We start from the raw sequence: 288,358 nt of genomic DNA, 5'->3' as shown, positions 1-288,358 counted from the left end.
TGTTGGGTTTAACTGCGGCTCAGACAATGAGCGCATTGTTTTCGGTGATGGACTTTGTGTCAGTAATTTACACATCGTGCATGCGTGCATGCTCCCAGCCGCTACCGCGCATCAGATGAGTGTGTTGTCTGACCATCAGAGATCCACCAGTCAAGTTTAGACGTGCAGGTATGTGAGTGTAGAGGTGTACAGTGGAAAGCTTGGATTGATGGCGTGTGGGGATCCCTGCCTTCCCTGTATGGGGGAACGACTCATTAGATGATTTACATTTCTCTGCATTGTGCTTTTCCCATGTTTTTGGAGGCAGGGCGGCAGTAGGCGGTGGATGGAACTTGGACTGCATGCTTCTGAGTGTCATAACAATGTATCTGTTACAACAAGCAGCGATAAATCCCGGCTCCCTGACCCAGTCCGTCCAAGGCTGTCGCTTTCTCGTCTTTCTCCGTCTCTATCCCCCTCTTCTCCTGTCCTCGCGTCCTCTCTCCCCTTCTCACAGGCCCTTGATTGTTTGAAATAATTCATGAGGCCTATCAGGAATCTCGGCGAGTGGGAAGGTCATTTACAACTCAGCCCACGCTGTGCTGGCTGGATGTGACACGTCTCCGTGTTTACGTGTCCGGCTGTCAGTCAGGCCTGCCGTAATGGCTTCCTGCACGCCGAGGCATTTATCTAATGAGGGCTGACAGCAGGACGCTGGCTGAAACACGGGTGTGAAATTGAAATGTTTAATGATGAGGAAGGCCATTTTTGTTTCATGATATATTGATTTTATTTTTTTTTTTTTAATGGAGTCTAGTGCATCGTAATCCATGCAAGTCCAATTTGAACAATGGAGGCTTGTTGATGTGCCCAGGGGTCATGACCTTGCATAACGGCCATGATAAAAACAAGAAACACAGTGTTGGCATAATGATGAACTGCATTAAGTTACGACCAAACCAAATCATGCTTCTCGACCTCGTCCTCCAGGTTCGTCACGCGCTTCATCGAGCTGGACGGCCTCACCTGCCTCCTCAACTTCCTGCGCAGCATGGACTACGAGACGTCGGAGAGCCGCGTCCACACCTCCGTCATCGGCTGCATCAAGGCCCTGATGAACAACTCGCAGGGCCGGGCGCACGTCCTCGCCCACCCGCAGAGCATCAACACCATCTCGCAGAGCCTGCGGACGGAGAACATCAAGACCAAGGTGGCCGTGCTGGAGATCCTCGGCGCCGTGTGCCTGGTGCCCGACGGACACAAGAAGGTGCTGCAGGCCATGGCGCACTACCAGAAGTACGCCGCCGAGAGGACCCGCTTCCAGGTAGAGAGCGCATAAACAAAGCATGCACAGTGGAACATACAGGCACATATTGAAAGAGCTTTTTGCCCGAGACGAGGGGGGCAGACAGAGATTAGGGGACGGCGCAGACGTAATATTTCAGAGTAATACTTGGATAAATCAAGCTGTGGTCATTTTGATAAGTTGGAGACCCGCGCTGTGGGAGCTCAGACGGTTGGCCTCGGGTTAGGTCAACACGCCGATGGTATTAAAGGCAGGTGGGGACATGGAGAGTTATGGCGGTCACGCTATTTGTGGTGTTTTAGCGACTAGCAGGACTGAGTCAACGAGCCACAGCTCACACGTCCTCCTGGGGGTTTGTGGTAAATCACGCCGCCTCGGGCTCGGCTAACGCGGCAGGAGCTGAGTGATTCAGAACTTACAGGGCTTTTTAATGTTGCTTTGAGTTATGATTAAGTTGCTGGAGTGTGTCAGAGGTCAGTTTTGGAGGCGACGATGGGGGGGGGGGGCGGTGCGAGAAGTGAGAGCAACATTGTGTTAAAACAAACCCAGTGATGACAAATGATCTCCGCCTGATGAATGGAGCGCTGTGGTGTAGCCGAGGTCTGACCAGCCCTCTGGTTTGTCCCCACTCTCCAGACGCTGCTGAACGAGCTGGACAGGAGTACGGGCCGCTACAGAGATGAAGTCAACCTGAAGACCGCCATCATGTCTTTCATCAACGCCGTGCTCAACGCCGGAGCCGGAGAGGTTGGAACATCAGTCTTATACACTGTAAACAAAAACAAAGTTTCACTGCTGGAGTGATAACCCAGCATGCAACCACACAATTCTTCTTAAATGACTTCCAGTGGAGATGCTAAATCGAGGGTATCAAATACATTTCAATTTAGATGCCACATGCAGCACATTTTCATCTCAAAATAGTGCCATGAAAACCTTAAAGTTAAACTTGAGTTTTTCTGTTTTGTGGCACAACACAAAAGATTACAATAACTTCAACAAAATGCCACTTTAATGATCCTTTCTGGTAGAAAACACTGAAATGTCCAAAAAACATGCCATGTTTTTTGGACATTTCGCTGTTTTCTACTGCCTTATGCTTGTTGTTCAGGTTTTGTGATATCTTATCCCACACTGTTACAACCTCTTTTCATGTCTTCCAGGACAACTTGGAGTTTCGCCTCCACTTAAGGTACGAGTTCCTGATGCTGGGCATTCAGCCCGTCATCGACAAGCTCCGGGAACATGAAAACGCCACTCTGGACAGGTGAGAGATCAATACACTGCTGTGCAGACACTACATATCATATTATCATATCATACCACCTTTTGAGTCTGAGAACTGGGAATGATTCTGACTTGTAATCAGAGTTAAAAATAGTGAAATTTGAGCGTTATTTCTCTCTGTTCAGACATTTGGATTTCTTTGAAATGGTGCGGAATGAGGACGACTCTGAGCTGGCCAAGAGATTTGATCTGGTGAGTGCTTTACTACAAGCATTACTCTTAGATGACAGTGTTATTATGGTAATCTTTGGTGGTGATTTCCTGCTTTTATTTTTCCCCTCAAACAGGTCCATATAGACACAAAGAGCGCCGGTGCTATGTTCGAGCTTCTCAAGAAGAAACTGAGCCACACAGATTCTTACCCACACCTCATCTCCATCCTCCAACACTGCCTGCAAATGCCCTGTGAGCAAGCAAGACGACGCCACGTTACTGCTTGAAATGAGCACCAAGTGCATGTCAGTGGAGCTGGAGAGGATTGAATTCGTTAACTAACATCTGAACGTACCTGTGACCCTGTAACCAGATAAACGTGGAGGCGGCAGCCTGCAGCACTGGCAGCTCCTGGACAGGATCCTCCAGCAGATCGTCCTCCAGGACGACAAAGGCGAGGACCCCGACGTCGCCCCTCTGGACAACTTCAGCGTGAAGAACATCATCCGCATGTAAGTGGAGTCTCTGGGGCCCCTCGGCCGAAGCAAAGAGCGCGCGGGATCGGCTTCATGCGCACCGTTTACGGTTTACATTCAGAAGTGTTTACAGATGTGCCTCCGGATTTACAGATGTGCGTACACATTCACAGATGTGCGTACAGGGTTACACATGTATACACAGATTCACACATGAGTGCACAGATTTGCGGGTCTTTATACGCATTTGCAGATCTTCTTACACATTTTGTAAACCTTTACGTATCTATAGATATGTTCGGATTTTTTCTGATCATACACATAAACATTTGATGCCAGATCAGCACGTATTTATAAACCCCTGTGCCCATTCATTCAAACAATATGAAGAATACAGAAATGTTTTCATGCTTTTATGGATGCTGCACACAGATGTGTATATCTGTGGGGTTTTTTTTTGTACACTAGCTGATTTTTGTTCATATTTTGTATACAGGTCTGTGTACGTGTGTTTAGATCTATCCACATAAACAACTGTACATACAAATTTGAAAGCCTGTGTGCACATTCCTAGAAGTGTGAAGGCATTTTTATATCAGTTTCAACTTCTGCAAGTGTGCATGAAGCCCAAAATACACATAAACTTGTTTATACACTTATGCATGTGTCTTTACAATCAAGGTCTAATTTACTTACTTTGCACACACGCTGAGATTTGTGCATGCAGTTTATGACTTGTGAACACATTTCCCATTGGCGCACCTCAATCCACATTGGATTGCCTTTGTTTGACATGCTTGCAAGTATGATCATCTTATATATTGTGTGCACACGGATTTTACACCACGTTCACTGAGGCCTTTACAGATGTCGTTATTGCGACTTGAAAAGACAAATTTCCTCAAATATTACATATTTTAAAGTCCAGAAGCAAACCTTTATAACTTACCCAACTTGTCAGTTTATTTGAGAAGAATTTTGTTGTGAATGAATCCAATCAGCATGAATTCCAGCGGAGATCAAAGGCGGAATGAAATTCATGTGAATTAATGTTTTAATGACAGGAGCTTTGCTGGAAGATGAGAAAAGCACTAGAGTTTTATCAGGTGTTTGTTTCGATTCCTTTAATGGGGGAAAGAGATGGAACTGTTGTGCACAGGTGTGTCGAGTTCAGCTGCAGCCCTGGAGGAGCTGCCTTTGTTTTCCCTCCGGACCGGAGCGGGGGAATGCGATTGCACAGGAAGGCGAGGTGATGTGACGGTGGCGGCGGGGGGCCGCCGGCCCGCTCGGAGGAAGCCTCGCTGTGAGCGCCAGTCAGCGTGAAAGCGGAAGCCAGAGATCAAAAGGAAATTGCTCTAATCGCGTTAAGGGGGCCGGGCGGCCCAGTCAGCCATGTTTAGGTGCGGCGAAGCGGGCGCTCGGCTTGGCGGGGCAGACAGTGGGGAGAAGTAATCAGTTTCCGAGTGAAAACCGAGCACTGGGGCTCGGAGGAAGGGCTTCTTGTATATGTTGTCACGGCCGCAGTCTAAACCGTCACTCAGAGAGTCTCGTTTCTTAAGCGATCGCTGACATTTGCTGGTTTTCATGGTCGGGATTTTCAAACTAATCTGGGCTCGGAAGCCAAAGTCTGCAGACTGTGTTTGTGTGTTGGGAGTGTTAAAAGGTGCTTTTCAGGTTTTGTGTCTTTTAAATACATTCGGTTCCCGCTTCTTCCACCGTTTGACTTGAGGTTTTGTGTCTGACATGTCTTCTCCTCATCTTTCAAACAGAGCCAAGCATTGGTGATGAATGTGTTTAGCTGGAGAGATGAAAGCACCGTAAAGCACGTAGCGTGGTAAACCTTGGCCCGTGCTCACTCCCGCTTTGTTCCTTAATTTATCCGCCATTGTTTCTGCAATCAGCAGCGTGCCCTGGAATGTAATTCTTTCCATCACCGAACCCGAACGCCGCACATCTGAGCAGGGACGTTCATTACGATCTGTCGACGATCCATCACAGCCGTCAGAGCCACGCAGCTCCACCGGAGCCTCGTCGTGTTTCCATAAACTCTCTTTAAAGTAAATTACACCTGGAAAAAGAGTTGCAGAAACTGCGCTCGCCTCACCGTCTTGGCTGCGCGCCTGACGCCTAAAACAGCGAAAGCGCACGTCTCGGCCGGGCTGTGGTGGTAATAGGGGAAGGGCACGTTAAAACAACTGTTAAAACAACTGGCAGACAAAGTCGTTCATCATCCGCGGTCACCGTGACGGCGGCTCTGACTGCTCACACGTGTGCCGGGCCCCAAAATTAACACTTTCATGCAAATTACGTTTTTTCCGCAGCAAAAAACTCTTGATTGTCTGACAGTTGCTGCAGTTTTAGCGATCTGTGGCGCTGTAGTCAGTCAGTTCCTGATGAAACTCAATGGTTCTGTTCATAAAAAAGCAGATTACTACTTAAACACGGTTGTAATTTGATGTATTCCTGTATTTCCTGCAACACTGAATTTTCTCCTGTCCTCTCACCCCTAGTCAAAGCTACCACCGAAGCTCAAGGTTTCATTTTCAAAGATTTCTTCACCTCAATAATTATTAAGTAAAACAAATCCCAATATTAATAATTTTTGTGCCTTTTACTTATGTTTTTACTCAGGAACACTCACATCTCTCATTTTGTGGTGTAACAGATCACAAGCATCTTTCTTGGGCGATGTAATTTTCGACTTTACTGTGACGAGTCCTGGTTCGAATGCATCTCTGCGTTGACATTTAAGGAGATTTACCGCTAAGTGTTACCACAGATCACTTGAGATGTGTTACACCACCTTCCCCAAATACATGACAAACCTACTTATATTTGAACACCCTGAATAACCCCTAACACGGAACTGAATTCAGCTTGAAGCATTTATTATACTAATGTTGTACAATGACAGCTAAAAACCAGTGCAACAACCCAGTAATGCTGAGTCTGGAGAGTTTGATCAGACAGATCTCTGGGTTACATTGCATTTAACCCCCGCAGGCGATTCCCTTCCAGGCTTTGCTCGTTAATGTGTGGATTGCCCTTCACAGGTTGGTCAATGAAAACGAGGTGAAGCAGTGGCGCGAACAGGCCGAGAAGTTTAGAAAAGGTAAGGCTGGTTCAGCCTCGCATGAATGCGCCGACCAACTCTCTGTGGGACGGTGAACCGTTTCTACCTCTCGTCTGCACAAACGCTCAGATCACGGAGAGCTCCTCGCCAAGCTGGAGAGGAAAGAGCGGGAGTGTGACACCAAGACCCAGGAGAAGGAGGAGATGATGAAGACTCTGAACAAGATGAAGGACAAGCTGCAGCGCGAGGGCGTGGAGCTGCGCTCGGCCAGGGAGCAAGTGCTGGACCTGTCGACGCGCATCAACGACATCGCTGTGAGCTCAGCTGTTTTTTAAATATAATGTGCATTTTGATAAACAAAAAGAAGAAGAAGAAAGTTTTTTTCATTGAGAATGTAAACGTGCTGACCTTTGATCTCCTCGTCCTCCAGCAGGGTGGAACCGTGTCGTTCCCGCCTCCCCCTCCCCCGCCCGGCGGCCCAGCGGCTCCGCCTCCGCCGCCGATGACGGGCGGCTTCCCCCCGCCCCCGCCCCCTCTGCCTTTCAGCTGCCCGCCCCCTCCGCCGCCGCCTCCGCCGCCCGGGGCGCCGCCTCCTCCACCGGGAGCCCCTCCCATCTTCGGAGCCCCGCCCCCTCCCATCCCGTCCTCGTTCAACTCCATGGGCACCATGCGCTCCAAGTCCATCCCTCAGCCGTCTCACCCGCTGAAGTCCTTCAACTGGGCCAAACTGGGCGAGGTGAGTCGGTGTTTCAGTCAATCAAGAATATTCCAACCATTATCTGAAGCGACAATAGATTCATGAGTAGAATTGGGTTCTTCAGTGTGATGAAGTGATGCTTTTTGGCCTTTTTAGACTTTGCACTTTCAAACACCTCGCTCCAGATTCTGGAATCCTTTTGAAATTTTGTTAAAATTCTTTTTTTTTTTTCTTTTGGAGGATATTTTCCTATATTTTTGTCATTAAAATTGGATTTATTTTGAGATTAAGGTAATTTTTGGTTCTGATTGTTCACATTCTTAGATTTCTTAAAAATGTGTGCCACAGCAAAGAGAAACTTAAGATTTTATGTATGTAATGTTCTGTGTTCTCACCATGTCACCTTTTTCAGCCATTCGAATTTTTATCTGTTTTTTTTTTTCCCTTCTAACCTTTTTTCATCATTTTGAAGAATTTTGCTTCTTTTCATGTTTTTGTCTCTGTTCCACCCTTTAAAGCAGTGTTTTCTTTTTTTCCCATCTCTTGGGGTTTTATCAGTTTTTCCACAATCGTTTTTCCTTTTTCTTTTTGCAGCTTTTTTCCTTCCCGATATAAGAAGTGTGACTGGCGTGGAGCTTTTATGGTCAGCAAGACAATAACTGAACCCTTCAGTTTGGGCTACACTGTGTAGTTTAAGCACGAGCCCAGACTTTGGTTCAAAGAAAAATATGTGGCTTCACTTGAAAAACACTGCTCGAGCCCCTGATCAATCGACTCCTCTAGTAAAGAACCACCAGAAGCCAAACTGTCTCATTAATGATTTATAAGTGCAATAAAAGAGAAAAAAGATCCAAGGAGCTGAAGACTTTTTATAGTCGCTGTACATTCAGGTTCAGTGTGCTCTTGCACTTGCTGAACTCCCATGAACTGAAATAGCAAGTGCGCTCGAGGTCTTCCACACGGCGAGCGCATCCAAGACCCGCCGCTTGGGTGGTTAAAATAGACCCCGGGGGTCTTTTGGTTGAGCTTCATCGCAGGACAAACTCGAAACATCTGTTCCTGCCTGCTTCGAGTTTAAGTTTGGAAACGGGGGGGATCTCAGGAGGCCGGCACCTTCCACGATAATCAGTGTGTCGATGTTAATTCTTCACGTCCCTCTGCTCGCTTTCAGCACATGATCAATGGCACCATCTGGAACGAGATCGACGACCTGAGAGCCTTCAAGATCCTGGACCTCAAGGACATCGAGAAGATGTTCTCAGCCTACCAGAGACAGCAGGTTTGGATTTTTGTTACCGACTGGAAACACACTTCAGCGCCCACCACTGAGTGCACGAGTGTTTGTTTTGGCTTTTGCGTATCGGCGGACGCGTGTGTGTGACGTGGCCGAGGCTAACGAGAGCAGCGACTCGACGATCGCTAAAGATCTGGAGCAGCAACTCGATCTTATTAAAGTCACGATGCAGGATTTCACAGAAGCTAGCATTGAACCAAAGGACAAGCTTAATAGGATAATGGACGCTCGTGTGTGTTTGTGGTATTACCGTGCAGCACGTAGCAATTACTTCACTCTGTCCCACAAACTTCAGTTGTCATGGGATGAGATTAAATTCAATTCACAGTTTTTAATGGATTTAAGTGGAATGCCTTTATTAGTGTTCAGCCGGTCTCAACCGAAAAGCAATATATAATCCATTTTAATGCATTGCTCCTGTTGGGTTTCTTTATAATGTGTTTTACAGCCCCGTTTAAAAGCTTTCTGACGGCTTCGAGCTCGGCTTCTCCTCGCAAACTTTTATTAAAGAGCAATGGGTCACTTTAGGTTGTTGCTGACAGTGATCTACTGTGAGTGTTTATTTATACAGAGCAGGTTTTTATTGGCGCCGGGCAGCGGTCGAATGCAGATCTCTGCGGACACGGCCGCGCAAACGACGTGAGCCCGTCCCGGCCCTGACAGCCCCGTCTCATTTGGCAAGATTAAATTCAACCGGTCAACTCGGCAGTGTTTACACATGGCATAATTGCTTTTTTTTTTTTTTTTTTTTCTTTGTATAAGCCTGGTCTTTCTTTCAAAACGGCCTTTTTGCTTACATTCGCCCTCCGTAGGATTAGTTACCACAGTCATTTTTCATGGTTTTGTTTTTCCATGTCAAGACACATGTAGATGCAATCAAAAGAACACATTAGAGCAACTACAACCTTTCTGAAAGAAGCACAAAGCAAGACAGAAGAGATTTTAAATGCTTTTTTTTCCCCCCACCTTTTGTGTCGATTTCATGAGGCAGTTGATGATGGTTTTTCTCAGCTTCAGCTTGTAGTGCTCATGGTTGTAGTTCTTTGCTCTAGCCAGCACTTCTGCTTGAAATGCTAATCTTTGCATGTGTTTTCAATTTTTTTGGTGTCTCTCTGCACTCTCCGACTGCCTGCGCAGGACCTGCTCACTAACCAATCCTTCAAACAGGTGAGTTGAAGAAAGCTCTGTCGTCTCCTCCTCTGCACTGCAGCAGCCAGACGCCACTGTTCCGTGTACAAAACCGTAGATCAGGTTAGATCTGAAGTTTCCACCCAGTAACTAGGCCTAAACCGCTCAGGAGTAAATTGATCAAGATATCTTTACACCACATTGTTCTTCAACATCAAAGCCTTATTTTCCAGCATCAGTGATGGAGTTTACCATCAGATAGTAATCAGTCAGCCAGCAGCGTGTTGAATGGTTGTGACTTGATGGCTGTTGGAAGGGGTGAAGGGGCTTTTCCTGATTTTCCTGAACGTGCCCTCGCCGGCTGCGTCTGGCAGCTTCCCGCCAGTGGGAGTTGTCCCGTTAGACCCGCAATGGAAAAACGGCGCTTTCTTTACAAGCGGCCTCCTTTTCGCTCACGTCAGCCACAGAGGAAGCCGCCTCGCACCGTAAATAGAGCAGGTTTAACACGCGGCCTCGACCGCTTGTCTCAAACGTTTACTCTTTCCCCCTTGTGGATTTTAATACTACGGCGGGTGTGAGGCGTGGAAAAATATCAGACCGTCTTGAATGGAGTTCTTCAGCCGTGTTTCCTGTTCCTCGAGGTTTATGGTCTGTCTGCATTGTATTTGCAGCGGTGGCTCATAAAGAGAGAAACCCCTCTCCCGTCTCCCCCCGCGGCCTGCTGTGGATTAGCTCCTGTGACATTTTTTCCACAGCTTTCCTGTCATATGTTTTTACTCACGTTCTGACTGCGACTGCTACCAATCGATGCATTTCTCTCAATATTAGTGAGGAAGTTTGATCTGAGGACAGATTCTGTTTGGCTTAAGCAAAGACTTGTATTATTTAATTACCATATATGCTCAGAAAATCAGCAAATGTCTTACCCAGAATGCATTTGACTCTCCAGCCACTCAAGCTTTGGGGACAGTGTCCCACCCTAAACCCTCTCCTCTAAGCTCCGCCCCCTCCTAATCCTTTATTCCTCTGTGTGCAGAAAGAGACGGGCTCCATGGACGACATCTACGTCAGCACGCGGAAAGTCAAGGAGCTGTCGGTCATCGACGGCAGACGTGCTCAGAACTGCGTCATCCTGCTCTCCAAGTAAGACGTCCGTCCGAACGGAGCTGGCGCACAGCTCCATGGCGGCACGTTATTATCCTGCCGTGTGGCCAGGGGTCAGAGGTCAGAGCTTTTACTCAGGGCAGGCGAGCGCCTCCGACGTCTCACACACCGCAGATGACTTCTTAATGGACACACGGCGACATCTGCCAGTGTAAAGGCCATCTGTGTTTCCACTGCAGTGAGGGACACAACATGTGTTTCTGTCTGGCTGACAAGCTTCAGTCGGCTGCGTTATAGATAATATTGGCTTTAAAAATGGTAGAATCATAAATGCAATTATTTTATTAATTTCTGAAATCGGCAAGATGCTTAAAGTGTTCAGTTTGATTCAGTTTTCAAAGAAAGTACGTCAATGTGTGGAACGTGTTTTGTTAGTTTTTGTTCCACTTCAAGTTTGTCATGTTTCGTTTCACTTCAGTTCATCTCATTCTTTCTGTTTCTCTTCATTGTGTTTCGTTGCACATCACTGCGGTTTGCGTTTTCTTTCACTACGTGCTTTTTGTTTATATTTCTTATTTTCACTTATGTTTTCATACTTTTGCATTTTTTTTTTGTCTATGTAACTTTATGTACTCCTAAAATAACCACAGAAATGTCTGGACAAATAGAATTTTTGCCCTTTGCTTGATAGGTTGGGGGGCCAAGTTGGAGCCTCTTGCGGGCTGGTTTTGGCCCAAGGGCCTTATGTTTGACACCGCTGCTTTACAGCGTTACAAGGTGGCTGTCAGGTCACATTACAAGGCCTTAAGAGTGAATAGATGACACGATATTCAAGACCCCCTGAAAATGACCCCCTTTCAGGCTTCGACCCACCAGTTGAGAACCGCAGACAATACTGCTAATGCTGGAAAAGATGCCAGAGTTCATCAGGAATTGTTCCTCTGCCTCCACTCTCACTGCATCCCCACCATAATGCTTCAAAGTGCGCTCAACAATGCGGCTTCCACTGGTGTGTGTCATGACAGCGGGGGTCTCGATTATGAATCTGAGCTGAACCCCCCCCCCCCCCCGATCACATCAATACTCCAGCTTCCTGAGTTCTTTGTGTGCCTGACAGAACGGCGGCGCGAGCCCCGAACCCGCTCGCACGTCAATAGCAACTGAGCCCGAGGGAAGACGCGACCCAAACGGGGTCAGCGGCTCGTCAATGAAAGCTTTCAATCACAGACGAACATCGCGTTATTGATCTTAACCACGGAGCGCTGATGGGGCGCAAACAGATGGCGGCGCTCCCGGGCCGTCCTCTCTCCTCCGCGCTGATCGCAATCCCGCCGCTCTCTTCCGTTCACAGGTTGAAAATGAGCAATGAAGAAATCAAGAGAGCCATCCTGGAGATGGATGAGAGAGAGGAGCTCGCCAAAGACATGCTGGAGCAGGTACGAACCGAGTGACGAAGCTACAGCTCATTTATTGAGACTGGCTGGGACGCAACAAGATGTGTGTGTATGTGTGTGTGTGTGTGAGTGTGGAATTGATCGATGAGGAAGGAGAACGTTTGTGTTCTGTTGGTCAAGACAAGCTTCAAGGAGGTCACATGTGCTAATAACCATTTGGCCTGAATATATTTTCCTGACAGAAAAAAATAAAATAAAATCAATATCAGATTAGAGAATAATAATAATAATATCAAGCAACGGTGCTAAATTTTTACACTTTTATGGTGTTGTCTTTGCAGATTTGATGGTATAAGACACTAGTTTGAAGCCTTAAATATAATGAGCTGTGATGCTTGTAGTTTTCAGTGCAATAGTTTTCATCAACTCAGCACCAAGAAGAAAGATGATGCTGGTGTCAAATCTCAAATGCAAAGTTATTATAATCATTCAAGACTGTTGAAACTGTTTTTGAACACAGCTGAAGTGTTAGAGGTGTAGGAAATGTTTTAAAAAGTCTGAAAAACAAGAAATCTCTTCTCCATGATGTCTGTCATCCTTTCCTGTGAAGACTTTTCTGAGAAAAACTCAGAAGATTGTGCAGTAACCACAAAGCTACTGAATCTGTCTGTTTCCCCTTAGATAGAACAATACACTGAGTATGTCCATGTGGAATATCAGCTCTTCTTTCACCTGAAACCTTTTAAATCCGGGTTGTCGGTTTCGTTGCAGCTGCTTAAGTTTGTGCCAGAGAAAAGTGACATCGACCTGCTGGAGGAGCACAAACACGAGCTGGAGAGGATGGCCCGCGCCGACCGCTTCCTCTTCGAAATGAGCAGGTGATGAATCCAGCAGAAAATATCATTATTTCTGTATCACACAGCAGTAAACCTGTATGATACACAAATATATCCCATAAAAAGAGGTGGCAGTCAGATTTTTTTTCAGCTCTTCCAGAAAAAACAGACACGTTTTGTTTAGAATTGGATGATCAGCCAGTCGACCAAAATAGGATGAGATGAGGAGGAAGGAGCTTTTGAAGCAGCGTGGAGGAGCCCACATCAAGAACCAGCCTCGCGCTCCAGAGCCATCCGTCACTTTGGAGGAGGGAGAAGTGGAGATTGCTCTTTTAGGACTGCAATCACATCAGCCAGTGGAGACATTTTCAAATCAGTGCCTCATTTTTTATTTATTTTTTTTTCCATCCTTTCTCAAATGGTGCACTGTTTGTATAAGATAATTAAGCCTTTTCATTTCCTCGGGTGAAATATTAGCCTGTCTGCTTTCTTTCCTTTTCACTGCTTCTCCTTCAGGCCACAGGGATACATCTGGGATTTAGTTAGTTGCCTCACTTTGATGATTTAATATTCCTTCTCTGGGCTAAATTTAACAAACCCATCTGTCATCAGTCCAGGTTAAGGAGAGCTCATTGGAAGATATAAAAACAGATCGAACTCATCTTGTCCAGTTGAGTGACTTCCCCTCTCCTTCCGGTTCCTCCTCAGAATTGACCACTACCAGCAGAGGCTGCAGGCGCTGTTCTTCAAGAAGAAGTTTGCAGAGCGACTAGCTGAAACCAAGCCGAAAGTTGAAGGTAAGGACAAACATGTGGGGGAAGAAGACACATCTGTGCTCATTTACAGAAAGGTTTATAATCAGATTTCGATCTACATACATTGTTTTCTCAGAGTTGACTGAGATCGAAGTGTTGTGTTTTCTGTGAGCTGTCATTAATCCCTTTCTGGAGCAAGTTTCCATATACGGTCACTTCTTGTGTTTCCTTGTTTCTTTCAGACTAATCATTCTAACTTAAAGGACACATCATTTTTCTGATAAAAACACATTTTTTGCAGAGCATTCATGCCATGTGATCAGTATGAGGCAACAGGAATTTAAAATCTTTTTTGAAGGCTTTCTGTCAACCCCATGGTGACAACAGGATGAGGCTGATGCCAAATTACAAGTGCTGAGAAAAATAAACTAAAAACAAGAAATAGTTCTGTAGTGTAAATGACTACATGGATGCTGTCTCACAGGCTCAGAGGCTAATTTGTTACCACTGAATACTTAAAAAAAAAAAAACAGTAAGTTTCTCATATAAGCTGATGCTGAAGCTTTTATTCCACGAGCATTGCTCCACAGTCAAACAGTCCCAGTTCCAGTAACTTTATGAAACCACAAAGAACAAGGAAGATTTGCCCATAACTTCAAAATATTTAACTCTTAGAACTATTTCTAGTTCCCAAACACCTCCCATGCTGCTCGTCTGCTGTTTTTTCTTTGCGCTATGTTTAATTCAGCAAAGAGATTTAAATGATTGGCATATCTTTCCACGCTGTATTTAGATTTCAGACCACACTCCTGTTTTTTTCCAGAACATGTCTACACACACAAAAAAAGGAAAAAAAAAAAAAGCAGGTTTGGTGCTTTTTAGGGGAATAAATGTCTTGGGGCTGCAGGCAGGGTGGAGAAAAGGAGGACTGGTTTTTGGTTTTTCATGGAATTTGTTGACAATAATAACAATTGCGCAACGACAGCGGCTCCTCCTTGAAAGCCACACTTATGAGTAGATATTATCTGAGCTTATGTGATCCGGCCTGTCCTAAAGCGGCGCGCTTTGGACTTGTTTTCACACACAAATGGAGCGGAAGATTAAATTTGGCCGACCATGTTTTTAGGTCATAACCGCTTTCATATTGCAGTTTCGCTCGCCTAACGACAGAAAAACCCGGCCGTTTCACGCCACACCTTCAGAATGTCATCGGCTTAATCACTCCGGCCGGCCGCGTGTTCACAGACGCAGCTTTGTTTAGCGCGATCGGCTGCCCCGCGGCGGCTTCTCCAGCTACCAGGTTGCCAGGGAGGCTGTTTTGGAAATCTGGCGCGTGTTGAGAGGGCAGAGCGTCAGCCTCGCTTCAAACACTTCGTGGCTGGGTGTGTCGCAGCTGAGCTGTCACAGCATCTGTCTGAGCCAGAACTGACTGAAAGATGTTTCTCTCCTGGCGCTGGATGCTTCTCTACGCTCTGATGAGCACACTGCGGTCGTTTTGAGTCCAAAACCGTCCACGAGGGTGAAATAAATGCATCTCCTGATATGTGATGTCGACGCGTAATCCTCTGAACCTTCACAATCTCTCTTGTCATACATTCCCGAAACCGCACTGCTCATCCGTGCCCGTAATAAAGTTCTCATCCCCCTTTTATTATTCGTGTTCCTTCGTCATATCCTGGGGATGATACTGTATTTCCCCCGGACCACCCGGCGCGTTCAATAGCGGCGCTTCTCGGAGACGGAGTGCAGCGAGCAGCCAGGCCTTCGGCAGGAGCCAGAAAAACGGCTCCCATCCCTGCATCGCCGCAGAAAAGCACCGTAACAATAACACCGTGGATTCACTTAATGATTTTCACATTCGCACTGAGGTTTTCCTCGGCGGAGGAGAGGAACCACCTGCACGCTGCCAGACGGGGCTGTTCTCAGGAGGAAAAGAGAAACACAGCGGCGTTTGGAATCTCGCCGCCCTCCCCCTGCTGGGTTATGGATGGATGGAAACACTTGATGGCTTTCCTCAAATAGCTGCCCGGTTGTTGTGGGGGAATATTGATTGCTCATCGTGAAGGATGTGAAAAATCGAAGGAAAGGATGAGATGCCTTTGGACGGCTGAGGTTTCATTTTATGCGCATCTACCAGGGTCTGCGTTCGGAAACAGGATGGAAGAGGGTAGCGGAAGGCCAGATCGTTGCATAATCCGAGAGGTGGAAAGTGCATGCACTCACACATCAGTCACCCACGATATGATCTCTCCAGCTGCATCCTCTTCTCCGTTCTCCGCTTTCAGCCATTCTGAACGCGTCCAAGGAGGTGGTGCGGAGCAAGCGGCTGACTCAGGTCCTGGAGGTGGTGCTGGCCTTCGGAAACTTCATGAACAAAGGCCAGAGAGGAAACGCCTACGGATTCAAGGTGTCCAGCCTCAACAAGATCGCCGACACCAAGTCCAGCATAGACAGGTGGGCCGCCGCTGACATATCAGAATGATGTGTTCTTTGTGGTTTTCAAGTAATATTTCAGTACTTTTTAAGGCTGAAACAATTGCTTTTGAATAAAATGTGTTTTTGTAGAATTCTGCATGGAAATGGTAGCTGCTGAGTTAATCAAATAATCTCACACAGCATCTGTTGTGTTGATCGCGTTGTTGAACCGACAGGAACATCACCATGTTGCACTACTTGATCATGATCTTCGAGAAGAACTATCCCGACACGCTGCACATCCAGCAGGACCTCGGCAGCGTGCCAGAGGCGGCCAAAGTCAAGTGAGTGCACGGCGGTCCCCCCCGGAGAGACATTTGGAGGGACACAGGTTTCCAGATCAGGCCCTGCAGCTGCGATTGGGTCAAAAACACTCCGCCAGTTACATAACTCAGTGGAAGATATTGAATTTAAAGACTAATTGGAAGCACACTGCAGTCAATATTTATACATTATGTATCATTCACACAGGAAATGGTCTCATCTGTGCTTTACAGAGCACTGGGAATATTGTTCACACAGTTTTAGATCGCAATGTATGATCAAAAAACAAAGAACACAGGAAAAAAATAAAAGAGCTGTGTGTATATTAATAATAATGATAATAATATGGACACTCAGACATCCTAAAGTAAAACAGAAAAACACTAAACTTGCAAAATAGTATAAAATCTCATGGGAGTATAATAATGGTAACATTAAAATAGCATATTAAAAAGTAGAAATGAACTAAAACTCCTAAAAATCCTAAAACTTGCAGGAACGTCCATCCTCATAAAATCCCTTTATTTCTGTTTCTCTCTCTTCCCTCAGTTTGTCCGAGCTGGAAAAAGAAGTGCACAATATCAAGAGTGGCCTGAAGGCTCTGGAGGCGGTGAGTTGTCACGCGCTGGCGTCGGTTCTTCTCCCGTCTGTAATTAGGTTTCCGAGCAGTGGCGGGCACGGAGAGTGTTTAAACGCTGGTAATGCTCCACGCTCTGTGACATGGAGCGCCGCCCGGTCACGTTTTTGCCGCCGCGCTCCAGAACAAGTGCTTAAAGTTGCAAATCCAAGTGCGACACGCGCTGACCACGCTGTGTTTTCACCCCCCACCCCCCCCCCCCTTCCTCCTCCAGGAGCTGCACTACCAGCAGAGCAGGACGAGGGAGCGCGGCGATAAGTTCGTAGCCGTGATCGGAGACTTCATCACCGTGGCGGGCTTCAGTTTCTCTGAGCTGGAGGACCAGCTGAGTGAAGCCAAGGACAAGGTACCCGAGAAAGAAAAGCTCTTTAGCTCGTCAGGAACGTTTCTGACTGCTCGCTCGCCCGTCTGCGTGTGTGGCTTCAACCAGTTCTTGACAAATCGTCCACACTGACAGCGAGAAGGAGGAGAATTAGAGAATGCTAAAGAGAGAAACCATAAAACATTTTCGCATCCCTCTCGGTCCAGAAGTGGGATGAATGAGGCAGAGCAGGGGAAGCCCAGCGCTGAAAGATCATCCTGAAATCTCCCTACAGTCCTCTCTTTGTGTTTCATTTCAACTTTTACCACCATGCTTCTTTTTCTTTTTCCCCCCCGACCTCTTGACCTCTCTGGCTCGTCTTCTTGATGTATGGCCAGAAGCATGTAAGCTGAAGATGTCTGTGGGACTGTGGGAATCCTGTAGTGAGGCGGCGTGGAAAAGATTTATTGGAGCAGGTTATTTCATTTGCAGGGCTCCAGGGTTCTGTTGCACATTTAGCATCCTGTTGCTAACGCATAGGAAGCTTTAAAGTCCTACATGCTGTAGCATTACTGCACATATTTACTTTGGAACACTGTCCTTGTTACATGTTGACAACGGATTTTCTGTTGAGATAGACATGCAGTTTTGCATTTCTGATCTGCCATTGAGTCTGTCAGTGAGCTTTCTCCGTTGCCCTGAAGAATGAAGACGGGTGCCACCAGCTGCCCGTTTGATTTCATAGGTCAGCAGATTAAAAAATGGAGTCAAAGGAATCGGGCAGCTGAGCCTCCTCCAGTCTAATTATTTGTTTAAGGGGGAGTTAATTTAAAAAAAAGAAAAAAAGGAGGGAAAGTTGGGATGTTGAAGGAAGAGGATGGGAGGAACAGGGCAGCAGTTTCTCATGTAAAACAAAAGAACCTGTGTTCACTGGCCCAGACTCATTACACACACACACACACACACACACACACACACACACACACACACACACACACAGAGCTGAGTGTGTGTGGAGCTGTTAAGCGCAGCGTCTGACACACTGACTCACTGCCTGTCAAGGCTCTCTGACGCTCCGGCTGGTTTCCAGACAATCTCAAATATGGAAGTACACGTTTCGCCTCTCAGAAGGCAGAGGATGATTGAACAGAGCAGGCAGACTGCTGGGGCTTCTATACATCCGTGGCGACAATATGTGTGTGCACGTGCCTACACACACACACGCACACACACCCAGATTGACGAGACTCTACCACATACATTACAAAGGATTAGCGCTGTCCCAAGGTCAGCGGGGTTATTGGGACAGAGGTTTTTCAGAGGAGGGAAGGGATTTTTTCCTTGATCCAGGGAGATTGGATGGGTTTATATTTAACAGCACACACCCTCACACCGACACAAGATTTACTTTTATATGAAAGAATAAAGCAGCTGCTTTTCACACAGGAAAAAAGACCAAGTAAGCCAGCGAGGTAACAAAAGCAGCACTGACTGCGTACATGCAGAATCAGACCCTGAGGCGTTAAACTGCCACTGCCATGTTCTCAAAGAGTCAACATTGAAATAAGAAAAAAACAAAAAAAATCAATAACCATGTATGTAAAAAGTGGCCACAGTCAACCCAGAAGGTGACAGACAACTTGTGAACAAGAAACTGTCTCTTCTGGCAGACTTTTTATACAGAGAAAACTCCAAAAGCACCCAGAAGACTTTTCCAGAAGGCCGTTAGAAATTAAAAATGGTGAATTGTGATTGCTTAACTTTGTTGATGTGTTGGTTGTTGAGACGATTACCTGCTGGATTGGTTGGTCTGTGGTGGGTTGGGTAGTTTTGCATATGTGGTTACCTGGGTGGTTTCATGTTGGTTGGTTGGTTGATTCCATGCATGGTTAACTGGCTGATTGGGTCGTTGGTTGGTTGGTTGGTTGGTTGGTTGGTTGGTTGGTTGGTGCATAATGTAACCCTAAATGATATGCATTATCAAGGGTCAAGAAAACCCACTATTATTTGTCCTAAAGTCACCACATAACATCATAACAATAGCATTTGAATAATATATTTCCATTTATTTCCTGTTGCTTAGTTTAAAGGTGCATTAAGGAGTGTGCATGTTTTATGCGAAACAACGGCCCCTGCAGGCCTTGGGCGTAACTGCAGCTTAGTGAAACACACGTGTCTGTGGCTTGCGTCCATGTACGTGCATGGAAGAGGGGAACTCCTTCCTCGCTCTTTAAGTAGCGCTTGAGTAAAATTTAAGTTTCTTTTGCCTGGTGGAGTCTGTGCTGGAGCTGTGGCAGTGCTAGAAGCCGGTCTTTTCTTACTTTCTGGAAGATCCATCCTCAATACTGCTCAGTTGTTGCTGCTTAGCATCTGGCGGAGTAATGGCGGACAAAACGAAACCTAAGGAAATCAGGCCAGCGGGAGCGCGCATTACGTCACATCATCTCAAATTCTCCCCCAAAAAATGCTGGTGCCGGACCGGCACTGCAACTTTCAAGTGACAATTGAGCGCTGTTAGAGGTACTTGCAATGAATATGTCAGGGCACACTGTACACGTCATTGAATATTTGTAACATATTTATGGTGGAAAATAAGTATTTTTCAAGTAGAAAAACTCCTTAATGCAGCTTTGAGTTGAGCGACTCTTTCCTGGAGTGAATCACTTGTAGTGTTTAATCAGACGTTACCAGCTTTTCTATTTACACATTTTAACAGGAAACAAACCCACTCTGCCACCTTTCTGGTTGCAGACTGAGAAACAGCCTGTCCAGGTTGAGCATCTTCTGTCAGCCCATTAGAGACAACAAGACAAGGAAAAAGAACAAGTCAATCACGCGCATTTGAAGTAGACTGTCATATTTGTCTGAGCAGGTCAGTCGTCTTTTCACCACCAACATTCAAACCTCACAATCTCATTTAGTTGGAAGTCTGTCAGAAGAATTGACAGTACATTAAATATTCTGTGAGTCGCCCAGGGAGGTAATCAGAGGTAACCAGGCACTGACAGAAAATGTGTGTGTGTGTGTGTGTTTGTGAGAGTCAAACTCAGTCAGCCTGCCCCTCCTTTTCAGTGTGTGTACGTTTGCTTGTGCACTTGTGTGTGTGTGTGTGTGTGTGTGTGCCTGTGTTTACTCATTTAGCACAGACCGGAGGGGATGAGCGGAAACAGATTTGAGCAGACACATAATTACAGGAGGGAGAGAGAAAAGAGAGAGCGAGGGATGATGGTGACCACTGCCACAATGACAGGCTGGTTTGAAGTCCTTAGAAAATAGAAAAGCACTGATCCTTTTTTTTTTTTTTTTATTACCACGTGAAATATCGTAGTTTCAGTGAAAAGGTTTGTTGAGAGACGCAGAAACTAAAGTACACTCCAGGCACCCACCGAGTCTCAAGGCTATTTATATTATTGATTGATTTTTTTTTTTAAAGTGTGAGCTTTATTCATGCTATTTTTATCTATTCAGGCTACATTTCTGATTCTAAATCTGCATTGAACTCATTGTCAGCAGATGGCACACAGCGAGTCATTATGTTGAAGTGATTAACGTTCTCACGCAGTGGGAGGATTTCAGTTTCAACTTTTATGCTCCGCCTTTGTGTTTTATGTTCCTTATATTCCAAAAACATGCTTGTTAGATTAATCGTTGAAACAAAAAAGTTCGTATGCTGGACCTGCGATGGATTGTGCACCTTTCCAGAAAATCTAGTTTAGCCTCAAGTAACACTAATTTAGATGAATCTAGCATAGAAAATGGATACGTGTGTGTGTGTTTTTAATAGAATACTGTTGCTAAGAAGTGGTATGATTTACAATGCGGGTATCAGTGTGCTTTCCAATCACATTATAAGCCGGACAGTTTGTGCCCTCTTGGTTTGTACACAGTGGAGTTCTGTCATGTCGAATTATCTTCAGGATTGAAAGTTATGTCAGAGAAAGACTTAATCCGAACAGGCGCTGCCATTTTCGCCGTATTCATCTAAAACCCGAATCTGCTCTGAGCATCCAGCTGATGTGTTTTAGTAAAACCCCTCAGGTCCCTCGGGATAACCGGCCCTGAATAATCTCTGAAATATAACGTGTAATATCGGGTCTGAGGACGCTGGCAGGGCCGGTGTGTGTGCCGGCGCTCTGCTCCACACTGCAGCACGAAGCCGAGTGTGTAGGAATGTCAAGTGGGTTTGGCCGCAGGCACCGAGCTGGCACGGCGCTCTGAACAGCTTGAACAGAGCCGGGTGGACATACGGTGTCCAAGTCGTGCAGTCACTCTGCTACCTCGTTGGTGTGTGTGTGTGTGTGTGTGTGTGTGTGTGTGTGCGCGGGTGTGTTCTCCTGCAGTTCTCTTGAACATTAATCATGCATAGCGGTGGATGGATTTGAGAAAACATGCATATGCAGGCTCACGTGTTCCTCATCCTAGGTGAACGCACAACGAGAATTCCAGGCCAAAGAACACACCATCATAATAATAACACCACTGTATCATCACACGTGTACAGTCGGGATGAAACAGGCTCACACACAGTGTGCACATATACATAATAACACAAGAAATCCATAGTAAAGACTCAATTTATACAGTTTCCACAAAGTCTTGCTTCAGACGCTCCACAGATTTGACCCATTTAGCTCAGCTGCCAAAAATAACATTTTTCTTGAATATGAAGTTAGAAGGTGATTCTTTCCACATTGCAGACCTCATTTACTATATCCAATCTTCAGCTGCTTGAGGAACATGGCTGTTCATTTTCTATAAGCTGATGGAGCGAATGGAAGAGGTAAATTACTGTCATTTTTTAGTGTTTAATGAATCACTAAAGAAAGCAAAATATTACAGAGAAACCAGGGAAATGTGCTTGGTGTGGGCTTCCACACAAGCTCCAGCATTTAGTGTAACACGAGCCGTGGAGAATATTAGGGAGAGTTATGATTAACATTTGGTGACACGACTATCATAATAAATGTGTTTCGGTTCTCAGACATTGCTGTCGGTTTGACTTAGGACTCAAAACTTCTCAGGTTAAAGGTCAGATATGTATGATTTTTGCTGGAAGCATGAAAAAACATCAGTGTTGCCTAACATCTAATCTGTGAACCTGAACAGCAGCGTTCTGGATAAAATGTCTCATGTATGATCCATCCAGCTCGTCTTCCTCCACATATCCAACATACCACGTTACACCGCAGATTGTTTTTTTCCAAATATAATTATTACAGTCCCCAGGGGTCCGGATAAACATGGAGGGGTTGTGTAATCAATCTCTGTGGTTGTTTTTCCACATGAGGGGGTTGAGTTGTTTTTGTTTGTGCGATTGTCATGCAGCCAATAATGCGTCCATCAGTAAAGTGATACCACAAAGTGTTTATGCGTCCTTGAATTTGGAAGTTTTTCCTTTGCGCTGTGAAGGTGTCTGATGCAGGAATGCAGCTCGGTTCCTTTTCTTATACCTCGATTGTGTTTTGTTTTGTGCTTCACTGGCTTTTTAAACCTTATTTTCATTGGAGATCATGTAGTGATGAAACAAAGAACGGGCAGATTTAGCGATGTTAAACTTTTCTGTTTTTCTATTCACAGTTTACCAAATCTCTGAAGCACTTTGGGGAAGACGAAGGCAGGATGCAGCCCGATGAGTTCTTCGGGATCTTCGACACCTTCCTGCAGTCGTTCAGCGAGGCGCGGCAAGACCTGGAGAACATGCAGCGGCGCAAAGACGAGGAGGAGCGGCGGGCGCGGATGGAGGCGATGGTGAGGCGCGCAGTCGGGCAGCAACCGTGAGAACACGAGGAAGCGGTCCTCTCTCTGTGATAACCCGTTTCCTCTCCCCCTCCCCCTCCCCAGCTGAAGGAGCAGAGGGAGCGGGAACGGCGGGCCAAGAAGAGCGGCGCCTCGGACGAGGTCAGCGGGGAGTTCGACGACCTGGTCTCGGCGCTGCGCTCCGGGGAGGTCTTCGACAAGGACCTCAACAAGTTCAAGCGGGGCCGCAAGCGCTCCGTCAACCAGCTGGTGGAGGGCGGCGGGCGGGAACGGGCCGTCACCAAGGTCAATTACTAAGTCGGGGAGAGAACACAAGGAGGGAAAAAACAGGACGGCGTAAAAACAGACACACCTGAATTCCGCCGCGGCGCGGATCTCTCGGCTAACATCGGAAAGTATGTAAATAATGACTGGACTGGACTCGAAGTGTTGGAGGATGCAGCACTCTCCTCTGAATGGTCTCGTAAAGCTATTTCCAACTCGTTCATTCTGGACTTTGCACAAGGCGAAGGGTGGACGGACGGACGGACGGACCACTGTGACACATTATCCAACGTTAATCGACCACATCCTTCCCAACACTGTGCTCGAGGTTCTCACTGTCCATCACCCCACTGTTCTCCACTCGTGCTCTTTCTCGTTTTCCCCTCGGTGCTCCTCTGTCAGCCCCTCATCGCAGGGGAAAAAAACCCAGGTAATTTGCCATCTGGCTCTTAAATGCGAAGGACGTGGAGATTGCACGGTCACATTGTACATAGACATGAGGCCACGAGATCGGATTGGAGGGATCGTTTGTCAGACTTCAGCAAAAGAACCTCTCCGGTCCAAAAAAAGAAGAGGTTTCCCTGCCTCAGAATGGATGGATGTTGAAGAACTTCATTCACTGCCAAGTCAGTAAATACTAGAATGATTCGTAGCTTTTGAAAGAGCGAGGGTGGATTCACAGCGCGTGGTTTTAGCTTCAGAAGAGGACATTCATCCCGACGGCCTCCTGTTCCCGTCTCACAGCATTCCCGGGGGAAGTAGCACATCCCAACCTGCAGGAAATCACGACTCCTCAGCTTGATCCACCCCGACGATAAAGCGGTGACTGTGCCACATGGGTCGAGCCTCGCCTGCGCTCTGAAGTGGGTTTCAGCATCGTTCTGGCATCAACCAGTGCCAAAGCAAAGAGAAAACACATGTAAATGTATTAATACAAAAGAAAAAAAAACATACTGCAATTAGGCATTGATATATATTTATATTTAGATGCAGACAAGCTAATTGCAAAGATGTAGAGGTTTTTTTATGTTTTGGCATTTTGGGATTTTGTACACGCAATGCATCCTTTGTTGGTGTTGCAAGTTCACGTTGCTGTTGAAGTGAATTTCTATACATTTTGCGCTTTATGTAAAAAAAAAAACAACAAAAAAGATACTTGCTCGCCCTTTTCACACCTGTATGTCTCGTTTGCACTGTAGCTTTTCTAAAAAGAAGAAAAAACAAACACTTAAAAGTCAACAAGCCAACTCCAGAGTCCTCTCTGTTTTCAAAATGACCTTTTTTTAAATAATGAAGAGAAAAAAAGAGAAAACGCCATAAATAAAAGTGAAAGGCACAATCTGCGGTCAGTTTACAATGCCCTCCCTGCTCTCTGCCACTCTATAAGAGCCATATCTGACTCTATCAGCAGCAACTAGTCAGCCATATGATCTGCGAACCATTCCTCGATTACTAACTCGGATTCGGGCTCGTCATGTAGCATAGGTGATATATCACTTGGAAAGCATGGAAAAGGCTGCGATCAGGTTTTGATGGTTTTTTTTAAACGATGCTTAGGAACAAGACTCACTTCATTTTGCAGCTTTTGTCAGGAAACGCCAGAGGCTGTATATGAATGCAGACGACACATCTCTCTTTTCCAATGGAGGCTGCCACAACAACAGCATAATCAAAAGTTATCCCTAAAAGATCATCTTCGAAGACGTTTACATTTTCACATTATTAGGTATACTGACAAACATGGTGATTTTTTTAAATTATAGTGTGAGAAGTTTAACTGTAAAATCATGACATTAAGTTATGCTATATTGCTATATATAATGTAGTAATATTTTCATGTTAATTTGAGATTCCCGGTACAATGTTCAAGACACTGACTCCGATTCACTCTGTTTTAGATTTTGTGGCATCAACATACTTCAGTAACTCCACATTTCTGTATTCGAGTGGAGCTAGAAGACATTGAATCTGAAGTTATGGATTCCCTCTGGCTCACTCAAGTGTGCAGCTGATTGACTGGCCCTGCTTGGCTTTTACCTCAGTCTATCCATTACACACCAGACCTAAACTTCACTAGTGTAAGCGAGGAGTAAACCTGGCAGGTCAAGGCACTGCCGTAGTAGGATTCATAAATGACGCAACCAGGATCAGCACAGTGCCGACCGGTGTGAAGGTGTCACCCATACACTCACAGACTTCACTGGAATAACCATCCACTTCTCAGGAAGCTTGTGATTTATCACTAAACTGCAACCAGCCACCAGAGGGAGCTTCAGATATATTTTTAAATTCAGTCTACATTTCTGTACAGTCTCTGAGAAAAGCCTGTATTTCTCAAAATGTTTCTGAAATTTTCAATGTATTTACATAAGCTGAGTCATTGGCTGCATCATGAATTTGCCAGTACTGTTGTTAAGAGTGAATGTCATCGTTATTCACAACAATAAATGAGCCCACAGAGAATGATCTAATAATGAGAGGAAATCTTTCTAGTGTGGTCAGATCAAGTTGAAATAGAACGTAAACATAGAAATACTGTGGTAAATACTGTACTTCACTCATTTCAGTCATTCCATCCACGTATGTGGGTACTACAGCACAGTGCAGTGTGGGTGTGGTGTGGTGTGTGCAGGATCGTAGCAGGAGGATTGGTCGCTTTCGGGACCGTAATCTCTTGCGTAAGCCCATTCTTTGAGGGTCAAACAAGGGTTTGGTAACAAGATTTACTCAAAAAGCCATTGGTTCTCTCAAATGGAGCTTTTATTTTCCAAGTAATTCCACTCTCCATGGCTCAGTCATTGACTAGCATCAAGTTTCTACTGCAGTTCACCAACTGATGCCACTGTTTGAACTGATGTATAAGCAAGTTGAGTGTTTTTATGTGGAATTAAGACGTTACCAGGCCTCTCTCATGGTGATCGACCATGAGGGGATTCAAACATTATTTAAAAAAAAAAAAAAATCAATGCTGAAATTTCCAATTTTGGCCCTACAATACAAAGGCGATCCCAGTTTGTCCCTCGTTCTGCCAGTTTCTCAGTCCTTAAACATTTGCAAATGTTCACCTTTAAGTGCCTCAGATCCTGCTTCCACACGTGCACCATGCCTGCTGCTGTGCTGCAGTGCATGGAGCTTTCCAAAACCAGAAAAAGGTTCAGGGGTTGCTGTTGAAATGGGCAGTTTTCGTAGACTGATGGCGCCATCTTGTGGCTCCAGAGCGCGTACTGCACTTTGAATCCATTCTAACAACACAACCGGTTCCTCGCCAGGACTCCATCACAGAGATTTGTTCTCCTCTTTCCCCTGCAACTTGAATTTATGATGATGTTTTTACACCTGATGCTGAAAACACACCCTGAAGCAGTGCAGAGAGGATGTTCCCACACTTCATTTGTAAACACAGGAGACAAAATGACACCCGATTGCTTATTCTTAAACCAGCGTCTCATGTATATTCAAGCTACTCTTCTTTCTAACCTCTGCTCAGACTTGAGCAGATCCTTTGTATGGCACTTCTGCAGAGATTCCTAACTGTACGCCTGCATTGTAGTGCGGACGATTTACCGAGAGGGCGGGGAAGAAGCGTTGCGACATTGTCAGTATTAACATGTGTTTGTCTCGTTCCATGTTTGGTTGTGTTATTTTGGCCATTGACTGGCTAATTTTGGAGTGTAAAGGTGGAAATCAGAGGAAAAAAGGACATTAGTAGCTTGTTCAATGCACTTTTTTTTTTTATATATATACGATGGGACATTTCCATTTGCGGCGCCATTTTCGAGGGCTCGGGTCCCTCCAGCAATGACAGGGGTGCAACAAGAGTGTGGTGCTACAAAATATAAATATATAAATATACAGACACACATACACACACAAATATATATATATATATGAATAGATAAATAAAGTGAACATGGTTTGTAAAGAGAGTGGAGGGTAAGTGAGGTTTGGGACTCCGGCTGGGCCGCTGGAAACGCATTAACCGTCAGACTTTTTGAATGGCAGAAGTGGGAATTGAAGAGGTGACACTCCGAGCTGCGTTTAAATGAAAGAAAGGAAGAAAAAAAAAAATCTGGGTTCTTTTTTTTAATTTCATGTCACCACCATGTTTTTGTCGTTTCATGCACTTGGCGTCGACCTGCATGCCAGAACATGGGTGCACACAGTGTGACGTGGTTCTTTCTTTTTTTTTTTTCTTCAACCTCCTTTAACAGAAAATTGCTTGTGGAATGGAACACGTCTGTTGTGCCGCAAATCGTAGCGCCTGAGTAAAGTCGCATCAGAGGTTGTGTAATTGTAAGGACGTCAGTATTACTATGGTTGGAAAAAACAAAAAAAAAAGATAAATATCCTCCACCGAATGATGTACAGTTGAAAAAAAAAAAAAAGCATTTTGTACACCATTCTTGATGTTTGAGACAAAAAAAAGATGAAACCAGTGAGGAATGTTCCATTTTCCTGTAAATTGTACCTCTATTTATTTTGCCTTATTTAGTTTGCTATATTTTGTATGTACACACAGCATTATGACAAAATGTTATATTAAAAATATGAATAATTAAACTGTGGTCCGTGTATGATGGATAGTCCTGAGACTTGTACAAGAATGAGATTTTTTTTTCTTTTCATTTCTATAATTTTATTTTGTTTTGTATTTTTCTTTCTCACCCTGTGTCTTTTGTAGGGTTACAATAAACTTTTGTCCCTTACGGCTGGTTGCTCCCTCTTTTGTTCACTCTCATCAGTCATTCATTCATTCATCTTACTGGATCTGGTCCCAGCTGACGATGGGTGAAAGCCGGTTAGAAAAGATGGCCTCCTGTCAGGTCCAACAGCCAGACCTCCATTCTGTTGCTTCCATGCTGGACAGGTTATAAAAAAACAAAGAGAGAGAAGATAGAATCCATCACATGGTTGCACTGACAAGCAGTTTTTAAATAAGCTCAATGGCAAATTTTTGGACTTTGGGAGAAAATTTTAAAAACCTGAAGCAAACCCACACTTGCACTAGTTAGTAGAACATCGAAACTCCTCAAAAAAGAGACTCCCAAGTCTGGATTTGAGTGTGAGACATTTTCACAGTGGGGAAATGCCGCTAATCACACCAAAATAAAACATTTCTATGAATAGTTTCATTTTGCCCATATACAGACAATATTTATTATCAATAATGAATGAAAGCAGTAAAATTTACATTTCCATAAACTCATGAATACAACAGAGTCTATTCGACTGCTCCTGTCTTACATTAGTCCACAGAGAAAAGACTTGAATAGACTTAACACTATATGTCATTATGCCATATTCAAAGCTCTGACTTCATATTTGGCACATCCCCAGGTCGAAACAAAACAGGGATATCTTAAAACAATGTCTTTCTATGTCCAAGATGCCATTTTTAGAGCAAATACTAGAAGTTTTATTGCTTCTGCCAAGCACATGGTTATTTGACGATGTAGAGAAGCATCTCTACAATTTACATTTCAATTTTAAGAATGTTTTGAGGTCAATGACTTCCACAATAATGAACTAGTAACAACTGATATTATTTTAGTTAATTCCACAGGTCAACTTGTCAGTGATTCTTGCAATAAACGTCAATGCTTGAGCATCATGCCACTCAAAGCCAAATCTGCTCCAGAACTAATTCATGCGTCCACCAAATGAAATATCATGTGGCAGGAGTTCTCCAGAACTAAAACTTTACTTTCCTCCCTCAATGTGTGTGTTATGTTAAATGAGTGATTCAGAAACAAACAGACTGAACATGACAAAAATGTTCGACAAAATTAGATTTAGAATTCCACGATTTGGTATACTCTTTCAAAAAGTAGATGCAACACTCTGCTCACTGAAGTTACAAAGGGTATTTTGTTTTTCTGCTGCAGTCGCCAGTATTTTCACTGAAAACATGTTAAGGTATCTAACACACATCAACTCTGCCGTGCTTTGTCAAGGCAAGTTTGAAATTATTATTTTTCAGATGTTATTTTATTATAATTTCACTGAGCATTAAAGTCATTTAATTTAAAATCAGGACTTCATGTTGTTCCTGAACTGAAATGACCTTGAGACCTCTGATGTCGACTGTAACGTCTGCTTTTCTCACTTAAGCTCATTAGTTTATTTTTCAACACAAAACTATAAAATATCTAAGTCCCACACTGTAATTTCCCTGAGAAATAATTGTTTCTTTCGTGATAGTTTCACATCTTTTTCCTCTTCTTTTAAAACATGACGTGCTTTTGACGTAAAGCGCTGACGTTCGTGCCAAACGTCACAACCCCAACCCGGAAGTGTAGTTTGCATATACACTTTAACGGGTGATATTTTATTCATGGTCTGTGTTTCCTGACATATAACAAACAACACAAGATGCATTCGAGGAAAACTTATAAGCGGTATCTTTTGACGCGACGTTTTTATCTCTACATCATCGCCTCGCTTTCAGGCGCTTCCCGCAGAGAACTACAATACCCAGAATGCCTTGCTCGCACGGTGGGGCTTCTTGAAGAGGTCAAAACCAAAACACAACCGGTGAGTGGAAGACAAGACAGCTGAGGTGTGTGCGCCGGTGCAGAGCCTGGTAAGGATACCGGCGCTTTAAACTTCTCTTCTGAACTTTCTTGTTGTGTGTGTGAATTTCGACGCGTGTCTTCCTGTTAAAACACGCGGGTTACAAAAGGCTGCCGGCCATTGCGTAACACAGGTACATGTGGTGTTCAGGTCAGAGACGTCTCACATTCTAACTTAGTGTCCTCCTCTACAAATCAGATTTAATGTGAGACAGCCTGACCCCAAACGTGCTTCAAACACCGACCGCCGTTCCCCTTCCCCGCTCCTTGGTTATGAAAGCCTGTTTCTGGAGCCTTGTGAATCTGTTGCTCTCTGCAATGCAGTGCACTTATTGAAAGGAATCATCTTCTCAGCCAATCAGAACCAAGTATTTTAGCTCGTTCAAATAGTGCGGGTTTCAATCTCAGCATTAAAGTAAGGATGAGTCAAATACATTTTAAATGGAGGGTCATATTTGGACTGAGTGCTTCCTGACCTACACGTGTGTAGTGTTTATAATGACTGAATGGAGACAGAGAAAACGGCCAGTCATCAACAGATCATTGGATGAAGAAGCTTTGATGATGCCAGAAATGAAAACAGAGTAGCCTGACTTTTATACCTGAAGTTTATTTGAATAGTTCCTTGTTGCTTCTTCAAAACTAGAGCTTGAAACAAACGTCCAGGCTTGATCACCCAGTATCTGGCCAATTTGATGAGGGTGTCTAGTATTGAAAGGCTGAAAAACCCTGATTGAAAGGTAAACTACTGATGATGTGTCCCAGGATTTATATCCATAACTGAGACAAAGCTCCCATGCCACTCTCAATATCAAGGCAAACCTTGTGTGAATATACCATATGATATTTGTGAATATTGGCACAAAGAAGAGTTTTCCATCAACGTCCCATGTTTATTGATTCTTTGTTCTGACCAATTCATACAGTAGATCATCTGTAAATGTAGAACAAGGTGGACTAGATGGAAAACCTTGTGTTTCTCTCCTGAAAACAAGGAACAGTATGCTGAGGCTACAATTCACATGGACAACAGAAGGTTGGAAATAAAACATCACCCGAGTGAAATCTTGGGTTCTACAGCCACATTCAGATTGTCAGGTTTGAGTTATATTCAAAGAACATGATTACATGGATCCATACCTTCCTTGTGTTGATAGTGTTGCATAATTTATGGAGTGTGCGGGCGATCTTTATGGAATACTTTTTGCTCCTTAGTGCCAATTGTGTCTCCTATCTCTTTATGGATACAGTCTACCGTCCTCTGATGACTACTTCCAGTAGGATTAGCCAATATGAAACTGCCTTCTTCATCAAACCGGACTCAAAGTATAAGCACTTTGCGTTGCATCATGTGTGAATAGTGCAATAAACTGTACATTCATGTTCTGAATGTCGTCATATTTGGCGAGTGAGATCATGTTGGCAAAGGATGACGCTTGAACAGCTGCTCTGTTTCTGAATCGCAGATGTGCAGGTGATCCAAAAAATATAAGCAAATCCTGTTGTATGTTCAAGGAAAGAAACAACACTGCTCGAAAATACAAATCGCGCCACACTGAAACATCAACATCTTATTTTAAGTGTTCTTAAGTCATCCTGTGATCACAGTACTTGACAACATTACTGCATTATTACCTGAGGTCTGACCTAGTTTTGACAAATTGTAACTAATGTCCTACCTGCAGTGAGCATGTCATTTAACTACATTCAAGGAAAAGTCAAATTTACAAGTAACACTGAGGAGGTTAAGGTCATTCTAATGGCAGTTACTTGGATATCTGTGCTTGTACTTGTGATTTATTAAGTACACAATTTTTAAAGACTGGCATCTAACATAAGGTATTTGGAGGAGATAAGAGTCATCTGCAGGAAAAGAAGCTGCTAATTGTTTGAATGTGAATTCAGCATTTTTAAGGTCAGTGTCCTCCAGTCCACATCCAGGGCATACACTTGCCTTCATGTCTTCAAATGTCTCGTCTAATTCAAACGAATGAATTGTTTCTGCAGAGCTCGCGCTTTCCTCGGCTCTGATGTCTGCTTATCACAGTGCTATTCAGCAAGCAATGCCCTTTTGGAAACCTCGGGTCTGAAAGAGTGACGTGAGGTCGAGGAGTCTTCTGGGCTAACTTTTATCGAGTTTCAAAAAGTCTACTGAATCAAATTCTTTTAGTTTGATTAAAACATCATGACATGAGTGGAAAAAAAGCTGTGTCACTGTACAGGGGTAATGATGGGCAATTCTGATGTTTTCTCCAGCAATCTAAAGACATGCATGTTCGGTTTTTAGTGTGTCTCATTGATGGACTGGTGACCTGTGCTGGGTGTCACCTCCACCTTGTCTTCTTCCAGCAGTGCCCTCATGGCTGGTCGGCTCCTTAAAGTCTCCACGGTGGCCACAGCGGTGTTCGCCTCCTCTGGGTTCTACCTCCACAACCGACAGCTGGACATCAATGACCTGAGCGTCATTCGCTTCGGCCGAGCCGCCGCCACAGTGAGTTTAAACTTTTTCGATATTGAAGTGTGAGGTAACAGTTGTTTGAAACTATCTTGGATGACACAGTTCTGAAGGAATAAGAGGAAAACTGTGTCAAGTCATTACAATGTGCAACTAAAGACCATGAGACATTTTGAATCACGTTGAACGATGTAGAAAAGGAAAATTTAAAGAGCACCAAAGCACCTTCAGGCAGACTCATCAAGTCATTAGTGCCTCATTTTATTTACTCGACAGTGTTTTCAAGTGAAAACAGTAAACTTTGGTTGTATTTAGCTGCGTTAACTACCACATTGCATCCTGTCATCAGTGCATGTGGTTACATTCCTAAAATATAACACCAACTATTGGCTTGACAAGCTCACTAGTTATCAGTAGATCTCAAAATGCTGCCGTTTGCCTGTATTTCTGATCGGGTTTTCAACACGTCGTTTAACCAGGACCTGATTTGCTGAAACACATTTTAAGCTGTTCATTTTATATAGAAAAGAAATCTTTTTTTTTTTTATAAATATTAATGACTTCTCTTTTACCTGCATTATCTGCATTTCAGATAATTTTTCCTCTTGCACCATTCAAATAATTCCATTCTTAAACTGTACTGACTCAATTCCCATGTTTCGACATAAAAAACATGAGTTAAATGAAAGCGTTGAGGGAAAGCTCTGTCAGCAGATCAAATCATATATTGACGCCAAGCGTGTTGGAGTACTCAAAACAAAATTGTTTTTGCCCAAAGTGGCCAAAGTTTCCTTTTTGGTTCTGATGACTTGTCCCTGTTATTTTTCTGCAGACGGCGGTCATCAGCTACGACTACCTGACGGCTTTAAAAAACATGGAGTATGGCACCGAGGAGTACATGGCCACCAAATCCAAGGTAGATTACCACTGGGATTGCTATATCTGTACGGAGTGACATGAGGCTGGGTGAGTTAATGATGAGCTGGAGCTGCTCATAGGTCAGTTTAAGGTCAGTTTAAGATTCCCACAGTTGTAGTCAGTTGGATCACTGCAACTAAATTTTAATATTTGTCATAATGTGAAATCATGTTCGCAATTTAACCGAAATTGTGAATTTCATTTTTGTTTGTCAGAAGTTGGAATCGGGGAACACTAAAGCAAGACCGCTGTCTGAAAACATGGGATTAAACACAGAATTACTTTTCCGTCGGATTTATTATTGCTGCCACAGTGATAGGTTTTCTGGAAACAATTTACATTTAGACAAGACTAATTTGAGCTATCTTTTGTGCGTACACTCATTTTCCTGTTCGTGAATTTAGTCTTGTTTGTTTTTGGTGTGTTGTGGAGAAAAACTCTGCTGCTGGAGCAAACGTTTGTTTTTAATGAAAGCTTAGTTAGAGAGAGGTAGATTTCTTTAGGCTTGAGCATTATTGAACATTTTCATCTTTGAAGTCTTTAAGTGCCACATTGTTTGGAGGGAGGAACTAGAACTGTAAGTCAATTAAAATGTTTAATCACAATTATTAACGTGATTATCCATAGTTAACTTTGCAAATTGATCGCACACTTTTTTAATCTACTGTAAATATACATTAAAGGGAAAATATTCAAGTTCTTAATACTCTCATCAACACGGGAGTGGACAAATAGGCTTGCTTTATGTAAATGCATGTTTATTGTTGTTACCACAAACCAGAACAATATCAAATGCTGTCCAGAATAATCTCCACATAACCATAAAATATTCTGCAGGCTCAGAAAATAGACTGGAAGGGCATTTTGCCCTGAGTGGAGCATCGTTTATCAATAATCTGACCATGTCGTCCATCCAACTACATTTCCAGGTTTCCGAACATTTTTCAACACAAACTATGTGAACTCATGCATCACAATAACAGACTGCTGAACCACCAAGTCCTTTTGGTCAGTAATAGAAGAGAAATACCTGGAGCCTTCATAAAAGAAAAGAATGGCACAGCCTCCTCATCCAACTTGTGGTCACCACAGACATCAAACTGTATTCACGCTGCTGTGGATCAGAGCTGACGTAGCAATGCGGCGGCCATCTTGTGGAGGTCCCACTTGTGACCAGGCAGGACATATTTGGCCTGATTTCTCAAAACTGCTGCTTCTTCTTTGGTTTTGGCGGATCACAAACAGCTTTAAGGTGCATCCCGCCACCTACTGTACAAGAGTGTGTAGTATCACATCACATACCTCTGTTTCCCAAACTACGATGTGAGACGAGGGTCACAAAACGTGCATGAGTTAATCACGCATCAGATAAATGAGTGGCATCATTAGGAATTTGAATTAATTATTATTGTGATAATTTTGACAACCTGAGGCATAACATTTAATTACGGAATGAAAATTCCACAAAAATTTAACAAAATGTGTCGTCACAAAATTTGGGTCAGACCTCGTCAATACGGCCATCCCCTTGGCCTGACTGTGGGAGGCATTTTTAAGATAAACAAACAGGAAGGTCTATCTATAAACTGGCGAGTATATCTCTTGGTTTGATCTGTGTAAGGTCTCATAAATCATCATCCACAAAAAAAAAACAACAGGTGGAAAATCGCACTTTTTTGAGGTTTTTGAGGGTTTTTTTCTCTAGTATACTAAACATGCTCATCAAAGTGTCTGATCCACTAGTGGTGCACTTCCTCTGGCCACGCCGCAGCCTCTTGCTACTCTTTTCTTTCCTCTTTCTGAAGCTTTGAGATTATCGACGTGCGGCGTTATGTATACTTACACACAGATGCGCCGCCACTGTTTCACTCATCACCATTCAAAGGAAAATTATTCCCCCTCAAAGTCACAATTCCGAAGTACCTGACAAAGTACATCATTTTCTAAGTTGCTGTCTCTCTCCACTCTCGCTTGCCCTGCTCCAGCTAATTATACCATCACTCTGTCTGCTGATACACTCACACTGAAGGCAGTATTCAGTTTTTTTTTTCCTCCAAAAACTTGAGTCTAAGCACACTCTCAAATGGTTTTCTCTGTGCTTGTCTATGACTATCAAGTAGGAATAAGATTAGGCAATAAATTTGGATCTGTTGAGATGTTTTGGAGATCTGCTGCAGGTGTATTTATCAAAATCGACCTCTTTTTACGCTCGCAGTATAAGTTTACCCCACAAGATGGTGTAGGGTGTCACTCAAAGAAGCCACAGGAGGAACATTAAACAGTGATGGCTCGAAGACTCGAGCAGAGCTGCTCAACCCTGGTCCTAGCGGGCCGTACTCCTGCATGTTTTAGATCTCTCCCAGTTGCTGCACACCTGAATGCAACGAGAGCTCATGACTGGGCTTTTTCACAAGCATGATGAAGACATCAGTATCAGATTGAGGTGTGCTGAAGCAGGGAGAGACCTACAACATGCAGGACTGCAACCCACGAGGACCATCTGGTCTTGAGTAGCCCCGGTCTAGAGCGACACATTGGTGTAGTCTTCTTGATACACAGGTAACGGCCAACTTGCTGCTGCACCCAGTGTAGAACAGTGAAGCTACCGGCCAAGAAGAAGAGCAAAAACCATAAAGGCCAGGCCAAGGTTTGATTGAAGCAGCTCAACACTGCCATGACTCAAATTCTGTATGGTGCCACTTTAAATGTAGTTGAACGAAAACAAAGAAAAAAACAGTCATTAATAGATAAAAGAACTTTTCATATCAGTGAAAAGTCATGACGTAACGTGAAGGTTGTTAAACCTCGGAAAGACAGTACAGTGAAATTACAGTCCTTTAGGAAAGTTGCTTTGTTCTAAAACTGCACTGAAGAGCGGAAGAGAAATCGGTGATGTATCCATATTAGAACAGTCTACAGGAAATTGTGAAGGTTGAGTTAAAGCCAGTAATTTTTTGTTGTTGTTGAGGAAACTAGTTGTATTCCTAAATTGAGCATTTCCAAATACAAGAACCCTTTGAAAGATCGCACGTATCTCTCTCGGCTCTGCGATTCTTGGTGTATATACTGAGCTGTTGAGCCGTTTTTCAAACCAACTCTGAAAGTGTGTTGTTCATGTACCCAGAGAGAGAAAATGAAAATGATCTTGGGAACAGACTTGCTTTGATAAGATCGAGCCAGCCTGCATTGCCTGTCCAATAGAATTGAAATAGCGAGCACAGTGTTCACTTGTACAAAGTCTTCCACTTCCACTTGGTTATCAAGTGTGGCAATTAGATTTTTTTCTGTGCACGACCCTGAAAGACCCCTTGAGGGTTTTTTCCTGGATTTCCGTCATGTGTTTTGTAATGACTTAAAAGTAATACTCTTTGTACTTAATGGTTAGTTTTCATGTCATCAGATAAAGGCCTGTCATCCTCATTTGCTGGTTCCAAATTTGCGAAATGAGACCATGAGGCCTGTGTACAGCATTTTCCATCAGATTACATTTTCATTCATAGTCAAATCTACCTCACTGGATTGTATTTGTTGGGGAAATCCCGCCGTCGGGAGGCAAGAACAGTAAATGCCAGCTGATACGCACCGAGTGATTTGTGAAGGTGTGCGATAAAAGGCCACAGCTCAGTCAGGTTCACTCAGGAGGCTGCTGCAGGAAAGGTCAGAGACCACCTGCTCCAACAAAAAGTGCGCCGGGAGCCACGCCGCAGCTAGAGACCCGCAGTGAACCTTGAAGAGCATGGTTCAGCATGGCTGGACTTGCGTGTGCCCACCACGCACACGCACACACACCCCCACGTACACACACAGGCCCAGAGTTTGTACAGCCCCTCGGGCCCTCCTGGTCAAGCCTGGCTACACATGCTGATTAGAATTAATGCATGGTGCTGATTTAATACAGAGTGGAGGCTTGCCTCCTAATTATTATGAAGTCATAGAAGTGCAGCGACAGAACTGTGGCTTCACGCTGCTTTTAGTGTCTCCATGCCACCTAGTTTTTTTTTCCTGCATTTGTGTTTTTTCATCCACAGAAGAGGGAAGTTCATCAGTGTGAACCACGAAGCATCATAGCTTCAGAAAACATTCACACTCTGAACATAACTCTGCATAGATATATTCGTGTCATTTGCTTATTTGAGCTACTACTGACAGTTATATCCAAACATTGAGTACTCTATCGATTGTTTTCTTGAGTCGTTCTTTTTTTTTTAGTCTTTCAAATGTTGAAAGAAGGTGATTCATGTGTTTTTCTTAAGCTTCAGACACTTCACTCGCAAAAGAAACTTAGACATCAACATCATTGCTGACCTCAGAATTACTTTAAATGTCTTTGTTGCCTACAGATGATTCAGAACTCTGCTTTGTGATCAGTCATATTGGATGTTGTGTTCACTCCTTGTATCTTGAATTCAGCAATGATTTATTTCGAACTGCAGCCTCACTTTGCAAAGCAGCAGCATTATGGCACCTCTTTATCGGTCATTAATACAAAACATAAAAAATAACAGCAGTTTTTAATCCGTGTATCATTCGTTCAATTGATATTCAATTAAGAATCAAAAAACAAAATATTGAAAAATGAGTCGTTTTTCCTTTTTTCGTTTTTAAAATGAAAACAAATAAATGAAAATTGGTTTGTTTTTCAATATCCCGTTTGTTAAGACAGATCAAATAAAGGAAAGTTGAAATGCGGCCACAGAGCAGACTTTAATGTGATTTTTCAATTTCTTCGATCTCCGTGACCCGGAAGTTCTATCGTCTGTTTTGGTTTTTGTCGGCGGGAAGGTGGGCGGGTCACGGGACCCTGTGGGTCAGTTTAAGGCCAGCACACACTACTATACACTACTACAGAAGGATCAGGCCGAATTTTGCCCCGATCTTCTCCTCCCGACCGAAGCCGACAAGGTCCGACTGTCGGGAGTATGATAATGATCTCGGGTCTGATCTTCGTGTAGTGTTCCGGGGGTTCAGAGAGATGTTTTCCAGTCGGAGCCTCTCGGGAGGCGTCGGAAGGGGAGATCGTAAATAATGAACATGTTTAATATTTCTGATGCAAATCCTGTGGTGCGTGGAGCTCTGAGAGGCGCTGATCAGCTCCGAGTAGAGCTGTCCACTCCCTCGAAATAAAGCTTCCTGATTGGCTGGTGCTGCTGCTTAAAAAAAGTCCCCTCTCAGCTGTCAGAGATGGAGACATATGTGAAATATATTCACTATATGACAGTGAAAGAGAAAAGTCAGAACTCCTAAACTCAGCAGTGAAGAAAGTGATGGTTAATCCTCAATAACTGGATCGCTCCTGGATTAACTGGATTTCCTCCATTCAGACCCAAACTCTGATCTGCTCATTCATCTGCATCGCCAGTCCTGCAATAATCCCGATGTTTGAATTCATCTCCACTATTAACCATCATGGAAAAAAAAAAAAAAACAACAACTTTCCCTGCCTTCAGAGAGACGAGCGACGCATAATGAAATTTACCTAATCGCTTAAGAGCAGTAGCAGACTCTGACAAAGCTACTTTTTTAGATCACCAAATATCTTAAATCATTCTTTTTGTCCCCAGATTGGATAGTTTACACCAGAATAAAACCTCGTTGAGCTTTGATTAGGTAAATTTCATCATGCGTCGCTCTTCTCTCTGAAGGCACGGAGTCAGGATATTAAAGTTGTTTTTTTTTTTTTTTTTTCATTTATTTTTTTCCTCATTCTTCCGTGATGGTTAATGTAGGACTTGCGATGCAGATCAGAGTTTGGGTCTGAATGGAGGAAATCCAGTTTATCCTGGAGCGATCCAGTTATTGAGGATTAACCATCACTTTCTTCACTGCTGAGTTTAGGAGTTCTGACTTTTCTCTTTCACTGTCATATAGTGAATATATTTCACATATGTCTCCATCTCTGACAGCTGAGAGGGGATTTTTTTAAGCAGCAGCACCAGCCAATCAGGAAGCTTTATTTCGAGGGTGTGGACAGCTCTACTCGGAGCTGATCAGCGCCTCTCAGAGCTCCACGCACCACAGGATTTGCGATCAGAAATATTAAACATGTTCATTATCTACGATCTCCCCTTCCGACGCCTCCCGAGAGGCTCCGACTGGAAAACATCTCTCTGAACCCCCGGAACACTACACGAAGATCGGACCCGAACTCATTAGCATACTCCCGGATCTTGTCTTCGGTAGGGAGGAGAAAATCGGGGCAAAATTCGGCCTGATCCTTCTGTAGTGTGTGCTGGACTACAGGTTGACGTGACCCGCCCACGTTTCCCGCCGGCAAAAACCAAAACACAGACGATAGAACTTCCGGGTCACGGAGATCGAAGAAATTGAAAAATCACATTAAAGTCTGCTCTGTGGCCGCATTTCAACTTTCCTTTATTTGATCTGTCTTAACAAACGGGATATTGAAAAACAAACCAATTTTCATTTATTTGTTTTCATTTTAAAAACGAAAAAAGGAAAAACGACTCATTTTTCAATATTTTGTTTTTTGATTCTTAATTGAATATCAAATGAACGAATGATACACGGATTGTTTTTGTTCAAATAAAAGCAATGCATATTTTGAATATGAATGTCATGTTTTATATATTATTTTGTGTTTTGTACTTGCCAGTCTAAATGTTGTTGCAAATTATAGTTTGTATCATACAAGCATGCTGATTAAAGTACAAAAACACAACGTACAGCTACCCCAAACCGTGTTGTTTGTCGTCTGAAATATGTTTTTCACAAGACTATTTCATTACACCGGAGCTAAATCCATGGCTCAACTGACCGCGTCCTCAGCTAGACTCTATCCAGTCGCCTTTGGTGTTGCTACAGTCACATTTGACCCCTTTAAGTTGTCAACATAGGCAGTGTTGGGAGATTTATGTTAATTATTGGGCATTTTATTCCTGCAATCAGCCTGACGGACAGGTTTTATGTGAACCCTTAAGTTATCTGTTCCCATGTGGCATACTTCCAGCCGAATGTGGCCACATGATTGGCTGAATGGTTTGAAGCTTGTTTGGCCGGGATAGACGGGGGGGAATACTGGGCTACTGGGCATCCGCACCACGAATAGACAAAAGTTTCCGTCCAGTGTGACGTGACTTCCACTTCGTAGTCTCCTGGGACTTTGCAGTGTTGAGAATTTCAAGAAATTATGTCGTCAAGTCTTAGGCTGACAGTAATGAATGGTATTTCCTGAACTCACACCATTTTTACTTTTGGCATCGTGGGTCATCAGTGGCAGTGAGGCACCTTTCACAACCAGTTGCAATACTTTCAGTCGAACCCTTTTTGTCATTTCTCAACACCTTAGTTGTTGTCGTCATTGATCTCGTTCAACTCATCCTCATATTTTCCAGAATTCGCCCCAACACCTAATTCTGTGGCTTCCTTTTGGTTGGACCTGCCTTTCTGTACACAAAGTCAACTGTGAACAGCTTCTGCTGAAGAGTCTTTCTGAACTGTCAGACAGGCGTTTCGGGATTTTCTTCATTACAGTGAGAATTTTTCTGTCATCAGCAGTGAAGGACGTCCTTGGCGTAGCAGTCCCCTCAGCCCCTTCATGATTATGAAACTCATTAGTACTTTCCTTTTATGACATGGCCATCATCTCTTGTTTTATTCTTCTCGTCAGATTTGATTAAGTTCGGTTTAGTGTTTCTTCTGTTTGATTCACGTGGCATGTTAACCTTTAGACAAAAATATGCCTATTGTAACTGCAAGCAAATTACCAAGATAGCGTAGCCCATAACAAATTGACCTTGTATGTGTGTACAAAGCGTAAGCATCTTAACATACCTCTTTGATCTCACCAGTAATGCAGAGCACACAGGGAACACTAATTTTGATGGGACAAGAAAAGGTGATAAAGTTAACCGTTTCCGCTGTTCAGCCATCTATCTGGTTGGTTTGGTTTGGTTTGTTCAAACTAATGTTGTGGGAAGCTGGATGAAGACTTTTGTTTTTTTTCAGTAAAATATTTATATGCCAGCTGCTCTTATGTTGTTTTTAATTGCTATTAATAGGATTATAGGCATTCAGAGGGAATACAGAAAATCATTAGTTTCTCCTGAACATGAAGGAGGAAGATTTTATAGAATGCTTCAAATTCATTGTGTTGAATGAAATCATTATGACCTCCAACTCTGTGTTGGTTTCTTGTTATGAAGGACACGTTTGACTGCACAGTTAATGAGCCCTTGTTTCTGCATCTCGTCGTCCTCGTCCTCCTCCTCCTGTCAGCGCAACGCTCTGTGTTCAGCGCTCAGCAGAGCAACGGGAGCTGCTTTCAGCCCCCTCGTGAAGAGCTTCACTCAAAAGCCACTTAAGCAGCCAGTCTTCCAGGCTCATCAAAGGCTTCCCTGAGCGAACCGAGGGGCCATTCACAGCCAATTAGAGTGTATCACAGAACAAGCATGGGAGCACTCTCCAAGTCTGCCAAATGAGAGGTGGAACATGCGCTGCAGTGAGAGAGAGCAGATGGACTGCTTTTTGTACCCCGCAGTTGGTAGAGTTCCACTGTGAGTCCTCTCAAGCCGGGGAAACGGCTCCTCACCACGTCAAACATCAACACGAGAGCTCTGCTTGGCACAGTGAAGAGTTTTCATAGCGTGGAGGAGGATGAAGCCACCTTCACAGAGCTTCACTTCTTGTGTCGTGAATTCCAATGCTTTCCACTTTATCATATATGAATGTTAACAGCTGTTGGACTCCATTGGCAATAAAGCTCTACAGTAACTCTTCTGCTAGCGACATGCTTTTAAGTTTAAAAAATCTCATCGGCCTCTATATTCAGGATGCAACTGCTGTAGCTGTTGCAGTGTTGGTTTTACACTAAATTTTATCAAAGAGAAAAAAACTTGTATTTATATCAGCCCAGTTTCATCTTGAGTGGTCCGGCTTGGTAAAATATTGCCATAATACGGTAAGCTTTAAATATAAACTTTCACATTTTTATCTATTGTAATGAAGAGCATGCATGATGAAAATACCTATATTTTCATAAAACCTAAGAGTTCTACAATTCTACAATTCTACAATTTCACTTTTGTCCAAAGCGACGTACAACACAAGCAAGAATACAGACATAAGAAAGAAAGAAACCATTAGTAAATGCTTCAATTGCTTCAAGTGCAATTGGTCAAGGGAGTTGCCATCAAGTTGCAGAAGAGGCGCCACTACCCCCCCCCCCCTTTTTTTTTGTGTGTGTGTGTGTGTCAACTTAGTCAGTGGTACATAAGTGCTGGGTTTTAGAACACCTGACCTATTCTTTCCCAAAGATGGGGTTGGATTAAGTCCCTAGGTGTTCTCTGAACAATTGAGTCTTCAATTGTCTCTTGAAAGTAGAACGCGACTCGGCAGAACGCACAGAGTCAGGTAGTTCGTTCCACCATTTGTGAACAACAGAGGAGAAGAGTCTGGCAAGAGATTTAGAGCCGTGCTGGGCTGGAAGCACCAGACGTCTCTCACATGCAGAGCGAAGAGGGCGTGAAGGAGAGTAGACCTGGATCAGGGAATCCAGGTTGACCGGAGCCGTTCTTGTAAGCATTTTGTAAGCCAGGAGGAGAGTTTTGAATTTGATCCTGGCTGCAACTGGAAGCCAATGAAGGGAGATGACCAGGGGAGTGACGTGAGCTCTTTTGGGCTGGTTGAAGACCAGACGTGCTGCTGCATTCTGGATCATCTGTAGAGGTTTGACTGTACATGCAGGGAGACCCACCAGAAGAGAGTTGCAGTAGTCAATGCGTGATATCACGAGAGCCTGAACCAGAAGCTGTGTGGCCTGTTGGGTCAGGAAGGGTCTGATCTTCCTGATGTTGTAGAGGGTTGTAGAGGGCATAACGACAAGACCGAGAAACTGAGGACACATGAACCCAACTCTTGTTGGGAACAAGAGTTGTTCCCAACAATTACTACAATCTTAATATCAAGCCAGGTTTGATGACTCTCTCTGGTGTAAAATACAGAGAAATGTCCAAACATCTTCTCCTGTTGCTGTTGCTGTGTATTTTTGCAAATTCACCCCGACAGCATGGCTTTGAGGCTAGTTTGACAGCCTGGTTTCATGGCAGCATCACTCATATATCAGCTCATGTCTCTGTGTTGAGTTGTGTTGTGTTGGGCGACTCTTAAGAATTTCGTTGGGGGGGGAAAAAGTTAAAATTAGCTTGGTGGTGTGTGTGGCGGGCTAAATGGGAGCCTCTAGCAGGCCAGTTTTGGCCTGCAAGCCTGATGTTTGACACCCCTGGTCTTTATTATACTTACAAGGAATTCAGTTTAAAAAAATGTTTGCGTGAAACAATCCATTTACCCTCCACTTGCTTGTTTTCATCAAAGTTTAAAAGGAAAAGAAGTCATGGTGGTGAAAGGCATTCTCCTGATTCTTTTTTGGCTGATTCGTTTTCCCACCTTTTTATGAACACTACGATGGAATACAAGACATCAGTTGTTTCTTAACATTAAGTTTCAGAAAAAAACTGTTGTCTACACATGACAGAAATAAACGAGACTCCATCAGCAGTAGAAAGTTCTTTCTTTTTTATCTTGTCTGCCTGTAACGGTTCACTATAAACCATGCAGGTTCGGTGCCTTGGTGGGTGTTCAGCTGTGAAAAGTACACGGCTGCTTCAAACTCTAAACAGAGGTCAGCGTGCATTTTATTGATGTTTGCTCACCCCTGCAGTCATAATTGGGATGCACAGTGGCCCCGAAACATTTGGACGCTTGCAATTAAATGTGTAAATGGCAGTTATTGCATGACAAATTGTCACTCCAAATGGCATTCACTTTCACCTCCACAACGGTTTGTTTGCAATTGTCTTTCAGTAGCTTAATGCAGCATGAACTCGATAAACTAGGTGTATGTGCAGTACATGATCAGAGTTTAAAGTTGTAGCACATTCAGTGACAAAAGTGAAGATAAGGACAGCCAATACTTTCTTCTTTTATGCGGTTTTTCATGTGCTTCCAGAACTGCTCACTGTCAGTGTTTTATCATTGTGGTAAGAATTTCCTTCATGTTTCAGCCCTCAACCCTTTGGAAACTCTCTGGAGTATCGACGTGCTGACATTTCCTCCACCGTTGCATCACATGAGTTACGTTCTGGCTTTAGGTTAGGAAAAATAATTGTTTGAACAGTAGCTGAGCCTCAAACTCCAAGAGGAAGATCAGCAGTCCAACATATGCAGGCCAGTCGCGTCAAAATGTTTTTTTTTTCCTGATGAATTTGTCCAAATATACTTTCTTCCATCTGATCTGAAAATATCAAAAAGTTGAATTGTTTGCATGAGTGTTTTTTGCAAATTCATTCCCAGCTGCGTCATTATTTTAACCGATAAAAGTTTAAAGCCGTAGCTTGTTTGGCCTTTGACATCTTAATCAGCCTGTGTTTCTCCAAAATTTTGTTGCCTAATTTTGAAGAGTTTGCTGCTGTAGACTCTCATCTTGAAGGTTTGTTGTGCAGCCAGAGACGATCTTCTGAAGAGTGATTCTTTGAGTTACTGTTGCCTTTCTATCATCCTGAACCAGACTGCTCGTTCTCGTCTGACCTCTGGCATCAACAAGGCTTTTTTGCCCGAAGAACTGCTGCTCAGTGGACATTTTCCCTTTTTCGAATATTCTCTGTAAATCCTCAAGATGGCTGTGAACGTAAATCTCAGGATTACTCAGACCAGCACATCTGGCACCAAAAACTATGCTACATTCAAAACCACTAAAATTCCCTTTCTCCTCCATTTTCATGCTTGGTTTGAACTTCGGTTTTGAGCATGTCTACTTTATGTTGCTGCCACGTGATTGGCCAGCGTGTTGTTAAATAGGTGTACCTAATAAAGTATTTGGAGAGATTATATTACATGGCAACTGCAGAAACACAGAAAACAATGTAGTTAGTATGCCAGGCCATGAGTTGGCGCTGTTGATTGTTTTTGTAATTAAATCATACACACATGGTTCAGGAGAAGGATTTAATCCTCTAAATGAACCTGAAGAAATTCCACTTCCATTGTGGAGACTTCTTGACAGACTTAGTAGTCAGAACTTGCCGTCGGTAAGTCGACAAACAATTTCTCCCCGGTGCCATCCTGGATTCTCACTCCCACTGAGACGTTTGTATTTGTACTGTGGAGTCTGACTTTCCTATTGTAGCTTTTTCATTGTGGTTGCCTCTTTCAGCCAATGCAAAAAGGTCTTTAAATGTCACAGTATGAGTGGAATTCTTCGTGATTAGGATATTTTGACTGAGATGAGTGTTAATTTCTTGGTAACAGTTATCTGTTTTCGACAGTTAAGTTATATGATCGCCTTCAGACTATGAAGCTGTTTTTATATATATATATATATATATATATATATATATCTGTGGTCTTCATTTGTTAAACTAATGGAAAAATCTACATTTCAGGTCTTGTCTCGCAGTCAGGCTCCTCTACATTATTCTGAATTTTTTTTTTTCCCCCCAGTCTGGAGAATGATAAACGTCAGCCCAACTTCAGTATTGTGAGAAAAAGGCTTTGATGGCATACAAGGAGACAGAGAATTAGGTTGCGAGACAAAGTGGAAGCAGCATCATGGGGAGATGAGAGTGCACAACAAGAAACGGGGCTATTTTAGGGCAGAGAGTGAAAAGAGGAGGAGGCAGCGGCAGAGAAAGGGGGGGTGGTGATGAACCGGTGACAGCGAGGACAAACAGATACTGATGTCTAATGATCCCCTTGCTTCCTCAGCTGCATGAGAAAAAGGCGGGAGCTCGGCGCTGATTTGGGGAAGCAGCCATTTTGAAGGTGGCTTTTCACGGCCGAGATGAAAGGGAGAACAAAACGCTGATTCACTCGGCACATCTGCATAGTATCATGCAAATTCTCTTTCAACACCGCCCCAAGGTTAAAGATAAAGACTTGTCTTTTACCCCTTGTTACAGGGGATGCATCGGAGCTTGTATATGAATAATATGAAGCTACAGTGGGGAAGGGAATCAAAGGCTCTGCTGCTGGTGATTAGTGACTTCTCACCAGAGGAGGAAAAAAAAATTCCCGCTTATCAGCAACTGTGGCAATGAGGTCTTCTGTATTCCCATTTTGGACTGCCATCACTTAGCTGACGCTCTTACTGAGAGTGTACGAGCAGCAGTAGGGTTTGAGAGGTCACAGCTACACATGTTACAAGGTCTTAAAACTGTTGAAGTATGATTAATTTACAAGACCGCTTGGACCCAGCAGTTCCACTTTTTTTTTTTTTTGCTGTAAGTGATCTGTGTTTTAGGGCCGTGGTCTTCAATCTGGGCTCAAACAAAATCAGAAATAAGACACTTTATAGAACCTGGAACTGGAAACATTGCATTTATCCTCAATGTCCACAGATGGGATTGTAGAAGCATGTTGTAGAGTAGGTTTGTCCATCAATGTTTGGCCTTGCTGTCATGATTTCAAGGTTTGAAACCAAAGTTTTGGGGTTAAACGGTTAATAGTCCGGGGTGTTGTGGAGGAGAGGTGTGAACGGACCATGATGAAATATTGGTGAAACTAATGAGTTTTTGGACGATTAAAGCCGTTTTAGGAGCAGCTATACACATGGCCCGTCTGCTAACAGTATATGTGGCATGTGCACCCCTCGATTTGGGGTCTAAATTTCTCCCGAAGCACTGTTTGGATCAGAAAATAATGAATTTTATTTATCATGCACTTTACATTTGTAAAACAAATCTCAAAGTGCTAAAAGAAAAGCCTTCTAGGTGAGTATATTGTTGTACTTCATTCTATAAACAACGTGAAAACTGTTTAAACCGAACTCATCCTTTAAAGGAACTTTGCTGTATTATTTAAAGGTGCATTAAGGAGTTTTACAACCTTAAAAATACTTATTATCCACCTTAAATATGTTACACATTTTTAATGATGTGTGCAATGTGCCCTGACATACTCATTACAAGTACCTCTAACAGCGCTAAATTGTCACTTGAAAGTTGCAGTGCCGGTCCGGCACCAGCATTTTTTTGGGGAGAATTGGAAAGGAATGACGTAATGCGCGCTCCGGCTGGTTAGGTTTCATTTTGTCCGCCATTCCTCCGCCAGATGCTTAGTGAGCAACAACTGAGCAGGATCTTCCAGAAAGTAAGAAAAGACTGGCTTCTAGCACTGCCACAGCTCCAGCACAGACTCCACCAGGTAAAAGAAACTTAAATCTTACTTGAGCGCTACTAAACGAACGAGGAAGGAGTCCCCCTCTTCTGTGCACACGAGCCACAGGGACGAGTTTTTCACTAAGCTGCATTATGCCCAAGGCCTGCAGGGGGCGCTGTTTCGCATAAAACGTGCAAACTCCTTAATGCACCTTTAATGATAAGTTCCTTTTCTCTGGATAAAGCTCTTTGGTTTCACACCATCTCGAGGTGACTTAAGCTCGTCGTTTCAAACTTTCATTCCATCGTTTTTCACAGAAATAGATGAAATCAGCTCTAGTTTTATCCATTGTTTTAATGAAGCCCTATACTTTGGTTTTTTGATTCTGCTGGTGCTTTTTTGTTTTGACGGATTCATCTTTCTTCTTTAACCTGACGCTCTGCCTTTTGTTTCTCCCACTGTTGACTTTGCAAGCTTACCTTTGTGTATTTTGCAGACAGGGTGTTCATTGTTGACAATACTGTAACCAATATCTTCAAAATACTGTAAACTTTTATTATTATTGAGATATATATATATATATATATATATATATATATATATATATATATATATATATATATATATATATATATATATATATATATAAATTAATATTTTGGAATAAATGATATGCTTGACACTAATGCACAATTCATCGTAGTGGTCTTGTGACATGAATTCACCTATTTTTAAGACCAAAAAAAGTTGTACCTCCCTGGTTGGCAGTCACTGTTCTGAAAGTTGCAGAAAATGTCATTAATATTTGATGCTGGATGTATGCAGGAGTACAACATTTTTGTTGGATGAGTGAAGGGGCAGCTATTAAATTTCAATTTACCAAAGCTGTATATGAAAAATACATCAACTCTTTGCAAATGTGGCTCCTCTTAATCTGTACTAACATATAACTGGTTGTAATCTGTTCACTTTCTCCTGCAGCCAGCAGATGGCATCACAGACTGCATCCTTCAGAAGATCAGCCTTGCTCTTGTCTCACAGGGTAAAAGAGAGGGTGCTCAGCTTAGATAAGTGCCCACCGCCACTCCTCCAGCTCTGGCTCTGGTGAGGGACATGCTATGTAAATACCGGGGTGGGGCTAGATAACTGCTGACCTTGACGAGCTCATGGCAGCGGCTTATCGGCCAAACAAGTCTGAGGCGGGAAAATCCTTGAGGGATATGGAGAAGAGGGAGCGTTTAACATTTGCTTCCCAGCTGCCTGCTGTAGTTAGATCATCGCTGACAAGCTGATCTCCAGCAGCAGCAGCAGCGACATAAATACTCTATTTTACTGTCACTGCTGTTTGCGACGTGCCACCCAGGGCAAAGGAGTCAAAGCAGCAGCTGGCACGCAGCCTCCGAGCACAAGATTTTAGCATAGTATGTGTTTCAAGGAGTGGCCACTTTCAGTGTGATGTGCAGCAGAGGGCAGCTTTTATTCTCAGCCCACATGATTAGCATCCTTCAGGAGGATTTGCACAGCCTTCCAGGAAATGTAGAAAGATGGCAGTGGCATCTTTAAACAAACAAAAAGTGTTGAACAAACTGATAAAAGATGGGAAACAAGTGAAGAAGAGTCAGATCAAAATCAGTCTTATACTGATCTGACCTTTCTTTTTTTCCAAATTCTTGTCCAATTTTTAGCAAAGAGATGAAAAAAATAATAAAAACTTTTATAAAAACGTCCATAGGTGGTTAATTGCATTGGTGGTACGGTGCATTACAATGTTTGTGTTACTAACCAACTCAATTGGAACAACCAATAATGTCATAATCAGCCTTATAACCTGCCAGCGATATAATTTTGGTCTTTTTCAATGTAATGAAGTCCCTATTGTGTTGCATAAATCAGGTAACACGAAAAACTCCTCAAAAATCTTATAACTGCAGCTACTAATGTAATAATGCATAAATAGGACTGCCTTTCCAGAATATAAAATCTAGCATGTTATGTGCAGTTTGATAGTCACAAATAGCTATCTTGGATGTTTAGTTGACATATTTATTCATTAATGATAAATGGTTCGCAGTGCTCTCTCCCCCATTATGGTTAACTATTTTATTAGATTATTGAATTTGTTTTTTAGTCCGAATGTCCTGAACAAGTGTGTTATTGGCAGTTATTTCATTATTTATCATTATTGATGTTATTGGCTCACCGATTAAAGCTAATTTGACCGGAATTGGTGTTAATATTGATTTGATGCCTTCTTATTGAAATACCACTGCTTTTGGCGGTAACTGTGATGTAGTTACTGTGTAATCAGCTCTTTTCCCCCTTACTTTTTATTGTATGATTGAGAGCTGGAGGTTTGATAACCCATCTGTCCACATGTGGAAGTGTCCTCGAACAGCACGCTGAACCCCAAACTGCTCCCATCGATGGACTGAGTAGTCGCTAACATGGGTGAATGTCGCTAACGTAGCAAAGTCCTTTGGGACTTTTAAATCAGTGGAAAAGTGCGATATACGTTTCTGAGAACTTTAGGTGAATGTACTCACACTTACCGTTACGGTATCACCCAACAGATCGTCACGTTTAATGTTGTCTGCATAATGGTAGTTTATCTTGGCTTATTGGTTACATCCAGATCATAGAGTATCTTCCTTCACCCAATAATGTAACTGCAGCCGTGCTCAACAAGTGAATCCATAAAGTGACCCTCAATCAGTCCTTACTAAAATGTTTAGCATCCTGAAGACTGTAACTACTGACTAATACCCATTTTTTCGTCTACCAGCTCAAAAGAAATTATAATATCTGAAATTAGCAAATGAGCCTGGAAGATGACTTTAAATCATCATTACATTGAATGCACTTGTATGTGCGAATATCTCACAAAAGAAAAATGTTTTCAGGGGACCTTTAAAGGTAAAGGGACATACCTTACAGTTGCCATGACGACTCCTGAAGCCAATGAAACCCGCCGTCCGTCACATCGCATTTGGCTACGTCTATCTTTTTGTGGGAGGGTGGATCTGGTTGTGTTTTCTGTATTTGGAGTTCATTTCTCTCCCAGACGTTTTCTTTTTGAATCCATCACCCAGGTCCTGGAGGAGTAGCCCCTCTGCCCATCAGCTTTACCATTATAGAACAAAAAAAAAAACAAAAACAACAACAACTGATTGATGGAGTCCAGCGGTGCATTTTTCACAAACACACCCAAACAAATCATTCTGAAATGAATTTGTCATGGAGTCATCCGATCTCATCAACTGTGTCATCTTTGCAGCTGCGTCATCAACAAGTCATGTATGATCGGGATGTGGTCGGCATTGACACACACTGGCGTGCTCATTGGAGTCCTGACACCAGTATGCAGACTTTATCCTGCTCACAAACAACTAAATCCGATATAGAATTTGACACATAGCGTCTTGAACACCCCAGACTGGTGGCTCAGTCGTGACATTTCTGTTTTTACTCATGCGTTACTTCAGAAGTCGTCTGCTTTTCTGAAATGAAAAGTCCTCATAATAGTTTGCAGTTTTTTTTTTACAAAGACAACACAGCTAATCTTTGTGCAGAGAAAGTGTAGGTGGTGTAGGAGTGAAGTCAGAACCAGTTTGTATTTGGACAGAAAATAAGCTGGTGTAACGATAATTACTCTAATTTTGAGACAAAACAAGCCTCCGGGAAGCTTTTTCCAATTTGAAAGGTGAGCAGAATCAACATGTTCACATTGCCTGTGAGTTTTTTTTTTTTTTTTATGCAAATGAAAACTAGGCCAACTTATATTTTGTAGTAGCAGCAAATGAATAGCAATGGGATCCTGATAGTGTGTATTGATAATTTCAAGAAGCTGAGCTTCAACATCGCTGCACAAGTTTAACAGGACTAAACTACAGACTGTAAAAGGTGCTTTTTGTTGCTCCTGCATAAATTTCAAAAGATGGTAAAATGGGATGCATTTTCTCTGCTTTAATATGTCTTTCTTATTGTATTAATCTGCGTGCATTTGCAAAAAGTATTCCAAAAAAACACAAGTATTCCAAAAAACACACCACCAACTAGTGGTCAGGCCTATAAACAGCACTGTTTTCAGCAACTCTGATATTTCCATGCATCCAGAGATCACTGACTGCACCGCCACATGTCGTAAACAGGACCTGAGATATTATTTATCGCACTCTGGTGAATGTTTGTTTTCTGATTGGATGGTTGTATTGCTGAAGTGCTGAATCCCAATGCAGTGAGTAGTAACAGAGCACAAAGCTCGATTTGACTGCTGTGTGATCATTTTCAATTTTTGAGAATTCTGATTATGAAAAGTACACATGGGATCAGGATAGTGATGAAAGGGTTAAAACACTATCAAGCTGTTGTCCTTGAAAACACTTTTGACTAGTTCTCCTTTGGAAGGTTTGGCTTCTGGCCAAAACTCTGAAACTTCATAATCTCACCTACTAGTTTTCCCATAATTCCTCTATCATATTTTAGAGGCTTGCACAAAATATGCCAGTATTAAAATCACTGTTGCCTTCAGTTACCATTGTATTTGTCTTGTTCTTCTGTGCATGTCTGGATTTATTTTGGTTGTGAAAAATCAAACAGGATGTCCATGTAAAATTTCAAATACCAAAAGAAGATAAAAATATGCCAAGCCATACTACTGAGAAAAAAAATACTTTGTACAGATTTGAGATTCCTCTCATTGAGTGAAAAATGCAAATTCTGGGCATAACTATCAGCCAATGAGTCAAGAAAATTAAGCGGCGTGAGTTACTACCAGCCAGTGTTTTAAATGAGACCCCAAATCCAACAATTATTTCAAGAAATACACAAAGACTACCGCTTTAGTATCTATAAAATAGCCAACTGTGTCACAGAAGCTGATATTATTTGGCAAATGTAAAAGTTGTGAAGCTCTAAATCATCGTCATCTATGAATATAGTGAGCAGCTACTCTAGCCTTTCTGCCCTGTCTTATCCAAGTCAAACAGTAATATCTGAGTTGTGTGCTGTAACTATACTCGTTTTAAGTTTTTTTTCCTACAATGTCTGTGTACATCAAAGGAAGTCCTTGTTCTACATCAGTCAGCATTTATAAAACCAGACACAATTAAAAAAAGTCTATAAAACCACTCAAAAAGGAAAAAAATATAGTAAGCAATAAAAAGCACATCATAAAATAGCAGCACAGTCATCAGTCCCCGAAGAGAAGAAAAGTGGCAGGTGCAGCAGTTTCGCAGGATGACATTGCCTTGAAATAAAGTCTTTACAAACTGCTCGTGCTTTGTGTGCGCCGATTAGTTTGTTACCCTGTAGTAAGAGAGTAAGATCCCACAGGGAGTGTGGTATTGAAATTACACTGAATAGAACTCTATTTAGTTTGCAGCTAGTATTTTGAGACGCCTCGGAGATTTTAATCACGCATACGCATTTAAGAACAAGGACGAGACAGGACATGACTGAAAAGATTTGACGTAAATGTGGGGACCGCCACCAACAGAAAATGGTCCAACAAGGGAGCGGAGATGAACTGGTGGACAAGACGTGCACATCCCCGCTGAATCCCATCAGTTCCTGTTCGGTGTGTCAGTAGAAGCCAGGTGAAGCGTGTTAGCGAGCAGCCGCCACGTGTGTGTGTGGATAACGTAGTCAGGTGGTCCAATCCAGTCCAGCAACTGTATGCCAATGAAGAATAGAATTTCATATTCTCTTGACTCGTGCTGGCTAAATTAGGTACACAAACGTGCAGCGCAGCACATCGCTACAATATCTGGCAGCTGTAAACACAAAGATCCTCTTCTTGGTCTTGGGAAGAACTCGAACTGCTCAGTCTTTGGAAGACGGGTCCGGTGAAGGGATACGCAGGCTAAAGCTAATGAAATGTAACCGTCTGCTGGGCATTTCCGGTCTCACAGTTGGGTTGTGAAGTGGTACACCGGTCGCCTGGCAACCATTACCTTACTATTACCATCGTATTATGGTGAAGAACTGAGGCCTGCAGCCAGTAGAGGTTTCCTCTCTGGTGTAGCATGAGGAGCTCAAGAAACTGAGGTCCACTTGATATTTGAAATCTGAAGCCGCCATTTAAAAGTGTTATTTTCTCCACTGAATGGTGCTTATTCATGACTAAATGTTGGGTTGGGTTGAGGACAGAAGCCAGTTGCATTGGTCAGTCAGGTCTTTACTTGGAATCTTTACTTGGAATTTTGGGGTGTGTGAAGGTGCCGCTGTATATGCACATGTTGTATTTTCTATTGCTCAATAATTCAGTCATCTAGTTTCATCAGCTGTTTGATACAGTTTGAAAAGAATCTGTTTTTCCAGAAGCTGTGTAAGCACATGTTACGTCATTCCTTTTTATGTTTTGTGAATATGAACTTCAAGATGCACTACTATCTGAAGCCAGCAAAGACACTTAAACTTGGCGCCCTCTATGTTGAATGAAGCTTGAAATGTTACAAATCAAGAAAAATGTTGGGAATAATGTTTACCAGTTGGAAAGTGGCGATTTCACTGTGGTGTGAAGTGTGTGTGTGTGTATACCATGTACTTACAGAGAGCTCTGCCGATCCCTTCTGATGCCGAGCAGCCACTGGCTCGTGGCAGAGTCTTTTCGCCGTTCATGTGGCGCCGAGGTACAATTACTGAAGCATGACAATAAAATGCGGAGCATGAAATTAACTGTGGCTTCTACTGAAAAATCACCCCCTCTCACCGTCTCCCTTTCTTTTACCTCTTCTTTTTTCGACCCCCCTCCCTCTTCCGTTTGCCATGGAGCTCGTGGTTTTTGCTGCTCGTCTCATATCGGGAGTGAAAGCGGCCCCATCGCAGAGGCACAGCGAGGGTTTTGCGTCTACCCTTGTCTCTAAGAGATAACAAACGGTGCCTGTTTTTCCCCACCTCGTCGTACTGCTGTTGAGCTGTGGTAAAATAAATGACATTTTTAATACACGGAGCAGCAGAAGGACCCCCGAACCGAGCCTCGGTGTATTTAGATACCATACATTCTGGATCACTGTGCTAAGTACTGGGGGGATTTTGCGTGAAAGGCTTCGCTAACTCCTCAGGCTTTGCTCCCATAATACTTGTACACAAGGCCTATTGACTACACAGGCTTAAATGTAACCACAAACACACACATCCACGCACAGCCCCCCCCTTCTCCCCCCCCACTCCCTCCGTCCCTCCCCGGTGACAGGCAGCTTGATGAGCCTCAGTGAACTGAGTAACGAGCTAATCATGAGCATCCCAGTAATAAATAGGCCTTGTTCATAGTCCGCTAATCCCAGTCATTTAGCCCTGGTGTGGCAGCAGAAATCAATTACAGCAGCTGGGCTCCCAGTATAGGACGCAGCGCCGTGGCGTCCAGCTGCACGGCACAGCCACACCTTTGACTCTTGCCCCGCGATAATGCATCATTAATTGCATTCTCGGCAATCCGCACACAATTTCAATTATGTAAATTATTGTGCATAAATCATCTGTGACTTAAAATTTTTTATTTATTTATTGCAAATAATTTTCTGCCAGCCCAGTACTGCAGTGGGCAACTTGCTTGCCCTGCATATGGAGTGCTTAGTGTGCAGAAACGGTTGTGTAAAGTCTTGATGTCACCGTGTCGTCATGAGGCCTTTGAAATGCATTGAAGTCAAACCAGGAAGAGAGGGTGTAATTACACTCTAAAGCCATCACAGAGTCACTGCAATTATCTGTTTCCGACTTGTAAATAGTCTTCACATCCAACATCCAAGATGGAATTATGACTCAGAAATATGCGGGGGGCGTTTATTCCCCCCAAATCTTTTGCATTCCCAAAATACAGGGATTGTTGTGTGGAAAAGATGCATATTTATTTTTTAGACAGGTATATTCAGATAAATATCAGGTGTGTGTGTCAAATGTTTTGTGTTGCTAGTTCCACTTAAGCTACCGAGCTGCATTGATACTAAAGAAAAGTGCTTTTGCTGTCCTCGTATTAAAAAAAATCCGCTCAAGATGGAACGTGAGGAATTTTAAACAACATAATGTGAATTGATTATACATTTATTTTACAATTTAAAAGGTGAAATCCCAACACAAAAGAGAAACACATTCAAATGTATGTAAGAATATGGCGATTGGTGTTTTTTTTTTTTTTTTTTTTAGTTCCCTGGGACTACAGAAAAGCCGTGATCATCAGCTTGGTTGGGGTCAGTCGACAATGTGTGTCTTTGCAGAATCCATTTAACCATTGTGTGAAATCTTCCTGCTTCATCCTGCAACACTTGCACTCGACTACAGAACACAAAGGGAGGGGAGGAGTTATTCCTCGAAAACAATTTGCCATCTGTGGTTGCTGGCATCTAAAGGCTGTCCACCGACCTGCACGGCGGGGAGCTGGCCCCGGGGCCAGTGCTTTAATTACAAACATAAAGACAGTCGGAGCTGAAGAGAGAGGAAAATTTTAAGAGTGAGATTCTCTCCCGATGGAACCATTTTTTTTCCGACTGAAACACTGATACCATACCACATTGTAATATTTAGCCTGTCAAGGCTATAAAGAGTTCTACTAGATCCCTTACAACTGTGGTGTTCTGCTTGCTTTTGAAATAATGTGTTCATCCCTCGAATTTAAGCCGTTTCTACTGTAGAATAAAATTGCCAGCTTGAACTCTGCCATGTGTTCACTTATTCGTATTAAAGTATCTAATGAAGGCGCTGCAAGGCCACTACTTGATTAAATAAAGAAATGGTTCAAGATGACCTGAAGAGAACAGTTTCTACCGTGATCCCGAGGGATTCTCGACAAATAATATACTATAAAGACTGCCCCAACATGAACGGATGACGAGGTTGGACTGGGAGTCATGACACTGTGCAGGCCGCCATTGTTGTTACTGTTCATCCACTCGTACATGAGCAGAACTGTTTGCTAAAGTAGCAGTGTTTCAGAAAAGTTGCACACTCCCTTGTTTCTATGGAGACGGGAATTGTAGTGTTCAAACAGCTGTTTTTATTTACTCCGAGCACCATCGTCATGTAAATGGACACCCAAAGCACAATGGAAGATTGTCATTTTCACTTTTATCATTAATACCTCATGAGTCTCAACCAAGTTTTTTTTTTTTTTTTTTTTTTTTTGTTCTGGCCATCAGTTGTCTGTTTGCCCCCCCCCCCCCCCCCCCCCAAAAAAAAAAAAAAACAAACTTGCACACATTCCGACTCTGTCATGAATGTTGCTACAGTTATACTCAGCAAGGGATCGCTTAATGATCTTAATTGAGGTTGTTTCTAACTTTCATCTATAATCATTTATTTCATTATAGCACATCATGATTTAGTGATTATAGAATAATTTGATTACTGCGGTGGATGTTTAATGGGTTGACGCTCATTAAAGTTTAAAGTTACACCTTATCTTCTCCAGACTGTCTTGTGTCTCTCATCTCATTTCTTCACAGTGATCAGCCATAACATTATGACCACCTGCCCCATGTTTGAGTCTGGATGATCAGTTTTGACACATACGGGCCAGTGACAAAGAAAAGTTGGGAAAAATGTTTAGAAATCAACCCCGAGGTTTGTTCAGATCTCTGCGATCATGTTTGTTTCAGGTGAATTCGTTTATCCAATTTTATACAAGAGAAACATGATTCAAATTGAATCTGTTTATTCTGCATCAACAATCCAGTTCATTCATTTAAACTGCAGATGTAGTGACATTCTCAGATTTCCACATACTAACATCAGCTCAGTGCACCAATAATGACAAAAAATGAGCACTTTTCCAGTGTGCAGCAGTGTGAAGATACAGTGTTGATACTAGAGGTCAGTCAACAGTTTTCACACAGCTCCCTTCCTTCCAAAAACAACAGTTTTTTGAACTGTTGGGTCTATCTTTATTTGTAATTACAAAACCAATCATACACAGTTTTTACTTTCTGTTTTTAGCAAATCCCCTTATCAGCTTTCAGTGTTGATGGCTTCACACTTGTTGATTGGTAATCCATTCACAGTTGCCACAAATTTAGTTTTAAATTATCTGAGAAATGGGATAGTTTCTTCCTACAGATTGAATCAATGACACTGTTAACATTTGGAGTCTTCATTGGAGAAGCAAACTAGCACTGCACACACAACTAGTTTGGTCAGTGAAAACTCATGACTGTATCCCTCCACCATCAAGCTGACTTGACAACATTGTCTCTCCATATTCGTACCAGCTACAAGGTCACGAGGTGCTTGGAAGTTGCTGAACATCAAGACGACGATAAGAATGGGATGTTTCATATGTTATTGCATAGTGCATGACCACCTCACCCCTGAACAGGTTCCTGTTCAGTTGGCTCGTATGAGGGTGGGAAGGGGCACTGTGGTGACCCAAAGTGTTTTCATTTGCTTCCCAGTTTATCTCACCAAATAATGCATGACTTGACTGAGAGATGATGTGAGCCTGGTCTTCATCTCATGGCTGATCTGTATATATATGAAATTATCAGTGGAGAGAACTTCAAAAATGTTCCTCGAATAGTGTGCTGTATGATTCGCAAAATGCTTTTGACTTTTTTTTTTTTTTTTTTTTTGCACTGTGGGTTATATCCCGTTTTTTATTTTACTGTGGTCCTTCTAATCTCCGCTCCTTGTTTCATCCATCTGCCACCTGCCTCGCCTCGCCATTGTCTCACTTTTTCATCTGTTTCACACGAGCCTCTGAAGCAAACATGCGACACACAAACACACTCCTCCAGCCTTTTATTTCCCATCCCTACTGCCAACTGTGTGAAGAGGATGAGCGCAGCGGTACCCAGAGGCATTGTTGCGCCGAGCTCCCCGTGTCTCTCTGTTGTACCACAAATTAACCCATGTGTTTAATTTGCCCATGCTCCATCCCATTGGATTGCGCATGTGTGGTGATGGTGGGCGGTGGCGTGCGGCGTCCAATCCGAGAGAAGCCCGCTCCAGTCCGACCCACCATCGCCGCCGCCGCCGCTGCCTCCCGGGCTGTCGGCGAGCAGCCATCACCATGGTGATGTCACCGCCTCCATCCGACAAAGCATACTGATTACTGGAGGAGAGCAAGACGGAGAGGTGCGACGATCGATCTGGTGACGAGGCCACAAGCCATCAGCAGACTGATGGCAGGTTTTCACCACGATCACCTACAAAATCAGATTCTGATTATATTAATACCTTGTCTAGCTAAAGGTACAAATGATGATATGTACGCTGCTGAAAGCCACAACAAACCTCTATAATCAAAATAATGACGATAGTACTGATGGTGACGATGTTAATAATGGAAAAAAGTGAACAGGAGGCATGAATTATTCATTCACACAGGGACAGTGGTGATGATGGGTACCTGCTTGTAAATGACAACACATCCTAAATTTTGCACAGACTTGTTGAATATTTCCTGGAAAATTCAACTCCACAAAAATTGAAATGAATAGCTTCGTCTTTTTGGAGCAGACTTGTAATTTTTAACATTGTTGCTCAGTGAATGGTGAAGCATATGAATCATTCTTCTTGCTCTCACTAAACACAAACAATACACAAATGTCACATTATCTTTCAAGTTTCTCTGGCTGCGGAAAAGTCTGAATTGCCGCCTTAACCATCATCTTTTATCTTGACATTAAAAGATACTCGTGATCATCCAAGTGATCTGTTGATGAGCTGTTTGACTGACTAATCCTGCAAGCGGTGGTTTCAAGCTTGATGTCGATATTCAACTTTTAATATTTAATGTTTCAATAAATAAACAAAATTACACTGCAACTCTTTTTTTTCCCTCCTTTATTTATGAGGAGCTGAACTGATTTAAAGTTTTTTTTTTAGTTGACAATTGTGTAAAGCACGCAGCAACTTGTGAAAAGGAGGAAACACTTCTACTTAAAGTTTGCAAGATTTGTGCATCATATTCATTTGCTTAAGTCCTTTTTGAAAATGTTTTACCTTCTTTCATCACCCAGTCATTTCCTGGGTTGTGACCATGTACTTTCATTTTTATTGTGTACGTAAATTGCAGCATTGTTTCAGACATTGTTTGAAAAACATCTAAGTTGTGTAACGATAAATAAACATAGCGAATTAACGAAATGACGAATTAATAGCATGAGATGTAATTATTAAACAAAAAAAGCACGCTGAAATAAGCCAGCATGATGATTTCTTTTGTGACTTTTACAATCTTGTTTTTCGGTGTGTATATCCACACCTTTTGTTTAATTGCGTCATATTTTATAGCTACAGTATTGGTCACAGTTATTTTTATATTTTTTGATTTATTTTTCTCTCTAAAACTGATCACTTAGGGCAGGGATGTCAAAGATAAGGCCCTTGGGTCAAAACCAGGTTGCAAGAAGCTCCAACCCGGCCCAGGAAACAACAAAACAAATTGGAAAAAAAAAAAAGAATAAAGACTGCAAAGAAACATTTGACTTTTTTGTATAGTTAAAAGTCCGAGTGAGGTTGAATTTTGCACCTGAGAGTATCAGGTTGAAATTGTAGTAATTTTCAGTACTAAATGCAAAATAAATGCAAAATGCCTTGCAAAAACGTTTGACTTTTTCTTCATGTAGTCTCTGTGCCACAGACTCTAAAGTTTAAATTTAAGGGTTATCATGCCACGATTTTACTGATTCAACCCACTCAGGTTGATTGACACCTTTAACTTATGGGGTACAATTATGAAAAATTTAGAGCTCACTCAAAATTTAAGGTTTTGAATCTAGCATCAAGATCTTTTAAAATGATTCTTTAAATTCCTAGAATGCATTTTGAGTAGTTTCCCTGTATTTTACAAATTCTATCAGCCGTCATGTGAATGTAGTTCCTACTTTATATATAGTATATTGGAAACTATGATCTTAATCAAATACTAGTTTATTCACTCAGTTATTATATTTATTGGATAACCCTAGAAAACATTAATTGCATTTCTGTTTGGTGTCACCCATAAAAAAAAAAAAAAGTAGACAAATGCAGAAATTCAAGCATAGATAATTGTTTGTATGAAATGGAGATAAACCAAGTTAAACTTGGAACATTTCTCCATTTGTTGTGGCCAAACATGAGCGGCTCCCTCTAAAGAGGCTTCTTAAGCAGAGAGGCTCATCTGGTAATCTCTGGTGACTTGTTTCTGTCATTGCTTTGTCATCATCGCCCAGATGACACTCATGTCAAACGGTCCTGTGGGAGCACGCTGTGTGTGTGTGTGCGGTGTGTGTGGTGGGGGTGACGGAGGTTAAGGGGAGCTAATTTCACGCCTTTTTATTTGCACTGCTCTCGGGAGAGGAGCTCTCCGTAAGCATTATCACTTCCAGCTGGTTCGAATGGGACAGACGGGACACACACACACACACACACACACACACACACACACACACACACACACACACACACACACACACACACACACTTTATATTGGTATTTTCTCATTTTATCTGTTTTGTATCAATGAATAAATGGTGTTTTTTAAAACTATAAAAATGAATGTTCTTAACTTTTCCTTCACCATCGAGATTCTGAAGCCAGTGGGCACATTGTCACATAAATAATTGCTGGTAAACTTGATTTCAGTTGTTTCCAGTCACAGTGTGTCTTGATAAAAAGTATTGTTCATGTCAGTTAATATAACAGTAAAGCTGCAATTTCACCAACCCAGCAAGTTTGCGTCATTTTTCTCCTTCCTCATATTTTTTTCTCTTTTAAAGCCTTTTAAGAGCAAAAACATCAGAATCATACGTATGCATTTAAAGCTTTAGGAATCCACAAATCTCCAGAGTGAATGAAGTTGCCTCTATAGGACAAAAATACATTTACAAACATTAAGAAATAGGAGCAGCTATGGAGACTTCCTTTGTTTGTTTTTGAAATTTCAGAAAATAGACATATGTTCTCTTGTGTCATTTGTAAATTGTTTGCCTATAATGGACGGCAAAGAAAGCTTTGAATTTTAAAGCAAAAAAAACAAACAAACTCTTAGTTATAGAGTGAAAGTCCCAAATCTAATATAAGATTAATAACTAATAAAATGTGAATAGAAATAGTTTAATCTTACCTTAAACATGTAGTCTACATCTGTAGTTTGATCATATTATATTTATGTTGTTCATACATAAATATGCTTAATCTTCCATCCATCCATCTTCAACCGCTTATCTGGGGCCGGGTCGCGGGGGCAGCAGTCTCAGCAGAGATGCCCAGACTTCCCTGTCCCCAGACACTTCCTCCAGCTCTTCCGGGAGGATCCCAAGGCGTTCCCAGGCCAGCCGAGAGACATAGTCTCTCCAGCGTGTCCTGGGTCTTCCCCGGGGTCTCCTCCCGGTGGGACATGCCCGGAAAACCTCCCCAGGGGGGCGTCCAGGAGGCATCCTGAACAGATGCCCGAGCCACCTCAGCTGGCCCCTCTCGATGTGGAGGAGAAGCGGCTCTACTCCGAGCTCCTCCCTGGTGACTGAGCTCCTCACCCTATCTCTAAGGGAGCGCCCAGCCACCCTACGGAGGAAGCTCATTTCGGCCGCTTGTATCCGGGATCTTGTCCTTTCGGTCATGACCCAAAGCTCATGACCATAGGTGAGGGTGGGAACGTAGATTGACCGGTAAATCGAGAGCTTCGCCTTTCGGCTCAGCTCCCTCTTCACCACAACGGACCGATATAACGACCGCATCACTGCAGACGCTGCACCGATCCGCCTGTCAATCTCACGCTCCATCCGTCCCTCACTCGTGAACAAGACCCCAAGATACTTAAACTCCTCCACCTGGGCTAGAATCTCTCCACCTACCTGGAGAGGGCAAGCCACCTTGTTCCGGTTGAGGACCATGGCCTCGGATTTGGAGGTGCTGATCCTCATTCCTGTCGCTTCACACTCGGCTGCGAACCGCCCCAGTGCATGCTGTAGGTCCGGGTTCGATGAAGCCAACAGGACAACATCATCTGCAAAAAGCAGAGATGAAATCCTGTGGTTCCCGAACTGGACCCCCTCCAGCCCCTGGCTGCACCTAGAAATTCTGTCCATAAAAATGATGAACAGAACCGGTGACAAAGGGCAGCCCTGCCAGAGTCCAACATGCACCGGGAACAGGTCCGACTTACTGCCGGCAATGCGGACCACACTCCTGCTCCGGTCATACAGAGAACGGACGGCCCTTAACAAGGGGCCCCGGACTCCGTATTCCCGGAGCACCCCCCACAAGACACCACGAGGGACGCGGTCGAACGCCTTCTCCAAATCCACAAAACACATGTGGACTGGTTGGGCAAACTCCCACGACCCCTCGAGCACCCTATGGAGGGTGTAGAGCTGGTCCACTGTTCCACGACCAGGACGAAAACCGCATTGTTCCTCCTGAATCCGAGGTTCGACTATCGGTCGGATCCTCCTCTCCAGTACCCTGGAATAGACTTTCCCGGGGATGCTGAGGAGTGTGATCCCCCTATAGTTGGAGCACACCCTCCGGTCCCCCTTTTAAAACAGGGGGACCACCACCCCGGTCTGCCAGTCCAGAGGCACCGTCCCCGACTGCCACGCAATGTTGCAGAGACGTGTCAACCAAGACAGTCCCTGCACATCCAGAGACTTGAGGTACTCAGGGTGAATCTCGTCCACCCCCCGTGCCTTGCCACCGAGGAGCTTACCGACCACCTCGGTGACTTCGGCTTGGGTGATGGACGAGTCCACCTCTGAGACCTCAGCCTCTGCTTCCTCCACGGAAGACGTGGCGACGGGATTGAGGAGGTCCTCGAAGTATTCCTTTCACCGTCCTATGATATCCCCAGTTGAGGTCAGCAACTCCCCACCTCCACTATAAACGGTGTTGGCAGAGACCTGCTTTCCCCTCCTGAGGCGCCGGACAGTTTGCCAGAATTTCTTCGAGGCCGACCGATAGTCTTCCTCCATGGCCTCTCCGAACTCCTCCCAGATCCGAGTTTTTGCCTCCACAACCACTTGGGCTGCAGTTCGCTTGGCCTGCCGGTACCTGTCAGCTGCTTCTGGAGTCCCGTGAGCCAACATGGCTCGGTAGGACTCCTTCTTCAGCTGAAGCTGCTTAATCTTTAATTTCTATATTTCATAATTTTTAATACATGTTTTTTTTTTTTTTTTTTTTACTAAACTAGCCAGATTTCAATGACTAGGTATTGTCAAGTTAAAAAATGGTCTTCAGATCATGATGTACTCTTGTAGAGATGTGAGATGGTGAAAGACTATTGGAAGTTTGTCCTTTTTCCTACATTTGATACTGTGACTGTTTCTTCAACCTAATGGATCCGTTTCTATAGGTACACAGACGATCGGCCGAGCGGCTCCGAGACCTGTGCTGTGCCAACCGGGGCACCTTCATCAAGGTGGGCCAGCACCTGGGCGCCCTGGACTACCTGCTGCCCGAGGAGTACACCTCCACCCTGAAGGTGCTCCACAGCCGAGCTCCTCAGAGCAGCATGGAGGAGATCCAGCAGGTCATCAGAGAGGACCTCGGGAAGGAGGTGAGACTGAGGATGTGCTCATGCATTCTTGAACACTTCTTCTTCCAAATAGCAGTTTGTAAAGATTGCCATATTGCAATATCACTTCATTAAAGGGCAAGTACCAGTATGAGTTGCTAACCTTTAGCTACTTGTAATATTAAAGGGGCCCTACTATGAAAATGAACTTTTATGTGCTTTTAACAACTTCAGTTAAATGAATTTTCAATCCGAAAATCAGTCAGACTGATTGATCATCTGTCAGGCTTTGGCACCAATCATGAAGCACCTTGATGTGTAGTGTACTTAAGGAGAACCTCTTAATTCTATTGACTTTCATGAACTGCTGCTTCACCGACAACTTCCACAAGACCACTGCACGTTAGCACCATATCTGTATACAATATAGACTTGGTAGACACATTCATCCACCAGCATGGGGTCTATATTTCATATATCTATGTTCGTCATGACGTTGCTGTGATGCTGGTTCCAGGGTATCATAAAGTGGAGTTGTTTGTACTTCTGTGTTGAAAACAACACATATAGGATTACTGATATGTAATAATAAAACAGTATTTTGTAGTGCTAGGGGTGCTAAAATAGCTTATTATTGACTGTAGATTACTTTGGCAGGCTTGGAAAAGTAAAGATACAGCTCCTTTAAAGTGACTCCAAATGGTAAACGTCGCTCGTGCACTCTTGTGTGAGACATTGATGATGCATGACATCATGTAATACTCGCCGAGTTGTATCGGGATCTTGTGCGAGTATGAGAATTCCATGCAGTGTCAAACCCAATACCGTTTTTGGTGCATTATTAACATGAGGTTTATTACTATCCACTTCGGAATTTTAATGGCATCGGTTTCAATGTGCTCTTTCATCGATGTGGCATTTCCCTTCACCAAGCTTCAAAAAGCTTCCAGTGTTCTGCTTCGTAGACGACACAATTTACAACTGTATTTGCGGTCTGGGACTTTCCACTTGATAATAACATCTGAATGCTGATGAAAGAAACTTCTGTTTCCCCACAACTTCTCTCAGCACTGAACTGACTGGCTCTAAATTCTTACTTACTTCCAGTCAGTCATGTGCCTACAACACCTCTTACCGGACAGGTTTTATGTACAGTAGCTCCAATATTTATGGTAGGTGCAAATTTTAAATAATTTGCACAGCAAGAGGAAATAAAAAAAAAAATACAAAGCTGATTTGTGTGACCTCCTGAATCTATTTAACTGTAAAAGCCCATTAATTCCAGCCTTTCCTGTAAACATATCATCTGCAGCTCAAACTACTTTCAATGAAAATTAAGTCCCGGAAATTAGACGACATTTATGGAAATGTTATGGAAAAAAAAAATTAAAAAAGAGAGAATGCATTTCACAGGTTCTGTCTGAATTTAATCATTTTTATATTTCCTGTTAATTTGATGCACTTAACTTTGGGCTTCTTTGGGACTCGGGTTGTTTTTTCTGTCGAGATCTGAAGTCTGGTCACGCTCTGAAGCCGAGAGCCGGCGCTTGTCCCTGCATGTGCACTTTGTCAAAAGCAGGGACGTAAAGAGGGCAAATAAAGCTGAAGTGGATATGTCTGACATTCTGTTCTTATTTCATTTCATAACCAAGCCATGCTGCTGAAAAAGCTGTTAATGCTGCTGTTAGCACAGAGTGCAGCGTTTGCTTCCAAACTACTTGTTATGGCGGCCTTTTAGAGCCTGCAGGAGGCAAGGCAATTATTCTGTTATTCTCAGATACAGTACATTGGTTGTCTCCTTCCACTACACACCACACACATACACACACTGGCTCTCTATGTGCGTGTGTGTCAAATAAATGGCTTTCGGTGTACGTACATCAGAAAATGCTGTGAGGAGACTGTTCCTTCGGGGTTGCGCCGTTCCAAACAATCCGTAAATCTTAAGATTAGACAAAACATACATCAATTTGTGAAGCAGCGAAAGTTAGGCCTGGATGATCTTGTTACACATCGTCAGAAATATCACCACAGTTAAATAGATTTTATTGTACAGTCTTTGTTTAGTATTCTGGTGGAGGAGCCAATGTAGCTCCGACATGGAAGTATTCTCTGGCTTTGTTTAATTTTTGATGCATTTAAGAAAAAAAACAAGAAGTGACTAAAAGAAAATACAGGTTTTCTTTTTTTTCTTTTTTATGTTTATATAAATTGTTTCTTTTTTGTAGTTTATTGTAAACATATGCTATATTTTCTTAGTATTTTATGCTTTTTTTTTGCCAATAATATTTTGTAGTCAACGATCTTTTACATGGACTTTTTATTTCACTCCGTTTCATTGACAACACTTTGTAGCCCTTCAGACCTTTCATAGCACTTTTCTCTTTTTTATTGCGACTATTATAATGTCAGTCATCTGTGAAGAACTTTGAGTTGTCCTGAGCTGCAGGAATGATGTATAGCAATCAATAATGTAATCAGTATAAGTACCAGTAATGTCCTAATTTTGGCCATTCAGAACGTAGTAAAGCCAATAACTGAACGATAATGTAATTGCCAATAATGCCAACAAAGTAATATGATTCTAAAATACATAACTGAGAGAGAATGGACATTCAGTTAATGAATATGACTGTTATGGCATACAATGTTCTTATTTTTAATAAGAAAAAAAAATCCTAAAACTGCAAAATGAAAAGAAAAAAACTCTTATTTTCAAGAAATGCAATCCTGATTCTGTATATTTGCAATAGTGGCTGCACTGGCTGATTATTGGCAAAATGTTCTTATTGCAACAGATCAAATATCCTCTTGTGTTATTTTCTTTTATGTTTAATTTGACAAAAATGATAACATTTGTAGGTTTCTGGCCATAAATTCATTATTGGTTCTTAGAAGGTGGTATGCAAATGTTGACATAACATTTTCTTATGCCGCCTGTTTCACCCATGCAAAATCACACAAACATAACCATTGTAACAAAAATGTTTTAATTGGAAGCTTCAAGTTAACTTGCAGCCAGGATTCAAACTAGGTCAACCATCCTCAAAGTGAAGACTCCACCTGATGGCGAGCAGAAATGCTACAATTTGTAAAATAATGTTGGTGAGAACAGTGTGTGCTGTGGACGGCGGATCGGCTCTTAACAGCAGAGAGTTTGTGGCTTTGGCGGAGCATTCATTGTCATGAGGTATTGTGTTTTTTGGCCTTATCCTGGACTCTGTGGCAGTTTGGTCTCCCGAACCATCAGAACAGCAAGCACTCTCAACATGCTACCTTTTTTACCATGAAGCATTGCTTTGTAAAACAGGCATCAGTGGGCTCCACAGTCTTTTTATTTGTTCTATTAAGGTGTCTTCCAGAAGAAATCTCTGCTCAAGTTATGCCCCTGACGGTTTTTCCTGTATGATGTCAAACTCTAAGAACAACAGCTTACCGCTGGACACTGAGGCTCTGTTTACGCGACAAAGTTTTCAAGTGAAAATGGAAAACTCCTGTTGGGTTTTGAATGTCTGTCTTCGGGACAGTGGTGCTTGGAGTCACTGAAGCTACGTTTTCCCCTTCAACAGTCTAATAGTTATCAACTCATAATGATTGGCTTCAGATGGAGCTTTATAGCAGCTGTTCTAGTAGTCCATGTGTCCAGTGATAGCATTTCTAATAAGGGGTTAAGATCATTGTACTGCTTGTGAACTGTACAAGAGCTCCAAACTGAAGTTTAATCAGCCTCTAATTTGCCATTTATTGATGATGAGTGCCATACAGTGCTGCCTTTGTTGCTCCTCTGCCGTGTTTGACACTGTGAGCAAACAGCATGGAAAAAGACCTGCTGGATTAGTCATTGAACTAATTCCCAGGAGCTGTCTTTTTTTTTTTTCTCGCATCAAGCTCAATAACGTAGTGCAGTGTATCAAAGACCGATCAATAGGCTCTCACACTACATGGTTTCAGCCAACTTTAGCGAGCAAGTATTTGTTTTAGAATCAAAAAACTGTATGGATTTTTGTAGCCACATGACCTGATTTAGTGACAGCATTATTTACCAGAGTAGTTTTATTTTAATACAGTTTATCTGTTATAATTTCCATCCAAACAGCCAGACTTCTGATTATGCTTAAGCACATCTTGCATATCCTAAGGAAGGTTCCATACCACCCCTATCTCTACCCCCCACAGCCTGTACCCATTATTATCAATAATAGCGAACGACTGTACCCGTTGACACCAAGAAACTCCACCACATATCTCAAACCCAATCCCGAATCGAACACCAGTTACCGTCCAAACTTTCCAGACCCGACCCTATTGCCAACCCCAAACCTCTGCAATTTCCATGTAAACGGACATCATTTTCAAAATGTTGTCTCGTGAATGTCTTTTCCACTCAGATGATAAACTAATCTGTGTAAATGAAATTATCACATTTTCTCTATAGTCCATTTCAAAACACCATGGAGAACCCATTTGTCTGCATAATGAATTTCCACTGGAGCTGCAGCGTAGCTGTGGTGGAATGTAAATATGAAAGACTGCTGCATCACTTCTGCCTGTGTCACGTCAGTGTCATTTTAATTTTCTGATATGTCATTCACTGCCGTGTACACTATGAATGTGCAATCACAGCCTTTGAGGTCTGCTCGGTGAATACTCGACTGTTTGTTCTGTCTGCCAGCAGCAGCGTCTGCTCCTCAATCCCTATATCTGATGGGACACATTTTCCCGCTGAAGGGAAAAAAAAAAAAAGGAAGCTGCCCTCATTGAGTCAGAGGCGAGCAGGTGGTGTCATATTTATGTATGGAAGATTCACTTGCACTCATAATAGTAGGAATAGTACTAATGGGGAGTGTGTAATCAATGGTAACACTTGATTTTTATTTTTGTATTCATGCTTTATGCTGCACCGCCATCTGTACCTGCATAATGACAATACAAGTAATGTTTTGGATTAAACTGCACAGCTCTTCCTGTCAGTGAAAAGAATAAATTTATGAGCCTGCTGTTGTACGTCTCTATGTATTTTTACAAATTGCGCTCGCCTAATTCAAAGCCGCTATAGAATTTTCTCCTGTCTTTTTCATACATTTTTTTTTTTTTTTTTTTAATTAAGGTGCTCATTCAATTTGACTTCTTCCGGTATCTGCTTGGGGCGTCATTATCCCTGAAAAGACGGTAATATAACTCTCCCATCTACAAAGGGACCAGCCTGAATGAATGAGCCCTCCTCCCCTTTTTGGAGTGTCGGGAGAAGAAGTGACGCTGATGAGCAGTGCCAGGCGGCTCTGCAGTCGGGTGCGCAGCTTCAGCTTCATTTCCTTTTCACTACGCATGGATCTTTTCCCCCCGCTTTTCCCACGTCTGTTGGATGTTCTCATACACAAGCGGGGAGTAGTGTGCGGTGCCGCGCCGCCTTTTAAAGCGCCATTTGTGATAACATATGCATTCCCACTGCGCGTGGCGTTGGAGAGGGTTCGCTTTTAGCTCCGGCTGCCACTTCCCCCCTCTTCACAAAACTGCTGAAAGGCCAGCGCGCGCGCAATATGTTGTTTCACCAAACAGAACCCGTTTCCAGGTTGAGCGTTAGTCTGCTTCGAGATGTGGCGTAAAGAGAACATGAGGGCTTCATAGGGGTTTCAGGCAACGGGAGTGTCGGGACATCTGCGGTCACGGAGGTTCAGGAAGCAGCAGTAGGCTCTCGTAGCCAAACGGTAAAGCGTGACATGGCCACTGCCAGCCTGCTGCTCCGTCTTTTATGGTTACAGTGATCAGAAATTGCCACCTCAGCAAGATTACCTGAGGATATGTTTTAAAATGTTCATAAATTAATCAGTAGTGATTTGTATGACATGTACATTAACATTAAGAATGGCAAGTGCTCAGGCTTTTGTTTGGACAGACGATGAAATTGCATTGCTATGACAGGTGACTCTCAACTCTGAACCTATCAAGTCCCAGGAAAATATCAACAAAGCCATGACACACTGGAGGTAAACTTTGTTGTTAATGTTCATCTACGGTACTCCTGCATGTGTAATAATAATGCATTGGTTTTATATAGCGCTTTTCAGGACACTCAAAGATGCTTTACATTGCATTATTCATTCACACCATACTGGGTGGTGGTGAGCTACTACTGTAGCCACAGCTGCCCTGGGGCAGGCTGACGGAAGCGAGGCTGCCAATCTGCGCCATCGGCCCCTCCGACCACCACCAACCATTCACTCTCACAACTTTCATACTAGGCAAGGTGGGTGAAGTGTCTTGCCCAAGGACACAACGACAGATTTACGCCTGCGGGAGCAGGGATCGAACCGCCAACCTTCCGGTTATAAGACAACCTGCTCTACCAACTGAGCTACTGTCGCCCATGTGTAGAAGAACGTGTAGAAGAACTGTTTGTGACGGCCGTGGCGCACATTCACAGGATCGCTGTTTCAGGAATGCTGCATATTCCCTCGTTTCCACATAGACACAGCATTTTTGAAATTTTCCACTTTGGGCACCTTTTCAAAAAGTCGTTCACTGTTGTGTAAACGGGCACGGAACAAAAGTCTCCATTCTGAATTGAAAACGTTGTTTAAACGGGGCCTGAATGTAGGGGGCCTGTAGAAAATGGATGGCGAGATGAATTAAATACCTTTTGACTTTCTATTGGGCACTTCCTCAAGAAAAAAAGATTCCTACTAGAACAACACAACACAATTGATTTGATATCTGCACTGTGGTAAATATTTTGATTGTGGTCTGAAATAATCTATAATAGGTCACATTTATCAAAGTATTGACATTAAAGATAAGGCAATCTTCCTCCTTCATCCTCCACTTGTGTTGTTTGAGATCAGTTCATACACATTTTGCAGCAGTTGGATTTGTTAAGTTAAGAAGAAAAAAGCCGTATCAAAGGCAGCTATGAGGTGTGAACGGTTAGAAGGCTGACAAGAATGAGATCACTTGAACATTTGATGGAGTTTGGGTAATATGCTATCTTCCTGATGGGAACCAGATGAAAATGACTCACTGAGGTTATTGCTATAAAAATCGGCGACGCTCTGTACAGGAATTCTGTAGAAAATCTGGAGGCTAAAAGTGGGTCAGTAGATATTTGGATCACTGGAGGCTGAAGGATTTTCAGGAATGTGTAGTGAAAGAGGAAGGATGTGATGAAGCTGTAGAAAGACTCCATTAGGTGAAATGAGGCAGAATATCCATGTTTCTGGTGAAGTGCTTCAGCTTCTCTTCATTGCCTCCCCGTGTGTATTAACAACAGAAGACTTGATCACATTTGAGACTCAGCTTCTCAGATTGACCTTTAGTTGTTCAGAAGAGGGGGCTGAAAACTTAAAGTGGCCCATCATCCTCAGCACATAGAATCAGTAATTTCCTTTGTAATATCTTATCTGCTTCTGTTGAGATTTTATAGTTACTTCATTTTTTCAAATTACATTTTATGTTTATTTTTTTCCCCTCAAAATGTTTTGTCCCTTTTTATGAAACATTAGTTTGGTTTGTCATGGTCGGGCCTGTCTGATTGTTCTTGCTGTTTTTTGTCAAAACACTTTGTCATCTTTGTTTCTGAAGCAGTTGGACAAATAATGTTATCATTTTTATAAACATGCCTCCAGGAACTTATGAAGCGCTGCATGAAGTTCTGACTTTTTCTTGATGAGACAAACAGAAAGTGGATGTGTTCAGGAATAGTTAGTAGGTGACAGAAGTTTTCTTTTTTTTTTTTTTTTTTTTTTTCTCCAAGAGAGCGCTGAAGGGAGGAAGACTCTGAAGTGAACTATTATTCAAAAGAGAAACATGCTTCAAATTTACAATTTGCACCAAGCATGAAAGAGCCTGTTATCGTTCACCCTGTGTGAGCTTACAAGGCCTTGAGACCCATGTGAAGACCTTTGTACATGCATGTTGAGAGTTTAGAGTGGAGACTTTGATTTCCTCTCCTCAGTTGAGTCATCTCTTTTATTTCCTCTCCTCGGCGCAGCAGTGATTTATGTGTCTTCACCCAGCTGGGGCCGTGGCCGGCCGCCAGCAGCCAAAATGGCCACCTCGCCACGCTGACACAGACACCGATGTGTTGCCATCCAACCGTGAGGCCTCGGGGACCGTTTTATTTGTGCCATAACTCATTTCAGGGAACGTATGTCACTGCGGGGCTCTCCCAATGGGAGCAGGGCCCATGCGCATGCATTACCATGTTTATTAACTCCACAACACAGATTAACATAAGCTCTGACTGGGTGGTGCGAACCAGACACAACACATCAGCCACCGCTGCAAACATAATAAAGAGTACGTTTATTTATTTCTTTATTTTTTTTTTTTCAACGTGATGCAAAAATAATCTAAATTGTAAAATCTGCCTCAGTTTAAATTTCACTGGGATTTCTCAGCTTTGCCGCCGCTGCTCAAAGTGACAAGCTCATCGTAGAAATTACACGTTGCCTTAACCCATGAAAGCACTTCTCTGCATGTCAGATCCCATTGGATGCTCGGCGTCGGAGCGGGTAGTCGCTGGTGGGTGCAGACAATTTCATTCCATTTAGCATATTTGCATAATGAATAACTCAGCTGTTCCCACTCAGGACCTTGTGCTGCTTGTTTAATTCATCATCCAAAGGCATCTTCTGTGGGGGCTCGTGTTGGGCCCGTACCTGATGGGCCGACTACGTGTTCAAATTAGCCTCTTTTCCTGTTTCACAAGTCACAAACAGCAGGCAGATTCCTCCCCCATGGTACAGTTTGAGACATGAATATGAAGGAAGACGTCCAATCTAAGCCTGCTAAATGATTTCAGAGTGATTGAAGAACAGCTAACATAATGGATATGTGGTCATTCGCAGCATTAGCTTGAAATCAAGTATAACACTAGTTTTTTTAATTTTTGATTTGGAGTGCAGAAAATTGCTAAATTGTATGCGTCGTTCAATGTGATGAATATTCATCATTATAAATTTGTGTCGGCTATCAGTTTATAAATTCTATTCAATAAGTGCAGTTGCTTTTAAGCGTACATTATTGATGCAGTACATGAGTGTCGGCCGAAGCTTGTGCTCTCCGCGCCGCACGCCGCCTTTTTCCTTGGACACATTTGTATCCATGAGGCAGGGCGGCCTCGGGGCAGCATGGAGGTTCCAACGCATACAATAAGTCTGCTCTAATAACTCTGGGTCCCTTGGGAAGCCTCTTTAACCTTCAAGCCCACACACTAATTAATGCGTGTGTGCTCTGTGATTCCACGGAGATGAGTGGAAGCTAATGGGGGACTACCTCAGCTCAAAGGACACACTGGGTGCTAAATGCCCCGCAGTATGTTCGAGATACGTGGGCGGACAGAGTGCCGGGGAAAAATGAGGAGCTGGACCAACATCTTAACTGTCTCCACATGCTCTAGTTATAATAATATACTCACAACATGCACCCAATCAGAACTCTTAGCTTTTTATGCCCCTGCATCTTTGAGTGGCACCTACCGATCTGAAGTATGTTGTAATGTGTTTTAAACCAGAATCAAGATAAGGTGCTTTTGCCTGAATGTATTAGTCGTTAGCATGTGCATGTTGCTGCCTTTACAAAGCCAGTTTCAGCAAGTTGCTGGTAAAAGAATATATAAAAGTAACATAGGTTATAAAAGGAAAGCAAAAAAAAAAAAAAAAACAATAAAAGATTAGTGAAATCCCAGAAGACAACCCGACACACTGCAGACAGAACTTTAAAAAGTGCTGCACATTTTTCGCTGTGCACCAAGATGATTAGGTAGCATCCCAATGGAGTGCATGGACGAAGGAAGGAGCTGCTGCCAAGTCCTGCAGAAAGGAAACAGAAGTCCCAGAAGAAACAAAAAGCTTCTAAAGTCCTGGATAGTCCAGTTTTCTGCAGTTATAGTTTGGACAGGAAATGAGAGCCAGCTGAGTAGATAGAAGTAAGCTCTTAGATAGATTTTGGATATAAATTAACCATTTTAGATCTTTCACAGATCTTTTAATACAATACATTTGATTTTAAAACCATGTTTGTAGCATAAAAGGTTGTGTTGCTACTTGTTGGCCTCAAGGTTAATAGAAAACCTAAAACAGCAATGAAAAGAAAACACAAGAAGAAAAAAGATGCTGCTTGTAGAGGAGAAGAGATGTAAATAGAAGTAATACTGTGGATCTGTATTTTATCTAAGTTATATATTTCATAAAAATATTGCTTTTGCTAAAGATCCATTTTGGCCTGAAGTTGAACTGAAATTGTTTCAGAAACATTTCATGTTTACACTGTGTAACAGTTGATACTGTGTTGTCTTCCTGTTGAGACGTACCTTCCATAGTTGACTGAGGTTGGTGAGCTTTTTTTGTCCAGGCCGCTGGAGAATATCGACTGAGAGTGACGACACTCTCAAGGCTGAAATTGTTGTTTCTGCGCAGAAGAAATATTTTCTACAGTCACGATGCGCTTGTACAGTAGCAGTGCTTCAGAAAAGTTGCATTTTCTGCAATTTCCACAGAGATAGATGGAGCGTTTTCAAAAATTAGCATTTTCAGTGGCTCTGAGCACCGTTGTCCTCAAAGCATTCACTCAAAACACGACAAAAGTTTTCTATTTTCACGTGAAAACATTACTATGGAAACGGGCCTTTTTTTTTTTTTTTTTTGATTACTTTGTCAGGCTTGAAGACAAGTCATTGCAGCTATCTTCACTTCACATTTATCAGTCACTATTGTATCACACACACCGCTGTGTGCACATCTCTGTACTGTACAGTGTCTAAAAATAACTTGTAAATAAAGGCAACAAGATTGATGATGGCATTCTTCTCCCACTCCCGACTCCACACCTCTCTCCCTCCTGCCTTCTTTGTCATTCTCCATCCCTCATTTACCCTCTGCTCCCGCTCTCTCTGCCCGTCTCCATCTCTCTCCTGCAGTTGTCAGAATTATTTGTCTCCTTTGAGGAGAAGCCTCAGGGCGCAGCCTCCTTAGCTCAGGTCCACAAGGCAGTGCTGCGTGATGGGAGGACGGTAGCCGTCAAGGTCCAGCACCCCAAAGTCGAGAGACAAAGCTCCAAGGACATAGTGGTGATGGAGGTGAGTCTGCTCATTCAGCTAAGCAAAGAAAAGGCGGTTATTGAGCGTTTTTGTTTTTGTTTGTGTGAAAAACCAGTCCTAAGCTCTTCCTCCGTCGTCACGCCAGGAGTGTTAGATTATTGCGAACGCACACACTTGTCTGAATATGTTCAATGAGTACGACCTTGCAGGGATGGATTTACCTCTTGCTCTTTTATGATTTACTCTCCATTCCTACCCAAAGTGGTTTATGAGAAGGTACTTACCATGCCGTCCTACATACATCCACTTTTCCGTCCTCAAGTAGGACGGCGTGTACAGGCCCGTCCATCACAGGGCCGACCCAAACCGATGCAAACACACCTATATCATCAAAAGCCCAACACAAGAGTACGCTGAGAAAACCTGCAAGAAGGGAGAACATACAATCCCTACATGAAAACAACTGGTGCTTCTGTTTTTCACTAACCTGTATAAACAAACTGGTGTGAGAAACACTTCCTGCCGATCGTTCAATTCTTTGTGTCATTAGGATTTGAAAATAATGTAACTGAAGGTTTTCTAAGATACAGCAGATGGAGTTTGACGATATAACGAAACAGCACTGGATCATTTGTGGCATTTCCTCCACTTCATTTAGGAGCAGAATAAACAATTCATGATATTCTTGCTCTGTTTTGGCCAAATTAATCAGTAGCACCAAGACTAGTTGGGTTATCTGACAGCAGCTGGATCGTGGAGTTCATACCTCACTCTGTACAAGTACTCAAAGAAAAGATATCGCATAAATGATAGAATGCCAAATTGATTGTAGATTTGGTTAAATTGTATTGGTTAAATAACTTCTTTTTTGTTTTTTTTTTTTTAACTAAAACTGATTTGAAGGTATTGCTGAAGGCGGTCCACTGGCTGTTCCCAGACTTTGCCTTCATGTGGTTGGTGGAGGAGGCGAAGAAGAACATGCCTCTGGAGCTGGACTTCCTCAACGAAGGCCGCAATGCTGAGAAGGTGGCCAACATGCTGGCCCACTTTCCCTTCCTCAGGGTGCGTTTTACAGGGCTTCCTCTCTCTGCAGCATACCCGTGGAGGTCGCAGGATTTCTTTATTGACCCCCGCTGGTTCCGTACACACACATTTGCTTGTAAACAGCCGATTCCTATCTGACACAGCCTGTTTCAATTCACCGCCTGCGTATTTTAAACGTCCCTCAGTACAGTTAATAGAGGTCAGGCTCCTCCACTGTGCGCGAGAGCTCCCATTGTGCTGCCTGTCAGCTCCTCCCAAACAGAGCAGGGTCAGTCGAAACCTGGAAATCATATTTCCTTCACTCGACAGAACCGGACTTCACGTCTATTATCATTTAATTTCCTGGTGTCCTTTTTCTTAATGCGCCTGTTTGAGAATGTCTCTTATTAGCCTCAGTGAATGGAAATGAGACTTCTTTCTCCAGCCATCCTCCTTTTGTTCCATTTTTAATCCCAAAGAGAGACGCCATCTTTTGTTTTGTCTTCCTTTTCCAGCATTTCCTTTTTCTTATTCTGTGTGTATTAATTGTATAGGATGGCATCTGACAAAGACGTTAAACTCAGTCAAATAAAAGGTAATTTCGTGTAAAAGGGAATGAATACATTTGCTAAAACCTTGAGCTGGAATGTATGAATTATAGCAGGTAAAAGTTTTCCAACACTATATATTTGGTAGAAATAGTCATATTCTGTAACACTTTCTCAAGATTAAATTGACAACTTGTGGTGAAGTTGCTGTTTTTCATCAATTGGAAATACAGAAAATAAAAATAAATGATATTTTAGAGAATCATCATTATGGTAATGCTAAAACTAACAGATTATTATTTTTCATAATGCACAGATTTTTTTCTGTTATTTTATGATCTCATTGTCTAAACGCTTAAGCCGTAGCCTGAGAAATTTTAATTTGTGCCTGAACAATAGTCAGTAACCAAAACATAATTTACCCCGATAATAATATTCAATTTGGAAAACCAGAGAAAAACCTGAATCGAAGCTAATTTAAAAACCAGATTAAATAGCTGTCATTGCGCCCAATAAATAATGGCTGCAGATATACATTGGCGAAAAGAGTCCTTGGCAAAAAGAGACCTAATGTGCGGTCAGATATAACGTAACTCAGTCACTGTGTATTATAATGAAAAATGGACGAATCACAGTTCCTAAAACAAGTTTACACCTATTAAAAAAAAAAAAAGAGAGAGAGATAAATATGGGGAAGCCTTGGGTTTTATAGTGAGGGAGAATCTTGAAGGCGTGATAATCCTGAATGTAATCACGCGCACGCTCACACACACGTGAACACACGTAATCTCCAAGTTGTGGATAAAGGCTAATCAGCATCCCATAGAGAGGACTTTCTGAAACCCTCTTTAAAAGAGAGAAGATGAGGGGCAGGACTCAGGTTATCAGTCCGCCTCCTACAGAATCACTGATTCAAAGCACCTTCGCTGCATTTACCTTTTCCACATTATAAGTCATGCGAATCATCTGACTGGTCAGTAAGCTATCGTGTAAGTGTGTGTTTCTCATGTAAAAATAACCTTGAAGGACATTGAACATGAATGTCTTATGATGTTTTCATATCTGTGCTTATAAATTCTTATAAATCATGTTAAAAACTGCCTTCAAATCCAGCTCTAAGGCACACTTTGTAAAATATTAATAAAATTATGCTAATTTTCTGCAGCCCTTAAAAACAGCAGTTCTCCATATACATGGTATTTGTTGCCCTGAAGGAAACAACAATGTAACCGTGGCGAATAAGATTCTACCTGCAATTAACACAATACCTTTGGCCATTCTCATGATCATCACAGTCATTTATTAGTGATACAAACAATAATCCCTTCGTTTTTGATTGTGCTTTTTTTTAAACAGCCTTTTAACTATTGAAATGAGTACATTATTAGTTTTATTACATTAATAAAAGGCAAAAACTGACAGGAATTACATTATTGACATTGTTGTATTATAGATAATTGCAAGCTCTTGAAACATTACAAGCACTTGCCGTTTGAATCCCATTGGGTCACAGTTATGGGTCTCTGAGCAATGTCCTTGTGTCAGAAAGAGCGCCTGGTGTAAAACTTGTGCTGAACTAAACCTAAAAACTGCATGAACCTGTGTAATGACCCCAGGGGCAGCAGCTCAAACGTGCTTTCAAAGGGTCGGGGATTTCCAGAGGAAGGGGGCAGAGCGGCTGAGGGGCGGCGTGACGGGCTGAAGGGTCAGCGAGGTGAAAAGAGACGGATCTGAGGGAGCGGGAGGAGATTTGGAGGAGGTCAGATAGATATGGATGGCCTTGAAAGATATCTTGTTTATGTCAGAATACTCTCGGCAGACCACAAAACAACAACCGTCCGCGTAAAATGATTCTTCGGCTGAGCACTTTCCCCATGGTTAGGTTTTGTTTGCTTTGGAAAAATAGAATAACATGACTTGTTTCTCTCTTCTCTGTATTTACAGATTCCCATGATCCACTGGGATCTTTCCACCAAGAGGATCCTGACCATGGAGTTTGCAGAGGGGGGGCAGGTCAACGACAGGGACTACATGAAGAAACACGGCATCAATGTCAACGAGGTACCGCCCGCCGCTTGTTTGTCTTAATTGTTACCAGTTAATAGTTTATCGATTGATCCTGCCGGTCATGGCAGAGCTGCGGCTTCGCTCTCCTATCTGTCCACACACGATACCTTCAGGCAGTGTATTGAGCGCCGCTCACATATATTATGGCAGCAGTCGGAGCCGACAGGCAGGCACTGTACTCACATGAATTAAACAGAGGTCGGTGCGTGTAAAATGCTTTTAGATCAGGTTGCAACTTGACCTGTGTGCACAGCCGAAGTGATGAATAGAAGTGTTCATCAAACATGCATGAGACACAGCAGTGGCAGGGGAGAGGAAGTTTCATTAACGACCATGGTTGATCCAGGAATGAAAAGATGCATCGTCTTCATGTTTCCGTTTTTGAAAAGTTTACACAGCACTGATGAATGCTTATAGAGAAATGGCAAAAATGCTGAAAATTCTGTAATTTTCATATTGGGCCACTAGTGGGTGCTGTCGTTTGTTTTCTTACGTGGTGCACAGACATTGACGTGGACAGACTGCTCTCGAAAACTACTTTCTATATGTGTTGAAACAATAGAGGCTTTTTCTATCCATGCCTGTGATGGAGAGACGAGTCCAAATGGATACTTAATACGTTTATGGAAATAAAAGAGCTCAGTGCTCACAACTCTAAGGAGTGAAAACTGTCTGAAGCTGTGCAGCCACACCCCGTCCCATCATCCCTTGGTCATCTTCAACGAACACTGTGGAGTCATCCTTCTGAAGCTTCACCAAGAAGGCCCAAACAGACGCAGTATATCCCGGAGCGATTGAAGAAGTTCGACCTGCCGAAGTCGGCGTTGCTGCACTTCTCCGCTGCCATCATCGGGCCCATCTTCGCGGCCTCCATCACCATCTGGTACACTGCTGTCGCTGCCAGGGGCCGATGGCAGGCTGCAGCGAATCATCTGCTCTGCTGAGAGGGTGATTGGCTGCATCCTGCTGCCCCTCCAGGACCTGCCAGCCTCTAAGATTAAGGCTGACCTCTCCCGTCCCGGGCTCAATCTTTTTGAAACGCTCCCCTCCGGCTAGAAGCTTCCAGCATCAGAAGACTTTCTCTCTGAATGCTTCTGGACGTCATCAACAATCCCCAAAACCATCAGTGACCACGGCTCCATCCCACTTTTACTCAGTATGTACACACCACCAACTTCTGTTGTAAGAGTGAAACTTGTGTATTCTTTAATTTCTAAGGTTTTTTATAAGTATCCTTTTGAATCATTGTTCATTTTTATCTTTCATTTCTTGAACTTTAGTAACATTTGACCTGTTAAAAACTGAGGGAACAAATTTAAAGGCTCCCTATCCCAGCGGTGTATTCATGAATTATGGAATGATTGATCTATAATATTTGTATTATAAATAGTGTAGGACACAATATAAATAGTTGCAATAACATAAAAAAAAGCTAAAACCAGTTGAATCATCATAAAATCATCATAAAAATATAACTGTAAAATATGATTTAAATGAAAATCATTGTCTTTTTTTTTATTTTTTTAGTTCATAGGAAAACTTGTTTTGTCCATTTTCCTAGTTGTTGCATATGATCGGCAAACCTGCCCAGCAATAAACTCAGTTGTAATTAAAAGCCCAGCAAAACTCCTTTATTTTAACACGTACAAAAAAAACCCATGCCATTGGAAATGGTAAAAAACGAACCACAGTGATAGTTTTAAGTGACGCTAATAAAATAGCTGTAAGTGACCTCAAGGTTGCTGCTATGAATTCTAAACAATAAATCACAGCAGCTCAAATGAAATGTGTCTCAGGTTCGGAGGACAGAATGAATCAACTGGAAACTCACAGGAGTTCTACGTTGACATAATACAAATCAGGGCGGATGGCGTGGACAGAAATCAGAAATGACCCGGGATGTGTCGGCCCACCTGAAAAAGGAGAGAGAGAGAGCGGTGTGAGCTGGATGTTTAGAGTCATATCCATCATTATGCTGCACCATGAGGGAGGGAGGGGCCTGACTGGGCCCAGATATATTCTGCAGCACAGAGTGAAGTTTTTCACAAACCCAATCTGCTGAGCTCCTTTCCACTACGACTACAATATCTCCGAAACAATTCTGACCAAAACACTGAGTTCTTTGAAAACGTCACGAATGGAGCTGTCGACAAGGATCAAGTGATTCCAGCTTTCTACTTGGTTAATATGAAACTAAGACACAGTATGCCGAGCAGTCGTACAGTTCTTTGAAATTCTTTTTTATTTGAAAAGGCTCTTTTTTTTTTTTTCATATAAAATCAATCCAACCATTTTCAATGCAGAACATAAAGCATGGCTGTGAATGGACTACATTTGTAAAGCGCTTACTACACTGCTACCGCGGAGCCCAAAGTTCCAGCTGATTTTAGCCATTTTTGCAAATGAATTAAATAAAAAGAACAGAATAGAAGAGCACAACTCCTCGGATCCTCAAACCATGTCATAAACTATCATGACGTCTCATCTAATAGGTTTAATTAATCAATGCATTTGATCCAACTCTTGTCATAGTTTTATTTTTTCTGTCATTAGTGAAGTTTTTTTTTTGTTTGTTTTACCAATAACTTAAATCTCATACACAATATTAATCCAATAATTGTCAAAAATCTCTCTTTTTTATTAACTGAATTTGTAAAACAAGATTTATTGTATAATCATAAGAATCACAATTAAAACATCTGTTTCCTCCCTGGACTCCCTGAGAAAGGTTTTCTTTGCAATGTTACAGTTCTCCTATGAACACACTGTTGTTCTTTTTTTTTTTTTTTTTTTTGGTGTTTGTGTTATTATGTTGTTTCACTATTATCTCTCGTTATGATTACTCTGGCCACCATAACATACCTATGAAATGGCAGGGGGAAAAGAGCCTTATGGCTGGTGAAACCATATATGCCTCATATGAACAGCAAACACTGAAATTACTCCTGTTATGTTCTGTGGACGTCTGTGGAAACAAACTATTATTTTTTTGAAATATCTATAATTTGTCAGCCCTCATGTTCACACTTGGAATCCAACGCCTTCCTTCTTCCACACATCATTTGGTTGTTGTATCTAACACAGTAATCACAATTCCCAATTTCTATTTTAATTATTGCAAAAACCTTCTGTAACACTGTTTTCTGCACCACAGTGCCTAAACGTACTCTATAACTCAAATTATATGTGCTGCTTGTACAACCAACCATTATAATAGTCACTGCTAACGTGGAAGTAGCTTTAGTGCATAATGTCTCACTTCATTTTGTCCCTTGGTCTGTTTCCTCATGTGAACTTTACTTCAATATGTTAGCCCGGCCTGAAAAAGCTTCTGGGGCTTTTAGCGCCGCGATATCTTCCAATGTGCTGGAACAATTTTACTTGATTTGAACTTTGAAAAAAGAAAAAAAAAAAACATTATTATCGGCCAAATTGGATAATTATTAACAGTGCGTTTCATTTCTGTTCACAGTCCACTGATAAAATGAGGATTTTCTATATTTGTGTCTCACTTGTGTCTTTCTTTTCCAATGACATTCTAAGGAGCTCTAATTGATGGTCATTAGCGCCTGCCATTCCGCTCTGTGATAATTTCTTGGCTCTCTGGTCTTTTGCTCAATAAGTGAGCGTGTTTCTGTAACCAGGTTGGGTTGTCTTTGTGAGGACCACTTTAAATTCAAATTGAATTTATTTCTTAATTTCAGTCGACCCTTGTTCCACTAGCGAAAACCTTGTAGCATATTAGCTTCAGCACTGAAACATTTCACGACGCACACAGAGGTTGATTAAAATGAACTTTTACGTGCTCTTTTATTACTATTTTATTTATTAATGTTGTCATTCTCTGTGGATAGTAGAGAATGAATTTATTTTTGCAGGGAAACATGTTATTCGTGTACAAATGACAGAAAAATGGAAAGTTGATGAGAGGCTATTGGCTGGCTAAAAACAAATCACAACACCGATGCCTTGAAACATTTGACTTTAAAAGTGCAGCGACTGCTTTCAGTGCTGATTTTGTTCCTGTTGCAGATGAAAATGTTGAAGTAAGGTTCATTATGAGTAGTAAAAGGGAGACTGGCGATTAGCTCTGCTTAGTCCAAAGATCGATGGGCTCTCTGAACAAAACAGAGAAGCTCGTCTGGCAGTTTTGCTCATTTAATCTCATGTCAGACCACAGGGTTGGGATTAGTAACCCTTTAGTACAATGTGGTTGGGGCAACTGAAATCTGTTGGTATCGAGGTGCGTGTTTTTCCCAACCTTTCTTGTAATTCATGGATTCCCAACTTGAATCAGGCCAGCAAATGGTGAAATGGAATTTGGTCAAGTTTATCTTTAAAATTGATTTGGTTTAATTATTTGTTCCCATTGCGGGTTGGGATATTGATCTGGGAAGCCTTAATGTCTGCGAGTCCACATAAATATAGAAAGAAACGTGTGTGTGGATTTTCTGTGACATTTCCCCCTCTGGTGGCATCCACCAGCTCACGCTCTCTGACTAACCGTGAATCACCAGTGTGCCATTTAAATGCTCCAGCCGAATCCAGAAAATTAAATTAGCATGTCCACAAGAGGAAAATGGGAAGCTTAGCGCAAGTTTAATTAGGAGGGCCGCGTCCACGTCTCCCGTCGTCTTGCCTTCAGCCCTTCCTTCAGTCCGCGCTCGGGGCTCGGATTTTCCACATGCATGAAGACAGTGGGAGTGAACGGTGGGCTGCTTTACACAAACGCCACTGCAGTTTATTCACACAACACATTATAATGGATTTTTACAGATCTTCATTCAGTTATTTAAACCCAGTTTCATGGTGATGTTTTGTCAATGCCTATTTAATAATGAAGGTGATCATAACTCCGTGACGACTCGGCAGATCTGCCGTCCTTCCATTGACCGAGCCATCGAAACTACTTTTAACCTAACCTAACCAACCCCCTTTTCTGTTTTGTATTGCGGCACTCATCACTCTACTGAGAGTGCTGAGGGTAATATGTGGCATGACTAAGTGTGATTTGACCCATTCTGCCTCTTCAGTGTTAGGATGTGTGCAAGCGTTTAATTTAGATTGAATTATCCACATTTTCCAGCATGATGAGTAATAAAGCCAACGGCCAGTCGGCCTATTCAAAATGTGACCGCTGACTTTTTCCAGTCACAATTTCTGGACTGGGTGAAGTGAGGTTCATGTTGAACGCAGCCAATATAAATCACACAAATGACGTCTGTAGAGTTTCATGCGATTGGGAACCATCGAATTAATGATATTAGCAACATATGTGTAATATTGCTGCCATCAGTTCCAAATGGCTGGAAACAACTTCATCTCCTTCCATTATGCTTCCATTCGAAGTGGTGTTATGACCGACACTTACAGGACATCACACTAAAATGTTACATTGATACTGTGCAGTTGGATCATTTTTATTTTTTTTTTATAAGTTTTCAGCTGTATTCTCCATTTCTTCCCAACAGATCTCAGAGAATCTGGGTAAGATGTACAGCGAGATGATCTTCGTCCACGGCTTCGTCCACTGCGACCCACACCCAGGCAACGTGCTGGTCCACAAGTGTCCCCAGAGCAAGAAGACCGAGATCATTCTGCTGGATCACGGCCTGTATCAGGTGGGAAATCTCCCGGCTGCCTGGACATCAAGAAAACCACATTTGTTCTAATATTGTGGGCCATTTTTCATGCTGGCGGCTGAGGCCTTGAGTAAATAGGTAGAGCAGCAATCACACAAAGATGCACATAGAAGGAAAAAAACAAAACAAAAACGCACACACACAGGTGTTACACACTTTCACAAGGAGACACACACTTTTATTAGAGCTGCAGCAGGATAAAAGCTTTTTGATAAACAACTCATTTGATGTTGTTCTTAGTGGAGTGCAGCGTTCTGCGTTTGAATCCACTATAGCCTTAATCATGCGGGTTCTGCACACACACACGCACGCACACACGCACACAAGCCTTTTGATTGTTAACACACGCTTTTTTTCCCCCTCCAAACAGCCACTGGCTGATACAGACATCCAGAGGTCTTACATGAGTTTGTTTACTGCTTGTTCCTGCATTCATGACGAGATCCGAGTAATAAATATGCAACTCCATCATCTTTGACACACACACACACACACACACACACACACACACACACACACACACACACACACACACACACACACACACACACACACACACACAGACTTCCCTTGGACCATAATGGCACCAATTTATTCCTAATGACTTGTGATTTCAGCTGTCATTTTGCAGTAGAAAAAAAGAATGTGGACACACACACACACACACACACAAACACACACACACACACACACACACACACACACACACACACACACATCCATCCATTTTCAGGGTCATTATCAGTGGGCTACTACACATTGCATGTGTTTCAGTGGTGTGGATTGTAGCTGGATGGGATAAAAAAAAAAACATTTTAAGGAGAGCAGCAGGTTTGTTATTTGCTTATTGCCGAGTAAGATACAAACGCATACTTAGTATGTAAGTTGTGTACATTTGAGTCCTGCGTTTCCTCCTCCCTGTGTCTGAAGACCTACATCTGTATGTGATAAAAGGCAAATGGAAAGAAATGTCATATTTAAAATAGATATTTAAATGCATTTTTCTCATTTCCTCTAAGATAATTTAGCAATAAGCTTTCCAGTATTTTTTGGGTGAAGTTTACTGGTAGAAAGGACAGCGTATCCCCTCTTGAATGAGTTACTTTTACTGAAATTGGGGATAAACTTTATCCCCACAGACCATAAAAAAAATCATTCCAATAATTGTTTTATAAAATCTAAGTAAACCTGCGCTGCTAACTCTCAAGCAATGATGGCAAAACCGATGAACCCTAAACTCTCAGACGTCCTGATTGGGAATAATTTTTTATCTGAACTCTGGATGATCTGTATTGTCAGGATAAAAGACAATGTTAATGGCTGTTTAGATTCATATAAAAAAAAAGAAATATCGGAACCTTTTACAGAAAACTTTGCATCATTATATGAAGGTCATCAACTGTTTTATCTGTTATATTTCTTGATTGTAGTACTTTTTTTCATTTTTAAATCATTGTAGTTTCACTTTTACATCACTTTCTGTTCTAAAATGTATATTTTCTTTACACAAGTATCTGCTTTAAACTCCACTTTTTCCTATTTTCTTGCTTTAGTCAAAAATGTTGGAGCATAACTGAACATGAGGCATTTGCAAAGTTTTTGCTTGTAGCTAGTTTATTTTATTCTTAATAACAGCAATTTATCCTCTGATGCTCTGCAGTGTAAAGTTCAGACATGCAGAAAGCTGTGGCTGCTGCCAGTGTTTTTTCTTTGTGTGATCTTTCATGGACATATAAAGGTAATTCAGGTATTTCATAATGCAAATAGACTTTCCAAAAAGTTGCTACATCAGCGTGTCTCTGCCTCCAGGTGCTGCAGCCGGACTTCAGGCTGGACTACTGTCGGCTGTGGCAGGCGCTGATCAGAGGCGACATGCCCGGGGTGGAGCGCTACAGCCGCAGGCTGGGAGCCGGAGACCTCTACCCGCTGTTCGCCTGCGTGCTGACGGCGCGCTCCTGGAACGCCGTCAATGCTGGCATCAGCTCCGTACCTGTCACACACTCCGAGGTACGATCTGTCCCGCTCGCGTTTTCACCTCCGTCCGACGCACGGCGATGTGCGACGGGCTGCTTTTCTTTTCCTCGTCGTGGGGTACAGAAGTTCACGCGGTACATCAGACCTCAGTCAGGAGTTGGTACTGCGTGATCGGAGCTGCGCTTGTGTTTTACATGTCTGCAGTTTACGAAATTAATTTTCAGTTGAAAGGTGACAAACGAAAAACTGCTCATGAAATGCTTTCCTTTGTATTTCTGATAGACTTTGTCAGAAATTAAAATGGGAAAGTTTAGAAATTGATAATCGAGGCTATTTTTTTTGTGATTTCATAAATAATACTTTTGAATTTTCCTTCCCCTTGAAATCGAAAAAGAGATTTTGAAAGTCTACGAAATTAATTATTTTAGACAACAAAAAATTGTTCAAAATGAACAAAAAATAAATTGAATTGTTTTATATATATATACTATGGGAGCTTTTGATCAAGCTTGTGCTGAGATGCATGGTCTGTATGGAAATATATTTAAAAAATATAGCTACGGAAAACTTTCAGTGTCTAATTTCTTACATTTCACTCAGATCGTCAGAGTAGTTTGGTCTGATTTGAGAGCCACACTCAGTGTACTTTTATATACAGGCCAAAGAACTCGAGATGCAGCAACATGTAGCTCAACTTATTACCTTTTATGACAATTTTAACATTACTTTTTCCATGTAAATTCAAATTTTCACTTTTTTTCATGTTATATATCCTGGTTTAGTTGTGGGAAAAGAGGATATGGAAGGAAGGGGACTGCTGAAAGTGTGATCAAACGGATCACAGATGTTTCACATAAATGGTGCATATAGACCAGGAAAAATTCATATACTTGCTGAATGTCAGTTTAATGCTAGTAATTTGTTGTAGATTGATGTGGCTTTGCAACAACAGGGTGTGTCGCAGCTCGGATTCGAAACAGAGACATTATCGTTCCATCATCGATGAAGAGCCGTTGCTGTTCTGATACAGGGCTCCAGGTCTCTGGCAGAAAAATGACTGATGTTCTGTTATTTAGCCATCAACACATCAGTACATAAATCTTCATGCAAGTGACAGTTTCACTCTTTTGCACCAGAAGGTTTCATTAAAATTGGCTTCGTGTTGAGATTGTCGTCATTTTCGGTAATAATTGTTTGGTTTTGCGAAAAACGATCCAGTCAAAACCAAATAAAAGTTAATATACTACACACTACACATCCATCACAAGTATCCATCAAATATGAAGTCACCCAAGTTTTTAGCCCGACACTGAATGTCTCGCTCTTATTGGATTTGTTCTCATGTGAACCTGGAAGCTTTAAAATCTCTGCCTCATTTGTGTGTGTGTGTGTGTGTGTGTGTGTGAGCATGTTGCCAGCAGGACATCGGGGTTTGGCTGGAGGAAGTCTTGACTTGGCAGGAGGGGAGGGACTCCGGCGGGAAGCTTTATGAGCCTTTAAGCAGAGAAGCACGAGCAGCCCTGTCCGAGCGAGAGCGCCCTTAACGTGAATGAGTGAGATGTGATTTATTTTAGTGTTTCTTGCTCATTTGATGTGTAATTAATGTTCCAGTAAGTCGACGCTTTATGTTCTAAACTGTTTACATTAGATTTTATTTTCTTGAACCTATATTGAGCCAAAAAGATGCAGAGCTCGATTTTCAGTTTCACTACCGGGGGTCCAAAATGAACAACCCTGTAGGCTTTTCTTTAAGATTATTGTCCCTATCCACCAGCACCGAGTCTGGCCCGCACGCCCCTGTAGCCACAGGTGTTCTACGATACCATCTGCACTTGGGGGAGCGTTTATTTATACATCCCTTATGCAACATTTTGGAGGCTGGCAAAAGTTGGACCCGACAGTCTGCTACAGTGTGCCACCCCCTCACATGCAACGGCCAACAGCGCGCTGAATATGGCCGGGGCCGGAACAGAAGCCGCTCAAGGCGGCTTTTATTCGGGGAAATATTTCTGAAAATGTACCTTTGACTTTGTGGACAAAAGTACCACAAAGAAGTGACTGATAATATTCTGTGGCGGAGAGTGTCTGAGCGGACTATTACAGATCTCAAAGGTGACATTTGCTCTTTGTTTTCAGACCGAATACGTGACGCTGCCTGGATAGGTGGGCAGGAACAGGGTCTGTTCTTAAAGTCAGAGGTCTGGATTTTTGAGACGCGCTGAATGATCGTCATGAAATTTAATTCTGTGGAACTTTCTTTGTGACAGCGTCTCATTGAAGGTACTTTTTTCTTTTCATCTGTCAAACGTTATAATAAAGCTGAAACACTGAAGAAGAAGAAAAAAATCACCTCAGTTATCTGACTCTGAAGCCTCATATTGGTATTTTGGTGTATGGATTTGTCAAGGCTTCCACCGCAACTTTAAATAATCCTTCTGTTTAAACAATGTTTTCAAGTGAGAACAGAAAACCCTTTTTTTGCATTTTGACGGCTCTTCAGGTGGAACTTTTTGAAAACGCTCTGACTCAGATTCTGTGGAAACGGGAAAACACAACGTTTTGAAAACACGATGCAGCCCTAACTCTGTGTAAACAATGGAAAACGTGAGGAGCTCTATGTGAGAAGGTGCCTCCAAAGTGTCCTGATTCTCAGTCCATATTCTCCTGGGTGTTTGTATTTTTACAGTCGAGGGTTATGCGTGTTAACAATCCAACTCATAGAAAACTAGAAAAATGAGGGCGGCACGGTGGAGTAGTGGTCAGCACTCTTCCAAGCTTGAGGTTTTCCCGTACGGAGTTCAAATGCACCTCCTCTCATGCTCCCAAAACACGTTTATTAGGTGAATTAGTTGTTATACAGTATGAACATGTCTGTCTGAGTCAATAATTACTCACATTATCCAGAAATAATTTGCGTATTATTTATATTTCTGTTGCTTTTTGATGAAAAACCGGGTCTGACTCTCCTCACCTCGCCTTTCTCCCACTGAGGTGGGTCCATTAGCCGGACGCCGCTCCACACACTGCCTTCTACTTGAGCACACTTGTTGATTGTGCAACATTTAATCGCTGAAGACATTTCTGCGGCCACCGCCACTCGTGTGCTCCGCCGTTCTTTGTTCGTACTCTTGACATCTCTCCTCTCCTCTGTCTTTTTGTTGCTGCCACTCCACTCCCCCACCATCGCCGCCGCCGCCACCACCACCACTCTCTTATGCATGGAGCCTTTTTAAGTCCGGCTTCTAACAAATGATGATGCATTCCATTAGTGTTAATGCAATCAGACGCACGCAGTAACTGTTGAGTGCTTTTAAAGCTTGGCCTTTTTTGTTTTTTTTGTTTTTTTTTTTTTTTTGTTCTACATTTCTTTGCCATGCAGGAATATTTTATCTTTTTTAATGACTGTTTCTCTCCCTAACATTGAAAACAGAGTCATTATTCATAAAAAAAACCAGGTGCCGCTAATACAAGTCGACTGTATTGCGTCACGCGGTCTCAGATGTGTTTTTGTCTTCATTGCTGCTCATTTCTTTGTCACCGCCTTTTTTTTTTTTTATTGTGGTCTTTGTTGGAAAGGAAGCACCGTTGTCGTTTACGTGTTGCTTGCAGTGAAAAAAACGCATCGTTTTTGCATTTTTTATTGATGAAAGAATTCACTTTTACATTTTATATCCTATAATGTAACGTTTTGTCAAAATGAAGGAGAAATTATAATCAGTCTTCATTTTTGAATGACATTTTCATCCAGCCATTTTTTTTTAGTTTGCGAACTGTGAAACAGATTTTGAATGTGTTAGTGTTTCGTCCCGTGTCGTCACTGTTTCAGAACCAAATGGAAAACTTATTTTGTCTGTTTTACGTTAACGAAATGAACCAAAAGCCCTTGTGATCTTCTCACCTCCCAAAACATGAACCAGCCCGAACTCCCAGCAGCCAATTCCCATCGCAGCATTTCTCGGCAGATTAACACTACTTTAGGACTAATATTCACAGCAAACATTTGCATTCTATCTTTGTGCTTTGTTAAAAAAAAAAAAAAAAAAAAGGCCCTGGTTCTGGTCTTTTTCCGTCCCCCCGACTCGTCCTCTGCCCTCTGCTTCCCACCGTCTGCATGAAATCAGCTGGCCGATTCTCGAATACACTGAGGAACAAGGAACATCACCAGATTCCACTTCCTCCCCCCCCTCCTCAAATGAATTCCCTTTGCCTTTTGCGCGGCCTATTATCGCACCGCTCGCAATACAATATGTTCTTATTGAAGCTTTCAGATGCAAATGAGAGCACTGTCACCTCCTCTGTGTCCTGCTGACAGCTGGAAGGCCCGCTACCCAACCTCCTATAATTACTACTAATTGTTATTCCCCAAGCAGGACTCGGCAGAGTCCTCTGGAAGCACCAGCACCCCGTTATTTGGACTTGGAGGGGGAAGTATTGTGTTGGGAGTTTATGCCTTTAGCCTGATAACTCTTGATTTTTTTTTCCTTGAGTAAATAAAGAAAAAGGAAGGTGGGAAGTAAGTGAATAGGACCAAGGAATGGTCTGCAATTATCCAAACAAGATGAGTCGAGGCGGATTTACGCGACAGCACAATTTCCTACGAATGCTGCTGCTCTGTACCAGCTAATTATTTTTTAAAGGCAATTCACTTTCCAGAGAGGGTAGCAGTGTCACATTTCTATCGAACGGTCACATAGCTCCAGGTTTAAGCCAATACAGTGTACCATATGAAGCAATACTGCTGATGGCTGCTCTTATCGACTCCCATTTGAGAGACGCCAACTCCTCTCCCAGAATGCTAAGTCACTGTCACGTGGAACAGTCACTGGTGCTGATATAATGAGTTATTATATGAGAAATTACAGATCCCACCTATAGAATAGGCCTTCAACCTCCCCTGTTAGTGATCCTGATTGTGTAGCTCTAAAGACTATGGCATTATTTTTTCCTGAGAGCGTCTGCCCTCCACGTTTTGAGTATCTTAATGCAGAAGAATCATTAGCCGTTCTTTAGCATTATCTCAAACAGAGATTAAAAAGAAGGAATTGGTTAATCCAGCCCGTTTGTGGAGGCTACCATCTCTGAACGAGTTCCCATATTAAGTCTGTAACAGCAAGTCTGCTTGTGGTGCGAGCGATCTCCTCAGTCTGTTTGTCATCGCAGCGCCAATGGGACCTGGGCGAGTAGGTGTGGGTTAATGCAGTTAAAACGTTTGTTTGCAGCATCCGTGTTGTTTGTTGGCGTCTCGCACTGCGGGCGTCCCGCAGACGGAGAGCAGAGGCAGACTCTATCTGTGTCAGAATGCTGTCGAGCCGCGTGTCCCTCTGCGTGCTCGTCACGTCTCGCTTGATCTGGACTGACAGTTCTGACAATGCTGCCGTCTTTCTCCGTCTCTGACATGTACACACACACACACACACACACACACACACACACACACTCGCCTCCAGACATAAAGGGCTGTGAAAAGACTGGCCCTTTGTCGTTTGCTTAAACATTACAGCAATATCCTTCATCAGTGATCAGCAGGAGCTTATATTTTGACTTCTCTGTAAGAATTACGTACGTGAGTTTTAAAATCATTGTAAACCTCCAGTTGTCACCCAATTAATCTAGAAAGAAACTAAATCGTTTCTAAGACTAAGAAAACTTAACTAATCATTCTTTCCTGTTTTCTCCCATTTCCCATGTTAAATAATGTAATGTGTAAGTCTGCAGGAAGATCAGAAATTCAGTCTGTTGTACAAAGATTCTTTCTCTTCAGGCTGATGTTAAAAAAAAAAAAAGAAATGCTGCTTTTCAGTGTTTTAACACAAATTCACCCTCAAACCACGGCTTCGTTTCTGGTGCTACTTCCAGGCAGTGAGCTCTAATTTTATCTTATATATTGGAAATGGATAAATGCATGTGTTTTGAACATGTCTCAACAGTAAACAATGCTCGTGTCCTCAGCTGCAAACATATTTTAAGTCATTATTAAGATGGTATTTATATATTTTTTCTCTCTCTGCTAAGCTCTCCTGATGTTGTGTGTCTCCAGGCTTAATCAAATGAATATTCTGTAATTGATTCGCTATTGAAATGCTTGGTAATGTTTAATAAAGTGATATTCTTATTGATTTTTCTTGCAGGGAAGAGCCTAAAGGCTTCTCTCCTTTAAGTTCTGTGCTATTGTTTGTGATCGTACAATGAATAATAAAAAAAATTAACCGTTGACTGCAGATCATAATGAAACCTCACATAATGTATGAATTAGAAGGCAAAGGAAAAGTCCTTAAGAAAAGTCCGAAGGATGCAGATTATATTGCACATTTGTTTAACTTTCCAAATCCGTCCTTTCCTTTCTCTCCGTCCCATGCAGTCTTTACTGCGCTGGTAACCTTCACAGCAAGTTTTTCTTTCCTTGAAAAAGATGTTTTTAAGTTCCAGCGCTAACTGAAGTGCCTCTTATCTTTTAGTACCGCCATAAATCAATTCCAGCTCTGTGAAATTTATGCACACGTCAAGATTTGTAGTATGAATGCAACGAGTACCTTTAAATCTCGCACTTTGTAATTGTATACACTCCATCACCGCGTGCCAAATGTTTTCCTTGAGTCATTGTGGTTTAACTTTCCTCAAACATCTGCCTCTGACTTCTTGTACAATAGGTGTAATTCCAAGTTTTGTAAATTTTAATGCAATTTTAATGAGTGTTTTTAATAGTTTTGGGAGGGGAAAAAAAAAAAACGGATCAAACAGCCGCCAGCTTTATTAGCAGCATATTGTTTGTGCTGCTATTTAAGGGATTTGAGATGATGTGACAAGGTATTTCTCCATTATGTTTCCAATTAGCTCCTAATTTCACAGTTGTTCCGTTCAGTCCTGTAATGTCCCGTGCTCGTGCAGATTGTGAACCCCCCCCCCCCCCCCCCCCCCCCCCCGCCCCGATTTCACTTTCTGTCGAAAGATTGCTAAATGGCCACGGGTGCGTAAGCTTGCCGTCCACTTTGTTCCATGACTAATAGTGTAATTTAGGCCTGTTGATGTGCAGCAGCCAGCGAGAGGCTTTTGATGTGTGGAAGAGGAAGACAGTGGCACTCACATGACGGCACGAGCGGCCGTGTTCAACATCAAAGGGAACAAGTAGCCGCCGCGGAGGTGAACGTCATTCCTCTCTCTCTCTCTTTATAACCTCATTTCTTTTTGCTGTGCTCTGCAGTTCAGTTTGTTTTCCTCTTGTATGTACAAGATGTTTTCCTCAATATCATCAGTCTTCTCCTTGTGGTAGTTTACCGGAAAGTCTCACGTTCTGATTCCTCACATCTGTGTCCAGACTTGTTTTCTATTAATGGCTGTTAATTTAGTTTCTCGGTGAAAAACTGCACCTTCCTCTTCATGGTCGTGGTCGCCGTTTCTTTGCTGTAGTAGCGAATGGTGGAGTCGGTGATCTTCTAATGTCAGTGTTAGTGGTTGGATCCTCGTCTCCTCACCCTGTGTCCACGTGTAAAAATGTCCTGGACAGCTGAGAAAGTTGTCTTTTAAGACTTTGAGTTACCTCAGTGGAATTCCAAACCAGCTGAATTGTTTCATTGAGACCGACTTCGAACTGCAAGTTTTCAAGCGGTGGAGGACCTCGCTTCCAGACAGCCAGTGATCACACTCTCAATCTAAGGTACACAGTGTGCTTTCCAGCTTCAGACACTCGCTGGTGTTGGCGTGCGTCCGTCCGCCCTGAAGTCACAGATTCACTCCATGAATGGTCAGACGTTTCCGCTTTTACTCATATCTTTCCTGCTGTCTCTCCGCTGCTGGTAGGACGTTGAGATCCGGACCAACGCGCCTCTGTACCTGCCTCAGATCAGCGACCTGTTGAACAGAGTGCCACGGCAGATGCTGCTGCTGCTGAAGACCAACGATCTATTGAGGGGCATCGAGACCACGCTGGAAACCAGGGCTGCGTCGTCGTCTTTCATCAACATGTCCCGCTGCTGCATAAGGGCGGTGGCCAGGTGAGGTCCAAGAGACTTTGACTCTGTGTGTGAAATCTACGACACTGTGTTTTGTCTTTTTGTGTAATATGGTCCAATAAGGTCAGGTTTCTTTAGATCTGTGTCATCAGCTTTTTAATTTTTATCGCAAGCTCTAAAGGTACAATATGGAAAATTTGCATAATGCTGTTTTACTGTACCATCCAGTTTTAAACTGATCACAACACCACCTTGTGGTACAAGATGGGATTACATTTGTGGAACTACGAAGTTGTGTAATATAGAAATTTTAAATACTGCGCCTGTAAGTCTTCTGATATGAGTCGCACCTATCAGACAATTGAGACGAAGAAAAGGTTTTTCTCTTTTTGTTGTGAGACGGCCTTTACCTCGCCAGGTGGAGCAATGCTGACGGTTTTAAAGCTCACATGAACGAGCACATCTCCTGAAGTATTTTAACCGGCCATAGTCCCATCAGTATCATGTAGTCTTAGATGCAGGAGGGGATCTCGCTGTGCCGCCTCATTCCAAAACCCCTGCTCAGGCTTTCACGGCTGACTCCGTTCTGTATTTCCAGGAAGGTCTCGCACTGCATTAATGTTTCACGAGTCGCCAGTCGTCGCCGCTTTCAGGCGTGTGGCACCTTTCTTTGATGAAGACAGATTATTTTTGTCATACATTCTGCTCTCAGACGTCAAGTGTGAAATTCTGTGCTTCAGTCATAAACTTTACCCAAAGACATCCTCATCTTTTTTTTTACTTTTTGCACAGCCACATGGAATATCAGTCCTGTTTTCATCTGTTTGTAAATCTTTTCTTTCATGTACAGGCACAAGAGAAGCAAGGCGAAGTCCAGGAGGAGGCATCTGCAAATCACGCTGGCGGAGTCCATCAGCCTGTGGAAACTGTCGGTGTACGAGCTGCTGCTATGGCTAAAAGGCTCTGTGATGGTAAACTGGCTCACTGCCCTGCTGGCATTTCTGCACTGAGACACATCTGGACCTCACACTGGAACATTAGCAACAGGCTCGACCTGCAAACGCTCAAGGGTTTTTCTTTTTTTTTTTTCCCCCCCTCTCTCTCTCTGTCATTTTATGCGCCCGTTAAAATTTTTAACACGTGCCCGAACTGCCCCCCCCCCCCACCACAACCACATGCACCCACACAGGACTCAGTTCCACTTGTGGTAATGATAGTTTGTTTCTCTGTGGAAGAAACAAGTCTTTGAACATCACTGTAGCCTGACGATATCCGGAGATTCACAACTGTTCCAACTTCAGCACTTTTGTACAGTAACGTCATAAAGGTACAATACGTGTTTTCTCTCTGTTGGGAAGTTGAAATATTCAATTTAATAAGGTTTGCACAATTCAAGGAAACAGCAGCCATTCGATCATCTTACTCGTTCATCAATAAGCTGAATAGATATTAATTAACCTCTTAACACGCTGTTCTGTAATTCGATTCTGAACCAATAGATGGTGTCCTGAGTCTGTTGTTGTTTCAACAGGAGAATTAAGCAGCAGTTCCAGGTGCCTCGCTGCTATTGATGGTCCTGCGAAACACTAAGACTCAATTCAAGCCACAAATATCACCAACCATAGTATGTCATCCAGTTGTAGCATCAAATGATGTAATACCCGCCGATAATGTAATATTGATGGACATTTTAGATGTAATTCAGCCAAAAAGGAAATGGTATAGTGACAAAGTAAAAACACACAGCCTTAATTGAGAGAGAGAAAGTAGTTCATTGTCTGTTATACTTTCTTGACACCAAACCATGGCTCTTGATTATCAGCTATAATTAAAAAAATAAATAAATAATTGTGACATTACGGGCAAAATATTTTTTTCACATCATCAACAAGTTACTCTATATTTGGCTTTATTTCATTTAAATAACCAAGCAGATATTACTTTTTTGGCTGTTATTACATTATTGTTTGCTACAAGAGTTAGTCTGGATTCATTCATGATTCATGAAAAAGTTTAAAAATTCAAGATCAACTTAACTTTTTTGTACTGTACTGTTACGTCAATGAAACAGAGAATAAATATGGTGAACTGTGTAGCGAAGCAGCTGGGTCCTTCACCTTTACACTCATGTGAAGAGTAATTGTGACAGATGGTTGGTTGTAGTGAGTTAAACTCTCATCGGAGGTGATCTGTAGTTCCTGTCTGCCTGTGTGATGCTGGACTACTGATTCATTCCTGTTCGTCTTCAACATACCTCAGAATGACGTTTGCGCCTCATTTTGGATTTTCTGGTCAAGCCGAATGGAAGAAAGACTGAAGGAAGTTTTTTTTTTTTTTAATGTTTATTTTTCAGTGTTGGTTCTTAGTCTTATTTTCAGGCTGAAGACTGTACACTCATTCCTCAAACTCAACCGTTTGTATTACGTTTTACTTCTATTGTTACTCTACTTATCTAAGTATTGTCATCACCTTGAGACGAGTTGTGTGGAAGCTGTGCGGCTCTTCATGCGGCTGCTCGTTGCCTTATTTCAGACCGTTTTTTTTTCTTCATGTTTTCCAAAAGTGGCTTATAGTCCTGATCTCCCTCCTTCCCTTTGTTTCCTCTGTCAACATTAAAAACATTCATCCAGCGATACCTAATAGTTACTTTACAAGGAATTCTCTTTCTGCACGGACACTTGGCGAGCAGCTGAACGCACATCAACAAGGTCACCGTTCAGCATGGTGTCGGACTGATGCTGGAGTACAATGGGAGGAACCCAAAAGGCAAAGGGGCATCATGCAAACTCAGCATGGAAAGGTCCTGTCAGCTGGTTGAAACAAAGAAATCACCTCAATGTCTTTCTCCTCATTTTTAACACTGGGGCAGCTGTTTCTTAACTATGTTTGATTTCTCTGCAACAACTTTTTGTTTGTATATATATGTCAGTCATCGAAATATCGTTTTGCATTGGACTGAGAACGTTTGGTCACAGGAAGTCACTGTAAACTTTATGTGAATTATTTCATATGAATATGGAGAACCATGCAGAAAAAACAAGTGTACAATCATCCAAACCTCAGACAGATGGAGCATTTAAAAGGTCATAACGCATTACGGACATTTTTTTTTTCTTTAAAGAAATGCCAGTTTGCATTTACTTCTTACCGGCGAAGTTGTACTTGGTTTGGATCCTTTAGGTCGATATCGAGGGAAAAGTCAGTGCAGCTTCAAGGACCTCAAGTTCAGATTTCATCAGTGTTTCAGTGTTGTTTACACAGCACGTTGTCATTGTTCTACTATTTCAGTGACCTAAACGTACGTCTCTGCCATGTTGCTGGTTGGGCTTTTGAGGTTATGGAGTTTTTGTGAATATAATATCATCTGATTTCACTGGAAGGTTTTATGAACCTGTCCATACTGCTTGGAGCTAACAGCTGCAATCAACACTACAATTGTTTTGTTTGTTTGTTTTTTTATTCAAGGAACTAATTTTAGAAATTCAAAACTCGGAGGCTACTGGTAATGATCGTAATCATGATAAACAGCTGAACTGTCTGTACATTATTAGACCTCCAAATTCTACAGCAGCCAGAGATCACATAACAAAACAACTTTATCTCAACACCTGCAGTCTGTGAATTCAAGCATTTGCAGACTATCTTTTCAGCACATTTGTATAATTTGTGGAAGACATAAACTAAATCCAACAAGTAAAAAAATAATCAAACTTCTGACATTTGCATGAGTTTTTTGCATCCCCATGTTATATTCTTTAAGCTGAACTCGTATTTATATGAAGCTTTGCTACTTGACAGATAAGCCAAAGTTCCTTATTTAGTCCTCTCTATTTGTCCTTTAATTTATTATGTGCATTGCAGTAGTTTCACGGTGTTACACGCGTTACCTTCGAGATGTGTGTAATTTCCAGTCATGTGATGCTACACCTGTCAGCCATGATGCAAGACGAGTAATCCCCTATATAATTAGCTTCTGGTAATTACAGAGGAGATCCACAATGAGCCATTTCACACACAACACCAGTGTCTGATTTAGCCAAACCCACAGGATGTAACGCATAACGAGCCTACCTGCCCTTTTCCTCTGTTTTCCACAGTTCTGTGTCAGACTAGACCGTCTGCGCTTGAACTCCTCTGGTCACGGTTCATGCATTTGATGCAGTACAACTATGAAACGCACACTTCTGAATGCCACTCCCACCACTCTCCCAACTTGCCTTTATTTTGTTTTCATATGAAAGGTCCATTGTTTTTGAGTTCACATCTAAATATTGGATAGTGAATTTATTTCCCTCACTGTTAGGTTTTTGTTGTGCCGATTGTCTTTTGTTTTTGTTTTCTTCTGTAGTCGATGGAATGTTACAAACTGTTTGCCAAACCGGAACTTGGATATTTCATCTTCTGATAATAAAACTATTCAAAGGGAGCAAAAGAATTTGAGTGCATGTTGCTTTTTATTGCTTTGCTGTGATGCTATTGTATATCTATACATATATCTATATCTCTATCTATATGGTTTCATTACAAAAGTTTCCGTGTACAGAATCAGCAGAGTGTGCACATTTAATCAAACACTCTGTTCCGTACTGTGTCTGTTTTGCAAATTTATATCACATTTGCTAAGTTGCTCAGAAAGTTCTTGATTGGTGAGGCTTGGTCAGTGTTAAAAAAAAAAAAAAAAAGTCCCAGAAATATATTTTCTCTCATGGTTTATACCTCCATGCCTTAATTAAAACCTGTCTGTGTGATTGATCCGTCCACCTCCTCCTCCTCCACAACAAGCCAACATTCTTGCTCTTTTTAGCACCACATCTGTACACGTGAGCAGTTTTTGGAACTTGCTCAAATTAGTAAATTTGCATATAATGGCTTAAAAAAGAAATGGCTCAATTGCACCAATCGGAGTTTTCATGTGGTGTTGTTTCATCGCTGCTGTAGCCCAGATGTGTAGACAGTTTTGTTTGTGTGTGTGTTCAGAGGTAACTGCTATTGTTAACACAGATAGTCGTAGCTGATGGCTGAACGGATTGTCATGGAGCGCTCTCCCTCTCAGTGATCACAAAACACTCTGCCGGTTCCTTTCCGTTTTTTAATCAGCATACTTCTCTAGAATTGCCCAATTCAAATCCCCAAATTTCTTCTTGTAATAAATGCCTCCCAGACACCATGTCTGACTGGGATTGTTGGTTTGGATAAAGCTGTTTAGAAAATGGATAGCTGGTTCCGTCACAGGCTGAGTTTAGCTTCTCAAATAGTAACGATGAGCAGTCGAGTCTCATCATGATGTGTCTTTGTTGCCTTGACATTTCAGGTGCTTTAATCAAAATCAAAATCAAGATTCCCCTTCTCTTCAAATGCACACCTCGTGACAGTGATGCACCGGAAGTCGCCCATTACATTCCCAAATGTAACTAAACTGTTGTTTCTTTGAGCTGAGATTTCCAAACCGCTGCATTTCGCCTGGAGTGTCCCTGGAGTTTGATTTCTACAGGACTACCGGCTGTTTTATCCCACTGCTCAAAAGTTTGGTTGTGCCTCAAGGAGGAACACCCCTCACTTTCAATACCACTGGGTTAGACGTGTGAAAGAAATTAAAGTTTTGAACTGATGATGGGGTTTTTTTTTTGGATGGGGGTCTCACAGCTCCAGCTCCTGGGCAGGAAAGATTTGAGTTTTTCACGCCCATTTCAAAATGCTCGGAGGCAGCCTTGTTGAGATTTTTCAGCCCTGAACCCAAACGGCAGCACTTAAACAGCCCTGCCCTCCTAACATCGTCTGATTAAGGACATGCCAACAGTGGGTGAGTCGAAACACAGACGGGATGGAATAAATGGCTTTTAACTTGTTTTCTTTCATCCCCCCCCCCACCCTTTTCCGAAACTCAGCCCTGGCTCTCTGAATATCAGCCTCTCATTCCCAGCCCTGCGCGCCATAATCCCTGCAGCAGCCAATCTCCGAGACACACTCACGAGTCAGTCTGCTGATAATTTGCCTCTCAGTGCAGTTCATCCCGCCAAAGTGCATAATTGCAAAAATGTCCAAAAGGAGGAGTGTATTTCTTGCGCGCTTGTTGGACATCCAAGCAGGTGTAATAGGTATTTTAACAGGATAGAGGCTGCGCTTATTTGCAATGCCCCGTCAGGTGAAATGAAATTTGTCGCAGCTTTTGTTGGCATATCCTCTACATGCCGGGAACACATTCCCTCCAAGCTGTGCTGGGAATTTGCAGCAGCCAGAAGAAACTGCAGCTAATTTCTGCCACCTGTTTCCTGATAAAATACACATTTACACCGTCGACCGCCGCCACTGTTCACCGGGGAAGTGCTTTTGCATCGCGGCGCGTTGTGCACGTGATAAAGAAAAGAGCGGCATGGCTGCGGTCGACGTATTATGTGTGTTGGCGTGTGACTGTGTGTGCACGTGTGTGCTTGCCACAGGAGGACCATCCATCTCTATAACACGGACCCACCCAGGCCTGCCACGGCTAATAAGAGCACCTCTCTCTTTTCTCCCTTTCTCCTTCTCAGAATGAAGGAAAAACACAGACGGGCCCTCCCTCTGTGAAAACGGTCTGGAGGTGTTTGAAAGGTCGTAGCTTTCACAGTGAAGTCGCGCCGTCTTGGAAGTTGCAATTAGACAAACCTTTATGGTATGGATGCACCGACACTTGTAATCCTGATTGGATCCCACGGTTGGCGTTGTGTGGCGTGTCGATGCAGAGGCCATATCGTTCGCCGAAATTAGCCTTCATGGTATTTAATAAATAGTTGAATCGGTGCGTAGCTAAAAGGTTGGTACTCATTTCGGTGCACACATGGCGCTCCAGGTTGTCTTACATACATTTCATAAATGCAGCTGTTATCCTGAAGGTAATTTTTAGTGAGCACAAGACGTAAGAAAAGGTCTTTATAATACAAGTGATGGCTTTTCAAGTGTTTTCCCAGCATCCTTAACCCTTGTCATCCCATCAACGGATTATGGAGCAACCGCTGTTAAAGCTGGCTGTAAAGCTCCAAGCTAAGAAGCTTTAATCATTTATTACCTGCAGGTGATAATGATCAACACCAAATAACTGGATAACTCAATTTCCTCTAGCTTGTTAAATGATAAGCATAGTGTTAGAGTTTGCTCACTCTGCAGGAACAAATGGTGATTAAATGAAGAAAATGAAGATCGCTGATCTCATGTTGGGTTTTTTGCCACTTGTGTGCCCATTGGCGGAAAGGTCGCTTGGTTTCTGGAGATCATGACCCGCAGAGTTAAAGGTTGTGTTGCAGAGTTCTTCCATTAACACCTGGAAACATCTGGATGTTATGGAAGTGGAGCTCTGTCAAAGCAAGGAAAGTGTGTTCTTTATGTGCATAATTTGATCAGTTTACAGGGAGCTTGTGTCGCAAAGTGATACCACTGGTGACCTGTGGGAGGCAGTGTTGTGTAGTACAGCTCGCTGGACAGCAGGACAAAGAACCTTCAAATGACTTGAGCGAATAGTTCGTAAATGTGTGACAACACTAGGAAGTCAATTATTTTGAATAATACTTCTTTTAGCAGTTTTGAACGTGTTTCGTTGGCGTGTGGATCAGAAACATTGTCCCACAAAAAACCAACAGCGTGCATTATCTGGATCTATTGGTTAGCAACAGTGTCAGCATATGGAATGTGCTGGAATCATTGATACATGACAATATTCACAATATTTGGATTGGTAAAATAAGTTGACATGCAGAGTGTGGAAGCTTATTACACTTACTGCACTTCAGATAGTCTTGTGCAATTGGCATATTGCATTTATTTATTTGGCGATAGCGATAGAGTTGAAATATATTTTTCAGCCCTGTTTACAGGTGAATGATGAGGGTGTGCATGCAGTGTGAACACTGACGATGTATTTAGCGTGCTGGGTGAAGCTGAAGATTTTTCCACAGTTGAGCATTAAAGGCCAAAAAAAAAAAAAAAAAAGATTTCTTTAAAGCGGCGTGAGGCGGTGATCTGGTACCGTTGGTAAATCTGGACGTGCCATGCGCTCGGCGAGACCCGCCACCGGCCTGTGCTGCAGCGTGGGCGGCAGCGGTGTCATTGTACCTCTGTTCCAGTGTGTTCAGGGTAACAAATGAGGTGTCACAGTCGATTGGCCCACGCTGTTCACAACGGCGCGCAGACCACACTCAGCCTCACCAGCCGCAGAGGTAAGTACAGGGTAAGTGTTTCTTTTGGTCCCTCCATCCCTCTCTCTGTCTCTCTCCCTTTCATTCTCCTGACACAAAGTTCACTCACTCAGGCCTTTTGGTAATGTCCTCTTAGTTACACCAAGGCTGATATTTTCTTCTTATTAAAAATCCAATATGGCTTTCACCGCGGCCCGCCCACAGCCTGATCGATGTGATGCAGTTTGTTTGATTTGAAATTTATAGTAGAATCAATCAGTGAGGCTTTTCCTGTCTTTTGGAGGAAGCTCAGTGGAATTGATCCCGCCACCATATTTTAGCCGCCTTAAACCCTTCTGTTTAGAAAAGCCTTCATCAATGTTCATTACAGTTAGAAAATGTTAGCAGCACTTCAAATCACCTTACTGCACAGAAAGTCCTTCTTGTTCGCCACCAGCCAGCATTTATTCATTGCTGCATTCATGGACCTCCGGAGTTTCTCTCTACATTACCAATTCACTCAGCATCAATCCTGTATAAGTCAACTTGTTGCTTATTTTGGATCAAAAAGTTAATCTTTTTAGCATGTTAGAGGCGATGTCACTTTAAATTCTTAATGGCACGGCTAAATCGTATCTACCGCTGTCACATGTTAGCTGATTAAGTTTAATTTATTGAGTTTAGCTTCAGTTACATCAGCAAAGTGGAAGATGTGGCGCAAACATGCTGGAATGAATCAGCAGCAACATATATCTAGACACTTGAGTAACTGTGAAATGAGCGAAACAAGAATAAAATGTTTAAGTGATTACTAAAAAGAAGAAAATGTATTTTTAATTTTATATGGATGTGAACGTGAAAACAGTGAGACGGGATAAAGAAATTAGAAACACATTAAATAATGAAGATACACAGTAAAACAATTATGAAAGGGTTATTTTTAATCTGAATAGAATGAAAGAATGTGGCGTAAACCTCCATATATTAGATTCATTGCACAAAAACAGAGTCATTTCAACCTTTTATTGTTTTTTTTCTGGTGGATAATTTTCGTTTCATGGAAATTGCACAAAAATGAATATTTTAGGAGATCAGCTTTATTACTTGAAAAAAAAAATAAGTGCAAGATACTTGGAAAAACAACAAACTTTGAAGACATAGTAATTTTACATTGGGATATAAATACATTCCTTTGAATGTGCATATACACATATAGATTGCCCACCTGTATCTCACTTAATGTTTTGCATGTCGTTCCTCGTGTCAACGTGACTTCTGTTGGAAGAGGAACTCATCTTCACAGGCAGAGCAGCTGCAGCTGTGCTCCGAGCCAGCGACTTCTCACTGGGTGAGCTCAATCTTTTCAAAAGAGTAATGAGCAATGAGTGCTTGATATCAAGTGTCACATCATCTCGCTTTTTCTGCAGTATCTGCAGAGCATTTCAATGAACTGGCGGCCTATTATAACCGGACTGTTCCAGTGGATGAGGAGGGAGGCGAAGACTGTTGTGAGCGGAGTGAAAACTTGATTTAGACGCAGCACAAAACTTATTGCTTCAACACATCATCGCTGTGGAACAATTAAAGTCAATAAGCACTCAACACAACAATGAGGTGTTACATCTGCCGCTCTCTGTGCGGCTGAGGCTTTCTTCAGACGCGTACATGAATCCAGTAGATGTGTGGTTGGTGGTTTCTATGTATCTTTGGAAAATCAATCAGTTTAATCAATAAGGGCCCCAGTGGAGGCTGCAACCACTCTACATGGCAAAACCTGAGGCTCTGCTTTCACCTGCCTTCAAAACCAACACAAGTAGAGGTGCTGATCTTCGTTCCTGAGATCACAGTGTCGTCTGCATAGAGGGTTTCTGGAGCATTCATCGCATCTTAATCCATCCATCATAGTCAGGAGAACATCTGTACCAGTTTTGATTACTGAAAAGATTTCTATCTTTAAATTTGATTGATTTTAACAACTTTGTGCAATACAGCTTGTATTATAACATGCATTGAGAATGTTAAAAAGAATAGTCTGAATATACTGATGTTTACTAATAAGTGTAGTTTAACATAAATAAAGCACAGATGGACAACTTTGGTCACGGCTACAAAAAATTATTTTCATCCCTGGGGTTGATGTAGTTCAGAGGTGTTAAACACTTTGGTAACACTTTACTTGAAGCACCCCTATGTAACACATTATAAGTACATTATAGCACTGTATAACTGTAGTTATAAACACTCATAAATGATCACAGTGCTTTATAACATCAGGACCTAACCCTAACCCTAATTCTATGCTGTACAGTGGGTTATAAAGCATTGTGATCATTTATGAGTTTTAAACTACTTATAATGTGTTATACCGGGCGCTTCAAGTAAAGTGTTGCCGACACATTTTTGTTCAGAGACCATGCGCTTGCCTGAAGTAAAGCATGGATGAAATTTTCACTGCTTCCCGTTAATAACTGGTGCCAAATTGTGCTCAGTAACCCTTAAAGACCATCAGCAGAGTGATTGAAAAAGAAATCCTCTCATTTCTGGAGTGATTCAAGCCGTAACTGTCCGACTGTCTGTGACTGTCCAATAAACACACAAACAAAACAAAAAAATGTTGTTCCTCAACTAATGATGCAGCTTTTCCTATCTGTACTCTGAATGGGATTAAAGCAGCAGCAGCAGGGGTCCGTGGTGGTCTCTGTCCAGCCCTCCTGACATTTCCAGGCTATCCATAAAAGAAGAGTTTGTTCTTGGGGCTCTGCAATCTGATCGTGGAAAAAATCCCATTATTTTTTGAAATTGCAGCTTTCAGAGTGCAAGGAATACAGAGAATGCTGTAGGATAGAGATTGGCTGGAAACTGTCCTTTTGTCTATATATGTGCTTTTTATCTGAGGAGATAAAGATGAACATTTTACTTGATGAGATTACAGGAATTACAGAGTGGATAATCTGCAGAATTTGGACTAAAAGGATAGAGGAAGGCCCAAGGACAGTCGGCCAGTGAACGTATTGAAGTGTGTGTCTTACACTGACCTAAAGGATGATCAGCATCAGTTTGTCTCGGATCCAGTAACTTCAACTTTTCTTTTTCTCAGTTAACAGAACATTCAATTTCAAGCTCAAACATCAAATATCAGTATTTTACTGAAAATATTTAATAAATATGCGCCTTATGATCCCAGCTAGGAATGTACCATTCCACTTTTTTAAAGGACAAGTACTAATTTTTAGCTACTTGCTGATTTTCAGCACCTTTTCTGGCTCTGTTTTGGCCGCCTAAACACTCAACCTCAACAAATGTAAAACTGCTCTTTCCTGCAAGACTTAGTCCGTGTAAACCAATAAAATGACTTAAAATCCAAGTTGATATCCTGCAGGTTGGATGCACTCATAGGCGTATCTAAATAACAACAAGAAGGAACAGAGCAGCCAGTAAACCATGATATGTTTTTATACATAGCAATTTACTATATAATGAAAGCAGTATGTGCAAACTTACTTCATGATGAACTTTAGTTTCTATGTAAGGAGATGAACGTCTCAGTCAAACTAACAGCCACAACCTGTGACCCAAAGTAAACGTGAACTTTGTTGTGGAGCAAATTTAAATTCTGGGAATTACTGTGTTTCAATCTGAAGTAATGAGATAGGTGGACGAATACAAGCTTTGGTGACTACATTACATGACGTAAGATGTGAAATATGTCTTTATAGCAAGGCAAATTTCATTAAGCACCTTTCATTTTTGAGTAATATCTCTTGATAAGACTTGAAAACAGATCATCTGTGTACTTTTCATAATTTTAGATGAATGATCTGCCACACAGTTTGTCTAAAACACTTTTGAATGCATTGCTGCCCCAAGTCTGATAAAGCAATTTCATTTTCGCTTGTTACTGGAGTTTTGTCACAGTACTGCATCCCATGGAAACCATAAGATCCAGCATGCGTTGATGCAGACCCGTTTGTGTAATGCAAACACTGAAGTTGTGTAGCATTTTACTTGTTTGCTGTAGCACCTGTTGTTTGCATGTGGAAAATTACTTACAAAAATAGAAAGGAAATAATTAATCAACCAAGCAACCAGCGGAGCTCTTGCACATGTTTTCCTCCTCCGTGACAGTTTGTCCGTCCAAGTGTCTCCCTGCATTTCCTGTTTGCCATCACATCTGTGCAGGGTGGTTGATCTAATTTCACAGATGACAGTAAGCCGTGTGTGTGTGTATGTGTGTGTCTGTGTGTGCCCATGAATATGAGAATCATTTGGCTCGCAGTTTATTTGCTGCACAGTAGCTCTCTACGTCTGAATTTCAACTTTCCAGTTCAGTGAATCTGTTGTCAAAATGCACCTAGTTCTATAGATTACCTGATTTGTGCACACTTTGTGTTTGATATTAATTTAAAAAACTGTTTTTCACCCATAGCCAACGTACAAAGTAGCATTTGCCTTTTACCCCCTCGTTTACACCGCTTTCTTTGTGTTGGTTTTATATAACCGTGCATTCCTGTTTGTGATACATAGCATTAGTTGTGCACACCCACTCGCATCAAGACAAAGACTGTGTTCGCATTCCTTCGTTTGTCTGACATGCTTCATCACATGGCTGCTCTCAGTCACCTCTCTGACTTTGAGTTGAGATGCCTGATATTTTGGCCATGGAAGACAATCCCCTCCGCTCCTGCACAGCAGAAGTAGCTTGATCAATATGCTGAGAAAGAGCTCTTTGGTACAGACGCTGATAGAGAGGGACAAAGGAAAACGATCGGCCATCGCGCTTGTAACTCTCTCTCTTCTCATTCTTTGGATTTTTCTCCCTCTACGTTTCCCCGTGTTTGTCTTAGCTGGTGACAGTCAGTGTTGAAACCACGTCGGAGTCGCATCCATCTGAGAGTTTTTCGGCGAAGATTTGACATTTTTATTGATTCAGTTCTGTTTGTTTTAGGTGAACATCATCGCCAGTCTTGCTCTCAAAGCTCATTTCATACTGATGATACATTATCTGTCGTGGATGTTCGGATGATTGTGAATAGGACCTGAATTTCTGAGTGAGGTACTGCAGCTTTGAGAACAGCCAACGACTGAACCAATAAAAGGAATCGGATTTGACCACAGGCTACAGCTACATACTGGCTCCATTATCCTTGATCCATTTATAGTTTGTCAAAATGTCAGCAAACGCCGTCTGATCACTAAACTTCTGCTCATAGAAAAACAGGTACAACCTTGATGTGACATTAATAGAACATACTGAAAGACATGCAAAACAACACAAGTGATTGATTCAGTGCATTTGTCTTCATGGAAATGTCTGGAAATGCTTTTGTTGTTTATAATTGTGCCTGAAAATCTGAGGGATCAGCCTTTATCTGAAGTGTTGCCTCGACTGTGATGAGAGGCATCTCTTCACCTGGCCCTCCTTGACTTTTGTTTGTGAACTTTGTCAGTTTGTTTGCATTGCCTGTTGTTCTCCTCATATTGTCAGGTGTTCTGTTTTTTAAATCACATTTTACCCTAAATTATATTACCAATCCTTTTGAAACCGTCAATTTTAAAAGCACAGTTTTACAATACCATTAAAATCATGAGTTGTTCTTAAATACTACGGCCAACATCATTTATAATGACCTATGGCCATGATATACATGACGATTCACTCTTTTTCTTTGTGTTTTGTTGTTTCCAAACAAGTGTGGTGTGATCTTGTCAGTAAGATTGATTAATGACGGTTATTGACGAGCTACCAGCTCAGTATTATGATCGACAACCACCGATCAAAGATTTGGGATGCAACTGCAAGACGTGTCCATGTTGTTTGTTTGTCTTATGAGTGTGTTGATGTGTGTGTGATCGTGTCCGGGGTGACACTGCCAGGACTCGCCGGAGTGAATTAACATCGCTGCGTAAGCGCTCTGCATTATGGCCCGGTTCAATAGCTTGACAGTGCAGGTCATTGGCATGTCGGGCCGCTGCCGTCGATACGTTCTTAAACCTACCCACCCACTCACGCGTGCTGCAGAAACCCACACAACACACACACACACACGCAAACACTCCCTGTGGGCAGCCATGACTTATATACTGTGAAGTCGAGGAGATAACAACACAGTGATGTGATCAATAGCACTTTGGTGGTAACCACTCCCTGTCCCTGTGCCCTGAGGATATATACTGTTTGAGGGCAGTAAAAAAAAAAAAAAAAAAAACCCCAATGGATTCAGCCTCTCTCCTCCTCTCTGTTTATTTCTCCTTATCTTTATCACCATCACTGTCCCTCAGTGCTCCATCCCATGCTGTAAAATATCTGTTTTTCTTCTCCCTGCACGGAGGACGATTCCATCCTCCCCCCAGATCCACTCGCAGCTCTAGTTTATGTAAGTTTGAGGCTACGGATGCATCAGCATGCAGCGTGTGGTTGGATCATTGAAATGGTAGATAGGACTGTAGAAACAGAACAAAAACAAAATGTGTATGAAACCATTTTCACTAAGATAAATTGAATCAATTTATAATTTTTGCACAAGGGCAGCAGTTGGACTTCAGATAGAGTTCCTATATCCATCATACACCCTGCTGCACTGTGGGTCTTATTTCTATTCATGATTTATGCAAAACCCCGGGAAAGGACTCGCACAGCCGGGCACAGCATCCATACAAACACACAGATGTTCTCTATCTGTGGTCATTTTTCCACTCGTAGTTTTTCTTTTTTTTTTTCCTCCCCTGGAGATATAAATCATTGACCCGAGTCGGCCACCTCAATTCAAACTGTTCAGTCCTAAGGAGAGTTTCAGGGCTCAAACTTATTTGTTCGGTTGACTGTTGACGCAAAAGACACTTAAAAAATAATCTACCATGCACTGAAGAATGTGTAGTAAATGTGTTTTTATAAATTATTATAACTTCAAATCAGCTTAACGGAGTAAAATAAGCCAAAGTTGCAACAATTTCCAAAATTCTTATAAAAAAAAATAAATGTTTTCCGATGTTTCTTGCTATACTTCAGTGCATTTAATGCTGTCCTACCTTGACTTACCGGATGTTATAGTGCCGCAGTGCACTTGATCAAATATTGTGTAGTAGCCTTTTTAACATATAAAGTGAATAAGATAGTTAAAGCAAAGAACCCAACAAAACATGTATTCCTCAAAAATAACTGCTGCAATAGAGCCTTGAGCGTTACCTCCCAGCCGCTCCCAGGCCACCTCAGCGTCATTTCAATCCCCTCATGATACAGTTCAACCCATCGCCTGCTGGAGGTCAACCGATCTGCTGCTGCTCCACTGTGACGTGTCGGGCACTAATCACAACATGTCCATTTCTGTGTTTAGCTTCAAATGACACATGAGTAGACTGACCTGTAACAAGTGAGTTCAGAGCAGAGAGACTACGGGAGGAAAGAAAAAAATGACTCATTAGATTCAATTAGCTGACGAACGCTTTCATATGATGGATTTGTTCTGAGACTCAATGACCTCCCACTACATGTACAAGTTGTAATAGTGTGTAATGTAAAGACATCTGGTGCTATTGTTGAAAAATAAAAGTACATGAAAAAGTCAAAAGCCTTAATGTTCATTTCACCAAATGGCATTGAATGAAAGCATTTCAGTGCAGCAGGGACAAACATTTCTTCTGCCACATAGTGTGGGTGTATTTGTACCAACACACATCTGCAAGTCCAGGCAAGTTTATTTGGAAAGCACCGTTTGTACACAAGGCCACTGACCAACACACCACTAATCCAGCCATCGACCAAAAAAACAAACGCACCTAAAGTGCAGCTTCTTCTCAGAGTACGAAATGTCCTGACTGAAACAGATTTTTGGAGTATGAATTGGCCTTGACTCACTGAACAGGCCGCATCAGTAACCTGGACTGAGTGTGGAGCGTCAGACGCTTCATCACATTTGTCCCGACGGGCAGTTTTTCTGTGCTTTTGCGATTCAGTGGCAGAGACACGCTCAGCGATCAGTCAGCTAACTATTTACCAATCCATGCACCCCGTCCAGGCAATGTATGAAACTGCTAAATTGCCCAAATGGAAGAAGGTAATTGTCAGCTCCATCTTGTGCATGTTCCTGAAACTGTAATAGATATTCTAAGAGGATAAAAGCCAAGAGTATTTGTTATGCGCTGTCAGGTGAAATGAGGTTTGTTCCAGCTCTGTTTGAATATCCTCGACATGGCAGGGACATGCTTCCTCCAGCTGTGCTGGAAATTGGTGAAAATGCATGTTTCTTGGATTGTGTGAGCTACACTGGCAACTAGCAGGGTCACATTTTTAATTTAGTCATTAGATTTCTAGATACAAACTTCTTTTAGGGAAAACCAAAGCACTGTTTATATAACATTTCATGTGAGGAGCAATAGTTTTTGCATTTCTGTTGAGAAACGTTTCATGTTTACCCGGCAACATTCTGAGAAAGAAGTCCGTTTACACGGAAACAGCAGAAAAAAGCTGCAAGCATTGTGGTTAACATGCTGAGCCTTGAGAGCTGTTTCTCAAAAGTTGCTCTTTCAGTGACTCTGAGCATGTAAACGGACACACGAAACGCAACGGAAGTTTTGCGTCTCCACTTGAAATGGTCGCCGTGTGAAAAGGCCCTCAGATTAGTGAAGGCTCGACGTTAGAGTGAGGGGTAGTAACGACAGGAAATGTTTCCAAGTCAACAGAATGTGTCTGTGCACATTCCCAATGGACAAGCTGACCATGCCATCAATCTCAAACCTGAAATCACCCTAATGCCATGTGTAAGACTCTCAGTGGAGGTTACTGGTATGGATTTCGCCCAGTGGTGCATATATGTGGCGGAGCAGAGACAAAAACATTGTTTTTTTTGTCTCACCTCTCCATTGTCTGAACAGCTCGTCACCCCAGGGACTCCTTAAGGCTGCAGGACGAATGTTTAATAGACCGGTGAGCAGACTAATGTCTGTCCACTTTCTCTGAATATGAGCTATTTATCTCTTTGAAAATAGTCTAAATTAGTATCTTTTACGATATTTTCTTGCACTGAAATGATCGGTCACAATGACCATAAGAGATAGTTTTTAAAAGCTGATCCTAACCAGCGTGCAGGTGTCCCACCGCAAAGAGGTGACAGAAATCTGTCTATGTTGTTCACACCGAGAAACCTGCTCCGCCGCAGCTCATCGGCTTTCCACAGGTGTTGGGGAAGCGTTGACGCCGATAGACGCAAATGACTCTTGAGACGCGTGCACTCGGAGGAGTGTGAGGATCATTGGGCACTTCTTCCTCCGCGGTGACAGATTAATCAGGGTGTGCAGCAGCCACTTAAACACCGCCAGAGATACATTCAGCAGGACTCACTTCCATTACACACCTCAAATGCCATAAAGTGTGTCAATGTTAATGCATTTTTCCCCCCCGACTGTTTCATTATATCAGTACTGGAGAATCACACACTAATATGAAGAACAGAACTGAGGAGGAGAGAAACTGAAGAACTAGTGGTTTCTCACTCATGATGGTGCAGTGGTTTTCATTCTTCTAGTTTCCTTTCATTTATTTTCAGTTCACAGGCTGCAGCTATACGCTCAAATCATGCTTATAAGATAAAGAATTTAAAGGTTTTCCTTCCAATTTTCTTCTGAGTTGTCATAAAGAAATGTTTAATTTTTAGCTGGGAAATAAATGTATTGATCCTAAAACTATTAATGATATTATTAAGCTTATATTATGAACTTTATAAATAACATTGTTTGTTTTAACCAGTTAATTGAAATCTATGATGGACGGGTGGATGTTGCACTTTTAATAAACATCATTAATGAACACTTTTCTATGGCGTTGCCCTGCAGCCTGAATGGAAAGATCCACATTTTAATCTGATGAACTGGACAGACTAATAACTGAGATTTTATTCTGCCTGGCTGTCATAGACCAGTCAGCCATAACATTATGACCACCGTCATTAGACAGGAATACCGTCCTCTAAACAGTTTGTGTTGTTGTGAATGTCGGCAGGAATTTTACTCTATTAGTTTCTCCACGAAAATGTCTTAATATCTATCCACAAAACATTTGAATTCCCCTTGACGGTCTCTTGGTATGGTCCTCCAAGTGAACACTGTCTGTTAGAAATGAACTTTAATGAATGGACAGCTTTGCAGATCCATTTATTTACACATCCCCACATTGTGGTGATAAAAATGTAATTTGGCCAGTGTTGGGCATTATTTTTCCAGACTTATTTGCAGTTGCAAATTAATGGCATACAAACAGGATTTTTTTTTTTTTGCATAATTTATTATTATTTATAGCAGAGTTAAGCAATTTTCACAGGCCTGCATGGGGGGGGGGGGGTGCTAATTACACTTATAATTATAAATTTTTGTTCAGTTTTATTCAATAAAACTGTCATGTCTCAACAAACACAATACATAAACAATACATTAGACCAACAGAACATACAGACGCCACAATGAAACTGATAACGGATGACAAACGAGTGCAACATTGATGGAGTTGGGTGGCTAGTTGGGGATGGGGGGGGTGGGGGGGGGGGGGGGGGGGGGGGGGGGGGGGACGTGTGTGCAGATATCTCCTGCAGAGGCTTCACCAATAAGAGGAAAACAGATGAAGTCAGAGGCCCAGAGAATATAAAAGCATTTGGTTTGGTTTTAAGTGGAACTGTGAGACTTTCAGAGGAAGCTTTGCTCTCAGTGATCCTGGAGCACCAGACAGTGGGGGTCCCCGGTGTGACCCAGGAAGAAAATGGAAGAGCTGGACGACGAAGGAATGGGTAATTGGAAAGGACAGCAAGGAAGGCTGTGTGATGACTCAGCAGAGTGGATGTCCTGCTGCAGATTGTTGTCACAGTATCGAAGAGGTTTTAGATCTCCTTTGCAGAATCATGAGAAAAAAAACAAAACAAAAAAAAGAGATTCCTCAGTTCTGTCCGCAGTGGATCATTTGGACAGTTTGTGTAGCATATCTGTTTCATCTTTGAGGTCAGTATTTCTAATGAAAATGCATTGTTTTGGTGTTTTCATTCCAGAAACGTTTCGCTTTTACCAGCAGTGTTCTGAAAACGCTGTCCGTCTGCACGGCCCGGGCAGAAACGCTGAAAACAAGGTAGTTTTCATGTTTGGCCTCTAGTGGGTGCTGTTGTTTGGTTTTGTAATGGAACCACACACAAGCAGAGAAGATAAGCCTAAAACAATAACAGCAACGAGTACACATAACTTCAACTGAAACTTAAAGTACTCATACTTCAGTTCCTGGTCTGCCACCACATGTGGTGATCCACCATATTGCAAACTGCCTGAAAAACAGTTTTGTTTACTTTTCTACCTTGACTCCAGATTTGACATTGGCAGTAACATTTGAATTATGTATTGGCATTTGCCTTCACAACCGTTTGGAGAATTTATTTTTATCGTGCTGTGTGGGGGGAAAAAAAACAGCACCTAGAGAAACACTATATATTTTATTAAACAGAATACTATCTGTGAAGCAGACAAGATTACATGCCAAAGCTTGAATAAATGATCCAGAGAAAGACGAGTGAGGAGCCTGGAAGTGTTTGAGGAGAGATAAAGGCCATCAAGGCAGAGAGGAAGTGCCACAACAAGCTTATTAGCAGGCATATCAGCTGGGAAGATAACAGGAGACACTGCTCACTGGAAGGCTGCAGTGCACTCATGATGACAGAGCAAATAATGAGCTAATCACACTAGATATGAGATATGTATTGATGAGGTGGAGAGAGGACGGGGACATCGGATGGAGGAATGGCAAAAATAAAGCAAGACATTTAAATGCTGGAGCTTAAGGCTCCACGCGACTTCATATGAGTGTGTTCGCAACTCATTATTCATGTATTTCCAAATAAAGCAATAAAGATGCTGCTTGTGACGGCAGTAACATCGTCATGAACCACAGTGATTCACACTATTTCAGTACTTAAAATTCACTTTAATCAATAGTCTGCCCATCCGTAACCACACACATGTTGTGCGCCTGGGCATTTAAATTGTTTTAGCTCTCCATACTCCAAATTTAAAATCATACGGATGCTTTCCAGAGCTTTAGCTGCTCTTGCTCACTAAATGTCATCTGCTTCCGACAGTGGTTTGATCAAGTGGCCTTCGCTCAATTGAACACACTTTGCAAAGAGTACTCTGTTCAAGGCCATGTGTGTTGTTTTTCGAGTTCAATTACTCACAGGCCTTAAATCCCTCACTGTAACTTCTCCTCTCCTCGCAGGTCCATTCCATCCAACAACCCATTTCCATGCTTTTACACACTTCACTACGCTTTACTCTGCCTCCTATTTTCTTGCTTTGTGCCCGACTCCGACGACCATATCACATTCATTCTGCGCGAGCTTTACGAGCTCCTCATTACCCGCCACATCAAGATAGTCCTTATCACCTGGCCCTTCACAACATGGCCCCTCCCTACCGCTGAGCTCTCCTCCACCGTCACGACCTTACACAGTGTGAGTCAAACCTCCCCCAGAGACCCAACACTAAACCTGGGCAAAACACGATCTCCACGGTCGCCTCCAACCTCTTTCAACTCACTCTCCATGCACCCTCGACAGAAACATTAAAAAGTCGCTGTTTCAATGCAACTTTTATCAAACCAGAAAGGTAGTTTTTTTTTTTCTTACTGTATTTGAACCCTTCACCAACCCCCTTTTATCAACTATGCCTTTTCTGCACGAACCTACAGGGAAACACTTCAGTGGATATTGAATGATATTCATCCATCTATTCTTCCTTTTCTGCACAATATTCACAACCGAACCGCTCAGTTCTGGTACTCGTTGTAAAAAATTAAAGGTCTTATCAGTTTTCTAGAATGTGTCTTACATGGCAGAGGCTGCCCTCTAGTGGCCAAATCATTTATGTCAGGAGCCATGGAGAAAACCACGTGACTGAGTTTATTGTACACTTGGATTGCTTCAAACATGAACAGGACACTTTTTTCTTCTTTCGGAATCTATAATATTATTCAAAAAGCTGACAGTTTTAACACTATATTTATTTCTTTAGTTTCATGACAATATAATTCCAGTCTGCAGCTCACTGGCACATAAAAGTGTTAAATGTAAGCTTTGGTAATAGGAAGATTTATCACATCCAGTCTTCAAAAGTATGATATTTTGATCTTTCAACCGTGTGAGCAACAACAAATAACTCAATTAAACAAATAAAAATGCAAACATGAATTCCACCTCTTTCAATTTCTTCTATTTAATTTTTTTTTCACTTCACTGCTTATCATTACAGTTATTAAACTGGATGTTTCTTGCTATACAGCAGAGAAGATTTTGATAAAGCAGTTGGGTTGGATTTCAGACCAAAAAACAAAAACATATTTATGGTCACAGCCAGCAATGGTGCCTTGTGGTTTCAACTTCGATTATTCTCAAACTTTTACTGTTTTTCGGTTGTCTTGAATGATCAACACTTTAAAAAAAAATCTTCAAAACGTTTTTTTTTCTTTATTTCTTTTATAAAAGTGTATGGTGTTTGAATATTATTCATTGTGTACACTATCTGATTCAGATGGGAGGAGAGTTTGATTCTAAAAACATTTAATCCAATGACTAAACTGGATTTCATGAGAAATCGTCACAAAGGGGAAGTGGGGGAAACGTCCAATATTTCAGCACCATGGACAGCGCCTGCGTTCCGACGGTGTTTGGACGGTTTCAGCCCTCTTCCTTATAAAACACTCAGAGGTGGAAAAAGTACTGTTACATTTCTTGAATGTAAGTAAAACTATGAATAGCTTTCCTCTAAAACTACTCATAATCTACTTTTTATTTCAATTGCAAATGCGTTTGATTCAACACCTGCAAGAATACGTACATTTCTTACAGCACAATAAAGTAACGGATGTTAACAATACCTATTTTTTTATTTTCTTTTGATAAAGGAACAAACTTACAGGCTAAAAAACACGAATGTGACAGAATGACATTTTAAAAGTTGTAAATATATATGAGTAAAATTATTTAATTTGAAATTAAAGTACCCTTAATTGTAATTGCCTGTAATTGTAATCGTCTGCCATAGATAAACAAAAACAGACAGGTTGAGGTGTTTTTAATCATGATACATATATTTTTTTTTCTGCATCATATGTGGCACGTGAGCAGAATGTGTACTTAGTCGATGTTTTGGATGAAAGTGAAACGACAGCGCGAGGAAGAGGAGCAGTGAGATGCCGCCTCCTCTGCACGCAGGTCACAAAGCTCTGATTAAACGCAGCCAGTCGACATGACGCTTCCCTGCAAATGTTATGGGATGGAAACACTCCCAGCTGAGCCGCAGTCCTCAAAACTGAGCGTCTGAGCCTCACGCGCGCAAATCATGGGAGCGACTTTATTGTAAAAGCGCCCGGAGCGCACCGGCGCGTACACAAAAACGCGGGTGGGTGCGTGCGTGTGCGCGGGCCCCGTTCACCAGCCCCGTACGCCTTTAAATGGCGTGTGCTGGTGCCGAGTAGAGGGCGGGCCCGGGTGGCGCACGTGTGCGCGTTTTTTGGTGTGTGTGTGCGCGCGCACGTCTTGCCCGCAGCCGCTGCGAGTCGCACCGAGCGAACAGCGGCTTTTTTGTGCGTATGATGCACCGTGGTCGACGCACCTGTGAGGGACGATAAACCCAGCCCGGTACCGCCTGGTGCTCACCGCAGCACCGCACCGCACCGCACCGCACCGCACCGCATCAGCACCGGACCAACACAACCCTGGATTTAAAAAATAACCATAGCAGATATAGAATCAAGAAACTACGGCTCCGTGGAGTTTACAGCTGGATTTTAGCAGTTGGATACTCTCGCGGGTGTGTTTTCACTAAAGGTCAGTAGCTCTGTCAGTCCAACCTGTTCGTGTTGTGCGCGTGAAGAAAGCCCGCGGTGAGAGTAACGTTGTGGGGCACAAACAGGAGCAGGAGGCTCCGCTCTCCAGTCCCCGGGTGTCACGGGACCCGACACTTTTACCGGAGTTTTTTTTTCTTCTTCTTCTTCTTCTTCTTCTTCTTCTGCTCCCTCTCCTCCTCAGTTTGTACGCACGAAACGTGTCCAGCACGGAGCAGGTGTGTGTGTGTGTGTGTGTGTGTGTGTGTGTGTGTGTGTGTGTGTGTGTGTGTGTGTGTGTGTGTGTGTGTGTGTGTGTGTGTGTGATTTGAAACGACCGTTTCTGCCATGTTGGCCTCTAAATTCCCTCCGATGGAGCTCGTGCGGACGCGGTGACATGCGGGTGTAGAATTACGCAGCTCTCCTGGTCACCGTATCAACTCGTAATAAATACTCTTTTCATCCTCAAATCAATACGACCACGCTCATTTCAAACGCACCTTTTTTTTACCTGAATATTTTGACAATTTTACGCACAGAACGCCTCTTGAACCTGCAGGATTTACTATTTCTTTCTTTCTTTTTTTTAGGGTTATGAATAATGAATAACGCGAACGCCAGGTGTCCGATATCCGCGCATTGTTCTCGTTCGCGGCATCGCCTTAAAATGTCAAACAAACACGCCGCGCACGCCCCGCTCCGCTCCTGCAAAACCAATACACTCTTTAAATATAGATGAATAGAAATAATTTTTTTTGGATGATGGTGAAATGCGAGCCTGACGTGCGGCTCCGAGACGTGACCTTCCTTCAGCGTTCAGGGAGATGGACAGCGCGCACCAGCAGACTGCATGTAACCATCCCCACATTCCTCCATTATGCCGCCTCGAGTCTGTGCATGTGTTACAAAAATATCAAAATTAAAAAAAAATTTTTTTGCTGTTTTGACACGCATCGAAATAGACCCGTTAAATAAATCCATGCACCATAGACATGGTAAAACATGCACTAAAAATGATGTTTTTTCTGCATTAAATCGTGGCGGAAATGTCTTCAGAATTACATCAGGATTTTATAATGATCTGAAAATGAACGTTGATGCAGCTAAACGTTGATTTTCATGATATTTTTTGACATTTTTTTGAGCACGGTGATTTGTTTTGGATAATTTCTTTTCCCCTGTGGATCAAATGGCGTCTGCAGGGACGTCGGAGCAGGAAGGTTTTGCAGAAATGCGACGCCTCTGCCCCCAATAAACTGCATTACATGCCGGCAACTTTTTTTTTTCTTCCCCTTCCTTCCAATCCCGATCTATTCATTTTTGAAAAAGAAAAAAAAAATCAGTCTGAGGCCTGCCTTGCAATTAAAAATCCCTTCACTGACAGTCTGTTTTTATTATTTACATGGGAGCACTCCTTTTTTTCCCCTGCATTTTTTTTTTTTTTTTTTTGCGCTCTGTAATTTGCACTGCGACGAATGCACGATGCCCCATTTCCAACGAATTTGGCTGTTTTTCATTGGGGATGGAGAAAAAAAAAAACACGAGGCCTGATGCGGTGCGCCACAGAAATCCTGCTACCTGCTGCAAAAACAAGAGCCAAGGCCCCGATCTGCTGTCTGATCATATCTCCACGCTTGTCTCAGACGGTCAGCAGCTCATGGATCCACCTGGCTGGGGGGGAAAAAAAAAAAAAGATACAGCACACCTGATCAATACGATGATTTAAAAACCAAAATGTGTTTGGTCATCGCTGCAGCACATTTGTAAGTGTCGGATTTGAAGAGTTAATAGGATTAGACGATTGTCGTGCGTTTGTGCGGGGGGAATTCCTAATCAGGATTTTTCCCTTAAAACGGGCTTCAGAATGGGCGTGACCCAGCCTGAGAAGCCTCGTCTCCACCCCCCCCCCCCCCACCTCCACCCCCACCCCCCCCACCCTTCAAAGGGGCCTGAAGGTGTTTGATCACCAAATTGCTTCAGACGACCAGTCTCTGCGTAAAAGTTCATGACGGAACGTCTATTTTTTAAAGCCCACCTTTTTTTTTTATTATTATTATTATTGAACTGTATTTCTGCTGCATTAGAGCATCACAATGATCTCATCAGGTTAGAGTAACAGCACGTGCGTGATGATTATTGACACATTTTCACGTGTTGACTGATTCGGATTTCTGACATATTAGACGGATGAATATCACGTTTTCTGCAGTCTTTCCCCCCCCCCCCCCCCCCCCCCCCCCCCCCCCCTCCTGTCATCCTCTCCGTTTGATTTTTTTCCTCCGTGTTTTTGGCTGGCTGGCTGCTTGGGGGGCTGTTGGAGGTGGGGGGTAGGACGGAGGCTGTTTTGGGTAATTTGGCTGTCCTTTTTTTTCCCCCCTCCTCTGGTTGGCAGCCGATTAACTGCGCTGACAAATCAGGCGCAAAAAAAAAAAAAAAAAAAAAAAAAAAAGCCAAGGGCTCTCAAGGTAACTCTAATCCCTCTGGGCGGGGAGAGTAGTCACACATTACGCAGGATTTTGGAGAATGCTCTTTTCTTTACATTTGTCGTTTTCTGCAATCAGATGGTTTGTTTCCCCTCTTTTTTTTTTCGTTTTCTTGAGATGTGTGAGAGTCTGGGCCTTCAGTCCAGATCTTCTGTTCTAGATCGAAATGATCGGATGCGCCATCTTTATTTTTAATAATAACACACAGAAATTAAAGAGGAAACCTGACGAAAATTGTTCCCCAGCTGCTGCAGGTATTTCATACCATTTCAGATTGAAAACAGCAGACGTGATTTATGATGTAGCAAAAACACAAGACGTTAGAAAAATAAATATTTTTCTAAAAAAAAAAAAAGTGATCAGTAGAGAGAAAAAAGTTGCCCATAATAAGAAAGGCAGCGTCATGTTACATAAACTGGAGGTGGAGACGGTGGAGGGGGGGTTGGATGGTGCTATTTGTGGGTGTGTTCACTAGTGGAGTGTGTGTAGCTGATGGAGGAGTGTGTGTTCGTGTTGTTATGTGCCTGTGCGGTGTGTGTCCCCCCCCCCCCCCACTCCTACAGTAATTTGTTTACGCGTACAGTCAACACGGTGTGTACTATCATGCCTTTAAAACGGTGTGTTTACGCTCCTCTTTGCGCGCGCGCTCGCGCGCCTGAACAGTTTTCTCTATCTTGGTGTGCCGCACACGTCCGTGCGGTTGCTGGCGGTGCCGCGTGTGCGCGCGGCGCGTCGTGCGTAAAAAAAGGCGGCGTTTGTGCGGGGCGTGCGGGGCGCGCGGGGCGCTCTCTAACTGGGTGATGTAATGCCGTGAAGGCTGCTGCCGCAGAGCCGCCGAGCCCACAGAAGGCGTGTCCTGCCTGCTGGAGAGCCGGGGAACAACACGGCGCCCACGCTGCACCGCCGCCAGAACAACACCCACCCGCGACCCCCCCCCCCCCCCCCCCTCATCCCCACATTCCCATGCCCCCCCCCCCCCCTTCCCATCAGAGCAGATTCCTATTTTTTTGTATTATTTTTTTTTTTTTTACATAGCATGAAAATATCACAAGCAACAGAAAATATTTTCATTCTGTCAAGCTGCTTATTTTTGAAGATAAAGATAAGAGTTTGGACAGATGTGTCTGTTCGATCAAGTGGCCTGAAGCTGCAGAGAAAACAGAGGGACATTACTGCTTCGTGCAATGTGAAAACAAAACAAAACAATTTCCTTTAATAAATCGAAATTATGACTATTTCCTCCAGCATCACTAAATGTTCGACTCCAGCTACTGATTGAGTCTCGTGCATCTGCAGGTTTTATTTTCCCTCCTGATTATTTTTTTGGCCTAATCTTTCTCTGCAGAGATCCTGTTTTGCCCTTGCTGTGGATTGTTTTTTTTTTTTTTCATGTTTTGTCAATTATGTGCTAATGTAAATTTTCTTTTTTTCATGTGAGCCGATACTCCTGCAGCAGGCGGAATCAGACACGTTTGCTTGTTTACGCAGAAGCTTCCAATATTATTCCACTGTACGATGTAAAGGGAAGTGAAATGCAATTTCATGAAGAAGGGTCGTCTGGCTGCGACCAGACATTCAGATATCAGCCTAAAATGGTGCAGCTGCGTGTACCTGGGAGGGTTCGACTGTGTGTGTGTGTGTGTGTGTGTGTGTGGGAAGAGTGATGTCGGGGCGTTTCATGAGATGCATGAGTGGGAGTGGATGAGGTGGAACATCCCTCCCTCTCTCCCCCCCTTTCTGTTTCCACTCGTCTCTCCTTCTGCTGCCTCTCCTCTTCCTCTTCCTCCTCCTCCTCCTCGCCTCCTCTGCGAGGATGCACGTCCTGGTCAAATGATTTTGGAGTGTACCGGAGAGACAGGAAGAATGTGGCACTTCTTTGAGTGTGTGCTGAGAGAGTGTGTGACTTATTGGGAGAAGGCCTCGGCTGAGTGACTGAGTGGTGTGAGCGCACCGGGAAAAATAGCCGGCTGCCTTTTGTTGAGATATTATCAGTGAGCTGTGGAGGACATTTTGCGCTGCTGCCTGGACAGGGTTGCTGTGTGTATGTGTGCTTTTGTTTGACAAGTGTGTGCGCGCGAGCATGTGTGTGTATGAGAGAGAGAGAGGGAGAGAGATCAGGACACCTGCTGTAAAATTACTGGCAAGTGGCATCCATTTAAAACACAAGGGCCTACCGGTGCGCTGCTTTTATTTGCATACACACACACTCACACACACCCTCCGTCCCAGAGTCCGTGTGGCTGTTAATAGGATCCAGAGTGCTGCTGCCTTTTGTCGCTGGGTGTATGTGGACTCGTCCCCGTGGGCTTCGTCAAAGGAGCCTTTCACCGAGAACAATGATCCGTGCCGTTTAGCCTTTTAACCCCTGACGCTCCCCCGCGCACTGCAACAAAAGATAAACACACACACGCACGCACGCACACACACACACACACACACACACACACACACACACACACACACGTAGACTTGGGCACACACACACACACAGTCTGTGAGACAAACTGAAAAGGATGCCAAGACAAGTCTGCATTGAGCGAACAGGAGAGCAGACCGGTGTGTTTTTAACTGTTCACACCGGGGCGGCGGTGCAGGTGTGATCAGCTGCAGCCAATCAGCTGCAAAGACTTCACTGAGGCTGCACAGAGCGCTGAGGGGATGCAGCCATTTTTGATGCATTTTTGATGAAAAAAACGAGGGAAAAAAAAGAGGTATCATGTCAATGTCTTAATGATGCATTTTGAGGTGCATATGTGTCCAGACGCCCCTGCCTCCATGTGACTTCCACCCACGCTTTCACATAATAATATTCTATTTTGTCTGATATGTTTTGTTGTGGGGTTTGACTGGCAATCAAAATTGGGGACTGATTTTTAACTGTTTGACTGTTCAAGTACTTCCTCAGATTGAACTACTCTAAAACCAAACGCTGCTCTAAAACTGCAGATATTTCATACATGTGCAAATCTTGAATATTGCTATGTAAATTTGATACACAAAGCAACATGCGCTGCTGTGAATGAGGAGCAATGTCAGCCCCGAACAGCACTGATTGACTGATATCTTTCATTCAATAGACGTTTGATAAGCAGCTCTGTATGTGTAGATTTAACCCCGAGGTGCTCGGCAGAAAGGATCTGCAGAGGATAGATAAAGCCTCAGAATGATTAAAAAAAAAAGAAGAAGAAATGAAAAGAAAATGCTTGAACAGGCCTGTTGGTGGAGGCAGATTGTTTTTTTGTTTGTTTACTAAAATGTTGGCAGTTTGGGAATAAAAATTTAAATTGAGAATAATGAATAAAACAGAGGCCACACTCCTATTTATTTATGTTGGACACAATTTCCAATGAAGTATTCTACTTTTCTGTGATGAGCGAGCCAAGACATCCATATTTAATTCTTGTAGATTTTGTGGACTGATTTTTTTTTTTTTTTTTGACACACCCCATGTTGTGGACATCTTGTTTTTTTTTCTTGTGGGCTGATGATGACTAAACTGCAAGTTGCATTTTTTTTGTTGGTAAAAGCTGCTCAGAGGCCAGAAAGCTTTGACTCACCGGCTGGTGACTCCGGATGTTCAACACGCTGATGTAAAAGAAACGGTGAATCATCAAGTCATTCATTATCAGCGTGTGGAATATGTTGTTCTGGGTTTCTTTCTATGACAAATCATCAAATGTGTAACACAAAATATTACTCTACAGTGTTTTTTTTAAAGCAGTTAATTATTATAGTTTTATCTCAAGAAATGAAAAAAATAATTCATAGCATATTATGAACGAGGCCTAACATCATGTTTATTTTGATTATTTTCTATATATACTTCCTTTTGGGCATTCACATTTTACAATATAAAAAAATATATTTACTTTGTGGTGAAGGATGCTCCCCCAAATTTTTAAGTGTACTTTACCTACTTGAAGGAACTGTGTGATGAGGACTGTTTTTGAAAATAAAATCAAAACAAGCTGGGCAACTAAGCTGATTTTCAACATCTACCACTGCAGTGGTTAAATATCCATCACTTTGATTCACTAGGAGTGAAAATGTGCCAGATAACAATTAATGTAAAGTTCCCACTGTGGCTGTTGGCTGAAGAAAAAAGAAAGAAACTGTCAGATAGTTTTTTCCATACCTATCAGTGCAGAGCTGTGAGTGTTTATGCAAAATATCAAAAATCACTTTTCAAACTTGTCACAGGAGCTTTAAAGAGTTTTTTTTTTTTTTTTTTTTGGCTCCTGTTGGTTTTAGAAAGAGTGAGTCTGCTCACATGAATTAACCAGAAAGCATTCAGAATCCTCCTCTCTGTCCTCCGGTGTGGTCGAGCTCTTGGGAGGTTGCAGAGCTTGTCTCATGGGTCTCTTGGTACGGTCACCCACACTAGACAGACTGAAGGGTAAAGGTCAGAAAATAGCTGTGCTCCAGTGGCCCTGAAAGGCCACGGTGAACTGTGGGATAATCATACCTCCTATGAGAAAAAAAAACCCCAAAAAATCATGGCATATAAATAGCATGCATTGCAATGCAATGCATTTTTGCAAATGTTTTATTCAGACCCAGAGTGAGGGTGAATCGGTATATTCAAGATATACTTTTCTGCAAACGTGTTTATGCGTGTCCTCATTTGTCCAGAGTGCAGACGTGTCAATGCAAACTGAACCCGATTCAATCTGCATTGAGATTTTTGCAAAAGAGAAAATGTAACGCTGTAAATTTACATTTGAAGACTCTCTGGTGGTTGTTGTAATTTGATCAGGACCAGCTCGGAACACTGACTGATTAAATGGATACATTTACGAGTTTGTCTCAGGCTTGAATATGACCTCAGTTGTTCATCAGAGACTAATATTGACTAATATTGAAATCCCAGACAGAGAATCTGTCTGGTATGATTATCAAACCACCAGACGTCTGCAGACGATACAGTATTGGTCATCAGTGTTTGTTCTGGCACTGGCCCATACAGCCACAATGGTGCACACATCATAGTTGGGTATTCCACTCATCCATCCATATCCATTTTCTTTAATGCTTAATCCTGTGCGAGTCAAAATCAAGATTTATCCATTAACTTGATCCTTCTTTGCATGGATCATAAGGTAAAATAGCAATAGCGCACGACAACGACCTACACTTCTAAAGTACTGTGATGTTATATGAAGGAAGCCAATCATAAATAAGTGCTGATGTCAGGTTTTCGAATGGCAGCTGTCAACATCGCCCCACCATACTCCATTAAAACCCTGAAGGCTTTGGCTTTGAGAGTGCGTGACCTGCTGAGCCACAAAGTAATGTGCAAGAAAATAGTTTCAGTAATGCAGTCTAACACTGAGCAGCATGGAGCAGTGTGAGCGGACCGCTGTTTTCTGTTGTTTTTTTTCTGTTTTAGCCTGATTCTGCAGGTGAACCACATGTCTGAAGGGCTGCTGCTCATTGGAGACATCACTGCTATTAATGACCTCTGTCTGGAGTTTATTCAAAGCATCAACTAGAAAGGATTAGCATCAGTATCCCCGCTGACTGGATAGAATATACAGTAGAATACAGGTTTTGAAGTAAAGACACAGTAAAGGCCAGAATGCTGTGTCAAGGTACAATTATCGGATATTTGTTATTGATTGTGACAAACAGATATTGAGAGGCCAGAAGCTTTTAGAGTCTGAGTGTAGGGAAAAGTAAATGGATTTCAATTATATAGCACTTTCCCACTTACTCAACAGTCCCCAAGGCACTTTACAGTGTTAGTCTCACACACACACACACACACACACACACACACACACACACACACACACACACACAGACACACAAAGGTGACTCCATTGCAAGGGTGCTGAATTTGGGCTTCAGTGTCTTGCTCACCCCAACATCTGTCCAGGGGCAGATGTGGGACTCAGCCTGGATCTCGCATTTGAAAGAAAGCCCTGAGCCGCTGCCGCCCGCTTCAGCCGGTTAGCATACTTTTCATGTCATGTAATTCTGTTATATTCTGCTATATTTCAACTAAGATCACATATTATGGATTCAGAACTGCACAAAATCTGTTCAGAAAGTGTATCTTTTGGGCAACGGTGGTCTCTTACAATTTTTCAGTCCGCCAGATCACCGATAAGAAAAGCTATAGACCCTCAAACCATGGCAGTGAAAGCCTCGCGGTTTTAACAGGTGCAAAGCAAAGTTTGATAACCTCAGAGAAGACAAAGTCCCCCAAGATCTTTGGTACCCCCTGAGGTGGTCTTGTAATCCAGGTTGGGAATATCACAGATTTAAAGCTTATGACTCCAGGAAAGGGCCTTTAGACAATTTGAACATATTGGAGTTTAAACGTTTTAACCCTTTTGGTAAAATGTTCTGGTTTTACGTAGAATAGCTACATTTATATTGTATGTCTTACTCAGCCCTCCTACTAAGGTAGATTTGTTCTTTTGAGTAAACGTCCGACAGTGAAATTACTTAACTCTTATCGTACGTTTTTCTACTAGAGGCCACCATTTAAAATTTAGTATTTTTGCAGCGTTTAAAGAAATAGACTCCAATCAAGTGAAAACAAAGTTTTCTCCAAACAGAATATGCTGACAGAACCTTTTGGACTAGAAGGATCCTCATTTTTGCCTGAGTTGTGAAAATTAAAACATTTTTAAAATTGTTTTAAATCATTGCTTTTTCTTTTTTCTAAATGAAAGTGGACTAATGTGATTTTTTTTTAGCTGGTGGGTGTTGCATTGGTACCTGCATGCTGCTGTTATTATTCAACGAGGTTCAGCAGAGAGCCGTCTCTCCAGGCTGGTCATCAGATAAAGGCAGTCTGCCTGGCTGACTGATAGTCATGCACTGCCATGAGAATAATGAGACTAATTTACTCGGCAGATGACCGATAACTCTGAAACAACCTTTGTGGAAGAATTGGTGTTGGTGGTGGTGGTGGTGGTGGTAAGGGTGGGGGGAGGGGGTGGGTGCAGTGATTTCACAAGCCTCTTTTCTTCAGGATGGATGACAGGCAGCAGCACGCTGCATGCTCACTATGAACAGTCCACAAAAAATAAGGTCAACCTCTTCTTTCTAGGAAACGCTGTGTACCCTCCATCTGGGCTGTTATTACTTCTGATTCCTCTGAGATTAGCATGATACTCTTTTTTTTTCTTGTTTTTTTTTTAAAGAGGCCCTCAAAATTCAGGTTATGGTTTCTCACAAGGGGATTGATGCTTTTGAACAAGCCAGTGTCAAACATTAAAGCTGTAGGCTGAAACAGGCCTGACAAAGGGATCCACTCTGGCCCCTGATGACCTTTGTAGCTCAGTATTTTAATTCTCTAATTTATAAGAGATTGCAGTACTTTTGTGGAGAGAATTAGAAATCAGTGCTGTAATTCATTGCTACCTCAGTTGAAAATGAACTAACTAATAATCAATCACTGTTTAAGGCACAACACTGAAAAAAAATCTCATAATATTAAAGTCTATAGATACAAGTCATGGGGAGCCAGTGGAGGAAATGCCTCTCAGTTAACGCTGAAGTAGTTCCCATTTCTTTTATAAACAAGTTAGAGACAGATGAAATCTTAAACAATACAAGCATCTTCGGAGGGATTTAATAGTGTGTTATTTTGTCTGATGTAATCCTCATTGCATCGTTAGATCACTTTCCACATGTGCTTTTGTGGCCATTTTATATGTGTAAACCTTTAGTAGATTATGAAAACACACATGTTGCAAGATATTTCAGAAATTCACATTTTAGTCAAATTTTTGGAAGCAAGACTGTTTTTTACAAGTAGACAACATGAACCATATTTCTTTTAACTTTTTTACCAGTTTAGGTTTTCGTTGATTGAATTATTAAATCAATGAAGACCTATGGTACTCATAACTCCTCTATCATTTACTGGTCTAATTATCTCCTGAACTGCAACAGGTTGAACATGACATGCTTTAAATAATGATTCCTGAGGCTCTTCCTGGTTCTATCCATTCATCCATCCATCCATCATTGCTAAAACTGAATAAAAGTCAATGTGCACCTTTGGAGAAGTGGTTGATCTGTTACCGGACTAACACAGAGTGACTTTCTCACATATTCACACTGCTGTTTGGAAACATCATTTCCCCTAACAGCCATATATTTTGGTTATTCCTCAGAGAAAATGTCGTGCATGCATAGAGAAATCATACAAAGTTGACACAGATGCACTGGATCTGGAGCTTCATCATGTAAGACATCTGTTCAACCAGTCTCCCAGCATGCCACCTTTATATTGCCTTGTCAATAAAAGCTGCATTTCAGTGTGTCTTTAAAAAAGACAAAAGCAAGCACAGCAGTTCTTGGAGTTGTGGTGTTTTAATGACACTGGTTTCTAATATAATCCAATCTGACTGAATGTGGAGTAATCTGTGATAATTGATGTGATTCCTCATTAGATTTCATACAGATCTTATGCTATTGTGCTGAATGTGTGTGTTTATGTATTATTATTATTGGTAGAATCAGTGCTGATGGCCCATTGTAACACTCTGTCTCTCTCTTCCTGCAGTGATGGGACTGATAGAGGCCGGTGGACCCCTTGTCAGCTCCCTTCTCCAGCGGACAAAATGAAGGAGGACATTCCACTCGTCCTGATAGCCAGAGAAGTCCATTCCATCAGACGTTGCACAAAAAGCCTTGGCTTAACTTGGTTTGAAGAGTAGCGAAACATATTTAACACACTGAAGCACCGCCTCTCGACAAGGAAGCAACGATTCTGCCATACAATCACTGCCCTGCAGCAACTTATTGTGACTTAGCTTAAGACTGTTAACCACAACGACTGTTTTCCCACTTTTGCCCCTTTCCCTTTAAAAACATATTTTTGTAAGAAATATTTATCTAAATATATCTCTACGCATATTGCGGATCAAACTGTGGATCCCTGCAACAAAGTCTAAGCACCCTAAGATTTCAGTCTGATTGAATTCTCCTCGGACTCTCTCTCGGATTACCAATAAGTCATTTGCAGCTATGGGTCTTGTAAGTTTTTCTATCAGGCTGCAAATGTTCCTCAGCACATGTCTGGGATTGGAGTTTTTAGGCACACCAGGTCAGTGGGCACGCTACCTCCGCTGGGACGCCAGCACCCGCGGTGACCTCAGCTTCCAGTTCAAAACAGAGGCCTCCGAGGCGCTGCTGCTGTACTTTGACGATGGAGGCTACTGTGACTTTCTGCAGCTGTCGGTGGTGGAGGGCCGGCTGCAGCTGCGCTACAGCATCGACTGCGCCGAGACCACCATCGTGTCCGACAGGAGGGTGGACGACAGCAGCTGGCACTTCGCCACCCTGAGCAGGTATAACCTGCGCACCGTGCTGGTGCTGGACGGCCAGGCCAAAGCAGACGAGGTGAAACCACAGCGTCAGTTCATGAAAATAGTCAGCGACCTGTTCCTGGGAGGAGTGCCTCAGGATATCCGCAACGGTGCACTTACACTGCCTACGGTGCGAAACATGCAGCCCTTCAGGGGCACAATTACAGACCTCAAATACGGCATCTCACAGCCCCAGTTCCTGGGAAGCCTTAAGGTGCCCCTGGAGTCGGAAGGGTGGTGCACCGTGAACCCGTGCGAGAACGGCGGCACATGCATAGTGGTGGACGGAGAACCCATCTGCGACTGCTCCAAGACCGAATACAAGGGCCGCTTCTGCAGCGAAGGTAACGCACCTTTAAAGTCTCTCACATTGCTGTCATTCATCCTGATAAACTGTGGCAGGGCTCCAGCTGTGAAACAGACTCGCTCGCTTCAACTCCGAGCTGAGCTGCTAAATGGGATCTATCATGCTTGCTTTAAGGGTGTTTTTCACCCGCTGCTGTAAATGTGATTGTGATTTAAAGTTGAAAGAAAATACTTATACAGCCTCGGCGCAGACCCTGATTTTAGCGCTGAGCCTTGCAAACATGCAGCATTTACACTTGTAATTTGACTTTATCCTCACTGGCTCTATCTAAGATATGTAATAATTAATGCTTTTACAGTGTAATTGTTATCTTAGCTGTGATAAAATAAAAGAAGGAAAACTTTTCGATTTTCATTAGGTTTTGACAAATAAACAGAGCAATTCAGGAGGAAATGAATGGAAGTTAGTATAAACTCCCATGAGGTGATGAAATCAGAGCTATATGTGTTTGTATTTGTCCTTGTTTTACTCACACGAGGCCTGATTTACTTAGCTGCTGCGTGAAAGATGTCAAACTGCATGCTAAAACAAACAATGTCCTTTCAACTAGTTAAGTTCTGCAGATGGTCAACCAAGAAAGACATGGAAACAGGACAACTCAAATTAAGGTTGGAAACAATGTTTTTCATAAAATGAATGTGGCACCATGGAGTTGAGAATGTTGAAGTAATCAGAGCATTGCAGGAAATGAATCTGAATTTGGCTGTAAAAATAAATTAAAGGAGATTATCTGTCACAAAGTCAAAGCTGTTTCGAAATGAAGAGCAACAGAAGAGATAGAGAGAAGATTGAAATAGTTGAAAATAGGCCCAATTCAGAAAATAACTTAAAATAAAGTTGGTGGATGAGAGTCAGGGTGGGCCAGCTGAGAAAATGCCTCTCACCACAATGGAAACGGCTTCTCTGCTGGAGACTGGGACAGTTTGTATGACCATTCCATACACACATAAATCACTTTGGACACTGTACATGAATCTATTAACATAAGCCTCCTCCACTGTGTTCCACTCACGAACACAAACATACTGAATTGATAGTGTGTTTTTTCAAGTTTGTACCAGGTTTATATGTGCAAATCTTCAATCAGGCCTATTGTAGGGTCTGAAACTTGATGTTCAGCTGATCGTCTAAGGACCAAAATGACAGACTTCATGTTCAAAAGCATTATGATAAGGTTTTTGCTAGGGCAAGAGTTTGTGAGACATCAGAAAAATATTTGATTATTAATCTCAACACAATAAATGTTTAGAGGGTGCAACCATGATTTTAATCAGTTCATCCCACATAATTCACCCCCGCTGAGAAAACAGCATATTTCAGGCCATACCTGAAACATATTTCCTGAAAATAACCGTGGCAAAGAATTTGACGTAGGTGGACGTCCAGAACGGTGGCGTCATGCATGCGTGTGACAGGAAAACGAGCATTCCTGCACCGCGGACGGGCGTCAGGTTTAGCCACAGCTGATTTCACCCAGCCGGCGTGAGCCGTCGCGTTACCGTGCAGGCATGTTGCACAGCAACATCCTGACACCGAAGCTTTTCCTGTTTTTCGCATAACTTGGCATTTTATCTCCCGAGGCAAAGAATTGTGTCTGCTATTATACCGGGTATCTCAGTATCTGAGCTGCATGTGTGTGTGTGAAATCAGAAAGCTAATCTAAGCGCAGTTAGCCATTGAGGCACAGGTTAATGGCATGGGTCCTGCAGGCAGTGATAAGGATGCCTTTGGAGAGAAAGGGGCCTCCTGAGCCCCCCCCTTTTTCTTCACCCAATCACAAGATGGCAGGTGTTTTATATCACGTCCCTTTGTGCTGAGAATTTTGCCCGAGCTGTGTTTCAATTGCTCTACAGCTGGCTGTACCCGGCCTAAAATTGATTTCTTTTAAAAGAAAGCCCTTTACTCATTTCCTCCCATGTATTTCCTTCCCTGCAGGCCAAATAAAAGGCACTTTCATTGGCTTTATGTAAAAAAAAAAAAAAAAAAAAAAAGAAAGAAACTTGGATTTCCTGTCATTTGATAAATCCTGAGCCCAGAACATTCTGTGATAATACCTGTTTTGTTGTGGTAATTGTGAACATGCAGCTGGCACGTGAAACAGAATCAGGCACCTCTGCTTTTTCATGTCCTCTGAGAAAAAAAAAAAAAAAAAAAAAGCTCTAGCCATGTACTTAATTATTCACAATCAATAGGCATTCTCTGGGCTTTTCCAAACCAGCAGCTTCCAGCAGCTGAGGAGACACAATAATCACACTCCTTATAAGATAATCAATACCACTTAGATGAGAAAGTCACCAAACTCTCTTTTTCTCTTTAATTAATTCAGATCAGAGGTGATTTGTTTGGATATCTTTCCTCCGCAGTTCTTTTTTTTTCTTCTCCCCCTCCATCTTTGACTTTCAGGCGCTTCTTTTTAACCTCTCACAAATATGGAATTTACATCCCATTTGGGCTGATGCCAAAGCCCCAGCGCACAGACAAAAGGCCAGTGAATCTGGAATTTAAAGATTAGGCTGTTTTTTTCAATCTATCTTGGGGTGGGGGTTAGTTGGGGGAGGTGTCTGGGCTTTTCCTTTCCCCGTGCCTCGGCGGCTGCGTGAGCTGCTTTGCTTTATTACTATTTTTTTTTTTTTTGCTCAGCTGATTGAATGTGTGGCATTTAAATGACGGGTGGAGATGCGTCACTCTGGCCTTTTTTAGTCGTCTCACGCTGGATGACGGGCAGAAGAGGACGAGCCGGCGCGGAAAGTGCCGGAGAAAAATGTGCTGGATCAGTGGGGTCGGCGGAGCGCTGCCTGCCGCCGCTGTCAGACACAAAACGCTTCCTGTTTGATGACCTTCCCGCTCAAAGCAGCAGTTAAATGTTTTTGAAGTTCGCTCAGCGTCAGTGCTTTGTTTCCTGTTTTCTAACAGGTTGAACTTTCAGAAATGTAGCCGGATTTTAAGGGATAATTGGTTTGTTTTATTCAGTATTCTAAATTAAAAGTATGTCACAAGTTTATAATAGAAACATTGGTTTTCCAACCTGAAGGTGGCACTAAGTAATCCTATAATTGGGCTAATATTTGACTGAGCATAGTTTTGAAGATATATGTGAAATTCACTATCAATCGTATTTATTTTCACTCAACTTATGAACCAATTGCAGTTGATATCTACTTTAAATGAGGTTAAAATGACAGCTGACCTGACAAAGAACTAATATTATCCACACCAAACACAATGCAAAGAAACAAAAGGAAACAAATGCACCAGAATAAGTGAAGAGTGGTAAACCTTTGGAATAAGTCATTTTTTTTACAGTTATGCCCACTATAGTTCACCTGAGCTGTGATGATTGTGTTTACAATCTGAACATAGTGTGAAAGCTGACCTTCTGAAACGGGGTTTTCACCCCGTATTTTCGAAGAATTGTGTTTGTGATGTTTTCTCTCGACTCTTTCACATGCGCTCCTTCTCGTTGGCTCTCTTGTCCCCTCGCAGCCGAGCAGCACCCCGCCACCTTTAATCCCGGCCCTCAGCTCCGTGAGGCGTGACTCAGTCGGGCTGGAGCGTGAGCGGTCTGGTGACCCTCGTAGGTTGAGACGCTGCCTTTTTCCAACCTTGATTTACAACCTCCACATTGGGAGCTGTTCCCGTTGTTGATTTATGTCTGCCCCCTCTCCCCCCCCCCCCCCCCCCCCCCCCCCTCGCCTATCTGCCTGACTGCCTCCTGCAAGGCAGTGATAGGTGAGAGAAGGCAGGGAACTCGAGCAGCCCTTAGAGAATTTAGATTAGTGATTGTTAAGGGATAAATAACATGCTTAATGAGGCTGGCTGGGGTGGATTGCTTGCTTTTTTTTTTTTGAATACATTTAGGAGGAGAATGTGGCACAGTTTAATTTTAGAAAGAAATCTAACAAAATTTAGCTTTATTAAGCACAAAACGTAGCTCCAGAAGTATTGCTGGCTTGTGGATGTTGTTGAAGAATACAAATAAGCCATCTTTATTGTGTTTTTGGCGTCTGTTTACATCAGGGGTGGGGAACCCTGGTCCTGGAGGGCCGCAAACCTGCATGTTTTCCATGTCTCCCTGCTTCAACGCAGCTGATTGCAATGAGGCTTGTTATCTGGCTTTCTGCTGGACTTGGCCATGAATCTTGATTCGATTCAGGTGTGTTGAAGCAGGGAGACATAGAAAACATGCAGGTTTGCGGCCCTCCAGGACCAGGATTCCCCACCCCTGGTTTACATGATAAAGGAGCTCGGCGCCTTGAAAACACGACTTTTTGAAAATGCTTGAGCCACGTGTCCGTGTCGACGTCAGAAACACTGCTACTGCATTTTCACACCACGGCTGTAGAAACTAACTCTTCTGCACATGTGTGAGTAGATGGAAGATAACAGCAACGTCTGCCTCCAGTGTGATGACTCCTCAGTTTGTGTTCTCCTTGGATTTTGGTAGTTTTCAAATTTAGAGTCGCTCATAATAGCAATTCAACTTCATCTTCTGTCTATAGGAGCGTCCATGTTCCCGCCATTGTTATGGTTTAGCATGTGTGTGTGCGTGTGTGTGTGTGGTTTCATAACAAAAGCAGCACCCACTACTGACCCTACATGAAATGACAGTTTTCAGCATATTTGACGTTCTCGTGTAAATGGAGATCGCTTTGAAAGTGTTACTGTGCCAACACGTAACTTTTTTGAAAATGAATTGGGGTCTCATGTAAATGGAGTGTAAGACTGTTTTGCAGAAGGAGCAAATGAATGAAAGTAACAGCCGTGATGGAGCCCAAGACATGCTGACGTATAAATTCTTCCTGTGTGACATTAATGTATAATTTCACAAACTGTTTGACCTGACTCAACCCTGTACTTTTTGGGGATAGCATATCATAAATAGATTAAGTTCATGCTCTGGAGATGTTATTCTGATGAAAGAAATAGAGCAGAGATCTAGTTTGTTTTGACTCAATTGATACTGCCTGACAATATTAATAATTAACAATAATTGACAATAAATAATTAACACTAAAATAATCCTGACCACACCTGGTTGGCGTACCCATGAAGTCAATTTTGTACTTTTGTTTCAGAAACATTTTGCATTCGCACAACAACGTTTTGAAAACGATTTTCATTTACACGTAAACAGCAGAAACAATGTTTCATGTTGGGAGGGTGCTGTTGCTTGTTTTTGTAATGAAACGGCACGCAGAGAACAGTTTGTTATGAACATTGACGATGAGTATGCAGACATTCGTATAGACAGACGAACAAGTTGGATTGTTATGAGGGGTGACATTCATTCAAGTCGTGGCATTTTCAAAAAGTTCCACCTAGGGAGCCATTTTCAAAAAGTTTTCAGTATCTGTGAGCATCATTGTAGTTTAAACAGACACCAAAGGGACAGCACAGTTTTTTTGTTTTAACTTCAGTGCCCTGTTGGGTAAACTTAAAGTACATGAATTCCTAAAACAGCTTGAAAACTGCATGAAAAAATAACGACGTCAGACTCTCTGCTCGGGTTAAATGTTGCGGTCATTCTGCATGTGCAAAGTAAAACTGCTCTTACAAGCTCTCTCATTTAAAAAGGCAATTACAAGTTCTCAAGCTTTAGACCACTTAATGAACAATTTCTATAGCTCATGATGAAATTAAAATTAAATTCAAGTTATTTGGTCAAAAAGTCCAGTGGATCACTTTAATAAACTCAATAAATCAAATTATTAAACTATTGCTTCTTTATTAGCATGTACTTCCCTTCATGTGTTAATGCTGATACTTTTTCAGTTATCAGGTGGTATAGCTCTTTTAACTCTGGTGTGTTGCAGGTCAGCTGGATGATTGTCCCTTGAAGGTCAAATAAAGACAATCACACAGGTCTAATAGATCCTGTGAATCCTGCAGTGAAAAGCAGGATGCAAGCCGAGCAACGGAGTTTCTGTCACACACGATGGCTTCAGTCAAAGGCTCTATGATGATATCAGATATATATTCTGATCCAAGTCAAATACAAACAAAATGTAATTGTTTTGTTTAAGGTAATGCTCAGGGGAAAAAAAAAACCCCTGAGGGTGGATGTGAAACATACAATTCATAGAAACTTGGCCTTTGTGTTGGGTGGTATGAAGATGCAATAGTTAGCATTGTAGCTTTGTAATCATTTGTTTGTAGGGTTTGCACGTATCTGTAAACCTCAGCTGGAAGTCTGCCTTTAAGAGCTTGAAGCGCTGAACTTGCATCCACAGCCAGTGGAGACATAAGTCTGTCCGTGAACTGACGGAGTCCAGAGTCGGTCCAGCAGGCTGTGGGATTTAGAGCTGCTGTCAGCCGTCCATCACACCCAGTCTGGGCTTGATTTTCTTGAGAGAGCGCTGCCTCCAGACTGGAGATGTGTAGCTTGAAAGAAATGCAATGCAAAGAGACAGTTAAGTAGTTTTAAATTGCTGGAGCATCATTGGTGGAAGAGCTTTACTTTTCCCTGCAGGAGAGGCGGACTCGAGTGTGTTGAAGTGCAAAGACGACGGCACAAGTTACCATCTTCACTATTTTCACAAACTTGGCTGATGAAGAAACCAAGATGAGAAGCTTCTGCTGTTGATTCAAGTCCTGAACTTTTGCATCGAGACGTTCGATCCTTGACCAGTTTTAGCTTTAGGGTTGAAGAGATGCCAACAGTGTTTATGAACATGGCAGAGAGTAAAAATATCTCCTTCTGTGGTTGGTTCAGTTCAACTTGCTTATCTTGATTTCTTCCCTTTTTCATAGAAATGAACCTGAAATTCAGTTCTGTATCAATTCAAGATTTCTTGTAATGATTCTGACAAGTCTTTAAGAAGAATCACACTCTTACAGCAGCGAGCCAAATTACAGCTGACGACAGTTCAGTCAGGTTTATTCTGCCGTTAGTACGTCTAAAAGTATTTTCTCTTTTCTTCTCATGAGGAAAGTTGGTTTTTGTTCCAAATACTTTTTTCTTTTAAATGTGTTTCAGCCCATTCTCCTTTCTTCAGATGACACTTCTGAAAAAAGACAGAAGAAGGGAAGAAATGAGAAAACACAGCTCGAGATGTCGAATCGACCGAGGAGAAGTGCACCGAGTAAACCTGACCTGAAAAGCTTTAGGTATTATAGACTACACAGGGAATGAAAAACCTTGAGAGATATTACAAGTCGTAATATCAACTTGTAGGTTGATAGAACGACACAACGAGAATAAACAACGGAATACGAATGGAAATCTGGTACAAATCAATCAGCTTGATTATCATCCTGCTTCAACAAATGGCCGTTAGCATTTAGTCTAGCTGATCAAATGTATTATTGTAGCACCAGATGCAGATCGTTGGCTGGGATATTTGTTCAAAACTCGAATGGCACTTTTGATTCAGCACAGGATGATTATTTTTGTTCATTAAATAGCTTTTCTTCTAGTTTCCATCCTGTGCTGTATGAATTGTCGCAAAAATTTAATGACGCTCCAAATCTTTCAGACTTTCTGATTTTCTGTTCGCTTTATGTTTTTTGCACCAAACTCCCCAAAAACATTCTTGTTTTATAAAATGAACTTTTTGAAGTCCCTGGCGATGAAGTGTTCTCTGGGTGAGATTCTGATTTCAAACTTAATGAGCGTTTGGGTTCGAACACACACAATCTTGGATTGTAATTTTAAATAATGATAATTTTAGAAGCTTCACGTTCCTTTCCGCTTCCATCCAGCCTTCATAGTCAAACAAAAATCGGACAAACACATTGAAAACATGCAAACTCGAAACTCAAGCCACGTTTATAATCTGAATCGATTTTTCATCACTGCTGTCCACCGTGCTGACAGGAGAAGACACAAGCACAAGATTTCCTCTCTCACAAGTGTGTTCGTCACCCAGCCGACGGCCCAGCAGCCACACACACACACACACACACACACACCACTGACGCCTGGACACGAGCAGATGGCTTCAGCAGCCCTCTCTGGCTGCTCGTCCAGCCGCCCGTATGTTCATATCAACATGAAACATGGCTGCTGGTGGAGTCAGTCAGCGAGGAGATTGTATGGGTGTTACCACGGCGATGATGAAAACAATAATAATCAAGCCTTCAGCACCGCGGTGACTCAATCCTTCATCCCGTGGGATGATGCATGTATATGTGTGTGTGTGTGTGTGTGTACTCCGAACACTTTTCATGTAGGTTTTCCCTCCATGTTTATAGCATGAAGGAAAACAATCGTTGAAGCCAGCAGTGATGAAAGAAAGCAGATTCTGAAATGCCTCATTAATCACTACGCTCTCCCACTTTATCCAGCACATCGTGAATCATCCCTTTAAGTAATCCACTTTCAGCTCTAATCCGTTGCTATCCTCGCCTCACCTTTTGGGGTATTGAATTAAAAGAGAGAGTCATACTGTTACTCTTAGATTATGTTTCCTGCGGTGAATAAATAAGTTTGTCAGAATGCTGGTGAGTCACCTCCAAGAATGTGAAACCGGTGGAAATTTAAACCGAAGAGTTTTGAGGAGGCGAGCTGGAGGATGTGGAGGTTCCTCCTGTGCAGTATTTTTAATGCTGTAGTGGTTGATCGGTCCGTCCGGTGGCACATTACATTAAAACATTTATGGGTTCACATGCGTCTCTGCCCCCCCCCCCCCCCCCCTCTTCCCCTCCCCTTCACTCACACCGGAGCTTGATCATCAAAGTAGACACAACAGCGGGGAAGGAAATTGTTAAAGGAAGTAGGTCAGAGATAGAGAAGAAGATGATAAAGCAGCAGGGAGGGAGAGTGAATACAACTGATCACGAGGAGAGTGCGACAGAGTGACTGAGCTTTGGATGATGGATTGGTCACAAAGTCTAAAGTGGGAGAGGGAAAAAAAAACTGAACGATGAATCGGCTAATCTTCTACCTGCCAGCGTAATGTCAGTGCACTTCTGTGTTCACACTTTCCTTAATAAAACAATTTGACTTGTATTGTTCAGCCAATTTGTATTTAGATTTCACAGACAAGCAAAGCGCCGAGGCTGACAGGAACATTGTTGTTGTGCGTAACGTTGTGCTCGACCAGTCAGAGAGGATCACTGCAAATAAAATATCCAAAGTGGGACAGACAGCAGTCTTTCTTCAGGCTGCTTCAAACACGGAGCCGAAACCACCCTGACCTGTGCTCGCTGGTCGGGTTACTTGCGTCATAAATTGCTAATCGGTGCAGCTTTGGCTCAGGTGGTCAACAGTGAGTTAGTTAACTTCAATCACACGATCAGTGATTCGATCCCCAACTTCGATCTTCTCTTCTGTCCTGCTGGAATAATGCGTTGCTCTCATTTTTGTACGTTGGAGTACAGTCGGTCTCCAACACGTCTGAGTGACAGCAACATGATTGCTGGGAAACCTTATGCAGACTTTAGCACTTTTTTTTATTATTATTTTGTTTTTGCCATTGCAGCAGTCTGGGCTCTCGTCACATGATTCCCACACATGTTCTCCTTCACCAGATGTAAAGTACACTCTGCTGAGAGCAGCACATGAACCTGTGGACACCTGGAGGTGGGATTAGACCGACGACACTATGAAGAACTGAAACTTTGCCTTTCAGTGGCCGTAATGCTGCATTGTGGTCTGACTTTTATACAGGAGACTTCGGTTTATGTCCCATAAAAACCTGCAAATAATGTTCCCGTTTTTTATGAAGTGTAACAGCCAATTGTCCCTGACCTTGGCCATAGCGTAGCTATCATGTGCAAATGTTGTAGAAAGCAATAACTCCTCCTAAAGTCACAAGAAATGATATTGTCCTGGGTGCTTCCTGTGTGTACAGTAATTAGTGACCTTCAGGGGTTTTGACAGCTTTATTGTTGAACTTTAAAGAGCCGATCCTCCCCTCTTGGAGTCTTCACGCTTTACGCTACAACAACGGTGTCCTCAGCCCAGATCTGTAATTGATTCAAGGTTGTTCCAGAAATTGTTTGACTTTCCTAAAATATCAGCCTATAACCGAAACATACCACAGATGCATTGATCATAAAAACAGATAATTTGACAACATAGTGAGAAAGTAAACAATAAGATCCAAATCATGATAAATGGTTGTAGTATAGTAAAACATTTAGATGACAAACTCTTTCAGTCACTGGGATAGCAATGGTCGTCTGTCCATGCGAATGTTGCTGAAATCATTCAAAGCGTGCGCAGATGTGCATCACAAAAACAGCAGATTCTTCCTTTTTTTTGATAATTCACTGAAATTGATTGATAGGTTGGGATACACATATTCATGTGAACATCTAAAATGCCTTTAATATGAGCAGCTATCATTTTAAAATCATACATTTGATGAAAAACTTGTATGCTTACTTTGAATTCAGTTTCTCCTCCAATAACATCAACGACCTGCACTGCGTCCAGCCACATGAGGATAAAGTGATGATTTACTGATGTAAAGCTCATGCGGTGTATTTTTTCATGTTGAGAGTGTGTCAAGGTGGGAGGTAGTGATGGGACTAATTCTGTGAAGGCATGACAGGAACATCACATTGTATCGAAGAGCTCCGACAACTGTCAGTGTGTGGAAACCACACAGTCTGTCATGTCACTCCCGCTATCTCTGTTCATCTCTGTCTCCACATTATGTGTGTGTGTGTGTGTGTGTGTGTGTGTGTGTGTGTGTGTGTGTGTGTGTGTGTGTGTGTGTGGGGGGGGGGGGGGGTGTCTTAATCTGCTCTAATCTCTGTCAAAATGTCTCTTCTGTTGATATTTGAGTTTAGAGTTCACTGCCACCCAAATCTCAAATAAATCAACTTGGTTCAGAAAAGATACAAAGGAATTGAAGCTTTAGCAAGATTATTCAAATGCGCGCACGCACACACACACACACACACACACACACACACACAGGATGGCAGCTGGATTGTCTTTTATGTTTGCATCGTCCTTTGATTTCACACTTTCCTCAATCATCCATGTTGTCCGCTGTTTTCCTACAAAGTTACTCTGTCCTGTTGGAAACATTGACTCACTGTTTTTTTAAGATATTTGCATTTTAGTGGAACAGCTAACAGCCCGTCATGGCTCAGTTCTGAAATCCACACTTTCTTCTCTCCATCCATATAACGTTTTGTTGATTTAATCATTGCAAAACTCCTGAGAATATACAGATCAAGTTCTTGATATTGAAAAAAAAAATCGATTTAAAAGAATTGCTTCTATTTACTGTTGGTATAGACTTTTGTATTTAGTGCCACCATCAGGTCATAATTTCCCCCTAAATGCTGGTTATAAACAATGACAAAGGATGAAATTATTGTGTTTCTGGTGTGTTTTCATGTATATCTTCAGTGTTTCTCTTGGGTCTGTGGGTGGAACAAACTTTAAACCAGAATAACAAATCATTCATCATTTTGTGCCTTTTGATGAACTTCATTGTGGTTGCTGATCCTGATAAAATGATTTAAAATGTCATCAGTGGAAAAGAATGACCAGACCATAAATTGTTTGCATCTTCCTTCAATTTCACTTTGATTTATTGATGGTTTTATATCAAATGTTGCTATTTTTTAACTTTCCATTGCTGAAATCTGTCTGTAGTGTTGAGGAACATGCACATGGCTGCGCCCACTGCCAGCCATCTGCATGGAGGATGATCTGTTTAATCATTTGCATGACAGACAACATGCAAGTAACAAGAGTGGTTTTTCTAACGCTGGCTTTCTCTGCTTGTTTTCTGTCTCCTTTTTCTCCAGAGGTCAACAGCAAAATGCCAGGTGAGTCTGACTGATATGAAAAGGTTTTAAGATGGAATTTATGGCAAGCTTAGACAACTTTTGTGGATTTTTGCTTGTGTTTTGCTTCTGGTCAAGTGTGAACCTCAGAATCAGCACACTGTCCAGGTTAACAGGATGAGAACCAAGCAAAGACAACAGGCTGCTTTCAATTAAAAGCCATGAAACAAACAGAAACTTTTAATTTCTTCTAATGTTAGATGGCATTATTAGTTCAGAATTAGGTATTTGTGAAGTACAAGACTTTACAAATGCTGCTTGTTGTGTATGAATTCTGCAAATGTAGAGCATTTTCTTAAATGCACCATCGAGGATTGAATTTGCATTTTTCTTTACATGTTCTAATGTTGATCAGTGAACAGAAATCCAGAGAGACTAGAAGTTTCAAATCCACCCAAAAATCACTCAAACCAAGTTTAATGAGTTGGGATGTTTGAACTCGGTGACTTTCATTGTGCTGATTGTGTGTATAGATGGATTTATTAAGAGGTTTTTATTATTTACTTTAACCTTTTAATGTCTTTGAAAGGGCAGTAAGCAGTGGAGTAATTAATCCCTGAACTGTCTGTTAAAGTCACTCATCATGACATTTATTTAATTTAAATGAGTAAAACTATGATGCACTATAAATATCATTAGTTAGATTTTCACTGCAAAAATTACATTTCTAGTCATTTTTTTTGCATCCTGTAGTACCTCACATCAAATGGTCAGAATAGGTCAAAGGTCATGGATCTGTCAAAGGAGACATTAGCATAGAGCTAAACACTGTGAAGCTGTTTGTTTAGAAAAATGTCATGTTTGAGATTTTTTTTCCAGTAAAGTCGACTAGTTGGAGGCTTGCTAGTTGTGAGCTAAGTCAAATGTGTACAGTTACCAAAATTAGAGCTGAAAGAGAATAGAAACGAGCTGAAATCGATTCGGACTGAACCCCTGAGCTGCATGTTTAAATGAACTGCTTGGCGAAGGTCAATCTATAAAAGGTGATGACATGTCACTGTTGTTTTCACCGTTTGTTTTCGCTGCCTCGAGCAGTCTGAGGACGTTGATAGCAGGTATGGGAGGTCGAGTGCAGCAGGTCGGGTCACGCGTGTGAGACTTCCTCTGAGGAAGCCTCCTGTTCGCTGCGCAGGAAGCTTTGGGCCTCCCTCGTGTTTGGACGCCATGCTTTCTCCTCTCTGGAGAAGCATGCGGCGTCACAATACCGGAGAGTATTGAAACTAAGTGTTGAAATGCTGAAGTGTTCACTGTCACTCTTCCCCTTCTCTCTCTCTTGCTTTCCTCTTTTCCTCTCAAGGCTTTGCACATATGATGGCAGAACAAGGTACGCCTTTCTTTACCTCCTCCCTACCTTGACGTGTTGGTGGTTTTAGTGTGAATCTGCATGCCGTGGGGTTGGTGTGGAATGTATTTAAGTGCATGTTTGTTTATGCAGTGTGGTTTAATTGAAGTTATGTCCAGAAATCCTGTCATGCAGGATTCACATATTTGATTAAAGGCAGGATTCCGCATCTCCGCCATCTTGCTTAGGGTTACCTAAGCAAGATGGCGATTTGACCCATCTAAGATGGTGATTTGAAACCCAGCACAGCCAATCCTGCCCTGTTTTCTCTGACATTACGCCCTTACGCAAGTTAAGCCCCTCCCACAAGAACGTGCGATGAACGCCCCTCGACCGATCACGGTTAGAGCCTCAGGGTCTCCTCTGATTGGTCAAAGATACCTGGAGCTGTTGAGATTCCTTTTCAGCTCAGAACAGAGACAGATGGAAACGCTGCGCCCTCGCAGTAGTGCAGTTATGCTACACTCCTGAAGGATCATCAATGGATAATCTAACATTTAATCCAAAGAAAACACAGAAAAATTAGCATTGACTAGCAAAATCCTGCCTACAGCACCTTTAAATCAAATATTGTACTGTTTATGACAAGCATGAGCCGTGGTAAGTGTGTTGAATTGGGAAAATAACTACATAGTGTATGTACAGTTCACTAAAGAACTCGGATTTATGTCATTATTGCAAAAAACATCTGTTTTCATGTAAATCGAGATTAAAATGGCAGCATACAGATGCACAGCTAACTTCTCAGTTTCTACATATAGTTCAATATCAGAGAATTAATTTATTGTCAAAAGTAATAAAGACAAAGTGTTGTCGTCTCTCACTTTAGGAAACTTGTTACAATTCAAAAAGAAATTTATTCAGATTTTCTGATTAATTTTGTCATTTATCATTCTTTTCAAATAACAATATTCTTAATATGAGAGGTTTGCATAGAACAAAATAATAAATAATAGAAATCAATAATACAAGTCTTTTCAATCGAAAGGCAAATAAAACAAAAGACAACAACCAACAAATTTTTTTTTTTCCTTATTCTTTATTCCACTCAGAAAGGAGTGGAAAGAAGAGAACTTAAACAGTCAAAAAGATGCATTTTGACACAAAAAAAATAATTCTTATAAACAACAAAATGAAATCATTTAATAAAGCACTGTGATTTTTTTTTTCTAAAGAGTAGAAATATTTTAATGTAACAATATATACAAAAGTATTCAAACAGAACAGTAAATCTTCTTATCTGAGTGTAAAATGCTTCATAAATGAATTAACCATTTGGTTAAGCTGAAAATAACTATGTGGCAGTTAAAAAGGTGATTTTCCTCATTATGTTCCTCAACATTCAATACAATCTGAAGATGACACGATAGTTTGCTTAAAGTTCTTTTATTTGAGTGGAAGTTATATGAACTTTTACATATTGCAGCTAAAGTGAGTGATGACTTCTCTAACTAACACTTATGAATATTTTAAAGTTGTCAAATTTAAAAAACACAGTTATAGCAATGGAAATTAAACTGCTTTAATTTGTTTTGTAAACAGAGATTTTCTCTGTTAAATAACCTGCAAAAGATCCACATAGAAAGCTTTGTGTGTTCGTCCATATAATGAACATATTAACCAGCGTATTGATTCTAGATTGATCCCATCAGATCACATGCTGTGATTGTATTTCAGTGTGATTTATTGTATCAACCACTGTTTGCTGTCACAGTCGCTGCAGTTCCTGCTCGGTGGTTGCATGTCTCGCATGCCTTCAGATGTTGAATTTGCACCCCGGCTGCCGCCGCACGCCGCTTTAATCCTCGTGACGTGACGTGTTTTGCTGTCTGCCAGAATTTGAACTCACTTCTCCCTCTCTCCTCCTCCCTCTTCCTCCCTGTCTGGGCGCTCTCTCGGCGGTGGACTCTCTCTCCCTCCCACCACCTGCTCCTCTAGCTAAAAGCAAAGGTACAGCTTTTTCCAACTCTTTCCTTTTCCGCCTGTATGAAAAGCGACGCCTGCTCTGTGAGTGTTTGAGAGCGGCGCGGCGCAGAGTGTTTGATGCCGTGATGTGTTTGCTCGTCTGCGTTCAGCCTCTCTTCTGTAGCCGTTTCTCACTGAGGGTGCTCGGATTAAGCGAGTAATTAAGAAGACGTTAATTGACGGAGAAGGGAAAAGGAGACTGTGCTGCTTTGTGTTCTTTTTTTTTTTTTCTCACTCTGTGTGAGTGTGTGTGTGTGTGTGTGTGTGTGTGTGTGTGTGTGTGTGTTTTGTAATTTGTAAGAAGGCCCGCAGTGTGTGCAGAAGCGCTGTGAGGCAGCTGTGTGATAGAAAATGAACAACCGTCAGTGGGGATCAGTTTTCAGAACAAGCCTCTCCACCCTCTCTCTCAGTAAACCAGGGCACCCACTCATGACTTAATTCATCAGCTGGGCTCAAATGACAAGATTATAACTCACACTATTGGCTGATGGAGGCAGTGACAGGCCTGTAAATGTGTGTGTGTGTGTGTGTGTGTGTGTGTGTGTGTGTACCTGGCCTGCCGAGCCTGAATTCTGCTGTGGTGCATCCTGCTCTTTCTCCTCGACGTCAGCGACGCGTCTTCCCTTTTCGACTCGTTTCTGACAGACGCCAACCTGCGAATGTTTGACTGAATCCTTCGCGGGGCTGAAACACACTGAAACACGTGAGAGTTTTTCACCTTTGAGTGTTCTTGAAGGAGATTTCAGAGTCGCTTCACAACAGCAAACTCATCCTTTGGCTTGTCGGTAAGCGCTTGTAAGTCCTGCTCAGCAGGAAAGATGACAGCTTATTTGTGTCTGTTCAGACGCTTAGAACTCCCTGCCATGTGTGAGTTTTACTGCCATAAACGATCCCTCCATCCACCATAAACACTGATTTAGCATTAGCAGGATCTGAAGCTCTTGTCCAAACTGTTACGATTTCTTTAAGCTTTTGTTTACTTGATTAGAAGCTCACTCTGTCTTCATGACGGCAACAATAGTGTCAAATATCAGTGACACGCGCATTTGTTATCAAAAACTAATCTGCATGATTTGTTGCTGCTTCTTTTTGCAGTTAGGTGTTCCTTAATCAGTTTTTGTTTTTAACAACCTTCAGTTTATACAACATTTTCCTCCAGATAATGGATAAAAGTACGGAGTTGCTCAAGCTGAGAGAATCGGTTAAAACAGTGCTGACAGGTTCACTCGTGTTTCACTGCAGCCCAACACTGACCCCATGTTCCACTTCTTAAGATCAAAAGGGAAGCGTCTACCAAATATATTAATGAAGAGAGAAGGAAGAAAACACATGAATTATTAATGACGATGATTAGATGATGACATGCTCTTTGCTCTGAGCCCGGTTCATGCTCCATCTTGATGAATCCAGTGCTGGATTTAGCTCCCCAACGGTTCTGAAGAGTCGACGTTGAAGCAACCAAAAGTGACACGGCCATGACGGTTTGTCTGCCACAAGCTGTTATCCTTGCGTTAGCTCCTGACATGATGTAGGGTGAAGTGAGTGTGATATAAGGCAGACAGCATGCCACTTTACATCATCTTTCTACCACCATCTTTAGACGGTGTTCGGATCATTTCGGAAACTTTAGATATCAATAATTGAGGTTTGTTGCACCGAATACCAGTGTGTCAGACCAATAATGGGAATGTGGTTTCAGAAGATACTGTTAGTGCTGCAGTGTTCTGGATACAGGGATGTATGTCGAGGCGTTTCTCTGCAGAAGCGATGATTCGTTGCGTCATGCTGCGTCCACCTGGAATGGCTTCCCCCGTTCACAGAGCGGCCCTGTGTGAGCTCCTGGAGATTCCTCCTCCCTCGCCACCTGTCTCCTGTCCTTTTTACTGTGTCTAATCCCAGCGAGATGGTCCACATTATTAGGCTGCGCACACACACACACACACACACACACACACACACACACACACACGGGCAGACATTCTGGCTCGATTTGCATGTTGGTTCACTTGGTGGCACAGAAATACACTTCGTGGATGATAATGAGTCCCGGCCTCTGCCTCTGGGGAGTCATGTTCTCGTGTTCTGCACTAAAACCAAGTTCTTCTATACTTACTTTTTGATATAATTTCCTATCTTATAAAAAAGAAAATCTCATGGTCCATCTCCCAACTGTACTTTCTATCACTTGCTGTTGTTCTCGTCATTTCACTCTTCATTCCTCCTGCGATCCTTCACTTTTATTTCTTCTCAGTTCTCTCTAAAAGTACCACCAGTTTCAAATCGTACAACTTTTTTTTTATTATCATTAATAAATTCAATCTCTGTTTCTGCTCACTCGGTTAATAAAACGCAACTTTTCTACAGTGCCGCTACTGAGCATGCGCATGACGGCCGTAGTAAATAGTTCTTGAACAGAATGTCTTTACTCCCAGTCTGTTTTCTCCTGGGACTTTTGGTAGTTTTATAGTAGAGAGATCCAATAAGTGATCCAACTTCATCATCACAACAACGTTTTTACTGGGAATGTTGACGTCTACGCATTGCATAAGATTACACAAAAACCCCAACATTTTGATTTGCCTGTGGTGTGTTTGAGTCACCTTTCATCCCCCCTGCTGTCCTCTTCCTGGGCCTGGGGGTTTCCGATGTGTGGGAGGATGAGCGCCCCCCCTCAACCCGGACCTTCACCCACATCGTGCCCTCCCAGACCCCCCGACTCTCCTGTCACACACGCTTTGTCTCAAGCCAATGTGTTTCACTCCGTTATCGTTAAAGATCTAATAAAAAGCACAACTCGCTTTAAATTCGAAACAACTAAACAACTAGAAGCTCTGCAATGGTTGTCACACTTTGCTTTGCACTGAAGCTAATTTGATTATTTATTATTAAGTTTCTGTCATACTTATAATAAGTTTATTTATTTTTTAACATGATTACTTCTTTAAAAAGGTAAGAGAAAACACCTTGAAGATCATAATGTTCAATATTTGAATACTCGTGAACTGAGCACTTATTGACTTGTCCCCAAAATATATTGTTAGAAATGACCAACAAAAAAAAAGAGCTCCTAAAAAAGAGGTTAAAAGAAAAACAAGATGAGCTTCTCTACCTGGTCATGACTGTTGCTGATTTTCCACACCGTCAAGCTTCTTTTCTGCCGCTGAGCTCAATTCTAAAACTCCAAGAGGGACTGTGTTTGTGATTAACGCGCCTTCCACTTCCTGGTCTTTCTCGATAAAGCTCTCAACAATGGAACAGAACAGAACCAAAAATAAAAAGGGAGGGGGAGTATTTGTGTGAGTGTGGGGACATCAGAACATGTGAGCTGAACTCTCACTGAGCTGCCAGCAGTGACAGACGCTCACACACTCGATGCTCCCATCCAGAAAGACTGTCAGTCAGTTTCCTGGAAAAAGGCCAATTTTAATGACTTTATCATCCAACTTAATATGGGGAATAGGAGTGTATTGTATAGTTTTTGGGGGGAAAAGAAAAAATACAAACCCATCTCACACTGGAACGCAGGTTTGATAGACTGAGACGATCCAGTGAACCTGCTCCTGACCGGATTAAGCCGGGGATATTTGGGGTGGGGGTGGCGTTTCGGCGGGAGTCCGTGGACAGTTGGGCTTTCTGTGCTTGACTGAGTGCTGGCGACTGAGCCAGACGGAGAGGTCGGGGACGACCTGGCTTCGGTGGCGGAGAAACGGGTGTGTCTCGGGTAGCCGGGGCGACATGTGGTTCTGCCGCAGCCTGGAGAGTTCTGAGAGCAAAGGTTTCATCCAAGCAGCCATGCTTCTGTTTTCTTCTGCTTTATGAAGGCTTCAAACAGGCTCCCAGCTGGCTGCTGTCACCTAACAATCATTATAGGTTAATTCCTGGGTAAATAAGCACCGTTTATTCTTCTATTCATCACTGTATCGTCCAGTTTGAGCTGACTCCTGATGACAATACCCCACAATGCAAACAGTTTCAGTGATTTGCAGACATCCTGAAACGGACGAACATTTAAAAGCATACTGAATGTGAGAGCTTCACAAGAACTGATGCAGTATGATCACTTTTACAACCGAAACATCTCTATTGGAAGTAGATATGATAGTGTTAGAGCTTCACAGGATTTCATCCTATCAGTTCCCCTGAGTCAGATTTTTGTGTCATGCGACCATGCTGTATGTGATCGCAACAGATTTGTCTAATTATAAGGTTTTAAAGATATCAGTAAATACTACACAAGTGATTTTTGATGTGGAAATAAAGGCAGTTGAACAATACAGTGTTCCTGCTGTGTTCACATCATCTCTTAATATATTAATATAATTTTAAGTATCTCATCATGAGATGCTTAATGCACGTCAAAAAAGTCTAAAAGATTTTTTTCAACATGCTCATGCAACACAATTCCAAAATAAACAATTTCTGCTGACGTCTGAATTGAAAAAAGAAACATCGCATAAGGCCCAAATACTGCTGTTCTAACCTACTGATTGCTCTGGGGGTGCAGTGGTTTTTGCTCTTGCCTCACAGCAAGAAGGTCCGGATTCAAACGCCAGGTGGAGCTTTCGGTGCTGAGTTTGCATGTTCTCCCCATGTGCATGTGTGTGTTTCGGTTTCCTCCCACAGTCCAAAAACATGTGGAAGCGGTTCATTTGTGATCCTAAATTGCCCCAAGGTGTGACTGCGTGTGGCTGTCTGTCTCCGTGATGGAGTGTTGACCGGTCCTGGGTAATTCCTGCCCTCACCCAGTAAACTGGGATTGGCTCCAGCAACCAGCGACGCTGAACAGAATTAAGCAGGTAGATGGATAGGAAATTGTTCCGGGTTTGTTTTTTGTTTTAATCTCTCCTGAACAAATATTCAGAGCCAGTCATTCTCACAGAATGTTGAAAAAAAAGCTAACTTACTTTGAGAGCTTGTTGGATTATATCTTTCAAACCGGTGACTCACCCGCTGGAGTTATTTTATTCAGACGTCACTGAGGGCCCACCAGATCATCGTGACGCATTGCACTATTGTTTTCACTCCACTAAATGTGGCTACATGCTTTATGTTTTGGGCTCTACAAACATCGCTGTGCCCACAAAGTTTTGCAGCCTCTGTCTCCTTTGTCTACAGGACGCTCGCTTTTCAAATTCCAAACATCGAATAATAAATTGAGAATAACATGGTGGGTTTACAGGCTCCATGTCGATCAGCTGAATGAAGCAGCAGTCGTCACGTGTGCCGGGTGGCTTCGGTGTTGTACAATGGGGCAAAACCAGAAATAACACAGAGACTGCAGCACGCCAACACCTTGTCATGTGATGCAGACACAGGCCGGTCTTGGCAAGCTGCTCACGCCTGGGCTGTTCATACTGCACCATACCGTGCAGTGTACCTTGCTGGCAGGCAGCATGTGCCAAAAAAACAGCAGTGGCAGGGAAAACAACACACTCAGACAAAAGAGTGGGCAAGACCACAACACTGACCGACCACAGTCTTAATTTATTGCCAGTGTCTGCCCAGATCCTCTGCTTTGTTTCCCTTTTCTTTGCTCCAGTTTCTACATTTCCTCACCAGCCAACTGCATCTGGCTGACGTGGCTTCAGAAAAACAGATGCACTAAGTGACCAGGAAAAATAAGTTGGAACTTTTAAATACTCCAACCAGCCTTCATTAACGCATCAACAACTGATCACAAATACGTGGACATTGTGTGAAGGACATGTTGTCTTGTAGGCTTTACTTAGGTCTTTACTTATAAACTTTTTTGTGGCATTGATGCACTCGACAGTCAAGCAAATGTTGTAATCCCCAACAAGTAAGAGGTTAGCCGTATGTATGAACTCCTTGTGTTGGGTATGAAAAACACCAATACTGAAAGAACCAGTGATACATTGAGTCGACATCAACATAGTCCAGACTAGATACCACCTCCGCATCTCTTGGGTCACCTGGGGACACTTACCCGAATCGACCATTGTTCTTGCCGTCCACTATTCGATCTTCACGCATGCTTTTGGCATCAGCAAGTCCATCCATGGTTTGTGCATTGTTCTAAGATCCAAGTGGGCCTCCACATCTTGTACCTCTGCTTCTACAGGGCACAGTGGCAGTGCTCCTTTGGATTTCTGTAATATGCAGGTTTTAGGAATGGGTTATTAGCCCACCGCCCAACCCCAATCATGGATTGCCAGGGGATCACTTTTGTCTGGTCTCAGTCCTTCCACCTGTTCAGTGTGGTTGGAACCACCAGGAGTATATACTGAAGCTGACATAGCTCTATCAAGTCTGGACCACCACAGTAGATACACTGCAGGCTAATTTTGGTCGAGCTTATACTTGGTGAGACCTCTCTGTCATGGAACAAAGTGGACAGGGGACCCAAATGTATGACTCAAAACTCAGCGGAAGCAGAGTTTATTCATTACACACAGCAGCAGCAGCAGGGGTTCGGGACATGACTGATTACTCAGTGAAAAAGCTCACAGCGGGAGTTCAAAACGATGTCTGTAACAGGAGTCCACATGTAGCAGTAACACAATGAACGTCCAGACAGAGGTCCACAGCCTGGGCGCTCAGAGGGTGTGAGCACCTGTAGGGGGAACAGGGGACACACATGAGGGTGAGGCAGACACACACCTCCAACTACAACCACAGTGAACCTGAAGGATTACTGCTGTCCCCCCATGTACGGCGACCTTTATGGACTGTTGCCGTATTTTGTCCATCAGAGGGAGAAATCCATTTCAGACAGGATGTTTTCTCAGTTGGACTGGAATACCCAGGCTTAAGCTCTCACTGTTTCGATGAATGCAGCGTGTGGCCCACCACATGACCCTGCATATCCCCAAGCCAAACAGGTTGCAATGGATTTGGCCGTCTTTGAACCAGCTCCTGACCGATGACCGGACATCTGAAGGCCCGGTCACATCTGTGGAGGTGACGAGAGCCTGAGGGATGCTCCGAACCACCACAGAGCTGGATAATGCAGTCATTGAGGCGATAATCACGAAGATTCTTCCCTGGAGAGCATGTACTGCAGTGTTGGTGGTAATGAAATCTCTTGGTATATCAGGATCACTGAACAAGTGATTCTCTTGAAAACAGGCGCTGTTAATTCAATTATGAACTGTACTTGAACACAAAAGCAGGAAAACAGATTTTCTTCAAGAGAAAAGCAATATACCTCTGGAGCATACCTCTGCCTTCATAAAAAAAAAAAAAAAAAAAACACTTTCTGCTGCAATAGAGTCAGACTGAAGCCTGCAGAAAATATAGAGAAATTCTTTCATGCTACAGAATCAATCTGTTGCATGTGCACCGATGAGATTTCAGAAGCCTCCATTCTCTCTTTTTGGTTAATTCAATGATGGATTTGATATTGTACCTTATGACTGAGGTGAAATGTCAACTTATAAAACCTTTTTCCCTCATGTTATCTTGAAAAATAGAAAAAAAAGTCTTTCAGTTAATGTATAAAAGCATCACGGACATGCAGACATTTCTCTGGATTTACTCTTTACAGTCTTCAACTTTCTGCCGTTGGTTTACGTTTCTCCACTCCAGAGCCGGTCAGATCACCTCTCCACGATTTCCGTCTTTCCCGTTGAGCGAGACAAATACAGAACAGCTAAAACTTAAAATTACAATTTGTATTTTAATCAATTGAAAAAAAAGAGAGAGCGAGAGACTCAAAAGAAACTTTTATCAATGTCGTTAATGTTTTCTGTTTCAGTAAGTAATTTAAAATGAAACATTTTTGAAGTTGACCAACCTTCTCTTGAATTTGTCTGTTTTCATCTGAGATCTTTTCCGTGGTATTTACTTATTTTAATGTTTCTGTGTTGTTGGGAGGCCGTGGTTCTAACCAGGAGTCTGTATTTTTAGTTTTTTGCTGGGGCAAGTAGAACTTTGTAATTCATCCAAAATTTCAACTGAAGTTGGATTGAAATTAAAGAAAATCCACTTGATTTAACATTACAAAAGTTTGTAGGCTTCTGGTGATTCCAAAATATATATATGTAATATACGTAATGTATATGTAAAGTCCAGTGTCCCGCCCCCAAGGACTGGAGTTTGACACCTGTGCACTAGACCGTGTTCCTCCAACACATATTAGATGAATTTCTGTATTTCCAAGTGAAATTTTAGGTGTTGAAGTGTCTCATTTCCCTTTTAGTTTAGCAGTTTGTTCGTCTGTGTCCCACTGTAAAGGTTTCATCTCAACATTAATGGTTATTAAGGTTCTTATATCCTTTACTTCCATAATATGGTCATCAGATTCATGTAGTAACGCTAAACATCTGCTCATCTTACTGACGAGCTGCAGTTTGACTCCAGGGTTTCTTTTTTACGCAGCACAGGATTTCAGAAATTCTTGGTGGCACAGCTTCAATTCAGCTCAGATTTTCTCAAATCTTTTTTTCCAGATGTATTTTTCCTTCGTTTGCAGACACAAGTGCTTAGCGTGTGAACGCCATCATACTGACTGTACCTTCACGTGTTTTCTCAACATGTCGGCTTGCTTCATGTTTTTAACATCAGATGCTGATTTTGAGCTGAATTACTCTGCGAAGCCATGGGGATTTTTATCATGATTTTCAAACAAAGACTGAGAAAAAAGTGAAACAAAAGGCTTGTTATCAAAAGAGAATTCCTGTTTAGCAAAATTCAAGTAAACTTATGTCTCAGCCCTCAATAGTCGTGCTCATTTTTCATGTAGCTGTCCACCCCTGGTTTACTTTATTTCAACCTGTAACTGCTTCTTTTTTCCAGTTTCTTGATACCCGACCTCACCGAGGTATAATCTATCCCCTTTGTATTCTGACTACTTGTGTCATTGTGTGTGTCTTGTGTGTGTGATTAGAGTGAAGCAAAAGATCAATGTTTCCCAGGGAGCTGCGATGAACTCACTCCATGGGTAATGAATTGTGGCGACATTATGCGAGTAGTATGCTAATCAGCTAATCAGGTTTGATTGCACTATAGAGGTGTGCACTCTCGCTAACCTTGAGGAGACTGGTAATCAGCAGATGATGAGCACTGGGAATTCTCCATTTCTAACCACGAACACCTCCCTATCTCTATATCGCTCTCACACACACACACACACTTGCACGCACACACAGGTGTGTGTGGGTAATTTAAAACCTTGACTCATGAAGACTACATCTAATATACATTTCATCCTCGATTGGCTTTACTCGTCTCGTCGCACCAGAATGAGAGTGGATGCGTGAAGAGAACCAGGCAGGTCAGTCGTGCTCATTTAGCAGCCTGTTGTTCAAATACAGAAGAAAAACTCATCTTATCTGCTGGACAAAGGTCTGCTTTTGGTTCTCACATCCACGGTGGGTTATTTCAGGACAGCGCTGTGTCACAACACAATTTGACGATCCCTAAATTTGTCATGAAAAAAAAATCAAAATTCAGTCACATAACTTAGTAATTTCTGCTGTAGTGCACGAGTAGTTTCGATTCCTACAGCGGTTCATAGCCTCAGTGACACTGTGAAAGAAACTGCAGTGAAGCCTACCGTGAACACACACAGTAATAATTCATGAGAGGTGGTGACGTGGAGGACAATGAAGTCCACTGTGGTCCAAGTGATCCACTTTGTAGTTTAGAAAATGAACATCCGTCAGCAGGATGGTTGAAGCACGTCGGTGAGGACCGACCACCCCGTCTGGATATCTCTGCAGAAGTAATGATTCATAATCAATAACTAGCAAAACTGACAACAAGAAAATTGCTTGTATGTGTGTGAGTGTGTGTGACTGTTTGTCTCTCTTTTCGTTTTTCATTTTCTGAAACCTCACCTCCAGGACACATGGACCGTATCCGCATCCACTGTACTTATAACCACTTTGATTAGATCATCTATTAGAGGAATTATATGTCCATTAAAATACAATATCTGGCTTGAGCATGTTGGTTTTAGATACTGAGGTGTATTTCTTTGTCCATTGTCTCGAGAAGTTTGTTGTTTATGGACATTTTCTAACCATTTATGTTCTTTTATCTGCAAAATACGAGCGTTTCCCATCATAAGAGGAAAGCTTCTCTTTGAAGTTATCAGAGTTAGATTTGCACGTATCAAAGAAAACCAGGAAAAGAGACTTTCTAGAAAGTTGAGGAGGTTTCAGGGAATGTTTTATTTTGAAGGCGTGTTTGTGAGGGTTGGTGTGGCAGTGTGTTTGGCTTTAAAGACATCATGCAGGAGGTGCTCAGCCTTTCTGTTGAGGCATACAACATGAAAAATTTCATCGGTTTAGTTTAGTTTAGTCTTCATTTGAAGGGACAATGCACAGAGACATTAAGTTCAAAGACAGAGATGTTCTGCACCAGATTATAGCTACACAGCTAATTTCCACCTGCAGTCCCTGGTTACATGGATAAAATCTACTAGCATCTGTCCAGCAGGCCGTCCTCAGTAGTTCCATCTGAACCCAACATGATCGCGCTGGTGTTTCAGTTCAAACTATTTGAATTTATTGTGAACGCTCTTAACCCACAGCGTCTTTTTGTTGTTTGAATGTGAGCCGGGACACGATGTGTGACTGCATTTCTGTGGCAGCCGGGCCGTGATCAAAGCAATGACCTTTCAAAAGGTTGGAGAATTACACCATCCATCAGCTGTAGTGTGTGTGTGTGTGTGTGTGTGTGTGTGTGTGTGTGTCTGTGTCCTGTGGGCATCTCATTTGAAAAACCCACCATACACACTTTACTAAAGCATGTACTTCTGAGGCTGTGCCTGCATGGGTGTGTATGTGTGTGTGTGCGCGTGTGTGTGTGTGTGTTGTCCTGTGGGTCTGAAGGGCTTTTACAACAGGCTGCTTTAACAAGGCCCCAGCAGAAATAACAAGCGCCACATTAACGACCTCACAGCAGCACAGACTGGTGCACTGTGACTCCCTCAGAGCAGTTTTTGTCATTCTTTTTTTTTTTTTTTTTTTTAAAAAAGTTAATCACAATAATTTTTAGGTTACGCAAATGCTGTTTCTCAGTGCTCCAGTGTAGCTGTGGGATGGTGTGTAATTTCCAGTGCCGTGTGTCAACAGTGTCGGGGGCTTGGGCGAATGTGAAATGTAAAGTAAAACAGAAAAATAGGATACATTTTTCATAGTTTTTAGCAACAAAAAAACCCAATACATTTTGAAATACAAAATGAAAATATTATTCAAAACTTTTCACTTATTTTTGGATATCACATTATTGAAATTTAGATTAGATTTTCTTTACATTTCATTGGATTTTCTTTCTTTTTTTGATCTCAAGCTTTCAACTCTCTTTAACCATTTTGACTTATCATTTTTGTTTTATTCTTGAAATATTAAATATTGTTTCATAGACTGGAATATGACTTCAGATTTATTTGCAAAATATAAAATCGCAATTTAAACACCTTATTTTACCAATAATGTGACTCTAAGATGTTGATCTTATGCACATACGTGGAGAGATGTTGTAGAATTTCTACTTTGTTTCACTTTTTCATTCAATGTGACACTGCAGCTGATCAATGTTCATATTCTTCCTGTTTATTTCTATCATGCAGCAATATGCCAGCAGAAACTCATAACTATAGAAAGAAATAAACTTCAATTGATTTCTAAAGAAAAAAAAAAAGTGGTTTAGTTGTTCCACTGACTGGAAATAAACAGAAAGATCATTAATCTGGAGTAGTTTGCCTTCTGGCTCCCATCACAGCTGAAATTGATTGGTTTTTATGTCTCGGGCCACTCGGGTGCTTTTGTATGTGTTTTAGTCCGTAATGACCTGAAACATGCTGCTGTCAGCAGTGAAACACTGAAAGCTTTTCACCATAAGGACTCCAAGAGAGTTCTGAGACTTTTCTGTGCACGTTAACTCTGTAAAATCTGGTCTGACTCTCTTTTTTGGTCTTTCTGATGAATGACTTTCATAAAGTCCTGTAATATTTGATGCATAAGAGAGAGGAAGCTGCACTACCTTGACAGACCTTCAGAGTTCTCACATGGCGATACAAGCTGAGCTTCGAGAAGGAAACGGGTCAGTGGGGCAGAGCTCTGTGTCTCAGGGAGGATTTTTGTCATTTTTACAAGGGACACCTTAGAACCGGTCCAGCTGTATTACATTATACCTCAACGGTTTCACTAAAAGGCGGAAAACAAAAAAGAGGAGTCTGAATCTTTTGTTAACTCTAAAACTTTGATTGAGTTATGGACTTTATGGCTTAAGCAGTATGTTTGGCAGATAAAAAGTATTAACTGGTACGTATGTTATAATCACTACTTGTATTGCATTCAGTTACCTACATTTTACCTGTTCATCAAGCTGTGCGTTTTAATAACATTATTTTTATTTATTTATTTTAACCACACCTTGCTTATTATTCACATATTTTGTCATTTCTGGTGCCTACTAAGAAGTTTCCCTACATTAATGTATTAAATACAAATACAGGATGAAGTTAATGCTTCTGAGACAGTATATTGTGAGTTGAACACATCCAGCCTGAATAGTTTCCATCTCCTGGATGATAGCACAATTTAAGCAAGATTTTGTAACGAATTTGGGAATAATTAGTTTCAGGAGTCTTGCATGAAGCTGGAGGTATATGAAATCCGTTTTATTTTTTCCCCAATTCCGTTATATTTTTTTCCCAAATTCCGTTTTTTCCGTTTTAATATTTTTTAATTTGGTATTTTGTTTTTTATGCTCATTTTTACCATAAAAAAAGGTGTCTGGTGAGTGGAAATGAATAAATGTCCACAATTTAAGAGGATATAACAGTCCATTTAATGTTTAAAGTCCTGCAACAAAGAAATACTTTTCAATTAGTCGCATGCGTTTTTGCGAGTCCAGTCCACAGTATGTTGACAGTATTTACAAAAAAGCTTTTCCCCTGAGGCATGAAAGTCCGTGTACTGTTCTGCTCTGTATTTAGCGCTTTAGCGTGGAGTTTCATAACTTTTTTGAATGTGTGAGAGGGGAGGGAGCAGCTGGCTTGGACATCGTGTTGTTGCGTCGCGTCTCGTTGCGGCTGGAACGCGCGTTCACATTTGTTTTCAATTGTATTTTGACGCAAAATCGCGGAAAGCATTTGGCGTTGTGAACGCAGCTTTAGCATGTTAGCAGCGCTGTGGAAGTGACGTACACGTTGCAGCAGCTCGGGCGGTCCCCCCGGCATGTTTGCTTTGCACTATAAGGTTCCATTTTCTCCCGAAAACTGAATTTCAGACCAGATTAGGACGAATTCCGCAATATTCCGCGTTTTATTCCAATTCCGTTTTTATTGGCCATTTCCGCGATTCCGTCCGCGATTCCGTTAACACGGATTTCATATGGCTCTACATGAAGCACAGATCATTAGACTGACCATTTTAGTTTATTTGTATTTTCCTGGTATGCAGACGCCAGTCTATGCTGGGCTGACGCCGCTGTTATTATGTGCACAGCCAAGATGTAATGCATGGTGATGCGACGGCGGTTACGACAGGATCAACAGACCAGTTCAATTAACTGAATTAGCATGTGCTAAAACCCATCAGCATATATTAGCTTTGAAGCTACCAAAGCTTTGCATGGAAGTTAAAACACCTTTTTATTCATTTTATTCTGAGAAAATCAGGAACTCCGTCTTCTTCTTCTTGCAGATTTTCGAGCTCTGTTGTGTGAATTGAGTGGAGGAAGAAAAAAAAAAAAAAACCCTAAAGCAGCTGCATTTTGAAGCCATTTGCTGCAAAGTGCATCGGAAAACAATTGGCCGCCGCTGCATTGTCGCACAGCCTCGCCGCCGCACAATGAATTGTAACCCGTTCGGCTGAAGATGTCGACCCCGATAGTCCAATTGCCCCCGAGCGAACACATTTGGGCTGCAGAGCACTCCCTAGACGACATTTCAAAGAGGAGGCTGTGAGGGTGTGAGGGTGGCGTGGGGGGCGGGGGGAGAGCGAGAACACGCTCCCGGGGAAGAAAAACATGGCGCCGATCTGGGAAACGATTAAATCCAGATTCCTACCGACAACATTTCTCAACCCCCAGAGGGGATTGACACGGGTAGCGGCTGGGGAAGAAAGACGGAGGGAGGGAGGGAGGGAGGGAGCAATGGAGGAGGAGAGAGAGAGATTATGAGCGAGAATGCGCTGGTTATCTTAATTAAATGGAAGTGCATTTTATCCTCCTCCTATTGATTTCTGCCAGGGGCACTGTGTGTATTTCAAAGGGAAATGCCGTTTTGGTGGCAGTTTTTTCCCCTCTCTCTCTCTCTCCCTCTCTCTTTCTCTCTCTCTCTATCCATGGCTGACGTGACTCTTGCAGTCAACAAACTACTGAGATACTCATTAAAGGGAGCAACAAAGCCGAGCTCGAAGAAACAATGTACAGCTGCCAGCCTCAATTTGGCTCATGCTTTAAAGCCACAGAGCTGCATGTACAAATAGATGACATATGATATGCATGAAAGAGAAAAGAGAAGTGCATATTTGCAGAGGTGTCAGCTTGCATGGATGCTTCCTGGATGGTGTGTGTGTGTGTGTGTGTGTGTTTGTTTGTTTGTGGGCGCCTCACCCCATGAGCGATCTATTTGTCAGTGCAGATAGCCTCCCGGTACCAGCGGGCAGGCTGCAGGTTACAGGCGGAAAACCAATGCAATTTTTTTTCCTTTTTCCTCCCCTTCTGTCCTCCCTCCATTTATTTTGATTTTAGGAAGTTAATGTTAACAGTTTTGTCAAGCGGACTGTGCTCCAGGCAACACTGCTTAAGTACATCTTTTGCAATTTAAGTGACCTGCTTTCTGGCTTGGGCTTTTTCCCATTACTGGGAATGACATTTCATTTAGACCCCATCATTCATCTTTTCCCACTCCAGGTTGTGGCCCCAGTCTCTCTTTTCCTCTATTTTTTCCTTCTGTTTCCCTCCCTTTATAACTATATCCTTATTTTTTTTTTTCTTTATTTATAATGCTGTAGGTGGACATCACACAAGGTCTGGGTATCTAATATTTTTTGAGGAAATTAAATGAATTCAAGATATATTCACAAAAACTGAAAGCAGCTTTTCTTGCAGGTTCATAGAATTCAAAGTGCTTCACAAATGACAGATAATGTGGTGAGAAAACATAACAGGCAAGGAAAACAGCAACGATGCAGAATAAAAATGAGCATTAAAAGATAAGAATATAAATAAGTGATTAAAAAATCAAAGTGGAATGAAAATGGAATAAAATATCTTTAATAAGACAACATGGAATAAAGGTAATATAAGGTAAAATGTGAAAATAATGAAGGCAAAGATTAATTGGAAAATTTAATTTGTTGAAAATTGAATTAAGTATTGACACATTTAAATAAATTATGTTTTCAGGGTCAAAGTCACAATAAAAAAGCCTGTGAGATTTTTATCCCATCAAGGATTATATCCACAGATGACTATGGCATGCATGTTTTATATAAAAGTATAATAAATAAACTCACTTTATATTGAGTTTTTGATTATATTATTCCTATTCTACCATCTTGCCAGCTCACATCACCATAATTATGTGAACAAATTAAAAGAAACACCTGTCATCTCAAATCTGTGCCCATCCATCCATCCATGTTTGAGTCTGAGGCGGGGGGCGGGGGGCGGGGGGCGGGAGCCTGTCCCGGCCGACGTCCCGGCCGACGTCCCGGACAGGCTGCAGGGTCTCCGTCGCACTAACACAGAGCGACAGTCCACAAATTCACACCAACAGCCCGTCACAGAGATCCTCACAATACTCATACTGTCCCATGAATGAGGGCCAAAATCTGGGATTTCTTTATTGTGTGCAACACCGGAGATGCCACTGAAGCATCCAGTTTCACGTGATGATACTAACGTTTTACCTTGAACCTTTTTGAGAGAAACAAGAATAGTATTGAAGGAAATCAGTATGAATTCCTTCATGTCAATTTGAAGCAATTTAAAGCTTATATAAATCATGGTTATTAAAATTTGAGCTGGATTGGTTTAAGAAGTTTTACAATCCTATACTTTACTTTGATTCTGAACATTTCAGTCATCTCCTGGTGATGTTGACCTTATTTCTCAAGACTTTATTTCAACTTTCCCTTTAAAAATTAATTGAGGTGGGTTTTTTTTAACTTTATCCTCAGTCTTTTGACTTTCATGTCAAAATGGCACAAAAGACTTTAATTTAGTTTATTGTTGAGCTTTTTAAAAATAGTGAGTGTCGGACTATGTCAAACCAAATGCACTGTTAAATGATCTTTTATTTTTTTGTGTTTCCTTTGTGTTTCATTGTTATTACTTTTATACAAATTAATAACATGTGATGCAAAAAAATAAAAAAAAACCCTAATCCCCAGCCTTTCCCCCTTATATTGTGGCCTTAATCCCTGCTGGATTGTGATCGCTGCACCACACGGCTCTCCTGAATCTGCAGGATGAACATTCATCGTTCTCCAGAGACCTTTAAGAAGTGCTCCAGTGGGACTGAGTGGATTACAGCTGAAATCATTAGCTGATCAACAGAAAAGTAATTGCTGCCCAACACACAGATCATTGATTGAAACGTTTGCGGTTTTGTTCATTGTAAATGGAGTCAAGCTGGCAATATTAACTGTCAGCCATGATCCACAGAGAGTGAATCGAGCTTTGCAGAGTTGTTAAGGTTTCTGCAAACGTCTGAATATATTCCCACAAAACGTAAATATTTTCTGGTGTCTTGAGTCGTCATTTTTACCCAAAAAAAAAAAAAAAAAACATTTTATAATAACGGTATTTGTGTTATGAAAATGAATTAAATCACAAGCTAAACAGTATAAACGAGAAACATGAAATATATTTGAACAGTGTCTGTGGATTCCCGGACTTTAAATGCCCCTCTGACCTCAGTGTTTGATCTCTGGGGCCGACAGGAATCCCTCTGGCTACATTTGGGGTCATGTTGTTATATGTACACACAGACCAGGCCGGCGATGCTTTAAAGCCATGATAATCAACATTATTTATGATATGTAGAAGTAACTGGTGAACATAAGCTAAAATTTGTATCTTATGGCATGTTCAAGGTTTAAAGTTGGTTAAAACAAGAGTACATTTTGTGAACTCTTAAAGATAGCTTTGTGGTGTGAATGAGATTAATCCCAGGTATAGATTCAAATAGTTACTAGATAACCTAATGTGAGATAATGAAGGCATGAAAAGAAAGAAGAGAAGAAAGAAATTCAGGATTTCCAGTAATTTTTTGAGTGGAAGTTTTGAAATCTCATGTATATTAAAATAAAGCATACACGAACAGAGGCTGAGAGTGTTGTTGTGGTAAAAAGCGAGCTAGCTTTGTATCGGCTGCAGAAAAGTGAATATTGTGGACATGCATCATTTTAATTTGTTCGCATGTTCATACGACAAATCGTGGGCCTAACACTGACCCCAGAGGTACTCCACCGTCAGCTTCACATGCTAATGGATTACAGGGATCACACGGCATGTAACTGACAAACTCCAGTCCAATCGTGGTTTTCTTCTCACTCTTTCGTTTCCTCTCTGTCTGCAGCAAAATGTACGTCATCCAGTTATGAGTGAATGAGGAGCTAACCTGCTCAGCCATGTCTCCATAAAGCGCAACACACTGCACCTCCGATACACACTTGTTCCTCGTCAGCGCCTCTAACTCAACCATTTTATTGGGAAAAGATCCTAAATTCCCCACATTGATGGAAAGCTGAAGGGACTGACGCGGTCTGCTTTTTGCACTGCACTTCATTTGTGCTCATTATCTCGGTCTCTGTCTCTCTAATCCAAGAATTCACAAAAGTCTCAGTCTTATGAAATATCTATAAAGACATAGAAATTTATATCTACACAAGCAAAAGATGTTCGATTCATAAGTAGCCACTGCCTTTTTTTTTTTTTTTTTTTTTCATTCAGATCCGATCCTGTGACACCGTGTGCCCAAAAGAGACAATGCATCGGGGCAAGATGTTCTCAAACCTTTGTATGATTTTATAAATCGACAGTGACTCTCCAGATGTGAAAGCTGCCCATGAATTAGAGACTAATACCACAGCATTCTTCAGATATTCTGGCTTTTGAACTGATAAAATGCCCGGCAGGCCCCGTTCCTCTTCACACTGTTTGTGGTTTCGTTAATCTGACTACAAAACAGTTTTCCATTTTGCCTCATTTGAATGAGCTTTGGTTTATAGTAGATTGCAGCACCTTTGGATTATGCTCACATTTGGCTGCTTCTTTGCATGATGCAGCTTTACCTTGCATTTGTGGATTGCACAGCGATCTGTTCGCAAACAATGATTCTTTTTGGAAGGATTTCTCAGCCTCTGCGGTGGTTTCCAGTACAGAATCCTGCTTTCTATGGCTCCAGTCACCAGCACACTACACTGACCTTCAGCTTTGTCCTTTCACACAGAGATTTTTTCCAAATTCTCTGAATTGTCATTCAGAGTATTGCATGTCATTTTTTTGCAAACTTGAGGAAAGATAAGCCACAAACGTTGTCTTTTTAACCTACTGTGAAGGCAGCCATGCTTTCACTGGATTCCAAAGGCTGCAAGTTTGGAATCTGACATTATGATTTTCAAGAAACTACACAAGCCCTTTTCCAACTTTACTAAATTCAGAACACACATGTGGAGTCTTGAATTCCTGAAAGCTGTCATGTGACCAGAGAAAGCAAGCTGGAAGAGTTCCTCACTGGGAAAGAGCAATACTGAGTGAATAATTCACACTCCTTCATGTCAACACCCTGTGGGAACCTCACTTCTCCCGTCGGGTACCTGTGCTCATTTTCACAGATGTGACAGAACCGTGCAGCGGTTTCCTCCCTCGCTGTGCTACATGTTATTGTCTGTTGATTATTTCATAGCATGTGTTTCCTGATTTGTGCAGTTGTAACGTTTTCCTTGCCCTCCGTGACACCACTCTGATTTGCATGCAAGCTTTGTTTTAATTCAGTTTAGGTCCTTGTTATTCCGTTGATTGGATTTATGTATATACAGGGTTGAAGCCCTGTAATGCCAGTAATCAACAATAACAATCAAACAACCGTTATATGATGAGCTGATCATCAGAAGATGTTGCATTAAGAAGAATTGTAAACATTGTAAAGAATTAAAAAGGTTCCTAAAACAGTTACAGTTACAGCTAATTACTTTCTGGGCCTGCAAATTCAGACGAGGTGTTTACCTGGAACAAAAGCTCCTTGGATGCACGTTGTGTTGATGTTCTGGAAGAAATCCCGTCACCCCAGCCTGCGTATTGACACGTAGAGCCTCACCTCCAGCCAAAAGGAAAGTTGAGCTCTGTTCTCTTCGCTATCTGAGGTTTTCAGCGCGTTTCCCCGAGTCTTTCGTCACAGTGTGGGCTCCTTCTCCGGACACGCTCTTACACCCGGGCTATATTTTCTGGATGTTTCACAGCGCTTTACAGGTCTGCCATGTTAACACTTGTAAACACATTCTCACTCTGTCAAATCTAAATGGACCTGCTTTCCGTTATCTCGGACTCTTGTCCATTTTCTGAGCAAATTACATTGAATTCATGTCATATAATGTTCATACATGATCCAAACCATCAGGTTAACCTTGTTCGCTCCACTTCAGCACTGCTGTTCAGTTTTATCCGACCTCTAGAGGAGGAATTGGGAATAATAGTCATTCTTATCTAAAATGTCTTATTTGTAGCTTTCACACTATCCCAGTCATTCCATGTTCTCCTCTTGGTCCAAGGGCTTTATGTTGCACACCCCTGAGTTATAGTTAAGACAACTGCATAGCATTGATATCTACTGTCATATTAAATTGCCCTGGGCTACATTATCTTTACTGCTCACACACATTTTTGTCGCTTTGTTTACTTGGATGTATGACAGTGTTTGTTTAGCTGTGAGTCTATGTATAGTTGATGTATTTTCCCGAGTCAAATGGTTTTTTAATGAGTTTTTAATGGGCTTCAGTCAGTGAGGATCACACAGAACTGCATCCTGGTCAAGCTGGCCGCGTCTCAGGGAAATGAATGTTTGCGGGATTGAAGGCAGCAGCATGAAAAACGAGCCGGTGGTGCGTCCAAACACCTGTCTGTTAGAGATTATAGATGCATGCTTAGAATGTCAAAAACAACCACATTAGAACTGTTTCTTTTTCTTGTGTCTTGAGTTGGGACTGAAATATAAAAAGCATTGCAACTTTGTGTTACAGTATATGTACTCTACCTTTCAGTGTTAATCGCCTGGTATATTCATCTGTAATGTGTCACTGTGTTTTGTTTATTAGTGATCATGTATGTTTTTTGTGTATTTTTGTTGAGCATGTAAAACACAAAGTTACACTCTAAACTGCGAGAATCAGCAAAAGTCTTTTGAGGACCTTGCTCACTAGTTTGGACCTGCAAACTGTATTTATATGTACCGGCTGCTGTAGATTGGTGTTCTCTATGAATTTAAATTAAGGTTTTGGATGGATGGTGACACTGTTTTGAAAGGCTTAACTTCATGTGAACTTTAATACTTTGCACATTTTCCTCTGGCATAAACTGGCACTTCGCACCTCAGACTGTATTATTTATTGAATTTTCATCTCACATTAGTATTTAAAAAGCTAATTGTTATTAATTCACATGGATTTTGGCAGATGACTGAATTAATTAGAAGTTTAGATAACAAACCCATATTCATTGTTTTGTAGATAAAACAGTAGCACTCATGTTAATGTTAGCTTTGGTTTGGAAACAGAACAGTCACAGTGAAGAAATATTTTTTCTGCGCTGTACCTGCAGAAAACATTGAGAGTAATGTTGTTATGGCTGTTGACTGTGGCAGTTCTGCGTTTCCGTTCTTTGGTATCCATGATCACGGCTACATTTTTAGCAATTAGGTGATACTGACGACTTGAATTATCTTACTGACACTGCCGTTCAACAGCTGACGACAATGAAACTTTATATCCGTCTCCTCGGTTGCATGCATCCCAGTCACTCAGCGGAGATGTGTCAAACGCATCGGAATGATCGATATCGCATAGGTCCTTAAAGGAATGTTCTCACATGCTCTAAGAAACTTTTAGTGCTAAATTGAGCCTAATTGCAGAGGAGATGTGCCATAACATATCATCAGTACACTGTCAATCCTCAGGAAGTCACAGGACGTCAACCGATTGCTTTTAGCTTTTTAATTATAGTTTTTTCATGTTTTGCTTAACTGCATCAAAAATTTACCTAAAAATCACTAAAGTCGTTTCTTCAATCACTTCAGCATCTCAATCTACTGGCCTTGATATTTTCTCCTGAACTCGACGTGTTCATCCACCTTCCCGTGTCTTCTGAGCAGAACACACACCCATCCTGAGATGTGTATTCCCATCTGTACTTGGAAAGGCTTTGATGTGCTTCAAGAAATGGATTCATTATCGTTCTATAGTTGAGCCACATATTTTCTCTGCATCCATTATGTATCTGCCGGCAGGCTGGTTGGATAAGCAGTGTGGAATTATGTAACCCTCCTCGATTTGATGAGTGCGGTACTGGACCGCAGTGTTCTGCACAGAAATGTGGTCGATGTATTTACCACTTCATTTCTGACTTTCTTTTTTTTTTTCTCTCTCTCTCTCCCGCCATTGTTGTCAGGACGGCTTCTCCGCTCGCATTGATTGAGATGAATGTGTGTGTTATCCAGGTGGTCTCATGTCTGGATCACAAGAGCTTTATTGGTGGAAAGATGATGGAGCGAATATTTTATAAGAGTCCCTGAGTGAAAAAGAAACATTCACAGATGGCTGGAGTTCATTTCCACTGAGGGTGTGGCGACAGAGAGAGGACTGCGAGTGCACCGAAATGGCGTTTGCATACATTTTCTTCTTGCTCAGCACTCGACAGACGCAGTACGCCTCTCTCCTCATCTTTTTCAGCTTTTGCATTGTTCCACATGGCTGAGTTCCAATGATCATCCGATTGCCTTTTTACTCGACCATAACTGCAGCAATCATAAAGTTATGACGGAAAAAACGCTGGATTTTTCTTGAAGAGAGAAAACGCTGTGGTTTTACCCTGCTCTGCGACGCTCTCAAAGCCAGACCGGCTCCTATCAAAAACATTTGACCCCAGAGAGGAATTATGGCTTTATAAATTGTGAAATGGAGAGGAAAAATAAATGGAGAAGCTGTGTTTCAGAGCTGAAGGTGACCTCCAATCTTTCAACATTGTGGCTCAGCAAATTAGAGTGTTGGCGCTATCAGATCAGGAGGAGGGCTAAGCGGATATACACTCCGCATCAGGCTGGCTCAACATACGCAAGAGGTGAACGCCTATCGCTGACTGATCTTGCTCCCAGATTACTCTATTTCTTATAACTCCCCATCAGCATAATTCAGCCACCTAAATATTCCCTTTGGCCTTCAGAATTAATGCAAATTCCCTGAGAGGAGGATGAGTGAAAAAGCATTTATGCTGTGTACTGTAATAGGAAATTAGATTGCTTTTTTGTGACACACCTCAGGGCGGTGCGCTGGGTACACTAAGCTTTTTATTGCTCCGATAAGAAAAGTCCATTATGTCACATGCAGAATGCTTATTACCGCGAGCCACTGGCTTTGATGCCCCCGAAAGCTGTGAAAACTTAGTTTTCCAGAGATCATTGGACAATCAGTCTATCTGTGTGTCCAGGGAGACTTCAAACACATTTCACCGTGTAACGCTGCGTAGCAGTGACAATCTCTCACTCACATACGCAATGGTGTTTTCCCCCGATGTGCAGTACTTCATGAATAATGATGATGACAGTTATTCTTATGTACAGATCACTTTTCAAACATAACTACAAAGTACAATTATACAAAAACAACCATAATGTTAATTTAAAAAAGTATGGAAAATAAAATTAAATGAATCTGGAGATCAGGGAAATAATAATGGGTCAAGATATTATGACATATCATTTTGTCCAAAAACATCATTTTTAAGATTAGACTGGTCTCATTGTCTTCATTAGTGTTCTTCTCTGTTTCTACATGATACAGACAGCAGGTCTCTGAGTCCATCCAGCTGAGTGGATGACTGAGTTACAGTGTGGAGTTGAGACGAACAAACAGCTTGAGGGCCTCAACACAATCAATAGTATCTTAAAAGCAAATATGTAGCAAACTAGCAGCCCGAGTGTGTCGTGTTCACATTTCTAATTTCTGAAACCCATCAGACTGTGAGGAGACGGATGAAGTAGTAAAGACGAAAGGCTCTAAGATTTTCACTTTCTGGGTTTAGATAATTTTTTCACCAACTTTACTGGTGAGAAAAAAAGGACTGTGCAATCTCGAAAGGATGTGTAAACCAATTTTTAAAATTTCTTTGAATAATTGTCCAATGATACATCTAATAGGTCAAAGTATCTTTGAACCCCAAGCCGCTCCCGGTGGATGGGGCTTTACATTGTGAAGCACTTTGTGGGCTGGCGATCAGTGGAAACGCAGCACATAAATATGAACTCCTTTAATTATTAGGATTCTTCTCTCTGCTGCAGCTTCATCATGAACTATGTTTGCTTCAAACACCTTAGAGATGTAGGACATAATCAACCAACTGATGAAAATGTATTCAAATATACAGGGTTCGAGTTGTACTTTCCGCCCAGACTCTTCCAGAACCGTTTTCGTAAGTCTTCACTGGGACAGTGTTTTGTTCACGTCACGACTGACTGCCCCGGTGACTCACTGTTGCAGGCAGCAGTCTCCAGCAGGATAGTGGTGTGCCGTGAGTTTGCAGATTTCCATGTAAACAAACCCTGTGATGTTTTCACACTGTGCTGCATGTGTCACCCTTCCTTTCAGCATATCCCTCATCTGTTGCTTCCCCCGTCACGAGAAGCTGCCGCTCATTCAGATTTCTCAGTTCTCTCCAGTTTGTTTGGCTTTTGCCTTTTTTCCTGAAAGGCGTGGCGCAGGGAAGGTTAGGGTTAACCCACTCTATATCTGCTGCTGAATTGGTTTGTCATAGGGTAGAAGGGAGAACTGCCTGATTGTATTTGCTAATGAGCACATGACTAACGGCACGAGGCGGACAGGCAGTGAGAAGTGCCTCTTTTACAGTGGTATTGATTCTGTGTTTGCTTTCCTGAGTGATTGAACGGAGTGTTAAGTCCCTACAAGCACAAAATGAAACGTGATGCCATGGAGTCCAAATCTCTGGCGGAGAAAGTTATCAATCTTAGGCTCATTTTACATGACAGCGTTTTAAGTGAAAAGATTTTTTTTTTTTTCTTTTTACATTTTTAATCAAGAAAAAAATTTGGGTTCACATTAAAACTTTTAGAAAATTATGTGAAAATTGTGCTTTTTTTTTTAACCTGTATGGACAAAAACAACATGAGATGTATCTGTAATATTTGGGATGTAGAAATAAATTGAGCATGTGCGTTATTTTCTGTTCCCAGGGCTGCTTTAATAAGGCGCTCTGCTCATTTGGAGGCTTTTTCACCTCTGCTGCTCTGCTGCGTGTCAGGTTAGCGGACTGTGGCGACGGCTCCGGCTGTCTGCCTGCTCGGGGTTGCTGAGCGGTGTTTGGTGAGCGCAGAAGGTGGAGAGCTGCGGTGTTTTGGCCTGGGCTCCTCTGGCGCCGCTCCGCTGTGGGTGTGTGTCACGGTTAGTGAGGTAATACGGCGTGAACACGAGAACTGGAACTAGTCAAGCCTGGGACCTTTTCCAAAGGCGCGCACATAAAAATTCACGCGGTCTCGGTGTCCTTTTTGGAAGCGTACCAAGCAGGAGGTGGTCCCTCCCTGACTCATGTCTGCAAACAGCAAGCAAACCTCTGTCGGTGCTTTTATTTGCTTGTCGGTGATTGTCACTTTTAATTTGCAAATATGGGAGACGATTAGATTAGTTTAATTTCAGGTTGTCTTGATATTATTCAAATGAAATCCATATTTAATTAAAAACCAAAATAGGAGAAACAGAATGTTTCAAAAGGTTACATTAAGAACAATAAGTTAGGAACAGGTATAATTACTGAATGGTTCACCTGAGAGCAACTGAACCATCTGCCTGGATGAAGACAACACTTTTTTTTTTTCTTTTTCGGAGGGGTCAACAACGTCAGCAGCATGCCTGGAATAATGGTGGAAGAGTTTAGCTGTTATTTAAAGTCACTTTATTTACTAGCAAAGCGGAACACAGGTTCTTTGTCACAGGAGTCTTTGTCTCTGCGCTGATCTAGAAACTGTATCTCTCTTCTTTGTCAAGCATCTGTGTGTGTGTGTGTGTGTGTGTGTGTGTGTGTGTGTGTGTGTGAGAAAGCCAGTGTCAGCACAGTGGGTTGTACTGCCACATCTGGCCCTGGGGCCTGTTGTCTGCATATACAATATGACACGTGTCAGAGCGCGCACACACACACACACACACACACACACACACACACACACACACACACACACACACACACACAGTATGCATGCAAAGAAAATCTGTCGTTATTGCGTCCTGCCTCAGGTTTTGTCGTTAAAGTGGTTGAGGTAAGATTTCGTTGCACCGTAACATGCTGAGATTTTCTGTTAACTTTAAACATCGGATCTTCCAAACACAACTTCATCGTGTCACACACATCAGCTGGACCAGTTTTTTTTCGAACATTTTACTGCAAATGCTAATGTGAAAGTGTCCCGCTGGTATCATTTCTATAATGTTCAGCTCTATACTCACCTGCAGAGCTGTGCAGCTTAATCCAAGCTGCTATAGGGCAAAAGGCAGGGGACACTGTGGACAGGTCGATAGTCCATCAGGCTTTCTGCACACCCCCTGGGTCTGACTTTTGGTGCTCACGTGTTTTTCTGGCGATATATATTCTGTAAGCGCTTCAAAATATTCCATAACGTGACTTATGCTTGCGGGGAGCGAAAGTTTGCAGACACTGACGTTTATCGGGAGTCACTAAAGTTCAGAGCCGTTTGTTTGATTCCAGCAGCTCAGCATGCTAAGGAGCTAAAATTAATTCTCCTGCCAGACTGAACGGCCAGACAAACCTCTCCTTCTCAATCAGCTGCTCCCATTAATGACTCAACCTGATCTGCTGCTCGCTCCTATAGCGGCCAAAAATAACCAAACACTGCTGAATACTGCAAAAAGAAAAAAAAAAAAAACTGCAGCTGGCATTGCTGCCAAAAGCTGAACAGTGCACCTCATCCAGACTGGAGGTGCTGACTCGCAGGCTGTCGTCTTATGGGTTTATTTACTACACTCCACTGGAGTGAGCGCCAGACATTTCAGCATGTTAAGAAACCCGGATGGCTCTCTCTGGAGCTCTGCAAGTATCTGATACAGTTTCAAGTATTTGTTTTTTTGTTTGTTTCTGAAAAAAGAATCAAGTGATTATTTCACACGGAGATCACCAGTTTCTTATTTACTACACACACAAAAATGTGTCTGTTACTTTGTTAAACTCCTGCAGTTTTAGGTTTATGGACCAGATCTACTTGACTTGACTTCCATTTACAGTTTCAGTTGAGTGTTTTCTCTTTTCCAGGGATGCACAGGTTGCAGAACAACTTCATCACATGTTCTAGTTACTATCATGAAAAATAGTTATTCCTCAGTTTACAACTAGCTGGAAAATTATTCACATTTGATGAACAACACATGACAGCCCTGAAATTTGAAAAAAAAAAAAAAAAAAGAACATCAAATTTGAAATGATATCATGCCCCAGGTCACCATGTGCTTCACAGCCTCCAGATCGCAGTGGATTTTTATTGCACTATTAACATCTTCAGAGGCGTGACACATTAGGCCACTTGTAGCTGGAACCCAAAGATCGAGCAGCTTGTTCATTTTATGATCAGAATAACTTGTTAAAATCTAGAAATTGTCTCAGATGTCGACACGGTTCCACACCTTAACTGACTCACCACATCAAACTGGCCGTTTCTGGCCAGCGGGCCGTATGTTTAACACCCCTGATTGAGACTGGTTAGGCTATCTTGCTCATCTACAAATACACGGATTGTTATGACACTGTGTGAGTACATCCAACGATTCACTCAGAAAGTTCTACTTTTATGTTAGTTAAAAGCCATGTATAGACTAATTCATTTCAAGCTGTCGCTACATCTCAGTTATAATGGGAAAAACTGATATCAGTTCATGCTAGAGCATCATGCACTTTTATGGTTGCCTTGAAAATCTCCATCTGCAGCCTTGTTTTGCGACAATATCGCATCGCACCACCTCAGTAATGACGAGCTTGTCATTCCGCCTTCAATCTGGACAATCAGGTGTATTCATCTGACAAACCACTCGTTTCCTAATCATCGGTGTCATCCTCATCCTCCTGCTCGCTCAGATGACTGGTTTGTGTCTGGAGACATATCTCCGTTGTGATTGGGAGAACTTGTGTTCATCGGTTGGGTGAGGATGAACGCCGGAGTCTGGTTGGTTAAGTGAAAAGTAGAAACCCAATCATACATTTTCTTTGCTGCCACTGTTGCTCCTCTATATCACTCTGTTCTTTTGTTGTAATCCTTCTCTGTTCTCCAGCTGAGTTGCTTTCTGTGCTGTTCGTTCCCGATAGCGACGTCCAATTAGTGTCCTTTGTTTTTTTTTGTTTCACATTTATTTAAACTTTCGCCAAACTCACAAAGCTGCAAACAAATCCATCTCCTCCGTCTGGCTTGTGTGTCTTGGATTACCGTTTTCCCATTGTGTGTGTGTGTGTGTGTGTGTGTGTGTGTGTGTGGCGGCGGTGGCAATTGTTGCTATTACACAGCAACACTTCGTTGTCCTCTCATTATTCCGTCCTGGGCGAGACCTCCGTGGACTGTATCGGCGACTTCATCTGGTGTCGGGCGGCGGTGACAGGGGCTGCCGCTCCGCAGACATTATCTTCATGTGACGGTGCTGCGGGGCTGAACTTGCTCATGAGAGCTATTTATGTGTCTGTCTGATCCAATGGCTCCGAGTATACACAACCCGAAGCGAAGGCCGTGTGTTGTGGGGTTGCCCAGGTTTCAGAGGTTGATTGAAGCACACAGTCCAAGGAGGTAAATTAGCCCAATTGCAGAGGGGCAATCTGCAATCAGCATTCAGCTGACACACACACACACACACCCACCCACTGATGAAGCGTGGTGTGTGTGTGTGGTGTGTGTCTTTTATTACTGATGTGGGGATCTAAATCAGCTTAGAAACTCACAAAAAGGTAACGATCATCTTTGTAAGATCCATGAGGATAATTCCAGTGTTAGATTAAATATTAGTTATGTCTCTACTAAATCTGAAGTAAATGAACATTAGCCAGTGTTTTTTATGCACTGGCAGGAGACTTCTGTCCCTACGAGGACTCATGTTACTCTGCAGACAAAGACCGACGTCCCCTTTAATGGAAAACATTATATTTCAGGTGAATACGTGATTTGAAGTGAAGCCAAGGTGAGCGTGAGGCCAGTCCCGGCTGTGACTGAGAGCTAGTCTTCAGGAAATGAGTGTCCGTGGATGTAAAGTCCCCGGTAGGCATGGCAACGTTAAAGCATGCGTGCGTCCGTCTGGGGGACGTTTCCATATCTAGGCCGGTGGCAGGGTGAATTTTAAAGAAGTCCATTGATCCCAGTCTGATTTCATTACTGTCACCTCTCCCTACAAGGAGCCACACGGCACTCAATTTAGATCTAATCTCTCCTGCTTCTCTGTGGTCCGGCCCGATGTCTGTTATTTCCCGCTTTAGTAGCTCATCATCCAGCCGTGATTGAAGTCACAGCACAGTTTCTCACTCAGTCTTTTTTGTGTGTGTGTGTGTGTGTGTGTCTGTGTGGGGGATTTACCTTGAGCATATTGTGGCAGCACTCTTTAAAATTTGCCCCTGTTGGAGGAAATAATCCTCCTTGATATTTATAGTATAATCCAACATTACACATGTTTTTGCGATGCTGAGATTAAATCAGATGACAAATCAAAAGGACAGCCGATGTTTGATTCCTGCTGTTAAGGTTATTGGGTTAATTTGATTATTGTTTTATGCTTTGGGGGCATTTCTGCATCTATCAGAGCTAATGGTTGCTCCAAATTAACCCAAAGGTTTTTATGAAAGGACAACCCAGGATCACAGCAGCAACAGCATGGCTCACTGAAGACGGAAGAAAATGGAAATAAGATGATGCATTTATATTTCTCTGGATTCCTGTCAACGCTAGGAGCCACATGTCTGCCTCTGCTTTCCTAAAACATTACAGCGAAGCCAAAACGTGGATAACACAGATGACGCCGATCCTCAATGAAACTCGGAGCTAAATCAGACGTGGACTTCATCCCAGACCACTGACCCGTCCAAAAAGTGCTAAATCCAAACTTCGCAAGTGCACACCTGTGCAGTCGTCACATCTGCATGCGGTGCAGACATTTGGACACCAAAACAACTGTGACATAATTACTCTCATTCAGCCGGCGTCGCGCTTTGTGCTTTGTTTCCGAGTTTGTAGCGCGGGGAAGGGGTTGATGAGAGGTTGTCGTTATGAGACAAGAGCGTGGCTCTCGTCTTGTTACCTCAGACAGAACACGATCCTCACTGTGAGTTTGTTATGGCAAACAGCCAGGAAGGATCTGTTTACATGACAACGTTTCATGTGAACATGCATCATTTTTGCATTTTTCATTCCAGAAATTCTGGAAATCATGTCGTGTTCATGTTGTGGGACACTAGTGGGTGTTGTTTGTTTTTGGGAAGAAAACCCAGAGAACTGTAAACATTAACACTAGCTGGATTGTTATTACAGTGATTCTCAAACATAACAAACCCAAGTTCCAGGAGAGTTTGGACTGGGAGTCAGGACAGTTTGGATTTTTAATAATGGAATTGAAACAGTCACATGTTAATTTTATTTAGATTGGTTTAACATCAGCAGACATTTATTAAGCCATTTTTTAGTTTTTATAATCTCATTTCACCTTTTAAACCTTAAGTCAGAATAATTGCTGTACATATAATATCATAGGATTAAAGTTTTCTCAACTGTAGGCCATATATATCTAACTTTTCAAAAGGTTTGCCTGATATTAATATGAGAATGCAGATGCATTAAACGTTGTGGTGGCCACGCTGGTCAGAGTTAGACCATGACGCTGCAGGTTTCCGCCGCCCGCCTGACTGCCTCGCTTCAGCGTAACAGCACGACGGTCCTCAAGATGGCGATAATGATCGTGTCAACTTCCGGAGCGCCCGAACTCTTGCTTCATTTCCCATTATTCCTGCAGTATCTTCCACCCAAACATGTATGGTGCTACACGTGCACAGCTCATTTTCTCAAATGGTGCTTTGTTGGATTAATGGCGCGGCTTTACTGAGTGTGCGGGTTTTGATGAACACCTCACCTGACTAAATTTGATCACCGATAAAGTGTGTTTTCAGGGATTTGAGTCCACGCGTGTGCGCTGTGTGCAGAGCAGATTACTGCGGTGGGCCCTGCTATCTTTATCGGCCAGATGCTCACCGTGACACGCCACTCACATGACAACTCAGAGAGAGAAAGAGCTGTTATCTCGCTCCGTCCAGATCCTGCACCCTTACCCCCACCTCCCCCACCCCACTCCCTCTTCCCTCTCCCGGCCCGCCACAGCGCATCCTGTCCACTCGCCTGCTTTTTTTTCACCCCCGAGATCACGGTTATAAATGCACAACTGCTATAGTAAAGTCTTAATTATAATGTAAAAGCAGCAAAGACAATGGTAAATTATTCAGACACGGACAAGGGGTCACCGGAAGACGATGGAGGTGCAGACTGAGACTTGGCACACAAGAACAGGTTAGCTTGGTTTATTGTCATGGATAAAATGAAAAAAAAAAACAAACAAAACAAAAAAAACCCAGAAGCTTACTGACTGAATGGATGGTTGGCAAGAGAAATGGTAAACAGAACCAGAAGATGACAACCATCCAGCTGGAAATTTGTGTGGACGGCTGACGAATGGGTGGGGGATCAGTGAGCGTCGCTGCTTGGTAGGGCCCCCATGATACGAGCCAGGCTGAGAGAATGTGCAGCTCAGGGACCTTCGAGGACACGAGGGAAGGTCCAGCCTGATTGAGAACAGCCATTTCTCCCGAGAGTCTCTGAAAGATGACTTTGCAGATTTTTATTCCTCCAGGGATGCTCCTCAAACCATTTGAAACAGACCAAGTAGACGTGTTGGTTAGTGTCTTGGATAGTAAGTGTATCCAAGTGTAGGAGGGAAAGATCATTTTCATGATGAGCCACATAACAATCATTATAGAAAATGTATGATTCAGTGTCAAATCTAAAACAGTTTAATTTGACTTTACTTTATTAACTAATCAGCATCACACTTTGGACTTTTCTCAGTTGTTCAGGGATAAACAAAGGTTTGCATCCTGCATGCATGACAGTAAAGCCCCAGGTTTGGCTTTAAGGTAAGAACAGGCAATCATGATGTCAAAAAGAAGAAGTGTAAAGAACTTTAAGTATGTGGGAAACAAGTTTTTTTAGTACTTAAAGGATAAGTTCGGTTTAAACAGTTTTCCACTTATCTAGACACCTACATCTAGATATCTACGTCTGTATGTCCAGGCGGTAGTGTGAGGAGAGCTACGGAAGCCGCAGTGTTGTTTTGTGTGTGTGTTTTTTCGACTGCCGATGCTCACGCATGTTTCTGATACCTGCTCTTGGAATAAACATCCTCACGCTGCCAAATGCCTCTGGACTTCCTTCAAGCATATTACAGAGATACATGTTTTGGTTGTTTTGTTGACCTCTGAATTGAAAACTTTGTTTACGGCTGCTGCGCCATGCGAAGTACGCCTCATTGTTTCCGGGGCAACCTGAGGCAACACATGGTGCTTTTTTTTTTTCCCAATGCAGTGTAAAATGGACGAATATCTGTCAGATGAAGATGTTGTGGACGAGAACTTTGAATGATTTTCTCTTTAGCAAAAGCAGCATTAGCATTTAGCTTCGGCAGTCGAAAAAACACACACACAACAACACTGCTGCTTCCGTAGCTCTCGTCACACTGCCGCCTAGACCTATAGACATAGATATTAGGGATGAGCCGAATACTCGTTTTAAACGAGTATTCATTACGGATAATGCATTTTTTCCGAATCCGAGTACAGCCCGAGCATTATCTGTCATTATTCGTCCTCGTGCTGATGGGAGATCCTCATTGGTCCTTCATTCTGCTCCGTCCTCCACCGAGACGACAGGATCCTTTTGAGAGAAGCCAATCGGAGCTGATAAATTAAAAATGCGGTATTTTATTTCTTTGGAGCGTGCATTGTGCCTGAAACGTCGGGCGATTGTGCACGCTCGGGGTTTTTTAAGTTTCGTTTTCCCTCGCGTTTTTTTTTTCTCCTTTTTTCTTTTCTTTTTCATAATAATTTGGGCTTGCGCTCCACTGGGAGGCTGTGATCTGTGGGAGAGAGATGATAACTGGACCGAGGTCCACGTCCCGGTCATGTCCGTGGCACTGCAGCCGCGGACATGACCAGGAAGCTCAGCAGGGGCGTATGAGAGGTTTCCCTGGACGCCAGGGAGATTCCGGTGGGGATCGTGGGGGGAGGCATTCATACAATTAAAATATTCATGTTGTGACTCAATAAAAAATACTTTTCTGTAAATAGTTCCTTTACTATTGTGACCAAAAATATTCAAATTTTATTTCTGAGGGTTTTGTGTGAATAAATAATCATTTATATAACTTTAAAAATATTCATGTTCTGACTAAAATAAAAAAAAACAAAAATCTGTACATTGAGACTGTTATGTAAATAGTTTTCAAATGAAGAATCAATGTAGCAACTTCTGAGCAATCCATATCAATTTCAGACTTAAAACAGTGCACCAATTTCTGCCCCAGCCCGTTTCCAGTTAAACCACGCCCACTTCCGGTTTAGACCACGCCCCCTCCGAGTACAGATAAGGATACAGATAATTTGGATGGTTAAACAGATACAGATACAGATAGTGGTGTACTCGCTCATCCCTAATAGATATCTAGATGTAGGTGTTTAGATACTCATGGACGCCAAGTAGTACATTCAAATCGAACATATATCTGCATATATGGCATATCTCGCAACACCGGGCTGTCGTGGAGGAGAGGCGTGAGGGGATCATGATGAAATATTGGTGAAACTAATGAGTTTTTGGACGATTAAAGCCGTTTTGCTAGCGGCGCTATACATGCCCCATCTGCTAACAGTATAGGGATGTGCGCCACTCGATTTTGGATCTAACTTTCTCCCGAAGCACTGTTCGGATCAGAAAAGCCTTCTGGGTGAGTATATTGTTGTACTTCATTCCATAAACAACATGAAAACTGTTTAAACCGAACTTATCCTTTAAATCAGGGAACGAGGGGAGGCGACAAGGGTCAACAGCAATGTTTAACAACACAATGTCTCCATAATTCAAGCTACTTGGATCTAAACTACATTCTCCTACCATAAAATAATCAAGACGTGCTTGTTGTGACCGAAGCTGAAAGAGAAACTTTAGATTGATGTGTAACGACATATTAATCCACCAGATGTATGTCGTTTTGAGAGTAAGTGCAGTTTTACAGAACACTGAAAGAGTTTATTGGTGTCAAAGATGGAGAGGAGGGAGGAACAGCTTCAGTACCTGGACTAGCAGGCCAGAGGCTGGTTGGCCTGGTTCTTCCTGGCTGGGGAGCAGACTCGGCTCGCACCGGGGGCGCACCGGGGGCGCACCGGGGGCGCACCGGGGGCGCACCGGGGGCGCACCGGGGGCGCACCGGGGGCCGGCCTTCTGGTGAGGAGACATGTGGCCAATAGGTTCAGGGCTCCAAGGAGCTTTTTGATTGGAGGTTACTGGAAAGCTTGCAGGCTTGGGGAGACATTCAGGCTTTATCGTTCTCCTTGTCAGTGCGTGTGCTGATGCTTGAATGTGACTCTGTGCGGGTTTGGTGAATTTCTGTCTGTGTAGTTTAATAAAGGTGAATCTCCTCTCCTTTATTCCATTCTTGGTTAAAAGATTGAAATGTGGAATTCTGCTGTGATTCTGTGGAAAAACTTCAGAGTATATCGAGTTTTCTCCTATTATTTAGCACAATTTGGTGAACAGTTCAACACTTTATTTGGTTATATCTTCAGTATAAGTTCTTTTTTTCCCAATATTCACATTTTTTTGTTCCTCTCCTAAACGTTTTTCTGCTGTCCCGCCTGTTTATTGAGCGAATGAAGAAGTGGCAACAGATGAGTGAAATAAAAGCATTGTTTCAGGGCGGAAATAGTGAACCATGAAGTGAGGTTTGGATAGAACTAAAAAAAAAAAAAAAAAAAAAAAAAAAACCATGCTGGTGGGTGAAAACGGACCAATCAAGGCGGAGCATGTGTGGCGTTACGCACCAGTGGCTCCCACTTCAATACAGCCCCCATTCCCAGCTGCTCGGTATCTTTTACACACACACACACACACACACACACACACACACACACAGAGGAAAACACACACGGCTTCATATATCATCCATTCTCTTTTTGCACGCACCACCACCTATGCTGTGTGGCTTTCACCTCTACACACGCACGAGGCGTGCACGTGATCATGATATAAAAATGGCGATATTATTGTTATAATTATTAGTTGCTGTTAAAATACTCACATGGATCATTTTGGAGGATGCAATGATTTTAATCATGGTTGTGACAGTGGCATCAGATTACAGGCCCGTTTTCACAATGACGAATTGAAGATGAACGTGTTGAGAAAAAGAATTTTGTAATTACTTGTGTTATTATAAAGGATACACATAGGCTTAAAATAATTAGCACACCGCTTCGATTTAAATTCATATTTTTTGCAGGTGCAATTTGAAATAAAACTTTGTGAATTTTACACTAATGTGCCTACTGTAACTCTACCCTGAAGGATCTAAAATGACACCTCGCAGGAAAATTTCATTATTTTCAACACCTGATACTGTGTTTATTTCTTCGTCAACTATGCAATTGGAATCATTTTTAATGTACTTTTTAATATATCTCTGGCTTTTAGGAGAGTAACTTGAAACAAACAGCCTAAATTGAAACTGTTCATATTTTCAGGATAAATTCAGTCGAGTTTGGTCAATTTAAATAAATTATATCAACAAAGAAATTCCACTGTTTTCCTCTGCACCATGTTATTTTGTTATTTCTTGCAGAATTTGCTGGACGTACGCAGTAAAGCGCCGTAAAGATCCCAGACGTGAGGGCGGGAGGGGAGCGGAGGGGGGGCAGAGGGGGGAGGGGGGAGATGGCGATGTGATTATTAGCACTCCTTGGGGTCTTTTGTCTGGGCCCCATGAGAGAAAGAGGTTAACGCCACTTAGCCTCGGGAAAGGGCTGCCTGGGCCTTTTGTGTGTGTGTGTGTGTGTGTGTGTGTGTGTGTGTGTGTGTGTGTGTGTGTGTGTGTGTGTCTGTGTCTGTCATGCTTCCTCTGTCATGATCCAAAATCACTTACTGTTTTTCCCGACCCATCGCACCCCCACCCCCCTCACTTCCAGCCCGTCAGCTTCACACCGACACAAAGGCCGCACGTGGATTTAGACAGACAAGGCTGTTACCAGCATGTTCTGCTTTTTGCTGACTGGTTTTTTTTTTTTGTGTGTGTGTGTGTGTGTGTTTTAACTGCATTTAGCTGTATTGTTTGAACTGTATTTACCCACAAATGAGCTCCTTTGCGCTTGCAATTCTGAATTTCCCCGCCAATGAAATGTTTTAAACCGAGTCCATGTGTTTTCTCTGAGGAGTTTAAGATTTTCTATTCTTTTAAATGTTGATACTTTGTGGAGCCATCCGAAAATTTGCAAATTTAATGAAAATGTTTTGGTGGCTTAGCCTCTGTTAAGCTTCCTTAATGTCATTAAAGGAGAGAACATTTTAAAATATTCCAGGTTAAGATGAGTATATATTTAAGCTAAAGGACTATTTTCCACATTTTAACTGTTTCTCGGACATTGGTTGGAAACTTTGAGACTGTAACAGCGATACAAAACAAACAGTTGACGTTAGGTTACAGTCTGACAGACGACCTGATGTGTTTGTTCACGGTGCTAAAAGCTCAGACAGGTTGACCTTGTCGTTACCAAACCCAAGAGAAAGGTGCATTTTTTGTAGTATTGATGAGTTGTGTTAGACTCCTCGTGAAAAACACCACAGATTATTATGAAGGCCTTTAAGGCCGGCGGTCGAAGGCCTCAGAGGCGTTTTGTCTCGTTTATCTCTGCGTTCGTGGGCCGTATGGGAGAGGACGGAAATGCGTCTTCAGACAAGTCAAGCGGGCTTTTTTTTTTTTTGTTACATTATATCTGTGTATCTTCTCTCTGTTTGACATGACAGGAAGTTTCATTTTTGCTTATCAGGTCGGATATGTTTGAGCTCTCAGGCGGATGATAGGAAGGGAACTGACCAACAGCAAGCGGCAGAGAAGAGGTGTTCATCAATGTTTCCTGGACGCTCTGCTGTTCATCCCACAAATGCACATGAAATATTCATTCGGATAGTTTAAAATAGAAATAGAAAACCACATACATGCTGTTTTTCTTCGACAAGTTGATGTCTGAGAATTAAAAAACTGCCAAAACTATCCAGAGCACTTGATCCCAGCTGCAGGAACTCAGATATAAATCAATTAGGTCTGTATGCAGCGTGCGGGATATGTTTAAACAGCGTCCACAGAGCGCTGCTCTCGTGAGATGATGCAAAGTGATCTACTGAAAGAGGGCTTTGAGAATGATCAAGGCTCCGACTTTAAACGCATTTGATGCCCGGTGTTATTTTTACATTCTTAATCATTTAAAGTCGGTAATTCCGCTCAACACGTTGCAAATCGCCTCAGTTAGAGGAGCCTTGATTCATTCATCAAGAAGTCTAAAGCCCCAGACACGCTCGAGCTGACGGAGCCTGTTGCGGCTCGGCGCCGAGGCTGACAGGCGTCTCATCACGCCGACCGCGCCGTCTTCTCATTAGGGCGGCGGCGTGCATGCGGTATTAGGCCTGCCACATCTCATTGCGGCAGACGTGCGCCGCCGCTCGCGGACGAGCGCGCCCGCATCGCCACCTTACAACTGTCCTTCAGAAATGAGTTTAGTGTTGTGATTAATGCGGCCCTCGTGTCATCTGTCCCCTCTCAAAACCCAATTATGTCTCAGAGGTAAAGGACAAACTGTCCATCAGCCGAGCATGATTACAAATCAGAGAGGAATGGTGAGTGGCAGAGAGAGAGGAGATCTTTTGGGGGGGGGGGGGGGGGGGGGGGGGGGGGGGGGGGGGGGGTTGTTTATTGCACAGGAAGGGCCAGAAAGAAATGTGGCGAATAGAAGAAGACACAAAGACAGACTGGATGATGTATTTCGTGGGGTAATTTCGGTGGGATTGCCTCTCCTGGCACTTTCGGTCTATTGTTCGTCAAAGTTAGTGCAACATTACACAGAGCTCAGAAGTGATGGTAATGTAACCCCCTGGGGAGCAAATGTGTCTGAAATTAGTGAAGTGAATCTTTTTTTCTAACCACAGAAAGTCCTGATGTCAAAGTCGTTGAATCGACTGGATCCCAAGACTTTGAGGAATATAGTTTTGTTTGGATTCATGTCTTACTGAATCGATAAAGCCTTTTTTCCATTGATGTCCACATATGGAAAATTATTCATCGATCAGGATCATGCACTAATTTTCAGAATTCTTTCAGTTACTTAAATTACTTCATTTAAGCCATTTTTGATGTTGAGTAGCAGTGTTGCTCTTTGTCACTCTTGATGAAGATCATGTGAAACTCAATGAAAGTACAAAAGAGACAATTTACAATAAACCAGGACCATAGTTTGGACATCTCTTCTCTAAATACAATGGATATATGTCTGTTTGAGTCTTTTTCTTTTGAATTAAATACTGGTTGACCGAAGAGTAGAAATGCGATGCAGGTTAGAGTCAAAAGTTGTGGTTTCTTATTGGTAAAAATATACCAGAGCACAATCAAGTTCACAGATAATCTTCTTGATTCCATTTTGGGCCAGTTATTTTTTTTAAAAAAAAGTTAATAATAAGTTCCACATTAAAAGGAAAAAACAACAACAAAAAACTCAACCAGCTTCACTCATCTGACTTTTCCCTTTGTGATTCTGTTTGTTTGTTTAAGAGCAGCATTATTATTCAAAATATGCTGTAAAACTCTCTTTATAAGATAAAACAAGCTGTATTTTATCTTTTGTGGAGTAAAACATTAGATTTGCAGGTGTTGTGATCGGGCCCTGCCTCCCTGTCGGGGTATTGGGATTCAAACGGTCTTTTTAAAAACAAGCAGTAAAAACAAATGCGTCAAATTGGATTTTTGCATTCAGGCGTCTCTCATCCTCGCCGTTTATTCTTGATTCTCTCTAATACGTACGCTCCCCTCGCGGTCCCCTGTAACCATGGTGACCGTCAGCTGAGAAATGGCAACCGTGGCCCTTCATTAGGTATCAACACAGGCTCAGACAGCCCAGATAATAGCCAATAAGGAGGGGTGTGTGTGTGTGTGTGTGTGTGTGTGTGTGTGTGTGTGTGTGTGTGTGTGTGTGTGTGTGTGTGTGTGTGTGATTTAGGGTGGGGGGTTTGGGGATGTGGCATTATGTTGGACAGTAAATGAAAAGCCTGCAGGGACGAAGCCAACCTTGCTGTCATGCTTCAGAGAATTATGGCTCCAAGTGTGTGTGTGTGTGTGTATGTGTGTGTGTGTGTGTGTGTGTGTGTGTGTGTACGTGTGTGTGTGTACGTGTGTCTGTGTGTGTGTCTGTCAGTAAGAGTGGACAGGACCATTCTTCATGTGAGCATATGTGGGAAAATATGCATGTGTGACTTTCCACACGTGTGTGCTCAGATATTGTGTGCACACACACACACACAGTGGACAATCTGGGTAAGGCAATGTCAGCTATACACTCAATTCAAAGATTTAGAGATTTCAGTTCATTTTAGTTACATTAATCCAGAGCAGTATCTGAGTTGTAGTCTCTGCTATAAACGGTGAAAGTAAATTGAAGCATCGCTCAAAAACACAAATGAAATGGACCAAAACCATGGACGACATTTGGCTGAAAAACAAATGAAACAGTGAAACTAGTAAAAACAAAAATGTAATGTTCAGTGAATTGAAAATTAAAATGTCAGTAATTATTAGTGGATCTGGAATGGGATGTGAAATAGATCTAATATATCAGCGTGATGCATCAGTTTGATCTAAATGTGAGCGCCTGAATTCAAACCAAAAACTGTGAAAATCTAGAGTAACTGTCTTTACTGATGTTTGCAGGCAGTGTACAGTTAAAAAAGAAAAAAAAACTTACTACTAGACTATACTGACTATAGAGTATTAATACTGTCACCACGATTCTTAAAAAACAAGAAAAAAAATGATATGAAAAAATGGACAGTGCCGTTAACTTAGAACAAACGCAAGAAACAAAACGTTCAAACCATTTGTCAACACAGTTTAAGGTTGCCCTTTGGACAGGAAGCTCCTGCTGTGATGGTCGTTTTAAGGAGGAAACTTTCCAGCAGAAGGCGACAAACACAATGATGAACCCGATTGTTCCAAATGCAGCCAGCTTCTAGCTTATCGCCGATAGACTCTTCTCATCCTCAAAACGCCCTCACTCAGCATGCACAGATGTGTTCAAGGCTGCGATGGCGGTTATGCAACACTTGTGAATCAGTGCCGGCGCTGCTTGATGAGTGTCGGTACTCGTGATGTAAAGAGATGCTCTTATTGTTGGGCCCGAAAAGGCAGAATCGTGCCGAACAATTAGTCCTCTGTTTCCATCAACAGCAGGTGGGCTGCATGTCTTTCCCCCTCCGAACGTCCTCGCACCATAAATACTCAGCAGGTTATTGAAGATGATTATTATTAGCATTTCACGTGACAAATGATTCACTTGTACCTTCAGTTTAATAACAACAAAAGCTATGCTCTGCTATTCAGGCTGCTGGTTTTGAGTAATGACGCCTTTTGTTCCACTTTAGGCATCAGGCTTTTTGTGCTTGGTGCTTTTTTCATCCATTCTGTCACCTTTCCAAAATACAGGAAGCCTAATTAATCTGGCCGGTCGTCGGAGGGATTTCATGTATTTTTGGATTTGTGGCCCATTTGTGAATTTTAGTAGTTTATTAAGAATTCAAAAATTGAAAGGTTGAGTCAGACTTTCGGTTGAACCTGAGAACGATGAGATCAGACGATGCTGCGGGACAGAGCCTCTCCGAGAGATCGCCGAACCAATCCCAAACTTTATCGGACTTCCAGCACATGTTTGTCTGTCTGTGACAGAGAGAGCGAGGGCGCCATTGTCTGAGCGGCTCAGCCTCCACTCCTCCGGACGCCATCAAAATGGCAGCACCTCCTCCTTTTCTTCCTCGGAGCTAAATGCCTCGGTGCTTCCATCCCCCTCCTGCTGCTCTGTGTTTCAGCTCCGCACGCCGCTGTTTGGTGCAGACATCCCAACGCACCATTGGTCAAGCCAGCGAACAAATGGAAATCCACCAGCACGCTGAAATTACTGATGGTTATCTCCATCCCTTCCCCTTCTCCCCACCGCCGCCGCCACCACCACTCTGCTTCAGTCCCCTCTCCTCTGCCTCCTCCAGTCATCCTGCACCAGACAGCCTCCCCTCAGATTAGACTTTTCACTGTAGCCGGATGAGGATTTACTCTTTTTTTTTTCCATTTTTAACTCTTTGTTGTGAACCGCTGTGATCAACATAACGGGTCAAAAAATGTTAGTTGCAGATAAATACAGTGACGGACTTATTCATAAGGCTGCGCAGTTAAGTCAGGAGATCAGTTGAAGAATAGATTACGAGAGCTTTTGATTTAATTTTCAGTTCTTAGCGGGTTACCAAAGATCCGTCTCTGATCGATGTTTGATTCTCAAATCGAACTAGCCGAATCAGTCACAGAGATTCACCTGCCATTCAGCAAGCGATTGATAATCCATGAGCAGCAGAGGGTGCTAAAGCCCCATTGCTTAGCTCCTCTGAAAATTAGTAGTTTTGCGTCTTCGTTTATGAAAAGTTTTGAAAAGAATTTTTGCTTTACATTTTAAAAGCAATCCCCTCCGCTCTTTTTCCCGACATTCACACACTGACACACACACATACTTAAAATAACGAATCAACCAAAAAAAAATGATAAATGGTAAACATGTATGGGGTTGAGAAGAGGTGAACTGGAGGAGGAAAACATCGTCAGATAACCAATAAATAAATCAATCAGCTAAAAGCAAGACTAAAAAGGAGAGTCTTGAGCCTGCTCTTCGAAACTTGAACATTCTCTGCGGCCCTGAGGTTCTCTAGCAGACGGCTCCATCGGCGAGGAATAATGCTGAACAGACACTTCGCCAAGGCCGCATGCTCTACATTTAGGAAGTGGTCGTAGCCCACTGCTGGTGTAGTGCAGGGGCCGGGAAGGTTCATGGGGTAAAAGAGACTCTAAAAGATAAGAAGACCCAAGACTTTCAAAAACCATTAAAGAACCTGAAAAATTATTCTGAAGCGCACAACAAGCCAATGCAGCGATTGTAAAACAGGTGTTATGTGCGGCGCCTTCTGGTCTTCATCAGAACACGTGCTGCTGAATTTTGTAAACATTGTACACCTGAAGTTATGTTCTTGAGAAGACCAGAAAGCAGGGCATGACAATAGTCCATACAGCTGATGAGAAAAGCTTGCCTGCAGCACTCCGTGTTGGCCACGTTTCCATGGAGATGGGATCAGAACGTTTCTGAAAAGTTCCACTTTGGGAACCTTTTTCAAAAATCTGCGTTCTCACTGGCTCAGAGCGCCACTGTCATGTAAACAGGCACCCAAAACACTGCAAACAATTTCCGTTTACACTTGAAAACCAAACCTAAGTGGAGCCTGAGTCAAATTATATGACTTTAGTAAACACTTATTTTCACACACAGAGCACAATTTCATTTGCAACCTTCATCATCGGTCATCTGCTGTTGAACAAAAAAAGTCAATTAATTAGATAATTGTGCATAAAGTTATGAAATGGCCCACGGTTAAAAAAATAGCGGTTTAGATTATGGTAAGAAGAAACTGTAAAATACAAGAATGACCTGAAGGCTTTAAATTATATTAAAATTCTTTTTTTTTTTCCATGTTCAGTTGCTTTTTTTAATGACATTATCATCAATCTAATCATCAGTTGTGTATTTTTTTTTATAGCCAGAGATCCAGAAACTATTGCTCCACTGATCGTTCATGGTGGATTAACCACGTGATGGAGCAGTCATGGTCTGTGTGCTATAACCAAACACTGCATATTCACTGTGAAAAATGAAGGAGAAAGGTGTAATACCGGGCCTTCGGCATGCATAAAAAGATATATGAGAATTTCCAGAAGTAAAGCAGCATCCTGTCAAGAAAATGCAAGCGGACAGTAGATTGTGTTAAATATCAGAATAACAGCTGGCATAACTGGGAGTTGGCAGTTTTTCTTATATTCCCCTGCAAACGACACAATATCCACGGCGTTTCGCATGAAAACCCATTTTGCACCAAAAAAAAAAAAAAAAAAAAAAAGATAATCCAGGCCCTGAATGCAAAGTAATTGATGTCACCAGGCAGGCAAATGGAGTCCTTTTGATTACCAGATATCTGCGCGTTCACATGCTGGCTCCTGGAACAGCAGCTGTCAGAAACACCCGGTGAGCTCCATTAAAACGCTGACATGGAATGTGCCTGAATGCAAAGCTTTGTGAGTGAGACAAGGAGTCGCAGCCGCCGGTGGTATCGGTTCACCGAGTGACAGTACGGCGGCGGCGAGAGCTGAGGGAGGAGTGTCGCTCCTCTTCCTGTTATGATGTGACATTTTGCCTGCTCAAAACCTCAGTGCGCCTCGACCTTCCTGGGATGATATCTTCTTCGGACGAATATTGAAAACACTTGTGACAGCGAAGGAGCACGTTGTGATCTCAGATTAAGTTTTCAGTGTTATTTATTTTATACAGGTTTTAGCAGTTAGCTTTGCTGCCTCACACCTTGGGACGCTGCCCCTCATCCATCTTTCAATCTTCAGTCTCGCCGCATGTTCTGTAGCTTCCATATGATACTAAAATTCTTCAGCTTGTGTGTGTGTGTGTGTGTGTGTGCGCCCACCATTATCAACACTGACTTCACAGGCATGATATGGACCCTGCACTAATCTTCCAAATCTCCTGCTCTGTAGCTTCCTTTCTTTTCTTTTTTTTTTCCCCCCCTTGCCTCCCCCGGGGCCATCTTGTAGTAGTTATAAGATCATAATACACTCACTGGGGCGCATAATAATTTCTGTGTCCACACCTGGATTGGTGTTTTGCTACTTGAGGCATTTAAAATTGAGCGAAACCCAGAAAATGACACAAAAGACAAAGAACTTTCATTGTTTTTGCTATTAATGTGCAATGTTTGTGCAAACACACCCCAAATGCGCCTCAGTAATGAAACCATTCACTGTTTGATGATGAATTGGTGCATCTAGTTGCCAGAACAAATTGACCGTCACTGAGATATCGACCAAACACTACCTCTCAAAGTGTAGTCTGGTATCAAGTTCGAAGATGTTTGCATTTGGGCCTTCAAAAATCTGACTTTGTCTTCAAGAACTTGGAGTTGGATCTTCTGAAGCGAGACTGTCCTGCATGTTCTCGTCATTAAGCGTCCTGCAGAGTATTCCGCAGACATGGTGATTCGACCGAGGTGCTCTGGACCCTGAGATGATCAGTCTGATTAGAATCTGATTCAGTGGCCAAGTCAACACCTTCAACTCTCCGGCCCCATTCTTCAGATGACTCCTGGAGGGTTTTTGCAGCGTGGGATTGTGTATTATCCCGCTGAAAGAGGTCAGCGACATCAGGGAAAACCAATTTCATGTGGCAGTGTACATAGTGGGCAACAGTAGCGAGTTCCACGGTAACATCCAAATGAGCGGAAGGGTTTCGCAGTAAGACTGCACTGTGTGTCGGCTAACTATCTTTTCCTACCCTTTATATAAGATTGCATTGACAATGACAAAGATTTGCATCGGTCGTTTCAGTGTTGAACTTGTTTTGTTGTCATTTTTTTTTTGAGTTGAAAGGCATCATTAAACCCCGACTCGTGTCTCTGACTGAATGCATGATCAAAGTGGAGCCACTGGCCAGATGACGACCATGTGGTGAAATAAATGTTTACTTCTCCCTTTGAGGGCAGAAGAATATGCCGGTGATGAGACCAGCTGGCAAGTTGTCCTCAATGAAGCACCTGCCGCAGTCTGTGTTTCCTTTTGACGAGGCTTGAAAAGAAACATTTAGAACAATTTGAGGAAGAAATGAGCATGAGCATGCTCTGGCAGCTGCAGGACTCTCATATACTTTTATCCCTGTGAAAAAACAGTGTTTCATCTAAGATGGCCAAAGCAAAGCACACAGATAAGGGATAGCGTCGCAACATTTGGAGAAAGTTGGGAATCGAACCACTAAATATTAGATTGAAATCAACTCATTTTGTCAAACAGGAGATATATTTTTAACAGAAATCATTTGACTCGCATACAGATACGACACTTGAACAGATGCACGAAATAAAACACCAAGAAAAAAAACTTTGTGAAAATGTTTTGCAAGAAGAAAACAGCTAAACACGGAGTGGAGCGGCTCATACAGTACGTCCCCTCTGAGTGTGTTTCTAATCTGCTCCTGAGGAGTTGTTCACACCACAAATTAACAGCAGCCGAGCGCGAGAACAACTGTGTAACTGGTGAAAATGCAATTATATGCATGACGATGACAGTCAGTACTGTAAACGCTGACAGTAAACAATGCCGCTGAAAGGGAACAAGCGCCGTTACAGAAACCGTCCTGATCCCTCAAAGATGCTTTGATTGTAATTTCATTACCGGGATTGTCAGGATGTGTAACGGTTACTTCCAGCCTGATTGTTCTTCAGTGTGAGAAGAAAGCAGGTTCAATTTCAAACAGCAGGAGTGGAGTTGTTGTGGTTTTTATGTCTTTGCATGAGTCAAACTCATCGTGTCTTAATGCGGCGTCCTCCTACACGCCCACCGCTCAGCCCGTATTGTTGATGTTTACTGAAAGTACCGAGTCGGTGTGCTGCTCCCGCAGAATCGCGCAGCGCATTCTGGAGTGTCTGCGCGTTTTATGCGAAGCCTTGATCACCAAATTTCACACAGGCCTCAGCGTAGGAATCATTATCGGCTCCATGCCTTCCTCGCGAGTGGAGCTGTGATCTAAGAGAGCTACAAATGGAGGAGTAAAGGCAGCCATTTTGTGCCTTTTCTTCATGTGTCCACTTCCTGTGTTCTGGCTCTGCTCGATCCCTCTTCTTTGATGGTGTGGGCGAACAGCAGCTCCGTTTCGATACGCCGGTTGTATGCAGTTGAAGGCGTCCACGCTGTTTTACTTTGACCCCCCCCCCCCCCACCCCCTCTCCCCACTTCCCCACCAAACCCCCACCCCGCCTCCCTCCCCGAGAGTCTCACTCGGTTCTAATTTTCACTCGCTACCCTGAGAGAAAAGAAGGATCCAGCAATCACATTCATATTCAGCACAAGCCAAGATAATGCTGCCCGCACTCCGCTGCTCCTTTTCTCCTCCGCTTCCCCACCAGCATGTTCTCCGACGCATTCTTGCAATCTTTTTATTAACTCCGCAGCCCGGTGGATGAACACTTTCCCCTCTGCAAACTAATCTCCCCTCTGCCTATATTGTCAGGTGAGAGAGGGAGAGAGAGAGAGAGAGGAAAAGAGATAGTATTGGGGGGGGGGGGTTCAAATTCAGATTAATGTGAATACAATTATTCCCCTCTATTGAATGAGGACACCAGATGGTCGACCCGGGAGTTTGTAAATGCTCCCACCTGAGCTCACACTTGCACCCATCGTAGATGTGCATGTTTGTGTGATTGGGTTTATCTGTAATCGTTGAGGATAGTTAATATTATTGTCGAGCTTTTCAAACTTTCAAAGTAGAAATTGCAATACCATAGTTTTTCTTCTGAGTTTTCTTTTCCTGATGCAGGAAACAGGTTGGTCAAGACGAAGAGGCGGGTTTCTTAGGCGGTCCAACAGACTGACAAGTAGAGGATGGGATGAAGAGCAGGAAGATGAGTGAAAGATGGACGGAGGGGTAATGGCCATGAAAGAGGCAGATACGCAAGGCCTGAGCTGCTGGAACAAATGACCCGTAGAGCTGTTTTTCTTTGAGGGAATTGTCTCAGAAGTGTGCTGGGAACTGCGATTAGCTTTAAAAAAAAAAATGGGGGGAGTGAAGACAGATGAGTGTCAGTAGATGGAGGTGTTTTTGAGGCTGGGCTGTCTTATTACCGCTGACATATTTGCTGATTATGATGGCTGTCTTGTTAAAATGAGGTGATCACACAGTTTCTTAGTTGACATTTTAAGGGATGGTTGTGTTGTGGGTTCAAATCTGGAGCAGTTAGCAAGAAGCAACATTTGAAAGGAAGTCAATGCTCATATTGCATTTATTTATGATGCTCAAATTTTGGATTATCTTGAATAATGCGTGTGTTTAGATGAGTTCATTTCATCAACATTTTCCACAGGAGATAAGATAAATATGGCAAACTTGGGTGAAACTGTAGACTAGAACAATCTGAGAATTTGTTTAGTTGAGCACCACATCAGCCAGAGTGTAGAATTCTTCTGTAGTGTGAATTGATGGACAATAACGACGTTTGCCTCCAGAGTGTCACTTTAATGTAAACGGGTACAACTTGGACAAGTAAAGGTGGAGAAATTTGCTTGTGTACCTTCTCTCGTCTGGCTTAACCACCCGGCGATTAGCAACGGACTTTTTTAAAACCTGCAACGGCTTAAAAATAGTCACTCCGGAGTTGTGAAAATGTATTAAAACAAACCTCACTCCAGGCATCTTGCCAAAGACTCATCAAACCTTTAGACATGAGTTAAAGGACCTTGGCACGCCGAAGTGCTAACATTGTTCCAGGTTTTAACTCTCGTTCCCGTCTCTCTTCATGTTTAATAGATTACTTTTCTTAGTAAGAGCTCTCAAAAAAAACTCAAAACATTTGTCATTTTAAGCTTCAGGCATTGCCTGACACAAAACTTAAGGCAGCACCAGTGCATACGGGCATCAAAAAGTTGGATCTCACAGATTGTTTTTTTCATTTCTCTTTCCCTTCATTCTTCATCTTGTAAACCGCCGCGAGGGCTTCAGCGACTGCGCTGCATGAGAAACACAAAATGGCCACTCCACACCTGCTTTATCGTCGCCGGCCATGCAGAAATCTGTGAGAAAAAGCCACCCGTCATAAATCATAATGTCGCTCAATTATGTATGAGTCAATGACTTATTTATTGCAGATTCCGATTCGGACTACAACCATTACCCTGGTGCCGCTGAGACCTGTCGTAACATTAAAGATTCATGCAAAACAATCCATATTATTCCTTCATCAGCGCCCTGCACTCATTCATCATACCCATATACTTAACAGTCACTTAAAGCTGTCAGAGTTGAAATAGCCTTCGATATTCACCCACGTCTGATTTTATTGATAACATCTGGCATGAGGTTGTTTTTCGAGCGCCAGTATTTTCAACGATATTTAGTTGCTCCAGAAATCCCACATGTCTGTATATTGAGGCCTGCAGTGAAGTGATGAAGTGTCTGTTGACACGACGATGGTGCTCAAAACCACTGAAAACGCAACTTTCTGAAAACGCTCGGACTCCATCTCTATGGAAAAAAAACCCCACCTTGTAGCGCATATTGCTCTCTGCAAGCATGTGTCATGGCTTAATTACAAAAACAACCAATCGTGCCAACGTAAATTTATGTATTTCTGAGTTAATGAAAGAATTGAAAGTTGTTTCAGTTCTTAAATATACTGCACATATCGTAATGATGAATGTATCCTGTAGTCATGCAGTTACAGAACACTGTTAGACTCCAAGTGAAAAAGCTTGAAACTCATCTTAAATCTAGCAGAGTCATAAGTGCAGCAAACGAAAAAATAATGGTGTAATTTATGACGAATGCACGCGGAAAGTTTCAAAAGCACAAATTCGCTCCAGTGCCATCTGGAGTGTACAGCATCCCTTTGCCTCCCAAATATAGGGGAGATTTACCGTGGCCGTAAGTTTTCCCTCTGCCACCTCTCCCTCTGACATTTTTATGGATGACCCCTCGCAGGACTCATTCCTGCTCATCCATCAAACGAAGGCTCCAAATAGAACAGCTTACGGATGCCATTAAAACCATTATGGGCTGATAACAATCTCCTCACTTCATCCGCGTTTCAGTCGTAAAAGAAGTTATATTCGTTCTCAATTCATTAGCATTCCATATTTCAGGGAAATGGCCGCTGCTGCCTCTCCGTGCGACTGTAATCTTGTGTTGAATTTCGCTCCCAGTGTCTCACCGCATCTTAAAGCAACACTAAGGAACTTTCAGTTTTCGTTGATTTTGGCGGCGCCAGTGGACAAAAGTGGTAGTGTTTTGGCTGACCGAATACTACAGTTCCCATGAGGACTAGCGCGTGGCGTCGTAAATTGCTGCTCCCGGTGGGCATGCTGTCGGACTGAACTCGCCTTCATTTGTTTCCAGGGGCTGTGTGAAGGATGGATAGCGACGAGGTAATGAATCTAAATGAATCTAATGGTGGCTAAACAATGTTATATCAAGATGTGATGCATGCCGTAAAGCAGTTTGCACATTTGGAGCTTTTTAGTGTGCAGGATTCCTACCACCCTCCTCACAGCTGCTTAGTCCAAGTGAAAGCAATACTGACGCCCTCAGCCCGTGACAGAGGGGTCATTCAACTAGTTGTAAGTCGAAGTATCATCACAAAAGATATTAAAATGTTTTATTAAGGTTGAAAAGTTCCTTAGTGTAGGTTTAAAAAACAGATGTTATATTCAGCATCTCGGTGTTTGGATCTGAGTTTTCGGGATAATGCTTTCCTGGCTTTCTCTCTTGTACCCGCGCGTGTTGTCTGCCGTGCGAAGCAGGGCACCGTTCTTATTCCAACCCTGCAGGTAAACTTCCTCGTGGGTGAACTGGCATGGTTCCTCTTGCACATGGATGAAGCAGGGATTTTTTTTCCCCCCCTCACAGTGGGCTGTAGATGGAGAGAGGAGCAGCAATGCTCTCTCACCTTGGGGGAGCCATGTTGGAGACGAGATACAATTTGACTTTGCCAGGCCAAAAGACCGATGAGAAGGAACAAGAGAAAGCATATTTGTTCTCTCTATTATTTTCTAACGGCAGCTGTGAGATGTTTCTGTGTTTTCTCCGATGTGTGAATACCCCCCAAGAAAGCTCGAGCTGGAGCGTCTAACTGCCAAACTGATAAGGACGGATCACTGGCTGGGATCGAACGTTGCCTGCTGCTTATGTTATTGTGTGACAGCGTGCCGGGATCACGGGAGGCGCCTTTTTACAGTCATTTATGTCGCCTCGTTTGAACCATGAAGAAGAAGGAGAAGCCTCGTCCAGACCTTGAGATCGCACAGCCCAAAGCTACAACAGAGGGAAGTCAGCAGGAAAGGAGTGAATCTGGTGAAATGCAGGAGATCCAGTGGTTTTAATTCCCTACGAGTGTGACAGGTGTATTTTGTTTGGGATTGTGGGCCCATCGGGCAAGGAGAGCTCACAGTACTGACACAAGACGTGCAAAACAGTGGGACAAGACGGCACATTTAGGGAAAGCCCACTGCAGAACACGACGGCTTCCCTGATCTTATTAAAGGGGAGAAAAACAAGGAAAGCTCAAACACACAGGCACGAATGAAAAAAAATGCTTTGGGGGTGTTTGTGATGAGTACATAACTCTATAACAAGGTTAAAACATACAAAAAGTGAATTTTAAATGATACAAAGTCTTTAAAATATTTGTGTTATTCAAGATTTTTTTCTTATTGAGCTCGGCCTTTAGCAGGTGTGTTATTGCGATGAGAGGCTGGCTCCAAATCATTTTCATTTGTGGACTTTTTTTTCTGTCTTGTTCCTCTTTCGTAGCTTCCACAGCCTCTTCTGTTGCTCTTTCTGGAAGAAGCCCTCTCCTGTATTGTGTTCCCCATTGGAACATATTTGCTAACTTCCTCCACCTACGCTCCAGCTACCATCTTTGTTTGGTCCTGTCCTTTTCATTTTTTCTTTCCGTCTTGCACCCATGCTGTCCTTTTTCTTCTGAGTCTTGTTTAACCCCTCCACTGCTGTCCCGGGCCAGCCAACACGATGCCATTAGAGGTAAAAGCAGTGAGTGTGGCTGACGGCCGACTGCAGCTCAGTCTGTTGCACCGTTCCAGTTTGCATTTTTAATGTCCGCTCGGGCTCCTCTGACCCTCCCCGCGACGAGGACGCAGCGTATTGAGTGTGTTTCCTATTCAGCGCGTATTCATTATTCATTCCGAGAGCAGGTGGGTAATGCGGCAGGAGGGCCGCATCGCAAATTCTGTACCAGAAACATTATGGAAACACAATTTGGTAACTTCTTCTGAAACTCATCGCAATGTTTTCCAAATGGAAGCAGTTCATAATAACAACAATATTTGATTTGAGAGATGTGTCTGCCAGTTTACAGTCTCAGTGGGAACATACAGTGTATGTTGGGGTTATAAAATGCTAGCCTGACTGATCGGGACTCCCCTCATCCATCGCATGTGGACTTGATCTTATGCTGTTGTGTGGGATGGAGTCTTCCTTTGAGCAAGAGATGCCTGCGGTATGTGTGTTGGGTAGATAAAAGCGGCGGCCATTTTATTTCCACACAACTCCCCCACAGCCTCAAAGGAAGCGCAGGAGAACTGCACTCGTGCAGATCCTTGTGATGTTTCCAGCCGCCGCGAGTTTGGGATCCAGACTATCGTAATTTCTGCTTAAAAGACAGCGAGTTAATTGAAGATGATCTTCAGAGATAACGACTCCTGACTGGAGCACTTTACCGTCTCTCCTGTGCCCTGTTCTCTCTTCTTTTTCAGCATTTCCCTGTTTTTCTTTTCTTAATCTCTCTTCCCCCCCCCCTTCTCTATTTCCTCAAGGTCATAAACACAGACAGAGTCTCTGTTGCTTCCCTCCCATCCTTGGTTTTCTCTGATCACAAGCTTAACTGCTGTGTCGCTGGCTGGCTATTTGACAGGAAATGGCAATTTCACTGGCAAGATTAGGCTTTTGATGTTATATGATAGCTCCCTGTGGTCCCCGACATGTTCCTCTTTGTTACATGTCAGATATATCTGAGGATGCTTGTTTACTAGGAACACTGGGCAGCTATCAGTGATTGGTTAACGCTTATTATCACTCAGCTATAAGTATATTTTATGTTACATAATCAAAAATGAGCTTCTTTTATTCCACATGCTGTAAAACCTTTAGCATATATTCATGACATACCCTTCAAATTTAAAAGCATAAAGGAGCTGTGGAATTTTTCAATTTCGGAGCAGAAATTTTTAAATCTAAAAGTGATGGGGAAAAAACTATAAATTATTTATTAACAAGCTTGTCAAAATACTTTTTCAAGCCAAAATTATTTAATCTATGATGGGGACAAATCGAGCTCCTAAAATAAGCTTTGCTGAAAAACATAATTGACTGTTATGGTCGAAAACTGAACATGAAGGAAGTCACCATAAATGACTATTTGAGGCAGTGTTTACATGACAACGTTTCAAGTGAAAACATATTGTTTTTTCATTTTTTTATTTGGAAAATGCTGTTTGTTCACATGAAAAAAGGCCGATAGATTGAAAACAATGTAGATACCATGTAGGGCCACCAGTGGGTGCTTTTGGTTGCTTTTGTAATGAAAACACACACACGACATCCTTACAGACAGACGACAAAGTTGGATTGTTATTCTAGAAAACTGTCAACTCGAAAACTACCAAGTCTCAGGAGAAAGTGAAGCAGGAGTCATGACTCTCAAACATTGTCGCTTTACTCAGTTTTTTAGCTAATCTGTTGTAGATGTGATTATTCTCCCATCAAAGCCCGTTGTTATCTTATCGGCTCTGCTGCAAACCTCTCATGTCCTTGTCGAAGCTATTCACACGTCTGTCTCTTTTCTTTCCGTTTCTCTACAGCGAGGGAAGAGAATGTGGCCACGTTCCGCGGCTCCGAGTACTTCTGCTACGACCTCTCCCAGAACCCCATCCAGAGCAGCAGCGACGAGATCACGCTCTCCTTCAAGACGTGGCAGCGCAACGGCCTCATCCTGCACACCGGCAAGTCGGCCGACTACGTCAACCTGGCGCTGAAGGACGGCGCCGTGTCCCTGGTCATCAACCTGGGCTCCGGGGCCTTCGAAGCCATCGTGGAGCCGGTCAACGGGAAGTTCAACGACAACTCGTGGCACGACGTCAAAGTGACGCGCAACCTGCGACAGGTAAGGCGGACGGCCAAAAATCGGCAATAGGCGAATGAAGAAAAGGTGTTGACATTCACAAAAGTTAACACTGACGCGAAAACCGCTGCAGAGAGTCCATAACAAGCACATGCCTGTGCGACAAAGTAGTGACATGATTTTTCTGTCTGAGTCTTTTTTATTTATTTATTTTTTTTTTTTACTGAAGGAGCTCCAATTTGCAGGTTTGTTTGTTATCTCAGGTCTTGCTCCACCAATCAAGGCATCACTTGACATTTCATGATTTCATTTGTTTTCCTTCCTCCTTATCCATGTGTGGACATTTTATCAAGTGATCAAGCAAAGCCTGAGCTGATTACCAATGTGGCTGAATGCCTTCACATTTACCTGCATGTTAAATTCTGTCTATTCGGGTATGGAGAATTGATTTGTTTCTCTTAAAGTCAAATAAAAAGCTGGTGGCGCATATCAAAAAAATGGTGTTATATTTCATCAAACATAAGTAATCATAAGCCTACTTTGACTAAAAGAGCTAAAAATTGATAAACAGATGTTTGTACTACAGTTTGATTTATCCAAAACCGATTCAATATGTGCAATTCGATCAGTTTGAACCTCTGTTATGCTAATTTACTGAACATATTCTTGTGATAAATACAGCCAGGGATGTTTTAAACTCTTCAACTGTTTGGGAAACTGGCTAGACCCTGCCTTTCGTTCCCCGTTCACCTGCGTCATCGCCTGCAGCTCCGTTACTCTCACTAACATGAATGTTTTATGTGCGTTGTCTCCATCGCTCGTCACCATCTGAGTTTGATTAATTTGTTTTGTGGTATTAACCAGCCCACTGATCACTGCTATGAATTCATGTCTCACCCACCCCACCTCTCTGCAAAGCAAACAGGCATTGGATTCGCCATGGTAAACAAACTCCACTGTCTGGTAGATATCATTCCCATTGTCATTTTTTGGGTTTGCCGTGTGCTTTCCCCTCCTCCGTCTTTCTGTGCTTCTTCCAAAATCAGGGAACTTGGTTCCGAGTTTCTGGGATTCACTTAGTTTCATCAGATCTACCTACTTCGCTCTACTCTTTTCATTTCCTCTTTCCCTTTAGCTTTCTCTGGAGTTTTTTTTCTTCTTCTTTCAACTAAGGAGTGCTGTGTGATGATTTGAGGTGATAAAATATAAACTGAGACAAATCCACTGACGGTCGCTTCCTGCATGGTCTGGTAATCCTCCTGAAACCTGACTCTCGTGTTCATTCATGCTCCTCCATGTGAAAGTAAAAGTCAACCCACACTGCAGGAGAGCGCTGGTTAACTACCAGGTCCACTAGCGGTGTACCTGCGTGAAGGCCGACTCAAACTTACGCATGAGACGTGAGAGAAATAAAAATTAAAAAAGCAGCTCAGGAAAGACTTTTTAGTTTTATTGTGTGAGAAAGATTAAAACGTAAAACAGATAATAACAAGCTAAAGAAGGTAATTTTCTACCTTTTAAGGTACATGCCAGACTAGAATATAAGAAGTATGAGGTTTATTGAAGTTTTGAAAACATTTATCAGTTATAGTCACCAATTTATCTTTATTTTAATCTCTAACAAAAAGCCATATTCTGACTACTGTATCGGCAAGAGAGCTGATTTCTATTAACTTACCTATATAAAAATATTTACTGAGCAGTTTCAGACCAAAGGAAGACCTAAATGTTTGAGTTTTGTCATTAAACTATTTTGAAATGTCACAAAAAAAAAAACAAAAAAAAAACACACACACACAGAGACAATAAACTGAAATGTTTTACTCATTTAAGCATTAAATATTTTCAAATTCCTCATTTCTCTTTGTGGAAACATTACCTGTTATTTAATAGTTAATGACTGTTATTAATTATTGACTATCATTTAATTGTACTTGAGTTACTGTGGTAAATAAATAAAAGGCCTTAATAGGTCACAATCGCCTTTTTATCGATCAACGTTTCTTCTACCTCAGGAGTGGTTTGACTTTGAGAATCAGAATCAATAAATTCATAAATACATTAGTTATGCAACAGTATCTGAACTTTACAATTCAACAACTAGTGTTACATGGGTCTCACTAAATTATTAACTAACTGTAATCTGATTACAGCTGTTTGATGCTAAAACTATCTTGATCAAGAGGTACATTTTTAGTTTGAGCATGTTTACTAGTTTTACATTAAAACATATTTAATAGACTAATATGCAGCTAAACTGTTGAGTGTTTGGTACAAAACATAATATGTAGAACTTATATAAATTGTATCCTTGCGTGGATTGTTTGTAATAGGATCTCTAATAGGATCAAATGGTCTTAAAAAAAAAAAAAAAAGCCAATGAACCACATTTTTCCCACAGTGGTGTGTTATTGTTACCAAGCAGAGTTCTTGCAGTGTGTGTGTGTATGTGTGTGTGTTTACACATCCTTAAAGTGTGTCCTTGAACGTGTCTGTGGTTCTCCGTTCACCTTTCTGTTGTGTTGCTTTTCATTTAGTTTTTTTTTTTTATTATTCTTACATCATACATTGTCTTTTTTAGTTTGGCTCTTCCCTCACATATATTGATTTTAGAGAAAACAACACCAATCATTACGTTTCCTGACATAAACGATAGACTTCCAAACATGCCTGGAACTAATTCACTCATTTTACTAACACATCAGTAGTTTCAGCATCACATTGACTAACGAAAAAGTAAAGAAAATCCGGAGCTTGGAAGTTTTCTTCATGTCTGACACACATATCACCTCTTCTGAGATTTAGGACTGAGACTGATCGGAAGAGCTCTGGAAACAACACTGCGGTTCTCCTCCTGTTACTTGCCGTTGTTTCACTGTTGCTCCTCGCCATCAGGTGACAATATCAGTGGACGGGATCCTGACCACCACGGGTTACACCCAGGAGGATTACACCATGCTGGGCTCCGACGACTTCTTCTACGTGGGCGGAAGCCCCAGTACAGCCGACCTGCCCGGATCTCCGGTCAGCAACAACTTCATGGGCTGTCTCAAGGAGGTAAGGTCATTTATTCACCGTCGACAATTTTTTGGGGTGTATTTGCGTATATTTAAAGTCATGTCGAATTCCACGCTTGTTCAATATTGGAGTTGTATGTTTTTATGAAAACGAGTGCTGTCAGTCTTGACAAATTGAGCCAGTTTATGTCTATAAAAACACAAATTTAGGCCCCGTTTATGTGACAATATTTTCCGGTGAAAATTGAAATGCTCTTGTAGAAAATAGAATGGAAATGTGGCTCTCGTCTGACAGGTGTGCAAAAAAAAAAAAACACTATTCATAAAGCACATTCAGTGAATATCAAGTATTGTCAGTGTGTTCCAGATTCCACCAAATGCTAGTAGGAATCTGCACTCTTGGATTCATATCAATGCACAGTGGAATTTCTATTGTTTGACTGCGTATACTTTTTAAAAATCTGCTCAATATTGAAGGGAGAAGCTGCTGTTGTGGTGGGAGGCTTTTCTTCAGCTGGCCCACCACGACTTTTATTTGCAGATTGTAGCTTAGAATAGTTTCATATAGTTGTGCTACTGATTAAATCTTGCAATCTCTTCTGTATCTCTTAATTATCACAGTTCATTTGGAGCTTGTTCGGGTTCAGGGCTCCTTCCAATCACTCTGTGATAAACTCAAGTAACCACATTGGAAAAAAGCAGATCGTTCTCATGTAAAAAACAGCAAATGTATGAAAAACTCTTTATTTGAGTATTCCTGTTTGCACTTGTAATCAGATATAAAAAGCATACAAACTAAATGCACGGTCTATTTGTGTGAGTATTCAGCTTAGAACAGCTTTTTACAGGTTCTTAGTAATTCAGGAGGATTCCATGTTGAGGATTTAATGGCTGCGTGACATGTTTCTAACAGTTACTGTATGGCATGTGGACAGTTTTTTTTTAAAATACAGCTCTGACATAGTGCTTCCTGTGGGCATGAAGTGGCCATAAACACATAAACACTCAGAAGCTAGTGGCTAGCACACCGACAGCTTTCCTGGTTTCAGCAGACTGTAGTACTGGGAAAACTGTACCTGCTCACCGTATTGAGTCAGTTCCAAGAGGTTAGTGAAATAGTAACAAAGCCGACAGGCAACGCTAATGATGACACTCAATTTAACTGTAAAATGTACTCGCTTCTGCAGCGCAAAGGTTTGTTTCACAAGCAAAAAATACAAAAAGGTGTTAACCAAGAAATGCTGTAAGATCTACTGGAAAAATCCTTTGTTACTCTGAGAAGACCTTGCTGGAGAGAACAGCAGTGGCGGGGCCACTTTCCAGTGATTATGTGATCTAAATCATCACTGTCACCCTATAACTGCACACACACACACACACACACACACACACACACACACACACACACCTAGCAGGGGTGAATCAGGGTCTGACAATCGGGGCTTGGCTTGTTTTCTCTCACAGTGTGATGGTCTTACACACACACACACACACACACACACACACACACACACACACACACACACACACACCATCATCATCATCATCATCATCATCATATGGCCACAGGAAGAGAGGAAGTGGTGCAGTACCCATTTAATCCCCCTCTGGCCTACTTCCTGCTCTATGCCATGCTGGGCCTGTTTGCAATTCCCTGCACCACCCACTTCCAGCAAGTGTGCGCATGAAAACACACACATGCACACACGCACACTTACATATTCACAAAGTGAGTGTGCGTCCCCCTTTATATGAAGAAGTGCATGAAGAATTTGTAAGATTTACGTACAAACCGTTCTTAAACATTGATTCAACCCTAAAACAATACTGGTCAATTCACTTGTAATTTTTAGCTGCGAATCTTTGTATTCTGCAAAAAACAGGAATGATGTTTATTAGTTTTTTTGTCATCGGATTATTTCATATATTCATGAAGTACATGGTATCTGGCACTTTAGTTGAGCTCAACGTCAAAGATTGTTCACGGTTGTTGTACATTAACGTCTAATTTCACTCACAAGTTTTGGGTCATGTAAAGCAATTAGAGGACTTTAGCTTTCCTTCTCCTTTAAGAGCCAGGTGTACTGTTATGCAGGAGGATTTCACTTGAATAGTTTTTTCACCCATCACAATAAATTAACAACTAGAATAACATTTTTTTACAGCACAATATTGGGAAAAATAACACCTGAAGCTATTGCATCAGCTAAGAGACACACAAAGACAAAGATGTATAATTGAAAATATTTCATCTTAACTTAAAATGTTCTTTCTACGTATGTAAATACGTTGAAATGGACTTTTTACTTATCGCATTTACCAATACACTCAAGATTCTCCTCGTACTACCTCCTATAGTCTCACATATTCTGCCCACCTCCTAATCACAGGCCCGCCCGCCCTCCCACCCACGTATCTCCAGCTCCCACCAGCTCTCCCTCCGTCTGCTGTCCAGCACCTTCTCGTCCTCCACTCCCTGCCATTAGGGCTAATTTGCCTGCTGCCAATGCTCTTGTCCTCGCCATCCGCAGAGCAGCGGCAGCAGTAGCAGCGGCAGCATTATGGATAAATGTTTTGTTACCATGGCACCAGGTACTGGTTGCCCTTGGCAGCTCCTGCGACTGGCTGGCCCGTGATTATTATGCCTTTCATAAGCCAGCAATTACAAAGAAAGCCTACATCTCGAAACCTACAAAATACATAATGGCCTACAATAACACATAATTGCTATAATTGTCGTTGTCATTACACCTCCATCAACCACTCACATCGAGACTCCTGGCTGTGCCTGCATGCGGGAGCCAACAAAGGCACACAAAAGGAGGAGTCCATCGACTGGAGACTAAATATGAGCGCCGTTATGAGCAGGACTGACTGTTCGCGGTGTCTTCCCCGAGTCACGTGACCCTCCTGCAATGAGTCGGTTTATTTGTCGCCGTTGTACCAGTCATTTGTGTCGGCTTTTCATTTCAGGAGGAGGAAAAAGAAAAAAAAAAACCTTGTAGTTACTTTCCATTGGCTCATTGCAGACCCGCTTATATATGAAAATTGTAAATATTGTCAGTAAATGAATGTGTCAGTTGATGGAAACCATGAAATATATGCAGTTTACCTTTCCCAGCTGTTCATTTCAGACTTAGACCTAATTGTCACTTTGAGATAAGATTTATCCTTTGTAATTGCAAAGTTGTTCTGAGAGCTTGACTTTACCCTGCAATTGAAAAATAAAGGAGTTATGTTGAAATCGCATCCATCCACATGACCAGCCAAAAAGGGATTGGATAGATAGATACGTATGAGAATGATCAGAAATGTACACAAGCAAAGGGTTTGACTATTACTTTTCATCACATGTATTATATTAATGACTGATAATGTTACAGAGAAATGCATAATCTCAGCGTTGATGGTCGTCACAAGCATAATCCAGCTCAGAGCCGCATGAGGGGATGCATCTGTGAAGCCATATTGGAGACTATGGTCATTTTCTCTGTTATTGATGTTCTCTTCCACCTGACTGTCTTTGTCTCAAAATGGATTGTCTTGCGAGCGTGTGCAGATTGATTTATTCCAGGCGATCAGCTCTGCCACTGTAATCTATAACCTTCGTGACGTACCATTTCCAAAAGAGAGCAGATGTGCGCACAGAAACAGGGTGGAATATGTGCAGTGGTCTATTTTAACCACCTGTTTGACAGAAAATCCAAGCTCCAAAAAAAAACAAGGTGTCAGGATGATGACCTTTGGTGACCTGCTGGTAGAAACCAGTCGTGATGACAGCGGATGAGAAACCATGTGAGTCAGAGCGGAGTGCAACACTCGTGTGTGATTTCTCTACTCATCTCTGTGAACAAAAGGTGAAATAAATGGGGTCCATTGAGCTTTCTGATGACTCAAAATTAGTCACCAAGCACAGCAGAGAGCGTGCAGCAGGACCGAGGTCATTAGGAAAGTGACCGTTCTGGGGACTGCTGGCCGGGCCAGCGGCACCACTCTATAGCCAAAGTAAGCAACGGTCCTCGGCAGGGTCAGTCAGATTTGTTGTCATTTATAAAACTACACAGCCATTTTCGCCCTTTTTTCCCCTCCCCTGTTTGTTAGCACAGACTGTAAGCACCCTCCAGCCCAGAAACCCTCTCTCAGTGAAAACCATGGCTTTTTCCATATGTTGATCAGAGGCGGAGTCTGATCTCCACTCAGCTGGTTGCTGCAGACGGAGCATTGTTCGGTGTGACGGCTGGTCGCAGTGCTGTAGCCGGAGTAGCCATTAGCCCCGCTGTTTCTTCTGCCACTTGTTGACTCCTCAGTCTTGAGTTCTCTGCCAGAAAGTGGAACCAAATGCTCGGATTGATCCAGTGTGACATAAATGTTCTGGTCTTGTAATACTGACTGGCATCTTATATAAGCCTTGCAATCCGACATAAACAGATGTTGCAGAGAAACAATGAATCCTTGTTAGTCCGATCATTTGTCCTTCTTTATAGTGATTTTGAAGTTATCCAAGTAGTAACGTCTAGGGAACTTGCTGCAGAACTGAATCCCTCACAATGCAGACTTCTCTTTCGGCCCATGGCAGATCAACTGAGATTACTTTGCAACACTTTTTAGCTGCATAAAGTAAATCAAAAATCAGAGGTTCCCCGAGGGGTCAGAAGATGGTTTTGTAATTTTGTTTCATCCCCCATAATCCTTTCAGCCGTTGCTGCGGCTGGTGTGTTAAGTATGGATGAGAACGGCACAATTACTTTTGACATCTGGGCTCAAATTTATTTACATGGCGCCAGATCGTAGCTCGTAATCTCAGCGTGCTTCACGCCGTGAGGTCAAAGACTTCCAATATTGTGTCAAAAATCACAACAGTTCAGTTGTCAAAGGAAAAATGAACAGTCACTGTTTTTAATAGCAGGAAAGCTCAGACACAATCAATTTAGTGCAATTGCAACTTACGTATGATACAACAATTTCATGCAATATGATGAATAACGTCAATATCCTTTCAGACAGAGCTGAAATTCTAACACAATCATCCATCTATCCTGAATAAAGAAAAGGTTTTGCTCCAAACACCACAATCAATCATCAGACCTTTAAAACTGGCCTTCATTAAATTGATTACATTATTGTATCATCGGTCTGAAGATCTCATGATCAACTTTTCTTTTCTGCCTGAAGAGGTGCCCTGCTCATGTTATTGGCCTCTGCAAAGGAAATCATGCCACCCTGTGGAAAACACCGCTCACTGCCGACGGTTCCATCCTGCAAAAACACTCGGCGGAGTCTCATGTCAAGACCACGTGACCAATAACGCCGCCCCGCTGGCGTTTATGGAGAAGTGTTGCAGATGTGTCTGCATGAGGATTACATCAGTGCGGATCTACAGTGCGGGGTGTCGAAGTCGGCAGGCTGGGGTTTATTGGCAGGGGAGATTTTTATGCCCTTTTTTTGATCAGACAGCAGGTCTAGACATAAATACTGTCAAAGTATTTCTACCGATGGAAAAATGTGAGCACAATTCAGCAACTGTGAATCTGAAGGAGGCGTCCATGGCTTTATGAAATCTGAAAGATACATTTATTATTTAATTCAGGAAACAATTGCAAAGTATTTTCTTACATTTTGAGAGTTTTGTTGTGTGTGTGTGTGTGTGTGTGTGTGTGTGTGTGTTCTTGTATTTCTATCCTTGTCGGGGCCAAATGTCCCCACAAGGATAGCAAAACGTGGAACGACGTGCCTTGTGGGGACCTTTTTTCGGTCCTAAGTAGGAGAAACAGTGTTTTCTTGACCATGTTGTTGTTACTGAAAAAAGTAAAAGTGCAAAAACATTTCTTTAGGGTTAGGCTTTGTTGTGGTGTGGGTTAGGGTTAGGGTAAGGGTCAGGGTTAGGGGCTAGACATGAATGGGAGTCAATGGACGGTCCCCACAAGGATAGAAATACAAGACTGAGCGTGTGTGTGTGTGTGTGTGTGTGGATATTTAGAACCAAAAATGTACATAGGAATTCATATTCCTTTGACTGTTGAGGGATGCAATGGATGGAGATTTTTATTAAAAATGATGATGGATGATGATGATGATGATGGACAGAAAGCATCATTTTTGTTTGTTGATATGAGTCCAAGTTATAGAATTTTTTATAGCTGATAAAGATGAAGGATAGTTGTCCAACAGAAACATAGCTTATCAACATATTCCCCGCTTTTAATATCAAATTGTATCAAAAAAGTTTTTTTTTTTCCAGTAAATTAGACAAAGTTTCAGCAGTTTAGTGTTCGCCTGTTTCACTGAAAAGTCTCACTCACATGTAGTTTGACGACAGAAAGGTTTCAAAATATGTGTCCTTCAGTTTCTTGTCACAGTGACTTAAAACCACTGACAAAGTGCATAAAGTCTGGAGAGTTGAAAAGAGTTCCACTGAAGTTCCTTTGAATGATCCGTGTGTTTTATGTTCAATGTCACAGTCAGAAGACCATTTCTGTCTCTTAAGAAAGAGCTGAGCACTCTTAAATGCTGCCTGATGCTTCAGATATTTCGACTAAACATTTCTTTAAACAGCAGAAAGCTACAAAAGTCTGTTCAGCACTGCAGAATACTTTGGTAAACATTATTCATCCATGCATGCGCAGAGTGCTCAGAGTATTTTAAATAGTAAAAAATCGTGGTCTCATCTCAGTTGTTGAGTGATGTGCTGCCGGTGTACGTAAACACATTTTCACATGGTGTGTACTGACTGTTTAGTTTACACCAGGAGAGTTTAACTCATTTCAGCTCAGGGGCCACATGCAGAACAGTTTCATCTTGAGTGGGCCGGACCTGGAAAAAATGGCTGTAATATCCTTTACATTTAATGAAAACCCAATTAGGTGTTTTTCGTAGATCTCAATCCGGTTAAACAAAACAAATTGTCGGGTAATTTTAACATCATTCTCTCGTGAAAGTCCCTTTAAGGCAGAGTCTCACAATGAGTAAGTCTCTAAAATGTTCCTGCTGTAGTTTGATGACTTTAAAGCTTTTTCCCTCCATCATTGTCTCCTGAACAAGTGCAAATACTTCATTTGGTACGACTCGCATTAGAGCAGCTCATAAGACAATACACAGTATTATTTCCATCGCCTTCGATGTCTTGATATTGTTTGGGGCTCAATCTGTTTTATTCTATCTAGTGGAAATTCTCGGAGAGTGATAACATAAAAATCTGGTGGCTGCATTGGCTGGCAATCTGAAAAAGTAATTTCAAACCTCAGTCATATTGTGTTACATTGCTCATTCTCACGCGCTGATAACAGGGTGCGAGTGTGTGTGTAATGATGTGCGTCGTGGAAGCCTGGTGGAGGAGATAATGCAGTGATGGATTTCTTTCATCTGGCCATTGTCAAACATTCTCACTCACTTTAGGTTGCTCAAATTATCACTCACACACTAACAGACAGACGCTCCCATATTTCTCCGTGTGTTTGTGTTTATGCATATATATTCGTTATGTGTCCGCACTGATTTGTGTTTTGGGGGGGGGATTCGCTGGCCTGCTATCGGTCGCTGGCCGTGCTTCATTCTCATGTTAACCTGCAGCCTCCATCTGCGGTGGCCTGATAAAGCTCCCTTTGCATGTTGAAAGGCCTCTTTGCTATTATTGTTCAGAGGTGGCAGGAACCTGAAAGTGACTTGTCAAATTGTCAACTACACCCTCCATTCCCACCTCCAGCTCCCACCCCACCCCCCCCCCCTCCCTTCCACAGTGTATATGATTTATGCCGTCTTTTATCAGCAGACATGCGACGGTTGGGAAATGTGTACAGTAGCCATGTCCAGTGCATGTGTGTCAAGATAATGTCCCGGTCGCATCCCGCGAAAGAAACCATCCTGGTTTTGGTAACGTGTCAAAGCACGAACCCCACGGAATCCCCCCCACTGGATCAGAAAAACTTCACACGACCCGAGCCCGTCTGCCGCTGCCTGGCATTTCCAGGCGGGATAAACCCCGTCTCAGGCGTTCCTTCAGATCTACAACCTGTAGCGGTCTATAGAGAGCTAATCCTGTTAGCCGACCCCGCCTCCTTAGATGATCAGGGGCTTTGATTATGACGATGACTGAAGGAAGAAGGTTGCAGATACGAGTGACCGAGTTGCTCCTTGATGGCTCCTTAACTAATCACAAAGTAGTGAATTTTCTCGGATAAGCGGGAAAAAGGTGTGAGGAGCACAGTTATCCACGTTTATGTCATCTCCATGGATGGATGGATGGAGCTCAATGTTTGCCATCTATATAAGTTTGGGATTTCATAATAGTGAGAAACCAGGTCCAGTTGGTTTATTATTCCAGGAACTGTTTTTTTTTTTTTTTTTTAATATCTCCTTCCGGGTTTGGAGATCCAGACTATGTGAGGCTGAATGAAGCGATGTGGCTTTCAGCAGTCTTCTGGAGTTCCTGTTTCTCATGTGCAGTAATAATAACCAGTCGTCCGACAGGTCCGCTGCTAGCAGGTAGTCTGGATGCTCTAAGCTCTGCTGATACTGATGCACTGTTTTGAAATCTGCAACAACTTTGGCATCATATCGACACATTTCTGCTTTAATTTCTGTCATAAATCTATATTGTGTCAATCTGTCCAGGGTGTAGCCTGCCATGTCCCACTGTAAGATGTGTGTTTTTGTTCCTCATCAGCGTTATTTCCCTCAAAATATAATTTTAATGAAGTACGAATATTTTTTTTTAATTTTTAGCTTTATTATTTTCAGTGAGAAATGTCTGAACTTTAGCAATGCAAATTAGCTATGAACTGTGCATAGGAGAAATCCAATCTTTTGAAGTTTGTGTAAGATAGACTCAATATGTGTGAATAAAAATGTTACTTTAGTATTAATAAATACTAAAGTAGTGACACAAAAGCTGTTGTTTTCAGTCACATGTCTTTGAAATTCACCTTTTTCTGAGGAGAACTATGTAAATGTCACGATATTTAAGTATATTTTATTACCTGGGAACTTGAAATGTTACAATTTCCCAATTATTTGGATTTAAGCTAGTAGAATGAGTAGCAGTTGTCTACAATAAGATCAATAAAATTTACTTTCTTTCCATAAAATTAACAAATTTATAAAATAATAATGAGCGTAGTTCTGTCTTCGTTCTGCAGTTGGACCATTTTTAAACATAATTTGTACTGTCCCTGCAGTGTCGTGATCATACTAAGTGACTCAGAAAGAGATCACGGTGTGAAAACGTTTCAGGTTTTTATGTTTGCTTTACCTCTGGACACAGCTGAGCGATTTCCCTCTCGGTAGAGGTTGAAGAAACAGTTCTCTGATGTGACGGTGAGGTGATGAAGCCGCTGGAGGGGCTCGGGATATTTATGCCCAGTCAGATCAAGTATGGCCGCTTCTAGCACGGAGTGGGAGGGGAGATGGATGATCGAGGGAGCGAGAGGACGATGAATGGAACAAAAACAGTAGGAACGGCGACGGCGGAAGAAAGGGAGAGGGGAGAAGAGGAAAAGACAATTTTCTATCCAGTCCCTGAGCACCTTAAGGGATGAGTTGATTTACTGTCAAATCTGCTGGTGGATTATCGATAATCTCAGCCAGGCCCCTCAATCTACCCACGCAGCCATCGCCGCACTCTCCAGCAGAGCTGGATGAGGAGCGAGAGCGGAGACATTAATATAAAAGAGAGTGAAATGGAGGAGAGGGTGTGTTTGTTTTGTGTATGCATGTATGTGCCCAAAATATAGACAGACAGAGGGTGTTTCTCTGCCCAGAGAATTAGAGGGGGGGAAAAAAAAAAAAAAGACCTTCAATTTTCCACTTGAGCAGATTTCAATTTACACACACATCCCCCTCGGTGACTCCATCCTCCCATTGTTATTGACAGCATTTAGACTGCTGTGATAAAAGATCGGTGGGTTTTTTTCTTTCTTTCTTTCTTTCATTCATTTGTTTTTCATTGGTGGGAGGACTCTCCCTCCGATAAGAAAGTGTGTCTGTTACAAACCGGCTTCATGGAAAGACAAACTGTGTTTCTGGCCGTAAATGCAGGGAGATCGGCAATTTGCGCTTTGAGGAATAATTAACTGGACAACATGAGAAAAGATGGAGGATCAGTCAATGCATGACTCTGTATTTTTATTCCCTTTTTGTACAAAATGCTTCTTATATTGATGCTGCATTTGTGTCATAGCATCAAGATTTCTAGTCTAATGTTGTTTCTTGATAAAGTGCATAAAAAAAATCAGAATGTAAATTATTGTAATTCGTACAAATAACTGTGTACAACTTCATACAAATAAATGATTACATCTTTAGTAACTCTTTGCTACTTTAATAGTCTTAAATGCAGTGTTTAGTTTGCTGATAGAGAACTGACCATGTTGGTAACTGAGGTTCTTACTGGAGCCCCAAATTGTCAGGAAAAAGCTCAGTTTTCAGTTAAACTATGGTGGATTTGGGATTTGAATATGTCGATTTTCGATTTTGGACGTCATGGTTTCAAACAAAGTGATTAATTTGACGAAGAGCAGTTGGATCTTTGACTTATTTGATGCAAACCGTGTGAAAGAAGTAAAACGTTTCCAAATGCACACAAAGTAAACACTAAAGGAAAAATCACTTTCAAAGACGCAGCGCAAACATTCACTCAGTAAATCATGATGGACGTGGGAGGTTAATGGGAGGAAGTGACTCCTGGACCTCTACTTGTAGAGGAGGAAGTGGGCGGAGCTACCAAATTAGGTCACATCCCCCCACCTGAGGTCGAAATCTAGCAGTTTCTAAGCATCCTGCATCGGTTTAAAACAAATATTGCTCAGTCAGACTGTTTTGGTTCATCACAAACCAAAAAGAGTATTTTCACTCTCGATCCAGCTGTCTTGCAGAACTTTAACTGCTTCCAGTATCTTTTTATTTTGATCATTATATTGATTTGTCCAGATGTCATGGATTGAAATACTGGTCAGGCCTTTCTGGCTTGAGTTTGCATGTTTGCTATGTGTGTCTGTTTCCTCCAGTTTCCTCCCACACTCCAAAAACATGCATGTGAGGATTATTGGCGACGCTGAATAGACTCGGAATGTGAGTGTGTGGAGGAATGGAAGGTGTCCTGATACACTTTAAAGAAATACAGTTCAGTCCAACTCAGGATTCATCTGACATGCACATTTTAAATGAATGCAGATGAGTGTGACTCGCCCTGACCCTCCCTCTCCGCTCATTGTTGTCTGGGAGAATCTCCAGCACGCCGCGGCCACCTCCCAGTGGGTGTAGAGGATGAGTGCGCTGACGGACCGAACGGTACCCCCCCCTCCTGGCGCCGTCACAATGATCCCGCGGCTAATTCTGGGACGGAGTGGGAGAATGAAAAGCGAGGCTGCTGCATTTAATTCAAACCGCCGCCGAAATAATTGCGCAAATTGCTGGTTCATGATACTAAATTATTTACTTTATTCAAACTGTCTTGTTTTCATGCCGTTATTAACCGCATCACATCAGACTCTAATGATGTCTTAAAAAATGGTTCTTGTCAAGTGTTAATCATTGGATTTAAGACCTGCGAGTTTAAATTTGTCCTGATGGGTGAACCATATGTTCATTATTCCTTTGTGACTGTGATTAGTCTGTCCATCATCATACAGCAATTTTCAGTCTGAATAGACAGGCTTGTAAATTAATGAGAGCCTGAATAAAATTCCCTCCCCACAGAAGTGCATTCATCTGGAAAACGCTGATAACATTCTTGTTATTTTAAGGTCTTTCCTGGTTTGATGACATAATTTTAATTGTTGTAACTTAACTGAACTGTGTCACACTTTTTTTTTTTCCCACGATGGGGAGTCATTGTTGACGAAGCCAAGACGGAAGAATGACGACTCTTCTTTTCAACCAATCGCAGGTGGTGTATAAAAACAATGACATCCGCCTGGAGCTGTCCCGCCTGGCTCGGATCGTGGACCCCAAGATGAAGATCCAAGGCGAGGTGTCTTACAAGTGCGAGAACGTGGCCACCCTGGACCCCATCTCGTTTGAGACCCCAGAGGCGTACATCAGCCTCCCCAAGTGGAACACCAAGCGGATGGGCTCCATCTCGTTCGACTTCCGCACGACCGAGCCCAACGGCCTCATCCTCTTCACCCACGGCAAACCCCAGGAGCGCAAGGACGCCGCTCGCAGCCAGAAGAACACCAAGGTGGGTTCATGATGCCTGCAGCGTCTCAGTTCCGGAAGAACATCAGCTGATATCAGTCCAAGGAAGCATGTTTGGGAGAAAACATCTTGAATGACTTGCATAAAATACTTGCAGACATAATCTGGTTTGAAGGACTGAGAATTACTGATTACTCATTTTGCCGTTTTGATTTCTTAGGGGATCCACAACATTTTTTTGTCCAGTTTCTCATTTACACAATGCAAAATTTCTAGATCACGCTCTGTTAAATCCATTAATGCTAGTTTTCCCCATTTCAAATGTAACAAAGCCAAGAATGCATTAAGTTACCAGTATAGTGGAAGTTATTTGGCAACAGTCAAATAAGTTAATTTTTAAAAGAGTAGGAATAAAAAAAAAAAAAAAGATTTAAAATTAACAACTACAACCAGTATAGTTAAAAATGCTTATTTAGGACTGCATTTTTTGCAAATACCATCCTTTGTTTGGGCAAATTTTGGGCAGTTTCCTTTTGGAATAAAGGTGTAGTGAGTGGGAGCGTCATCATCCTCATTAACTCAAGACACTTTCTTTCAGTTATGTTTCTCAAAATTGTTTTATTTTACTGTTTTATTATTTTATTATCTTGTTATGATGTCAGTCATTGGCTCTGTTACATTCAAAATGACTTAAATCATTACATTACTGACCCACTATCAGTTGCTACATGCAGTTACACTGATTTATGTGTCTAGATTATTTTGAGTAAAAGTAAAAGATCATGGCTCTTGGATATTTTTGGATTTTTGACCCAAACTATCTCAGCTTATTCTGCGCTGATTGCTGCTCTCAGTAATCAGTTATAGCTCATCTTGGGATTCCTCCAGGGTTTTGGTTTCTTCATGGTTTTACTCCCCAAAAGAAAACTAGGATTTTGTCCAGTATTTCCCCCTAAATTTAATAGAGTTTTGCATTTAATGAGCCTCCATCAAGTCATTTATTTTTCCCTAAAAAGGAGAACATATTGAAGAAGTGCAGTGATCTGCGCGGTCTCGTTCCAGGTGGATTTCTTCGCCGTGGAGCTGCTGGACGGCAGTCTCTACCTGCTGCTGGACATGGGTTCAGGCACGATCAAAGTGAAAGCCACACAGTCGAAGGTGAACGATGGAGCCTGGTATCACGTGGACATCCAGAGAGACGGACGCTCGGGTCAGTTTCCATCACGCTTTTATGTCTAATTTTGTCTTTTGTCTGTTGAAGGAGAGGACTTGCTAAACTAAGATTAAACCTTATTTTTTGACGCTTGCCTTCCTGACCGGACGCCTCCACAGGCACCATCTCCGTAAACAGCAGACGGACTCCGTTCACGGCCAGCGGCGAGAGCGAGATCCTGGACCTGGAGGGTGACATGTACCTGGGGGGGCTTCCAAACGACCGCACCAACCTCATCCTGCCCACCGAGCTCTGGACGGCCATGCTCAACTACGGCTACGTGGGCTGCATCCGCGACCTTTTCATCGACGGCCGAAGCAAAGACATCCGGCAGATCGCCGAGGCGCAGAACGGCGCCGGGATCAAGCCCTCGTGCAATAAACAGCCGGGCAAGCAGTGCGAGAGCTACCCATGCAAGAACCGGGGCGTCTGCAAGGAGGGCTGGAATCGATTCATCTGCGACTGCACGGGCACGGGCTACTGGTCACGCACCTGCGAGAGGGGTAAGCGGGCAAAGGCCTCACAGAAGACATGCAACCTCCTGACCCTCGCTCCGCGGCGAAGGGGAACCTCCAGGTCGTGGGCTGACTGTTGTAGTGACACACATAAACAGGTTATCTACCTCTGGTGAAGTTATTTAGTGTGCCTGGATGAACCGATGCCTGCTTTTCCAAAGAGGGTTTATCGTTGTGGGGTCAAGCAGTGTGAGAATGAAATAAAAACTGTTTTTAAATGCAGATTAGTTCCTAAAATTAAGTAGAGGAAAACTTCTGTTTGTGTTACCGTGTTTGCTTATTCTCAGTGGGTTTGGGTTTGGTTAATATGATGTATAAAAAACTAGATCCGGCTCAGAGAAATATCCTGCTTTAGCCAGACGCAAAACCATCCATTGTGTCACATTACTTATTTCTAAATGTTGACCTTCCTCTCTTTTTTACTCAAAACTCAAACACTTTCATGACCGATCCGTCCGCCCCATCCATTTCTTTTAGCATATACGCCACCAAGACCAAGACCAGAGTATTCTGGAATTTCCCAGTTTGGGATTAATAAAGTAACTCTCTACTCTTTTCCGATTATTATCCGAATTATTTCAACACTTCTTTTAATGATTTAAATGTTATTGTCTTTGTCATAATGTATCAACTGATAAAAAAAAAGGAAAACGTTAAATCCCCCTTGGCTTTACAGTTCAGTCAAATGTAGCTCATGAGGAAATAGTTCCAAACTTGTTAGCAAGTGGTAAAAAGTGTTTCCTGTGCGATTTATAACTCAGAATATAAGAGCCTGCTCTTCTTTGCAGCGTTAGACTGTTTGGTGTGAAGGGGCGGAGCTCCAAAGTGCTCTGAGAGCGAGGCAGTGAAAGTCTCCGAGCCTTTCAAGAAAGGTTATGTCTCCAAATCATTCAGACTAAACTCTTACATGAGGTATATCATTAGCCAGTTCTTTGGATTTAGAGGAGATCATAACGTCCAAGAAACCATGTCATTTATTGGAGTATCTCCAGGTAGCAGCTATATAGTTAATTCAGTCGATCATTCATTAAATATCTTTTTTTATGATGTCTATTAATGTATTGTAGTAAAGACAAGCTGAGATTCAATATTAGGGCACTGACGGTGGATTAATACATTCAGAGTAAAGGCCATAAGCGTGTATGCCACGGGCAGTCGGACGATTGCATTGTATTGATATTGTGAGTGTAGATTGAGGAGACACGGTGGTTTTTGTGCCTACATTTGCCCGCCGTGTGCCAGTCATACTGCCTCCCCCCCGACCACTCTCATCACGGCGTCCCGACAGTTTCATAAAGACTGATTAGAGTTGAAAACTAATTTCCACATCCCTAACCCTCACAAATTGCTTCCACTGCTTTTAGCATATCAAATAACAGCTTTCTGATCATATCTCTCCATCTTATAGTAGCTTTTTTTTTCTCCTCCTCGGTCTTCATCTAGCGGGCACTGCGTAATAATTCCCCCCCGAGTCTCATTTTTTACTTTTGAAAGGGAAAGTTGTGGGCCATCAAAGGGTTAATCTGATATGGGGTGTACATTTCACCTTGAATTATTTTGCCCCATTGAAATATTTAAATGTAATCATTCTGGGACTTAGACAGTCAAGATTTTGTAATATATTTTTTCATTAATGTCATTTCCTTTTGTGTATTTAGATGTGTGATTGCGTCTGATTTTCCTGTGGGTAATCTTTTAATATAATGATCATATTACTGTTAATTAATATCCATTTTACACCATTATATTAATCACCAGTGTTACAGAGCGCCGCTTGATGCTGTGATTGGAAGGCAGTAATGACACAGCGTCTCTGTGTATTCACACCAGCAGTGTGGTACACATTCTGTGGGTCCTTACGTGTTTTTTAAGATTTCTGGGACAAAAAGAAGTCCAGTCAGTGATGGAGAAACACATTTAAGAAAAGTTCCTGACAGAGATATAGTGATTCTGCCTGAGAGGAGCCTCCGCCTGACTCCTGACAGTTTAGAATCCGAACAAGCAGCAGCAGCAAATATGACATGAAAAAAAAACAAAACAGACCAGCATTGTTTACTTTTTGGCAACAACTCTGAGGAGCAGGGACTCCTTATAGCCACAAACACTTCACATACTGTACCTTTAAGGAGCCGTTCCAGGGAATGAATGCTTATCAGCGTAATATGATGAAATGATAAAAACACTGCAGACATGACAGTGTGTGTGTGTGTGTGTGTGTGTGTGTGTGTGTGTGTGTGTGTGTGTGTGTTTGAGTTTGAGATATGGCAGCCATTATATCTTGGCACCGTTCTGCTGTTTACCCAGTGGGTGTTTACTGCTCTGCATAGTGTTATCTGCCATTTGTCTTTGGCTCTGACTCCCACCAATTTGTCCAGCAGAATAAAATGCCATCGCACTAAGACATAACTAGTCCAGTAATGGAGTTGAGGATATATCGTGGCTCAATAGAAGTATATCACACCTCAGTCTGTCAGCGTGAGCCTGACCTTCTGCTGGTCTAAATACAACTGATTTATAAATACCAATAAAGGAGCAAACTAATTTTAAATAATCACATGCAGATGCACCATTTATTATCATAGTACGCCATGAAATTGCAATGTGGTAAAGCCACTTTTATGCCTTACTATATACAGGTACTCTACTTTTTCCAGTTAGTGCAGCTTTTCCAGACAAACCAAAGACATGCTGATAGTTTGATCACACGAGTCTTCATCCTGGACCCTTTTCTGATCCTTCTTCAGTCACAATAAACTTTACTGCATTCTGCATTAAATAAGCAGCAAAGATAATGATAATGATAAAAATCTTTATTTCAAACATGTAAGAAATGAAAAAAGTCAAGGGAAAAAGAAAAAAACATCCAAATAAGTGAACAATATAGAAGAGACAACACAGTCTAATCTGTCCTCAATATGTGTCAGCTTGGTTTGAAAGAGAGGAGGAAGAAGTGAAAACTTATTTAACCTGACCTTATTTGCATCTTTGTCAGTATCTTCATTTTTTTAAGCCAAACACTACATTTTTCTAATTTAATATCGGTGCATTAATCCACCCAAAAATCAACTGTTATGATCTTCAGCAACAGTTAAAGCAAATTCATCACTCACTGCAACACCATGGGGTGACGCATAAACTTTCCAAGGTGGTGCAGACATTGAGTTTTTAACTGGAGCTTTCCACTTTGATCAAAACACTTTCTCTCTTTCACAAAACATTTATGTACATATATATGTGTGTGTGTGTGTGTGTGTGTGTGTATGTATATGTATGTATATGTATGTATATGTACATATGTACATATATATATTATACATATTACCTGGTAACAGGTTATTCTTTACAGATTAAGGTTAAGAGATACATGCTCTTTCTGCACTGAAAGAGCACATGATGTTTGTTATTTTACAAATATCATACCATCATACCATAAATATCAGGCTGTTTTTTTTTCAAATGTGATTTTGACATGTCTTTCAAGGTCAGCGGGCTTCAAGTGTATCAATCCTTTGGGCACACTCTGCAGAGACCGCTCCCCGCGCAGGTCATTACGCACGCGCAGACGCAGCGACGCCCAGGAAATATGACATGTCAGAGTTAATCTGACAGCTCAGCTCGGCGCAGTAATGAGAATTTAAATTGTGTTTATTACACCGCGCCTGTAATCTGACACCTTGTCAATTAGACATCAGTGCCGAGCGTCCCTCCGACCAAACACGCCTGTTTATTTCATGTGCACTCGAGCACGGGCTTGGACACATGTACCGTGTGTGTGAGGCGTGTGTGGACACTTTGAAATCTTATGGGAGCGACACACTGCGCGTTCGTTTAATCTTTCCTGAAACAACCCAGGTTTTTATGCGGCGGGGACAAACATAATTTACTGGAGTGCTTTTCTATGTGCGCAACAGTGCTGCAGAATGAAGTCACCTTGCGGCACACTATTAACTTCCACTGACGTTACTACAGAAGTATGAGATTATGCTGAACAGAACAATACTGATCCCAAAGAGTCTGAGATTTGAGAAGCTACAGAGAGAGAAAAAAAAAATCTGAAAGCCCTCTTGTGAGATCAAAAAGAGGACAAAATGATGATATAATCCACAAAGAATATCCATCCAGCATTCATATTAATCTTTTTTTTTTATATATATCTTGACTTGTAGTTTATTGTGTTCCCATCTGTTAATTCATGTTAGGATTCTTTACTAATAAAAAGCTTTAACTTATAAAGTTAAGTTGGAAAATTTAAATTGGATGATTTTTTTCTCTGTTCTCTGCCACAGTGAAGAAAAGACTCACTTTAAAGGCACAGATAATTTCCCATTTTGTCCATCTTTTTGCCTCTTATCTCCACTTCCTGTTTTACCTGTGGAATTTCTCAGCAGACCGCTGGACTGTGGCGCCACCCTGTGGCCAGTCGGCGGACCTGCAGCTGTCTGCTCAGGCGCTTGAACCGAACGAAGGACGTTTGGAGGACACATAATGCCTCAGCATATTATTGGATCATTTATCATATTAAGTTGCGGTGACAGGACAAATAATCACCTCTGAGTGATGCCGGCAGAATGCGAGGAAGCAGCAGCCAGCTCCGGACGAGCGCTACATCCCCAGAAATCTGCCCCGGTCACCTGCCCTTGAGATTTCTCAGCTTTGTGATCGGACGGTTTGATCCTCAAATATTCTCGTTCTGATTGCAGGTGGTGTGAACATTAGACGTCACGCCGACGGCGTTGAACGTGCCCAGATGTGCCAGTGACAGTGAGCGGAAGCCAAACTTGAAGTACAGAGAAGTGTGTCAGTGTCAAATGAGGACCCGGACAAAAGAGATTCCTACGGTTTAATCCACGACTCCTGGAGCCAAATAAATGAGGCGTGTGCTCAGCAGCTTGCTTTTTGGCAGGGATTAGGTGCTGGCAGTCAGAGCTCTCTTCTAATTGACAGTGTGAACTGCTCGGTGTTGGTGGAAGGCCTCAGAGCGCACTGACTGTCTGGTAGCGTCGGGTGAAGTAAAACGGGAATGAAGTCGTGACAAGGGAAACGAGCAGGAATAATACCAATTCATAACGGGCTGGTCTGACGTGAGCTGAAGTATCGGGCGATGTTGTTTATCGGGGGCCTGATCTGAAAGTGAATTAGCGGCGGTAAACACAGCGGACGGCAGGCCAGTCCGCTGTGACAAATTTCAAATCAGAGGCTGCAGATTTATCGATATGTCTGCGGTGCGGCCCTCGGATAGCTCCTGCAGATACAAGGACAAAACTTTTATTGCTCATAGTTTTCTGTGGAGAAGAGGACGCTAACTTGTCGTGACTTTATTCTCATTTTAAAGCAGAATCAACTCTGGTCACTTGGGGATTTCTTATAAAACTACTTCAAAAGATACATTTTGAAGCTAGAGGTAAAAACTGGACGTACAGAAAGCCCAGGCCAGGTCAGGCCATTCACTGCCAAGGTTTATGAAACATATTTATCATGCTGACCAGTCTGAACTCCTCACACCGTGATGTTGTGTGTTTGATGAACAGAATACAGATGTTGATCAACTGACTCTATCCTCAATGGGATTTTCTGTCTGCAGCTCACATTGTGCTGCTGTTGATATGTAAATCCAACCTTTTTGATTTGTTCTCAGTTTTGTGTTTGTTTAGAGTGAAAACAAAACAAATCACTGCAGTTTTTTTTTTTTTTTCACATCATTTTAACCCAGAATATGAAAACCTGATGTTTGGAACACATTGAATGATTTGCATGATATCAACACAGGACAATCAGCTTTTTTCTTTCCTGAACTGTGTTCCATCTTTTAATTCTCTCATATCTGTGTTTTCATCTTCATGCTATAAGTATGTAGAGGAATGTTGACGCAAAATTGTACATGACAAACTGAGGTCTTATATCACAGTCTAAAGGAGTGTAAGATCATCTTCTGACAGTGTGAGAAAACCTACAGCTGCTGACCTTCCACAATATGAGCACCGACAAGGCCACGTGAAACACATGTGGTTTTCACGAGCTTCATTACTTAACATGACAAAACACAGAGCGGCTGCAAACAAAGCAAACTGAACACACACAGACTGAAGGCCTCCTCGCTGGCTGTGTTACAAGCAATTATGGTAAGCTGAGAGGAGCTGTGAAGCTCCGCTGAGGACACGAAGAGAAGGAAATCTCTGGAACACTGAGGTTGAAGACATTATTTACTCGTCAGAGGGAAATTTCACTCAAACTCTGTAGTGAAAACCAACGGAGTATCGCCGCCCAGGTATTGATTTATGGCACGAACAAGTCCCAGTTCTAAGTCCCTGCCCCAGTTAGGGCCGTCTGGAGGTTGAGCTTGACTTTGGACTGAGAAGAAGTTTATTTCAAGGTTTTCTTAATGCTTCTCCCTTCCTGGTGTGGACTCTCCCCACGCAGAGGCCTCCATCCTGTCCTACGACGGCAGCATGTACATGAAGGTGGTGATGCCGAACATCATGCACACGGAGGCGGAGGACGTCTCCCTGCGCTTCCGTTCCCCGCGGGCGTACGGCCTCCTCATGGCCACCACCTCCCGAGACTCGGCCGACACGCTGCGGCTGGAGTTGGACGGGAGTCGCGTCAAACTCACGGTCAACCTAGGTATCGTATGCCCCCCCCCACCCCCCCACCCCCCACCCCCCACCCCCCCCCCCACATAGCCACCCAGCCACCAAACCCATCGGCCTTTACACCTCCACCTCCACCCCGAGAAGGTTACCCAGTCAGCGGTAACCTCTCTCCTCTCTTCTCCCCCTCCTCTCTTTCTGTGAACACCTACATCAGACTTTTTAGCCAACAGAGTTGAGATGTTTTTTGCATGGGTGTAACAACAGCAAAGTTTTCCGTCAACGGTGAACCTGTGTGTAACTTTGTTCCCAAAGCTTAGCAACAGTAGGAATATCAGACAGTAGAATAAGCTATATAGATTCTGGATCTAGTCTGTAATTAAGCATTTTTTTAAAATCTAGTGAGCTGAAACATTACAAGGTGACGTGTACTGAGAGTGACAGACGTCAGGATTCTCACTAACTTCATGTTTTTATTCGCCATCGAGCAGTTTCCCTCTCACCTTCTTGTTGATTATGGGTGTTTTTCTTCTCTTTTTTCATTGCTAACAACGGTATCTTTTCTATGGAAATCTGTGTGTTTTTAGTGTCTTGTTTGTTTTTTTTTCCTTGTTTTTTTTTCGATCACCTGTCAACTCCATTTCCCATCCTGCTTTGTCAAAAGATGGTATTCACCCCTTCAAAGGCCTTAAGCCTGCGGCCCGTCAGGTGAACAGCCCGAGAACAGAGCCCAGCAAAACCTGCAGCTGGCTGCGACCCCAAGTCCTTCCAAACACGATAAAGTCATGGATACAAAACAAAACAAAAAGAATCACTATTTCCATCTCGCTTATACAGCACATGTAGTGAAATATCTGTAGGATTAACAGTAACGTTAAGAACCATTAAGCTGGTATCTGCATTTTAACCTCTCACTGATTCTAGTCAACGATATCAGACATATTCTACATTCTTGTCAAAATATTTGCAGTTCCAATTGGTCATTACTTGTACGACTCTTAGTGTTTCATGATCTCATGTACTTTTTTAAAAAAAAAAATCTAAAACATTTAAAGTTGTAGCTTTTGGTTTAGTTTGGTTAGCGACACCTACAGGAGCAGGATAGCGCTGCAGATTCGACGGTTGGGGTTCCTGTGCCTCTGCATGGTGCTGGTGCTGATTGGATCGTTGGCTGTTTGCTCCCACTTTTCTGTTGCGGTTGACGACACATGAAACCACCAGCCACATGGTGACCAACCCTCACCGTGGTTCTGGCCTCGCTTCTCCACACAAATTCCAACTACGATCAAAACCGGCCTCTCGTGAAATCACATGTCTAACTTGGCTTTTCAAAGATTTGTGGCTCTGAAATAAATGGCTGCTGCAACCTTATTGGTGCAAAAGCTCTGGAGCCAGAGACTTTGACTTTTTACAAATCAATATTGAAATTTAAAGTTACAAAGTCAGTGCTGGGTTGGAAAACCCATGTAGCTGGTAACACAAGTGGCCATTTTTACTATCTAATGCATAGAGGGAAAAATTTCCTAAATTTTGATGAAATTTTGAAATGTATTCATTGTTTTAAGAAGAGACAAAATTCAGTATTTTCTTTCTGATTTGTTAAATGTGTAACATTAATACCAGAGGGATAAAATGGCTACCCTCCTGCATGTGTACGTCCCCGGAAGGGTGGACTTTTTGTTTTTGGATGTCTGCAGCAGTAACCTTGAAGGATGCAATTTCATCTGTCATTTATTCTTCCCCATCTAGACTGTATCAGGATAAACTGTAACTCCAGTAAGTTAACACTCAAGTTTCATTTTGCTTTCTGTCTTGATGCTGTGTTGATGCTTTGCTTTTGAAGGACAGTCGTATTTTCTTAATCTGCACCTCCTGCACTGCCCTCCTGGCTCACTTTAGGCTATGATGGAGGGGAGAGTTTGAACTGTAACCCAGCAGGAAGAATCAGTCTAAAGCATTGTTGACCGCATCCCTGAAGATGAGCCTGTTTCCTCTTTCTATACTCGCGATAGACACTATTGTGATTTCCTTCTGTTTTCTACAGACTGTTTAGATATTTAGCAGTTGGTGTTAGTCAGTGTTCTTTGGGTTTATTATCAACATGCAATATTAGAGGGAACATACATCTGAAAGAGAGGCCGAGCAATACGTCTGTAAACCCTTTGATTCAGTGTTGGAGGAGCGTAGGTAAACTCACCTGATTGGTGGATATCCACCAGCTTTAACCTTATTGTTGGTCTGTTTCTGCATCCTAGCAAACGGATACTTGTTAATGTTACAAAGGGTTAATAATCGCTCTGCACAGTTGGTGCTTGTTTTTAATATCCGCCTTGAGACTCAACAGATGAGTGGAAGGATCAACTACAGAGATCGAGTACGGCTCATTGTTTAGATGGATTGTGTCAGGGAAAAGGCAACAACATCCCAACTACATCCAGGTGTGAACTGATCAATCAGTACATTTTAAGTCCCAAAATAGATAAAATTAGAAGGCTCATAGTTACAGCTGAGAGTGAGTGAGGTTTCTTCAGCTGTGAGTCACCTCAGGACGCTTTAGCCAGAACTCTGGAAGCGACGTTTTGTTGGCCCCGACGTGCGTTCGGGATCACTGTCTTACCGGAAAGTCCAGCGACTGCCTCGGTTTATGCTCTGATGGCGTCCTATTATTCCTGACAACAGCCTGGTATTTCCGGGAGTCCGCAGCGCCAGACTCACACAGCTGAATTTATCAGTTCTGACAGGAGCCAAACACAACAGGTCTTTGGCATGTTTGTTTCTCTCACCAGTTGTTTTGAAATGTCAGGCACTCCTCAGGGAAATGTATGTTTTCTGTCAGTCAAGGACGTTTCTCTGCAATAATCTTTCTTTTTCTTTATTAGTATTGTAATGTAATTTTGCAGTTGTTGTGTTTTAACACTATCTAAGGCAAATACAGAGAAAATAGAGCACAAAACAACAAATATTAGATATTATATACATTATTTGCACATCTGGTGATGAAATTCAACCCAATTGAATGTCCACAAACTCACCAACATATAAATAGTTTCACTGGAAACTTGTTCTTTCTACGGTTATTTTGAGAGGAGACAGACAATTAAACAGAAAATTAAATTGATTTTTTTTTAAAGTTAAATCCTGTTTCCTGAAATCTGCATCATGGATCAAATTAAATACTGAAGATACCGAAGACTTCATTGAACCTCATTTTAAAAGATTACATGTCTGGAATTGGTAAACAAGATCATAACGTGTAACATTAAGTCATTATCAGGCTCTTACTATCACAATACACAGAATAGATGAACTCTCATTTGTAATGTTAATGAACTGCTGACCAATTTTTGCTGAAGCCACAGACGATGTGCATTAAAAACAACAGAGATAAAGCGCAAAAAGTAAAGAAATATGGTAAATTTAGAGACATTTATTAGCCTCGGATAGTTACTCTTATAGTTGCCCTTTCTCTGCACAAACTATGACCCCGTTTTGGGTGTAGTGGTCTGGTTTTCTATTAGAGCTCAGATGTCACATATTTTGTATATTTTCACTCTGCAATTTAATGTCTAAACCAAGCCTTTGTTTTCCAAAAGGATAAGACCTGATTACCAATTCAACAAGCTGCTTAATGCTTGAAAACCAGTAAATTTCAGTCAGTGACTCCATTCTGACAAGTGGGAAAACAAAGGTTTGGTTTTAGGCTCAGGATGTCCTTAACTCTGTGACTGACCATTGTTCTCAGGCAAGGGACCGGAGACCCTGTATGCCGGGCAAAAGCTCAATGATAATGAATGGCATACAGTGCGTGTGGTGCGTCGCGGCAAAACCTACAAGCTAACGGTTGACGATGATGTAGCAGAAGGTACTTAACCGCAATCCCTGGACATGTTCTTAGTGTTGCTTTTTAACGCCACACTGTTGGTGCCTTGACGTAGAAAATCCATACAAAAAAAAAAAAAAAGAAATCCTACCAAGAAATGTAACTCTTAGTGAGAATTCACAGTCATCTAATACTGTTAATGTAATTTTCTCCTTAAATCAGCCCTTCTGTGTTAGTGTCAGACAGTGTTCTCTTTTCTTTTCGGCTTTTTGTCTTTCTTTTCAACCCATCCCCTCCACCCTCCCCGTCTCCAGGACAAATGGTGGGCGACCACACCCGTCTGGAGTTCCACAACATCGAGACGGGCATCATGACAGAGCGCCGCTTTGTTTCCAGCATCCCGTCCAGCTTCATCGGTCACCTGCAGAGCCTCAGGTACTCGCTGCTCTGAACTGCTGCTCATGTTGTGGAGAAAATTCTTATACATGTGTATTTCATGGGTTTTATTCCACATTTAGTCTTTGGGTCGGTGGTTAGTGTTTTCCCGATGGCCTCGACCAAGTTCTGCTGTTCTATTCGTTCATCAAATCAGGCTTGATTCAGTCAGGAGAAAGCTAAAATGGCATTATTCGTCCACCATCTTTGTCCCACATCTTGTTTGGAGACTTTAAAGACGACGTCAAACAGTGTTTTTAAGACTGTGTTTCCTCCCCGTCCTCAGATTTAATGGCATGCTCTACATTGACCTGTGCAAGAACGGTGACATTGACTTTTGCGAGCTGAACGCTCGCTTCGGGGTCCGCTCCATTATCGCCGACCCCGTCACCTTCAAGTCCAAGAGCAGCTATCTGAGCCTGGCCACTCTCCAAGCTTACACCTCCATGCACCTCTTCTTCCAATTCAAGACCACCTCGGCGGACGGATTCATCCTCTTCAACTCCGGAGACGGCAACGATTTCATCGCCGTGGAGCTGGTTAAAGGGTAGGTTTTGATTAGAGTTAGCAACCGCTGCATGCTAATCTGTATCGGTAGGACGCGCGGTGAGATCAGTAGATCGCTCTCACTGCCCAAAAGCACTTTGAGATGGCGCGTTGTTTTTGCGTTTTCCTTTCAGAAAAGTTCTCATTTACACGGAAACGTTTTGAAAAGAATGTAGTTAGCATGTCGAGCCACGACTTGCCATTGTTTTTGTACTGAAGCCACACACACACACACACACACACACACACACACACACACACACACACACACACGCACACAGAACAATGCACTATAAACATTCAGTAGACGATTGGACTGGAATCTGAAACCTTTGGAAAACCTCACACTTAAAACACGATCAATATCATTGAGCATGTTTCATTCTACTTTTGTGAGTATAATTGTAATTAGACAACATACTTCCTTGCATGGCCCTCCAGTCATGTTCTCCAGTAGCGCACTTTGTCACGAGTCACAAGGAAAACGGCTGTTTCTAGATGAACAGTGTGTAATCAGCTTGAATTATGTGTAATTACCTCATTGTGTAGGACTTAGCAAGTGTGTGTGCTGTAACACTGAGATCATATCACAATATTCATGTGTGATCATGTAATAATTACTTTTTACACAAGTGTGTCGATAATGAATGCTGCTCTTTAATGAATGTGAGGGAAAGCCAACCATTCCAATATCCAGTCAAAGCAATTGTAGCATGTTTAATGATGTGTTAATTGTTTTCTGTCTTTTGTTGCAAGATTTCCAAAAATACAATGTTATATTAGCAAGTTACAGTGACGGAGCCTCCTTGATAGTACTAAACATTAAGATTATTCATGTAATTCCACATTGATGTTGCATGTCTTGTGCTTGCATCATTTTAGGCTGGCAGCTAATAGTGTTGAAATCAGGTTCATTGTGTGAAATTAAGCCTTTCTGATTTCAAACAGCACGTTCAAAGTAACGGTTGGAGCTATCTTCTATATCTTGGTGAGATTACTGTACATACCAGCAAATCGCATGGTCACACTTTGCAAACGGGAGCAAAACTGAAACCAGAGATTATATTTCATTTACATGCATCAGTTGAAATAGGCCCATTTTATCTCATAAAAGGTGGATTTACAATTGTTTCGGTCAAAAGAAGTTCAATACCATTTGGTCTCACACAGTCAAAAGTATCCCCAGGATCTTTTATTTGTCTAAAAAATTCATAAAAACTGATGATATGTCCAGTTTCTTTGAATAAATATGGACACTACGGTGATTTTCCATTTTCGCTTTGTTTTAGTTAAGTAAAAAGAGATTTGTATTCTTTCCGAGGCAGTAAAATTTAATTTACCACAGTAGTTAATTTGATTGTTTGAGGAAGAAAACAAGTTTATTCATTGGCACAGATCAGTTAAAAATAATTCACATCCCTATTAGCAACTGTATTAAAGGACAAGTCTCATATTCCTGCCATTTTTTGGTCACTTACACACTGTAGCAGGGCCCACAAGGTCATAGGGCCCCATTTCATGTGATGTGTTCACATTTACTCGTAAATAAATTATTATGATAAAATGTGCAGTGTGTTCGAGAAGGTATACGCATATGATTGTGGGCTCCAATTTGCCAATTCTTACATTACGACTGTCCATGAATGCATCAGAGCTGTAAGCCAGCGCTGATTGGCTGTGCGGCATGAACGAGTTTTTTCTTCTTTGCGCTTGATCTGAACTCTTTGGAGGGAAGTTAAACAGTATGCTAAACACTATGCTAGCCGCTAGCGGTACTACCCAAAACCTAACATCGGAGCCATTGGTGAGTCAGTGAAACCTTCAAAAATATTATCTTGATCAGAATGCCGTGGTCTTAAACACCTGCCTATTTGAATGTGCCTTGTGTTGCTCTCAACTATAAGAGACCGCCGAGTCTATTTTTTTTCTAATATACGTGCATTCCAAAAGATATAGATTGCTGTGTCTATATCTATCTGAATAGATTGTGTAATTTTAGACCAGCTGTGTTCATTTTATATTTAAGCTGTATCAAAGATGGTACAGGTTTAGCCCGTGAGTTTCTATTTGAGTTTTCAGCACCATGGACAGCGGACGCTCTGAGATTGACAGCTGTCACTCAGGCTGCATTTGTGTGTGTGCGTGCGTATGTGTATTTGTTCTTCAGAACAAGTTTGTGAACTGGTTTGTGACTTTATTCTGCTTTCTGAGGCATATAGGTTTGCTTGGCTCAATAAAAGTGAGCATTAGTGTGTTGTTTGATGGTAAGATGAGGTATTGTTTGAATGGTGAAATTACTATCATAAGGGCCCGTAGAGAATGCTCCGCCCCCTCTGTACTGAGACCCACGCTCCGCCTCTGCTTACACACTATTGCCATATTTAACATATTTAATATCTCTGTGTTCCTTTACTATTGATCATAAACCAGAGAGTAAAGTATATTGTAATGCTGCCTGGATGTCAAAAACTCAAGAATTCCCAAGATATCTCAGACAAAGTACATAATCATAAAAAAATAAAAAATAAAAAAATGCACATAAAGCACTGAATTGTAAAACACTGTGTAATCTGTCATTTCTTCATTTGTGGTTTTGTGAAGAGAAATGAGTCTCAGTTTCACTGCGCTCCTCTTTCTCCTGCAGATACATCCACTATGTCTTTGATCTTGGAAACGGGCCCAATCTCATCAAGGGCAAGAGTGAAAGAGCGCTAAACGACAACCAGTGGCACAACGTGGCCATCACCCGAGACAACAGCAACACCCACACGCTCAAAGTCGACGCCACGGCCACGAGTCAGAGTATCAATGGAGCCAAGAACCTGGACCTCAAAGGTATAACGGAGAGCATCCTGGAACTTTCCACTTAAAAATGAATATCTTTCCACCTGTTTTGAGATCCGGTGGTGTTTGTTGTCTTCGCTCGGCAGGTGAACTCTTCATCGCAGGGTTAGGTCCGGGCATGTATGGAAACCTGCCGAAGCTGGTGGCTTCCAGAGAAGGCTTCCAGGGCTGTCTGGCCTCTGTGGACCTGAACGGCCGCCTGCCGGATCTCCTCAATGACGCCTTGTTTCGCAGCGGGCAGATTGAGCGCGGATGTGAAGGTACACCGTCCCTCCGGTCGCAGCCTGATTTAGACTACTACAACACAAACTTCAACTCCAGCAGCCCTTTCTTCCTGCTCAATGCAAACAGTAGCGCTCCGGCCCTGCTGCCGTACGGAAGCCGCTCCGTCCTGATAACTGTCCTCGTTGCCTCGCTTACCCACTGCTAGAGTCCAAACCAACCGTCAGACCCTTCCGCATCCGCATCCGCACCGCCATGTTATCGGCCACATTGGCCGTCACACTCACCAGTAGAGTAGCTTTTGCCAGTGCAGCAACATAATTTAGCCCCAGGTGCTCTTTTTCTTTTTTTTTCTTTTTTTTTTAACAAATATAAAATCACTGTTGATTTTGTCAAGGTGTTTCTTTCTGGATGATGGAAAAAGTGTTTGATGTCTTCATTAATGCAGTCATGAAGAAAAATTACACAGAACAGACAGAGCAAGGTGCAACACATGAATCACAACCAGAACATTTCTGTGTCGTTCTCAACGGACCCTTTGCCAACTGGTGAGTTTCTGTCCATCAAGCTTTCTTCAGCTGTACTCACCTGAAGCCTTTGAGCGTAACTTTTGTGCAAAGTTAATAATCATCTGTCTCTAACCGACCTCCGTATGTTAGTGGTGCAGATTTGTCTTTTATGAGTAAAATGTTTTCTACCATCAACTTCTAACATTTCACAACCTGAATTTAACGGGATGCCAAGTCAACATCGACAAATACGACAGCTGCATGTTTTGAGACATTTAGCAAGACCTGAACAACTGTAGGAACACTCTTATTATAGAAATGTAAGGCACAATTTTATCTGTCTAATTGCTAGAAGTTGCCTTCTGTCTTTGTGGTGAGGGCCCCTTAACTGGAGTGGTTGTTTGTCGAGCAGCTCTGTTACTATTTCACTGAACTCCTGTTTCACCTCAGGAGCACCTCATCACTAGAAGCACTATCAAGTATATTCAACCTACTTGCAATACAGTATATTTGCTACATAAAGTGACTGCTAGCTTAGCTTTCTAAGGCCCTGTTCACACAACGTTTTCAAGTAAAAATAAACTTTTTTTGTGCTTTGGGTGTCCGTTTACATGACAGTGTTCTGAGCCACTGAAAAATCAACTTTTGAAAACACCACGACTTCATCTCTGTATGGATAGGGGAAGTTGTAACTTATTGAAAACACTGACTCTGGAAACAGGAGAAAATGTGAACCATTCTTCTGCACATGCATGAGTTTAATTAACGATAGCAACAATGGCGGCCTGAAACTTCGTCGTTTGACCATTGAGAGTCACCTGTAGCAACAATCCAACTTCATCGTCTGTCCATACGTACATATGTCTGTGCACTCGCCAGTATTTATGTTTATAGCGTTGTTGTCTGTGCACGTGTGTGTGTGGTTTCATTACAAAAACAAGCAACAGCCTGGCATGCTAACTGCATCGTTTCATCATTTCAACTGTTTCCGTGTGAACAGACATCGTTTCCAAAAAAGCTTCCATGTATGTGCAAAACTTTTCTCAAACGAAAATGCAAAAAACTACATTTTCACTTAAAACGTTGTGCAAATGGGGCCTCAGAGTGCAGCGCTCTGCATTCTAACAACTTATTGCAGCCGCAGTTTTCTTGCAGTCCCTAGTAGTTTACAAATATTTTCTTCAAGAAGCGCTGACATCCAGATTATAGAGGATCTTCCTCTGTGTTAACTGGTGTAATCCATTCATTTATTGACCCACTTATGAGACAGATCCTCACAGTGCTAGCAGCTAAGCTCACGTGTCATAACGCTACAACAATGACAAAAGTTGCATATCTTCCACAACATTTACAGGAACTGTTAATCAGTAATCGTCACTTTGGACCTGAACGATTCTCAAAAGGGATAAATGATCAATTCCAGAGCACAAAACAAAAAGCTGACATACCATAGTGTGATCTTTGGATTGCAGTTTCATAAAAGCTCATGGCAGTAGAACAGGGTTGGGTTCATGCAGTACGTCCACAAAGCAAAACTTGCCAAAGGTTTTGATATGCGCCTCGCGTTCATTTCCAGTTGTTCATGCCTGTGTAGCTACATCAGAATGGGCTTTTGAAACATTTTGCACGAAGCAAATGATTGTCACTGCGGACAAAATGTTTCCATATTCCTGTGCAAGTTTTTCATTACTTGTGGCTGTTTTTTTTTTTGTTTTTTTTTTTGTCATGCTCTTCTATAATAAAAGGTTCTGGGCCTCCATCCACAACCTGTTATTGCTTGCATGTAAATCATTGGCTGTACTGCGGTTTCTTTTCTTCTTATGCTTGCCATATCATTCAGTCGGACTTTGAGTGTACTGTATTTTTTTCTTTTTTCTTTTTTTTTTTTTGTACATTAACTGTTCAAAGCCCCTTGTTGGACAAATGAATGTGTTGACTGACATCTCATTTCAATCAAAGCAGAAAACCTGTGTATTGTACTGTCCTCCTTGCTGTGACAATCTGAATGGGGCTGATAATGATGTTGCTCATTGTAATGTATGCACCGTAAGAAAGGAATGGTGGATTTATTTATTTTTTCAAATAAAATTCATCAATCACAGCTTGTTGGTCTTGTCCATGACATGTCTCATTTTTTTATGTGTGCTTGTACTTTTTATGTTCATACTTTTTTGTGACGCATTGTGATGAGCTGATAAGTCATGTAAACTGCTTTTTTTCATGCCCCCTTTTTTTTTCCATTACAAGCTTCCATTCATTACATGAAAAGTGTTTCTTCAGCCGGTTGGCTGTCCTGCAAGCCCATTTATGATCAGGTGGCAGCAATACTCTGCACCATCACTAGATGGGAGTACTAAGCTGCTGGACATCACCTAACACACACACCACAATCTGTGCTGTTCTGTCTCAATGAACAAAATCAGTGTAATGCGCTAGAGACATGGCCACATTTTAACATCTGATCAAGCATCAAAGTTCCATTCAATTCATCATGAATACCTGATTTATCAGTGTCCCTGAAGCAGGTAAGTTTCCACACATTTGAAACATTTAATGTATGGGAAGATATCAGAAGTCTTGTAAGGTTTTTTTTTTCCTTAACTAATTTACACATGTGTTATTAAGTGTTTCTAGAACCACACATAAAGATGGTTGTTCATGCTTTTGTCTTAATTACAATATTTACACTGGTACCATTGACTGTTTAAAGATTAGGAAATTTTAAATTTTAATTGTGGGAAAGAAACATAGTATATCACTGGACTGCTCATCTCTTTTTTGATGAAGTCATCGAATGTATCTCAATATAAATAATATACATATTTTCAAGCCTAAAGCTCCTGTGGTTTGAGAAATAAGATGAAGATGTCTTCATTTAAATCATAGCTTTTATGCAGTAGGAATTCAGGCTATAAATTACAGTAGTGAACTCTATTTATTCTGTTGATATCACCAACTCGCATTACATTTAAAAGTACAAACTGGCACAGGAAACTGCATTATTGGTAGAACTCTAAGGCGTTAATTACGATTAATTTAAATCAATTTTAACGCATTTAGTCCCAGTTTGCATTCCGAACAAAGCGGAACGTTTGTGAGGGCACGATTTCCAGGTACACCGATTACCTTGACGGACACGTCGGAACGCGGCTATGCGACTTACTCATGGAAGGTAAATTTTATTTCAAATACAGAACAAAACAACTTCCTTATGCTTTGATAAAATCTGGTTTTGTGCAAACTGTGTAAAAAAGATTGTGCATAACAGCGGACCACCGAAGTATTATATAAATCATTTTACTTACAAAATCACATCAGTTCACATCAGTTTATACTCCAAAATTAACTATATTTTGCCGAACTTAAATATTTATACATTATTCTGTGTCCAAAAGCTACTCAGTATTTTTTAATTTCTTTTATTAAATTTGTAATTTTTTTAATTAATTTTTAATATAATTTTTTTAATTATTATTATTTTATTTTTTATTTTTTTTTGCACAAGCAGTCAAAAACTGCCTTTGGAATACTGTTAGCTATAATTAAAACATATCTGTTATGTGTCTAGTCAGAAGAGAGTACCAGTTTGTTGGGTGCAAAAATTGAGAGATAAATGTGTATTCCCATAACACCCCCCCCCCCCCCCACCAAAACTAAAATGACCCTCCAACGACAGGACAACACCATACTGTATTGACTTTGAGAGGTTGAATTCCAAAGCAGTCAATACTTTCACAAACACAGCTGAACTCTCCTGTACATCACCCTGGATGAAGCAGGTGCATCAAACTCCTGTAGTTTTGATTGTGGTGGAAACAGAAGTTCCCTACATTCTTTCACTTTATATGAGCTGCAGTTGCAGGAAGCTGGAACAAATCCCAGCTACTCTTTGGCAAAGGCCAGACGACAGCATGGGCAGGCCGCCAGGCCGTCACAGAGACACGCACACACACTCACACCTACTTAAACAAAACAGGATGTCTTTGGATTGCGGTACAAGACTGTGGAGAGTCCATACCAGCAAAGGTAGAACATGCAGACTCCACTCTGAAAGGCCCTGTGAGGTGACAATGCCAAGCGCTCCTCCACCGTGCCGCCCTGGTTTTCATTCCAGGGTTGTGTAACCATTTGACGCAAACAGTTGCGTCTCGTAAAGCCATCAGACAACACATGAAGCTGCTCCCGCTGTCTTCGTTACAGCTGAGCTGCAGAGAGAAGAAAGGAACGTCTGTCCTTAAAAAATAAATGACGTGTTTTACTTCCTCGGCTGGATAAGATTCTTACAGCTGGAAAAAACATGTTCTTGAATGGTGAATCACCTTTAATTCGTAGCTTTTGAAAAGAAAATCGACAATTGCGGTATGTGGAAAAGTTCACTGCATTACATATTGTTGCATTTTATTTAATCTTTATATGAAAACATCTAGAAAGTGTAATGTTTAAGTTATTGCAATGGCCACACACACTCCCATTGGCTCTCAAGGAGCCTGGATCTGCAGAATAACAACCTTTAAATATAAATTATTTGTCAAATTTAAAGACTCTTCTTTGTTTTATGCATTACATCATTAAAAAGGATTACAAGTAAATTGAAAGTAATTGCAGCATTATTTTCCATTATGAAATTAAATTCCCTCCGAGTACTCCGGCTTCCTCCCACGGTCCAAAAACATGCATGTCAGGTTAATTGGTCACCCTAAATAGTCAGCCCTGCGACAGACTGGCGCCCTGTCCAGGGCGTACCCCACCTTCGCCCACAGCAACTGGGATCGGCTCCAGCCACCCACGACCCTGAGAAGGAGAAGCGGTAGATAATGAATGAATGAATGAATGAATGAATGAATGAATGAATGAATGAAATGAAATTAATTTCTTTACTGTTTCTGCATTTAAATCAGAGGTGTCAAACTTGAGGCTCATGGGCCAAAGCTGACCTGCAAGACACTCCATTCTGGACAGCCAAACCGAGTGTTAAGATTTCAAAGAAAACATGAGATCTGAGCCGAGGTATTGGTGATAGGTGGTATTGGTGATGCTGTCATGAAAACCAGTAAACTAACCTCAAAGCCATGCTATAGGAGTCTTTATGGACATTTCACTGCATTTTGCACCAGAAAGTATCATTAAATTTAACTGGTTTTGCTTTGGTTTTGTGAAAATATAGACGTTTTAATCACGTGTTTTATGTTTTTGCCAGCTCACCCTCGCGGTGTGGCTGTGATGTGATGCTCCTTCACAAACAGCAAGGCAGCTTGCTTCACCCAAGTAGCTAAATTAAGTCAGCTAATTTATGCATCTTTAGGATTTTGAAAGAAGCTCTCATGGTGTAAATCAATCCACAGGCAGAACATGAAAACTCCACCCAGGAAGACCCCGGCCTTTCATCTGAGGGCTGAAAGCGCGAACAACTTTTCCACTCTCGCTCCTCATTCCTCCATCCTGAGTCATGAGAGCGTTTGACGCACTGCTGTGCCTCGTAAAGCCGTCAGACATCACATAGAGCGCTTCCCACTGCATGTTACAGCTGAGCTCCGGGAGAAGAACAAAAGGAGCTGCGGTCTTCGCCGAATAAATTCATTGAACTCCCCATGTGGAATCCGAATCCCACATCTGGAAAAATCATGTTCTTTAATACTTAGTCACCATCCATTCCCTGCAGGCTCGGGACGAGTTACGAGTCAATCACACACACACATTCACACCCACGGTCCATTTAGAGCCATCAATCACCCTAACAAGCATGTCATTGGATGGTGGGAGGAAGAGAGAGAGAGAGAGAGAGAACATGCAAACTCCACGCAGAAGTCCTGGTGATGCTTTGATAACGCACATCACTGTTTTGTTTGTTTTTGTTTTTTTTCACCACACATGAAGCCTGTCCCTCGTTCTTTCCCACATATGAGCCGCAGCACGAATAACAAAGAACATTCTGTCTTTACAAAATAAATGAAGTGTTGAACCTCCCCTGCTGGATGAGATTCTCCCATCTGGAAACATCATGTTCCTGAACTTTTAGTCACCTTCGATTCAGCATTGTTCAGAGCACAGCGCGTCCACAATAGCACCATGGGAAAAGGTTCAGTGTTACGGCTCGGAGGGGAAAGATGTTTGTGTACACAGTGTACCAAGGTAAGGACTCAGTGTGAGGACACACGCATGAGTTTATTATGCCATTAAGGCTGGGGTTCTCAACATGTGGGGCGGGACTCTCTTTGGGGGCGTCTGAAGAGCTTCGGGGCCGCACCGAGGAATCTTAAGTGAGGGGGATGTCTTAATATGATTTTTTTTTCTTCTTCTTTTTTTCATTTTTCTGAATAAATCATGAAATTAAAGTGTAGAATAAAACTTATAAAAAATATATTAACGAACTGACTTTTAAAGTTATGCATTTTTGTAGTTTATGTGTCACTGTTTATTAAAATAAAAAAAATAAACAGAAATCAGCCATAAATAACTACATATCATGAGACAAAATCATCTTAATCAACTAGTTTATTTGATTGGACTTCATGTTCAAAGTGAAACCATAGTGTCAGGCTCTGTTATTCATGGTTTTGTTTTGTTCTTTCAATTAAAAATGATTTAAAAAAATTCTGAGCAGCTCAAATATAGCGGCAAAAAGACCAAAGGAAAATCAGCCAAATATTCTGAAAAATGTCCTTTGCAAGAGTCAACTGATCCCCTCTTTTTTCCTGACATGCTTACATGTGAAGACTGAAACAGGGCCGTTCCTGCACTCGTGTGAACCGTAGTCACACCAGTTTAGCCACCAATCACACACATGCTTTCTATATGCAGCTATAGGATGTGGTTTGCACAATAAAAGGAGCTTTTCTAAAGATGGAAAAACAATTTAGACCTTTTCAAAGCATTCTTTAAGAACTGATTGTCATGCGAGTGTCATAAAGACAGTAAGTTCTAACCTAAAGCTTAAGTTGAAAAATATGTTTGGCAGTCAGTCGGATTTTGTGAAAAACTAAACCGAATATGGACTATTTGATGCTACTTTGATAGAAAGGCCTTACCTAACGCTGACCCGTAGAAACAAAACAATATTATCTGTTCTTCTAAAGTAGAGGTTTCATCAGGGACGCCAGTTTCATCTTGATGAGGCCGGACCATTAAAATGGAGCAATAATAACCTTAAATTTTAAACTTGAAAGTTTTTCTTTCTGCTGTGGCGCGGAGTACAGGTTATGAAAATGTCTGTATTTTCCCAAAAACCAACCAATTCGCACTGAAGATTAACATAAAGCCAATTTTAATGATACCTTCTGGTGCAAAACAGTGAAATGTCCCAAAAAAAAAAAAAAAAAAAAACCCAAAGTGTTGCATTATGCATGATTTCACTAACTCACCGTGACAGGATGGCTCTGAGGCCAGTTTGATATCAGCGTTGTAGCTCACTGTCATCCCAATATCTCAGCTGCTCTCAGTCTTATGTTTGGTGCGTGTGTTTTTTAAATAAACGGAATGTTTTTTTGGAAATTTGTACGATTTGTGTGTTGATTTGGCAGGCCGAACTGAAGGCGGACAAAAAGTGGCGTTGTCAATTAGTTGAGAAAGATCTTGATATGATTTATTCATCCTAACTTCTAGAGTCACAACTTGCAATTACAATTTAAAAAAATAGCGATTTCTGTATCAGTAATTTGATGATAAAACTATTTCACTTGAAATTCACAGTTATTTGCAGGAGTGGTGGCCGAGCTGCTTCTCGTTTCTTAAACGCATCATGTGTTTATTTGATATGTTGCTTCATTTGTTCACCCTGAAAAACTCCCAGTGAATTTATCGTAAGGAGATACTTACCAATGACTCAAAATGGAACAGAAGTAACAGAGAACAGAACAATACAAACAATTCTACATATAGAAACAGAAACTGATTGACTTTTTTTTAAACAAATGAGGGAACAGAATTTTATTTTCTAATGCATCTGCATTATGTGGATGTATGTGAAGTAGACGTGTATGATCGCACACATTCAAAACCAATAAATTAGTAACATTATGTCGTATCGTGCTTCAATCTTCTTGCACTGGCCCTTTTTCAGCATTGATTTCTAATAAATATGAAGTTGGTTCCTGTCAGTGTTCCACTGTGCACTTTTACATCCTGTTTCTCCTTGTGTGTGTGTGTGTGTGTGTGTGCGTGTGTGTGTGCGTGCTTGTTGGACCCGTGCAGGCCCCAGCACCACCTGTCAGGAGGACTCCTGCGCCAACATGGGCATCTGCATCCAGCAGTGGGAGAACTACACCTGCGACTGCTCCATGACCTCCTACACCGGCACGCAGTGCAATGACCGTGAGTACTGATGACGCGCACACACACATGCACATACACACACATACACACACACACACACGTGACATATAAAACAGCAGTTCGCGCCCCAGAGATCACGAGTGCACGCTTTGGCTCGGAGCGTCGCTGCTTGAGTTTGCAGCTGTGGTTCAACCGCGGCTCGGCACAAACAATGCGTGAGCAGCTTGAGGACTGTTGGGTAACACAAAAACTCATGTCCTCTGCCTTGCTCTTTGGCTTCGCTCTGTTCGATCTTATTATACGGAATGGATTTCCATCGCTGAGCCATCTGTCATCGCTGCTGGATGTGGCACATGTCTGAACGGGAGGTTTGGTCGTAGTTTGTGTGTGAAAGCAAATGTCGGGGCCTCAGAGAGTTCTGGCGAGTTCCTCCCACGCTGAGTCATCACTTTTACGGGAAAGTGGATAGTGTGTGACCGAGCATCTATCCAGCGAGGGGATTATGGGGAGTCTTACCATGCCTATTTGACTTGGCTGTTTTGTGTAAGCGGTTTTCAGCTCCGTGCTTTAAATGCTCCTCTCATGTGTGCAGGGTGGCAGGGTGAGGGCAGGTGAGGATGCTGATGCAGGTTAGCGTCTTCAAGGATCCCAAACTGAACACGAGGTTTGGAAAACAGAGGAGTGACGTGACAATCAAGCTGTAAACTCAGGCTTAAACGAGACACTGACGGAGAAATTAAACGACTTGAATGGGAGAGGCAGGTGTGACACAAGAAGGAATCTGAGAGACATGTAGTGAAGAATACGCAAAACAATTAAAAAAAAGCACTTTATAGATGGCAGGAATGAATGAAAAAGAGAACAAACCAAAATAAAAACTGATTTCGTCACAGGCCACCACAAATCATGAATGCTGTTTTATAGCTTCACTTTAAAACAGTCAGAGCACAATTACATGAAATGTCCCAGCATGCATTTGGTTTGGTGTAGTTTTCCTATTCTAACCCAGTTTTGGTGCATTTAGGGGAGTTTAAGCGACAACAACAAGCAACTAACCTGTTTTTTTCATCAAACACGGGATTGTCCCATGAGAAGGTCCAGTCCAGCCTGCTGGATGTCTACAACTGTTTAAATAAGTCCTAAAGGATTTTGCAACAAAAACAAGTTGAAATAAATGTTTTAAATTTAGGACATATTCACGCTAACATACAGAAATATGACTTTTGAAAGTTCTTATAATTCCACAATTTTTCACTTAGAATTTCACAGTTTTTGTATTCAGAATTTTTTTTTTTAAGCAGAAATTTTTTTCTCAGTCATGAACTTTCACCCTAGTGATCAACATCATGGAAGCATGAGTAAATTGTTTTATGATTTAGTTGATATTTATTGACATGTTAACTTATTTATTCTAAATTGACTTGCTCTATAAATAAATCCACATTGAATTAAAACCGCAATGAGTTACTTTGCAACATTTATATTTTCTAATCATGTTTGTTCTGAGATGAGGCCTTGTCTAAAGGTACCAAGGATATCAAGTAGAGCCAGAAAAAAAAAAAAAAATCCCTTCTTCCTTATGCAATGATGGATTAGATTGAAATGCAAAGACTATGTTTACCACTAGAGGGCAGCGCGCCATCAACTTCACATCCCCAACACAGAGAGCAGCATGCACAAACACAGTCCTGAGAGAAAGTGTTGCATGAGGCATGAATGTGTTTGGAAGGAAAGTGACAGTTTTTGGGAATCTCAGCTGCGATCGTATTATGTTTTTGGAGATGCTGCTAACCGTTCATCATATTGCGGTTTTGCAGTCTCCCAGTCTTTCCACTACACATTTGCCTGGACGTTGACTGATGTTGTTTCCCGCTCATTGCGCTGCGTTTGGATGAATCCCTTCTAATAATCCGTCAAGTTACCTGCGCTGTCCAAATGTCGCTGGGACAGCGGCGTCGAGGGTCGTCTGCACGTGACACAGCCTGCGAGCACAAGCTTAAACTTGCAGCTGCATTTTAAGTTATGTAATGCGTTTACAGGCCCGCTTGAGCTTCAGTAAACATCAGTGGGGACGTCTTTTCTGGACAGATCACATGCCAGTAAGTCACTCTGTGTTTGAAGTTATATCTGGCAGGAAATCGAAATCCTATTATTGTTGCAAGTACTGCTACTTGTGAAATGAAACTATTAATCAAACAAATTCAAATGTAAAAAATAGGGAATTAATCATTGAAACTCTAAAAGAAGTGAAAGTATGGAGAGCAAAGAGATTCAACATCCTACATTTACCCATTATGTTTGTGAGATGCGGTTGACAGTCATATTGCGGCGCTCCAGGGAGCTGACAGGGGTCAGATGCCTTGCTCAGGGATCCACAGTGGTGGCCTCTCAGCTGTGGGATTCAAACCTGCAAACTTTCAATCCCCACTGTGCTTCTCTAACCTGTAGACTACCACTGTCCTCTCCCTTCGTCTCTTCTGAACGCTCCAAGCTTTGCTTTATAACCCAGCTCCCGCGCCCCCACTAGAGTCTGATACAGTGACTGAATTCCTGTGCATGACTCTCCAGATCTGTGTCCAGTCTCTTGATCCCTTCTCCCGCCATGCCTGAATAAGATCCTGAAGTGCTTAACCTTCTCCAGAAGGTCACAGAGATCTCTTTATTATGAGGTCAAATTGTGTCCCAAAGAACCAGAGGACATGATCCTGTGTGCTTCATGAACATGCAGAAGTCACAGCAAACCTGGACAAAACTGCAGAAACAGATACATTTTTGTCCATTGAAGGGACAGTGACATAAAGTAAAGCAGCTTTCTGGTGCAGGGTGAAAAGAGCAAGATGAAAAATGAGGAATAAAACATTCATTCATCGTTACAGCATTTCCAGCAGGTGAAAAGAAGATCCAACTCCGGCGTTCAGCAGCTGTGATCACTTTCTGTCTTTATTCTCAGATTGCGTTAAATTTTACAGAATGACTGAAAACTGTTGAGATTTCCTGAATTCAGAGCTAAAGATTCACAATGTGGACGCAACGCCTTCACACCATCACGTTCACACATCCCTGTGATTTTACAAAAAATGAATATAAAACACGGTATTTTTAATTTTCAGTGTGTAAAGGCTGACCCCGATGCTAAACTAAAACATCCTCAAGCTCAAAGTGTCCATAAGCATACATACGCATACGTAGAGCGAGCCACTCAGATCTCCCTTTGAAACAGGCAGCTCGCTCTTTGTTGACACAGAGTTGCGTCACCGCTGTCCCCTCGTCTGGGACTGCAGACCAAAAATTGATTTAGTTTTTTTTTTCTCCCCCCCCCCCCCCCCTTCCAGCACGCTTCAGGTTTGCTTATAGCTTGCCACCATATCCGCTCGCTGAAACAGTGACACAAAGCTTCCAGGAACTGGCTGACGGGGCTGTGAATGCCTCCGACCTTGGCGCCGTCAGGAGCCAGTGCTCAACCAGCTGAGTTAAAACCCGAGAATGTGTCGTAGGCAGGCGGTCAGGCAAAGAGACGTGTTTATCTGGAGTTTTCTGATTGACTGTGCCAATAAATTTCTCATTAGCAGGCCCATTGCCTGACCAATGATCTCACGTCAGATGAATGCAGCGTTTTGAGAAGAGAGGCTGGGGAAAGGACGGCCAATTCAACAGCCAGGAAAATAAGCAGCTGAAACCAAAATGCAGCTTCTTCTTCTTTAGACATGGATTTCAATTGAATGTGCGGCTTTCTGACTTTTTAACTGAACCTTTCTGATACTTCTCGTTGTGACACTTCTGTCATCTTGCCATATTTATCTATATAAATCACTTCAATTAGGACATTTTATACTCTAATGGTTAAAAAATGCTCCACATTCTGTTTGATAATTGAATTTGCAATCATCAGTTTCTGATATTTGTGTTGGAGTATTTCGAGCAGACATCCGCTCTGTTAGCTCAGATAATCTCAGGGCCTCATTATGTATGTATGAGGATTCATCGCGGCATTACTCTCCGCTAATCTGTGTGTTAGTCTTTTCTCAACGCGTTAGTCTGACAGTGTGTTTCTACCCAGTTTAACCTGTGAGCTGCTGATTAAATATGCCATCATGGTGAGAGATTTATGTTTGTGGCAATCATTTTAAGAAGCTACATTCACGTTCATGACATGAATTCAGACATTTTTGATCAACATGGCTTCATTTCGATGTTTGATTTTCTCCAAGTAATTTCTGCGTTACATTAAGGTCATTTTAACCTCATTAGACGGTCATTAAGCTTGTTGAGTTGGCTGTTTTCCATTGAAACTGCCATGCTTACCGTCTTGTAGGGTTTTAATACAATATACCAAAAAGAAAAAAAACTAAATGGAAAAAATCTTTAGATTTGACCAAGAAGAAGAAGTTCATTTACAGTGTGTCACATAAATCTCTAGATACTTAAACAAAGAAATTAAATTCTGAACCATTTCCGTTCCCCCGGATCTCTTACATAATTATAAAAACCTATTAAAACAAAAAAAGTTCAACTTCGGAGCGTATCAAACATTTTTTGTCGTGCATTTATCACAGCAGCGTTTTGAGGCGAGGATGCAGAATGAGTGACGACTCCAGTCAAAGACGGTGATTGTCTCCCAACATCTTAAAGCTCTGTCATCCACATGGCTGCGAGTCTGAAGGAGTGGGGCTATCGGAGGCGGATAAGTCTCCGAGCTGGAGGCCATATCCATCACAGGTCTGTCGCGGGGCTTATGATGAGGAGACTGACACCAGATGAAGTGGTGCCATAAGACAATAAACCGCATCCCATGACTGACCAGCAGCGGCTGAGAAATGGATGTAAATAAAAGAGGGAAAATATGACAGGGCGTTTCCCCCACAGTGTGAACGTGGCGCCGAGTGGGAATAGGTCATTATTTTGTGTACGGATTTCTCCATGTGGAAGCCGAAGATCCATCATGCGCATGCAGAGAGAGAAGGAGGGATTGCACACTTAAGTTAAACGACTAAGTCAACTGAAAATCTTCCGTTGCTTTTTCCGTGCAACTTTTTTGTTTTTCAAATTTTTTGGCGTTTGGGTTTCGTTGAGACACAGAGATACATTTTAACTTGACGCACTTTGGGCGAGACGTTCAGAGCTAATATGTTTTTCTCCTCCACCGTCGTCACAGAGCGGCCCCCTGAGCCCCGTGCAGAGGTGAGAGGCAGAGGCCTGACAGGTGGTGACTTTTATGCTTCGGCTGTCGCTAAATGAAATGTGTCAGGAGAAGGTCAGGGAGGAGCTGCCTGCCAGCGGCCTGAACCAAGACGCCGGCTTCAGCGGTGTTGCGCATGCAAAGACACTGCAGCAACGTGGTAACTTCAAAATTAAAGTTAACAGCATAGTCGAGACCAGGGATGTCCTTGTTTTTTCATATGAGCACCGTGCAACAGAAATTCAATAGTCACAGGAGTTATGTGCAGTCAAAATTCATCGTTCATTGTTACTCTGAGGAAATTTGGCAAAAAAAATAAAAAAAGGTTTCTTTAAAATGTTTACAATTTGCTCGGTGGTTTATCGGCCCAGATCGGAGCCTCTTGCGGGCTGGTTTCAGCCCATGAGCCTGATGTTTGACACCCCTGGTTTAGACAGAGGAGCCCATCTCCTCTGTCAGAGTGAAGACAGACCCTGAAACATCAGATAGACGTCTGAAGGTTCCACTTACACTCTGACCAACAACCTGATGTAGCTTTAAGACATAAAACTCCTGCCTTTGATTTATTTTCCATTAATTTTTCCAGAACTCAACACTTCATCAGTTCAATTTTGCAGTGTTGCAATTGATTTCAACAGAAGAGAGGAGGACAAACAAACACACACAACTACACACACACACACACAGTCTGTTGGCTTTCAGGCCATCATAAGCCTTTGTTCTGCTCCGATTCTCACTATTTGTACCTATAGCCATTAGATAAACCTTCATCCCTGCGGACAGTGTGTGGTTTCATTCTCCGGGCTGCGTCAGCCTCACACTAAGGCCCTTTCTGCACGGTGGAGGCTGCCTCTGTAATTCTCTCATTGTTTGCTTTTCACTCTCTTGGTGATCCGGCAGCTTTCCCTCTCCTGCTCTGCTTCGGCTTTCCAAGCCTGCAGCAGCATCTAGTTCACGTGCAATTGATGGGACCAGATGTTTATGTTAGGTATGTGTCCGCCAAACAGAATGCTTCCAATTTAAATACTCTTTGTGGTTATATTAGCAGCAGGAGTAGTAGGGTAGTGATAGAGCGATATAGGTTCTTTCTTCCTGACCTGGGGGAAATTTACTTTTCAAGATACGATAGGTAAAGACAATACCACAAAGTTAAAAAACAAAAGAGAGATTAGTCAAATAAATTAAAGGTAAGATAGTATCTTGAAAGTAAGATATTAAAAGATAACGAACAAATGTGTTTTTTGGCAAAAAAAAAAACAAAAAAACACCACATACTAAAATAGTGCAGTAGTTTTGGATATTGGTGACATACCGTCCTGAAAACTGCAGCCGTCCTCCCGGCAGAGCACATGACCTAGAAAAGCAGCTATAGGGTTCCATCTAAACCAGGGGTGTTAAACATAAGGCCTGTGAGCCAAAATCGTCCCGCAAGTGGCCCCAAGCAGGCAGGCCTGCCAAACCTCCAAGTGGAATGGAAATATTTCATATAAAACATCTTTTTTTTTTTTTCAACAAATTTGTTTGGTGGTCACAGCCACAACACTGAGATATTAGCATGAAACCGATTTGGAAAGTATTGTTTTGTTGTTATCATCACTGCATGAATAAATGTACTTGGAGGCGCTCATGGACCACCCCGGACTGCTCTTGTTACCTTTTTGGCGTAATCAATGTATCCTGCTTGCATAGTACGAAATTCTAAGTAGAGTCCATGTTTTACCTCATTTCACAGCCCAGTATTCGCTGGAAATAACACTAAGATAAATGAGGAAAATCTACGTGAATGCTGTTAATTTTTGATGTTGTTGAGTCTCATGACATTTTGTGAAACCTGTCTTCCTCTCACGATATCAGAAGTTCTACGCAGATCAAAATGCTTGCATTGATCGTTTGGATTCATTCAGGATATCAATGCGCAGCGTTCGCTCTGTTCCACGCCTGGATTTGAATATTTGAAAATATCCGGTCAGTGTGTGAGGGAGAAACATGCCAGGTCCACATGACGGGGACCGGGGTCCGGGGGTCTTATCGGGGGGGGGGGGGGGCTCACAGGTAATCGCTGGGCGTTCGTGGGTCCGGCCAGCTGGTCACAAGTGAGCAGACTGGCAGGCAATCAGAGCAATCGGCGGCGTGACAGAGAGTCTATTTTCTCCTTCACTGGTCTTTATATCTGTCCTGCTGTGTGCTAGATCATTCCTATTGATCGCCCACCCCACCCCCACCAAACACCCCCCCTGCCCCAACCGCCCGCACCAAGTGCCTGCCATAAACCTGCACAGCAGCCCCAACTTTAATCCACTGCTGGTGTTTGTGATGGGATGGCTCTCTGGGTGGCGGGGTGGCAGCAGACAGAAGATAAAGGCTAATGTCATTATATTGTTGTCGGCTCTTTTTACTCCCCCCCCCTGGTCGCGGCAGATAGTTGAGGCAGGACGGGCCGATGCGACCCGGTTTGTCTCCGTTTAATGCAAGGCGGGAATGAGCCGCGTTAATACACTGTTGATAAGTGGAGGATAATGTGTTTGTTGACCTTCACCTTGCTGGTGTGCCTTGGATGTTGTTTGTGTAATCTTTGCCCCTCGCCGTTCCGCCACGCATAAATCTGAGGACGGGAGAGGAGTGGGGAGAAAAGAAGCAAGGGAGCAAGAAATAAAGACTGCAGCGGTGTGGGTGCAGCCGGCGTTCTTGGGTAGGTGGGGAAAAACAGCCATGCATCACGCCGGACAGGTCATTTGAACAGTGCAATGCTGCGTCTGAGTGTTCCTGAGATTAGGGAGGCTAATAATTTCTCAGGGCCATGCTTTATGTTAATGTGACAGGCCTCGCGGTATATTTCTGCTGAGGCACTGTCTTTGTGCCTCTTAATTTTTTTTAATGGAACTGTTGTGTTTGTATCAAGCGCCACCGCCGGAGATTTTGACCAGCCCCCCCCGAATTAACTTGTTTTTAAAGCCCCGTGATTGTTTTTCACCAACAAAACCAAGGACATCCCTGACGTGCGATCCTCATTCAAAAAAAACCAGCCGCTGAAAAATACTGCGTTTTGACCGCTCGTAGTCATTTTAAAAGGAATGGAGTTTGTTTGCTGAGCTGTCAGCCCGGCGTCATTCAGTCTAATGAACGATTCACTCATCAGGTTCAATTAAAGTTCTGTCAGCTGATTGAAGGAAGATGCACTCTGATCTAAATTTGAGTGCGTCTAAACAATTTCCTGACCTAATGAAGACAGCTGTCACGAAGGGTTTTTGTGGTGTTCTGGGTGTAAACAGGAGTTTAGTGTAAAAGTAACGATTAAAATAAGCTTAAATGGCCTGTGAGCAAAAGAAAAAGAAAGCAGCTCTGCAGTCGATCACCTGTTTGAATGTACAAAAAAAGTGAAAAATAACAAGCTCACCAAAGCTTCAAAAATTGTAACTGAGGCTGACTTTACAGGGCATTTCTAAAAGTAAAAGGTTTTTGCATTTTTGTTTCATCTGGCATTAAGTTACAAACCACCAGATGACATTTCTGATCAAGACAGAAGAACGCCGTCGAAACATGTCAAAGGGATGTTGTAAAAACCTTGTTTCCTGTAAAAGAAGCTGAAATTTTTGTGAACAAACTAGTAATTATTAAACGACATGATTCGGTTACAAATATCATCACAGCAAGGGTTCCCTGATGTGCTGGAGGAAAAAAGCTCATTAAATGTTTTTTCCATTGCTGTTTTGAAAAACCAGAAACCCCCTTCAAAACTTCCTCCTCCTCCTCCTCCTTTGTTCCTGTTGTGGGACATCGTCCTCTGATTGGACGATGCATCTGATTGGCTCAGCTCCGCCCACCGGCTGGGGATATTTAACCAGCTTCAGCAGACTACCTGTGGGTGACTGTTGGTGTGTGTGTTCTCTGTGCGTGTTTGCATTACTGAGTCTGGCTTGTGGATGTGACTCTGTGTATCTTTTGTGTGGCGTTAGTTGTGAAACTTGATCCAGCAGCTGAGCACAACTGCCAGCTCCTGTGATTTTTAGTTAATTATTCCTTCTATTTGTGGCCTTTTTTTCTCCCTGTCGTTTTCCAAATCTGCTGGTTTTAATTGTTCCAGGCCACCGCTGACCTGCGACACCGCCAGTCTTTGGTTTGCCTTTTTGGCTCGTAGCCTTTTTGCTTTATTTACCTGGCCTGCCTCATTAGCCGGCAGGTACTGTTTTTGTTGTATGATATCCTGTAAAGCTGCAAATGCCATTGAATGAAACACGAGGCATGACAGATATAAAAGTTTCTTTATTTTCCCAGGTAAAACAAGTAAAGATTTTTGGAGATGGTGTGAACTATGCAAGATAGTTTTGAGATTTCAGTCAGCAGAAGCTGGCTGGATCAGTTTTTTTGGCCATTTCTGATCACTTTACAATGACACTGAACCAAACTTTCAATCAGGGGTGATGTTGAAGAGAAAAGGTGTTTCCTTGAGCATCTATCAAATCTTACGTGAGAGTTAAATTGAGTAATGTAAAGCTTTTTCATCGATCAAAAAGCCTTGTATGTGCCCATAAACATGCACTGCGACATATGGGCATATTCATATGCAGGGCAATGCTCAACTTTAGAGCTGCTTTTGTGGAGTGACTTCAACCACTCTGTTGACCGAAGCAAAATGTGATGATGCAACATCTTGCAATGGTGTTGAGCAAGTTATTTCTTTCATAGATTCTCATATTGCCAAATTCCATACACATTTTAACAAACATTTGGATTTCCATGCGACGAGATGACGAAAAACAAAACTGCCAAGAGAGAAAAAGATGAGTTTGCCGGCGCTTCCCAAACAGTTTGCAACACGTCTGGTTTCCTGTCCGCTCCATAATGGAGAGCAGGGTGATCGCCGCTTTCATGTCACCCCTGTGATATTCAGCCTCCCCATTTTATGCCCTGAAGTGGAATATCACTCAAAGGCATTTCTGGCCGCAGCCCAGCGAAGTCGACTTTTTAAAATTCCCATCACCTCAGGAGTCAGAGCGGATTAACAGTCGGAGTCATGTCACAGGGAATGGAAAGATCACACGTGCACACGAGGAATAATAAAAATCACACCCCCCGAAGAAGGCTGCATGATTGGCATTATTTGTGTTATTAGATGAGAAACAAATCCATCTGGATGACGCCATGATATTCCTCTCAGCACATGATGGAACATTAGAGCGCAGTGTTTTGTGAGTTTGTGCTCGAGAGAGGAGAGAGGCTGCCCACTGGAAGCAGGTGCCCTGGGTGTCAGGGTGGAGTCGGTCCGCTAATAAACTGTAAATGCACATATGAGTTACAGTTGGGGAGAGAACGAATGCTTCAGCCCGTCAAGAACAAAGTGTTTCCGCGCGCAGTTTATCAGCAGCCCGGAATAAGAATGGGAGCTACCCCCGAAGTTAGCTTCTGATAACTGTGCAGCAGTAAAGCATTGTAGGAAACTTGAGAGTCTTGGCAGGCTCAAACTTTTTTCTTTTTCTTTTTTTTTTTTTCCTTTTTTATCGAGCGCCGGCACTGAGTGTGTGCACAGACTTCCACCGGGCTTAAATTAGAAAAACCCCGACGAAGCAAACAGAGCTCATATAAGAGATAACGCAGTGTTTGTCATTTGAAATTAAATATTGTCATGAGAGATTTGACACTTCTGTTATGTTAAAGTTTGCACCTGCCAGTCAGTGTGAATACAGCATGGTCCGTCGATCCAGCCCAGACCCGCCTGTCAGCTGGAAAAAGTCCCATGTCCGGAGGAACGGTTAATAGAGAATCCCTACTATACACACTGCTCCTGCAGAGGCATGGAATACACACTAAATAAATAAATAAATAAATAAATAGTTCCCCTTAAATGTAGTAAGTTTGAACATGATCTATGATTCCACTGGAAGTGTTGATAGATTCGGTCGACCTATCAGTGCTCAGACAGTTATTCATGATACAAATTGTTTTGTCTCCCAAACACATTTTTTTTTTTTTTTTGTCACCAGTTCAAATGAAAATATTCTTCTGTGGATTCTGTGGACTCTGCAGCACCTCGGTTGAACTGTGTTCAGTGAAGCGGTGGTTTTGTGGCCTTAATGGGGCCGAAAACAACCTTTTTGATAAATGGCCACTTTCCTACTCTGCTCGGCTGTTTTTGAGATACCAAACCCATAAAGTTATTCACTTTCAGTTCTTTTAAAGGATCCTATAATTCTTCCCCTCTTGTATCTTCCCATGTTGCTGCACTGTTTGAATTATTACCAGAAATCTCTTTTGCTGGTTCCTTGAATGTCTAGATTTTAGGCTGCTATTTTTTATTCTGTCATCAGAAAGCAAACAGTGATTAAAAATAAATAAATCCAAACAAATAGGCATGCATGTCATGTCACCTCTTCAATTTAAACAATGTTTTTCACAAATCTGGCTGATCCCAATAGAGTGTAGTGCAGAAGAAAAACCACATGATAAAACAATCACCTATTAAGAAAAACCCTGTGGACCTAATCCAGCATTTCCAATGTCCTAAAAGAAGTTTCATGATTCTGGTTTATTTCTCTACAATGGGATGAATTTATCTTGTAATAAAAGTAGTAAAGAATATATGAATTTGTGTTTGCTGGATTGACTGATTTGGGTTTGGAGTTTTAGTGTCCTAGAAAAATGTAAAGCATTTCATAGACTCATGGTGTATTTGCAGAAAAGATCACTCAAATTAAATTTTTCAAATTAGAGACGTGGCAAGTTGTTGGTGAGAAAAAAAAGGCAGAGAACTTGCGAGTCATTGAAGGGTTAATTTGCTTCTCATTCTTTAGTTGCTCACAGAGCACAGATTATCTGTCCACATATAATCTGTCTTTGTCTTTCCCCTCTGTGTGTTCCTTCTGTCACCAGCCGCACTTTCATTTACATTCCCCCCTCACAATGAACACACTCTGCCTTTCGCAGCGGTGTCCTCCAGCTCTCCCTCTTTCCTTTTTTTTTTTTTTTCCCCCCCAACTGTCTCTGTCAATATTTACAGCAGCCTGCTATTTCTATCTTGCCATTTGCAGCCACATTCCCTTATCCTCCACAACAGTCACCTTTCCTTTGCCTCGGCCGTATCTCTCAGCGAGTCCCAGGCACCCTCACCCCTCCAGCCTCCTACATCCCACCTCACCCCACCCTCGCGCTCTCTCATCCCGTGGCTGCTCTGGGATCCAGATCATTGCTTATTGAAAGGCGTGTGTGGCTGGATCGAGAATACATCGAAGGGTCCATGCTCAACCGGGCAAAACCAAAACCAAACCATGGGAATTTTCTGTCCTTGCTGCCGGAGTCCTTTGCCCGAACGGAGACTTACATCTTCAGGAAATGCAACTGAAAGAGAAGCATGCTGAGGAGGACAGAGAGCGGTCCAGTGGATGTGTATCGCTCTGTTCCACGGCCGAGACTACCTTGCAAGTTGACAGTGGAAGGGTGTCCGTCTCGAGTTTCCTCTCTTTTGTAGAGAACCTTCGGATGTCTTTCTCAGAAAGCAGAAAGAGGGTGATGGACGGAGAGATGGAGTGAGTACAAGAGATGCAGCCAGCGAGCTGGCAGATGACAGCACCAGCCATGCACGGAGGAGGCTGCAAGAGATTCCCCCTCATCCTGGCTCTTTGCAGGCCATGTGACGTGTTCCAGGATTAGATTAACTGTTTTCACCAGTGACCTTCTTTCGATTGATTGCATCCATTCAGTGGCGTGATGTGTGTAAATAGTTTGGTGATGTCTTCTTAGTTTCCTGGAGTTTTCTCAGTCATGGGACTGCTGATTTGTGGAGCTCGGTTTCACTTTGTTACCACTTAAACTGTTGGGACCATCATGTGTCGCGGTGGTACTTCACCCTCGCGGGATCCTGTGAGACGGAGTTCCTGTCAGCCTCCTGGACTACACATTCTCTATCAGACTGCCTGGATGTGCTGGCTCGTACTGGGCTGTATCGCTACGTCCCGTTCGGGCCGGCTGGAGAACTCAGTGAGCGCCATTCGACCTAAAGTGGTGGCGGTCTCACGTTCGGTCTCAGAGCAGCAACGCCTGCATGTGACCAGGCACCGCTCCTTTTCCCCCGTCTCCATATATCGGTCTCCAGCATCACTCAAGGGTGGCCACGGTGAGTGGAACGATACTGTTTGACCAGACTTTGACATTAAAAACAGCAGCACTTGTCCCCAGTACATCTGAAGACAATAAATATTCATGTCGCCCTTTATTATAGTGAAACATGAAATCACTGGCAAAGCAATTTGTATTTAACTCATATTCAGGATTCCAAATTAATTTACAAATCCTTCGTATTAGCTGTCTAATCTGACTTTTACCGTTACAGGTGTTTTGATTCATAATGAACTTCTCTTTGGCTTACAGAGGTTACATTATAAAGTCAGAATCAGTTGTGAGTCAAGTAACTTAACAAAAAAATCATCATTTTCCAAGTTTATGTTAAACAAAATGTGACTTCACAATTGTTCCAAATACTGTGAACAATACTGCTTAATAATAGCTTTCACTCAGCCAGTACTTTTGGTTTTTTTGCCTTAAAAGAAGCTGATATTTGTCTGTGAATGAAGTGTCAGAATGTGTAAAACATCTTTTTTTGTCAACCACTTGTTCAGCAGACATTAGCAGACAGCTGCCCTCCCACTAGTTTCCTGTGCACTATATTATAATACAAGCTGGTGTTACTTCCTGCATGGCTGCAATTTCTGTTTGGTGCGAGTTTAATTAGCTTCAACAACGGCATGACCAAAACTAGCTGTTAATGATTCAACCTCACAGTGAGTAAATCAATTGGCAGTACAGTATTTAAAGATGGGCTTTTTGTCACAGCAACAATAACTGTGTGCCAAGTGAATGAAATAACATTTACAATTTTTAAATTCATATTTAATTCATATTGGGTGAATTACCATGAAGCCATCTGATGGAGGTATAATAAAGTTAACACTAGGGGTGCATGTAAAAGTTAAAAGTTTGGGTCCCAACACAGACCCCTGTGGAACTCCAGGTCTAAAGATGAATGACGACATAATGTTGCTTAGTTCTTTATAGGACATTATAAAGGATTCTTGAAAGTTTCCTTTAAGTGTAACTTTCAACTTCATTTTAATTTAGCAATTTTTTTAAATTGGTAAAATCAAATAATCAACATTATGGACATAAAATGAAACCAGTTTTAATCTTTTTTCATTGCTGAAAAATAGAATAGGCTTATATTGCTTGCATGAAAGGCATGCTATTGAATAGTACAGCCCAACTTTGTAAAGTGGTTTTTGCAAAACAAACAAAGATATTGTATATTGAATTTGTTTTATGCATGATGATATAAACTGACACATAAGTTGCCCATCTGTGCTTCTTTACAGTCGAGGAGATGACAAGTTCTGGAGCATAAATCAAGTCACATTTAAACAGTTTTTTTTCCCCATGCTGACTGCAAAACCTAAAATATCTTCCTCTCAGAGGTGAAGGTTGGTTTGGCTGAGTATTTATAGTTTGTCCCTCAGTTGAAATGCCCAGGTTGTGACTCCATTTGAATTTGCACTCCATGACGTGGTGGGTGGGTGTGAGCGTTGGAAGCGAGACGGGCTGAAGGCTGCTCCGTCTGCCCGGAGCTGGAACAAACCCAGACCCCCATTAACTGATTCAGCCTGTGCACCCGTGTGACAGGGAAGACTCTCCACCGACAGGCTTTCTTGCTACTGATACTTCCAAATGTGGGACCCACCTTGGAGTGGATGAGGATCATTATCCCAAATTGGATATTCAAGCCCTGGGATCCAATCCAAGATTCATGAGACTGAGTAGCCTCTCAGTTTCAGTGCAAAATCAGAAAAAGTATGTTTCCGCTTGTCAGATTTAGACAATTTAAAACAAAAACCTGATCTCATTTATGCTGTTAGTGAGACTTATTTGTGGAAGCAGACATTGATAAAGAAAGTATTGGTCTGATTCCAAAAAAACTGCGCTGTGGTTCAGCAGTCATTGCTGGCAGTACGTGTGTGAGCACGGCGGCATTGGGCGACAAAGCTTTTCGTCAGAGATAAACCAGAATGTTTCCTTTCTTATGTGCATTTCTGGATGTGCATGTAAACCACAGGTATGAAGAAGTTAAACTGGTGAGCAAACACTGGAAACACTGCTTATAGATGGGAGAAACGCTTCTACTGTGCATGTGCACCAAGGCGATGGCAAATAGTTGTTGTGCACATGCATGAATAGACGGACAATAACAAACATGGCGTCGTCCAGAGTGGCATGATTCCCAGTCCATACTCTGGTTTTACAGTCCTTATTGGTTGTTTTATAGCTGATAGCAGTCCGACTCTGTTCTCTGTCCATAGAAGTGTCTGGGTTCTCACCATTGTTAATATTTATTGCATTTATTTCATTCAATCAAAAGCCTCTCTTGCTTGACTGATGTTTGATTTTCACACTGAAGAGTTGTTGTTGTCTCTAATGAAGAACAGCTCTGTTACTATTTCACTAAACCCATGTTTACCGGAGGAGGAGCTTCATTCTCAAGTAATCAAACATATCCAAGTGAAAGTAACATTAACTTTAATTAGCAGTAAATAAATCCAGCTGGTCAATGCAGTTTACGCACATCTCTTCAAAACCGACCAACATCAGACCTGAAACCTTCCTGACGTGGAAAGAGGCTCATGCAGCCGTGTGTGCTTCAGTCAAACAGCGCAGAGACGTGAACGGATCTCCATATTCTGTTTGGTTTTTGGGGCACAGTGCACAGAATTAGCACATTGTATTAAGAGATGAATAAACAGTTTTTGAGCCCTCTCCAGGGGAAGGCAGTGTTTTCGCCGGGGCCCTAATTTGCACGGGCTAAAGCAGCTTGGGTAGTGAGGCAAGTGAGGCTGTTCTGAGCTCTGGCAACAAAGCGCCATTATGACTGGCATTATCTCCCTCAGCTCAGGATTGTATCATCCGCCTGGGCCTGTTCATTAGCATTAGCTATCCGATGAGTGTGTGTGTGTGTGTGTGCGGGTCAGATAGTGTTTTTGTGCATTTGTGTGTGAGTGAATCGGTTGCCAGGCTGGATGGAATCATGGGAGATGCCGTGATAATGGAGTGCATTGACGAACAGCCTCACTCTGTCCGTTCAGACCATCAAATGGGCTTATTGTGTCAATTAGTGTTGGCAGTGTCAAAGATTTCACAATGAAGATTTTGTTTGTTTTTGAAATTCAGCAAATCACTCATATGGGTGTATTCATCACGTTAAATTTATAAAATCAGTCAGAAGGTTCAAATGTCGGTGCATTTAATCCCAATTTGTTCTTGAAGTGGTTGGCGCATTTAAACCTCAGATTGTCAGAATTCCTGGTTAACTTGCAGTTTGCTTTCTTCACTTTCAGCTGGGACAACGTACATTTTTGGCAAAGGAGGAGGCCTCATTACGTACAACTGGCCAGCTAACGAGAGACCGAGCACCAGGACGGACCGGCTGACCGTGGGCTTCAGCACCTCGCTGAAAGATGGCATCCTGGTCCGAATCGACAGCGCGACCGGTTTGGGAGACTACCTCATGCTGCATATAGTGAGTTTTTCTGCTCTCTCTGCTGCTCTCGTCTTTCTTTTGGTAATGTACGGGGTTTGTAAAACTTTGTTGTGTTTTTATCGAATAATGTGAAATAACGAGCAGGATTCTCGGTCAGTGTGGAACAGTACTCACAGACATCGGATTGGTTATAGGGAGTCCAACTGAAGATACACACTGCAAAAACCTCAATGTTTCAGTTATCAGTACATTTATAGACTGTGATCTATTCTTTGATTCTGTTGGTTCCACATGAAATCAGACATGCAGCCTTTAAAATACTTTTCAAAATGTGTGACGCATGAAATCTGATCAAATAACCAATTATCTCAATCATTCTTTAAAGGGGCTGTATCATGCTTTTTTAGCTAGTCCAAACCGTAGAAATGGCATTAACATGGCAATAGTTTATTTTTGGCGCTAAGGAAAAGTCATTTTGTGTGAAATAAAAGATTTTCTGGGGCTAATTCTGAAACCCGGAAGAGAAAACGCTCTGCTTCACTGAAAATCCCGCCTCTCCCCCTGTGGACTTTGACTGACAGCGTACTTCAATCAATCAGTGCTTCAAAACAAATATGCTGGCTAGCTTTAGCTCTTTAGCTCTAGCTTCTCTACACGGAAATACACACGAAAACATCTTTTCCTGTTAGAAACTCACCAAGCGCAGACCCTTCAGACCCTTCAGATTCTTGCTCTTGCTTGACTGTTGCTTTCAGACGATGGTTAAAGTTTATCTCCGTAATCAGAGTTAGAAAAAAGCAGCAACGCTGATTGCCGAGGGCCTGCGGGAGGGGGGCTCAGGGGAGCCATCTTCACCGTGTGACGTGAACGTGGGAAAACAGAGCGTTTTCACGGGTGCGGGAGGGGCTGCCTCTCTGAGCAGCACAACAAGGAGGAAAGCTCAAACACGCAGGCACGAAGGAAAAAAATGCTTTGGGGGTGTTTTTGGTGAGTACATAGTCATATAACAAGGTTAAAACATACAAAAAGTGAATTTTGCATGATACAGGCCATTTAAATACTCCCGAACCAAATATAAAGGATCAAATGCATCCATCCTGATTCCGTAAAGCTTACAGCCATTTAGTTCACTCTTTCTATTAAATGAGTGCTTCCTGTTTGCATATATTGTGAAGTAATCTGTTACAATTCAACCCTCTGGTCAGTACCATGATGCACATTATTAATCACTCCCATAGAGTTTATATTCCTCCATTGTTTGTACTGCTTAATCCAGTAAGGGGTCATGGGGTCGATCCAGTTCCTAAAGGCAGGAAGGCAGGAAATTCACTCCTATAGACAATATCAATTTATTACACGATCAAAAAACACAGAATAGATTTGAACTAGGTTCTTGCTGAGGCGACGGTGCTAACCACTTCACCACTGTGCCATCCACAGAAAGTAAGGAAAAAATGCAGATTCTGCTTTGATATATTTGTTGCAGAAAGCAATGAAAGAGTGCCTTCTTATTGTATTGTTCAGTAAGATTGACTTGTTCAGTGCTCATATGTTAATGCCTGATGTGATAATGTTGGAACCTTCATGTCATTTCCAGAAATTGGAGGTTGAGATAATTTATAAAAACTGTTTTGGTTGTCCGTTTACACGACAACAGAAACAGGGGAAACCCACGCGTTCTAATGGCTGTTTTCTAATTCTAGCAACAAGGGAAAATCGGAGTGACGTTCAACATCGGTACGGTGGACATCAGCGTGCTTGAGAGCAGCACCCCAGTGAATGATGGGAAGTATCACGTGGTCCGATTCACCAGGAACGGTGGGAATGCAACACTGCAGGTGGACAACTGGTCCATCAATGAGCACTTCCCAACAGGTACAGAGCCAAAGACTGGCTGCTTTTTTATAACGCTGCATGGAGACATGAGGAGAGCCGTGAACGTCACCGGGCAGCATCCGCTTCACAGGAGATATTCTCTGAGGAACCCGAGTCCTCAAACAGTCTGGAGTAATGCAGACATGTGCAAACAGCTGCTTTAACATTTCCTTTCCAATCTTTGAACTCTGTGGACCTCTGTTGGTCACCTGGAGAAACTACAACATGTGCAGAGCTGATACCAACACAGATGGTTATAGTGGTCAAAGAAACACTGGACACACTGAAGACAGGTTGAATATTTGTTTTTCATAATAAAACTGAAAATCAGATGAGCTTTATGGCATTTTATGTAAATGCAGAAAAAAATACAAGTTTAAAATGTGATAAATGTCTTATCTGGTAACAGATCGGAGATGTTATTCTTGTATTTCCATGATCATCAACTAGAATACATCATGTTTTAAAGTATGTCAACAACTTTAATGCAAGTCTTTGGTGTAACAGGCGCAGTGGTTGCAGGCTGTATATAAAGACTTAAGAAGCATTAAATACATCAGTTAGTGATTGCCACTCCAACAGTCATGAGAAAAATCTATTCACGCATGATTCGAAGGTCCAGTATTCGATATTCGCATCCATGAAAGTTCTCTGGTGCAACTCGGAGAGTACTACGAGGGGTACGTGCACGTTAACAACGTAGCCTGCAAATACACAATACAGCTCGATCGATGACTTTTTAATATTAGTGACAAACATAAGGCAGCCTGTACACTGTGATCTTTCAAAATATCAAGAGACGCAATGAAAAATAATCGGTACAACACCAGCTACTTAATCGCCAGAGACACTTGGAAGTTAAACTGCTGAATCAGGCTTTATGGCATTTAATAAGTGCTTTTATTGGTGCTCATTGCTGGCTAAAGGTTAGTGCTTGTCTTAAAAAAAAAAGTAGTTTCTGTGCATCCTTGGTTTTCAGTTTGGCTAGACTCAGCAATCCTGATTCAACGTGATGGAGAAGTCTCATCATTTCCTGTGAGGGAGGACTGAACGGAGGTCACCAGATTACCAGAAATATGTGCTCCAGTTGGATTGCCATCGAATAATTTTGCAACCCACAGATTCAGATTTAAAAAAAAAGAGAAAATGTGTAAAAAAAAAAAAAAAATTGGTGATACAAAATAAGAACTGCCAAAAGTATCCACTAGCTCAAGACACCAAATCTGTGAAAACTTCACAAGGCGTCTCAGTGCTGAGCGTGCTCATTTTCCAGTGATGCTTCAGATCTGTACGGAAAATCAGATTTACTTCACTGGTAGTTTGCATCAAAAATGTTTCTTCTCGGCGTGAGGGAACATTTTTCAGCTCGCATCCTTTCGGTACATTAGAGGAAGCGCTCCAGTGTGAATGAAAGGGGAAAGTGTAATAATCCCGATCCTCCACATCTCACTCTTTTTACACAAGTGGTGTTTAGAAACAGCGCAGCTTGGCAGAGGATGAGTGCTTTCGTTTGTGCAGCCTCTTCCAGCCTCCAAACTCCACACTTGTTTCACACTTAGAGAGGTGGCCAAGGACAGCATGACTTCATGCAACCTGTAAGGGGGGGAAAAGAAAAAAAAAGTGGCAACAGCAAGAGGACAGGAAGGGAACATGGCTGAAAGGCTACAGACGTGACGCGTTTAAATTAACCGAACAGTAACAGCGATGTAGTGCTGCATTCAGCTAAAGATGTTCTCCAGAAAATATCTCCTGCCGTATAAAAGCACATGCTGTCCAGTGATCAAATATTTGGTCTGAACCCTTTTGAGTAGTGATTGTTTGATGTCATTTCCCATGATGCATCTCTCCTTACAATAACCAAATGCTCAGAAGTTTTGAGAAAAGTCGGGCTCATCTTTTTTTTTGGTTTTGAATTAAAAATGTAAATATGTCTCTCACTTCCAGGAAGTGTGCACATGACATTGTGATCATCATGATCAGCATCCAGGAGTGAAACACAGACACGGCAAACAGGAGGAAGAGAGATGACTAAACCTCGAAATTAGAACCACGCTAGATCAGTAATAAGATCAGAACGTTTCGGTGCGAGTGCGATCTGGTTGAAATTACGGTTTAGAGATAAATCTTACATATATTTTTTCTTCCAACCATCTGAAAGTCAGGCTCCTGCTAAATGTCTCAAGATGTCAGAGTTCAGAAAGGAATGGATACTGGTCATGAAAAGCACTTCAGGGTGTGATTTTAGATAAGAACTGAGTCATTTAGCGAAATAAATCGGAGTACGAATTGCTTTAATCGGGGACAATGCAAATCAATCAATGAGCGAGGAGAAGACAAAGGTCTTATTTACGCTGTCACTGTCATGTGACCCAAATCAGATTCTTTTTTATTTTGTGGCTCAGATCGGATCTGCTTTTGGACGATTTCATTGGGGAAAATCCGATACAGGCCTCAGATGTGTGGCCGATTGTATTTCTTTAACAGCGCGTCTCGGACGTCACGAAATCTGCGACAAAGTAGTTTATTTTGATAGTGAACATGCGAGGAATCGATGAGAAGCGTGGAAGATATCCAACAAGAGGAAAACCCGGCACACTGGTCAGCTGAGGAAGTCACAGGAATCCTCAGTCTTCGTGGAGAGCAGGAAATAAACGAAGCAATTCTCATCCTTTTCCTTCGCCTCTGCCTGAAAATCCTGGCAGCGTTTAACAAACTTCTCTTTCACCATGACATTAGCATCAAAAGTTCAAAAGTAGCTGTGTTTCTGATGTTGTAGGCAAATGTAATCGTGGGAATCAGTCATGGCCTACTTGATAAAATATGTGTGGCTATATGATCAAAAAATAGCAATTACACAGCAAATCTTACTTAATACACACACAATAGAATAACAGAAGAACAAGACACTGACAGTGATGTACTGTCATATGAATGTTCACATTTGTGCACACTTTCTTAAAACATTTTTTTTGGAAAATGAGTTATTTAGTGTTTTCTAAATGAAAACCAAACAAAAAGAGCCCCAGTAACGTACCGCATTAAAACGACTGTAACCTTCAGCTAAAACCATTCTAACCTTTTCTAAATACTGGAGGGGAGCGTGTTATTTCCTTCATGTGATATGACCATGATGATCAATAAATGTCCTCATAAATGTCTTCTTAAACTTTAAAGGGAACAGCGACGAACGCTTACAAATGGCCAATAAGAAAATCCCTTTCAAATATACCCGACCAGTTGAAGAATGGCTGCAGGAGAAAGGTAATTTAAGATAAATGCATTTCTCTCTCTACTCACTGCTCATATGTTTTTGAAGCTGCTGCACGTTCTTGTTTCTGTTCACAGGATTTTTTTTTTGTAAATTTAGAGACTTAAAACCAATGAAAACTATGCTTTTTCTTGTTTTCTCTTTACCACTGTTATGCAAAGCTTTGTGTTTTATACAAAAAACAAAAACAGTTGGAGAGCTGCGACGTTCATCAAAGCTCATTGACTCAACTGTTGTTATTATCAGAACCCTGTAACAACACTGGGCTTGTATTTACTGAAAAAAGAACCTTGTTGCTCCTGATGTAACACAGATCAGAGATCCGGGGGAGATTTATTGGTAATCTACCATTTTTATTATAACCAAAATGCTTCGAAAATATTTAGATCACATGTCTTGGCATGATTTCTGATCCTGCATTAAACCCATTATCAGTCAAGCTTAATTCTCTTGCCTGTATATAATTCCTTCTATAGTAGTACATTAGGACTGCCTTGTACGCTGCTTTTCACGTCTTATCTTAAAAGTGATTTCCGAATATCCTCCTCTCAGGACGACAGCTCACGATTTTCAACACCCAAGCGACGGTGACCATCGGCGGCAGCGACCGCGGGCGGCCGTATCAGGGTCAGCTGTCGGGCCTGTACTACAACGGCCTCAAAGTGCTGAACATGGCGGTGGAGGGGAACCCCAACATCCGGATCAACGGCAGCGTGAGGCTGGTCGGAGACGTGCCCGGCGCGGGCGGCTCGGCCAGGTCCACCGCCATGCCCCCGGAGATGTCCACCACCTTCATCGAGACCACCACCATGATGTCCACCACCACCACGAGGAAGCACAGGTCCTCCTCGACTGTGCAGGTATGGGTTTACAGTCAGCTTACGTCTTCACTGCCCTGGATTGGTAAAATACTGCCGTAATAATGATGTATATAAATGAATGAATGATAAATCATAGAGGTGGAGGCTCAGTCCCGGTCAGAAATAGAGCGCGGAGCAGTGACTCAGCCTCTGTTCCTGGTTGAATTCGGTGCGTTTGGAACATTTTATTAAAGGCAGTGAGCCTGGCAGGGTGATTCCAGAGATCTGACAGACGCGGCCCTGGAACAAAGTGTCACGCGGTGCGATTTCAGTTCAAGATCGAGACTGTTTGCCGCATCAGGAACGTTTCATAACCTCCAGGATGTTGACAGAATCGACAGGTCGCTGGTCTGACGGTTGCTGCCGGACTGCATGTGTCCGGCCTCAGAGGGAGACGCCGCTCGTCTGACCTCCGCGGGCAGAGCGCCAGTAAAAAGCCTCTGTCGTCCAAAAGCAATATGGGAACCAAACAACAGTTTGTCGGCGGACATGTGTGTTCAACATAAGGCCTCTTTGGATCTTGGAACGATTAAACTTTGCATGTGAAAAAAAAAAGAACAGAGATAAAAATAAATAAATAAAAAATAACATGCCGTTCCTAACAAGGTTCTTTAATCGTTGGCACCTAATCCGAGACATCTGGTTCAGATTGAACAGCTTTTACGACGGGAATACTCACTCTGCCTTGTGGCTGTTCTCTTAAATTATGGAAGTAAATACAAAACCATCAACAGCATTTGTCATTTGGTTGTCAGTGTTATTTTAATTACTGAGGAATGTCCAGAGAGCTTTTCCACCCACTGGTGAAAACCGAAGGTTCCTACATTCATAACAGTGATACGTTTTATTAAAAAGTGTCCAAGGTGGCCGTATTAGAATCAGAAAGATCAGTTTTCCTGTGGGTTTTAAAAGCTTAGTGTCTGAATATGTTGGATGTTGGGGTCAAAGGGCGTCGCAGTGCTGGTGGGTGAGGTGACGGAGGCCTTCAGAGGTCAGCGGGAGAACTGAACAGAACTGAAAGCCAGAGGTTTTAACTGTCGTTAAGTGATGGATGGACGGGTGGTGTTCCGGTGAAGAGCCGGACGCGGCTCTCTAAACCAGCTGGAGTTCATGGAGGGATTTGATGGACGAGCGGTAGCGTTGCGGAGGCGGGTGGATGACACCCAGACTGTTAGAGAAGAGCCTCGATGAACCCGGTGAACCGGCCCAGGTATGTGTTGGATACTTCAGTAAATAGTTTAATGGATTCCAGTCAGTTGAGAAAGACGGAGCGATGTCAAAGGCTGCACGCAGATGGAGGAGGAGGAGGAGGAGGAGGAGGGCGAAGGGGGGCATCTGGAATCAGATGGAATCGGCAGGTCATAGGTGGTTTTGACTGTTTCTGATGGAGATAGAAACCAGATCGAAACTGCTCTGTTATTTTGAGATATTTTAAAGAATTTCTCTCTGGGATTAATAAAGTATTTCCATTCTTTTCCATTCTGTTGTTGGAGGGATGACGGTGTTTCTCAGATTCTCACAGGCTCTCTCATCTGAATGGGAATATAGATGGTGGCTGTTGTCAGAATAGAGAAAGAGGAGAGGCGTGATTTCTCTCGAGCTGGCGAGTGGATCCTTTAGATTGCAGGATGGGATCCCACGTGTCAGCAGGTGGAAGCTTCTGATGAATGGACAGGAGGAGAGAAGGAGGAAGAACAGCTGAGGAGCGTCCGATCTCCCCACGTTCACCCCCTCACTCCTCTCAACTGTCTCCTCTTGTGTTTGTGCTCCTCCTCCGTCCTCCCCGCCCGCGGACGCCACTTCCGACGGACCGACGTTCCGCCCAAGAAGCATACATCGGATGACATCGGGTCGTCTGCGGAGTGTTCGAGTGACGACGAAGACCTGGAGGAGTGTGAAAATGTCCATGCAGGTGGGCTAGGTTAGTTTGCATTTGCTTGCTTTCTTTGTGCTCTCACTCATTGGCACCAGAGGATGGAGGCATCCTCAGAGCATCACAGCCCCATGGTTAGACAAAGTGTAACTTCATTCAGACTAATGAAATACTGAAATTAATCCAAAGAAAAAAGGAAGAAAAAAAAAAATCAAGTTCAAATTGAAAGCTGTGGAACTCGTAAGAGGTCGTAGCTGCTGAGCTGAGGAAGAAAACGATATCATGAGCTACACTTGCACATGGGGTTCTCCAACGTGGTTAACATGGTCACCAGTGGGCATACAAATGGCGTCTGCTGAGAGAAATAACCCGGGTTTAGAACACGCTGTCACCACCGAGCTGCATTTGTATGGCGGTGGACCATGTTCTCTGCACTGATGCTGCAAAAACAATCCCATCCTGTTGGAGTCCATCGCTCCTGCCATCCACTGCTCTACTGATTTTCGACTTGTCAAACGACACATTTTGACCAGTTTTTGTTTTTGACATTTGTCTCCAGCTCCATCGAGTGTTGTCCAGACCACAATGGCACTTTCTCTTTTCTTTCTGTCTCCATTCGTGTCTTTGGAGATTTAGATGCTTGCGTTGATACTCGTGATAGAGAACAGATATCATTGAATTTCTGTGTACAGGTTTCTTTTCTTTTCTTTTTTTCCCCTTTCTTTTTTGGGTCATACTTTTGCTTTTAGGTGTATTTGTTATTCTGTCTTTTTTTGTATTTAAATATTCCCAAAAACATTTAAAAAAAAAAAAAATCTAAAATGTGATAACTTCAGAGAATCAGTTTGAAAGAATTTGGGAATTTCCATTGAAATTTACTCAGATTTAACCACATATAAATTTTTGTGGGGAACAGCAGTCATATTTTAGATAATGGTACAGTATATTAACCCTCATTTTTAGTGGCATAACAGATTATTTAAATAGTTTTGTCATGTTTATAGCACTTTGAATTTCCTTTAAATGCAACATGCCAGACATCAATTATAGACATTAGATTGAAACTATAACAGGCATATTAAACCAAAAGAGAAAGAGTTTCGTTACCTTAAACGAGACAAATCATGTAATTCAGTTTGTCTGAGTGTGACAGGGTCCAGTCCCACGCCACTCTTTGGATGCATGACTGACGAGTGTCATTCTGCTGATCACCACCACTACATTCACCCATTTGGAAGGTCATTCCCAAATTTTTTCAAAGCCCATGTGAAATACTGTGGTGTTAAAAAAACGGGTTCAAAAACCCTGTGCTGTGTAGCCTGAGATCCACGGGGATTTGTGAAGAAAGACAAAGACAGGGCCCCAGTCATCCAGTCATGTGTTTACACAGAAATTCACACCATTCTAACCCAACATCATGTTAACAGCTGCATGCTTTGATTTGAAATTTTGGTTATTTTTCTTTTCTGTTCCTTTTTTTTATATATATATATTTCTTTGAGGTCAATGCTTTTTTTAATTTACTTATATATATATATTTTTTAATCTTTATTTGTTTATTTATTTTCTCTAATTTTGTTACCAAAGATTTCATCCCCGTCTACTCGCCAATTGTCCAAAAATGCATTCTTGTATTTTGGCCTCATCCTCAGTGTGGCATGATGTTTTGGTGGGTGATAAATGTTTCCATAAATTTTCTGGGGTACCATGTGGCTTCGTACCCTGCAGCTTTAAAAAAAAAAAAAAAAAAAATTCCGATTCCTTTTTTCTGACGCAAAAACAAAGGCAAAAAAAAATCTACCTTTTCTTGCCATCAACATTTTTTTTTTTTTTGTATTAAAGAAGTAGTTTCCATAATCAGTCATACTTTAATCATCTGTAGCATGTAGCATTAGCGCTCGTCGGAGTTAAATCCTGAGCAGTTAAATCAACACCGCCGGTCCAGATGTTGTTCCAGTTCCTGTTCTTGGATGAGGAATCTTTCACCTCCTCTTCATATTTTGGCAGAATATACTGTCATTTTAAAGTCTTTCTTCTAACATGGCTGACGTCACGTGACGCTCGCTGCTTTGTATCGGCGAGCTTTCACCAGCGCGAGTACCGATGCATCGCTGTTCGAAAAATATAGCATCTTTATATCGATGGCATGAAAAGGCTTTCTTTTGCCATAAAACCAATGTTTTCCACATGACCATTTCTCTTAAGCGATCACTGGCACCATCTCTTTCACTCCGTCCGTGTGATCATTTCTTGGCATGCTTCTCGACTCACCCACGCTCTCGCATTTAGACTAACTTGGTTGTTGTGTCTGCATCCGTGCTTGAGTTGTAAAGCCATTTTTGCGGTCGCAGCGTCATCAAAATGTCGTGTATCTGGAGCCCACACTGTCTGCAGTGCGGCGTTTGTCTCATCTGGTTTGTCCAGAGAAGTTATCAAGTGATTCTGTTCTCTGTTTTTTTTTTTTTTTCTTTCCACCCAGTTTATTTCATAAGATGGCAAATTAAACAGATTCTGATCATTTTACTGAGTGAACTTGTCACAAGGTTCTGTAAAACTGTAGAATTCTAATCACACCGCAAAATATTGATCCAGCACAAATATTACAGTCATTACAGGACCTGGAAAATAGATTGTACAACTTTTATCATCATAAATTCAACAAATTATAAAGAAAATCTCTTAAAAGTAATGTTAATTGCTAGTTGGTCGATTATTATTTACTGTTTCTTGGCAATACAGATTACACAGTTGGAAAGCCTGTTTCGTTCCCTTTATCATGAGCAACAATTATTTTGTACATTAGACCCATCAAAATTCTAGAAATACTTTTTTGCGTATAAGGAAAATAAACAGGGCTTCTCTATTTCCCTATTTCACCCCAGCCTCATTGCCTTCTTCTTTGCTAGAGGAATAAAAATAAAACATGGAATAAAAATCCCTCTACATTTTCTAAGCTGCATCAAATGTTTGTAATTTTACATCTGCCTCATTGTGTGCAGCTAAGTTTTAACTGATAATTTTAAATGAGGTTTAACAGCAGAATGTGATAATACATTGCTTTTTTAGTTTTATGACTCATCATAATAAAGTTTTGTCACTTTCAACCTTCAGCTCGATTAATTTTTTTAAATTTAGAAGTTATATATTATTGTATTTTCTACGTTTCTTGGGAAGTTTCTGCTGCCACGGCAAACAAAGCTCTACTTTCAGATGAAGATACTTCGGTCTTAATATGCAGAATATTAATAAATACCACAGGTTGATAGAAAAACTTGAATTTTCTTCGGAACTGTGTCTGCACAGAAGGTTCCGCAGCTAAGATTTCTTTCTCTGACATCTGACAGAGCAAAAATACTTGTATTTTTCCCTGAAATCAGCTGTCTAAACAGAGCACATGCCTGTGTGTGTTTTCGTTGTGGTGCTTTCTGCAAACTTTCACACATTCGGCGTGTGTGTGCATACGGCTGCTCGGCAAACATGTCCCTTATTCTATGGCTTCTGCGTTGCACAGTGTAAGACTCTTCTTAAATCCACCGCAAACCAGAGTGAATCTATAAATCTGGACCCGAGACAGGCAGGAAAAAAAGCCTCCCAGCTGACTGAAAGCTGGCACTCTCTCATCTAAAATCACAGCCGCTTCAGAAGTTTAGAAATTCTCAGATGTCTTTCAGTTTGTTTCAAGTCGTCACGAGCGGAGAGTAATTTAGATAAATAGCACCAAAAATGCATTTTGGTAAATCTTTTGGCTTGCAGTGCCTATAAACTAGTCAGAACTTTGCCATCTTATGGAATTCTCCTCTAATTACATTTTCTACCTACATGGAGTCAAAAAAAAACACATGTAGCCAAATTTCTGAATCATGTCAGAAGACGTAAGATTTAAAGCTGGTATCCCGTCACGAAACCTCGCGTGTGATTTCCAAGAAGGTTATTCTTCAAGTACCGCTCAGAAAGAACACTGGCTCTGAACACCGGTTCGTATAACCGGGAATAAGACCGATTGGCCAAGGTCATAAATATGAAGCGTCAGGTTCAACATGTTAAAAATCAATTTAAATTCCTCCAGATGAAGCAGCACTGATCACTTCCACAGCTCTGCTTTTATTTTGATCTGCTCTTCAGTTTTCCTGCTCTGACTTCAGTCATCAGCATACACAACATACTGTAAGAAAGAGAAGTAGAGTCTGGAGGTCGGTATTTCTATTACACCCTTTAAGAGGATTATATTTTCAACATACAGAAAGACGTTGGCCAAAAATGATCCTTTCTCACCCAAGCTGCAGCAGTGGATATCAGCTTTACTCTTGTCTTTTGACAGCAGCGTCACACTTCTCTTCTGAATAAGTCACATTTCACATTTGGTACAACATTATGAATATATGTTTTGTGTTTTTATTTTGTTACTGTTCCTCACTGCTATTAGTTAAACGTCCGCTGTGTCCCAATTGCATACTCTGTGCTAGTTTTACGTGGGTTTATCGTCCCCTTTTCTTTTCTTGTTTCTGGTTACATTGTAATATTAAATTAAGTTATACATTAGATTCGAATCCTGTGGGGTTGCAGGAAAATTGCCTGTAGCTTCGTAAGCTGCAGTTTGACCTGGCGTCCCGCTGCAGGGACATTGATCGCAGCTCAGAACCATGGGATTGGGACACAGGGTCCGTCTCTTGATTCTTCTAACATCGGTCAGTCCTTACCTGCGCCCAGTTTGCTGTGTCGTTTCTTTTCTACTTTCCCTAAATGCAACTTACTTTAAGCATGCATCAACATCCTGCAGTACAACTAAAACCCAAAGCAAGATTAATAATAACAACAATAACCCATTGTCAGCCAGCACCATCTCTCTCTGATGTACACCCAGACTGCACGGCCGGTTCATGTTTAAAGACTAACATTACGGATAGATTTGTCATCGAGAAACACGTGAGAGAGGAGCGCGTCCTCCACAGTCGAGCGCCTCTCTCAGCGGTGTCTGTTTCCTATTGTGTGCATCTGGTTGTAGTGTGTGCAAAATTTTTAAATGGCTTTGTTCTTTCATCTTTAACATTTTTTTTCATTTGATAGTTTTTTAACTGGTCATATTTTTGGAGTTATCCAATTGATCACTGGCATTTTGGTTCTGATTATGTTTTTTGGCTTATTCTAAGTATGTTTTTTCTTGTTTTTGTTCTTTTTTTGTAAAGAAAAAGGAAAAAAAAAGAGAAATCATTTAATATCTAAATAAATCCCAGTGTGAAAGTTTTTGGATATAATTTGACTTTCTGGGGTTTGGAACTACTTCAGTGACTAGCTTGTGTGTTTCTACTTTACGAACGCGTTGTCTCCTGGAAAATCGAAGCAAATAAACTGGAAAAAAAAAAAAAAAAAACCTTAAATGAAATGCTAATTTATTATTTTTCAAGAGGTTTAAAGAACATGTGGACTAGCCCACAATTTAGTCGTCGAAGCAGTTCCAGAATCACAGCTCACATATGTTCCATTTTTCAGATTTTGTAAAACATATTTTGACCAAACTTTTTAGAATAATTCTTTACTGTGATAAAAAAAATAAATAATTAACATACAAAAAAAAAAAAAAAAAAAAGAATTGCATGTCTAAGAAGTTGCAGTTTAGGGTTTGTAAGACATGTCAGTGTTAGAGTTCTTCTGTTCTTTTCTGTAGATGGGCATGTATATTGCTCATTGTTTGTATATCCCCATCCCTTCCTTACAGCCAAAAGCTCTAATGCCGCCCGACCGCTTCGTACTGCCTTTACATGGACATGGCAACTGACTTACACTGTCACCCTCATCATCCTCATTTCCTCCGTAGTATGTTCATAGGTCCCGCCCCCTTCTTCACCTTCTCCCTTGTCTTTTAGAGATATTAAAATATGAAAGTCATCCATCCATTCTACACTAAAGAACAAATGACAAAATTAAGCAAAAACTGTAACATGGAATAGATTTTAGACGCCATTCAAGTCTTCTTGCAATGGAAAAGAGAAAAAAAGATGCAGATGATACACACTTTTTTTGTAAAGACAAATTATTTACCAGGAAAAAAAAAAGAAAACATAAAAAAAACAGAATTATGGTGTTTATTTTTTATGTTATGTGGTGTGGATGTATGTGTTGTTGCCTCCCTGTACCGTCATGTTTTAAGATAGAACACAATCTACAATGGCTAAAAATGATCTTTAACGGTACCAAGTGGCTATTCAACATTCTCACACAACCTTTTCCTTTGTAAATTCTTTTCTTCATGCCTAAATCATGCGGGCAATTTGTTGATGTAAGTTGAACACCTTATATTTTTCTATATATTGTGGTTTTGGTTGTTGACTGTCCCTTTGTTTCTCAAGATGCAGTTTGCACTATTTGACTTCAAGTCGACATCAGTGGGGTTTTTTTAGCTGGATGCTAAAATTCAATGAAAGACACTTTGTTTTTTTTTTTTTCAGCCGAACTACTTCATTGATTGCTATTTTACAACCAAATATAGTTTTCAGTGAAGAACAGGTTGAGGCGTCCATGTAGACTTAATTGTTTGTACCAATTGCAAATATAGAACCTTTTGGATCCAACAGATTGAATATTGATTGGCTGAACATAAGAATGGTGCATCGACAGCCACAGAGCTGGATCGTTCATCAGTGTAAAATGTTGCGTGAGACACCCCGAACGACACATCTTGCTGTTTGTCACGACTCATGTGGAAATTTGCAAACTGCATCTGAATGAATGTGAATGTGGACCCGTGGCAACGGAGGGAATTTTCCTATAGGTTTTAAATGTAGTAAAGAGTTGTTATTCGGGCTTGCGAGTGTGTGTGTGTGTGTGTGTGTGTGTGTGTGTGTGTGTGTGTGTGTGTGTGTGTGTGTGTGAACTGAAATTTGCATCAGATACTCAGTGAAAGCAGCCGATGCTCTTCTGGTCAGCATGTCGACGATACTCTGAATGTTCACTCCTGTGATGGTGGCAAGAAAACAGCTCTGTGTAAGTTTCACAGTGACAAAAGTTCATGGGAAAGTTTCATTTTTTGAAGCTTCACACTTGAAGTCTTAAACTGTTTAGTATTAACTCTTTACATTGACTGCAAACTCTTTAAAATAGCTCCATCCTCCTAGTAAACAGATCAACACGAACTCTGCTCCAGCAAATGGTGAAAAGTTTTGTTTTTGTGCTTATCAAAATGAAATTTATCTTGTGTGCTTAACAAGTTTGAGGAAAATATAGAGAAATAACAGTTTTCAGCTAACATGTGTAACAATTTTTAGTGGTTTGGGTTTGAGTTAAGACATCATTTTAGTTTACATGTGCTGAAGAGAAAAAAGAAAATAACTAAGTGTAGGCACGTGTTTTTGTTTTATCACACATCACATTTTGACAATGGACAGATGTTCAAGCTTTTTTTTCTCTCCTATTATTAAAACTCACTTTTTTAAAGACTTGAGTGAGTTTCTGGTTATTTACAAGACCCAGATCACCTTGTCGGTAATCTTTCCCACAGGAGTTGAACATTCAGGGGACTCTGCTCTGTCGATGCAGTTGTTTGTGTTAAAATCAAAAGAAATAAAGAGTTCTAGTTCAACATGTGGTTACAGAGCTGATCTGTTTATTGAATCATTGTCATTTATCAAACAAAGAAAAAGAACAATGGTTTGATGAAGCCAAGATGCTGCCTGTTCCCTCTGTCTGGAACATTCAGATTCACACAGAAACAATGTTTGAATTGGAAGAAGTCTGAGAAATGTTTTTCATAATCAAAATTCTGCTCTGCGTCCAGGAAATAATTGTTGAACTATAACTACATTTGTGTGTGTGTGTGTGTGTGTGTGTGTGTGTGTGTGTGTGTGTGTGTGTGTTGTTTTTTTTTTAAAAAAGGTTTAAGGTGATCATTTCGGCCAATAAGCAGTGAAATATGAAGACAATAACTTACAAGACTTTATATCAGGGTAGCAGGTTTAGTTTTGTTCTTAGAACATCAGTAAATATTAAAATAAACGTGACTTCAGTTGAAAACTTTCTGCCTCATTTCTTCATATTTCTTAAACCTTTTCAAAAGCTCGATTAAGTGACTAATGAGGTTTTAGTAAGATGAGCGCGTTTCTTTTAAAAGTCCAGTCAGTGTGTTCACGTTGGCGTGACTTCATTTCAAATAACGATTTGTATGAAAATGACATTGAAAGTTCAAACTGGAAACCAAACAATTGACTTCACCTATCGTCATTGGAAGGATTTCAGGTGAAAACATCATCAATAACTTATTCTTAAAAGATTCGATATCTAACAAACAGCATGAAATAGACTCCTGTAAACTTTCATTTGTTACAACAGAGGTTTTATTTGTCTCTTCTGCTCTGCAGCGTGTTCATTAAGTCTTACATATATAGTACTTTTTGTATATAAGATGAAATTCACATTTAGTCTCACTCTCTGCCCGTATTTTCATAGACGTCTAAAAATAAGTTGAGTCAGCATGAACACAAACTGTTGATCTCAGCTAACGTGATCCATCCAATGGAAACAGGTTTATCAAGCGTTCTGAATGGGCTCATCTTACCAGACACTCACTGGCCGCTCTGTTTCTCAGAGTTTTGTTTGCTTTTTTTTATGTTTATCTGTGTGAAATTATGCATGTTCTTTAAAAAAAAAAAGAAATCGATCTTGTTCTCTAATGTGATTCCTTGTCTCTTGTCCAATCCCAGGAGCTGAGTTAGTCATCAGAGTACTTGAGGATCCATTAGCGCACCCCTCTGTAGCTCCTCGTGCACCCTTCATTCCCACTCCCTCAACCCACCACCCACTCCTCGCCATTATTGAGACCACCAAAGAGTCCCTGTCCAAGGCCACTGAGGCGGGGGTACCTTGCTTGTCGGACCGAGGCAGCGATGATTGTGATGATGATGGCTTGGTGAGATCGGGTATGGCTCTGGGAAAGCGTTCAAGTCTAACCTGCCCCCTACTGATGATGAAGATTTTTACTCGGCCTTCTCCTTGGTAACAGATAAGACCTGGTCCACGTCAGGCTTTCAAGGTGACTACAAAGCAAACGCCCCCAAGACTTTTAGACCTAACAAACCTTTGGTCTCCACACGCAGTAGGACTACCACTACCGCCATACCGCTAACCGCCGACCAGAGCCGCACCACCACCACCTCTGCCTCCGCCGCGACCCTCCACAGTGCTCCGGCCAAACCAGTAACCGCGAGCTAGAACCCCAGCCAGACCTAGTGTTGCTTCCATTGCCCACATCCTTTGAGGTAGACAGCACCGTGCTGAGGGGCCCATTAATAACCTCCCCAATGTTCCGTAATATACCCACAGCACTCCCCACAGAGCCAGGCGTCAGGCGAGTTCCAGGGACCTCGGAAGTGGTCCGTGAATCTAGCAGCACCACCGGGATGGTCATCGGAATAGTGGCGGCCGCCGCCCTGTGCATCCTCATCCTTCTGTATGCCATGTATAAGTACAGGAACAGGGATGAAGGCTCCTACCAGGTGGACGAGAGCAGGAACTACATAACCAACTCGGCAGTGCAGAGCAACGGCGCTGTCATGAAGGACAAACAGCAGAGCTTGAAAGGCAGCAACAAGAGACAGAAAAACAAGGATAAAGAGTACTACGTGTGACTGTGAGACTTTCGTGAACACGAGAGAGCGAAGAGAGAAAGCACTGAGAGAACATTTCCTTTCCAGTTTCCTCGTGAGGAGCTATGACAAATGATGGTATAACATGGAACTTGAATAATCTTATACTGTGCTGAGTAGTTGAACTGATGATATGTACTGTAACATAAAGCACACTTACTATTAAGCATACGCTTAATGACAAGGTTAAATAGCAACTTTAGAGACCTTACTCTTCTATCTGGTCAGAGACATTATCAGTATAGAAATATTTCACAGCATCATTCTCCGAAGTGACTTTTAGAGCTATGTGATCCTTGGCATTCAACAATTTTTTGTGAAATTGTTAATTACAAAAGGCTCATAATCTTCTACATTTTCAGCATGTAAGCAACATGTAGTGCTTAACAAGAGGGGGGTCAGGCACACAATCATTGTACGAGTAAAATGGACTCTTGTATCAAAGTATTACAAATTTCTATGGTTTATAAATAATATAAGTGTGGTGTCTTAATTATTTTTGCTTTGAGCAAAAGAGGAAAAAAAGACAAAAAGAACAGCAAGAAAAAGAAAAAAAAACTATTTCTGTGTATAAAATGAAACCAAGTGAGCAAATCGCCACGGGCGGATCTCATAGCATCTGTTTGCTCTGGCGTCTAATTCACCACAATTCCTCTCATTGTCTGACGGACACTGACTCGCTTTGTGGAAGGAATTTCTCTTGGTGAGAATCAAGCGACTGATTGTAAAATGCATGCCATCCTAATTCTGCCGTAAAAGTCCAGTCCAGTAAAAAGTCCAGTATAGAGTGTTTCCACTTGGACCGTCCGTCTTCTCTTTGATGCAAAAACGGCTCTCCGTCATCAGATCAGGACTTCCCCTCTTTTCGGACCCCTCAAAAATGCTCAATGTGGAAAAAGAGAGAGAGAGAGAGAGAGAAAAAAAATGACAAGAAAAAAAACTGTCTCCAAAAGAAAAGGTCTATTATTGATGCACAGCCAGTGGTGGTTTTATCTTTTCTGCAAAGCTGTATGTTGGTTCATCGCCGATCATTCTCTTTTTCTATGGAGGTGTCAGGAAGAAGACAAATGCAGTACTACAACACTGTTAACTAATGTGTATACAGAAATAAATCAACTGTTGAAAGTGTGAATTCTATCTGCTGTCACAGTCGACTGTGTCAAAAAAAAGAAGAAAATTTGTTTACATATTTTATTACATGCTATCTGTTGTACTTTGTAGGTAGTAAAATTGTACATATACCATGACAGTTGTAATTTTTAGTACCTCTATTGTACAGACTGAACATATGGTTTATTGGCAAATTTCATGACAGAGTCTATTAACTGTTAATTTACATGGAGAAAGACTTTATCCAGAATGTGGAAAATCATATTGATATTCATAAAGAATAAAAATGTATTGTTAGCCTAGAAATCTAAACAGAGATGTTTCTAAAGTTGCATGAATATTTAACTACTTGCAGTTGTCCAACAAATACAAAGGTGCCCTTCCTTCTGTACCATGGCTTTCTTGTTCTGGGTTACATCAGTGTTACGTTTGGTTTTGTTTATTCTTTTTTTTTTTTTTTTTTTTTTTTTTTTTTTGAATAATGGCAAAGACAGCGAGCTACACTGGATGGGGGCTCACGGGTTCAAGAGCTTAAAAAAACAAGTCGTGTGTTTCAGGCGGAACTGGTCACCTCAAGTCATCGCCGTCACCTCTTTATCATGAGTTGGCATCTCGTTTTCGATAATACTTTACTGTCCGTTTACGTTCTCATGATCTGCCATCGTCATTAATGAAGAGGAGGTACAGACGTTCTTTTTTTTTTTATTCCAGAAGTCACTCTTTTATTTTCTGTTCTGATTGTTACTTTTCATAATCTTTTTTCATCAGTTTGATAACAAATAAAACATTCTTTTTTTCTCTGAAACAACACTGTAGTCATTGGGTAAATCCATATGTTTCATTTTTTTTTATGGTGAACAAATCTATAGTCCCTCCTCAAAAAAAACAAACACAATGGGATGATGAGCAAGTTTCTGAGACTCCAGTTGCATTAAAGTTTCATATTCACCGGTTTCCATCGGAGTCGGAGCATTTTCCAAAAGTTCCGATGTGTTCTCTGTGGCTAGGGGCACTGTTGTCACGTGAACGGACTCCCAAAATGCAGCTGAAGTTCTTCATTCTCATTTGAAACCATTGTCGTGTAAATGGAACTTGCAATTCGTCAGTGATAGGCCACGTTCAGACTGCAGGGGGAAGTGACCCAAATCCGATTTTTTTGCCTCTATGCGACCTGGATCTGATCTTTTCATGACAGTCTGAACAACACAGATCCGTTTTTTTTCAAATTCGACCCAGGCCACTTGGATATGTGGTCCTCAATCCGATACATATCTGCTCGCTGCGTGACGTCGTTATGTCCTCTTCTGCGCATGCGGGACAGTTTTGGGTGGTATTTACGTTCAGACGGGAGATCATGTACGAGTCACATTTTATTGTAAATGTGAACGAACTCACAAAAAAATCCGAATTGAGCATGAAGCCCTGCAGTCTGAACGTAGCCTTATGGTGCGTTCACACCGGACGCGTTGCAAGCGTCACGGGCGTCACTGACGCCACAAAGTTAACGCATGTAAAGTGTGGAATTCGACGCGTGTTCATCTACACACGACGCTTGCAACGCTCGCGATACGCGGCAGCTCATTGGCGGGAGTGGGAGGAGCTTCTGTGTCCTGTCTTCATTTTGACAATGGCGGATCCCATCGAGACACTGGCTTGGCTTTATTTAATAAAGAAAGCCAGAAAACGGCGTCGTCAGGCGCCTGTGTGATGTTTTTGGGTTCATCCTATCCTGCAGCGGCGTTCGCAATTTGGCGAATTTGGATGAGGATGAAGTTCGCTTTCAACGGTACTTCCGCCTTTCCCAGGCCCAGTTTGACGAGCTTCTGGCCCACATCAGTGCTCAGAGTGCTCGTCTGTGATTGGATGACGCTCCGCGTTGACGCTTCCAAAGTTCAATTTTCCCAACTTCAGGCGTTGACGCCTGCAACGCGTGATGCGTGTGACGCGCGTCGCCAACGCTCGAAACGCGTCTGACGCGCGTTAGGTCCGTTGAAGCTCATCCACCATAGACTTTGAATGTAAAAGCAACGCCCGTGACGCTTGCAACGCGTCCGGTGTGAACGCACCATTAGGCAGTGTTTTGCATGCCTCCTCTAGAGGGAGCCACAGAGCAGCCATGGAGGTTGATCAGCTTTAGGCAGATTATATCTTTTGATTGACAATAAGAGAAGTGAGAGTCTGGAGTGAATTATACTGTTGATGCCTTTAGGTTCTGATAGACTGCTGCAGATGATCACTGACCTTTAGGAGAAGGTTAAACTACACCCACAAAAAGAAAAAAAATCTGACTTCTGCCATGGGAATCGAATTATCATATGACATGGTGCATTGTGAAGGTGAGTAAAGCCCAGAGTTCCTTCCTGCAGCTGACAGGCTCCAGTGTTTGGCTCCACATTTCAAACTTCAAAGGGAGAATTTTTTTTTTTTTTTCAGACTGAGAACTGGAAATGTTGTGCATATTCTGAATGTTTAGCTTTTTTTTTTTTTTTTTTTTTTTTTTTTTTTTAAGGTAAAACAGTTTCTCTGCTATTCTTTGAAGGATATCATCTGCTCACCAGGCCAGGCCCTCCTTTGATATTTACTGTTTTCTAATTTGTCAAATGTTTTCAGTAGGTGACAGTTCTGGACTGCAGGCCCGGAACGTTCAGCCACACAACTCTTTTACTGCGAGCTCATGCTGTTTTAATGCACACTTATCGTGCTTTCTGTTTTTACGAAATGCGCCTCCGTAACTCTGAATGGTTTGGCTTCAGGCATCACGATGGGCGAGTATTTAGCACTGCTTCTGCCTCACAGTTCTCGATTCAGACTTTCAATCTGATGGAGCTTTCCTGTGGAGAATTTGCATGTTTTCCATGCGTTCTGACTGTTTTCACTTAAGACTGGCAGATTTACGCTCTTTTCACAGTTGTTTTTTTAACAGAATTTAATTCATTGGCTGCCTTAAAATAGCTCATCTTATTCTAATGATGCTGTGCTGTGAGATTTACACTTTTTTGATTTTTTTTTTGTTCAAAGATCCAAAAGTTTCACACGAGATCTTTTCTTTTTTGACACATTTTTTTTTCTGAAATGTGTTGGTAAGTTTCATTATCTGTGTTTATCTCCATTACACTTGGATCATAGGTGACAAAGAAAAGAAGTGTGAAGCTATCTTAAAGGAATACTCTGAAGATTTTGGACCCACGCCTTATCCCGATCATTTACAAAGTGAGATAAGCTCATAAATACCTTTGTTGTGTCTGTGCGTCCAGCGGCTGGATCCCAGCTGTTAGCATCGTAGTTAGCTTACCTCAGCTGCTGGAGGTGAAGAGGAGACAGAGCCAGACTGACGAAAGTGGACAAAATACTCCTTCCAGTGGTCCAGGGGATGGCGTATTGGCACGTGAAGTAAATCCGAATGGTTATAAAACATTTTTAAAGACGTGTTTTCCTTTTCAATCCGTTAAAATAGCATGTTGATGCACACAGATCTGCACAAGCATAGTGCTCCGCGGAAGGATATACCGGAGCACAGCAGTAGAAGCCATAGACTCAGCCTCTGTGCGCCGGAATATCCTTCCGCGGAGCACTATGCTTGTGCAGATCTGTGTGTATCAACATGCTATTTTAACGGATTGAAAAGGAAAACACGTCTTTAAAAATGTATTATAACCATTCGGATTTACTTCACGTGCTAATACGCCATCTGCTGGACCACTGGAAGGAGTATTTTGTCCACTTTCATCAGTCCGGCTCTGTTTCCTCTTCACCTCCAGTAGCTGAGCTAAGCTAACGACAATGCTAACAGCTGGGAGCCAGCCGCTAGATGCACCAACACAGATAAGGTATTTATTAGCTTATCTCACTTTGTAAATGATAGGGATAGGGCGTGGGTCCAAAATCTTCGGAGTATTCCATTAAGCTCTGTATGTGATCAGTCGTGGTAGTGGAGCTTATTTTAATGTTGCTTAACACCAATGACTGATTAAATAATAATAAGAATGCATTGGTTTTATATAGCGCTTTTCTGGACACTCAAAGACGCTTTACATTGCATTATTCATTCACTCCATACTGGGTGGTGGTAAGCTACTATTGTAGCCACAGCTGCCCTGCGGCAGACTGACGGAAGCGAGGCTGCCAATCTGAGCCATCGGCCCCTCCGGCCACCACCATTCACTCTCACAACTTTCATACTTTGGCAAGGTGGGTTAAGTGTCTTGCCCAAGGACACAACGACAGTTTTACACCTGCGGGAGCGGGGATCGAACAGCCAACCGTCCGGTTATAAGACGAACTGCTCTACCAACTGAGCTACTGTCGCCCCAAAGACAAATGAAGTTATCAAAGTTTAAGCTAAATGCCTTCATGAGATTGAACAGCATGTGAAGAATGTGCTCTTACGACTATAGTATATTTCAGACTGTCTTTGTGTCACACATCCATCCACCCTTCCATCCATTTTCAACCACTTATCCGGGACTGGGTCGCGGGGGCAGCAGTCTGAGCAGAGATGCCCAGACTTTCCTGTCCCCGGACACTTCCTCCATGATCTATTCTACGAGGATCCGGGGTGTTTCCAGGCCAGCTGAGAGACATGGCTTTCCAGTGTGTCCTGGGTCTTCCCCGGGGTCTCCTCCCAGTGGGACATGCCCGGAACACCTCCCTAGTGAGGCGTCCAGGAGGCATCCTAAAGAGGTGTCCGAGCCACCTCAGCTGGCTCCTCTGGATGTGGAGTAGCGTCTCTACTCCGAGCTCCTCCCTGGTGACTGAGCTCCTCCCCCTATCTCTAAGGGAACGTCCAGCCACCCTACGAAGGAAGCTCATTTCATCAACTTGTATCTGGGATCTTGTCCTTTCGGTCATGACCCAAAGCTCATGACTATTGCTGAGGGTAGGATTGAAGATTGACCTTTCGGCTCAGCTCCTTCTTTACCACAATGGACCAATACAATGACTGAATCACTGAAGCCGCTGCACCGATCCGCCTGTCAATCTTATGCTACATCCGTCCCCCACTCGTGAACTAAACCTCAAGATATTTAAACTCCTCCACTTGGGGCAAGGTCTCTCCGCCGACCTGAAGAGGACAGACCACCTTCTACCAGTTGAGGACCATGGCCTCGGATGTGGAGGTGCTGATCCTCACACTCATCCTTCACACCTGGCTGCAAACTGCCCCAGTGCAGTGCTGCAGTTCTGGGTTCGATGAAGCCAACAGGACAACATCATCTGCAAAAAACAGAGATGAAATCCTGTGGCTACCAAACCGGACCCCCTACGGCCCCTGGCTGCACCTAGAAATTCTGTCCATAAAAACTATAAACAGAATCGGTGACAAAGAGCAGCTCTGCCGGAGTCCTACCCTGGGATAGACTTCCCCAGGGAGGCTGAGGAGTGTGATCCCCCAGTAGTTGGAGCACAAATGTGTATTTTTTTTCTCCAGATTTTGTTTTCAAGGCTTCTACTCACTTTATTTAGCTTCTTGTGAATGATATAAAAGGCAAAGTCTGATAATTTAGGAGCAGTAGGACCTTCCAGACTCGTGTCTACACTTTGAGTTACCCTCTAAAACTCGACCTCTGCCATGGTAAGCTATGGTCGTACATCATGCAATCCTCATCACGGTCAGTGGAGATGCTGTGAGAGACAAATGAGCTGACGACGGAACATTATCTGTGCAGTACAAATCATTGAGGCAAACAGTTCTGAGGTGAGTGGAGTGGTTGGCCGGAGCAGACCATGTGCAGCCATCCATCCATTCAGCCACCATTCAGGGTGGTGGAGTGGAGTGCTGGAGCCAGCGCCGGCTAACGCTCCTGCTATGAACAACCATGAGGTTTAAAAACCCACGTGAGCCCTCAGATATATACGTAGTTATTTCAGCTTCAGCAGCCATATGGTCACTTCTACCTGCCATCAAGGCCACAGAGATGTTCAACTGAACCTTTCATGTTGACTTTATGGAGGATTTCTTTCTTCAGACAGTGCCACCATGATTTGATGACTATTTGCTTTGTTGCCTTCATGAAGTTGGACTTTTTCACATCTTTATCAGATCCTCGAATTAACTCAAAGATTTGTTGTTTTGCTTTAATTTCATAAGAGTAGCTAAAGCTGGGAAATAATCAGTTTGTCAAAATGTAACACTGATGTGATTACTGACCACAAAACAGACCTTTACCAACTAATACTTTGAAACACAGCATTAGTAAAATTTTGCATTTTGAAGCTCTGAAGACCACAGAAATTACTTCAGAAGTTTTGCTTTCGGTGATGCTGATGCTGCCTCATATTAACATGAATAAATAGTCCAAACTATGTTGTACGTAGAATAGGGCATCTTATAATTTGCTTAAACAGGAGCTGGCGTTGACATTGATATTAGGCTCTGTTTACATGACAATGTTTTCACTTAAAACGCAAACATCTCGTTGTGTTTTAAGGATCCTGTTACATGACAGCCTCACTGAAAATGCAACTTTTTGAAAACAGTTCCCATGCTGGAACTTGCTGAAAATGCTGCGCCACTGTGTAAATGGCAAAAACGCTATCTTTTTCCTTTTTTTTTTTTTTTTTTTTTGTTTTTTATGCACACTGTGGTCGTAGAAAAGAGTTCTTCTGCACAAGCACAAGGAGACGAACAATGCCGGCCTTCAGACTGTCATGACTCCCAGGCCATATTCTCCTGGGACTTGGTAGTTTTGTAACAATCACCCAGAACTGTTTCCAAAGCGTTGTCGTGTAAACGGGAAACTCTTCTGAAACGACACAAGAACACTAAACGATGCATTTCCTCCTTAAATGGTGTGTGAACTGGGCCTTAAACTCATGAACTGTGACTCAATACTCACGTCAGCTGCCTGGATAACTGAGAAACAGCCGGCGAGGTTTTTGAAACGTACAAGCATCTGAAGGAGTTTCAAATCAGATCGGAAGCGTTTTGCATACAACTCAGCCATGTTTCATTAGTTTCACTTGCTGAGCACAAAAAACATGTTACATCTGAAGACTGGAAACTTTGCTGAGATTCCTTCAAGAAAGACACTGATTCCCTGAAATTATTGTAATTTGTTGCAAAATGCTCCGCAGATGTTCTTTTAATGAACACTCCTGAAATATGGTCTTGATTTTTACTTTATCTTCACACAGTGGAAAAAAATCTTGAGCCCTAACGGCTTTTATTTATTTTACAAACAACACAAAATAAAAGCAGGTGTTTTTATTTGTCGCTGAAAAACCACAAGCACTGACTTATCAATATACACAGTTCATGGAAAAGTTATGAATTAGATATATCGTGCTTAAAGTCAGACATACAGCAGAAGTCAACTTTCAGATCGAGGCTATGACAGTGAGTAGCCTCAAACATTTCTTTTGAAGTTTTCATACCTTCATTAAATGACTGTCTTATAGCATGAAGCCTTCTGTGCGCTCGTGTGTGTGTCCGAGTGTGTTTGGGAGAAATTAGGTCACTGCAAGTCACGAAAAGCCTATTTAGGCATACATGAAAAGAGGCTTCCTCTTATAATTCCATACCATCTCTGCTCACCGCTAGTTTCCTTTCTTTAGAGAGCTCTCTAAAACACACATACATCCTCTCACTTTTTTTTTTTTTTGCCTCGGTGCAGCTAATTAATCGCTTTCTTTCCACTATTGTCTTCTGTCACACTTCCAGCATTACCGAGTGTCTGGCAGGACTCAGTGTACTTTTCGAGTGTAAGAGGACAGCCATTTTTTTGGAGACTCTGGGTGTGATTGCCCAGAGTGTGCTACAAAAGCTTCTTTTTCACAGCATGTTCAACGAGGGGGAGGAAAAAAAAATGTACTGTTTGGGGTTTTACTGCATTGAAAATGAAGAAGCAGGTGAAGGTGGCACTGTAAGAGAACTGGAACGACCTGTACGGAGACGACTGTGTGAGTCGGGCTGCATGTATGCCTTTGTTTAATGTATTCCTCACCCCACGCCGTTTCCTTCCAGCCGTGCTATTTCTCATTGGGTGAATCTGAAAGAACAAAAAGTGCACCCTGGAGGTACAGAGCCACTGAAGTCTTTAAGAACCTCCTGTGTTACATGAATCCTAAAGGCTCTTTGTTCCTGCTGAACTCAAACTGTGGAGGGAGAGTTCGGGACTTTTCAAGTGTTTTAGGTTAAAAAAAAAAATTCAAGATAAGTCACACAAAGTAGAGCGAAAGACATGAACATTGGAACCCTTCAGAAACTTCACATGATTGCACCATTCAGTGCAAATTAAACCTTATCAGTATACACTTTTGATTAAAATATCTTTCATATTCATTAGTCCAGCTGATGCGTCTTGAGAGGATGCAGATTATTAAGAAAATTAAGCTCGAGGGCCCATTTCTGCATTGTTTTCAAGTGAAAATGAGAAATTTTTATCGCTTGTCTGCATTTATTTGCATTGATGATGTGTTCCAGGTCCCTGTTCCTGTCTGCCTCCCCTCAGTGTGTGATTACCTTTCTCCTCCCTAATGTGCTTCACCTGTGTCTCCCCCTCCTGAGTGTGTATAAACTCACCTCCCTCATGTTCCTCCTGCCAGTTGGTTTTCGTACGTTAAATGTCCAGAGTTCCTTCCAGTGTTTTGATCTTGTTATTTTCTGACCTGTCTTTAAGATTACCCCTCTTTCGGGACTGACTGTTCCTCTCAAACTCACTTAACTTTTCCTTTGGTTCCCCAAACTTCTTATTTTATCACTTATACTAATTCCTTCATACCAAACTGTGCTGTCGTGTTCCAAATGGACAAACCCGTGCAGAATGAAGACAGGTACCTGGATAAATGGGACTTATTGTCAGTGAAAATGTTTTTAAGGAACTGGTACAAAACGGAAACAACAAACCAGGGGCAGTTTTTTGAGATCATCCAGGATAATCATTCAATGGGAAAGTTGACTTATCGATTAAAACTTAAGGATTGAATGTTTGTCAGGAAGTGAAGGAAGTCGAAAACCGACAGGAAAAATTAAACCAACAATTACATGGAATGATTGAAATGGCTTACAAAGAAAACCACACATGTTGGAGATGCCCTGCTTAACTTTTTTAAAATCACAATTAAAGATTGTCTCCAAAAATTAAACTGGAAAAAAAAGTTAAAAAAAAAAAAAACCAGAAGAGAATTTTTTTCCCTCACAAATGAGTGGGAAGAGAATTGATCATTCTGTTATTCAGTCATATTTCTCACTGCTGTTTTGCGGCCTTGGATAATGTTCACATGTTGATTCTTCTTTTCTGAACCACGTTGACGATGACCTCTGAGCCTGGTCTCTACAGAATAATGTCTGAACTCAGTATCAAGCATCCAGTACTGACCTTCAGCGTTGTTTACTTACACAGAGAAAATTCCACCATTCAGTCATTGTAATTATTTTTCTTTTTGCAAGCATACACTGGCAAACAATATCCTGAAATGTGTTTTTCATGGAAACATCCAGCGTTCTTTTCTTTGCCTGACTTCAAAATGCTCTTTTCATATCGAGCTGGATGTGCGATCCCAGTGCAAAGCATCATGGGAATGATCCTCCATGCGAAGGATGGTGTTCTTCGTGTAGATGAAGCCCTCACATCAACCTGATCACTTCATTTATTCAGTGTTCTTGTAACAATGCAGCCCTTCAATCAGGCTTACCGAAAATGAACATGTCAGCTCAGCCTCTCTGTGTTTTCCTTGTGTTTGAAACAGAATCAAGCGATCTGCCTCCATTATGTACATATACGCAGTTCTGGCCTTGTACTTGTAAAATTTCACCGTCAGTCTGACATTGTGAGAAACCAATAAACCATGATCCTTCCTAGACCCACTGGAACGCAGATGTTTGGCAGCAAGGCGCTTTAGCCAGCAAGGAGAAATCAGAGTTGTGTCTAAAGCTACCGAATACGCTCCCGATGTGAGATGTGATACGTTTTCTTCACAGTATAAGAAAAAGTGTCACTCATCTCATTCTTCTGGGTTTTCTATCGCCTCAACGTTCACTCGGGACTTCCTTTTACAGTCTGTTTATTGTCCAGGCTCGGTTTGTAAATGTGTCGATGAAAAAACCAGGAGCGCAATTTACAAGACTCTCTTGTTTTTCTTACTGGGTGGTTCCTCACAGGAGTGTTGCTCTGGTGAGTATTTCATATGATCTTCATCAACTTGTTGCTAAAATTGCATCAGACAAAAAAACAAACAAAAAAAAAAAAAGATATGAAACAGTTTCTTATGTAAACGTTAAGATTTATTTTGCATTTATGTTATATCTTTCTTTGACATATAAAAATAAACATTGCACTACACAAGTAATATAAAAGCATACAAGAAATTGACCATTAAAAACAGACATTGAATGCATCAGTAATTTTAGCAGATTGACTATGAAAACAGATGGGATGGATCTGCGTCACGTCGGCGAGGAGCAGGTAGCTATCCAACCAGAGACTGAGTGAGGGACTCTTTCATCAAAGGTTTTCATCAGCGCGCCGTCGCCAATGTGAGCAGAGCAAACCATCGGTCTTAAATGACTCTTCTGACATATGCTCCAAACCCAAACCCCGCCCCGCCCCAGCACACACCCTCACCAACCCTCTGACCTTCCAGCAGCTCACCTTAACACGCTGAGAATAGAGCTCAATGGTTTATGATCAAAGAGCGGAAAGAATTCCAGGAATGGATTTCAAATTACTTCTGTTAATTGGTTTCAATGAGATGAACGGCAGAAAAAAAAACGCCACAAGTCCACTTCGAGCGGCGTCACCTATAAAACCTAAGATCCTTTGTACATGATGAATGGGCACCACATTCTGGGTGGGAACCTGAGGTTTTAGTTCCCAAATCAAGAACAGTGAATTAATCCTTCAGCCCTGAAGACGTTGTGTCTTGCTGACCATCCAAACTGTATGATGTTAGCTAACGCTCTTTCTCCTACCACTGCAGAATGGGGGTTATCGTTAGTTGAAGTGCCAATATTTTTTTATTTATTTTACAATAAAAATAGAACTACATCAATTTAACCTAAGGCCTCTCAGAATAAAAGAATAATGCATTTTTTTCCCCCCAGAAAAGTGTCATTTCCTGCTGTAAGGCTAATTGCTAACTCACAATGGCATTCGTAATTATGTTAATCTGTCTTTACAGAGAGAAATAGTGTTGAATACATTCACTGTTGGGTTCACTCTCATACTTTAATTATCCCCCCTCATCTTCAAACACACATCGCTGAGTGAGGGTGAGTCTGTGTGAAACGGCAACCTGTTTCTTATGCACTGAGCTGTACAGGTGATTACAGGATGAAGCGCTGCGTAACACCACTTCTGCCGTGATGCTAACTGGCAGCCAGCGACGATGTTGAACACTTTGCTGAATGAACTTCAAGAGTTTTAAGATGACTCAACAGCCATTGTTAATGTTCTCACAGATTTCTTCCTAGTTATTTAAGCTTAAGTAGAAAAACAGAACAATCAATGGCCCTTCTTTGTTCTTATGGAACTTGAGCGTTATCTTTCAGGAGGCACTTGTTAGTTTTCTCAAGCCCTGTTTATGCTACAACTTTTCAAATGGAAATTCAAGACCTGCGTTGCGTTTTCGGGGCTTGTTTTCACGACAACAGTTTGTGAAACTTGAGTGGAAAAACACTCCCGACTGCAAATCCGGGAAAACGCAACTTTGCATTGTGCAGAAGCAAATTCGCACTTCGTTTCATAGCTGAGTCACCTGTAACAGGAATCCAGCCTCGTTGTCTATCCTCCTGTGTGTGTGTGTGTGTGTGTGTGTGTGTGTGTGTGTGTGTGTAGTTTCATTACAAACACAGCCAACAGCACCATCTCGTGGCCTGGCAAGCTAACTGCATCATAGTCATCATTTTCAAAAAGTTGCCATGTAAACGCCACAATTTCCTGAAATGAAAAGGCAAAAACGACTCGTTTTCACTCGAAACACTGTCATTTAATTTGGGCCATAATTAAACCTATTTGGAACGATCAGCTGGAGGAGAACTCTGTGAAGTCAGGTGGAGGCTTTTTCCTATAATTTTTTTTTTTTAGTTTTTTCGATAAAAAGAATTTTCTCATGTGTCACGGAGACACATCGAAAACGAGTGTTGACAAAAGATTTCAGGTTTAAAGGGGCTTGAATGTGGTTTAAACTGTGAGGACAAACCCCCACACCCTGAACCTCTGGGATTTCTCTAATGTTCTCCTGAGATCGGTGGATTGAATCCATTTGGCTAAACAAACTGCCATCATTCACAAACTCAGCCAAAGTGTTTCTACATTTTGAATCAAACAACCAGATGTGAACTCCGTCCACCATGAAAAGTCCTTCGTGTTTGGTTCGCCCTCACTAACTACCTGCCAATAACTTCCCTGTCGTACTGCACAAAAGAGCTTCCTTGAAGCAAACTCAAAAACATCAAAATGAGTAATGATCTCTCTTCTCAAAAAGGCCTCGCAAAACAGTTTAGTAACAGATTAGTTGCATCAACTGAAGATCTATGCTTCTGCAGATGTCAGTCCATGGGAATGAATGAAACACAGTCTGGCTGGGTTCCATGTTTTTTCAACAAGCTAAAGTAAGAATAAAATGACTTGAATACAAATTTCAAGCTATTTTTTTTTTTGTACTGTTAGAGCTTGATACAGTTACAGAAGTTTGTGGTCATTTCATTAGACGTCCATCTAGAATAGAATCGAGCAGAAACTACTTCACTGATCCCAGAGGGGAAATTCTTTAACTATGCTTTATCACTTTATAAGCAAGTATGTGCATGTTTGAAATGTGAGCCATGGGGCATTAGTGATAAAAGAACTAATTTCAGCTTAATGCACGTTGTCTGGCTGCGCCTTTCATGCGAGCCACTGAACTGTAAAGATCCGAGTGGGACATGAATCAAAGGATAATAGCAGAATTTTGCATGCCTCACATTCAGAATGTGGTGAACGAACTGCACAATGTTCCCAGACAGACAATGTAGGATTCGAAAATGGCAGATCTACAGTGACCTCGTTCAGTCATTCTTGCTGAGCTGCTGCAAAAACCTGTGCTGTGAGTGAACTTTGCAAACAGTTGAACAGTTGCTTGAAGTTGTTATTGCATCGGTAACCACAAATACAACAATCTCAAAACCCCCCCGTCAATCAAGATTTTCTTCTGGTGTCTCCTAGACCAGATTTTGGTTAATGGAGAGTGTGTCAGAGCTGTAAATCTCTCTCAAACAGGCCAAAGAGGATTGGTTATAGGGTCGGGTTCTCTGTCTACATTCAAAGAAAATCCGGGCAACATTTCTTTGACAAAAAAAGGATGTTTTGACAGTGTGAGAAAGTTTACCTTAAAAGCAGCTCATACCATAAAATACGATGTGCACTATGGAGCCCTCGGGCTGCTTCTTTGTGTCACGCGTGTAAAAGTGGAGGGCGAAGAGAAGGCAGAGAAGCCCTGAAGGGAAAACTGATACCTGCTTCAGAGCAGATTTCATTTCCAGCTGGAAAATAAGCCCAAGCATGTAAAAGCTATACCAGAGTGGCTTAAAAAGAACACTTTTAATATCCTGGAGAAGTGCAGCCTGAACTCATGGACCAAATTTATGACCGCTGTGCACCTGCACGGAAACTGTTACCTAGATGAGGCGGAGATGATCGGTGACGCAGATGGTGGCGGCGACCCAGGCCAGGACTGTGGGATTTTTTAACACGTGAGTGGTACGATTAGAGTTTCCTGCCCGGGTACTAGCAGCGCTTCTCCATCACTGACTGCATTTCTGTTTCTCCAGCGACTTTAGCTTTGAATGTTCACGGTAAAACTCATGTGATCGACCTAAATGGGAACAAAATCAGCTTTCAAAGCCACACACACTCCGCCAATGTTTGACTGTTTGATTTTTGGTGCATTCAAGAATCCAGATGGAAGAAAAAAAAAAAATCACCGTTGGGTTTTTGCTGCCTTCCAAATCAAGGGATTTCTTTCTCCATGATCCATTGAAACACCTGAATCTTTCCACCTTTTACGCAAAATTCTCCCCACAAACCTGTGTGAATATCACATCTTCAGTCATCAAAATAATTTACCCAAGTCATTACATGATTACTCAGCTGGAAACACACTCAAATCTAAACAAGATCTGAACACAGGCGTTTGCCCATGACAGGTGGGATAGGAGGAACATAGAAGGTGGTATTCAAATATTAGTCGCTGTACAATGTCAACAATCTGAACTGTCAGAAATTAGGTAATTTACACCCTATTGGTGCCCAGAGAGTATTATTATGCTGACATGCTGATTTATTCGTAATCCCAATGTCATTTTTTAAATTGGTGCAGCAAGTCCATATCAAATCCAGTATTTAATCCCGGGTGAACCAAAAGTTCCTCCCGTTGGTGGCGAACGACGAGAGGGTCTCGCACGGAAGGCATCACGGCTGGTAGTCATCACGTAAGGCAAAGTGACGTTGCTGAAAAATAAGATTTTTCTGCATGTTTTTATGAAAAAGGCTGATGTGGGCACAGTGATTTATTGCTGTAGCAGTTTGATGAGTGTTTGGAATCGGGATCTGAAAGTCTGAGGATGGGTGAAGCTGAGCGAGTGGGGAAACAAAACGGCAAGTGTCTTCATGATCAGGAAAAAAACTTGAAAAGCGAAGGTATTTTGTGTAATTCCGGAAATTCTGCAAAACCTTTTGTTTAAAAAAAAAAAAAGTATGTTTGTTGTTAGTCAGTCAGTTTCCAAAGTGATAAAAAAGGCACGTCCTCTTCTGTACTTGGCGACTCCTCCTACCGTTTGCCGTAGCTCTGTTCGAGCCACTGGCGCACATCCTTCAGGTTGTAGAAAAAAGGCCCCTTACCGCCAAGATAGGCGATCTTCCGTTGCTGCACTATGCACACCCGTTCGTTGGACACGCCGTACGCCACGTTGGCGTTGTTGTCCATGCAGTCGGCCACCAGCTGACACTGCGGCGGCAGGGAGAAGTGCTCGATGAGCTTGCGCGCCGCCCCCAGCCTCTCCTCCAGGTTCTGGTGCTTCCTGAAGCTGAAGGAGCACGAGCCCATGGGCGGGGCCACCCAGCCGTCGGACGGGTGGGCCTCGTCAATGTACACCAGCAGGAAATCGGCCACGTCGCTGAAGTCCTCCACGAGCTGCCGGAACGCTGGCAGGTGGCTGATGAAGGGGGGTCAGGTGGCCGAGCCGAAGTTCACCACCAGGGGGCGGTCTGACGACTCGAAATCCAGGAGGCGGCACTCGTCCTCCGCGTTGGGCGTCCGGGCGTCGCGGGGCACGTTGGGCACGCTGCTGACGACGCTGCTCCGCCGGGGGCCGTCGGGCACCTTCACCACTTTGGAGTTCGGCGCCTCGCAGCCGAGTTTCACCTGTGAAAGGAAAGTAAAACTGAGAATTCTGGGACAAGTGTAGATCGAAGAAACAGCTTGAGAAACAGACGGGTAGTAGATCGATTAAATTTGATCAATCGAACAGTCAAACAAGACAATACTCCATAACTGCTTTCACACTCAGGTTATCAGCAATGCATCTGGTGTTTTACATGTTTATTCCTTAAGATTCTCGGCGCCTTCAGCCTTAATAAATGTCAGACTCTCGTGAGAATCTGCTTTCGCTAAATGATACGCTCAATTTGAATGAGCTCCTCAAGTTCTAACCTGTGTTCTGATCTGATAACATCTGAAGAGCTTCCTGTGCTGTCAGGAATGTTTTGCTTGGGTCCCATAAAAGCTGACTGGGGTTAAGTGGAGGTTAAGTGGAAGCGAGCAACACTGGAACAGTATTGTGAGTCGAAGTTTTGTGGAATACCAAGAAACCCGAGTGGGCAAAGAGTCATGGGGTTCCAGCAGGTAAGACTGAGTTTACAATGGTGACGGTACAGTGGTCCCTCAAGAAAAAGGTTGGGAGTCGCTGTTCTGTCCCCGAAGGCTGTGGTTTTATGCTGCGTTTACATGTTGGATGTGAAAAAGCTGGTTTTCTGCACTTTTGTTTCAGAGAAGCATCATTTGAAAACGATGTCCATTTACACGGAAACGCTGAAAACAAAGTAGCAATGGTGAGTATCAGGTGCCATTATGGGGGACTTTTCATCATGACCCACTGACTTGTGGATGTGCAGAACAATTTGCTACGGCCGTGGAGCGCATAGTAACAGCTTTCTCAGAAGTTGCATTATCCCCCGTTTCCATGGAGATGGAGCCAAAGCATGTTCAAAAAGTTCCACCTTGGTAGCAAAAAGCTGCGTTCGCAGTGATTCAGAGCACCGCTGTCATGTGGACGGACACCCATAACGCAATGAAACCTCTCTGTTTTCTGAACAGGGCTGCTGCAGAGCACAGCTGACTTCCCCTTCAAAATAACATCATCTAGAATACATTAGTGACATTTGTATCAATAACAGTAAACTTTGGCAAATTTGGCTTTCTTTTTACTGCCTTTTCCCCCCCTGTGTTTAAAGTCTTACATGTTCCTAGTACTAAGGAGCCACAAATCAATTTTCTGACATGGGGGCGAAAAAAACAAAGACACATCTGTTTTAGCACTCATTTACAGTGACAGCAATAAGAGACCATGCCA

General features: G+C 42.2%; 4 protein-coding genes and 1 long non-coding RNA gene across 18 annotated transcripts in view; 4 read left to right on the top strand and 1 right to left on the bottom strand.

The window, feature by feature from the left end:
* daam2 (dishevelled associated activator of morphogenesis 2) overlaps positions 1-27,596 on the top strand; it is a 99,750-nt gene extending 72,154 nt beyond the window's left edge. The window contains exons 7-28 of one of the 7 annotated variants that reach the window (XM_030117732.1): positions 970-1,303; positions 1,922-2,032; positions 2,449-2,552; positions 2,698-2,764; positions 2,860-2,977; positions 3,099-3,237; positions 5,712-5,735; positions 6,255-6,313; positions 6,404-6,588; positions 6,705-7,010; positions 8,143-8,250; positions 9,403-9,432; positions 10,430-10,536; positions 11,849-11,933; positions 12,663-12,769; positions 13,436-13,524; positions 15,768-15,936; positions 16,134-16,241; positions 16,771-16,831; positions 17,073-17,204; positions 22,737-22,907; positions 23,001-27,596. In XM_030117732.1, coding sequence (XP_029973592.1) covers positions 970-1,303; positions 1,922-2,032; positions 2,449-2,552; positions 2,698-2,764; positions 2,860-2,977; positions 3,099-3,237; positions 5,712-5,735; positions 6,255-6,313; positions 6,404-6,588; positions 6,705-7,010; positions 8,143-8,250; positions 9,403-9,432; positions 10,430-10,536; positions 11,849-11,933; positions 12,663-12,769; positions 13,436-13,524; positions 15,768-15,936; positions 16,134-16,241; positions 16,771-16,831; positions 17,073-17,204; positions 22,737-22,907; positions 23,001-23,213 — 2,827 coding nt within the window. In that variant the 3' untranslated portion in view covers positions 23,214-27,596. The remainder of the gene's footprint in view (positions 1-969; positions 1,304-1,921; positions 2,033-2,448; positions 2,553-2,697; positions 2,765-2,859; positions 2,978-3,098; positions 3,238-5,711; positions 5,736-6,254; positions 6,314-6,403; positions 6,589-6,704; positions 7,011-8,142; positions 8,251-9,402; positions 9,433-10,429; positions 10,537-11,848; positions 11,934-12,662; positions 12,770-13,435; positions 13,525-15,767; positions 15,937-16,133; positions 16,242-16,770; positions 16,832-17,072; positions 17,205-22,736; positions 22,908-23,000) is intronic. The other 6 variants (XM_030117733.1, XM_030117735.1, XM_030117734.1 and 3 more) reach the window with 6 other exon arrangements.
* A 2,129-nt stretch (positions 27,597-29,725) lies between these two features.
* On the top strand, positions 29,726-98,313 carry adck1 (aarF domain containing kinase 1). Its single transcript, XM_030117739.1, has 11 exons — positions 29,726-29,763; positions 32,102-32,243; positions 33,040-33,123; positions 63,497-63,700; positions 74,571-74,729; positions 75,594-75,752; positions 78,206-78,322; positions 83,800-83,949; positions 85,780-85,977; positions 93,739-93,932; positions 94,741-98,313. Exons 2-11 carry the CDS (start codon positions 32,112-32,114, stop codon positions 94,898-94,900), a joined length of 1,557 nt encoding a protein of 518 aa, XP_029973599.1. The 5' UTR covers positions 29,726-29,763; positions 32,102-32,111; the 3' UTR covers positions 94,901-98,313.
* Positions 98,314-127,886: 29,573 nt separating this feature from the next.
* On the top strand, positions 127,887-271,605 carry nrxn3a (neurexin 3a). 8 transcript variants are annotated; one of them, XM_030117642.1, is made up of 23 exons: positions 127,887-129,032; positions 140,771-140,791; positions 142,107-142,133; positions 144,090-144,158; positions 196,145-196,446; positions 199,300-199,461; positions 211,300-211,593; positions 212,613-212,760; positions 212,883-213,266; positions 219,696-219,899; positions 221,615-221,641; positions 223,608-223,727; positions 224,000-224,120; positions 224,407-224,667; positions 227,311-227,501; positions 227,597-227,770; positions 236,429-236,548; positions 253,052-253,233; positions 254,898-255,069; positions 258,244-258,330; positions 258,890-259,197; positions 261,028-261,109; positions 270,380-271,605. In XM_030117642.1, the coding sequence occupies exons 1-23, from the start codon at positions 128,348-128,350 to the stop codon at positions 270,682-270,684; spliced, it is 4,446 nt and encodes a 1,481-aa protein (XP_029973502.1). In that variant the 5' UTR covers positions 127,887-128,347; the 3' UTR covers positions 270,685-271,605. The 8 variants fall into 8 exon arrangements, with proteins under 8 accessions (XP_029973502.1, XP_029973500.1, XP_029973501.1 ...); XM_030117640.1 differs by having other exon boundaries at positions 261,028-261,118; XM_030117641.1 differs by having other exon boundaries at positions 261,025-261,109.
* On the top strand, positions 173,800-183,593 carry LOC115407275 (uncharacterized). The gene is made up of 3 exons (XR_003933605.1): positions 173,800-173,878; positions 175,654-175,658; positions 183,580-183,593. It is a non-coding gene; the product is annotated as an uncharacterized LOC115407275 (long non-coding RNA).
* Positions 271,606-286,532: 14,927 nt separating the features above from the next.
* Positions 286,533-288,358, bottom strand: part of dio2 (iodothyronine deiodinase 2) — a 7,896-nt gene continuing 6,070 nt past the window's right edge. Inside the window, exon 2 of the mRNA XM_030117593.1 lies at positions 286,533-287,151. Coding sequence (XP_029973453.1) covers positions 286,558-287,151 — 594 coding nt within the window. The 3' untranslated portion in view covers positions 286,533-286,557. The remainder of the gene's footprint in view (positions 287,152-288,358) is intronic.

This window comes from Salarias fasciatus, chromosome 19, assembly GCF_902148845.1.
Source record: "Salarias fasciatus chromosome 19, fSalaFa1.1, whole genome shotgun sequence".
NCBI lineage: Eukaryota > Metazoa > Chordata > Actinopteri > Blenniiformes > Blenniidae > Salarias > Salarias fasciatus.
The sequence above is the reverse complement of the archived record's forward strand: the minus strand, read 5'-3'. Positions and strand labels throughout refer to the sequence as shown.

Excerpts from the sequence above, each read along its gene's own strand:
- adck1 (XM_030117739.1), top strand. The coding sequence starts at position 32,112 with ATGGCTGGTCGGCTCCTTAAAGTCTCCACGGTGGCCACAGCGGTGTTC. Across the intron at positions 33,124-63,496 it reads ACATGGCCACCAAATCCAAG|GTACACAGACGATCGGCCGA; the intron begins GTAGATTACCAC and ends CCGTTTCTATAG. Across the intron at positions 78,323-83,799 it reads ACGGCATCAATGTCAACGAG|ATCTCAGAGAATCTGGGTAA; the intron begins GTACCGCCCGCC and ends TCTTCCCAACAG.
- nrxn3a (XM_030117638.1), top strand. The coding sequence starts at position 128,348 with ATGGGTCTTGTAAGTTTTTCTATCAGGCTGCAAATGTTCCTCAGCACA. Across the intron at positions 142,134-144,089 it reads ACATATGATGGCAGAACAAG|CTAAAAGCAAAGGTACAGCT; the intron begins GTACGCCTTTCT and ends CTGCTCCTCTAG. Across the intron at positions 223,728-223,999 it reads TGACGATGATGTAGCAGAAG|GACAAATGGTGGGCGACCAC; the intron begins GTACTTAACCGC and ends CCCCGTCTCCAG.